This window comes from Bos mutus, chromosome 22 (genome assembly GCF_027580195.1).
Source record: "Bos mutus isolate GX-2022 chromosome 22, NWIPB_WYAK_1.1, whole genome shotgun sequence".
NCBI lineage: Eukaryota > Metazoa > Chordata > Mammalia > Artiodactyla > Bovidae > Bos > Bos mutus.
Genome location: NC_091638.1, coordinates 57,514,861 through 57,798,628, shown reverse-complemented (window position 1 = coordinate 57,798,628; position 283,768 = coordinate 57,514,861). Strand labels below are relative to the sequence as shown.

At 51.6% G+C, this 283,768-nt stretch overlaps 3 protein-coding genes across 7 annotated transcripts; all 3 read left to right on the top strand.

The window, feature by feature from the left end:
• Positions 1-35,632: 35,632 nt before the first annotated feature.
• Positions 35,633-66,222, top strand: CCDC174 (coiled-coil domain containing 174). The gene is made up of 11 exons (XM_005898788.3): positions 35,633-35,763; positions 38,529-38,633; positions 39,186-39,286; positions 44,350-44,408; positions 46,568-46,745; positions 51,262-51,357; positions 52,325-52,467; positions 52,957-53,051; positions 53,588-53,720; positions 55,290-55,442; positions 56,530-66,222. Exons 1-11 carry the CDS (start codon positions 35,722-35,724, stop codon positions 56,826-56,828), a joined length of 1,404 nt encoding a protein of 467 aa, XP_005898850.1. The 5' UTR covers positions 35,633-35,721; the 3' UTR covers positions 56,829-66,222.
• Positions 66,223-67,094: 872 nt separating this feature from the next.
• C22H3orf20 (chromosome 22 C3orf20 homolog) lies at positions 67,095-118,931 on the top strand. The gene is made up of 15 exons (XM_070359731.1): positions 67,095-67,994; positions 68,895-69,035; positions 73,347-73,466; positions 82,841-82,985; positions 83,976-84,260; positions 89,938-90,090; positions 90,856-90,976; positions 96,039-96,170; positions 101,504-101,627; positions 102,893-103,145; positions 107,673-107,976; positions 110,007-110,114; positions 111,179-111,321; positions 117,618-117,752; positions 118,364-118,931. The coding sequence occupies exons 1-15, from the start codon at positions 67,523-67,525 to the stop codon at positions 118,458-118,460; spliced, it is 2,733 nt and encodes a 910-aa protein (XP_070215832.1). The 5' UTR covers positions 67,095-67,522; the 3' UTR covers positions 118,461-118,931.
• Positions 118,932-157,437: 38,506 nt separating this feature from the next.
• FGD5 (FYVE, RhoGEF and PH domain containing 5) lies at positions 157,438-279,193 on the top strand. 5 transcript variants are annotated; one of them, XM_070359296.1, is made up of 21 exons: positions 157,438-157,690; positions 168,829-171,439; positions 215,577-215,712; positions 232,804-232,862; positions 232,976-233,006; positions 247,619-247,779; positions 248,029-248,185; positions 248,770-248,857; positions 250,956-251,006; positions 251,589-251,647; positions 257,382-257,453; positions 258,351-258,419; positions 262,610-262,693; positions 264,164-264,243; positions 265,464-265,563; positions 265,797-265,997; positions 267,903-268,032; positions 269,632-269,762; positions 272,441-272,569; positions 276,912-277,066; positions 277,900-279,193. In XM_070359296.1, the coding sequence occupies exons 1-21, from the start codon at positions 157,678-157,680 to the stop codon at positions 277,934-277,936; spliced, it is 4,554 nt and encodes a 1,517-aa protein (XP_070215397.1). In that variant the 5' UTR covers positions 157,438-157,677; the 3' UTR covers positions 277,937-279,193. The 5 variants fall into 5 exon arrangements, with proteins under 5 accessions (XP_070215397.1, XP_070215398.1, XP_005898851.2 ...); XM_070359297.1 differs by lacking the exon at positions 157,438-157,690 and adding an exon at positions 158,764-158,784; XM_005898789.3 differs by lacking the exon at positions 157,438-157,690 and adding an exon at positions 160,711-160,809 and having other exon boundaries at positions 265,860-265,997.
• Positions 279,194-283,768: the final 4,575 nt, after the last annotated feature.

Here is a 283,768-nt window from a genome sequence, read left to right as displayed (position 1 = left end):
GTCACCATGTTTGCCTAGCTGCCTCCCTCCCCGCTCCTGCTCTGAGAGGGAGAGGGTCTTGCTAGTCAACAGCAGAATAAAGTACAAACGCGGGGCTCAGCAGAAAACACTGCCCTCCACGAGTGCTGGGGGGAAGACAACTGGCCTCTGCTTGCATCTTGGGCTAGTCTGTGTTTAGCCAGGTGTCCTTGGGCAAATGACCTTATCTCTTTGAGCCACAGATTCCCCACCTGCAAACGAGGAACCATCATAAGTGTCCTTACAGAGTCCAGGAAAGCTGGAGCCAGGTGCTTGTATTCCAAAAGGCAATCCCAGGTGTCTTGATCCTATCAGTGAAGCCAACCTAACCTTTGGCCTTCAGAAGTACCCCTTTTGTAAGGTAAGCGTGGGCTTTTATGGGATCTTAGACCCCCAATACTTCTGCAAAGTTGGTGTAATTAACCCATGTTACAAAGGAGGGCAGTGTGGCCCAGAGAGGTTGTGTCTTTCTCAAGGTCACACAGCCAGAAGTTGGCAGAACTGGTCGTCAAACCCAGATCTGCCCAGCTCCAAGCACCCCCAGACAGTGCCACACACTCAGTCTATCTGATCCACCTATCACCTATTTGTGCTCCTAAGACCCTCAGATGGGTCACACCCCAGCCCCGTATTCATCGTGAATCATTAATCACTTCAGTATGTCGGAGCAGGCCCAGGGGGTTGGGGTGAGGCCGGGGCAGATCAGCACAAAGGCCCGAGTCCACAGAGTGCTGACTCTACAACTTGTCTTATTGGCCAAGAGCTTTTGACGAGGAAGTAAGTCTTTCCCGGCTGCAGAATCGTGAATCACTGCTGTCTGTACCCAGATGGATGGCCTCATGCATGGCCCAGATGCCCGCAGCCCAGAGGGTGACGGGGCTGGGATGGCTGATGGGACAGGCAGCGCTTCCAGTGCCAAGGTCAGGAGGCTCTGGCAGAAGAAGGCAGTTAGCAGGGCAGGGCAGAGTCCTGGGCCTCTCCAGGATGGAGAGGGGTGAGGGGAGAGTCTTTCAACTCCTGCTGCTGCAGAGTATGCCACCCTAAAGTCAAGTGGTGTAAAGCAGTCAAGTTATTATGGCTGTGAATTCTAGGGTCGGGAATCTGGACAGGGCAGAGGGCATGTCTCAGTTCCATGATATCTGGGCGCTCAGCAGAGAAGGCTGGAGGCTGGCACCATCCAGAGGCCTCTTGCCTCACTGGTTCCTGAGCTGGATGGTGGCCTCAGGGCAGCTGAACTGCTCACATTGGGCTCAGAGGTCCCAGAGTAAGCCTTTCAAACAGCACAGGTGGAGCCTGCTCCACTTTCATGACCCTGCATCAGACGGCACAAGCCTCACATCCTGTTTATTCTTTTTTTTTTTTTTAGTTTTAAAGCATCTCTTTATTTAAAAATGTTATAAATGCAATATGTATTGTTGTGAATAAAATAAACTCAAATAATACAGATGTATCCTTAAAGCAGCCACCAGCCTCCCAAATTCTAAGCACAGACTCCCCCTCTTATGGGAGGAGTGTCGAAGGATTTGCACATATTTTTGAATCCCACAGAAGGGAAAAAAAAAATGTCAGAGGAAAGAAGAGGAGGAAGAATAACAGAAGAAATCCTATTCGCTGAAGGAGAAGAAAGAGAAAAAGTTATAGAGATGACGAAGGGTCAGAGAAGAAATCATTTGCCAGGAGGAGCGATCAGAGAAGTAGCAGTGATGAGAAGAGTGGTGCCTGGACAGGTAACGCTAAGGACAGGAACAAGTAGCAGCCCGAATACGAGCAACTGCAGAAGGAATCTGCTGTTGTTCAGTCCCTGAGGCGTGCCCGACTCTTTTGACCCCGTGGACTGCAGCATGCCAAACTTCCCTGTCCTCCACTATCTCCCTGAGCTTGCTCAAACTCACATCCATCGAGTCAGTGATGCCATCCACCCATCTCATCCTCTGTCGTCCCCTTCTCCTCCTGCCCTCAATATTTCCCAGCATCAGGGTCTTTTCTAATGAGTCAGGTCTTCATATGAGGTGGCCAAAGGATTGGAGTTTCAGCTTCAACATCAGTCCTTCCAATGAACACCCAGGACTGATCTCCTCTAGGATGGACTGGCTGGATCTCCTTGCAGTCCAAGGGACTCTCAGGAGTCTTCTCCAACACCACAGTTCAAAAGCATCCATTCTTTGGCACTCAGCTTTCTTTATGGTCCAACTCTCACATCCATGCATGACTACTGGAAAAACCATGGCTTGGACTAGACGGACCTTTGTGGGCAGTAGGAATGGGAGGGTTAAAATAGGAGAGGCTGTTCTATGGGAGGGAGCGGAGAAACAGAAGTGTGCAAACACCAAGGCAGTCTGTGCAGGGTAATGCCGGGGAAATAGCAACCAGAACGGCAGCAAGTGAGTAAGCTTGCAGTGTGATAGGGCCAGGGGAGAAAGTAGTAGGCATGGAATGTTGTAAGCAGAGGAGCAGAAGCGGGAAGAGGAGCCAAGAGTGTGGGAGAAATGAGTTCTTGATGAGGGCAGAAGCAGCAGAAACGAGAGGTGGTGTGGCAGAGAGATTCAGGATCCAGGAGGCTCCGGAAACAGGGAGTAAGGACCACGTTTCCAAACCAAAGGAACAAACAGCTGGAAGGAGGCATCAAGTTCATCTAGTCCACCTTCCCATTTTACAGGTGAGGAAACTGAGGCTTCTAAGCTTAGTCAGTAAGCTTTCTTACTGCATGTGTAACACTGACTGATGTGGAGTTTTGAGACCTCATTCATCTGGCCCTCAGGGAGGATGGATTGGTGACGCAAGATCAGAAGCAGGGAGGCTGATGAGGGGTGTGTGATGGTCCAGGTGAAGGTGAGGGGCCATGCCCTGGGGCAGGGATCCTAGAGATGACTGAAGGGGAGGAGGCACATATGGTAACATTGTGTGATGTGGCTATGCTCCAGCAACGAAGGCTGGAGCACCCCACATGAATGAGTCTGGAATCTCCACTGTACTGGTAGGATGTGTGTGTGTGTGTGTGTGTGTGTGTGTGTGTGTGTATACATACATATAGATATTGATATATCGATATATAGATATTTAGACATAGATAGGTATAGACAGATTTATTTTTAGAAAAGAGCCTTCCCTGGTGGTTCAGATGGTAAAGAATCTGCCTGCAATGTAGGAGACCTGGGTTCGATCCCTGGGTTGGGAAGATTCCCTGGAAGAGGAAATGGCAACCCACTCCAGTATCCTTGCCTGGAGAATCCTATGCACAGGGGAGCCTGTCCATAGGTGGGCTACAGTTCATGGGGTCATGGAGTCAGACATGACTGAGCAGTCGACTAACACATATGTATGGAGACGGAGAAGTCTAGTCCTGGGAAAGCTAATGATGAAAGTTCCAGTCTGAGTCCTAAGGCAGGAGAAGACCAACGTCCCACCTCCAAGACTGGCATAGAGAAAAGCTTCTTTCTTAGCCTTTTATACTATTCAGGCTTTCAATGGATTGGACGGGGCCCGTCCACGCTGGGGAGGGCAAGCTGCTTTACTCAGTCAACTGATTGAAATGTTAATCTCATCCAGGGACATCTACACAGACACATGCAGTGTAACATTTGACTAAATACCTGGGCGCCTTAAGGCCAGTCAAGCTGACGCACGAAATTAACCGATCTCATTTAATGCTTCTGATCAAAGAGGGGTTTGTGCCTTTTCCTTTGCAGCTGAGGGAACTGAGTCCCAGGGAGGCCAAATGTGTCTGAGCTGGAGCCCCAGCCTGATCATGCCAAGGCTGACACTGGGCCAGAGCATCAGCCAGGCTGACAAATGACCCAACCCAGATGCACTCATTACAGGAACATTACCTGCAGGACCCAACAGACCGCTGAATCCTTAGTGGCGCAAATATGAGATAAGCTTCTTTCTCACTTGTGGGAAGCTCCAAGTCAGCTTCTCCATGTGGTCATTCAGAGATCAAGTTTCTCCTGTGTTGTGACCCCATTTCCACGTGATTTATGCACACTGAGCGGGTGAAAGGGAACAGGACACAGGGATGCTTGAGAGGGCTCTAGGGTCCAGGCCTGGAAGAGGCTTACATCACATAAGATATGTGGATATAGACATATACATACAGGACTCCCCGGTGGCCCCAAAGGTAAAGGATCTGCCTGCAGCACAGGAGACTCGAGTTTGATCCCTGGGTCAGGAAGATCCCTGGAGGAGGGCATGGCAAACCCACTGCAGTATTCTTGCCTGGAAATTCCACAGACAGAGTAGCCTGGCAGGCTATAGTCCACGGATCTGCAAAGAGTAGGATGCGGCTGAGCAACTAACACACACACACACACACACACGCGCGCGCATGTATACACAGGCTTTCCCTGGTACCACAGTGGCAAAGAATCCGCCTGCCAATGCAGGAGACCCAGATTCCATCCCTGGGTTGGGAAGATCCCCTGGAGAAGGGAATGGCAAACCATTCCAGTATTCTTGCCTGGTGAATCCCACAGACAGAGGAGCCTGGCAGGCGACAGTCCATGGGGTCACAAAGGTTCTAACACGACTTAGTGACTGAATAGGAGCAGGATACACACACACACTGTCTTAGATTGGGCCAAGCCTTAAACAGGCATTCTTGTGCACACATTTATGTAAGTAGGGGAGAGAGGGAAGCCAGATGAGGCAGGGAAGAAACCAGGCAAGCAGGGATGTGGTTTCAGGAGAAGTCCGGCCTCAGCCTGACCCCACGGGTTGCTCTGGAGCAGGAACAATACTTGAGGGAACAGTGCTTGCCCCCTTCCCACGGGAAGAGTGTAGCATCCCTGATGCGGCCTCCGGGAGGCTCCCGCTGGCTGAAAGCCATTCTCGGGGGCAGGTGCAGCCAGAGCTCTTAGCAGTTGGCACACACAGCAGCTGGGAGGTGGGTGCTCTGTTTTGGTGACGGGAATCTGGGTGGAGCGCACTCAGCATCTCCTATGACAGGAGAGAGAGAGAGGAAAGGTTTCCTGCAGGAGAAGGCTTTTGATCAGGGTCTTGAAAAATCAGCTGGGGTTTTCCAAGAGTGGGGAAATGAAAGTACTGATTTGGGGACTTCCCTGACGGTCCGGTGGTTAAGACCTGACCTTCCAGTGCCGGGGGTGGAGGTTTGATCCCTGGTCGAGGAGCCAAGATCCCACATGCCTCGTGGCCCCAAAACCAAAAGCCATAAAACAGAAGCAATGTTGTAGAAAATTCGATAAAGACTTTCAAGGAAAAATGATCCACGTTAAAAAAAATGTTTTTTTAAATAATATCGATTTGGCACCTACTATGAGCCAAATGAATAGGACAGGGAAATTTACCAGTGATATCTCAGTGGAGAAGGACCTGCCTACCAGTGCAGGAGACGTGGGTTCAATCCCTGGATCAGGAAGATGCCTTGGAGAAGGCAATGGCAACCCACTCCAGTATTCTTGCCTGGAGAATCCCATGGACAGAGGAGCCTTGCGGGCTGCAGTCAGTGGAGTTGCAAAGAGTCGGCCATGATTTAGCAACTTAATAACAACAACAGTGAACCAAATACTCTCCCCCCATCCGAGCTTGCCTCATCCCAGGTCTGCAGCCTTGGCACGCTGTACGTGAGTGTCCCTGCCTGGACTGTGTGTGGCCTTCTGAGGACGAGTTCTGGGTCTGTTCGCTTTCATCCAGGGCCCCTTTCTCCAGGCCATGTACCAGATCCACAGGTGCCAGAGTCCCCAAGGGGCTGGGGGACCCCAGGGTGACACAGACAGGTGGATAAATGGGTCACCACCAAACAAGGGTGGCCAGGAAATACCCCCGGAGCAGTCCCAGCGCCTGGCCCCATGCTTGTTCAGAGAGGGGCCATGTGTTTGCTGAGCGAGAGAAGAACGGCCTTCCCAGTCCTGCCACGTTCCCAAGGCCTCACTGCATCCCCGACACAGAGTAAGATGCTCAGCAGGGATTTGTGGAGTGGGTGTCCGTGGGCATGTTTTGGGCCCAGAGGAGAGAAGCAGGCCGAGCCCGTTGGGGGAGCTGAGTGAGGATCCCAACTGCTGAAAGACTCAGAGGAAAGAAGGCTGTGGTCAGAAGTGAGGCTGAGAGAAATGGTGAAGGCTTATCCCACAGGCTCTGTAGTCTCGTAAGGAGTCTGTTCATCCGTTTATTTGTTTACTTTTTGGGCTGAAATGGGTCTTCATCGTGGTGCGCAGGCTCTGGGTTACCGCACCCAGGCCTCTCCACTCGCAGTGCATGGACTTCTCTAGGTGTGGCTTACGTGGGCTTGGTTGCTCCTCGGCATGTAGAAACTTAGTTCCCCGATTGGGGTAGAACCCTCCCCTGTCCTCTTGATGGAAGGCGGATGCTTAACCACTGGACCACCAGGGAAGCTCCCTGTAAGGAGTTGGGATTTCACTCTAAGGGCAACAGAAAGTCCTGTGGAGTTTGGGGCAGGGGAGAGACACGGTCAGATTCACGTTGCTAGAAGTCCCTCTGGATGGGGTGGCCTGCAAGAGTCCATTCTGTGAGGGAATGGATGTCAAGAGTGGGTGAAAGACGGGGTGGTCATTAGAAGCTGGGGAAGGGTCTACAGTTGAGCTAGTGGTGGTCTGGCAAAGCAGGGGAGTGCAGAATAGGTGACGGGGGGTAGGTTATACTGCTCGGTCTTAACTCTTTATCTCCTGGAGCTTCACCCTTTGCCATTGAACTGTGCAGTGCCTGTTCCTTGACGTCGGACTTGGCCATGTGAGGTGCTTCAACCAATGGGATTGCAGTAGATGTGACCCCAGCAGAGGCTGAAATGGACCCCTGCACTTGGGCAGTACTCGCCCTGAGCCTCTGCCATCACCATGCCCCAGGCTGGCCTGGCGGAAGACGGAGACATGTGGACTTGCCCCAGGCCAGGACCAGCCTAGATCTGTGGCCAGCCAGCAACCCCCAGGCACATAAGAGCCCATCCAAGGCTAGAGAACTGCCCAGCCCACCCCCGGCTGATCCTGGACCCATAAACAGATGCTACAATTGGATGCTCTGAGGTCCGGAATTGTTTGTTATGCAGTGAGAAGGCAATGGCACCCCACTCCAGTACTCTCGCCTGGAAAATCCCATGGGCAGAGGAGCCTGGTGGGCTGCAGTCCATGGGGTCTCGAACAGTCGGACACGACTGAGTGACTTCACTTTCACTTTTCACTTTCATGCATTGGAGAAGGAAATGGCAACCCACTCCAGTGTTCTTGCCTGGAGAATCCCAGGGACGGGGGAGCCTGGTGGGCTGCCGTCTATGGGGTTGCACAGAGTCGGACACGACTGAAGTGACTTAGCAGCAGCGGCAGCGGCATACATTTCCCCTTCTCTGATCCTTGAGGAATAAAATCCATGACCTGCAGAGATGCCTAAAACCACAAGTAGTACCAACGCCTGCACAGAGTGTGCTTTTTCTTTTTTAACGAACTGAAAAAATGTGATTTTGCTCATTTATTCTGGGCTGTGCTAGGTCTTTGTCGCTGTGTGGGCTCTTCTCTAGCTGCAGCGAGCAGGGCTCACTCTCCAGTTGCAGTACCTGGGCTTCCGCTGCAGCGGCTTCTCTTGAAGGAGCGCAGGCCCCAGGCACTCGGGCTTCAGTAGTTGTGGAGCACGGGTTTAGTGGCTTGCCTGGGAAAGAGCCCGCAGCAAGTTGGATCTTCCCAGATCGGGGATCAAACTCATGTCTCTTGCAGTGGCAGGCAGATTCTTTACCAGGGAAGCCCCCAGACCATGCTTTGCTTACGATAAAGTGTAACGTAGAGATTAGGCACAGTCAGAGAATATCTGAGATGCTGGCATCGCTACTCTTGCACTCAGGGACCACTGTTAAGTCAAAGAAAGGCAACTTGAACACGAACACCGCGATACCAGGACAGCCCATCTGATACCTGAGATGATTGCTAAGTGACTGACACCGGAAGGGAAGCGTATCCAGCGTGGACGAGTTGGACAAAAGGGTGATTCACATCCCAGGCGGGAGGGAGCGCCACAGAGAGAGATTTCAGCACACGACTCAGTGCAGCGAGCGATTTGAAACTCATGGATTGATTATTTCTGGAATCTTCCACGTACAATTTCAGACCACGGCTCACCCTAGGTAACTGAAACACCAGAAATCGAAACCGTAGATGGCATGGGAGGGGTGACTAGGTTTTCTTGCTCTGTGGCAGAAAAGGAGGGGACAGAACCAGACCACTGTGCCATCGTTGCATATGAGAATGAGGTGGGGGGGAGTCTGGAGGACCCTAGTTCTCCGAGTGATGGGAGCCCTAAATAAAGACAAGGAAGAGGGGGTTCAGAGACTAGCCAGGAAGCAGGTCTGTTGTGAGGAGCAGCAATTCCATTATCTCCGCTCTGAAGGACCGCAGGAAGTCACTCAGGGCTCGCAGAGCCCCACAGTGACCTGGGACCACGAGGAAGGAGGTGCCCTGAACTGAACACCCGTGGGGCTTTCCCAGAGGCGGAACTTAAATGTCCTTTGTCCCTTGTGCTCCCAGAGAGAAACAGACCGTTTCCCCCTTTTCCAGTTGCTAGGACACTAATCTGTCGGAGAAAGGCGTGGGAACATCTGGTTGGTGGGAACAGCGCTTCTGGGAATATCCTTTGTATCCGTGATTCTATAGACTCTCCTGGTGCTCCTGAGGGCCAGGGCCCTCCAGCGAGGGGCTGGCAGCTTGGGCTGGTCACCCGGGCAGTGGCGAGGGGGCAGGGCCCCTTTCAGGGACCTGCCTGGAGGCCAGCGAGCCCGGGGGGCCGTGGGTGCTGCTCGCCTCCCCCAAGGGGCCGGCGCTCAGAGTGAAGGGACCGCCGTAGCTTCCCCTGCTTTATCTTTCTTCCAAAGATAGATACTAGTTTTGCGTCTGTTATTACCTGGCTCCCTAACGGAAGCTCCATGGGCTGACACTTTGATTGGTCACCACGGTACCCCTGGTGCATGGAGGAATGTCCGACATGTAGAAATAATAGTTCTAAACATTTGCAGGGGGTTCGCTAGCTGCATGGAATTTTTCTGATTTCTTTAGATATACTAATCCTTTTTTTGTTTTTTAATTTATTTTGCATTGGGGTATAGCCGATTATCAATGTTGTGATAGTGTTAGGTGAACAGCAAAGGGACTCAGCCATACATATATACTCATCCAATCTCTCCCAAATCCCCCTCTTAATATTGAACAGAGTTTCATGTGCTCTACAGTCTTTGTTGGTTATCCGTTTTATTTTTTTTAATTTTCCATTTTTTGATTTATTTTTTAATTTTAATCGAAGTCTGGTTATCCGTTTTAAATATAGCAATGCGTCCGTGTCCATCCCAAACTCCCTGAAGATCCCTTCCTCGATCCATCTCCTCTCCTACCCGGCCCCACCCTGCAATCTTAAGTTTGTTCTCTAAGTGAGTGAGTCTCTTTCTTTTTTGTAAGTTCATTTGTATCATTTATTTTTAGATTCCACAAGGATATACTAACCCTTTTAGACTTCAAAATTACTCTTCAAAATTCTGGGAGTATTTTCCTCTCCATTTTACAGGTGAAGAAACTGAGGCACAAAGAGATGAAAGAACTTAATTGAGGAAGCAGCAGGGTGAGCCCCAGAACCTTGCTCAGAGGGGAAGAACAGCTTATCCAATAAATCAATGACCTGGCCCCCAAGTCACGCTGGGGAACTGGCGTCAAGAGCCCTGCGCCCTCCCTCACACACACAGCAGCAGGGCTCCTCGTCGCTCTCATCTTCGTGGGATGTGGATTTCCGGAAGGGTGGGGCTGGGTTTTACCTGCTGCGTCACCTGGCCGGGAGGCCACAGGTGGGCTCTGCTCAGAACCATCCTGGTGCAAGTTCGCAAGATTTCCTCTGGGCCACCAGCCCCTTGCCAGGCTCCAGGCACCCTTACCACCTCCAGTGGGGTGAAGAGCCAGAGCTGTGCACAGGGGCATGTCAGCTAGAGACAGAGGCCCCTCAGGGCACAGACGGGCCCTTCCTGCTAATCCTCTGAGCAGCGGTCCTCACTGGGCATCACTAGGACTGCCAGATCTCTGTAGCCCTGCGCCCCTTGTCTGGGCTCCCTCATGCTCATCTCCTCCCCACTTTCTCAGTCTAGAAAACCATCCAAAGTTCGGAGGCCTAGGTCACCCGCCTCTTTGTCTCTTCTCCCCACATCTATTGGTTAGCACACCAAATCTGTGCACTGATTCAGGGCTTCACTTTCTGAAACTCCAAAGGTCAAACTCGGGAAAATAACAATGGCATTCGAAACTTATCAATCTTGGCCTTGGAATTCAAGGTTTCCAGCATTTGAACCTCGGAAGTCTTAACTTTCAAACAAGAAAGGCTTTGCTTTTGAAATTCTTGGCATTTGACTCCCAAGAAGTCTAGACTTTTATTTATTTATTTATTTTTTTAAGTCTAGACTTTTAAAAGTCAGCTCCCCAGGCCACCCTGTGTTCCCGTTTTATCTTTCTTTTTCTGAATCAGTGTAAGATGGGAGAGAGCAAAGGACTGGAGGAAGGGCTGCTGTGTGTGTGTGTTCATATGTGTGGGGAGGAAATACCTATGGATGAAGAGTTAAACAAACCCCCTCTCCTTCTCTCAAGAACACATTTGACCTTGGATTAACTTACCATCTCTGTTAACCCCAGAAACTGGAGGAAAGTGGCATATTGGCTGTGTTGCCAGGCAACATTGCTTATGTTAAAAATGACTCTTGGTTGGAGAATTGCCTCTGAACTAGAATGACCACGAATGAATTCTAAAGGCTCAGTGGGGACATCAAAACATTGAACTCCCCCATGTACAGAGTCTTATTACTGGGTGTGTCCCTTCCAGGCTCCCAAGAAACTTCTCGCATGGAGCTGTTGTTACAAGAGACATCGACGCCTAAGGCAGGAGTCTTCGAGGTCCACACTTCTTGCCCAGCGCGGATTTCGGCTCTGGACCCATGTTGTCCCCTGAGGACCAGACACTCCTGAGCTGCTGTGGGGAGTCCCAGGGGTGGGAAGGGCTTGGTGCTGCCCTTAGGCAGGCTGTTTCTTGGACTGTGTCCTGAGCGACAAGTGTGTCTGACAATCAGGTATGGATTTCATTGTCTAGTCGAACCCAGAGAAGACCTCTCCTGGTGGCCTCCCCTTCTTAGCTCACATCTCTGTTTCAGTTACAGCCAGGGAAGCACTTGGAATATAGGACTTGGCTGGAGAAATGTCTAGAGGGAGGGGAAGGCTGTGCCTACTACCTGCCTAGGACTTCTGCATATTGTGCAAGAGTTCATCTCATCTCACAACACCCTGTTCAGGTGAGGATAACCATGCCCGTTTTATGGGTGAAAAGACTGCGGCCTCAGAGGTAAAGAGACTTGCTGAAGCTGACGTGGAAAGCTGATGGCAGAGCTGATGTCGGGAAAACTGTCATGTACTGATAAGTGCTGGTTCAAGTACAGGCTCTGCTGGGTATGAGCCAGCAGACCTTGTGGGCTACTCTGAACCTCAGTCACTTGCTCAAAATAAATGGATATAATCATATTACCACACAGGAAGGCCATATGGCTTGAAGTAGTCCACTTTCAGATGTCAAGGGCTACAGTACAATAGAATTCAAGATCTTCCCCAGTCTCCCCACTCTGTCTGCTGCCAACCCACCCAGGGGCTGTACTATTGGACAACAGTCTCTAGCTGCCACTGGCCACGCGGCAGACGTCCCCAGTTCTGCAGGGCAGCATTTCTGTGGCACCGACTGTCCCAGGGCCCAGCTAGAACAGTGGTTCTGGCTGTGATGATAGCCAGATCTCATTCAAAATGAAAAGCCGGATCGCTGGCATTCCAGAACTGCCTCTGGCAAATGTGAGTCAACACAGCTGTTGTTAAGGCAGCTGGAAAGAGTCCATCCATTCGATAAATATTTGATGAACGCCTACTATGTGTGAATGTAGTAGGCATTGTGAATACCGTAATCTATGTGTACACTCTTGTGGCTCTGCTGGTGAAGAATCCACCTGCAATTCGGGAGACTTGGGTTCCATCCTTGGGTGGAGAAGATCCCCTGGAAAAGGGAAAGGCTACCCACTCCAGTATTCTGGCCTGGAGAATCCCATGGACTGTATAGTCCATGGGGTCACAAAGAGTTGGACACGACTGAGTGACTTTCACTTCATTTCACTTCTACTGGGTGTGGGGCATTGTGAATACTGTTATCTGTGAGTACATATAATCCTTCCCCTTAGGGAAGACAGACAAGAATCAATTAACTGCTCAAATTTATATATAGTTTTTAAAAGCCAGCAAACGTTACCAAGGCAAAATTGCAGGATGCTATTTTGTAATAGGTGGTGTAATTTGAAAACTTGTAACAAGTGGTCTGTTGTAAACTACTGGAGTTAATGCCCACCCAGCCTCCTACCTTCATTTTCTCAATTTTCCTTTGGGGACCCACCTTTACCTTCCACCAGTCCCTATGATTCAGGTGGTGATGGTGAGTTTACGGTAGGTGCACAACCCTGGCCAATCAGAGCATTCCATTCCCTGACCACTCCAATGATTGGTCAAAGATATACGTGTCACCTAAATCTGGCCAATGAGATTCAAGGCTGGGACTTTAGTGGGGGACAAGTGGAAAAAGACGGTTCTCTTTCTGCTGGGTGTTTCTAGGTTGGAGGATCAAAAATCTGGGTTTTTCATGAGCACCCAAGGGAAGAACCTGTCTAAATCTGGAATCCTCTAGAGGAAGGTGGAGAGATTTTTACTCTTTTTTTTTTTAATGTATTTATTTTATTTTTGGCTGCGCTGGGTCTTCATGGGGCTTTCTCTAGGTGTGTTGAGTGGGGACTCCTCTCTAGTTGCAGTGTGCAGGCTTCTCACTGCGGTGGCTTCTCTTGCTGCGGAGCACGGGCTCTGTGGCCCGAGGGCTTCAGTCGCTGTGGGACACGGGCTCAGTAGTTGCGGTTCTTCTCAGCTGCCCTTCAGCATGTGGAATCTTGCTGGATCAGGGATCCAACCTGTGTCCCCTGCATTGGCAGGTGGATTCCTCACCACTGGATCACCAGAGAAGTCCCTGGGAGCTTTTTCAAGTAGCTTCCTGGTGGTGTAATTTGAGACCCTAGATCCAGCTGTACCTGAAGCCGTCCCCCCAGGCTTTTCTGGTATCCGAACCGATTGTCATCCTTTTGGACTTAAGTCAGTTTAAGCTTGTTTCTCCACCACTTGCCATTGAGAGCGTGCCTAATACAGGACTAACGGGTCTTGGAGGAGTCAGTGCCTGAGGACTGACACGCTGAGTGCTGAGGGATGGGTAAGAGTCAAGGACGCAAAGAGACCAAGTCTGAAGGCAGCAGCTTTGGCTTGCCAACCTGAGAATTTAGGACAGGAGAGGGGCCTGCACTCTGTGTAGGCAGAAACAAAACAAATACGGGAAGATGATCATGGGGAAACGGCCAGTCTCAGATCACATGTGCACGTAAATCATTCCTTGTTGTTCATTTCAGTGAACACAGAAATGGATTTTGCTAAGACCTAGGCTTCCCTGGTGACTTAGATGGTAAAGAATCTGCCTGCAATGCAGGAGACCTGGGTTTGATCCCTGGGTTGGGAAGATCCCCTGGAGAGGGCATGGCAACCCACTCCAGTATTCTTGCCTGGAGATCCCATGGACAGAGGACCTTGCCAGGCTGCAGTCCATGGGGTGGCAGAGAGTCAGACACGACTGAACAACTAGCACACATATTACAATGAGTTCCCTTTGCAGATGGAAAGATGCTTGTCCCGACACGGCCATTCTCACAGGACAAGGCCCAGGCCTTCAAAGGAATTTCTGCTTCTGGGTTTGGAGGCAGAAAAAAAAATTTCCTTTTCAAGGGAAGGCACAATTAAAACAAATAAATAATAACAGATTGAAAACGAGGCCTATTTTTAAATGCAAATAACCATTTCTTAAGTTTTATAACTGTGTAATTTTGTGTTTTAGACTTTCTTTAATTTTAAATGTTCTTTTTTTCATTATGAAAGTAATGTAACAACATTCTGGAATACACAGAAGAGAAAAAAATGACCCTTTATAATTCCCTCATTTCAACCCAACCAAAGTTAATTTGGGGCATTTTTCTGCCCTTTTTTTTTTATTGGCTACTCTGGGTCTTTGTTGCTGTACACAGGCTCTCTCTAGTTACGGTGAGTGGGGCCACACTCTAGTTGCAGTGCGTGGGCTTAGTTGCCTGGACCGTGTGGGAACTTCCTGGACCAGGGATTGAACCCATGTCCCCTGCATTGGCAGGTGGATTCTTAGCCACTGAACCACCCAGGAAGTCCTTTCTTCTGTCTTTTTGTTTGGCTAGTTTCATGTAGCTCAGAGCCCAACACTTTTCACCCGGGGACTTGTTAAAATGCGGATTTTGACTTAAGAAGTTCTGGTGGGGGGAACAGGGCTTGGGTTCTGTTTTACTAATAAGCTTGTGGGTGATGCCACTGTGGCCCCAGACCATGCACAGAGTCATGCGGAGTTGGGGTCAACTGCAGGCTCTGTGGCCTCGTGCAACGCCCTCAACATCTGCACCCCAGTCCATGAGCTCTGTCAGCCCCTAGACTGGATTAAAGAGCCAGATAACAGGAAATGCCAAAGGCACCAACATGTAAGTACTGCTGAAAGTCACTGAGAAGACTGTGTGGGTTTGCCAAGCCTCCGAGGTGGGGGTGAGACTCTTGAGGTGGCTGCTCCAGGGGCAGGCTCCAAGGAGCGTGGGCCCTGGTGCCTTCTAAGAAAGGTGGTCCCATAATTGCAGGGCTCTGTCTTCCTGAGGCAGTGGGATGCAAGTTTCGGGCCAGAGTGGAATTGCTCAGGGTGGGGAGCAGAGGTTGAAGCTGCCGCCCACATCTTCCTCTCCCTTCCCATGCAGCACCTGCCCCTCTGCCACGTGAATGCTGAGCACCTATATCATTAAGCTTGGTGACGGAGGAGGGAGGTGGGAGGTGGTTAGCTTGTCCAGGGTCCCCCAGACCTCAGCCTTGACCTGTGTTCACTGAGTGTGACCTCAGCTGACAGCATATGAAGCCCTTAGATAGCTGCCTATGAGGAGGACACTGTCTGTGAGAGGCATTCATAAAGTCTCTACAGTTCTGTGAGGCCTCATCCACCTTCCCTTCCGCTTCCCGCATACAAGCATCTACTCCCTGCTCCCCCAGCCTCCCACAGGAGAAAAGATGACCCTGGCAGCCTGACATTTGACTGTGATCTGGCCCCTTCTAGCATCCCTGCCTCATCTTCTTATGTCCCATATTCCAGCCATATTGAAGGACCCCCAGGTCCCCCCTCCACTCCTTTATGTTACTTTCTCTGTCTCAAATGCCCTTCCCTGCCTTAATCATCAAAGAACAAACTTCTACTTATCCCTCAAAACCCAGATCAGAGGTCTCTTTCTTCAGAAGATTTCCAGACCCTTTATTCAGTGGCTGATCTCTTGTTCAACTATGCCTCCTTCGTGTCTTGCACACTCCTTTGCATGATTCTTGGTAGCAGATGGCTTAAGAAAAAAAGTGTTTTTTTTTTTTTTTTTTTTTTTAGACCATTGGTTTATTTAGTGGAAACACCCATGTGGTAGAACTGCTTTGAACACAGCTGAGACAAAGGGTTAAACTGAGCCACCCGGACTCTGCTTCCAGCATCCACTGGCTCTGCCTTCCTTTGTGTGGGCTTCTACCTCAGGCAGCCCCCAGAAACCCCTCCAAGCTCAGCTTTCACCTCCCAGCTTGAAGTTCAGTCCAAGGCTGCCTCTCCCAGCCAACTTGTGAAAGTCCCAGGATTGAGTCTCATTGGTCAGTCCTGGGTCACGTGCTAGTCCTTGGACCAATCCCAGTGACCAGGGGATCGACAGCTCTGATTGGCCTAGCTGGAGTCACATGACACCCTGTGAAGTCCAGGAACTAGAGTTGGGAGGAACAACTTCTGGAGGGAAAGTTCAGGGTGCCCCCAGGCCAAGAGGGGACCCAGCAGCCAAAACCCACAAGTGCCTACCATAGATGCCTCTTAGAGCCCTTTTCACACCATACAATTATTTGTTTATTTGCGTCTCCTCCAGCTGGTAGGGAACAAGGGTCCTTCTCATTTATAATTCCAGAGCATCATTTCAGGCCAAGGGAAGAAGAGCTTAATAAGTGGCCATTAAATTGTACTTTTCAGGCATTTCCTTGCTATGTGACCTACATAGCAAGTAAATCAGAGCAATCTGACAGAGATTCTTGTGACGCGTATATTAAGGTAATGCTTCCTGACATTTAAATGATCATAGACGGTTTTCTCAGTGTCCACGTCCATTCAAGGTGAGTGAGTCCATGTGTCTCTCATGGAATCTTCACAGTGCTTGGGAAAGGAGACACTCTCCTTGACAGGTAGGAAAACTGCGGCTCAGATGCCTTAAGTAGCTTATCAAGGTAACACAGCTGGCTAGTGGCATTGCTGGGAGTTAATCCCAGGCAAGCTGACTTTCCGATGGTTTGCTGGAGGGGTTCTTAATTCAGCAGGACAGAAGGAAGCATCTTGGGATCGCCTTTGGGGCTTTTAAAAAATATTCCTCTGTCTTAGTTGGGTTCCCTCAGAGGCAGACCCTGAGTGGAGAATTCAAGTGCGTGCATTTTTCTTGGGAAGGGAGCCAGGGTGCATGGCTGAAAAAGCCTGGATGAGACAGGGGAGGCAGCCAGCGAAGAGTGCTCAGATGTGGGCAATTGGAGCGGAAAGCCATGGAGACTTAGCTGAGGGTCAGGGAGGAAGTAGCTCAGAGTTGTCCTACCTGAAGGGCAAGGGGGCTGGCACACTTATTCCCCGACTCTCTGCAGCCATTGGTTGGGGCTGCTCCCAGGGGACAGTGCACTGCCAGCATGTCCAGCAGCCAGAAAGGGGCCTCGGGCACCACCAGATGGACAGGCCAGGGCCCCTCGCAGGACACTGACAGAGGCTGCTGGGACCCTTGTCCTCCCAAGCTGGGAACCACTCTGTAGAATTACAGACCAAAATATCTGCAATTGGGGCCATCCCAGACCCTCCACGATGGGGCAACCCGCGTGCCTTTTCATCCCCAGAACCCGAGGGGCCCAAGGGGTGGGCGATGGGAACACAGCTGATGCTCCTGAAACATGATTGACATTGACTGACTTCCCTTTACCCCCAAGAAAGTACAGGGCTGGAATTGCCTGAATACCACGTAGCCAACGTGAGACGGAGCTTGTCAAGAGCAGGATCTGGTGGGAAAGCAGCTCCCTGGACAGAGCTCCACGAGAACAGGGACCCTCTCTGCACCAGCGGCACACAGCAAGTGCTCAGTTAGTTGTTCAGTTGCTCTGCGTGTCGGAATCTTTGCGACCCCATGGACTGCAGCACACCAGGCTTCCCCGTCCTTCACCACCTCCCAGAGTTTGCTCAAACTCATGTCCATTGAGTCAGTGATGACATCCAGCCATCTCATCCTCTGTCATCTCCTTCTCCTCCTGCCCCCAGTCTTTCCCAGCATCAGGGTCTTTTCCAATGAATTGGCTGTTTGCATCAGGTGGCCAAAGTATTGGAACTTCAGCTTCAGCATCAGTCCTTCCGATGAATACTCAAGACTGATTTCCTTTAGGATTGACTAGTCTGGTTGGATCTCCTTGCAGTCCAAGGGACTCTCAAGAGTCTTCTCCAGCACCACAGTTCAAAAACATCAATTCTTTGGCGCTCAACTCTCACGTCTGTGCATGACTGCTGAAAAAATCCACAGCTTTGACTTATTGGACATGTGATTGGGTAGTCTGAGATGTCCTGGATCCCAACCTCAAGACGAAGGTGGGTCACCCCAGAACTGAGAGCGAGGGGCTTGCCTCTGAGGGAGAGGGCATTGCTACTGTGTTGGTGGCACCCCTGAGGCTGTAGGCCTGCCCTGGCTTTGTGCCTCCAAAACCCTCCCTGGGGTTTGGACCCAAGAGAGAAGGGGTGGTCAAGTGAGCGTGTGGGCTTGTGGGACCCGTCCCAGACTGGGAGCAGCAAATCCGGGCCTCACACCTTCAGACTGTGACATTCGGGTGGGGGAGCCACGTTCTGTGTGAAGTTGAGGTGGTGCTTTGTAAAACATTAACAAAGTCCTATTTTAAATGCAAAATGGAAAGGAATATAAATATTTCCCCCTTCGCACGTGCACGTGTGCATGCACACACACACACACACACACACAGGCACCAGTGAGAAGGAAATTCAAGTGTCAAGCATTTTCAAAGCCGGCAAGCCGCGACAATTCTGTCATACTGCACTTCTGCCACACGGTGGCGCCACTCAAACCATAAACAAGTTGCCTCAGTTCTGTCCTTGGGGGTCTTGAAATGTGAGAGTTTTTAATTATGCCTGGTCTTTGGGAACACATTCCTCATTGTTTGGGTTTGGGTGTTTTTTTTTTTTTTGGTGTCGTGTTGTTTAAAATGTTCATTCTTTCATTTGAATCACGTAAAATATATTCCTTTGTGACACTGTTTCTTCAGTGTTTATTCTATCAGACTGGCTTAGTGTCTTCGCCTCTAACGAAAGTGAAGGGAAGTGAAAGTCACTCAGTCGTGTCTGACTCTTTGTGACCCCATGGACTACACAGTTCACAGAATCCTCCAGGCCAGAATACTGGAGTGGGCAGCCTTTCCCTTCTGCAGGGGATCTTCCCACCCCAGGGATGGAACCTGGGGTCTCCTGCATTGCAGGAGGATTCTTTATCAGAGATTTGCTTTCCTGTTGACCCTGGAGAGATACCCTTGGTCTCTCCTTCCCTCATCCATCCATGCATCCCCAGAGACTTCCGTGTTTATGTTCATGAAGTAAACACTCTCAGGCACCTACTCTGGAAAAGGCCTGGTGCTGGCAACTGGACATCAGAGATGGACCAGCCAGGGCTCCCCAGCACCTAGAGGCTGGGAACACCCAGGGGGGCCTCCTGGAGGAGGTGATGCCTAAGCTGAGTCTTGGTATCGTTAGGTTGAGAGTGTGGACGTGAACATGAAATTATTAATTACCACCTACGTGTTTATCTTACTGACTGTACCGTGAGTTCCTTGAGGTCAGGAAACACCTCATCCACCTATTTTTCTGCCCTTCTAGTTAACAGAGAAACTGGCAAGTGAGTGAAGTGTACTAAGTGCTTTGAACCATGCCTGACTACATGCTGTTGAGGTTTTAGCCAAATCACTGTATATGGAATAATGTACCATGTAAATGAATGAGTGAATAAGCAAGTGGTGTGGTGGAAAGACTTCAAACCAGAGACCAATGGCCTGGATTTGAATCAAGGGTTTGGCCTTGACTAGCTCTGATCTTGCCTGGAGAATCCCAGGGACAGCGGGGCCTGGTGGGCTGCTGTCTATGGGGTCGCACAGAGTCGGACACGACTGAAGCGACTTAGCAGCAGCAGCAGCAGCAGCTCTGATCCTCAGTTCACCATCTATAAAATGGGGATAATAAAATCTTTCGGGACTAGGCGTTACGATGGTGAAATACAATTAGAGGACACACATATAAAGCATCCAGCACCTAGAAGATGTTCAAGGCCAATTCTGCTCACCCCCCTGGGTTCCCTGGGTGCTAGCATCAGACTAGGTATGCATATGGCCTCAGTAAGTATTTATTAATGGTTCCTTCAGTAATGGGCTTCCCGGGTGGCGCTGGTGGTAAAGAACCTGCTTGCCAATGCAGGAAATTTAAGAGACGTGGGTTTGATCCCTGGGTTGGGAAGATCCCCTGGAGGAAGGTACGGCAACCCACTTCAGTATTCTTGCCTGGAGAATCTCATGGACAGAGGAGCCTGGCGGGCGACAGTCCACGGGGTCACAAAGAGTCAGACACGACTGCAGTGACTGAGCATGCACGAGTGATATTCCTACTGCTTTAGGAATAATAAGCATGGTTCATGCTCACTGTCTCAAACCCTTAGCCAGGAATGGGAAATATCTGACACGTGAACCTCTGCTCCCTGCTCACGTGCCCAAGGCAGACATTACTAATCAATCATGACACTCAGTTAGTCAGGATTCTTCTGGCTGGAAGAGATGAGCTTGAGGAAAACGGGATTTATTGTACGGATACTGGAGTACCTCAGAAAGCCAGAGAAGAGCTGCAGGCTGCAGGGAAGCTCTGGGCTCTCCTGGGAACCTCATCGGGTCCCCGTCTCCCCTCTTCATCTATCCCTTAGGCGTTCGAATGTTTGCTGGCATTAAAGTCTCAGGCAAGGTTCTTGGTGACTAGAAGCTGGCAACTCTGAGGTTATCTCCTTTCTGCTACGAACCTGGGGGAAAAGTTGAGAGCATGCCCCTCTCCCTCCAATTTGAACATTTCAGGAAAGATCTCAGATTCGCCAGCATGGGCCATGTGTTCAGTGGTGGGAGTGGGTGTTGGTCTCCCGGACTGGCAGCCCACGGAACCACAAGGAGTCCGGAAGGAGCCAGTCTCCTGAAGGAAACAGAACGAGAAGCTACATCAACGATAAAGTCCAACTCCTCGACACGGAACATGAATGAAGCCTCAGAATCCTCCTCAACACAGTGACCGGAGTCAGCAGTCAAGGCAAAAATGACTGCACGTTTATATTCAAGGCCACAGGGAGGTTCCTGGTGCAGTAAAGAGATGGTTTTATTAGAAACTGCTCAGCCTGGGTTTGAATCTGAGTTGTCAGCCAGCAGCAAGTTGCTTAGCCTTCATGAGCCCCAGTTTCCTCATTTGGGTAAATGAGTATCGGGCTTCCCGGTGGCTCAGTGGTAAAGAATTTGCCTGCCAAAGCAGGACCCCTGGGTTCGATCCTTGGGTCGGGAAGATCCCCTGGAGAAGGAAATGGCAACCCACTCCAGTATTCTTGCCTGGGAAATAGCCCATGGCCAGAGGAGCCGGGAGGGCTATGGTCCATGGGGTCGCAAAGATTCAGACATGACTTAGAGACTAAATAATAAATGAGTGTAACAGCGCTGACCTCAGAGGTACTGTAAGGGCAGGCGAGACAATCCATGTAGAGTGTAGCGTTATCCCTAGCAGAGTAGACGTGCAAATAAATGCTAGCTCTTATCCGAGGCTGGGTTCCCCCAAAGCAGACTCTGCGACTTGAGATGCCCACACGCGTAGTTTACCTGGGAGGTGTTCCAGGCTGTAGGGATGAAGGAACAGGGGAGTGAAGAGGAAACAGGAGGGGAAGTAAAGAGCGGGCTGTGGGCAGTGGGACTCGATGCTGCTGGAGAACTCCGAGAGATGGCTGAGGGTACCCCTCAGAGTTGTGCCCATCACCAGTGGGGAGGCTGGGGTACTGATGCAGCAGCTGCCACTGATGGTTGTTTCAGGGGCGCTGCTGGGCATTAACTCCCAGGCGTTTACAGACTGCCCTGTGCCTGGGCCGGGTTTACTCCTGCGCCCAGAGAAGCACTCGCTGGCGGACTCATGGGTGTTTGCAGCCGCAGGCAGGGGGGCAGGGACAGTGTGGGCTGCAAATGTTACCATTAGTATCTGTAAGCTACAGAGCCCTGTGTACTCATAAGGGATTTAAAAACAAACAAAAAAAATCTTTGGCCACACCATATGGCATGTGAGATCTTAGTTCCCTGACCAGGAATCGAACCCTAGAACGCTGTGTTGGAGTCTTATCCACTGGAGCACCAGAGAGGTCCCCTAAGGGATGAAAAGTGAAAGTCTTAGTCACTTAGTCGAGTCTGACTCTTTTCGACACTATGGACTGTAGCCTGCCAGGCTCCTCTGTCCTTGGAATTCTCCAGGCAAGAATACTGGAGCGGGTCGCCATTCCCTTCTAGAGGATCATCCTGACCCAGGGATCGAACCCGTGTCTCCTGCATTGCAGGCAGATGGTTTGAAGACATGGTCTTTTCTACGGGAGCTGGAATTATGTGGAATGGTCCCCATCTTCTTCAGTCCACAAACCCTGATGCTCGTTACACTTGTCTCTGCACCTCACCTTTCACCTTTCCCCTGGGACAGGGGATGCCATTCCTCATCTTTGATCTGGACAATGCTCCAGCTCCATGGGGAACTGCCATCTATGGACGGGCTGGGGCCAGCTCGCTTCCCCCCACTGAGGCAAACCCAAGGGCAGATTGACTGCCTGGAACATCCACTGCTGGGTTCCTGATGGCTAAGTGCTGGACATTCAACCCCTGCATACGTGGGGCATTTGTACAGAAAATAAAATCAGCCTAAAATTCCTTATCTACTTCTGCTTTATTGACTATGCCAAAGCCTTTGACTGTGTGGATCACAACAAACTGTGGAAAATTCACAAGCTGGAATCAAGATTGCCAGGATAAATATCAATAACCTCAGATATGCAGATGACACCACCCTTATGACAGAAAACAAAGAACTAAAGAGCATTTCGATGAAAGTGAAAGAGGAGAGTGAAAAAGTTGGCTTAGAGCTCAACATTCAGAAAACTAAGATCATGGCATCCAGTCCCATCACTTCATGGCAAATAGATGGGGAAACAGTGGAAACAGTGAGAGACTTTATTTTTGGGGGCTCCAAAATCACTGCAGATGGTGACTGTAGCTGTGAAAATAAAAGACGCTTGCTCCTTGGAAGGAAAGTTATGACCAACCTAGACAACATATTAAAAAGCAGAGACATTACTTTGTCAACAAAGGTCTGTCTAGTCAAGGCTATGGTTTTTCCATAGCCTTGTATGGATGTGAGAGTTGGACTATAAAGAAAGCTGAGGGCCGAAGAATTGATGCTTTTGAACTGTGGTGTTGGAGAAGACTCTTGAGAGTCCCTTGGACAGCAAGGAGATCAAACCAGTCCATCCTAAAGGAGATCAGTCCTGAATATTCCCTGGAAGGACTGATGCTGAAGCTGAAACTCCAGTACTTCGTCCACCTGATGTGAAGAGCTGACTCATTGGAAAAGACCCTGATGCTGGGAAAGATTGAAGGCAGGAGGAGAAGGGGATGACAGAGGATGAGATGGTTGGATGGCATCACCGACTCAATGGACATGGGGTTGGGTAGACTCCGGGAGCTGGTGATGAATAGGGAGGCCTGGCGTGCTGCAGTCCATGGGGTCACAAAGAGTTGGACACGACTGAACAACTGAACTGAACTGAACTGAAAATTCCTTATACTCTCACCTAGGCGTTCATCCCTGAGCCATTCCCCTCTCACCAACTTCCTTCACATGGAGATCCTGCCCATTCTTTCAGATCTTCCCAGCATGGCAGGTTTTTCTCTTTCTTTTATATAGCATTTGTCAAGATAACACGTCCCATAATATAAAATTCACCATTTTAAAGTATACATTTCTGTGTGTGTGTGTGTGTTTTTAGTATATTCACTATATTGTGCGACTATCTAATTCCAGAACATTTCCATATCCCACAGAAGAAACAACACACCCACCAGCAGCCAATCCAGATTCCTACCTCCCCCATTCCGTAAGTGAAAGTGGCTCAGTCGTGTCCGATTCTATGGGACCCCATGGGCTGCAGCCTGCCAGGCTCCTCTGTCCCTGGGATTTTCCAGACAAGAATACTGGAGTGGGTTGCCATGTCCTCCTCCAGGGGATCTTCCTGACCCAGGGGTCGAACCCCGGTCTCTCGAATTGCAGGCAGATTCTTTACCATCTGAGCCACCAGGGAAACTCCCCACTCCATGGCAATCGTCAATCTTCTTTCCGTCTCTATTGATTTTTCTATGCTGGACATCAACACTGGTGGTGGTGGTTTAGTTGCTAGGTCGTGTCTGGCTCTTGCCACCCTATGGACGTGGCCCGCCAGGCTCCTCTGTCCACACCATTAACTATAAATGGACTCCCATGCGTCTGGCTGAGCGCCTGTCTGCTTGCACTTAAGTCCATGTTTCAGGGCTCACTCACCCCTGCGGTAGCTGTACCACCACACCATCCTTTTATGGATGAATAATATCGCATTGCGTGGGTAGACCAGATTTTGTTTATCCGTCTTTTGTTTGTTCGTCATCTGTTGATGGGCATTTGGGTCGCCTCCACCTTTTGACTATTGCGAACAGTGCTGCTGTGAATAATTTGTGTTCAAGTTTTTGGATGAACACTTTTCCAGTTTTCTAGAGTACAGACCTAGGAGGGGAATTGCTGGGTCATATGGTAACTCTGTATTTAACTGTTTGGGGAACTGCCAGGCTGCCTTCCAAAGTAGCTGCTCCACTTTACCTTCGCTACAGCAGTGTATGAGGGCTCTACATCCTTGCCAATGTGCCTTTTTCCATTAAAAACAAAACAGTTCTAGCCATCCTAGTGGGTGAGAAGTGGTATCTCATTGTGGTTTTGCTTTAGGCTTCCCTGACGACTCACAGTGTTGGGCATCTCTACACAAAGTGTTGGTCTTGATTACCACACAACATGCAGGAAAATTCCTAGCCTTGGGCTTGGGACTTTAGCATCCACCAGGCTCAAGCCTCTTGTTTTTCAGCAGGCACCCTCAGTCTGCCCTTGAACTGAGCCCTGCCCTGATTTCTTGGGAGCATCAGATCCCTTGGTTAAGTAAATGCCTGGTGTGAGTTAAGAGTCTCCTGGTGGAAAGTGTTAGAAACCCAATTTACACTGACTTGATCACAGAGGGACATATGGCTTCACTTACGTAACACTTTCCAGGGCCATGACAGCTTCAGGCATGGCTGGATCTAGGTGCTCTACAGATGGCATCTGGAAGCTGTCTATGGCTCTTCTTCAGTGCTCTACTTTCTTCTAGGTCAGCTTTATTCTGTGACAGGCCCTCCCCTCTTAGTGGCAAGATGACTTTGGGCAGCCCCAGCCTCAACTCTTGGCTGTTAGCAACACTTGTGAAAAGAGAACTTCCCTTTCACCAGTAGCTCCAGCAATGGTCCCAGACTTGTCTCTCACTGGACTGATCTGGATCACGTGCCCACCCTCAGACCAGTGACTGAGGCCATGGCAATGGAATCCGCCCATTGGCTGGGCCTGGGTCACACCTCCATCTTTAGAACTAGATGGGAGTCAGCTCCTCCCAAACCAGGTAGACTCGAGGCAATAGTGGTGCCCTGGAATAAACTGGAGTCCTCTCAGCAGAAGGGAGATTGGACGCAGGACAGAGAGAGACCTCAGGTGTCCAGTCGACCCCCAGAGCTGGCTACCAGGGGCCTGGGCCTATTCTTAAATGGCCCAGCAAGGCACCCACCGGTCCAGTCTCATTCCAGGACAATGTGATAGACCAAAGGCTGGGAACACAGCCCCAGTGAGGACAGTGAGTGTGAAAAGCTGTCTCCCTAATGGTCCAGGAGAGGAATAACAGAAGCCTTGGTAAAACTCACTCTGGCTTGTTTTCAAAACTGGTTGTGAGGCTTAGACAGCCTTCCATGTTGATTACTTCCGTGAGGAGAAGCCCAATTCCTTTATGATAAACTGCTTCTCACACTGATGAGTCTCCCTAGAAGAGAGTAGAGAGGTAAGAGTCGGCGTTTGATTTGGTTCTTTGTTCCCTCTAAATTACCAAGAAGACATCCGCCCCCGCCACCGCCCCACCACCACCCCCAACAGCTTTGGGCAGCAGGAAGCAGCCCGTCAGAAAACGTCCTCACCCTGCTGCCCTTCCCAAGGCGGCCGTGGGCGGACTCCTGCCTGGGTTCCACAGGCTGGTTCGTTTCTGGCCGGGCTGTGTGCACTCCCACCGCTCCAAACCACGACCTCAAGAACACCAACCACAGACGCAGGATCTCTGGAGGGGGCGTGACTCCCACGCCTGCGGCTGCAGACACAAGCCCTTCTGCAAAGGCGTGGCAATTCTTAGACAGTCGGGTGTGAATACCGTGCTGACATTTATAGCGCGCCTTCTCGCCCACGCAGCACCACGCACCTGCAGGAGGAGACGCGAGCATCCGTGCAGCAGATGTTCTGGGCCCTGGAGATGCTTAAATATGTACTGCCTGTGGAAGGCGTTGTTACCCAAACACAGGACTCTGGGAGGGAGGAAGAGGGGAGGGGAGGGGAGGGGTGTGCTGGCTTCCCAAGCCTTTTCTGGGTGATCTGGATGGACTGCCCCATAAATCCCAGCCTTGGATGAAAGTAAAGGGCTATCTTGGCTTTATTTTTTGAAAGAAGTTTGGGAAAGATGTTAGAATTTTATTATGTAAACACACATGCACACACACAGCAACACATGGGTTGTGGAGTCAGAGAAGTCTGATTTGGGGTCTCAATCCTCTCATCTCTAGCTGGGTGACCTTGGGTTAGTTGCTTAACCTCTCTGAGCCTCCTCACCTGTAAAATGGAGATCTCAGAGGTAATTGCTTCTCAGCAATTATGGCCAGGTTAGGTTAGTGATGTATAAACCAGAACAGTGTTGAATATCATTTTCTTTATTTGGACTTCTAAGTCAAGATGGCAAGTCAGGCAACTTTGTCCTGATAAGAGAGAAATTACAATTTTCCCCTGCCCTGGGATTCAGCTTCCAACTTTGGCATTCCCAAGCATTCCAGAATTGGGTCTACAGGTCGTCTCTCCTGCAGATCCAGCCCCTTCCTTGCTGTGACGGCAGTGAGTACATCACTGATGTTCCTTAAATGAAAAGTTAGAATCCACGAAAGTGAAATTCACTCAGTCGTGTTCAACTCTTCACGGTCCTGTGGACTGTAGCCTACCAGGCTCCTCTGTCCATGGGATTCTCCAGGCAAGAATAGTGGAGTGGGTAGCTGTTCCCTTCTCCAGGGGATCTTCCTGACTCAGCGATCGAACCCAGGTCTCCCACATTGCAGGAGGATTCTTTACCATCTAAGCCACCAGGGAAGCCCCCACCTCACCCCCCCGCCAAAAGAAAAAAAGCATAGCCACTGCACAGCTTGACTTCCTTGGTGGCTCAGATGGTGAAGAATCTGCCTGCAGTGGGGAGACCTGGGTTCGATCCCTGGTCAGGAAGATCCCCTGGAGAAGGGAAGGGTACCCCACTCCAGTATTCTTGCCTGGAGAATCCCACAGACAGAGGAGCCTGGTGGCTACAGACCACGGGGTCGCAAAGAGTCGGACACGACTGAGCAACTAACACAGCAGTTCCTTAAATACCTTTGCTCTTGCTCTTCCAGCTATTCAGGTACAGTTTATTTCCCTTTGGCTGGGCGGGGCCTTCACTGTTGCAGCGAGCAGGGGCTACTCTTCACCGCAGTGTGTGGGCTTCTCACGGCAGTGGCTTCTTCTCTTGCTGCAGCACAGGCTCTAGACTTGCGGGCTCAACAGTTGTGGTGCACATGTGACCTTCCCAGGCCAGGGGTGGAACCCATGCCCCCTGCATTGGCAGGCGGATTCTCATCCACTGTGCCGCCGGGGAAGTCCGCCAGGTACAGCTGAAATGTCACCTGCCCAGAGACAGCTTCCCTGGCCGCAGTCTGTATTAGATCGCTGCCACTACTCATGTTTCTCTGTCCTCACAGTGGCTGTGACTTACAGTGAGCCTGTGTGCCCGTTACCTTGTGACGGAGGGGTCAGTCTTCCCACTGGAACCTGAGGACACAGAGACAAGCGCCGTGTCCATCTCGTTTATTTCTTTACCTCCGGCGCCTTGCACAACAGCTGGCACGTGTCAAAAATAACTTTTTTTTGAATGAATGAGTAGACGGTTATGAGTTGCAAGAGCAGAGTCTTTACAGTCAATATCCCTGGATGGAATTCTGGTTCAGCTGTGAGTCACCGTCACTCTCTTCTCATCTGTCAAATGGGTGTAAAAGTCCTCCCCGGGGGCCCCAGGCTGCTATGCAGGTAAATGGGGAGAGCGTGTGCAAAGCCCCTGGCATGAATCCCAACACGGAGCAGGCCCTTGTTAGCCGTGTGTTGGGTATAGAATGCTCGAATAAAAGCAGAACGGTCGACTCCCTGCATGTGTCGTGTGGAGGCTGAACTCGGGGAGGAAGAAGATGGAGTCGGGGTGCAGGGGAGGCTCTCTGGAATGAAGGAATGGAGAAGGTGCTTTCATGAAGACTCTTGGTCACCCAGACAGCCTTTGCTTCTTCTCCTAAAAAAGAAAAAATATTTATTTTTGGCTGTGCTGGGTCTTCGTCGCTGTGCAGTCTTTCTCTAATTGCGGGGAGTGGGGGCTACTCTCCAGCTGTGGTGTGAGTGCTTCTCACTGCAGCAGTTTCTCTCGTTGCACACAGCCCAGGCTCCAGGGTGCTCAGGCTTCAGGAGTTCTGACACACGGGCTTGGCTGCCCCAAGGCATATAGGACCTTCCCGGACCTGGGATCGAATCAATGTCCCCTGCTTTGCAAGGCAGATTCTTAACCACTGGACCACCAGGGAAGGCCCTGTGTGTGTTGTTCTGAGGGTGAACTCTGGGGGAAGGAAGAAGAGGGATTTGGGGCGCAGACGAAGGCTCTGGAATGAAGGGACGGAGGATGTGTGCTCATGAACACAGCCCTGGTCACCCAGGCCACCTCTGTGTCTCCCTCTCTTAACAATCCTAGGCCTTCCCCACCCTCGAAGACTGGATCCTAGCTCTCTCCCACCAAAATCATGGTCCTGGCTGGCTGGCTGGCTGGCTGGCAGCAGCTTCCCTGCAGCGTGCCCCTCCCTTGTGGGAACCAGGAGGCATGTAGCCATTGTTAGTATCTCTCTTGTGAGAGCCGTGGTCCATCCCCCATGGGCACCTCTCCCGCCCTGTCTCTATCTGCGTCCATCTAGACCATGCGTTGGAGAAGGAAATGGCCACCCACTCCAGCGTTCTTGCCTGGAGAATCCCAGGGACGGGGGAGCCTGGTGGGCTGCCATCTTTGGGGTCGCACAGAGTCGGACACGACTGAAGTGACTTAGCAGCAGCAGCAGCAGACCATGCAGGAAGTGGGAGTAGGCAGCAGGGCGTCCACAATAAATAGCTCAGGCCCCGGCTCTGGGACCCAAGAGTGTCTGCAGAAGGAATGTGGTTCCGGGCCTTTTCCTTCCAAGTACATCCTCAGATCAGACTTGGGGCCGCAAAGGAACCTGGATCATTTCCACCTCCAGACGTGTGAAGGGCGAGGACCACAAGCAAGACGCAGTAAAGCATCTCCTGCTCATAAGAAGCTATCGGGTTGAAGTTGGGAGGCAGCACTTGGGCCTGTTTGTTGGCGGTTTTCTCAAGGTTGTAGAGTTCTTAGCACCTCTGGTTTTCAGTGACGGCCGCAAGCACCGATTTCTCAAGCTATTGGAAAAGCCCCACTACCTATCCGGTTACCCCAGATTTGCAAGCTCAGGTGGGCTTTTCAGGGCACCAAAGGATCCATGCCCAGTCCCAGCTTGCCCCATCAGACCTCCTGGCACTTACCTGGTGGGTCCCTCCTGTCTGCAGTGATGTAATGACAGTGTCCACCTGCAGAAATACTCTGGGGCCAGCTCCCATAGAGACGTCCCCCTTCTCCAGTAAAGCTGAATGGATTAACGATTACATGAATGAATGAGTATGGTGAATATATACTGAGATCCACAGGAGGAGGACAGTGTGAGGTCCTGGAACGAGGCTTCCTGAGATCACATCCTGGGGCCAAGACTAGCTGCGTGACCATGGACTAGTCACTCAACTTCTCTGAGTCTCAGTTGCCTCATGTGCGGAATAAAATAATAACAGCACCCACCATCGAGGCTGTTGTGAGGAGTCCATGAGCTAATGCCAATACTTGATTCTGTGCCTGATCCTAATAAAGGTGAGCGTCTTCGTCATCCAGGCCACGAGTCTGGGTATCTTTATACCACATGCTCTGCTCATATTTAGAACCTAATTTTGCTTAGATCAGACCTAATCTTTTTTTTCACACACTGGACTTGGCTGATCCAGCCACAGTGCTGAGTAACTTGGGATCAGAGACAATGTGTGGGAGACGGAACAAAAGTTAAGACACTGCAGGTGGGACGCGTCTGGGAGAGACACATTTTCCGTTTGCGGAAACAGGAGACTATGTGGAGAGAGACCACTCAGTGCCAAAAAGAGCCTGGGCTGAATTAGACCTCTTGATTTAATTACCAATTAAAACATTAACCATGGCAGCCCCTCCCTTGTGGGCGACAGCTTGCAACCCCGTCGCTATGAAACTTCATGCCAGAGACTGCAGGGCCCCACTTTAAAAATAAGAGCCTGCCTGGGTGGCCGTGCTCTCAGGGGAAGTCATTGCCGTGTGTTTCCAAAAGTCACCTCTCCTGCCCCTTTATTTACAGTCCCTAGGAGATCTGACAGATCATTACAGTCCAATAGGAGGGGAAAAGGAAGAAGATAATTGCTCTCCCACCCAGCCTCACCCCTGGGGGACCCAACAGGGCTTGGGGCAGAAGCTGGAGCTCAAAGCACTGCGAAATATGCAGCGTCATAACACAGCCTGTCCCCAGGCACGAGCCTTCTGCGGTGAGAAAACTGGCGCTGAGTGAACTTCTGCGTCCCCAGAGAGATGAGTGCACAGCACTTTGCAGCTTGCACATCATTTCCACACTCCTGTGTACCTCCAACATCCGTGCACGCAACTGGGTGCCAGAAGTGAGGCTCAGAGGGGTGGCATGAGGTTCTCAAGGTAAGCAGAGGGGTGCAGTTCGGCTGGGCCTGGGCATGGAGGAAATCGTCTGTGCTTCTCAAGACCAGGGGCCTGCCATCCCCTCTCTTCCAGAACAAACCCAGGTCTATGTTTGAGACACTGTGGCCCGACATCTGGTTTAGAACATGACATCCCAGGAAGACAGCGTAGTGTGGTGACGAACATAGGGCTGTGGCCTCGGTTTTTGTACCTGGTGAAAGTGGAAGCCTTACCCGCTCAGTCCTGTCCAACTCTCTGCAACCCCACAGACTGTCGCCCGCCAGGCTCCTCTGTCCATGGGAATTCTCCAGGCAAGAATACTGGAGTGGGTTGCCATTCCCTTCTCCAGGAGATCTTCCTGATCCAGGGATCAAAGCCGGCTCTCCTGCATTGCAGGCAGATTCTTTACCTTCTGAGCACCAGGGAAGCCCCTTCAGATCAGATCAGTCGCTCAGTCGTGTCCGATTCTTTGCGACCCCATGAATCACAGCACACCAGGCCTCCCTGTCCATCACCAACTCCCGGAGTTCACTCAGACTCATGTCCATCAAGTCAGTGATGCCATCCAGCCATCTCATCCTCTGTCGTCCCCTTCTCCTCCTGCCCCCAATCCCTCCCAGCATCAGAGTCTTTTCCAATGAGTCAACTCTTCGTATGAGGTGGCCAAAGTACTGGAGTTTCAGCTTTAGCATCATTCCTTCCAAAGAAATCCCAGGGCTGATCTCCTTCAGAATGGACTGGTTGGATCTCCTTGCAGTCCAAGGGACTCTCAAGAGTCTTCTCCAACACCACAGTTCAAAAGCATCAATTCTTCGGCACTCAGCCTTCTTCACAGTCCAACTCTCACATCCATACATGACCACAGGAAAAACCATAGCCTTGACTAGACGAACCTTTGCTGGCAAAGTAATGTCTCTGCTTTTGAATATGCTATCTAGGTTGGTCATAACTTTCCTTCCAAGGAGTAAGCGTCTTTTAATTTCATGGCTGCAGTCACCATCTGCAGTGATTTTGGAGCCCCCCAAAATAAAGTCTGACACTGTTTCCACTGTTTCCCCATCTATTTGCCATGAAGTGATGGGACCAGATGCCATGATCTTCGTTTTCTGAATGTTGAGCTTTAAGCCAACTTTTTCACTTTCCTCTTTCACTTTCATCAAGAGGCCTTTTAGTTCCTCTTCACTTTCTGCCATAAGGGTGGTGTCATCTGCATATCTGAGGTGATTGATATTTCTCCTGGCAATCTTGACTCCAGCTTGTGTTTCTTCTAGTCCAGCGTTTCTCATGATGTACTCTGCATGTAAGTTAAATAAGCAGGGTGACAATATACAGCCTTGACGAACTCCTTTTCCTATTTGGAACCAGTCTGTTGTTCCATGTCCAGTTCTAACTGTTGCTTCCTGACCTGCATACAAATTTCTCAAGAGGCAGATCAGGTGGTCTGGTATTCCCATCTCTTTCAGAATTTTCCACAGTTTATTGTGATCCACACAGTCAAAGGCTTTGGCATAGTCAATAAAGCAGAAATAGATGTTTTTCTGGAACTCTCTTGCTTTTTCTATGATCCAGCGGATGTTGGCAATTTGATCTCTGGTTCCTCTGCCTTTTCTAAAACCAGCTTGAACATCAGCAAGTTCACGGTTCACATATTGCTGAAGCCTGGCTTGGAGAATTTTGAGCATTACTTTACTAGCATGTGAGATGAGTGCAATTGTGCTGTAGTTAGAGCATTCTTTGGCATTGCCTTTCTTTGGGATTGGAATGAAAACTGCCCTTTTCCAGTCCTGTGGCCACCACTGAGTTTTCCAAATTTGCTGGCATATTGAGTGCAGCACTTTCACAGCATCATCTTTCAGGATTTGGAATAGCTCCACTGGAATTCCATCACCTCCACTAGCTTTGTTCGTAGTGATGTTTTCTAAGGCCCACTTGACTTCACGTTCCAGGATGTCTGGCTCCAGGTCAGTGATCACACCATTGTGATTATCTGGGTTGTGAAGATCTTTTTTGTACAGTTCTTCTGTGTATTCTTTCCATCTCTTCTTAATATCTTCTGCTTCTATTAGGTCCATACCATTTCTGTCCTTTATCGAGCTTATCTTTGCATGAAATGTTCCTTTGGTATCTCTTATTTTCTTGAAGAGATCCCTAGTCTTTCCCATTCTGTTGCCCCTTAGAGGAAGGCAATTCTAGACAGACCCAGACATTTGGAAAGCATAAAAGGAAGAGGAGAATTTGAGGAACAGAGTATGTGAAAAATGGTTGGAGTGCCATGAGGGTATTCTGGTCAATCCAGATTAAGTTTTCTGTGCTTCTCCAGATTAAGTTTTCTGTGCTTCTCCAGACGTGGATGTGTGCAGGGGCTGGGGGGATGGGGGTGACTCATTGGTTTGCTCCTGGTCACTGAAATGGCTTGGAAGGCAACTGAAATCAGGCTGGATGCCACAGCAGTGAGGACTTCAGATAAGGGTGATGTCCTGTCTAATGAACAAGGGAGGAGCCGACTCATTAGAAAAGACCCTGATGCTTGGAAAGATTGAAGGCAGGAGGAGAAGGGGGTGACAGAGGATGAGATGGTTGGATGGCTTCACCGACTCAACAGACATGAGTTTGAGCAAGCTCTGGGAGACAGTGAAGGACAGGGAAGCCTGGCGTGCTGCAGTCCATGGGGTCAGAAAGAGTTGGACACAACTTATGGACCGAACAACAACAATGAACATGGAGATGGTGGCAAGGACGCTGACACCTCACACAGAGAAAGCTAAACTCTCCAGGTCTTCTGGGGCATCCATAAACAACTAAATGTTCTGTCTTTCTATCAGTAGAAGATCAGAACGCTGACCAGCCTCACTACCAGTGGCCGGCTGGCAAAGAAACTAAAGATTCTTCTCTTTACAAGTAAATAGCATGCAAATAAATAACTCACTGTCTTTGAGTTATTTTTTGACACTGGGATCCATCACTTGTGTGTGTATACATGCTTAGTCGCTCAGTTGTGTCCGATTCTTTGTGAGCCCATGGACTGTGGCTCCCCAGGCTCCTCTGTCCTTCAGATTCTCCAGGGAAGAACACTGGTCCATCACTCACTAGTTGGCAAATGCTCCTTGGCATGTCATTTAACCTCTTGGGCCTCATTTTTCTCCTCAGTAACATGGGATAAATAGCTCCCATCTCTGGGATCCTCGAAAGGGCTAAATGAGCTAATCCATGAAAAAAGGTGGACACGTGCTGTTGCTGCAGTCGTCATCATTCGTATCAGGTTCTTACTGCTGCTGTAACACATCGCCATAGTGGTTTAAGACAACACAAATTTATTCTCAAGGAGATCCAACCAGTCCATTCTGAAGAAGATCAGCCCTGGGATTTCTTTGGAAGGAATGATGCTAAAGCTGAAACTCCAGTACTTTGGCCACCTCATTCAAAGAGTTGACTCATTGGAAAAGACTCTGATGCTGGGAGGGATTGGGGGCAGGAGGAGAAGGGGACGATAGAGGATGAAATGGCTGGATGGCATCACTGACTTGATGGACATGAGTCTGAGTGAACTCTGGGAGTTGGTGATGGACAGGGAGGCCTGGTGTGCTGCGATTCATGGTGTCGCAAAGAGTTGGACATGACTGAGCGAATGATCTGATCTGATCTGAAAGTTCTGGAGGTGGGAAGTCTGAAATGAACCTTACACAGCTGAAATCTAGGTATCAGCAGTGTTGCACTGGAGGCTCTAGAGGAGGACTCAGTTCTGTGTCTCTTCTAGCTTCTAGAGGCTGCCTGCATTCTTCAGCATGAGTCCCATCCTGCCTCTTCAAAGCCCATAATGTCATGACTTCAGATGTCTCTCATTGATTCTGACCTTTCTGCCTCCCTCTTACATAAAATACCCTTGTGATTGTTATAGTTGTTCAGTCACTCAGTCGTGTCCGGCTGTTTGTGACCCCATGGACTGCAGCATGCCAGGCTTCCCCGTCCTTCACCATCTCCCAGAGTTTGCTCAAACTCACGTCCACTGAGTCAGGGATGCCACCATCCAACCATCTCATCCTCTGTCGCCCCTTCTCCTCCTGCCCTCAATCTTGTCCAGCATCAGGGTCTTCATAAATCAGCTCTTCACATCAGGTGGCCAAAGTACTGGAGCTTCAACCTCAGCATCAGTCCTTCCAATGAATATTCAGGGTTGATTTCCTTTAGGATTAACTGATTGATCTCCTGCATTCCATCTCAAAATCTTTAATTTAATCACACGTACAAATTCCCTTTTGCCATGTAAGGTAACATAATGACAGGTTCTGAGGATTAGAAGATGGACATCTGGGGGCTGTCATTAGTCTGAATAGCACAGTCATTAATATTTTTATCAACTAGCTCATTTACTTCATCTAATTTTCACTGAGCCCCATGTAGTAAGTACTATTTTATTCCCATTTGGAAACTAAAGCACAGAGAAAGTAAGTAAGTTTCTTAAGGTCACACAGCTAATAAGTGGTAAAGGGGTGATATCAACCGAGGAAGTTGACTTCTGGAGTTCCTGTTCTTACCAGCTGAAATACGTGTATGTGTTAGTCACTCAGCAGTGTCCGGCTCTCTGTGACCCCATGGACTGCAGCTTGTCAAGTTCTTCTGTTCCTGGAATTCTCCAGACAAGAATATTGGAGTGGGTTGCCATTTCCTTCTCCAGCTGAAATATGTAAAGTGACACAAGTAAGCAGTGTATCAACATTAGCTATTTTGATTGTTGTTATTTCTACTAGAATTAATATGCTAATCTTTAGTTCATATGACTTCTGTAAGATTTTAAATAAATTAATCTGTGAGATGCACCAAGCAGTGCCTGGCGAACGGCAGGTCTTCAAAGGGTGTTTAGATCTTTCCAGGCCTACTAAAGTTTCTTTCTTTTCACTAGGAAGATAATCATGTTAGTTCACTCCACCCTTCCCAAGATGGCGCCTTCGCCACACCCAATCCGCCCCACTCAAGATGGCGTGGCGGTTTTTTTTTTTTTTAGACCTTCTCAAGATGGCAGTAAACACTAGCCCTATTACCTTCTGCCTTTTTCAAGATGGCCTTAGCAATTTGCTTCACTTCTCGGTACCCTCTGACCGTCTCAAAATGGAGACGGACACATTACTCGCTACACTCTGACCTTCTCAAGATGGCGCCAGAGCCATAAATAACAGCACTCCCCCGAAGCGACTTCCGGTTCCAGCGGAAGGCGATTTAAGAGGCCGTCCTGGCACCTTGAGGTGTACACCTCGGGACATTTCGGGGCGAATATGGACAGGAGGAAGAAGCCTTTGGACGTCACGGCGTCCTCGGTGAGTACGGGGATAGAACGGGCTCCGCGTCTCCTCGCCTCCGCAGGATAAGAATCTCAACCTAGCTTGTTTCTTCACTCGGGGGCCCAGACTTGATCTCTCCTCAGAGAGGACCGCGGACCTGGCTTTTCTCTGGGAAAAAAGGAGGAGCGTGCTTTCTTCCGGGGCGGGCCCACTTTCTCACTAATAGAACGCTGGGTTTAGCGTCTCCCCTCTGCCGGGGCGCCGGGCCCAGGCTCTCCCCTCAGACGCCGTCCTGAGCCTGGTGTCTTTTCCGGGTTAGGACTGTCCCTGCCTCCCCTCCGCGACGACAGGCCCGGCCTCCTTGGCAGCCTCGTCTCCGTGACTGTCGGAGGGGGACCCCGGCCTCTGCGAGCTGTGCACACACGTTCCCCTGGAGCCCAGGGACCAGCACGGTGCGCCCACCCCCCGGAACATTAGTGTGACTTGTTCCCCGGGGTCCGAGAGGCCCAGCGTCCCCCGGCAGGACGGCTAAACCGTTGTTAATACCCCCGTAGGATGCGCTGCCCGGGAGCTGTAAGGTCTAACAGGGTGTAAGCACTTTTGTTCATTTAATTACTTCTTGAGAGTCCTTTGGACTGCAAGGAGATCCAAGTAGTTCATCCTAAAGGAAATAAGTTCTGAATATTCATTGGAAGGACTGATGCTGAAGCTGACACTCGAATCCTTTGGCCACCTGATGAAGAACCGACTCACTGTAAAAGCCCCTGATGCTGGGAAAGATTGAAGGCAGGAGAAAAGGGGATGACAGAGGATGAGATGGTTGGATGGCATCACCGACTCAATGGGCATGAATTTGAGCAAGCTCAGGGAGTTGGTGATGGACAGGGAAGCCTGGTGTCCATGAGGTCACAAAGAGTGGGACGCGACTGAGCGACTGAGCTGAACTGAGGAAGAAAACGAGTTCTCAGTACTTGTTTGTGCCAGCACTTTATATGCGCATTAGGAAGCAGGCACTAGTAATATCCCCACTTTATAGATAATGCCCCTGAGGCTCAGAAAATGAAGTGGATTTCTCCAGCTCACATAGAGTTCTTAGTGGTAGAACTGGGCTCACTCAGTCTGGTTGACTCCATGGCAGTTGTCTTTCCCAGTATATCAGCCAATTGCCTAACCTTTGGCTTAATCTTGGATTTACTGCAGAATGTTGGGGTGCAAGGGATATGAAGGAAATATCCCAATATTTGAGCCCCTTGCCCCCATCTCATACTGAAAATCAGTACTAGTTAATAATGTTTGAGGGCTTCCCGGGTCGCACTAGTGGTAAGGAACCTGCTTGCCAATGCAGGAGACGGAAGAGATGGGGGGTTCGACCCTTGGATCGGGAAGACCCCCTGGAGGAGGGGATGGGAACCCACTCCAGTACTCTTGCCTGGAGGATCCCATGGACAGAGAAGCCTGGAGAGCTACAGTCCATGGGGTTGCAAAGAGTTTCACATGACTGAAGTGACTTAGCACACACATGTAATGTTTGAGGATTAGGAACCAAAAAACTATAAAATTAGTTATTTTTTCCTGATGGGTTAAAATTAGTAATAATAATGTGAATGCCATCTGGGAGCTGACAGTCCTTTTAAAATTCAAAAGTATAGTAGGAAGATGTGCGACTAGAAATTTGATGTGGTTAAGGCTTAAAAGAAAAAGCTTAAGTTTTAAATTTGTTTTTTAAAATTTAGAGTATTAGGTTCTGGGGTAAACCTGCCCTTGACGTTATTAAAATCTGTGCCAAACTTATTTTTAAATACTTTCTTCCAAAATAGAAATCACTGAATGCAGTTATTTTGATTTCCTTTAAAAGTAAGTCTGTAGTGCAGGGCTTTTTAAGTATTCAGTTTACAAATGCCTTTTTATATAAGCAGCTGTACTTCGATCTTTAAAAAGGAAACTGCCATTATACCCTTTTGTGCAGAGTAGATGGTGATGATAGATCCAAGCCCCCTGTTCCTTTTGCCCTGGCTTTTCTTGTTCTTAACCACAAGCTAAACTTGTGGTTTCCAAAACTTGCTGAAACAAAATTCATTCAGTCTGTTTTATTTCTAGCTGTTGAAATCTTGCCTGTCCTTTAAGGCTCATTTCAAAGCCATCTCTGATCACTCTGGACAAAAGGAAATACTCCTTTATCTGAATTTTTATGCCACTTAATTTCACTCTTAAAGTCACGTATTACATCTGACTGGTGTTGTAAGTTACATTTCTTACTAGATTGTAGGTTCTTTGAGGCAGGAGTATGTCTAATTCACATTTGTATTCTGCTGTTCATTGTTAAGTGCCAGACATATACTAGGGTTCAGATTGTTGCCAATCAAAGACATTTTCCTGTAGAAATAATAAATGGTTGTGATGTTTAAGTGAAATTAAAAAAATTTTTTTTTTTACTTTTACTACATGAAAAAGCCGAGTACAGTGGCAGTCAGAGAGAAAGTGGTTAATGATGTTAGTTGAATCTGAATCTAGAAGATGCAGATTTCATTTGCTTTGCCTTATTATACTCTCTTGGCCCAGAGTAAAGCCTTGAAGTGTTGAAAATTAAATATGTTTACCACAGAGCTGGAATGAAATATGACTGGGATTTATTTTGTACTAGACTCTACATTTAAACATTTAATTTTATATCCACTTTTGTCCATTTATAAGAGCTTGTGATCTTGTTTTCAGAATTGTGAAAACTTAGAAATCCAATCACTCATTAGAGTTAATTGTTGGTTTTTTTTTTTTTTTTTTTTTGCTTATTTGCTTTATTCTAGTTGGTAGACCTTAAGGCTGAACTCTTCCGAAAACAAGAAGAATTCAAACAAGAAAAACTTCTAAAAGATGCTGGAGTTTTGGGAAAACCAAAACCAACCAACAAGGTAAAAATAAAATCTAATTATCTCCATTGACCCCAAACATAGGGGAATTAAACCATAATTAGGTTTTTTGAAAGTGTCCAGGATATCTGCTACCTATAAATCCTTGTCTTGTATTTGAACATCTGCATAAAATATTTCAAATATTGAAATAGAAATTAGTAAGATTCAAAAGCACAGTATAATGCTCTAATTCTTCAGTATGTGAGTGTTTTTCCAATTTTATAAGTAATGGTATCTATTATTTGTATTACTAAATCTTACATATTTTTCATTAAAGTCTTGAATCAGGTTGTAATCATTCAGGAGATTTAAAAAAGTAATTGCAATTGTATAAAGAAATTTTTAAATGTAATTTAGGGTCTCCCCTCCCCCCTCCCCCCAGCTCCAGCTTTGCTATGTATACTTTATTTGCAGGACATAAGTTGGCTGTCAGAGGTCCAGTTATTTCCATTGATTCACAAGATCTAATTATCTTTTTTCCCCTTTCTGATATACAAGTAGAGATTTTTTGAAGTCAGTTGGTGATTCTGTGTTTTTTAAATTCTTCTCTAGAAACCAAGTATCTGGAGCAAACAGAATGCAGGAGTTTCTAATCGAGCTGAAAAGGATGCTGAACAGAAGACTGAAGAACAGAAGACTTTGGACAAAGCGAGGTGAAGTTACTCTCTAATAAATGGAGCTACCTTTGTGGCTCCCTGAGCAAAGAAGTGAAAGTTCACCTTTATTTGATTTACAATTTTAATTTTTATCATCCTTCTATCCTTCAGATACTCTATTATCTGAAAATAATATAATTTGCAGACATATTTATAATCTTATAAGAAGATAAGACATAGCCTCAGTTTAAAAGATGAAACAGTCCCCCTGTGAGCCCGTTAGGCACTGAGATTATCCACAAGTGTTTAAGAAGCTCCCTATGTTGTGGTGGGGCTGCTAGGTGGTGTGCTATTGGTAATTAGAAATGGAATTTTCCTTCCAGCTGTTCAATATGAAAAGCTTCCAACCAGCGGAATATTTGAAACAAGACTACAGTGAACATTCTAATACTTTTCACCTAAATTCACTACTTAACATCTTTTAAAATTTGCTTTCTTTCTTCCCCTCCCTCTCTTGTGTGTGTGGAGAAACATATTTCAGCGTGTATCTTCTATATGATACTATTTTATCAGTGGCATATTTCTGGGATATGGCAGCAGTACTGTGGTTATGCAGGAATAGGGACATTTTCCTGCGTAAACCACAATACCGCTGTCATATCCCAGAAATTTGCCACTGATAAAGTAGTATCATATGGTCCATATTCATATTTCACCAGTTATCCTAGTACAGATATGTCCTTTATTGTTTTTTAAAACGTTTAATTAAACAGTACGCATTGCATGTAGTTGTCATATCTCTTTAGTCTCTTTGAATAGAAAACAGTTCCTTTGCCTGTTTACATTTTTCTTTAATTGTGGCTGCCCTGAGTCTTTGTTGCAGCATGCAGACTCTCTCTAGTTTTGGCGAGTAGGGGCTGCTCTCCAATTGTAGTGTGAAGGATTCTCATTGCGGTGACTCTCTTACTGTAGAGCACGGGCTCTAGGCACAGGAAGCTTCACCAGTTACACGTGGACTCAGTAATTGTGGCACACGGGCTTGTTTGCCGTGTGGCTTGTGGGATCCTAGTTCACAGGTCAGCAACAGGACCTGTGCTCCCTCCATTGGCAGGGGATTCTCAACCACTGGGCCACCAGGGAAGTCTCTCCCTTGCCTTTTTGTTGTCTGTTACACCATTGACATCATTTGAAAGGTCCAGGCCAATTGTTTCTGTGGTGTCCCACAGTCTGATTAGTCAGACTTAATTACCAACGATTGTTAGACTATCTAGGTGATGATATGTCCTGTTGAGTCACATCAGGAGGTTCATGATGTCAGCTTAAGTCATTATTGGTGATGATAAGTTTGATCACTCAGTTAAGGTAGATCTGCTGTAGTTTTCCACTGATAAGATGCTCTTCCTCATTTGAAATTAATAATAATCTAAGGAGGGAAACTGAGGCTCTATGAATATTGTGTTCACCAGTGTGTTTTCATGTGATGATTATGTCATCGCTGAGTCAGTTATTACACTGATGATTTCAAAATTAGAATTTTTCTAAATCTGTCATTCCGTGTGTATTATTTTTTCATTCTGTTTACTAGCTGGCGTTCTTCTGTAAAGAAGAGCTCTTCCCTTGTTTGCACTAGCACCCTGGATTCAGAATCCCAACTTTTAATCTCTGACGTGACTGCCATGTGTGTGTTTAGATCCATTGCATAATAAAAAGTTGGCAGTTGAAAATAGTGGTTGCTCAAACTGCTTGGCTCTTCTGGGTCTGAGAGTAAATGGCAGAATATTAGCCCATTTGGGGATTATTTTCTTAGCATTTGCCCTATCCCCAACATGCTGGAGGCTTTACTTAAAGACATGTTCACTGCTGAGACATTTTTCTCACTATTCTACCTTATGCTTAGAATTTTAATTTTGTTGAAAGATGCTGTAACTTTTTTATGCCTTATATGTGTATTTTATTAAGGTGTAATTGAAACATAACACTGTATTAGTTTCAGATGTACAACAGAGTAACCACAGTCAGTTCAGTTCAGTTCAGTTGCTCAGTCATGTCTGACGTTTTGCGACCCCATGAATCGCAGCACGCCAGGCCTCCCTGTCTATCACCAACTCCCGGAGTTTACCCAAACTCATGTCCGTCGAGTCAGTGATGCCATCCAGCCATCTCATCCTGTCTTCCCCTTCTCCTCCTGCCCCCAATCCCTCCCAGCATCAGGGTCTTTTCCAATGAGTCAGCTCTACTCATGAGTTGGCCAGAGTACTGGAGTTTCAGCTTTAGCATCATTCCTTCCAAAGAACACCCAGGACTGATCTCCTTTAGGATGGACTGGTTGGATCTCCTTGCTGTCCAAGAGACTCTCAAGAGTCTTCTCCAACACCACAGTTCAAAAGTATCAATTCTTCGGTGCTCAGCTTTCTTGACAGTCCAACTCTCACATCCATACATGACCACTGGAAAAACCATAGCCTTGACTAGACGGACCTTTGTTGGCAAAGTATTGTCTCTGCTTTTGAATATGCTATCTAGGTTGGTCATAACTTTCCTTCCAAGGAGTAAGTGTCTTTTAATTTCATGGCTGCTATCACCATCTGCAGTGATTTTGGAGCCCAAAAAAATAAAGTCTGACACTGTTTGCACTGTTTCCTCATCTATTTCCCATGAAGTGATAGGACCAGATGCCCTGATCTTAGTTTTCTGAATGTTGAGCTTTAAGCCAACTTTTTCACTCTCGTCTTTCACTTTCACCAAGAGGCTTTTGAGTTCATCTTCACTTTCTGCCATAAGGGTGGTGTCATCTGCATATGTGAGGTTATTGATATTTCTCCCGGCAGTCTTGATCCCAGCTTGTACTTCTTCCAGCCCAGCATTTCTCATGATGTATAGATCTAATAATTAACTAACATCTATCACCACGCAGTTCGATCCCTGTGTGAGGAAGATCCCCTGGAGAAGGGAATGGCAACCCATTCCAGTATTCTTGCCTGGAGAATCCCATGAACCAAGGAGCCTGGCAGGAAACAGTGCAAACAGTGTCAGACTTTATTTTTTTGGGCTCCAAAATCACTGCAGATGGTGATAGCAATGAGTCGGACACGACTGAATGACTAACACTTACTTGACTAGGAACGTTTGAGATCTACTCTTTTAACAGACTTCAGGTATGCAATACAGTATTAACTGTGGTCATTATGCTGGACATTGTATCCTCATTCCTAACATACTTCATAACTGGAAGTTTGTACATTTTGACCCATTTCATCCATTTCCTCCCCATCCTCCTGCTGCCTCTGGCAACTGCTCACCGTATCTACGAACTTATTTACTTTTTTTTTTTTTGGCCATACTGTGTGGCATGCAGGCTCTTAGTTCTCTGGACAGCCACTTATACGAGGGTGAACCCACGCCCCTGCAGTGGACGCTCAGAGTCTTAACCTCTGGATCACCAGGGAACTTCCCATGCGGTAGTTGTGTTTATTTTGTGAGGAATCTCATACTCTTTCTCCTTAGTGGCTGCCCCAGTTTACAACCCCCCTACACTGCATGAAGATTCCTTTCCCCACATCCTCACCAGCCGACCCTGGTTCTTTCTTATCTTTTTGTAGCAGCTGTTCTGTCAGGTGTGAGGGCACATCTCACTGTGGTTTCAGTCTCCGTTCCCCTCATGAGTAGTGATGCTGAGCACCTTTTCATGTACCTGTTGTCCATCTGTACGTCTCTCACAAGATGTTTATTCAGGTCGTTTTTTAAAGTCGCACTGTTTGGTTTTCTTGGTGTTGAGTTGTAAGTTCTTTATTTTGGATATTAAGCCTATGGCAGACATAGGATTTGCAAATATTTTCTCCCATTCAGTAACAGGTTGCCTTTTCGTTTTGGTGATGGTCTCCTTTGCTCTGCAGGAGCTTTTTAGTTTGATATAGTCCCTCTTGTTTATTTTTGCTTTTGTTGCCTTTCCTTTTGTTGTCAGATCTGGAAAAATCATTGCCGCACTGATGTCAGGAATGTGTTGCCTGTGTTTTCTTCCAGGAGTTTTGTGGCTCCACTGTGAATTTGTAATTCAGACGTGTAATATAGTTTTTTAGGGTCATCGTTATACATGTGGCTATCCAGTTTTCCCGACACCATTTATTCACGAGACAGCTCTTTCCCCATTGCATATTCTTGGCTCTTCTGTTGTAAATTAATTGACCACATGTGTGTGGGTTCATCTCTGGGCTCTCTTTCCATTCTGCTGATCTGTGTGTCTGTTTTTATGCCAGTGCCATACTATTTTGATTACTATGGCTTTGTATTGGATTGCCCTAAATGTTCGTTAGAGTTTCTCCGTAACATCTTATGCCCTATTAGCTAACATCATACTCATCATTAGAAATGAAATTTTCTGCTATGATAAAGTACGATCCTTCACAAGCAAACACTCAGATGACTTCTTTGGTGCTCTTTATCATCATAAGTATTTCTAGAATAAAAGAATTGTCAGCTCTTAGCCACTAAAGAATAAATGTCACTAGAATTAACATGAGCAGAGAGGCTGCTGAATTGAAATGCCAGGATTGATGTTTGTTTTTTATTAGCTGTCTGTCATGAATAATTTATCTATGTTCTGTATAAAACAGGAACTACCATATTTTAGCAGACTTCTAAGAGGTTGGTCTCTGCCTCCTTAGAGAGCCCTAAGTAGCCAAGGGGAGACCAGGGGCCCTTGCATAAAGCCGGTGGTAGACACTCACTGTGGGGTTTGGTCATCCGTAACAGAAAATGGTTTTGTTTCGATACCTCTCTTTTTTGGGTATTTAATTTGTTGCATTTGGCATTTAAATTAAATTAGAATCTTCATTCTTTCATGTATTCATTCCTCAAATACTGACTGAACATCTGCTATGCACCAGGCATTGTTTTTGGTTCTTTGGTACAGTCCTGAATGAAAGAAACATGGGCCAGGCTTTATGATTAGTTGGCAGAGCAGACCTGGCTGGGTCTGAGGGTCCCCTAAGGGTGGAGACTCAGCTCTAGTCAGCAGGCTGGGCCCCTTGGGCAGGTTGTAGCAATAAGGCCGGGGAGGGCAGTTTTACCAGGAGTGGCAGTGATAAGACCATTTTTATACTTGTCTTTTTTTTTTCTCCTAGGGAGAAATTGGAAGAAAAGGCCAAATTATATGAAAAAATGACTAAAGGAGACTTTATAGGTAAATATAATTATTTATGCGTCTTTATTTTCTGTAATAATACAACTCTGTGGTATTTTTTTGTGTTTATTAAAATAATTATGAGAATAGGGAGAAACTTAAATAGATTTGACTTTCTATGTCAGCATCTTCCTAACCCAGAAATCAAACCGGTGTCTCCTGCATTGCCGGCATATTCTTTACCAGCTGAGCTCCCGGGGAAGGCCTGCCTGTCAGCACAGAGATAAGAAAATCAGTGATAGTTTTTATTTGCCCCGTGGGTGCTGGGCCTGTAAGGCGCTGTAGAGGGACAAGTCAGTACAGTGTTAGCCAGATTCTCTGCCTCTGCCCTCAACGGAGGCATCATCAGTGGAGGAAAATGGCACAGAAGAAGACAAGTTTAGGGAAAAAGGTCTAAATAGACCATGATTACAAACAGTTATGGCGTGTTTAAGGAAAAACAACCTGAGGGGAATTATGGTTATATCAGAGTACTGGAGTTACCATTCCTTTTCCCCTGTTTTTCTTCCCTCTGTGTTTAATTTTATTCTTTGAAGTGCTTATAGTTGCTTTTGTAATTTATTTTTTAAAAAGTAAAACATTTTTTATTGTGCTGTACAGCATACAGGATCTTAGTTCCCCGACCAGGGATCGAACCTATACCCTCTGCAGTGGAAGCTCAGAGCCTTAACCACTCTGCTGCCTGGGAAGCTGGGTATAGTTGCTTCTAAGATAATAATTAAAAGATCCTCCCTCCTCATACCTGCCTCACAAAAAGGAAACCCAACCTAGAGTTCAACGACAGTGAAAGAGATTTTACAAGGCAGTGCATCTCTTACTGCCTTTAAAAGGCATATGTGGAAGTCTTTAGGGAGAAGGTGGCTCTGATGGGGGTCTTAAAGATTTTGGAGAACTGGAGAAGGGCTTCTGCAGTGGGGAATGGGGAGAGCAGAGGGAGGAGAGGCCCACAGCTGGCTGGGCTGACTTGCGGGGCTAGGGCTGAGGGCCAGGCGGGGGGGGCGCAGCAGGAGAGGAGGGGCTCGACCCTATCACAGCTGCCCAGGCAGCAGAGCCACGTTCCTGTGTGCTGGGAGCCCAGCAGGGCCAGGCTGGGTGCTCACAAAGCTGAGGGCCCTGGGGGAGGCCCTGCCTTCCCCCTGAAGAAGCAGCAGGTGTCAGCCAGCCAGGAGGCCTCACTGTTTTGTGGTCTTATTTAACTCAGCTCTGGGAAAATGTATTTCTTTCACAGTTGAATTATGTGTTCTTGTGGCTAAAAATATAGTCTTTTTTCATTTGATTCAAACTTTACTTATATTGTTAATATAGAATCAAGACAAAGGAGTGTGTGGGCATGGAGATTTGGTTCTGTCCAAACCGGCAGGCCCACCTCCTGATGGGCTTATTGGACCAGCATGTTTGGGCAAGTTTTGGAGCCTCAGTTATTTTCCACTGTACAGTGAAGATAACGTCAACCCCTGGTAGTACGGAACCTACCTTCTGTTCCTTAGAGCTTAAATCCAGCAGAGTGAAACTTGATGCATACATTGTTCATGAATGCATCCGCTGTCCCGTGTTAAATTAGAATCATGGGTCACTATTTAACTTTCAGTGTAGGTTTCAGCTCAAGTAGATAAGGCCTGCAGATAGATGGCATGCTAGACATTTCTGTATGCCCTGCAGATCCTGGCCCCAGGCCTCACCTGATGGTGGTGTTCATGGATTGAAAAGAATTCAGATGACTTCTTTTACCTGTGTTAGGACCCTTCAAACACTTGGCATTCCACAGCAGTATACCCAGGGTTATGGGATATGACCCACGTGGTTAGAGACGGGGAATCACTGAGTCACAAAGGCTTACTGAGCAATGCTGTTCTGCCTCTGTGTTATCTGATTGGCTAGATGAGTCTATTAAAGTCAAGACACTTGTATCTTCTAGTCTTGTTACTGATGAGGCAACAGAAAACTGCAGGCTTTTAAAGGTTTTTTTTATGTGGTATATGTGTCCAGTGGCCTGTCTACAGCTTCTCTGTCAAGCCCTCAGGAGGCTCTGTGCCTTTTGAGCTTTTAGGGGGCAGGTGGAGACCTCGACTGGTGAACTGTCAGGGGGTGTAGCTGCCCAGTGGTGACTGTGACTGTTTCATTCAGTTCCATGTATCTGAAAATTGATTTTTGTGTCCTAGATGAAGAAGTGGAGGATATGTACCTTGTGGATTTCACACAGAAGATGATAGACAAACAGAAAGAAATGGAAGCGATTGGCGCCAGTAGAGGTTACAGAAAGACTGAAGAAAGAGACGATGATGAGGGAGCTCTTTCTGAAAAAGATATTCCTCCGCCCCAGGATCCTAGTGAAGAATGGTTGGTGATATTATGCCATTTGGTCATGTTAATGTTGTCAGACTTGGGTTTACTTTTGAGAGCCATATTATTTTGCTATTACCAAGCCATTTCTCTCTAGTCTTTAGAGACTCCACTGTAAGTAGGATTGCATTTATAGATGTAGACGTAGTAGCTGCTACTTAAAATAATTACAAATAGACTGTGTTCCTGCCATGTGCCAGGCGTGGAGGCGTTCTTTCCCGTTTCATTGATGTGGAAGAGTTGTTTAGGCAAAAGAATGTTCCTTTCTACCCACCCTGCTACCTTACCCAGGTCCTTATTCAGGCATCATCATGTAGATAGCATGAGCTCTGTTTCCAGTGAAAACGGGCTGGCAGAACGGATCCGGTGAGCCTTACCCTGGCTGTGGCATTTTCTGCCAGTATGGTTTAGGGTATCACGGACCTGTGTCTGGACAGCACGGGCTCTGCCTTTCACTGGTGGTACAGTTGTGGTCAGGTTCCTACCCTCTCTTGGCTTCAGTTTCCTCGTCTGCAAAACAGGGATGGTGATGCCTAGTAGGTGAATGATGGAGAAACCAAACCAGTCTTTTCTTTACAAAGAGACCGCAGAGGAAATGCCATGGTGATTTTTCTGTACCTAAGACGTTGTTTAGAAACTTGTTCAGAAGGGCTTGTGATTGTGTGCAGGTGCACTGATGCTGTGTTCCTGGGAGTAACCCTGCCTGACCCTTCCTGCCGGTGTGGAGCCCACCCGTCCCTGCTGAAGGCTCAGATGTCCACATCATGGGAATGTTTGTTAGGAACTGCTTAGGGTTGTCAGCAGGACCTGTTGATCTTTTGTCAGCCATTTCCCCCACGGGAAGGACTCTTTTATGAGTGAAGAGAGCGGTCCCCGCTGCTCGGGAACACAGAGAACGTGCATCTTCATGCTGCAGCAGGGTCTTCTTACCAACCTTGTAAACCACTTCCATCTGAGGTGGCCTTAGTGGCTGTGCGCTCGCTGTAGCAGTCACAGAGGAGCGAGTGTGGTGCCGTCCCTTTCGTCATACTTCTCTTCAGCATTTCTAGTCTAAATGGTCTCTCCCTCGTCTGGACTCTGATAGCACTTAAACACACCTCCTGCTCCTTTGGGTCTCCTTGTTTAGTCGCTAAGTTGTGTCTGACTCTTTGTAACCCCATGAACTGTAGCCCGCCAGACTCTATCCATGGAATTTTCCAGGCAAGAATACTGGAGTGGGTTGTCATTTTCTCCTCCAGGGATCTTCCCAGCCCAAAACTTGAACCCGCATCTCCTGCATCTCCTGCACTGGCAGCTGGATTCTTTACCACTGAGTGACCTGAGAAGCCTGTATTGACACATAACTGGCCTCATTACCAGAAAAGGATTGAGTCAGACTTTTGCTACTTTTTAGATCCTGCCTGCTCTTTTTAGGAGCGTTTCAAGGGTCTGTGCCCTAACTTCCCCCAGCATCCTGTGAAGAGGGCATGACTGAGCCCTCCTGTGTTCCCCTCTGGCCTCAGGTGATTGTTTCCCTGAGAGCTTGCGTATTGATTTTTGTTGCTGGCTGCTGTCCTGCCACTTCTGTTTCAACGAGATCTGTATGTTTTAGAGGCCTTTTCCAGAGACAGAATAGCTTATGATTGCTTTTCATAGCAGAAATCTCGTCTCCTTTGAAATTAATGTCTCCCCCCCTTATTAATGCCTCTATGATTACAACCAATTTGTTACCGATTTGAAGACCTTGAAGGGCAATTGAAGGTGTCACGTGCCCCACAGGGTGAAGGAAGATGCACTGAAAGCAGTTCTGACACTTTTTTTTGTTTCTAAATTAGGTTCCAGAATTGTAACTGCTTGTAAAATCCTTTTGCAGTTAAGTTCCAGGTGGTGGAAAATCTTGCCACAAAAATACTGTAAATAATTACTCAGACCATCTGGTTAGGTGGTTTTGGTTCTCCATTCATTGAAGGGAAAGAAGAAAAGGGAGAAACAGCTTGTTGCTGTTGGAGGTTCTATTTCTGTGGCCATCAGCTTTAGGACTGTAGTTGTGGATTCCCAAGCTCACCTTTTAAATCACAGGCTGACAGTTGCACTTGGCGTGTTCAGCTGGAAAGAAAAGACTCACAAAACCACAAGCCACACGCGTGGGAATCTGACCTTGGGCTGGTCCAGCAGCAGTGCTGGCCCTGCTGTGCTTTTAGCCTCCTGCCGAAGGGTCTGGGGCAGTCTACCTGTAATTCAAAACATAAAAATCTTTTGCATCATAATGCAAATGAAATGCTGTCCATGAACACCTGCCCTCATTTCCTGTGGTGGGCACTGGAGTACTTCACTGGCCTTGCTGGCCGCCTGGTTTCCCTGCCTGGTGCATGAAACAGGGTACTTACTTTGGGTACTTTGGCCACCTCATGCGAAGAGTTGACTCATTGGAAAAGACTCTGATGCTGGGAGGGATTGAGGGCAGGAGGAGAAGGGGACGACAGAGGATGAGATGGCTGGATGGCATCACCGATTCAATGGACGTGAGTCTGAGTGAACTCCGGGAGTTGGTGATGGACAGGGAGGCCTGGCGTGCTGCGATTCATGGGGTCGCAAAGAGTTGGACACGACTGAGCGACTGGACTGAACTGAGGAAAGAAGAACAATGGTAAAAGATAACAGACTGGCCCACTGTTGAGGTGCTCTTGCGGTACAAAATGTGTGTTGCCTTGGCTTCCTCCTTGTTAAAAAGAGTCTTTCAGAATACTTCTGTTTGGTTCAGTTTAGTCGTGTCCAACTCTTTGCGACCCCATGAACTGCAGCACGCCAGGCCTCCCTGTCCATCACCAACTCCCAGAGTTTATTCAAACTCATGTCCATTGAGTCGTTGATACCATTCAACCATCTCATCCTCTGTCGTCCCCTTCTCCTCTTGCCCTCGATTGTGCCCAGCATCAGGGTCTTTTCCAATGAGTCAGTTCTTCGCATCAGGTGGCAAAGTACTGGAGTTTCAGCTTCAACATCGGTCCTTCCAGTGGATATTCAGGACTGATCTTTAGAATGGACTGGTTGGATCACCTTGCAGTCCAAGAGACTCTCAAGTCTTCTCCAACACCACAGTTCAAAAGCATCAGTTCTTCAGCTCCCAGCTTTCTTTATAGTCCAACTCTCACATCCATACATGACTACTGGAAAAACCATATCCTTGACTAGACGGACCTTTGTCAGCAAAGTAATGTCTCTGCTTTTTAATATGCTGTCTAGGCTGGTCGTAGCTTTTCTTCCAAGGAGCAAGTTTCTTTTAATTTCATGGCTGCAGTCACCATTTGCAGTCATTTTGGAGCCCAAGAAATTAAAGTCTGTCACTGTTTCCCCATCTATTGTTACCCCATCTATTTACCATGAAGTGATGGGACCGGGTGCCATGATCTTAGTTTTCTGAACGTTGAGTTTTAAGCCAGCTTTTTCATTCTCCTCTTTCACTTTCATCAAGAAGGTCTTTAGTTCTTCTTCGCTTTCTTCTATATTTTTATTAAATTTTTAATCCACTGGGAAGAATTGTATCAGTTAGAAGAAACAAAGGAAACAAAAACCATCAAATTTGGGAAGACTGTGAGGAGGTGAGGAGATCTGGTACAGAGCATAGTTATTATGATGCTGAGAGAATGTTTGAAAATGTGTTCAGTTCAGTCGCTCAGTCGTGTCTGACTCTCTGCGACCCCACAAACTGCAGCACGCCAGGCCTCCCTGTCCATCACCAACTCCCGGAGTTTACCCAAACTCATGTCCATTCAATCAGTGATGCCATCCAACCGTCTCATCCTCTGTCGTCCCCTTCTCCTCCCACCTTCAATCTTTCCCAGCATCAGGGTCTTTTCCAGTGAGTCAGCTCTTCACATCAGGTGGCCAAAGGATTGGGAATTTCAGCTTCAACATCCGTCCTTCCATTGAACACCCAGGACTGATCTCTTTTAGGATGGACTGGTTGGATCTCCTTGCAAATGTGTAAACCAGGTTAAAGTAATTTCTGAGATACTGCAGCCGGGGTCTGTGTGGAGTTTTATCTTTGAGATCGGAGATACACATGATCAATCATTTTCTACAGTTTCTAAAACTAAGATTTAATCAAGGGTGCAATGAACCTATTGTGTGTCAACTTTTAAGTTTGAAGAGCGTGTTTCTACCAATGGTGGTGGTCAACCACCAGCCTCAGGTTGAGGGTTTTTCTTGGTGATGTGTGTTAGTTGCTCAGTCGTGTCCGACTCTTTGTGAGCCTATGGACTGTAGCCGCCAGGCTCCTCTGTCCATGGAATTCTCCAGGCAAGAATACTGGAGTGGGTTGCCATGCCCTTCTCCAGGGGTGTTTCCCAACCCATGGATTGAATGTGGGTCTCCCGCATTGCAGGCAGAGTATTTACAGTTTGAGTTACCGAGGAAGCCCTTGGTGATGGGTTTGTGATGGAGCCTGTATTAACTTTTCATTGTGCACCAACTCCTTATCTTAGGGAACTGTATGTTATGTACAGTTTTTCATGTCTTTTCACTTTGATTTCAGGGTGGATTATGTGGATTCTTTAGGGCGATCCCGGCGCTGTATGAGAAAGGATTTGCCAGATCTGCTGGAAATGGATAAAAATCTTCAGGGGAGGCTGTAAGTGTGTGACATACAATGCTTTGCCCAGTTTGACATGCAGACACAGGGATTGTTTTGTGAGCGAGGCTATTTTTAGTTAATTTTCTTTGGGGCTCTGTTGTAAGAATATTTGTTAATGTGTAAGAATGTTTGCAGAAAGCACTTTTTGTGGTTACATGCACATGCACACATAGCCCACGTTCAGAGAACAACTTGGGTGGTTGGTCACCCATACCGAAGCGGTGAGCTAGAGCCTGTCTGTTCACTTGGGAGGATGTCTACATAGTAACGGAGAATGAGCCCAGAGTAAATGAACAAACCACTGCATAGAAAGTGCATTTAAGAATATAGATTTGGTTATCCCGCAGCAGATAAAGTCATGGACCGACAAGGTGGGGGCAGGGAGGGAGGTGGCTTAGTCTTTCTGTATACCTTTTTGCATTTTGAAATAAGAACTTACAGCTAGATTTTTTTCTGTGGCACCTGAAGAGGTGATTTGTAAAAAACATCACAGAGAATAAAATCCTTCTTCCCAAGGGCAGCTATTGTGTGAAAAGTGTTGGGAGAAGCTCCACCTTGTCCATGCCAGGTAGGCCTGGGCCTGGCACAGGGAAGGAAGTGGGGAAGCCCTGAGCCACCGCCTGGGACACCAGACCCTGCACGGGAGGCCCCCACTGAAGGCCCATAGTTCCTCGCCCTGCCTGGCCTGCCCCTTCAATTCAGCCCAAGACCAGGCTGGGAAGGAAAGAGGTGTGAGTGCTGAGGCAAGATTTTATTATGTTAATATAACAAGCTGCCTGCTTGGATTAAAGAAAGGAAGAAATAGTTTTTTTGCAGTTTCCCAGTGGTAGTATGAGTCAGAAACCTCCATAAAGAACTGTCCTCTTCACAACTAGAGTTACTCATCCATGACCCCAAATGCCTGAACCGAAGCATTGCTATGCTACAGCTCATACCTAAGATGATTTTTGCTCTATTCTCCTAGTTTCGTTAGTCCTGCAAATGAGAAAACCTTACTGTCTGAAGATATGAGAAAAGAGCTCCAGCGCCAGCAATGGGAGGAAGAAGAGAGGGAGGCCCTGAGAAGGCCAATGGGGCCCGTACATTATGAAGACATCCGTGAAAATGGTACAGTCATCTGGCAGATTTTTAAGTCATTTTTTTTTCTTGAACATTTAAATGGCAGGTGGGAAAGGAAATATTCACAAAGAAGCAGCTCTTCTGTATAAATAAATAATTCTACTTTTGGAGTTGAAAATAACTGTTCACTTTTTAACCTAACAAAGGGTCTGTTAATCCAAGTGTGTGCCCCAAGAATAGTGGAGACAGCCTGTGACTAAAAAGTTAATGAATACTTGTTGCGTTTATCACTTGGCAAATAGAGTGAAAGAAACTTCTAACGTTTTTTACCTGCTTCTTAAAAAAAAAGTGTGGAAGACATCCCTGTGTTCCTTTCTGCTTTGGTAGAAATTTGTCCTGAATCTAATTCACTGAGCAGGGAAATCTAATCTTTGGGGTAATTTTTACTTATTTCAGAGGCCTGGCTAGAAATTTGGCGTAAATCTAATTCACTGAGAAGGGAAATCTAATCTTTGGGGTAATTTCTACCTATTTCAGAGGCCCGGCAACTTGGTGTTGGATACTTTGCTTTTGCCCGAGATAAAGAGTTGAGAAACAAGCAGATGAAGACCTTAGAAATGCTACGTGAACAGGTACAGATTAAATTCAGTTGACTCGAAGGATTTGAACAGTTGGGTTTCTCATTGAATCATACTGTAAAAAAAAAAAAAATCTAGTAAAATTAATTAGAAATGTACATAGCTGTTCAGAATTCAGACAGGTTTCATAAAGATAATTGCCATATTATTTTGGTGTTTCAGACTTTAAGATTATAGTTGTTCAAAAGTAACCTGTGTGACTTTGGTTTTTTAAATTTACTTTCCAATATGGCACTTTTAAAGTGGCCTGAGTAAGAAAATGGAAAGTTATTAGAGGGGGATTAAGGAATTGGCAGAATTGGTTGGTTTCCTAAAATGTTCCGGGATGCTCTATGAACTGAACTTCATAAAATATCAAAGGGCTTATATAAGAGGACTTACACAAGGATATTCATTTTGAACATTTCAACAGATGGCTTCTAAGAGGTGGCAAAAAAGTCAGTTTATTTTTAGGATAAAATTATTTCATCCTTTTCAACAGAAATATTGTGAATGGGGCTAATCATTTTGTAATTTTCTGTCCTGTTCAGACAACAGATCAGAGAACAAAACGAGAAAATATAAAGGAAAAGAGAAAAGCCATATTAGAAGCAAGACTTGCCAAACTCCGACAGAAAAAGATGAAAAAATCCAAAGAAGATGGAGCAGAGGAAGAAAACAGAGGTACATCATGGTTGGGTTTCTAAATCTCAAAAGGAAATATTTTAGTTCCATTGACATCTCAGTAGTAGGAACGGCAGTGCAGAAATCAACCATCTAGTTTTATTTTCTGAGCAAGCAGTGCACCTCAGAGGTACATCCAGGAACAGGAACAGTTTTCACTCCCAAGAAAATATCAGGTTGTAGACAAGGATGTTAGCAGTACATTTTGTTGCTTCACACAATAGCACAGTTCAGTAAGTGAGACTTAGAGGTAAAATGCTTAAAAGGTATTTTAGGATAAAGTTTAGTTGTGCATGTACATATTTTAGGCCTATTTTCTTTGGCTATGGCAGCAGTTTTTGTTGGTTATTATAACTGTGTTTTAAAGAAGACATGCATACAAAAAGGTAGTAAACAATTTACAAATGTGGGTAGAGACAGCGTACCAAGGTAGAGATGTGGGTAGAGACAGCTTACCACATCTGTCTGTTAGAATGCTTGGAAACACTTCATTGCTGTGGTCAGACACACTCACTGTGTGAGTTAACGGTCGTCTGGGCTGAACTGCCCAACAGACTGCATAGACTGGCTCAAACCAGCTGGATGTCTGCTTCTTGAGTTTAACATTGCAGCGCTGGGGGGTGTCCAGGGCAGGTGGTAGCTCTGCCCCAGACGGTCACCTGTTCCCGCTTCCTCCTGTCTTACTGCTTCTGCCGTTCCCGAGAGGGTTGCTGTCACCTGCAGGGTCACTAGCTCCCCAGGACCTGTTCATGATTCAGCCTGGGGGAAGAATGGGCAGGAACCAGCTACCTTTCTAGGAATGTGCTTTGGGATTCACACACAGCCTTCTCACTTACATCCCAGTGGGGCGGATAGAAGCTTCTCCAGCTCTAACATAAGCCCATGCCATTTTTAAATTCTGAACTCACTTCAGTTTAGCTTTGAAAGGAGATTGAGACACTTAAAAATTGGAAGATGGTCCGTTTAGTTTTGTATAAATGCTGTCTTCCCGTGACATGTTAAATCTGTGTATTGTTTCTCTGTTTTTGCTCTACTCCTGAACATGTCGTTTCCACAAGATGTGAAGTGCCACCAGCGTTTTTTTTAAAACACTGTTTTTTTTTTTAAATATGGCCAGAATAGCCTGCAGACTGTCATCAGGCTCCAGCTCTCTCATCATCCTTGCTTTGCCTGAGAGTCTTTCTTTGAGTAATTGAAGGGTTTCTGGTCCTTCCGATTGTTGATCAGGGGAGGTGGGGTGTCATAGTGTCAAACAGAGACTTTGAAATCCATCCAATCTGGGTTTGAATCCCGGCTCTTCACTATTTACCTTTGTAGCATTTCTGATGTTAATTTTCCTTATCTGTAAAACGGGGATAAAATGGAGTACCAATCCTGAGTTTGTTTGGGTTGTTAAAGAGCTAAGTGAATTACTGTGTACAAAGTACTTAGCCTACAACCCGGCATATAATAGGTGCTCAGTGAATACCAGATATTGCTTGTACTCTCAGGATAAGTATGTTCTATTTAACTTCTTAAAGTAGTTGTAAGCTTTATTGTAATGAAGTCTTATTTCCTTTACAAAAACAGATGGAGATGTTATTGGGCCTTTGCCCCCAGAACCAGAGGTCATGCCAGCTCCTCGTACGGCTGCCCAGAGTAGCAAAGTGGAAGTCATCGTTCAGGAGAGGAAAGATACCAGACCCGGGGTGCCGCACGTCCGCGAGTGGGACAGAGGAAAAGGTGAGGGGTTGGTTCTCCCGAGCAGACTGTGATTCTGGTTCAGGAGGGGAAGGATATCAGGCCCGGGGTGCCACATGTCCTTGAGTGGGACAGAAGAAAGGTGAGGGGTCCGTTCTCCCGAGCAGACTGTGATTCTGGTGAGTCTTAGTGGTCCTGGGAAGCTTAAAGGATTCTCTAGGTCCTTGAGCTTGTTTCTTCTCAATAACCAGGAACACTAGAAAGTGTGACATAGAAGACCAGGGTCTGCAAGGCATCGTGCCTAAAGGATGAGGAATTTTAAAGACGCACTCGAGGGCAGGTTTCGGAAATTCCTGCTGCCCTTTTGTGGTTTTACAGCTTCGGGATAGTATTTGTCCGGAATTTCTTTTTTAAAGTCTTAGGAAAGTTTGGTGCTTTAATGTAGTCTGTGTTTTTAACAGTCTCTTTTGTGCTCGCTTGAAAACAATCTGCGTCCAAGTGTATTAACTTGAATTCACACATGGTTCCACTGGTTTATGCAAATTTTTCTTTAAGTTTTTTTCTGTAAAGACACCGTGGTACCTGCAGTGGCCTCTCTTTGGGGAAAGACTTTGGTTTATGCCATTTTGAAAACAATCATTTCAGTGGTACATTCGCTTAAAGTGTTGAAGCCTGTGAGATCCATGACTCAAGTGAAAGATGCGGATGGTGCGTGGCTTTGGTTTGTGCCGCGGTTAGAGACAGAGAGCTCTGCACAGTGCCTTTTGTGTCTTCTAAAACTCAGTAGAGGACAAAACTTTTGTTTTGCTATGAAGTACCTATAACGTGTCAAGCAAATGATTTAAACACTTAGTTATTTCTGTTTTAGTGCTTTTTTGGCATTGTCTCCAGAACCTGCCAAGCTTCTTTCTCCACAGAGCCTTCCTTGAGCTTTTCTCTGTGTGGGACTGTTCACTCTCTGTTTCTTAGCCTGCTTCCTTCCATGTGCTTTTGTAGGCATTGCGTGTACCTTGTAGTTTAGTTCTCCAGAGAATTTAAGGTGGCTTTTAAGAAATACATATGATAATTAAGAACTAAAAACATTCAAATGACTCAATAATCAGTTCTAATAACACTTTATTTTTACTAGACTTTTCCTTCGGGTACTGGTCGAAGAGGCAGTCAGATCTCCGGGCTGAGAGAGACCCTGAGTTTGCGCCACCATCGTATTACTTTGTGGACCAAAAGAGAACTGAGTCTCTGGGCAGCCAGGCATGGAGCCGACCTGCCCCTGCACAGAGGGACGCAGGGCAGCACTCTGACCAGAGCCATGACCCCTGCGCGTCACAGACATCATCTGCTCCTGCCCCCAGCAGCCCGCCACAAGCGCCGACGGTCACTTTTGAAACTCTGGATGATATGATATCATATTATAAACAAGTAACATGAAGTTAAAAACACTATAACTTGGGTCTGTACTGTTAATGGTGCCTTCCTCTCCCACAGTGGAGAAAATAACTTTAGGGACTGAATTGGAACTTTCTTTTCCTGTCCCTTCCCTGAAGACCCAGACTTCAGGCTGGATTTGAGAGCAGGGAAGAAAGTGAATGGTACTGTGGGAACTCTGGCCACTTAGCTGTTCATTTCATTCTAATCGGTATGGAGACACCAGTTCATCTGGATTTACATGTGAGCTGAGATAGAGTAGACATATTCTATAATATTTGATACTGAGGAATCTGTAATCCCAAGGAATCTGTAATCCTGTCTCTCATGCCCACTCCGATGACTTACTCAAATTTAAAGGCTCCATTTCTTTCCTTTTGCCAGTGCTGGCTGGCAGATGTCTTTGTTCCAAGCATTCAGCTTCCAAGTCAGTTGATGGAGCATCTGTTAGGAAGAATTTCAGCCTGCCAAATGGTAGCACAGAAGGGGACATTGGGGGACGAAGTGATCTGGTCTCCAGGAGGACCCTGACACTGGTGGATAATTTAGGGTATCATTTGAAATGATCAGGAAGACCAGGGAGGACTTTGTAGTCCAGAAAAGTAGATGTTCATGTCACTTGCAGAGTAGGCATTCAGTAAGCGTTTATTGAGTGACGGGCACACGTGGAGGCTGCTGGGCCTCGTCAGTGAGCGAGATGCATCTTAGCCATCAGAGTCAGTTTTTCAGCTCCGCCTGCTCTTCTGGTGCTGCGGATCTAGGCCCTCACCTCACTTGAGAGCCGACTCATCCCAGCCTGAGTAGGATGGACTTGGGCTGGAGTGAGGGGCTGCTAGATCCCTTTGTGTTTGCTAACAACAGGTGGGTTAGCAGTGCTCCAGAAGGACCTCCTGTGCCTGGGTACATCTGTGTGCTCTCCCAGTGTCCTCTTCACAGCTGCAGACAAGTAGTAGAAGTTGGCCACCAGGCCCACCGGGCTGTTACAGCTTCCTTCCTCGCCAGTGAATCCTGTAAGAAGCACTGGGGCAGATCTTCCAAGGGCCCGCAGGAGCCCGTGGCCTCCGCTCCACAGCACGGCAGTATTGCTGCGAGGGCCCCATTCTCATTACAGTGAGTGCAAGCTGGAGCACAGGGTCGGTGACTTGTCATGCGGTGTCCCAGTGGCAGATGGTGTAGGTGGTGTTCCAGGCTCCTGCTTTCTCCAGCGCCCTCTGCTCTCTGTGTTTACCCCAGTATTGAGCAGTATTAAAATCCCAAATTCTTACAAACTTAACCTCCGAAGTCCAGATCAAGGGCAGAGTTGCAAGACCTACAAAAGGTCATTTTGTCATGCAAATATATCTAGCAAAAACAATTCATGAAAACCAACTGACCAAGCTTCGTTTTTTGCGGAAATTGTCAAACTCATCCTAAAATTTGTATGGAATTACAAGAGACCCAGAATATCTAAAACAATTTCGAAGAAGGACAAAGTTGGGGGACTTAGTTCTTTATTTCAAGACTTACTACAAAGCTACCAGGATTGAAACTGTGGTTCTGATGTATTAATAAACAATGAGACAGGATTGAGAGTCCAGAAATAAACCCCATACATCTGTGGTCACTTGATTTTTGACAGTGGTGCCAAGACCATCCAGTAGGGAAAGAATAGATCTCAACATGATTCTGAGACAGTTGACTCTCCACTTGCAAAAGAATGGACTTGGACACTTAACTCACGCCATGTACAAAACCACCTCAAGGTGGACCAAAGACTTCAGCATTTCTGTAAAACCAGCTGAAACAGCTTGTAGGACAAATGGAGAGGAGACAGAAATTGGAGTACTAAAAGGAAAAACAGAATTGTTAGGTATCCTAGGGTCATAAGGGAAAATAGAAGAAAACAGAAGAAGGTAAATTCTAGGCAAATATGAGGGAGCTGGGAAGAGCGTGTATGAGGCAGAGGGAGGTGCGGAAGGTGGTGCACATAGGGAGAGCAGAGGGCCTGGAGAGGCAGGCTGTAGAGAAGGGTGGCAAGACAGGTCGGGCAGCAGGAAGCCCACAGTACGGGAGGCAGCGGGCTTCCCTGGTGGCTCTGACAGGAAAGAGTCCGCCTGCAATGCAGGAGACGTGGGTTTGATCCCTGGGTCAGGAAGATCCCCTGGAGGAGGGCATGGTAACCCACTGCAGTACTCTTGCCTGGGGAATTCCATGGACAGAGGAGCCTGGCGGGGTACAGTCCATGGGGTCACAAAGAGACGACTGAGCAGGTGACAGTTTCACTTTTATGGGAGACAGTGGTCGTGGGAAGGGCACCCAAATAACCTCTTGTCCTTACCCAGGGCACCCACGGTGGAAAGCAGACCAGTCCGTGCACATTGGCTCATGCTCACTGTCAGCTAATAACTGTAAGTTGGATTTTCTCTAGGATTTAAAAACGTATAAGCCTCGTTCGAATTCCCCTTTCACAGCATTCAAACTAGTTGACTGTCTTGTGCCTAGGTTTTGACATCCTGTTCCATTTCAGACCCAGAGTCCTTGAGCGTTAACACAATTCAGTTTTACTGGTTCTCTTGGGCCTGTTACACAGGAGTGTGTCCAGCAGATGGCACTGGAATTCTTAGACGGCAGACCCATGCTCTGAAGCAGCATTGCCCAGTAGAAATGAGGTGTAAGCCCTGTGTGTCAGTTTGGTTTCTAGGAGCCACATTTAAAAAGCGAATTCTTTCTGTGGTATAAAACCATCCCTCTGTGTCTGTGGGGGGATCCACCAGAGTCTGTAGCCGCTCGAGTTCCACAGTCCGCCCTCTTTACGTGCAGTTCATACCCGTACGTTCAGCCAGCTGTGGAGCATGTGGTGCTCTGGTGGTAGTAGTGAATGGTCCACACACGTAGGCCCTCCCAGGTCAAACCCAGGTTGTTCAAAGAGTCAACTCGATTGAACCCAGAATATCCAAAATATTTCATCATTCCATCAATATACAGAAAGTTCAATGGGACGTTTTGCGTTTCTTTTCACACCAAGTCTTCAAAACCCATTGTGTGTCCACGTCTAGCACATCTTGATTCAGATGCTCAATTTTCATCGGGAATACTTAAATCTCTATTTGGATTTCACAAAATATACTTTTGAAAAAGATTCACGTACCTAAGTTGGTCCAAACACACTTAAAAACATTTAAGAGTTGGCCAGTAACAAAATTGGTTATCAAGCTTTAAATTTCATGAACTTAAAATATAGTTCCTTGGTCATACTATACCACACTTCACATGCTCAAAAGACACATGTCTAGTGCTAGTGAATGCACAGCACAACTCTGATCTGTTTTTACATGTTTTGTCGTTTAACTATATATAAATCTGTTAGTAACTAAGTGATCGGCAAACAGATCTCCCAGCCGTTCATTAAGCACTCACGCTACTCCTTTGGCTGTGTTTGACTTGGGAGCCACCAATGCTGAAATCTCCGGTCGGAAAGCATGACCACACCTCGTTCATGGCGTTGTGGAGCTAAGCTAAATGTCTTGGATTAGAAATTGCTTTGAATTATTTGTTTTCATTGTAATCTTTTCTCCAGGCCTTTGTGTGTTTTAATACAGTTCGTTTGAATTGGCTAAATAAATCCTTTTGTTTGCTTGCAGAAGTCCCAAAGGAGAAACTTTAAATCCATATACATGAGATTCCTGCTATGTTTAGCTGTGCATTTGCCAAAGACTTGTGGGATAATTTATTTCCTCTTCAAGCCATAGTGCAGCCTGGGAGATGGCTCTCAGCTGACCTTGTTGTGACATACAGATGAGGCAGTAGAATTTAGAATCTGGAATGGGCGAGGGTACTGGTCTTTACAGTTAATACAACACAGAGCAGCCACACCATATGTGTTTAATTTCTTTTCAGCCAGTAAATTGAACTAAGTCAGTTATATGTCAAGCAGTCCCTGTAAGAAACTATATGGCTAAGGTAAGTGGTGACCAGTGACTCGGTTAACCTGCTGAAAACCTTGAGAGGGAACGGAACTCCCCTGGTCCCGGCACCTGCCCTGCTGGCTGGTTGGTGCTGAGGTGTTTGCTGCTGTGGGTCTGGACGTTAGCTTAACACACACAGAGCAAGTGTGTGGGGAGAGTGGGGAGAACGATGGGGTGGTGTAGCTTCTTGTCTAGGAAGACCGGGAAACCAGGACAGTCAGATGAAGCAGGCTGTTTAGTGAAAACCTGTCACCCAGACCTGGTGTTGATCTTCTGTTACTGTTTCTCAGTAGATCTCCGGTGTTTGTGTAACTGTGCCCAGTAAGTATCCATCTCTCCAGTGAAAGGAGTGTCCACAAATATTTTTTTCTACCGTCCGTTTCAACAGCATCTTCCCCACTACATTTCTAACTGCCACGCTCTCTCCAATCCTAAGCTCACCTGCTCAGTGGTGGTTTTGCTTAATTGTAACTCTTTTTTTCTGGGGTATGACGTGTTCTGTTTCTATCCAGTCATATTCCCTGAGCTTGAACACGGGCCTAGCTCCTGACCCCTCACTCCCCACACCATTCTTCTCTCACAGACAGTCCCAGTTGTTCAGGGTCAATATGGAAACCAGGAAACACACAAGTGGGCCCTCCTCCCCCCGGGTCTCCTAGGTCACAAGCCCATCTGAGAACATGCTGCTGTCTTCACAGGACCCTTGTTTAATGTTTTCTTTCCTGAAGTGTCATCTTTATCTTCAGACAGAAAGACTTTGTGTCTCTGCTTCCCATTATGATCAGCATATGTCTTTATGGGATGTGTTATCATGTAGGCCTACCATCCACATATGTGTGTTTTTAACATTATTTCTCAGAAGTGAACTCAGTTATTTTTTGCTGGCTAATGGTTCAAATGGACCCATGTTGTCATTAAACGCTTCCTCAGTTGTTGGCTGTCTGCAGTATTTTGCTGTGAGGAATGAAGTGGCTATAGGCATCTTTTTGTTTGGCTTAACTACATGTATACAGCTGCCGTCCCTCCTTTTAAAACTGTTGTTTTGGGCATTTCACAATTGAAATCACGGGGTTAAAGGGTAGATCATTTTTATGTCTCTGGATGAGTCTTTTTGGGAGACTAATCTTCAAGGGCCCTTTGGTGCCCCAGTAGATACCACTGGTGGGGGATGGAGTTTCAGGTGAACTCCATTTGATGACAAGTGGTGCAAGGTTCTAGTCTCACAAGTAAACCTTGCTGGGCTCCAGGTGGTTAAGCTTGAGCATATGCATGTGGCCCCACTCTGCTTCCTCTCACATCCACTTCTCTCCATAGCTCAGCCCCTCTTCCTCTCAGCTGCTAGAGAGTTCATACATCTGACCAGAATGTTCTTTATATATTGAATGGAGAGGACAGTGTCTGTTAATGTTCCTGTTCCCACTTGTGCCTCTTTCCTCTTGCCTGTCCCAGCCTGAAGCTGCATTTACTCACTGATGGTGGTCACATGGTTACATCTGGACTGCTCACCATCCTTATCAAAAGTGTTCTGGTTAAAACTAAAGAGAGGCAGAAACTAGACAAAAGAGCAAAGAAAGCCGGGACCAGGTCACCTGAGGGGGCTGAGTTTAGTTTTGACTTTAATATACAGCTGGATACAACTTCTACGCCAAAATGTATTCTTAACAAGAGGGAAATAAGCCCTTTTCTCTCTTTTCATATCCATGCCTGAACTTCCCCCTCAGCTTCCTTCTTGGTCGGGTGCCCTTGGTTTCCCCAGAGCCTGTTCAGGACTTTCCCACTTTTCATCCTTGTTCTGCTGCTCCATGGTATACCCCTGGGAGTTTGCTGGGTCTGTGCCTTCTGGGGTACTCTTTGAGGTGCAGGGGCTGGGGGTTGCTTTTTCATGGAGAAGTCGGGGTGCAGTGGGTACAGCTCTCCTCCTTGGCCGATCCCACTGCAGTTACGTGTCTCATTCCTCCCCAGCACACTGCCGGCCCCCCTGGGGGGAGTGCCCTCTGTACAGATGCCACTTCTGCTTGCAGTCCTTCCGTGGTTTCCCATCGCATGCACGATGAAGTCCACGTTCAGCAGTTTATACCAGCTCCTCTCAGCAGGCTGCTGCCCACCCCCAACCCTGCTGATAACCTGTGGCATCCTTGAGTTACATGTGGTTCCCCAAACTTGCCAGGTTATTAGAGCCTCCAGCCTGGACCAGGGCTGTTCCCATCACTTGGAGTGCTCTTCCTGTCCTTGCTCACTAGTCAGCTTCAACTTGTGGACCAGTTTCTGTCATTTCCATCATACAGCCTTCAACCGCTTCAAATAATCGTCTTTTTCTACTTAACATTCACTGAGCACTTTGCTGGACATTGTGCCAACCCTTAACACATGCGACCTCATTTAATCCTCATTGTCTTGGGAAGCAGGGTCTAGAGTCCACAGGTTTAGGTTTGAGGTCATCGGGACCGAGCTGTTAGCTACCTGGTGACACTGCCTTTTCCGGGTTCCCTTCTACCTGGCAGAGAGCATTCTGATTTGCCATGTGTGTGCCCCTCATCTCTGTACTCCCCCTGGCCTGGGACAGAGGAGACGGGCAGCAAAACTTCGAAGATGCTGGAATGAAGATGGTCTTTTTTCGTATCCGTTATAAACTTCTTCCATGCTTTTTTCATTTCTTTGTGGGAGTCAGTCATTGCAGCTTTGTGTACAGCTGTCTATGTGGGTCTCTTAGGCTGTCCGTTGGACTTTGATGCCATAAACGTTTTTCACCTTCTGTCGTGTGGCAGCTCACTTGGTGTCTTACTGAGAGTCATGGAGACTGTAAAAGGGGAGGAAGACATGGTGCCTGCCATGGTTTGCAGAGACCACATGGGATGCAGCTAGCAGTCAAAGACAACATATCTGAGTACTTGTCCTAAGGATGATGACATAACATGCAAATTCTTTGGCATGGCATATAAGGCCCTTCAAGATCTGATTCTAGATATTTTTTCAGCTTTGTCTGCTGCATCCCCGAAGAGACCCAAGCCCCAACCATCCTGAGGTGTTTTGTGGTTCCCTGAACCCTCCATGCTTTAAATGTCTCTGTTCTTTGTACCTACTCTTCTTTACCAAGAATGCCTTCTCTTCCCTACCTGCCTGGTGGCTTCTTGCTCGTCTTCTATGACAACCTTCAGTGCAGCTTCCTTTAGACTTTTGTCTTTGGGTTTTCATGGCCTTTGTCTTTTTTTTTTTTTTTTGGCTGTGTGACCCTGATGATACAGATTTTGCAAGTCTGTTCTGCCTGATGCATGTTGAGGGCAAGGCCCATGTCTCAGTGATGGAAAAATGAACAAGTGATAGTGAAAATAAGATACGTGGGAAGGAGGGAGTGATGCTGTTCCCGCACAGCTGGCTGGCTGGCAGGAGTCACATTTGGCTGCAGGAATAGAGATCTGAGTAAAGGGGCTTAAAGAGATCAGGGGTTCATTGTGAGACAGGTTTGGAGGCAGGTGGTTAAGCGCTGGTGTGGGGGCGCCATGATGTCAGCAGGAGTCCTACCCAGCAGCTCCACATGCCTTTCACAGGCCAGAGTGGAGTCATGTGGTCCCCTCCAGCTGAATTCTGAAGACAGAAATATATGGTAACAAATGGAAGTTATCTGTGCGTTTAATTTAAAATGACATTTCTTAAAAAAAAAAAGTTTTTCCATCTGAAAAGGCTTTTCCCCAAAGAAGATACAGAAGTGGCCAATAAACACACAAAAAGATGCTCAGCATTATTAGTCACTACAGTTCAGTTCAGTCGCTCAGTTGTGTCCGACTCTTTGCGACCCCATGAACTGTAGCACGCCAGGCCTCCCTGTCCATCACCAACTCCCGGAGTTCACTCAGACTCACATCCATCGAGTCGGTGATGCCATCCAGCCATCTCGTCCTCTGTCATTCCCTTCTCCTCCTGCCCCCAATCCCTCCCAGCATCAGAGTCTTTTCCAATGAGTCAACTCTTTGCATGAGGTGGCCAAAGTACTGGAGTTTCAGCTTTAGCATCATTCCTTCCAAAGAAATCCCAGGGCTGATCTCCTTTAGAATGGACTGGTTGGATCTCCTTGCAGTCCAAGGGACTCTCAAGAGTCTTCTCCAACACCACAGTTCAAAAGCATCAATTCTTCGGCGCTCAGCCTTCTTCACAGTCCAACTCTCACATCCATACATGACCACTGGAAAAACTATAGCCTTGACTAGATGGACCTTTGTTGCCAAAGTAATGTCTTTGCTTTTGAATATGCTATCTAGGTTGGTCATAACTTTCCTTCCAAGGAGTAAGTGTCTTTTAATTTTATGGCTGCAGTCACCATCTGCAATGATTTTGGAGCCCCAAAAAATAAAGTCTGACACTGCACTGTTTCCCATCTATTTCCCATGAAGTGATGGGACCAGATGCCATGATCTTAGTTTTCTAAATGTTGAGCTTTAAGCCAACTTTTTCACTCTCTCTCACTTTCATCAAGAGGCTTTTTAGTTCCTCTTCACTTTCTGCCATAAGGGTGGTGTCATGTGCATATCTGAGGTTATTGATATTTCTCCCGGCAATCTTGATTCCAGCTTGGGCTTCCTCCAGCCCAGTGTTTCTCATGATATACTCTGCATATAAGTTAAATAAGCAGGGTGACAATATACAGCCTTGATGTCCTCCTTTTCCTATTTGGAACCAGTCTGCTGTCTAGGGATGTACAAATGAAAACCACAATAAGATAGCACTTCATACCCTCTAGGATGTTGGTGGAATCAAAACAATATAATAACAAGTGTTGACAAGGACATGGAGAAATTGAAACCCTCATACAATACCGGTTTTGCAAAAAGAACTGTAGAATGGTGCAGCCACTTTGGAAAGCAGCCTGATAGTTCCTGAAAATGTTAAACATTGAGTTACCATATGACCCAGCAGTTCCATTCCTGGCTCCCAACCCAAGAGAGTGAAAGTCTGCATCTGCACAATAATTTGTACCTGAGTGTTCACAGGAGCAGTGTTCGTAACAGCCAGAAGTGGGAATAACAAAAGTGTCGTCAAACACTGAATGGATCAACAAATTGTCGTCTCTCCGTATAATGAGGTACATGAGTTGAAGGACTGACACTTCCATAACATGGATCAACCTCAGAAACGTGATTGTAAATGAAAGGAGCAAGTTAACAAAAGACCGCATAGTGTATGATTCCATCCATGTGAAATGTCCGGAACAGGCAGATATGTAGACACAGGCAGCACATTAGTGGTTGCCTGGGGGGAGGAGGAATGAATGGAGTGAGTGCTAATGGGTTTCTTTTGGGGGTGATGAAAATGTTCTAAAATTAGTGGTGATTGTTGCACAACTGCGCCTATACTAAAAACCATTGTGCACTTTAAAAAGAGTGAATTGTATGGTATGTGAATTGTATCTCAATAAAACTTTTAAAAGCCAGAGTTTATCTGTTTGTAAGGCATGTCTTCCAAATTAATGTCACAAGAAAGGAACTGGTAGGGGGTGGGATGAGGTTCCTCAAACCAGTGAACATTTCACAGATTGTATTCATCTTCTCTTCCTTTGAGTCCTGGCTTTAAAACAGATCTGCCCTGCCTGCTAGGGTCAGATCCCTCTGGCTGGTTGCCCAGTTGACCACAATTCTGAGTGGTCTCTTTGTTTTGTAGACTTATCGGTTCAAAAACGAACCTATTTTTCTGAGTCTCCGAAGCTGAGGAATGGAGCTGCCAGAGGGTCAGCAAATAGATGTAGAAAGCCACTTTATCTGCAGACCAGCAGAATGTCAGAAGGGTTTGCTCTATGGCACCCTTGTTCCTTGGAGATTTTCTTGCTGATGGATGGGCAGGCAGCTGGAAGGCTGTGGGGGAGTCATGTTTGGAAAGGTCTCTATGCCAAGAGTCTGCAGACAGACAACTCCCGACCGAGAGCTCTGTCTCCATAAGCCTCCAGTTCCTCCATTGGTGAAACGGGAGTGATAATAGCCTTATCAAACCAGGGCAGCGTACTGTGAACACTGAGGGCTTGCACCAGGGGTGTGGTTCTGGAACGGCAACCTCAGGCTGGCTCCAGAGGACACAGAGCGAGGAGTGGAAGGGTGCATCTGTCAGGCAGGAGATGAGGGCGTGGACGCGGTGGGGAGTGCATGTTGGGAGGCACGGTGGCAGAACTGATGATGAGAAGGCTTCAGTAGGATTAAAAAGCTCATCCTCCTCGCTCTCTCCCCTCTGCCCTTGGAGGTACAGGTTGAACCCAGGCCCATCCTCGCTTCGCAGCTGGGAGTTTCCACGTCACCTTCCCCCAGCGGGGACCAATGAAACATTTTTTATTTTTGCAGGTTTTTATTGAGAGACCAAAAGAAGAACTTCCATCCTCAGATCTCTGACTCCTAGAGGTGCCCCGGAACCTTTTCCCTTCCCCTTCCTTTCCCTTCCTCTAGCCCAGGGTCCACGTGGGGAATTTGCTTCTCCCCAGGCCCTTCCCCTCGTGACTCACTAAGTTGGTCTCTGACGCATCCCCGGGAAGGGAAGCAGGGTGGGGTGGCATCCCTTTGCCAGGGAGAGTGACTGGTGATACATCTACCCTCCCACATAGGATGCACCGGCTCGATGACCTGTAAGGGCCGTTTCAGCACATCCGTCTGTCCCGAGACCTGACCTTAGGCGAGAACGTAGGCTCTCATTCAGCCCTCAGGCTGTGTAGCTGCTTACAGCCGAAGGTCCCTCTTGTCTAGAATGGACAGCATCACCTAGCAGCATGCGTGCTCAAGTGCCATGAACGAGATCAAGAGTAACCGAGAACTGTACCTGCAGTACACCGCCACTGCCCCCAAGCTGCTGGCCCACATCTCCAGGCTGCTCATCAGCTGCCGGAACGCAGGCGTTTCTGTACCCAAGGGCATCAGAAACATCTTTGAGTTCACCTGGGAGGAGCTGATCACCGACCCCATGATCCCTACCCCCTCTGACATCTTGGGCCTGGAGATCAGCATTGGCGCCCCGCCCGTGGTGCTTATGGAATCAGCCCCCGTGCAGACCCCTGTCCAGAAGAAGCCGCCCCCACCAGTGCTCCCACTGCCGATGCTGCCCGCTTCCACTGGGCTGGCCAAATTCACGCACTCTCCCACCCACGGCCGCCGCAGGCAGTCCAGCCAGGAGATCCTGCACAGATTCCAGCGGCAGTCCATCCACCTGCTGACCGAGCTTCTCAGCCTGAAGATGAAGGCCATGCTGGAGTCTGTGTCTGGTAAGTTGGCCAAGGCTGGCTTTGTGAAGCGTGGGTCATTTTTCTGGGCCCAGAGGGTCTGGCCTGGGCAGCTGTGTGTGTCCACCATACCCTCCCCAGACAGGTCTACAAGGATGTGCTGTGGAGAAATGGCAGCCAAGGGTCTGCTTTGCAACTCAACTACTTCCTGAGACCACCCCCAGGAATCATCCATCCCCCTCCCGCTCCATTCCCCACATTGTCCTTCCATCCCTCCAGATTTGCCAAGCCCAGGTTGAGAGGTTGACGGTGAGCATAGTGTGAGGTCTGAGGTATTGAAGGGCCCAGTTTGTGGAAATGATGCAGTGGTAGACAGAGGCAGCACCCAGGAGGAGGGGGCGAATTGGGAGGGCTGGTTGGTAGCCAGAACCAGGAGAGTCTTGAGAACCGGGGTCTGTCCACGATAAGGGTCTCTCATCCCACTATCGGGGACCTGGGAACTCATCACTGATGAAGCCTTCTAGGTTCTATTATTTTTAATACCAGTGACATCAGCTTAGATAGCATCACCAACTCAATGGACATGAGTTTGAGCAAACTCCGGGAAACAGCGGAACAGCGAAGGATGGGGAAGCCTGGCATGCTGCAGTCCATGGAGCGGCAAAGAGTCAGACACAACTTAGCAACTGAACAACCGCAACAAAAGCATCAGTCTCCAGGCCTGTGGGTGGGGAGAGAGAAGGGGAGAGGGCAGAGAGCTAGGGGCCACCTGGAGACCTTCGGAGCTCAAGGCCCTCTCATTGGGAGCCCCCTCACACCTCCTCACCCTGGGAATGGATCTTCACTCCCCCTTACTTCCAGGGCCACTTAGGGAAGCACTTTCTAGAAGCACTTTCCCCACACTGGAGAAGAGTGAGTAGTTGCCTTTGATGACTTTCTTAGTAGGTGCCAACCCCTTGGACATTACAAAGCGCTTCGTGGAGGCCAGCCAGCTTCTGCACCTCAATGCCAAAGAGATGGCTTTTGACTTCCTGATTGGCACCATCGGGAGAAATTCTGGCAGTGCCGGACAGACGGGGAAAGGTGGGTACCTGAGTTTCAGCTCTTAGGTGAAAGGTCAGACAATACCAACAAGAGTGCAGTGGAAAGGCCAAGTCCCCAGCTTAAGTGTTTGACGTTTCCAAGACTTGAGGTGGATGCGAAGCAGCGGGGATTCTCACATGCTGCAGGTGAGTGTGTGTGTTGGTGCAGTTCCCGTGGAGAGCAGGGTGGTGGTGTCTGCGAGGGGGGAGGTGCTCTAGCATCTTACCGCCCAGCAGTTTCTCTGCTGAGGCATTCCCTAGAGCCCTGCTTCTTACACGCTCTGCGGTGAAGGACCACTTTGTAAAATTTCCAGTCCCTTGTGGATCACCCCATTTCCAAACATGATATTGTCACAGGAACATCAGATTGGTACATAGACTTCTAAATGTTCCTGTATTCACCTGGTCATGACCTGGTGTGGATTCATACCAGGCCACACTTGAGAATTGCACTGCCCTAGAGAAACACACACACATGTTATAAGAAGTCATATCACAATGTCTATTGCAGAATTGTTTGGGATGGAAAAAAAAAATGGAAGCAACCTAAATGGTCATCAACAAGAGAAAAATTACAGTCTTTAGATGATGGGACATAATGAGAAGTGGAAATTAATCAAGCACTGAAGCACACACATCAACACAGATAAACAAAAAATGGTGTTAAGCAAAAAAAAAAGTTATAGAAGATACATTTGGTATGCTGCTGCTGCTGCTGCTGCTAAGTCGCTTCAGTTATGTCCAATTCTGTGCGACCCCATAGACGGCAGCCCACCAGGCTCCTCCATCCCTGGGATTCTCCAGGCAAGAACACTGGAGTGGGTTGCCATCTCCTTCTCCAAGGCATGAAAGTGAAAAGTGAAAGTGAAGTCGCTCAGTCGTGTCTAACTCTTATCGACCCCATGGACTGCAGCCCACCAGGCTCCTCCGTCCATGGGATTTTCCAGGCAAGAGTACTGGAGTGGGGTGCCATTGCCTTCTCTGACATTTGGTATAATGCCATTTAAATAAAGTGTAAAATAACAAAATTATAGCATACTGCTTTTGAGTACATTATACAAAGTGAATGGGAATAATCAGAGGGCCTGAAATAATAGACACAGAGCTAGAGCACGTGATCTCTGCCAGTGGGAAGGCATACAGCTATGATTTAAAAGACAGTAGTTCAGTCACATCTGTACTGTTGTATCTCTTAAGCTTGGTGGATATAGAGGTATTCATTTCAAATGCCCGAAAGTCTTCGCTGTTAGGAACCTTGATGGGGAAGCATAATAAATTTATAACCCATAGCCATTTGCCTAACTTATCAAACCCATCCCCTTTCCAGTGTCTCTCCCTGTCCGCTGACTGTTTGTCAGGCTCCCCTCGATGGTCAGAGGCTAAACATCTGACGTGAACACACAGGGCACAGGGCGAATACATTACACAGTAAAACTGCAGGGCTTGGGGGGCAGTGGGGTTTCATGAACTCCCTGAGAATGATGTTAGAGAGCTGCTGGGTGTCCATGTGAAGCCCCCAGCGAGTGATGTGGAAAAGCAAAACTAGTTGTTGCCAAGGGCAGGAGAGTTGACCAGGGCGACCGCTCCATGCAGAAAGGATGACTTGGGTATCAAAGGGTTAACAGTACAAACACATTTGGACCTTTTTGCTAAAGGCAGATTTGAAGGGACTCATGTTTCGTTGCTGTCATAAAACCATTCAGAAAAAAAAATCACACCATCTGAAAAAACGGACAGTTTTTATTTCTTATAAGAATTAGGCGTGTGCTTACAATATCAGTGGACTTACTGTAAATATGAGCTAGAGAAGGTTATTTTGATAAACTTTGGTTTCCTTTCCTAAGGTAAAGTCCCGATCAAGCATACCCAATGGTTTACCATGAAGTAGCTTCCCAGGAGGCACAGTGGTAAAGAATCTACCTGCCACTGCAAGAGACACAAGAGATGTGGGTTTGATGCCTGGGTGGAGAAGATTCCCTGGAGGAGGAAATGAAAACCCACTCCAATGTTCTTGCCTGGGAAATTCCATGGACAGAGGAGCCTGGCAGGCTGCAGTTCATGGGGCCACAAAGAGTCAGCACAACTGAGTGTGCACACACACGGGTTTCTTTCTGTTTTAAGAGAATGCACTCTGCCCCTTGTGTTCAGGGTCAGCTCTGCTCTGATAACAACAGGCCCTCTGATTATGCCCTGTTTATGCAGAAGGTTGCCAGCAGACATGGAATTCTGCACCCTGCACTCCACATGGGGCTTGGAGCTGCACTCCATTGGCGCTCTACTTTGTTTGGGAGACAGCTGCCTGGCGGTCTGTCATGTGGGTAGGCGAGTCCTTCGGAGAGGAATGGGTAGCCTGGCCCAGCCACCCACCCTCAAACCTGCGAGCTGTGCTCTCCTTCCTGAACGTTGTGTTCCCTGACCCTGAAAATGAAGCAGTTGTCCCTTTAGCTCTCCACCTCATAGGGTGTTTAAGCATCTTTCAGGGCCACAGGCTTTCACCTGTGATGCAGTGGCTTCCCTCATGACTTGTGGTTAACCTGGTGGAGGAGACTTTGCAGAGAGTCTGTTGGTGATGTTTGTCTGTCTGCATCAGAGGAGCGCTGAGCAAGCCTCTCCTGCATCACGCTCCCCTAGGAAATCTCTCTTACTTGTTGGCACGTCTATTCCTGATGCTCCTTCAAATAAACCTAGAGTTTGAAAAGAAAATCTGAATGGCAAAATATAAATGAGGGAGCAGTCTGTTTGCTTTGGGAAAGCATTCATCCTAGGAGGGCTTTAAGAAGAAGATTCCAGTGCCTAGTGATTTGTTTTGGATGAGTTCTGCTTTTCTGTTCCCTCTGATGGCTGAGGTAGACCCAATATGTAACTGAGTCTGGAGTGGCATTCCTCGAATGCTGTAACTAGAGTATACCCATTGCTAAGGCAGCATTTCCTTAGTAATAAAATTACTTCCTGTCTTTTCTCCTGTCTAGTCCTGACATGTCAGGAAAGAAAACTGGACTGCTCCTTGATTTTTAGTTGATGGCCGTATTATGAAATAAAACAGCAAAAAGAAAACATAGTCTTGCCACTTTTATGTAATAGCTATTTTTTACTTTTGCAGTTCCCTTTGTGGTTCTTCTCTCTGTGTGTATTTGTGTATGTATACATATTTTTCGAAGGATACTATAATTTTTTTATTTTTCAGTTTCCTTTACTTAACAGACACAGTGTATTCCAACATGCCTATACCTTTACAGTTGTCATTCTAAGTGAGTGTAGAGTTCTGATGCTCATGTTCCATGATTAACCGAATGCTTAGGTTTCCAGGTTTCTTGCTATTAGTATAATATGCATTGTAATATGCAACTTCATGCATATAGGTTCTTATCACTGTTGTGTTGGATTAAGTATTAAGATTACTCTCCCAGGAGAGAGGATTTCTGGGCAGAAGGTCTCAGGATGTATATAGTTCTTGTTAAATACTGCTTTCTTGGTGAATTTTCTCTGCACCAGTAGGACTGACTGGTTTTATTCCATCTTTCTCAGTTCTTTTCATGTGGTCCTAATTTCCGGCTTTGGGTTACCAGTGAAGGTGATTGTCTTTGGTTTGTATCATTCAATGTGCAGTCTCTGGGTACAGGTTTTGTCTATTTAGAAGGTCATGTTTGCCATTTTCTTTATGAATTTGAATGAGCTGTGATGAATTGCTTGACATTTCCCAACAATTTCATGCCCAGCATGTGAAATGACTGTATTTGGGGGAAGAATAAGCAAATGATTTGATGAAGTTTGTGGAAGAGTGACCAAGATTTTCCACAAGTAAAGGGGTGCTAGATTTTAATTCTTAAGTGGCCTGCTATCAAGTGATTTCGTACATGACATTGTGGTTCTGCAGGAGACTGATCTCGTTGCAGAAGCATCTGGTTTCTGCGGCTTGGAGGAGGGGAAGAGATAACTCTAAATTCTCTTCTAGCTAGCCCCGTGTTTAGTCCCTTGACCTAGTGTAGCAGTTGTATCTGCATTTATCCTTAGAGTAACGTCACCTTTTGTGCCTGCCTTCTCTTTCCTGCTCTGATGTCATTTCATTCTTGAGAGATATTGGGGGCTAGGCAGAGGGGACACTGTAGAGGAGACTTTTAAAGATTTCTCTTAATCACTCGGAGCCTTCTCCAGCAATAAAAATCTTTTTCTTCCAGAATTTGGTGGTTTTGTAACAACAGGGCACTTCAGAATATCTGGCCTACCATATGACTAGGACAGAAAGTTCATTATTATACTCTTGGTTAAAAAAATTAAAAAACTGTAATCAGCATCCCTTTCTGTTCCACTCCAGATTCCTTTACGAATATCCCAGCCATGGGCGTGAACTCACCTTATCAGCTTGTCTACGAGGCCTCTACTGGCTGTCTGAGCTTTTCCCTCTCAACCGGAAGGGAATTCAAGAAGAAAACAGGTAACTGTGATCCCCACCCCCATATCTTTGGTGGTGGGGGTGGGGTGGGAGGTGGATAGAAGATATCCTGTGGGGCTGATGAGATGGTTTGGTTTTCTGACAGGAAGGATAGGTAGCTGCCCTGGCTGGAGACCCAGCAGCTGTTAACAGATTGTGTGCCACACAAGGTGACATATCTCAACCCAGTCCCTCCACCCTGGAGTCTCATTGTTTGAATGTTTACAAGCCCTCCACTTCTGTTAATGCAGTTCCTCTTACCTGGGGCAGCACCCCTACCAAACCCACATCTTCCACCTACTACGTTATCCCATACTCACCATCTCTGCCTAGAGACTTGTGTACTCACTCAGAAGGTAGGGGAACCGATACACCAACAGAGGTATTTGGATACCAGACGTTAGCGTGAGTTCCCAACTGGGCCAGTTTATGTGGGCAGAAAACAGACATAGAGGCTGCTGCTATTCTATTGCAGAAGACAGAGCAGAAGAGCTTAAAAGAAAGAACTGGTGGCAGGTGAGACCATAGAGTGTAGCACTGACCATGCAATCAGAGCTTAGAGGAGGGATGAGTTGGGGCTGGAGAGGGCAGAGAAGGAACTTCTCTCCCTTTGGATCTTCCAAGGGCCCCCAGGCTGTGATGGCAGAGTGGTGGGGTAGGGGGGCAACTGTGTTCACAGAGGACGCATGGAAGGTTGGGAAGCTCAAAGACTGTCTAGTGATTCCCGCAGACCCTGGAGGTCAGGCTGGAGGTCGAGAAGCTTGGGTTGTATTCCTGAGCCTACCTCGGATGGTCATGAGTTTTGCCTTCCTCCAGGCCTCACTCTTCATATCAAGCTAATCCTCTCACTTTTTCCATCAGTGAACAGATGTTTGTTGAACAATTGCTAGTTGTCAGCCACTCTTCTGAATGCCATGGCGTGTGGATTCTAAGACGAAGAACACCTTCCTTGCTGGAGCTGACATCCTCAGCTTCTTGCTCCCCCTGGTCCTTTACCCACGTTGATGCATTTTCTCCCGCTCTGAGCATCACTTCCAGTGTCCCACTTTATATTCTCCTGGTTTATCCTATCTCCTCCTGAGCTGGCCTTACATCAGTGCAGTTATTTTGAGGGGAAACAGAGTCTCCTCAGGACCCTTACTGAATTCATGATTTTTCTCCCTAATGACTTCAGTTCAAGGGTGATGCCTTTTGTAAGGTTATTTTAAAACAGAAGTTCCATATGTCTGTTGATCTCTTTGTCGGTGTGGCTGTTTTCCTCTGCCACCTGAAGATGTGATCACCCTATGATATTGCATCACTCTCGCTAGGATGTATGTTCAACAATGCTGCATTTGTTATAGGTTCCTGATGTCGTTCAGAAATTATTCTCACATGAGTGCTAGGATTGGTGGTTAACCTTCCCTAATAGTTTATAAGTAACCAGGTGTCCTAGTTTATCCACTTAAGTCCCATTTTATGCTGTTGTCCTGACATAACTATTAATTATACCCATGTTCACTCTAAAGTGCTCTATCTTAAGGAACATATTGCTGGTGGTCCCATAGCTAAGACTCCATGCTCCCAGTGCTGGAGGCCTGGGTTCAATCCCTAGTCAGGGATCTAGATCCCACACTCTGCAAATAAGCGTTCATATGCCGCAAGGAAAAGATCCTACTAATGCCAAAGAAGCTGAAGTTGAACAGTTCTATGAAGACCTACAAGACCTTCTAGAACTAACAGCAAAAAAAGATGGCCTTTTCATCATAGGGGACTGTAATGCAAAAGTAGGAAGTCAAGGGATACCTGGAGTAACAGGCAAGTTTGGCCTTAGAGTACCAAATGAAGCAGGGCAAAGGCTAACAGTGTTTTGCCAAGAGAACGCACTGGTCATAGCAAACACCCTCTTCCAACAACACAAGAGATAACTCTACACATGGACATCACCAGATGGTCAATACTGAAATCAGATTGATTATATTCTTTGCAGCTGAAGATGGAGAAGCTCTATACAGTCAGCAAAAACAAGACTGGGAACTGACTATGGCTCAGATCGTGAACTCCTTATTGAAGAAAGTAGGGAAAACCACTAGGCCATTTGATATGACCTAAATCAAATCCCTTACGATTATACAGTGGAAGTGACAAATAGATTCAAGAGATTAGATCTCATAGACAGAGTGCCTGAAGAACTATTTGGACAGAGGTTCGTGATGTTGTACAAGAGACAGTGATCAAGACCATCCCCTAGAAAAAGAAATGCAAAAAGGCAAAATGATTGTCTGAGGGGAACTTACAAATAGCTGAGAAAAGAAGAGAAGTGAAAGGCAAAAGAGAAAAGGAAAGCTATACCCATCTGAATGCAGAGTTCCAAAGAATAGCAAGGAGATATAAGAAAGCCTTCGTCAGTTATCAGTGCAAAGAAATAGAGGAAAACAATAGAATGGGAAAGACTCGAGATCTCTTCAAGAAAATTAGAGATACCAAGGGAATATTTCATACAAAGATGGGCACAATAAAGGACAGAAATGGTATGGACCTAACAAAAGCAGAAGATAATTAAGAAAAGGTGGCAAGAATACACGGAAGAACTCTGCAAAAAAGATCTTAACGATCCAGATAACCATGATGGTGTAATCACTCACTTAGAGCCAGACATCCTGGAATACGAAGTCAGGTGGGCCTTAGGAAGCATCACTACAAACAAAGCTAGTGGAGGTGATGGAATTCCAGTTGAGCTATTTTAAGTCTTAAAAGATGATGCTATGAAAGTGCTGCACTCAATATGCCAGCAAATTTGGAAAACTCAGCAATGGCCACAGGACTGGAAAAGGTCAATTTCCATTCCAATCCCAAAGAAGAGCAATGCCAAAGAATGTTCAGACTACTGCATAATTGCACTCATCTCATATGCTAGCAAAGTAATGCTCAAAATCCTCCAAACGAGGCTTCAACAGTATGTAAACCAAGAACTTCCAGATGTTCAAACTGGATTTAGAAAAGGGAGAGGAACCAGAGATCAAATTGCCGACATCCATTGGATCATAAAAAAGCAAGAGAGTACCAGAAAAACACCTACTCCTGCTTCATTGACTATACCAAAGCCTTTGACTGTGTGGATCACAACAAACTGTGGAAAGTTCTTAAAGGGATGGGAATACCAGACCACCTTCCCTGCCTCCTGAGAAATCTCTGTGCAGGTCAAGAAGCAACAGTTAGAACCGGACATGGAACAACGGACTGGTTCCAATTTGAGAAAAGAGTATGTCAAGGTTGTATATTGTCACCTTGCTTGTTTAACTTATATGTAGAGTACGTATAAGTAGCCCATCATTTTGTGGGAAATGATGGGCTGGATGAAGCACAAGCTGGAATCAAGATTGCCAGGATAAATATTAATAACTTCTGATACGCAGATTATACCACCCTTATGGCAGAAAGCAAAGAGGAACTGAGGAGCCTCTTGATGAAAGTGAAAGAGGAGAGTGGAAAAGCTGGCTTTAAAGTCAACATTCAGAAAACCAAGATCATGGCATCTGGTCCCATCACTTCATGGCAAATAGATGGGGAAACAATGGAAACGATGAGAGACTTTATTTTCTTGGGCTCCAAAATCACGGTAGATGGTGACTGCAGCCATGAAATTAAAAGTCACTTGCTCTTTGGAAGAAAAGCTATGACCAACATAGACAACATATTAAAAAGCAGAGACATTACTTTGCCAACAAAGATCCATCTAGTCAAATTATGGTTTTTCCAGTTGTCATGTGTGGATGTGAGAGTCGAACTGTAAAGAAAGCTGAGCACTGAAAAATTGATGCTTTTAGACTGTGGTGTTGGGGAAGACTCTTGAGAGTCCCTTGGACTGCAAGGAGATCAAACCAGTTAATTCTAAAGGAAATCGTCCTGAATATTCATTGGAAGGACTGATGCTGAAGCTCCAATTCTTTGGTTACCTGATGTGAAGAACTGACTCACTAAAAAAAATACTGATGCTGGGAAAGACTGAAGGCAGGAGGAGAAGGGGACGACAGAGGATGAGATGGTTGGATGGCATTACTGACTCAATGGACATGAGTTTTAGCAGGCTTCAGGCATTGGTGATGGACAGGGAAGCCTGGCATGCTGCAGTCCATGGGGTCACAAAGAGTCAGACATGACTGAACGACTGAACTGAACTAACTGAAAAGATCTCACAGCCAAATTAAAAAAAAATTTTTTTTAAAGAACATATTGTAGAGTCATTGTGCTTTTAAGTCACTTTGGGTCTGGAGCCTCTGCTACCTGCCCCGTGCACTCATGCTGTCACACCTTGCCAGCTGGCCCTCTTTGCCATTCTAGGGTCACACAGACGAGAAAGGGAGTTGCACCTACTCTCTGAGTGGACAACAGCTGTTTCTGGAGCACAGCCCAGCTTTTCAGGCAGAGAACTCTGAGAAGTCTGTCAACAGTTGTTCCTGGTTGTCATACTTTGGGATCCAAACCAACCAGGGGCGAGCCAGAAATGAGTGCTCAGGCCAGAAGGTGTTCTAGCAGGTTAGCAGCAGGTAGCTGGCCCTCTGGTCTGGTGGCTGGAGGAGTCAGGGAAGGACTGCGAACCACTGAAGGTGGCAGGTACCAGAGATGCTACCCAGGCACCAACCAGAAACCTCAAGTCTTGGCTAACAGTGAGGAAGACTCCATTCTGAAGCTTCCATGGCTCAGGTGGAGCCTAAGCAGTGCCCCTTGCCTGAAGTCTCATTTTGTTTTTGAGACCAAAGTGAAGATGATCCTGCATATATCAAAGGGGAGCATATGGCTCCAGCTGAGTGGGCAGCAGAGGCTCAGAAGGATGTAGGATCTGAATAGATGTTTCTGGAAATTCAGCCACAGATGATCCCCTCCAGTTTTACATCATCATATCCTCAAGCCACCTAACACTTAAATGAAATAAGCATAAAATATTGCCACTACAGATTTCAGCATACAGAAGAAAATCCATGAACTCAAAGACAGGACAATGGAAATTACTGAGTTTGAAGAACAGAAAGAAAAAGATTGAAGAAAAATGAACAGAGCCTTCAAGGGAGTGAAATGAAAGGACACTAGACAGAGCCACAAACTCAGGGAGAAAGAAAGATCCATAAAGGTAACACATGGGAAAGTGTAAAATTTCAGCAGTGAATTCTACGAAACATTCAAGGAAGAACTAATGCCAATCATTCTAAAATTTTTCCCCCAAATTGAAGAGGGACGCTTCCCAACTCATTCCATGAGGCCAGTATTGCCCTGATATCAGAGCCAAAGACACTATAAGAAAACTACAAGAAACCAGTATACCTGATGAACATTGATGTCAAAATCCTTAGCAAAATATTAGCAAACAGAATTTGGCAGCATATTAAAAGGATTATATAACATGATACCAAGCAGGATTTATTCCTGGAAGGCAAGCATGATTTAACAGATAAAACTCAATCATTGTAATATATCACATTTAACAGAATGAAGGAATAAAAATCCACATGATCTTCTCAGTTGATGCAGAAAAAGCATTTGACAAAACTTAACTTCTTCTTATGATAAAAAAAAGCACTCAACAGACTAGAAATAGAAGGAAACTCCTTGCACTTAATACAAGTCATACATGGAAACTGCACAGTGGACATCGCATTCAGTGGTAGAAGCTGCAAGCTTTTCCACTACGTTCAGATATGAAGCAAGGATGTCTGCTTTCACCTCTATTCAACATATCACCAGAAGTCCTAGCCAGAGCAGTTAAGCAAGAAAAATAAAAGGCATTCAGATTGAAAAGAAAGACTTAAAATTACCTGTTTGCAGATGATATGATCTTATATGGTTGTTGTTCAGTCGCTCAGTCATCGCCAGCTCTTTGCGACCCCATGGACTGCAGTGTGCCAGACGTCCCTGTCCTTCACCGTCTCCCAGAGCTTGCTCAAACTCATCTCCATTGAGTCCATGATGCCATCCAACCATCTCATCCTCTGTCATCCTCCTGCTTTCTGTCTTTCCCAACATCAGGTTCTTTTCTAATGAATCGGCTCTTCACATCAGGTGGCCAAAGTATTTGAATTTCACCGTCAGTATCAGTCCTTCCAATGAATATTCAGGATTGATTTCCTTTAGGATTGACTGGTTTGATCTTCTTGCAGTCCAAGGGGCTCTCAAGAGTCTTCTCCAACACCACAGTTCAAAAGCATCAATTCTCCAGTGCTCAGCCTTGTTTATGGTCCAACTCTCACATCCAAACATGATGACTGGAAAAACCATAGCTTTGACTAGATGGACTTTTGTTGGCAGAGTAATGTCTCTTTTAAAATACGCTGTCTAGGTTTGTCATAGCTTTTCTTATATGGAGAAAACCCTAAATATTCTACACAAAGGAAGCTGTTAGAACTAATAAATGAATTTAGCAAAGTAGCGGGCTACAAAGTCACCACAAAAGTCGGCTTTATTTCTATACATGAACAGTAAATGATTGAAATTATGAAAACAGTCCCATTTACAATAGTAACAAGAAGAGTCAAACACTTAGGAATTAACAAAAGAGGTGAAAAACTTGTGCAATGAAAACTATAAACCATTGGTTAAGGAAATTAAAGAAGACATAAATGGAAACACATTCCATGTTCATGAATTGGAAGATTTGACATTGTTAAAATGTCAGTACTTCCCCAAGTAGTGTAAGGCTTGATATAATCACTATCAAAATGCCAAAGATGTTTTTTTAATTAATTGATTGATTTCGGCTGCACTGGGTCTTCGCTGCTGATAGACTCTCTGGTTGTAGCGAGTGGAGGCCCCTCTCGTCGCAGTGCGCTGACTTCTCGTTGCAGTGGCCTCTCTTGTTGCCGCGGCTCCTGGGCGCGCAGGCTCAGCAGTGTCAGCTCACCGCTCCAGAATGCAGGCTCAGCAGTTGTGACACACGGGCTTAGTTGCTCCATGACACATGTAATCTTTCTTGACCAGGGATAGAACCCATGTTCCCTGCATTGGCACACAGATTCTTAACCACTGGACCACTAAGGATGTCCCCTAAAGATGTTTTTTTGAAGAAATAGAAAAACTCATCCTAAAAGTTATAAGAAATCTCAAGAGACCACCGGTAGTCAAAAACCTTGGAAAAGAGCGACGGGGGACTGACTTCCCTAGTGGGCCAGTGGCCAAGGCTCTGTCCTCCCAGTGCAGGGACCTGAGTTCAGTCCCTCATCAGGGAAGGGGGTCCCACATGTTGCAACTGGAAGAGGGTGCATGCTGCAACAAAGACAGAAGATCCTGCAGGCCACAGCTAAGACCCAGTACAGCCACACAAATAAGTAAAAGCAAATAAATATTTTAAAAAGGACGGTAAAACTGGAGGACTCACAAAATTGCAAAACTTACTGCAAAGCTGCACTCATCAAAATAGTGCAATATTGTCACCGTGACAAACGTATTAACCGGTGAAATGGAGTAGAGAACCCAGAAATAAATGTTAACATATATGAGCAAGTGATTTTTGACAGGGTTCCAAGACCATTCAATGGGGAAAAGAGTCTTTTCAACAAATGATGATGGGAAAACTGGATATCCACATGCAAGAGAATGAAATTGGACCCTTACCTAACACCATATATAAAAATTAACTCAAAGTGGATCAAGGACTTAAATGTAAGACCTAAAACAGTAAAACACTTAGAAGGAAATGAGACAAAAACATTATGACATTGGATTTCACAGTGATTCATGATTCAGTGAATCCATAATCCAATCCATGATCCAATGACTCATTCCTTTGGATATGTCACCAGAGGCATTGGCCAAGAAAGAGAAACATAGACATACTGCATTTCATGCATTTTTTAAATTTTGTGCATCAGAAGACACTGTTGACAAGAGAGTCCACAGAATGGCAGGGAATAATTGCAAATCATGTCTGATGAGGGAGTAATATCCAGAATATATAGAGAGCTTCTAAAACTTAAGAACAAAAAAACCTGATTCAAAAATGGGCAAAGGACTTGAATAGACATTTCTCAAAAGAAGGTATAGGTGGCCCATAGACATATTAAAAGAGGCTCAACATCACTAACTATGGGGAGAATGGATATCAAAACTACAATGAGATACTACCTCACCCCCAGTAGGATGATTACTGTCAAAAACCAGAAAACAAGTGCTGATGAAAATGTAGAGATATTGGAACCCTTGTGCACTGTTGGTAGGAATGTAAAATGGTACAGCCAGGTTTACTGTGGAAAACAGTATGGCAGTTCCTCAAAAATTAAACATGGGATTACCATATAATCCAGTGACTTCAATTCTCAGCAATACCCAAAAGAATTAGAAGCAGGGTCTCAAAGAGATGTTTCTACAAGTGTTCATAGCAGCTTTATTCACAGTAGCTAAAACACGGGTGGAACTCAACTGTCCATCAGTAAATGATGGATAAAGAATAGTTGGTCATGGGTCATCCCTGGAGATCCAGTGGTTAAGATGCCATGCTTCCAGGGCAGGGGGCATGAGTTCGATCCCTGGTTGGTTGGGGAACTAAGATCCACATGCCACATGGTGTGGTAAAAAAATAAAATTTGGTTTGTACCTATGGAATATTGTTCAGCCTTAAAAAGGAAGGGAATTCTGCAGTATTGTTACAATATCAGTGAACCTTGAGGACATTATACCACATGAAATATACCAGTCACAAAAAAGACAAATACTGTATGACTCCACTTATACAAGGTACTTAGAGTAGTCAGTCATAAAGATAGAAAGTTAGACTGGCAGTTGCCAGGGCTGAGGGGAGAATGGGGAGTTATTGCTGCAGTTTCAGTTTTACAAAATGTAAAGAGTTATGGGAATAGATGATGGTAACAGTTGCACAACACCGTGGATGTATCTGATACCTCTGAACTGGCCTCTTTGCTAAGTTTTCGTTACGTGTATTTTACCACAAGCACACGCAGAAAACTCCAAAACATCACACTCCAAGTCTCAGTCCATACACTGCCCTCTGCTGCAGGCTGAGATAAGCCAGCATCACAGAAGTGTTGAAGCCCGTTCCTTGAGCTGGAATTGAGACTTTTTGTCTTAAGTCAGAAGTATCACAAGGAATCCCTTCTGTATCCATGGCAATAGGTGTCCTCTCCCTATCCAGAACCAGGCCGCCCTTGGGGAAACGTGGCTGGATTCACCATCCTGCATGAATGCTCCTGACACCCACTCGGTTGACTCACAGAGTGACGCCTGTTTCATAAGACCTGCTGGGAGTTCCTGTCTCTGGAAGCATAAATGATTCCCAGTTATTTTGACTCTCAAAGGATGCAGCTCTCCTGCTCTCCCCAGCCCCTCTTCCCAGGTAAACAGGAGCATCTTGAGAAACCATTGTCTCAAACTGTCCTTAACCTCTTCATCTCCAGCTACAGGCAAACCCAAAAATACAGACGATGCTTTGGCATCCCCGCAGCGAGGAGCAGGAGCGGGAACCTCTGCCTCCGAGGCTATCGAGTTGAACGACCCTTGTCCTGAAGCCCGGGAGAAGCTGCAGGAGATGTGTCGCATTATGTGAGCACCTCAGTGGTTGGGGCAGGTGGGAAAGGAGGGCATGGCCTGTGTGTGCGGAAGGGGGATCCTGGGAGTGTTGGCCACCCAGTGCCCCCAGCGACAGTGGAGGGGTGATTGTCGTCCCTCACACGCACATCCCTAGTCCTTTACTGTTCATAGTCCTTTTTAGTCCTGCTGTAACCTTATGAAGAAGGTAGGTTTATGCTCATTCTGTAGATGAGGAAACTGAGGTACCCCAAGTGCATGGTAGTAAAGCATTGTCTGAGGTCCTCCAGCTCAGTGAGCCTGACCCTGGGCAATGTGTTTTGCCTCCTCACCAGTCAGACCCCTTTGCATGGCTTCTTATAATTTACACACTCTTATAGTTAAGCATGTTTATTTTTTAACAATTTGTTAGATGTTCTCTTTGGAAAAAAAGAAACACCTCTCAAACAAAACATATCTACATGGGTGATTAATGACATTTATGATTTTGTGGGTCACAAGGCCTAGCAGGTGAACTTGCATTTGCCTTGTTCCCTGGAACAAGGCCCATGAAGGACTTCAAACATAGTCACATCTAAGCATATGTGTGTCCTGGAGCTCCCGGGAGACTGTCTCTGCAGCTGTAGAGCTTGGGTAGAGGGCAGCCACCCAGTTTGCTTATAACTGTGACATTTCGGAAGGAAACTGTCTTCCTTTGTAACCTCAGGATTGGGAGGGGATCAAAGCCTCCAGCTCCCTACCCCGTTCTGCACACAGGCCCACCCCATGGGTCTCCACCACTGTGTAAAAGGTGGAAATGAGGCCAGGAGTGGTCTGACGGGTACAGCCCTTCTCAGTTCTTCCTAAAAGCATTACCTGTGAGGATGAGGTCTTGGGGTGGGAGAAGGTCCTCCGGGGACAGGGAGATGGGATGGGAGTCTCGGGAGCTGGGGAGGAGCTACAGGGAGCCTCCCTGGTGAGTGAGAGCCAACTGGCTAGAAGACATGTTGATCTCCTTCCCTGCAGAGAAGCCGAAAGGGTCTCGTGGAAAGGGAGGAATATCTTCTACCCCATCATCATACGCAACTACAGGGCAAAGATGCCCCCTCATCTAATGTCGACCCCCAAAGGGGATGCTCAGACCCAGAGCTCCCACCACCCTCACCCTCCGGGTGCTCAGACTTACGCTCCCGCCCCTTACCAGCCTCCTGCCCACCACCTCCACTCCGGCCGGCACTCTCTGGAGTGGAAGGGGCCCAGGAAGGTCATCAAGTTGCATTACTCCTTCTACGATGGGTCCTCCTTCGTTTAGTATCCTTCTGTTCGGGCCTTTCTCCCCGCAGCTCAGCCCAGAGAATTCCAGGGTTTGAAAAAGCCGGGGTTTCCTTTGGCTTTTCAGTTGATCAGAGAAGCCTGGTGACCAGCGCTTCGGGGTATTAAGAATTTGTCCAGGTCAGAGGAAGAAGTCCTGTGAGTCAAGCCTCCAGTTCAGGTCCTGTCAACTAGGATGCAACAAGACCAGCTGTGTATGATCACGTGTCAGTCTGGGCTGGGGGTATAGTAATGGTCTCTGCCTTCGAGTCTCTCCCAAGCAAGAAGAGGTTAGAGACACAGAACATCTCTAGCTGAGACAAGGTGATAGGAGACCCTCAGTCCAGGTGGGAGAGTCTTCATCTTTCTGTTCCAGGCTCATTAGATGAGCCCTGTGGTTCTTGAATACTTTGCCCACAAGATCCATGTATTTGGAGTCTAACCCACACCCCAGAACCCACCTGGCATGTGCCTGCCCAGGTTGCTCTGCAGCAGAGGTCTGTCTGCGTTCGTGAGCATATGGGCAGCTGGGTCCCAGCCTCGGGGTGTGGGAGTGGCACAGGGGGACACATTTTCTCTTTGAGAATCTGATGAAAGGTGTAGACCCTCTTCCTAGAAACATGCACTCAGACATGCAGGAAAAACATGACCTGTGATTGCAGGGGGTCTGCAGACCCCCACAACTTGTTTGTGTACCTGGATTTTAGAACGCTAGATTGAGGAAAACTGAGCTTTCTGATATGCAAATCCTTGGCAGGTAAATGCTGAGGGTTACGCATATTTTAGAGTGAATGGAGTCAGACTGCTTTTTTCTTTCACAAATGTCTATCGAGTATCATATGTGGTGATGAATAGAATGAAGGTGCCACTTTACCTTGGAGGTAGCAACTTGAATATGATTGCTTTCTTCTGAAATGAAGAAAAGGAGTTTGAATTTGGGTGTTGATGGTGAGAGAGGGCTCCCTTTGGAGAACAATGCGGGGGAGAAACGGTGTATCAGGAAGGCACCTTGGACCCTAATCTCCTTACGGGGGCCCTGTTGCCCTCTCCCCAACGTGCTCTAGAGCTGGACCGGACTCAGATGCACAGCCTGTTTGTCAGCAAGGCTCTGAGGCCAGAGGGCAGAGTGCTGACTCCAGACTCTGCAGCCTAAGTTGGAAGAGATGCAAAGAAACACCAATCTTTTCATTCTTGTCCCTTCATTGTAGCAACAGGGAAACCAAGGCCCAGAGCGGGGCTCACCCAGTGCCACAGGGGAAACTGGTGGCAGAGCCAGCCCTGGACCCAGGGTCTCCTGACCTCCATTCGGGGCCCTCTTCCCAGCACCATTTTTATGCCTTTCAGGATTATTCCCTCCCACAGAGAGCAGGACAGGGGTTCTGGAAGCCAGGGGGAAACCTCATTTTACTAATAAAACCACTAAGCATACAGGGTCTACCACCTTTGGCAGAGAGGGTGGCTGTCTGAACTGTCTCAACAGCAGCTCAGCAGGTCTGCCGGCCATGGCCCCTCATTTTCTTTGGCTTCCTCTCAACTGAACTGGGCATTCAGAACTGCAGTGCCTGTCACAGGAGTCCTATTGTTTCTCTGGCCATAAATGAGTGCATTCATCACCCTCTGCTCAGCCCTGCTTCCAGGGCACCCTGTATGTTGAACCCAGCACACTCCTTCTTAGGCAGCTGCTGCTCACAGGGGTCGTGGGGCTCCCCCTCTCTGACTCTACATTGCATTGAATGGGACCCCTTTTCTGACTCCACACTGCATTGAATGGGACCATTCCCCAGAGTTCACGAAGCCTGTGTCTGCCACCAGAGCGGGTGAACTAGTATAGATCAGGGGTTTGGGGGCCCGCACACAGCTCAGCCTTTTGGGATCCATACTCACTCCCCTACTGCAGAATCCTGAAGGTCTCCTGCTGGAGACCTGAGCCATTGACGCTGGTGTGCTTGACCTGATCCCCAATGATCATCACATCCTGGCCATTAGTGCAGTTCCACTGTGGGAGGAGCGGAGGAGGGGCCTGGATTCTAGGCCCAGTTCTTGGTGACCCTGCCCAAGCCACTGCATCCCTCTGGGACTTACTCCTCTCCATTATAAAATGACGAAGTGGGACCCGGTGATCTTGAAGGACAGCGTCTGTGTTATGGTGACAAAATGGCCAAAACACAAGTGCAGCTGGTGGGCTGAGTCTTCCTCTCCACCTCCCCACCCCTTGGTCTAGCCAGAGCTTTGTTAACTTCACAGGTCTTTTCAGAGAACCAGTTCGGCGTGTTTCTGGTTCTCTCCATTGTCTTTTTCTCTACCTTGTTTTCTTGTATTATTTCCCACTTCTGCTAGCTTTAGTTTTACTTTGCTCTTTTAATAGCTCATTACAGTGGAAGGTTCAGTTGTTGATTTGATATCATTCTCCTTTAGTACAAATATTTTATAAAAATTTATTGGAATATAATTGATTTACAATGTTAGTAGTTTCTGCTGTACAGTGAAGTGAATCTCCACTCTTTTTAATTTTTTTCATCTTTTAAAAAATTGATATATAGTTGATTTACTATATCTACTCTTTCTAAGATTCTTTTCCCATATTGGTCACGGCAGAGTATTGAGAACAATTCTCTGTGCCACCCACTAGGTTGTTAGTTATCTACTCTTTATATAGTGGTGTGTAAATGTCAGTCCCAGTCTCCCAGTTTATCTCCCCCACACCCTTTCCCTCCTGGTAACCACAAGCTTGTTTTCTACATCTGTGACTGTATTCTGTTTTGTAAATAAGTTCATTTGTACCGTTTTTTTATTCTTCATATAAGCAACATCAGATGATATTTGTCCTTCTCTGACTTGCTTCACTTAGTGTGATAATCTCCAGGTCCATCTGTGTTGCTACAAATGGCATTATTTCGTTCTTTTTAATGGCCGAGTGCTATTCCATTGTATATATGTACCACTTCTTTCTTTATCCATTCACCTCTCAGTGGACACTTAGGTTGCTTCCGTGTCTTGGCTGTTGTAAACAGTGCTGCAGTGAACACTGGGGTGCTCATTCGAACCATGTTTTTCTCCAGATATATACCCAAGAGTGGGATTGCTGAATTATAGCTCTCTGATATTCTTTTCTCCATATTTTCTAGTTATTTTCTTAGTGGTTCCCTGGTATAATGGGATATAATTATTAAGATGCAGTCACATTGGATTAGAATGAGTCCTCATCTGCTGGTGTCCCTATAAGAAGAGAAAACAAACACGCCGAGAAAACGATCATGTGATGATGGAGATAAAGGTTAGAATGATGCGTCTATAAACAAAGGAATCCTGAAGATTCTTGGTAACCACCAGAAAAATAGGAAGAGGCAAGGAAGTGTTCTTCCCCAGAGCCTCTGAGAACATAGCCCTATCAGTGCTTTGATTTCAGATTTCTAGACTCCAGACCATGAGAGAATAAACTTCTGCTGTTTACGTCATCCAGTTTGTGATACTTAGTTACAATAGCCCCAAGAAATTAATTACAATTGACAACAAATTAGTTTGAGTAAATACCAGCGTAAGCTCAATAGCATATAAGACTCTGCTCCTATACAGCTCCATTCTGCCTCCTTTATTTTGTTATTAACAGAAATTAACTCTTTATATATACATTGTGTGCCATTAACATAGATTTACAATTATTATTTTATGTAATTGTCCTTTCAAATTATATGGGAAAAAATACTTATAAACCAAAAATAATATAACACTGAAATTATATATTTACTTATGTGGTTACCTTTATCAGTGTTCTTTGTTCCTTTGTATGTCTTTGAGTTATTTTCAAGTGTGTTTTCACATCCTGGCAACGTTAGGTTCCAAATCCTTCAAACTCAGCTTCAACAGTACCTGAACCGAGAACTTCCAGATGTACAAGCTGAATTTCAAAGAGGCAGAGGAACCAGAGATCAAATTTCCAACATTCATTGGATCATGGAGAAAGCAAGGGAATTCCAGAAAAACATCTATGTCAGCTTCACTGGGTACACTATAGCCTTGACTGTGCAGATCACAGCAAACTGTGGAAAATTCTTGAAAAGATGGGAGTACCAGACCACTTTAACTCTCTTCTGAGAAACCTGTGTCTGGGTCAAGAAGCAACAGTTAGAACTGGACATGGAACAATGGACTGCTTCCAAATTGGGGAAGGGGTATGACAAAGCTGTAAGTTGTCACCCTGCCTATTTAACTTATATGTAGAGTTCATCATGGAAAATGCCAGGCTGGATGAATCACAAGCTGGAATCAAGATTGTCAGGAGAAATATCAGTAACCTTAGATATGCAGATGATACCACTCTAATGGCAGAAAGTGAAGAGGAAGTAAAGAGCCTCTTGATGAGGGTGAAAGAAGAGAGTGAAAAAACTGGCTTAACATTCAACATTCAGAAAACTAAGATAATGGCATCCGGTCCCATCACTTCATGGCAAACAGAAGAGGAAAAAGTGGAAGCAGTGGCAGATTTTATTTTCCTGGGCTCCAGAATCACTGCAGACAATGACTGTAGCCATGAAATTAAAAGACGCTCCTTGGAAGGAAAGCTATGACCAACCTAGATAGCATATTAAAAAGCAGAGACATCTCTTGGCCAACAAAGTTCCATATAGTCAAAGCTGTGGGTTTTCCAGTAGTCATGTATGAATGTGAGAGCTGGACCATAAAAGAAGGCTGAGTACTGAAGAACTGATGCTTTCAAATTGTGGTGCTGGAGAAGACTCTTGAGAGTCCCTTGGACAGCATGGAGATGAAACCAGTCAACCCTAAAGGAAATGAATCCTGAATATTCATTGGAAGGACTGATGCTGAAGCTCCAGTACTTTGGCCACCTGTTGCAAAGAGCCAATTCACTGGAAAAGATCTTGATGCTGGGAAAGATTGAAGGCAAAAAAAGAAAGATGAGGCAGAAGATGAGATGGTTAGATAGCATTACCGACTTAATGGACATGAATTTGAGCAAACTCTGGGAGATAGTGGAGGACCAAGGAACCTGGTGTGCTGCAGTCCATGGAGTTGCAGAGTCAGTCGTGACTTAGTGACTGAAAAACAGCAAGAAGTGTTTTTTCATTTCAGCCTTAAGAACTCCTTTTATCATTTTTGTTGGGCAGGTGTACTAGTGGTTAACTCCCTCAGCTTTAGTTTATATGAAAAATTTAAATTTCTCCTTCATTTTGAAGAATAGTTTTACTCAATATAGAAGTCTTCTTGGTTGATAGCTTTTTTCTTTCAGCTCTTTAAATATTACATCCCAGTACCTCTGGCCTCCTTGTTCTTTGATGAGAAATTGGCCAATCATATTAAGGATCCTTTGTACATGACAAGTCTCTTCTTTTGCTGCTTTCAAGAGTCTTTGTCTTTATGCCGTTTGATAACAATGTGTCTCAGTGTGGTTCTGTTTGAATTTATTGTACTTGGAGTTTGTTGAGTTTCTTGAACATACACAGTCATATCTTCCATGAAAAGTTTTCACACATTATATCTTCACACATTCTTTCTGTCCCCCTACTTCATCTTTGGGACTCCTGTTATGCATATATTGGGATTTTTTTTAATTTATATTTTAATTGGAGGAAAGTTGCTTTACAATGTTGTGCTTTCCATGAGGCACCTGAGAGCAGAACCTGGAGAGTTTCTGTTATTTCTACTTAACCATTTCTGCCAGCTATCCCTCTGGAAACATCGCCATGTGTCAGATCCCCACGTGCTGCAGAGGGAGAGCCATCACCTGCCTCTTTAACGACACACCCAGCTTCTCCTTCCTGGCCCTGTTCAATGCTGAAGGCCAGGGCTGTGTTCACTACAACCTAAAGGCCCGGTGAGTAGGTGGGAGGAGTCTTGGCCCCTGGAAGAATCTCTGAGGGTGATGAAGTGGGGCACTGACGTAAAAAGTAGGAGCCCCTGGTGAAAGGAGGGGCCAGTCCGCATCCAGAGGTCTAGGAGGACAGCGTGGCAGGGCCCAAGTGGTGCGTCAGGGACACGGGTGCCCTGAGGCCCTTACTTGCTGGATCCATGTCACAGCCACCAAAAGGGAAACTCCCCAAGTCCTACTCCACTTGTTCCCCCAGAACACTAAGATGTGGAATGTCAGCTAGGTTCATGGAAGAATTCTTTAGGGAAGAGAAGTGTTTTATACTAGGAAACAGTGAAGGAGAGGCCATGGGTAGCACATATTCTTGGCAGCCAAATGTGGATTTTGTCTGATACTCTTAAGGAGCTGTGTTGGAAGGAATGACTTACTTTCATGAGACATGTATTCCATTTCCCATTTTGGTGCCTGAGATCTTACATGCTCAAGCTCCTGGGCTGCAGGCACACATTCCATTTCTGTCTCCCTTGGGTTTAGCCTGAGTCTCCACCATCTCCCTCAGACCTGTGCTTCCTAGCAGACTCCCTCAAGTAGCATCAACAGATGTGAAGGGACCTCAGACCATGTTAGGCGGGGGAAGTGGGGCTACTTGCAAGAGTCCACAGTTCTTCCTTCTAGGGCAGAGTCTCAGCGTCCTGCCTGCTGATAGCCTGTAGTGATGAGGGCTTCCTTCAGGGGCCTGGAGGCAGCTCCTCATTTATGTATCTCTCCTAGCTGCCCATACGTCTTGGTCCTGGATGAGGAAGGTGGCATCACCAACGACCAGAAGGGCTGCGTAGTCCACAGGTGGAGCTGGACTTCTAAGACGGAGACTTTACTCTCTCTGGAGTACAAGGTAGGGGTGGGCAGCAAGAACCAGGAGGCTGCCTGTGTGACAGGGGCATGGCCTCTAGGAGCTTGTGATCTCATCCAGAGGTCTGCACGTTGATGGGCAGTGGCCCACGGTTGGCTGAAGTGAACTTTTCAGTTGCCTGCAGAGACTGTTGTACTGACCTTTCTTAGTAATATTCTTCCTATTGTATTTTTATTATTAACAATATTATGTTTTATAGTTAAAAATGTCCTTTATTTTAGGGATTAGCTGTTACAGTAGTTGATGGTTTTTTTATTTTTAATGTCTAATATGGCCGTAGGAAAAGTTACGTTATTTTGGTCCTCATCAGTGTTTGTTTTTGTAATTTACTATCTGTGAAATAAAAAAAACCTGAGCATTAAAGGTAGCTGATAGACAAAAATCCTTTTTTCATTCTTTTGGTTGTTAAGCTATTCTTCAAAGTTTACTAATAAGTTAACGTTGAATTACTAGTACTAAATAACAACTGATTACATTAATTTACTAATAAAGCAAATTAGGTGTGCTTATCACTTTACCTATGGCAGAGTTTCTCGTCCTTGGAACCACTGACATTTTGAGATGGGTAATTCTTTGTGATAACTGTGCATTGTGGGATATTTATCAGTATCACCCCAGATGCCAGTGATACCCACTCTCCTAGTTAGAACAACCAAAAATATCTCCAGACAGCGCCAGAGGTTCTCTGAGGGGCAGAAATCACCCATTGTTTAAAATCATCAACCTTGGGGATAGAAAGGTAGATTATACCCCTCAAGGAACTTAGAAGTCTAGGGGAATAATATGTGGTAGAGGAGGGTAAGCACTGTGAGACAGGGATTAGCTCGTGGGTTGGGATTCAGAGAAAGATCATAGAACACAGAATCCACCCAAGGTAAGAGTTAACAGACAGAATCACTCTTGGAGTTTATGGTGGGGCTCACACATCCTATCTCATGCCCTTCCTGTTCATCCTCTACATTGGCCACTGGATTCTCATTCTTATAAACCAATTCCTGTAGTCCATACCTCTGTTTAGAAACATTCAAGTCTTTGAACATGACACCTTTCCCACCCCATTGGCCTGAAATACATCTTCTCGCTCTGCCAATCCAAATCATTCTTCCTTCAAACCCCTAGTCAGACTTCCTATCTTTGTGGCTCTCCAGTTCATGCCCATTTCTCTCTTCTTCCAGGACCCACTGTCTGGATTAAAAGGCAATCCACACTGAAATGAGGAATTTCAGTCATTGGACAATTAGTTATGCAATGAAGAGGTTCTCAATTGTGGCTGAATATCAGAATCACCCATGGAACTTTTAACAGACCCCAGACACAGCTCCACAGAGATCCAGATTCAGTTGGTCTGCCATGGGTTCTGGATTTTGTAGTTTTCACAAGTCTTTCTGCTTGACCAGGTCCCAGCTCCCCAGTCCAGATGTGTATTGTTATTGCCTTAATATTTAACATTTTGTAGTTGTATGAAAAGTTTACAATTCAAAAAGATTATAAGTTGCTCGCAAGCAGGTACCGTATTATATGTCAGTGTGGCCAAGTAGACAGAGAACTGGGATGAGGATCTGAGGAGCCAAGTACTAATGTCTTGCTGAACCCTGGCTGTGCAGCTTTCTAAAAACCACTCAGCTTCTCTGAGCCTTGGTGTCTGATCAGTACAAGATGGGTCACCAGAGCCTCCGTCCTTGCCTCACACTGCTTTTGTGAGAACTGAAAGAAACAATGGTGGGGAGGGTGTTTCAGCAGTGCGTTTCAGTTCATTCTTCTAGGCCCTAGAGCTGCATGCAGAAATGCACAGCAGGGTCTGGTGCAGTCAGGGGTGGCCTGGAAGACAAGGTGGCCTTGAGGTGTAACACAAGTGTGCATACTGTTTTCATAGATACAGATAAGAAGGAGGGAAAGAACTCTGGGTAGAGGAGTAGTGTCTCCAAAGTTAGGCGGCAGTGTGGCGTTGTTAAAAGTTCACAGGTGCTTTTCATGCAAGAAAAGAGGCCAGGGCTGTGTGTATCATGGGGTGGAGGCAAGAGGCATTGGATATCAGGCCAGGAGTTTGCATCTGTCTTGAAGGCTACAGTGGCTAGTTTGTTTCTGCCCAGATGTTTACCATTCCCAGCGTTTTCATTCCTCTCTGAAAATCTGTTTTCCTCCTGGTATCATTTCTCTTCAGCCTGAAGAACTTCCTTTAGCATTTCTTGAAATGAACATCTTCTGGCAACAAATTCTATTGTTTTTCATGTGGAAAATGTTTTTATGAAAAAATATTTTTGTTGGGTATGGAATTCTGTTTGACTTCTTAAAACATTAGCATTTTAAAGATGTTCCATTGTATCTGTCCTCCATAGTTTCTGATGAGAAATCTGTGGTTATTTAAATCATTGTTCATTTTCTCTAGCTGCTTTCAAGATTTTCTGTTTTTGTTTTATAAGTTTGACTCTGATGTTTCTACATGTGGTTATCTTCATATAAATTCTGTTTGGGGTTTACTGAGCTTCTTTAATCTGTAAATTCACATCTTTCATCAAATTTGGGAAGTCTTCTGCCCCTATTTGGGGGTGGGGGGAGTGCTCCAATCTCTTTCCATCTCTTCTGAGACTCCAATTACATGTATTTTAGACCTTTTATGCTCAAAATTCTCCAAGCCAGGCTTCAGCAATATGTGAACCATGAACTTGCTGATGTTCAAGCTGGTTTTAGAAAAGGCAGAGGAACCAGAGATCAAATTGCCAACATCTGCTGGATCATGGAAAAAGCAAGAGAGTTCCAGAAAAACATCTATTTCTGCTTTATTGACTATGCCAAAGCCTTTGACTGTGTGGATCACAAGAAACTGTGGAAAATTCTGAAAGAGATGGGAATACCAGACCGCCTGACCTGCCTCTTGAGAAATCTGTATGCAGGTCAGGAAGCAACAGTTAGAACTGGACATAGAACAACAGACTGGTTCCAAATAGGAAAAGGAGTACATCAAGGCTGTATATTGTCACCCTGCTTATTTAACTTCTATGCAGAGTACATCATGAGAAACGCTGGGCTGGAAGAAACACAAGCTGGAATCAAGGTTTCCGGGAGAAATATCAATGACCTCAGATATGCAGATGACACCACCCTTATGGCAGAAAGTGAAGAGGAACTAAAAAGTCTCTTGATGAAAGTGAAAGTGGAGAGTGAAAAAGTTGGCTTAAAGCTCAACATTCAGAAAACGAAGATCATGGCATCTGGTCCCATCACTTCATGGCAAATAGATGGGGAAACAGTGGAAACAGTGTCAGACTTTATTTTTGGGGGCTCCAAAATCACTGCAGATGGTGACTGCAGCCATGAAATTAAAAGACACTTACTCCTTGGAAGGAAAGTTAAGACCAATCTAGATAGCATATTCAAAAGCAGAGACATTACTTTGCCAACAAAGGTCTGTCTAGTCAAGGCTATGGTTTTTCCTGTGGTCATGCATGGATATGAGAGTTGGACTGTGAAGAAGGCTGAGCGCCGAAGAATTGATGCTTTTGAACTGTGGTGTTGGAGAAGACTCTTGAGAGTCCCTTGGACTGCAAGGAGATCCAACCAGTCCATTCTGAAGGAGATCAGCCCTGGGATTTCTTTGGAAGGAATGATGCCAAAGCTGAAACTCCAGTACTTTGGCTACCTCTTGCGAAGAGTTAACTCATTGGAAAAGACTCTGATGCTGGGAGGGATTGGGGGCAGGAGGAGAAGGGGACGACAGAGGAGGAGATGGCTGGATGGCATCACTGACTCGATGGACGTGAGTCTGAGTGAACTCCTGGAGTTGGTGATGGACAGGGAGGCCTGGCGTGCTGCGATTCATGGGGTTGCAGAGTCGGACATGACTAAGCGACTGAACTGAACTGAAGATTGTCCTGAAGGTCCCTGAAGCTCTGCTGTTTTTGTTGTTGTTTAATATTTTTCTGTTTATTTTTCAGATTACATAATTTACATGGATATATCTCCAAGTTCACTGACTTTATTCTGTCGTTTCCATTCTGCTGTTGTGCTAATCCTAGGAAGGTTAGAAATTCCAGGTATTTATTTTCAACTCTGTAATTTCCATTTAGCTGCTTTTTATATTTTCTGTTTCTCTGCTGAGATTTCCTAATTTTTTTCATCAGAGGTATGTCTTTCTTTGCTTTATCGAACATAGTTAAATTAGCTGCTATAAAGCCTTGTCTGCTAATTTCAACATCTGGGACATATCAGACAGGATTGGTTATTTGTTGCCTTGAGAATGGCTCACACGTCACTGGTTCTTCACATGTTGAGTCGTTCTGGATTGCCGGCATTGTGGATGTTATGTTTTGGAGTCTCTGAGCTCTGATGTGTTGACTGTTTTGTTTTAACAGGCAGTGGACTTACTTAGAGTTATAGTGCAAACCTTGTCTCACCAGTAGTGGGCAGCAGCTCAAATCTCAGTTCAGTTTTCTGTTTCCCTGGAAGTAAGCTGCCTTGAGTCTGCACTGTTCACACGTGGTCCAGGGATCAGCTAGAGCCGTGGCCTGATTATCAGTAGCATCCAGGACTCTCTTTCTCTACCCCTTCTGTAAAGCTCTCCTTACTTTCCTGTGACTGTGGCTTGCCCCAGGTTTTGTCCTTTGGTTCTTTGGGCCAGAAAGAACTCATCCCATGTTGGTCCTTTTAAGTTTTGACTCAGAAATCTGCCTGTTTTGCTCACTCTTATGAGCCTTGGGATAGTTGTTTTGTTGTATTTTTTCCCATTCTGTGGGGGAAATCAACCTGGTAAGAGCTGACTCGGCTATTGGATCCCTCCATCTCCTTCGTAGCTGCTTACAAGTTTGGGTTGGAAAGGGAAGGGGCAGTGGTAAAGAAACATCCTTACTTTTTCTGCTGATCCCTCAAAGAGAAATGGGGATTCTTTTGTCTTCTCCATGAAAGCAAGATTCTAACATAATAACCAGAAAGATCTTACGGCTCCCTCAGCCCCAGGCTGAGAGGGGCTTTGTGTTTTGCGATGTGTCAGGAACAGTAGGTGGGACAGCAGAAGCAGGGACCCACCGAGTCCTGGTTCCTTCATCCACAGGTGAATGAGCAAATGAAGCTGACGGTGCTCGGGCAGGACGCTATGATGGTCACCTTCACCTCCATGAATGAGACAGTAACGCTCCCCATATCGGCCAGCAACTGTCCCCACGGGATATCGCACGATAAGCGGGTAAGGCTCATAGACCAGTCACCTGGGGCTGAGCCCAGAGCGTCTCACCCCATACAAGGCCTGACCTCTTTCCCTGCCTAGTGGACTGCTCATCATTCAGTGTCAGACTTTAGTACTGTCTTCTCTCTGAAACTTGTGTCGAGTGTCTTTCAGGTGCCTCAGAATCCAGTGCAGACTAGCTTAAGCATGGGAAGAGACAGTGTAGGCTCAGTAAGCTGAGAAGTCAGTCTGTAGATAGGCAGCGTCGGACATGACTGGATCCAGGCCCTCAAAGCGTTCTGTGAGATCTTCCCATCCCCTCGCTCTGCCCTCCTCTTTGTTGGCTTCGTTCTCCAGGAGTTTTCCTCACCTTACGGTGACCAGATGGTCATGAGCCTCTGCGGGCTCATTGTTCTTCCAGCTTCGGTTTTCCCAAGAGAAAAAGAGCCTCTTTTGCTATGTGTTCCAGTAGAGGTGCCCACACTAACATCATTGGCTCCATCTGGTGCCCATACCTGGAATGTTCTCTGTGGCCAGAAGTGTGTGGTGCTCTCACTGGCCAGGCTTGAGTGTCGTGTCCAACCCAGGAGCCGAGGGGTGTGATCAGCCCCTGGTATACCACTTGAGCAGATGAGTAGGCAGGAGTGTGTTCCTGAAGGAAGATTATGGTGCTTTTGGCAGAAGAGGAAGAGATGGTGCTGGATAGAACCACTGCCCACGTGTTGATCCTCTCCACCACCTCCTTGCCTGTCCCAGGTAGAGTACTCCTGGCCCCTTACTCAGCCCTCCCAGCCATGAATCACCTCATTCCAACACTGCTTTATTTATAAGCCAACCTTCTCTACTGAACTGGGGATTCCTACTTGTGTCTGTTGCCCCAGGACTCAGTATGAGGACTGCTTTAGATGAAGTACTTGCTAAGGGGCCAGGTGAGACAGTGGCAGAGTCTGGAAACCCAGTTCATCATTCACTGGGTCTTCATGGAACCTCCTCTGTGCCGGTCCATAGTATTGCAGAGAGATGGATAGGATGAAGGGGACAAAGTCCCTGATCCCCCAGGAGTTTAAAGTCTAGAGGAGAACAGTTGACATTCACTGTGAGACACTGGGGTAGCCAAGGACTCCTTGGTGGCACCAGCCACTGGCATTACACACAGGGGATTGGCTTGCTTGGAGTAGAAGCAGGGGGACCACACCTCCCAGTCTTCCCCGGCCCAGTCCTGGCTTACACCTGTCAGCCCAGAAATGATTAGTAGCTTCCCTTCCACTCTTAGGCTTCCCCTGTGGCTCAGCTGGTAAAGAATGCACCTGCAATGCAGGAAACCTAGGTTTGATCCCTGGGTTGGGAAGATCCCCTGGAGAAGGGAATGGCTACCCACTCTAGTATTCTGGCCTGGAGAATTCCATGGACTGTATAGCCCATGGGGTGGCAAAGAGTCAGACACAACTGAGCAACTTTCACTTCACTTTAACTCTCAGAAGTGTCCCAGTTTCCCTTTCTGTGGGCACAGGCGAGGCAGACATTTGTTGGAGACAGTCCCATGGACAGAGGAGCCTGGTGGGCTGTAGTCCATGGGGTCGCTAAGAGTCGGACACGACTTGGCGACTTCCCTTTCACTTTTCACTTTCATGCATTGGAGAAGGAAATGGCAACCCACTCCAGTGTTCTTGCCTGGAGAATCCCAGGGACGGGGGAGGCTGGTGGGCTGCGTCTTTGGGGTCACACAGAGTCAGACACGACTGAAGCGACTTAGCAGCAGCAGCAGTGATACCTGAGCGAGATACGGAGAACTCCTGTATTTCTCCTGGAGGGAAGCACTGCACTGTTTTTTCTTACATTTCGGTAGCATTTCAACTTTTAAAATTGATTAGCTAATTCAATAAACATGAATTGGCAGCTGCCATGTGCTGGATTGCCCGCCAGGGATATTTAAGAAGCCTCACTCCTTCTTGTCTGTGAATACGTTCAGCCTAATGGAAGGGGCACAAGCATCACCGTGGTTGTGATGCAGCTTCACCAGCTTGGTGTAGGGGAGCGAGGGAAGCTGAAGGGGTGCTGGGTTCATTCAAGGGTCTCATCAAGCAGCCAGGAAACTGAGATGCCTGTGACTTCAGCCTACACTCCCCACACCTAAGACAAAGCAGCCTCCGGGTTTTGAGTCCCTCTGGGCTGAGACAGATGACTGTGCTGAGTCCATCCTGTCAATGTGGTCCCCTGCTCTTACTCTGAATGTCACTGTTGGGTGCCTAAGTACACAGAATGTATGCAGTCCCATGTCTATATTTCTTGAAAACCTTTTGATACTGTATTTTTTAAATGTGCATTGATTTATCGAGACAGTAGGTAATAGAAAAATTTTGTGCCTGTAAAATTGCAGTAATGCATCTTTTTCCTGGCACCCTCCTGTCTGATAATCTTTCAAATTTGGAACACGGCTGAGAACCATGATGTAAGCAGTTGAAGACCCTCATGAAACAGCCGAGAGAAGTCACGTTTAAGCCCACATCCAAACATGCCCTCTGGGCCTCGGAAAGCCCCACAGTCATTCACATCTTACATTTCCTTAACTAAGTGCAGCCTTCGTGAGCTAGAATTAGAGGTCCAAAGCCTTGTGTTCCAACACGGTAGTGTGAGTCACAAATGCCTATTGAGCACTTGAAATGTGACAGCTCGAGGCTGAGATGGGCTGGAAGTGAAAGCACACGCTTTCAAAGACTCAGTGTGAAAAGCGAACGTCACAGTTCTTACCGATCATTTATTTTGATTACATGTTGCAGTCATCATATTTTTGACGTATTGTGTTAGATAAATATGTTATTAGAATTTATTTCATCTTCTGAGAACTTTTTAATGTGGCTTCAGAAACATTTAAAACCACATGTGCAGCTTGCCTTATATTTCTAGCAGATCTACGGCAGGAATCTAAAGGTGGAATTCCCACTAAAGAAGCTTGCAGAGGCTGACGGTGCAGAAGGAAGCTGAAAGTTGTTTATTAACAAGTACACTGTAACTCTTTCTTTTTTATTTTTTTAAATTATAAAAGTATGGTAACACATTTACAGGAGATTTGAAAAATACAGAACAAACTTACATACAGTTCTACTGTATATTACAGTTATTTTTTAAGTAGAGAAATTAAGATTTTAGTTGCAATTTCAATATGAAACTCAAAAATTAATAGAATTAATAGATTGGAAAAAGTAGAAGGATACCGTAGACATGAAGAGCACTATGAACCAATTCAACATACTTAAGATTTAGATATACAATTTTCACACAACCACAGGATATAAATTCTATTTAAGTTCCCACAGACTGTAAAGTAGGAAACACTGGAACATATCCAGCGACATAAAACAAGGTGCAAAAATTTCATGGTTTAAGGTATTGAAATCATATACGAACGTTGTAACTCAAAAAGCATAACTGTCTTGGGGACATTTAGCGTAGGGATAAATAGGCAAATACATTAAAACAGCTTCTGAAAACCACTGCATTCTCGATGGTAGCCTCGATGTTGATGTTGACAGAGGAAACTGACTTGCCCCAAAGCATCCTCGTCATAACCCCTTCTCTTTGAGAATGCAGGGTGGTGTACTGGATTTTACAACCTTCTGACCAGAAAAACAACAAATGAAGAACTATTAAGCTTATCGTGGGTAGCAGGATTTCCAAATGTCAAGCCTCGCTTGCAGGTTAAACATCTCAGTATTTTTATATGAAATCTTGAGAGAGAGATCCTTGTCTAGGAGGGGGCCTCGGGCCATCTCATCTACCATCCCGTCCTGGGTCTCAGATTCCCCATTTGTATAGTAAAGTGTAAAGGCCCACCCAACTTTCCCACACTTCTTTCCTGGGATTTTAAAATTCCGTTCAGCTCCATCATGAGTGTGTGTGTGTGTGTGTATTTGGGGCTACCTGTCACCCATCAGCAAACCTGTGGTCATCTAGGGAAGCTGAGGGATGCGGGTAAGGTGGCCTCTTCCCTCACAGTCCCTGTCATTGGAAAACTTGTTAAATGGTTCCCCAGACACGCATTACCCTGGAAGGAACCACCCATCAGAGTGACAGGTAGAGTGGCAGTCCCAGATTTTATGGCCCTGCAGTCAGGCTCCTCACTAAGTATTTCTATCAAGGCAGCACTTTGGAAGCAAGGAAATGCCTCATTTTAAATGCTTTATTCACCCAGTACTGCCTCAAATCCTTTTTGGAAGCAAGACTGGGTATAAATTAAAAATAAATAAAATTAGTCCAGAGACAGAGATTGGGACCAACCATCAGAAGGATGGTTCAGGCTTTGCTGTTAATCGGGGCATTTTTTACAGAAGCCTTGCCTGCAGGACAAAGAGAGACATGTAGCTGACGCCACTGTTCTTCAAAAGTCTGTCCACCACCCACCCTATTCTCTACTTGAGGCTTCAGTTCTTCAGGGGAAAAATTACTTCCCACCTCCTCTGTGTGAAGTGGGAGAGACAGACATCATGGACCCTGCTTCAGGGGACTGGTGAAGTTTTAGGGATAAAGAAAGTAAAAGGTGATCAGAATCCAGGGCAGAAAAGCCAGGAATGAGCAGGTGTGCAAGCTCAGCATGGAGAGTGATTACTGCTGGCTTAGCAAGTCGGCCAGGACTTCCTGGAAAAAAAGTCAGACACTGATTGCATGAGCTCCAGAAGCTGAGCCTCGATCCACCCCAGCAGAAGCAGAGGTTGACCTGCAGGATGGCCTCAACTCGCCTCCCAGGAGCCGTGGAGCCAAGGTGGCCCTTTGCAGTAATCCCAAACTGAGCTAGAGACCTGGCCTGGTGCCCATGGGTACCAGTCAGTCTATGGAACCCTGGCACACGGCGGCCTCTCAGCTGAGAGCTGCCAGCAGGGTGAAAAGGGTTCTGAGGGTCATGCAGGCAGCAGAGGATCCTGAGAGGCATTTGTCCATACAGTTACTCAGAATACAACAAGCATAAACTGAGCACCTCCTGTGTGATTGGCTCCCAGATACAAGGGAGACCAAGAGCCGATGCTTGTCCTCCAGGAGGTTGGAGTCTGGTTGGGGAGACAGGCTTCCACGCAGCTGATCATAAAGGGCTGCCTAACCTCTGACTTCAGACCGCATAGAGACCACAGTGGGGGTCCAAGGCAAGGAACAGTTCTGCCCAGAGCAACCAGCGTCCCTGGGGGTAGGGGACATTTGAGGCAGATTGAGTCAGCGTGCAGGAATTCACTGGGCCGAGGGGACAAGGTGGGTCCCCTGCAGGGACAGCACATCCTCTGTGCCAGGGCCATGCCTGTGGTCACTGGGCTGGGCAGACGGCTCCCAGTGGGGCTGCTGCTGATGCCCTTCCCTCGGCCTCTCCCTAGATAACCCGCAGAATCAGCATCATGGACGAAAAAATATCTAAGATGAGCCGGGCCCTGGCAGAGATCAAGAGGCGGTTTCAGAAGACAGTGTCCCAGTTCATGAACTCCATCCTGCTGGCGGCAGGTAGGGGGCAGAAACGGGGGTGCAGTCCTGTCTCAGGCTTCCCAGGTCCTCGGCCGCCTTCAGGTCACCTCCAAGGACAGCTCTTCACCACCCCGGGAGATGGCGCCGCAGGATTCCCCACTGGTGATGGAGTGACGAGGCTCAGAGTGGGGAAGGGGCTTCCTCAGGGCCGTTCAGCTGATAATGGCGGCCTTTGCCAGCCTCAGCTTCTGAGAGCTCTCTGTGTGTCTTTATGTCTCCACATGATTGCTTTTTTCCTGGGTCTCTCTTGGCCTTTCTGTTGCTCTCTCTCTCCTCATACCCACCTATACAGGGTTCACTTTTTGGCTCCATCTCCCATATCGTCCATCATCCACTTGGACCCCCTATTCTTCTCCTTGTTGAAGGTCTTGGTAGAAGAGAGAAAAGCAGCCAAGTCATCAGGCTGACCCTGTCATGCCCGCAGAGTCTCCAGGGCCAGCGTGGGTGGCCTCGAGACCCCTCCCATATCTGGGCTATCCTCCTCACTGCTCATGGGCCGGGGTACGGAGAAACATTGATTGTCCCACCCCATGCCACCCCCTGGCTGGGCACACAAGGGCAGTGGTGCCCCCCACGGCCTCCCTGGGGAGTTGCTTCTTGTCCCTAAATACTCAGTTCAGCTACGTGCTGCCTCTGGAAAGCCTTCCCATACCTTCTAGCAGACCACACACTCCTCTGGGCTCCCACAGCACTTTGTCCATGCTCTAAGTATAAGTCTTCCCTCCTAGCATTATGAATATTTCTTTGTTTTCCCATCCCTGTCCCCAACTCCTGCTTGGAGTTCCCAGAGGCAGGGAACCCTGTGGGGGATCATCTTTATGCCCAGTGCCCGACATTGAGGAAATGTTTGGTAAGTGAATGAAGAAATGAGAGGTCTCTGGCCAGTGTAGTAGAGAAAGCAAAAGAAAAAGTAAGTACAGCAAAGAACAGAGTTGGAGGCACCAGGAACAGCGGGGACGCGTTGGGCACCCAGCCTCTACACTGAGTGCTATAAGAACACAAAGCTGAACGAAACAGGCCCACAGGGCAGGAGGGATCAGAGCTGGGTTCTTGACAGAGGGCCAGAATTGAGACTGATGTGTTCTTCCAGTCGGCCATCTCTGACTGGCCCACCACTCGCACTGGGGTGGGAGCACTGGGCCAGACAACAGTAGTGGGGGCAGTCCTGCATCAGACTCTAGGCGGCGCAGGCTCAGAGAGGGCACGGTGGCCAGGGGAGCAACCCCAGGGTCTTCTGTCCACAGGCCTGTTCACCATCAAATACCCAGTAAAGGAAGAGGCAGAAGTCAATCGGACCAGACTGAAGTCCGGGCTCTTCCCCGAGCGCAGCACCAAGCTGAGTCTGTACTCAGGAGATATGCTATCATTACGGTCGCAGTCAGCCCGACCCGAGTCCTTGATTGAAGTAGCTTCAAAGGAAGAGCCTGAGTCGGCTCCTGTGAGCCCCACGCGGAAGAAGCCCAGCAAGTTCCACACCAAGGCCATGGCTCCACGCAGGTGGGCTTCATGTGTCAGATGCTAAGATGGGTAGGAGACTCACAACGGTGGACAAAAACGGAGAAAAGATAGAAGAGAGACATGTGAACAGCTAAAATATTTTACACGGGGATAAAGCCTGGGAAGAAAGTAGAAAGGGTTAGAGCATAGGCTGGCAAACTACAGCCAGGGCTGAAATCTGGCCCCCACTGCCTGCTTTGTTTATGGGCTAGCTAAGAGTCATGTTTATGTTTTTAAATGCTTAGGAGGAAAAACAAGAGTTTTTTGTGACATGTGAAATGATAGGAAATTCCAACCTCAGGACCCATAAGTAAGGTTTTATTGGGACATACCCATGCCCACTCCTTCATCTGTGGTCTGTAACAGCTTTCCTGCGAGGACAAAAATGGTGCGTCACTGTGAATGAGACCACTGGCGCTGCAAAGACCAGGATTTTTACCATCTGGTAAAAGGCCAGCCCACCCCAAGCATGGAGAGTGACTGGGAAGGGGGGTGGTATGTGTTCCCCTAGGTAGACGGTCGGGGAAGCAGTTCTGAAGAGATATGTTAATAGAGGCCTGAAGGATTAGAAACGAAGAAGGATGGGAAGGAACGTGAGGCAGAGGACGAAACAGGCACAGGGACCTCGAGACAAGAACGAGTCTGGTGTGTGTGAGGTAAAGTGAGGAGGCCAGGGCAGGGCATCGTGAGGAAGGTGGGAGAGGGGTGCAGAGTGAGCACAGAAAGGCAGGCAGGAGCCGGGCCAGGCGCACCCGTGAGCCTCAGAGGAAGCCGTTGTGCAGCTGTAAGGCAGGAAGTGACACCATCTGATTCATGAGGTTTCAAGAAAACTTAGAAAAATGCATAGGATCAAGGTATCTCTTATATGCTTTAAAGATTTTTATAAAATACAGAAAAATGAAAAAAAAAATCCTAAGTGTATAGCTCAGTGTGTATCTGTAAGTGAGCATACCCCATCGGCCCCAAGAAGTAGTAGAATTTCCCTTTCATAGCTTTGTGTTTATTTTTTAACTTATTTCAATAGAACCATTCAGTATGTATCCTTTGGGGTCTGGCCTCTTTTGCTCAATGTTATACTGTGAGATTTATCCATGTTGTTCTGTGTGGCAAAATTCTGCCTCTTTTCATTGCTATGTAATAATCTATTGTAGGATTACACTAAAAATTTTGCACATCCTAATGTTGACAAATATTTAGGTTGGTTACCGTTTGGGTAATGACAAACCATGCTGGTGTTTGCATATGTCCTTCTTTCTAGTTGGGATGTTCCTGGATGTGAAATGGCTGTCATAGAGTATGTGTATGTCTGCTAGATCCTGTAGGTCCACAGAGACTGTTCATTTTATTTTATGAGGATCTGTTTTCATTCCAGTCCCAAAGAGGGGCAATGCCAAAGAATGTTCAAACTATCGTACAGTTGCTCTCATTTCACGTGCTAACAAGATTATGCTCAAAATCCTTCAAGCTAGGCTTCTGCAGTATGTGAACTGAGAAATTCCAGATGTACAAGCTGGGTTTAGAAAAGGCAGAGGAACCAGAGATCAAATTACCAGCATTTGTTGAATCATAAAGAAATCAAGAGAATTCCAGGACAACATCTACTTCTGCTTCATTGACTATTGCTAAAGCCTTTGTGTGGATCACTGCAAACTACAGAAAATTCTTTAAGAGTTGGGAATACCAGACCACCTTGCCTGTCTCCTGAGAAACCTCTATGTGGGTCAAGAAGCAGCAGTTAGAAACAGACATGAACAACTGAGTGGTTCCAAATTGGGAAAGGAGTGCAACAAGCTGTATGTTGTCACCTTGCTTATGTAACTTCTATGCGCAGTACATCGTGTGAAATGCTATGCTGGATAAATCACAAGCTTGAATTAAGATTGCTGGGAAAAAAATATCAACAGCCTCAGTTATGTAGATGATAGCACTCCAATGGCAGAAAGTGAGGGGAACTGTAGAGCCTCTTAATGAGGGTGAAAGAGGAGAGTGAAGAAGTTGGCTTAAAACTCAACATTCAAAAAACTAAGATCATGGCATCCGGTCCCATCACTTCATGGCAAATAGATGGGGAAACAGTGGAAACATGACAGATTTTATTTCCTTGGGCTCCAAAATCACTGCAGATGGTGACTGCAGCCATGAAAGTAAAAGACGCTCGCTCCTTGGAAGAAAAGCTACGACCAGCCTAGACAGCATATTAGAAAGCAGCACATTACGTAGCTGACAAAGGTCCATCTAGTCAAAGCTATGGTTTTTCCAGTCGTCATGTACAGATGTGAGTGTTGAGCCATAAAGAAGACTGAGTGCCAAAGAACTGACTTTTTTGAGTTATGGTGCTGGAGAAGACTTTTGAGAGTCTCTTGGACTGCCATGAGATCAGAATAGTCAATCCTAAGGGAAGTCAACCCAGAATATTCATTGGAAGGACTGATATTGAAGCTGAAGCTTCAGTGCTTTGGCCACCTGATGCAAAAGGCCAAGTCGTTGGAAAAGACCCTGATGCTGGGAAGGATTGAAGGCCAGAGGAGAAGGGGTGACAGAGGACGAGATGGTTGGATGGCATCACCGACTCGATGGACATGAGTGTGAGCACACTCTGGGAGATAGTGAAGGACTTGGGAACCTGGTGTGCTGGTAGAACCTGCAACCTGGTAGTCCACGGGGTCCCAAAGAGTCAGACACAGCTTAGCCACTGAACAGCAACAACTGAATCTTCACTATTATCCTGCTGAGTAGAACTCTCCAAACTCATGGATTCATGTAATCTTTGTTCTGTTGGGATGGAGAAATAAAACAACCAAAATAGGCAAAATGTATATCATTTTGGATTGTGAGCAGTGCTAAGGAAAATAGGCGAGGACAGGGGACGTTTGTTGGTGGTGGAAGGATGCAGTTCCTAACAGGACGGTCAGAGAAAGTGTCACTGAGAAGGTGACATTTGCACAGAGGCATGAAGAAGGTGAGAAAGTGGGTGTCTGGGGGTAGAGCCAAGCAGGCAGCAGGAATGGCAGGAGCAAAGGCCCTGAGGTTGGAGGGTGAGACGAGGCCACAGCGCCTGGTGCAGCGAGCAAGGGGGCGAGAAAGGAGCCGGATCAAGCACAGGCTTGGAGGGCCTCGCAGGGACTTTGGCTCTTATCCTGTGCAGATGGGAGCTGGAAGAGAGTAGTGACATGGTGTGACTTGACTCTTAAAAATGTTTTTAAAGTGTAATAGATTAATGGGCTTCCCTGGTGGCTCAGTGGTTAAGAATCCACCTGCCAATGCAGGAGATGAGGGTTCAATCTCTGGGTCAAGAAGATCCCCTGGAGGAAGAAATGGCAACCCACTCCAGTGTTCTTTCCTGGGAAATCCGCACAGAGGAATCTGGCGGGCTATAGTCCATGCAGTCACAAAGAGTCAGATACGACCTAGTGAGTAAACACAACAACAGCATAGTTGATTAATAACATTTCAGGCATACAACAAAGTACACACACACCTTTTCAGGTTATTTTCCTTAAATGATATTACAGAATTACAGGTTACTACAAGATATGAGTGGAGTTCCCTGTGCTGTAGGTCCTTGTTGCTTATCTTCTGTACGTACATGCGTGTGCAGTCGCTCTTTGTAACCCCATGAACTGTAACCCACCAGGCTCCACTGTGCGTGGAATTGTCCAGGCAAGAATACTGGAGTGGGTTGCCATTTCCTCCTCCAGGGGATCCTCCCAGCCCAGGGATTGAACCCATGAATCTGCATTGACAGGCAGATTCTTTACTACTGGGCCACCTGGGGAGCCCCATTTTATGTACAGTAGTGTGTATATGTTCATTCCAAGCTCCTAATTTATCCCTCGACACTCTTTTCCCCTTTGATAATCATAAGTTGTCCATGTCTGGGTGTGACTTGGTTAAGAAGTGGAGTGAAAGTCACTCAGTCATGAACAACTCTTTGAGACCCCATGTAATAGAGTCCATGGAATTGTCCAGGCCAGAATACTGGAGTGGGTAGCCTTTCCCTTTTCCAGGGGATCTTCCCAACCCAGGGATGGAACCCAGGTCTCCCACACTGCAGGTGGATTCTTTACCAGCTGAGCCACCTGGTTATAACAGGATAATTGAGAGACCCATTAGGAGGCACTTGCAGGCAGCCAGGCAAGAGCAGTTGAGGGTTTTGGTGTGTTCCTAGAAGTGTGGGCAGGGAAAGTGGTTGGATCCTCGATTTGTTTTGAAAGTAGAGTGGACAAGCTTGCTGATAGACTGGATGGGACATGAGATGTGTGAGAAAGAAGGGTGTTCAGGATGATTCTGTTGGATGGATGGATTCCCTTGTGAATACCGCTTTGCACCAGAGGAAACTGAGGCACAGAGAGGTTAGGGGGCCCCTTGAAGGCAGAGCGGCACACTGGTGGCGGAGGCCAGGCTAGAACTGCCTGGATCTCGACTCCACCTCCGCGGCCACCTGGACTTGTCCACCTGGGTCTGGGACTGGGCTGCTGGAGCCTGCGCCCCGCCCACTGAGTGCCACCTGCTTGTTCTTCCTGGCAGAGGGAAGGCCAGAGAGGTTCGCAGCCCCACCAGGTGGGCGGCCTCACTCTCCGACTGCCCCCTGGTGCTGCGGAAGCTCATTAGCAAAGAGGACATCCGGGCTGGCTGCAGGTGCTTGGTGCGGGCGCCCCTGGTGTCCGACGTGGAGCTGGAGCGCTTCCTGTCAGCGCCCCGAGACCCCAGTCAGGTGCTGGTGTTCGGGGTCGTGTCGGGCCAGAACCCCACCAGCTCGGGGCAACTCCAGTGGCTGCTGGACATGCTCTACAGCCACCGGCAGCAGGGCCGCGCCTCTCCCTGCATCCAGGTGAGTCCTGTGCAGGCCCAGGAGGTGGGTGGAGGGGAGACCCCAGGGCTGGGATGGGCTGGGCCTCTGACTGAGCGCCTGGGGCCCCTGTTCCATCGCCTTTCCCCTGGGCCTTCGCACACGCTCTTCCTACTCTCTCCCACTCATGCTGCTGTCCCCGAGGAATGTCACCACTCAAGGTGGGGGCCTGTTCTGACCTTGAGCCCCATCAGGGTGCTGCTGTTTTCTTCCAGACCACAAGCTGCACATGGTGGTCATGCACTAGACTGAGTATTTAGAGGAGCCGCACTCACCATGGAACCCTCAGGGCTCTGGAGTGTTCATGGCCGAGCACCCCAGTGTGGGTCCTGTGCCCGGGGGGCACTCATGGCAGCCCCGGCGAGGGCCGTGAGAAGACAGGGCCAGTAGGATCCCAGAACAGGGCTGCCCGCCTCAGGGTCAGCTCATGGCTCCCAGGAAGAGAGGCTTTTGCTGGTGGGTGAGTGTTCCCAGCGGAGGCAGCGGCCTGTGTGAAAGTGGGTGGGGAGTGGCTGCTCCAGGTTCCAGCTCACTGTGCTTGAAGTCCTAGGGGTCGGTCAGTCAGGGGTGCGTGGAATCCACCCCGTCTCCTTGCTGCAGAGTTGTTCCCAGGTCTTAGCCGTTCCCGGCAGGGTTGGCACGCTCCACGCGGTGACCCCGTCCTCAGACCACGGGGCGCGGAGGGCCCAGGTGTGAGCACGTGTGAGCACGAGAGCCCCGTGTCCTGCTGACTGCCTGCAGAGCCTCGGTGCCCTGGGCCTTCTTAGACCCATTGCTTGGCCCTCTCTTCCTCCAGCTGCAACCCTGAGTGCTAAGTTTCCACGTATGCCCTGGGGATGCCCCCTCCAGCCCTCTTCCCCCGGGTGCCACCTCCCTGACCCCTGAGTGTCCCCCTGCGGGTCTGCACGCCAGCCAGGGCCCGGGGCTTGGCAGTGGAACTTTTCTGATCAGAGGCCAGAAGACTTCCTATGGGGCTCATACATCAAAGCCACATGTATTTTCTGGAGCCAATTCCAGTTTCTTTAGATTCCATGAGCATTATTACTGAGTACCTGCTCTGCATCTGCCCGTGTATGGATATCATCCCTGGCCATGTGGGAGGTTAGCGTTGACTTTAGTTTATCTCAGGGCTATTCATTGTTCACGAATAATCGTCTGGAAGTACGGAAAGGCGTGGTGGCCCAGTGTGGGCAGTGTGAATGGTACAGGTCTGGCCTGAGGTGATTGAAGCAGTGCAGGAGCGAGCGGCGGGATTTGAGGACAGAGGACAGGCCCGGGGGTGGTGGTGGATCTCACAGTGACTCTGGTTCCACCGTTCTGGGGTCTTCGGTTAAGGCAAAAATGTTCCCTGATGTTCCTCTGCTCTGATAGCTATAACCCTGGGTGCAGTTTCACATTTTAAACTGAAAGGGCAGACAGGATAGCTAGGGGCACCTGGAACAAAAGACAGATAAAATCAGAAGACATCACATTACACAGCAGTCATGTCAGTGGATCTGTAGCATCCAAGGAGGAGCGGAGAGAGACCAGCTTTACTCTGGACTGACCAGGCTGTACCCAGAAGTATAAGTTCAGTTCAGGTTCTGGCTGGATTGGGTGACCAGGGGTGTTCAGAGGGGCAGCCAGCTGGCGTAGACAGAGCGGGGAGGAGTCCTGGAAAGGGGGACCCCCAGGAACAGGACTCACCTGCAGATCTCTGCAGGGCTTCTCCCAGGTAAAGGGGAGAAACAAATCCTGCAGAACCCAGGAGGCTGGCTCGTGGAGGTCATGTGGTGTGAGCAGTCGTCTTTGCGATGATCTTCACCAGTAGAGGGCCCTGAATGGACCTGAGACATCCTCTGGGGATGGTCAAGGGACGGTCACAGCAGGGGCTGAAGGGCCCTTGGGCAGGAGTTAGAGGGGCTGTGGTGCGGGGCTCGGGGCTCAGAGGAGCCTGACCTGGCAGAGAACGTGGGAATCCCAGCGCGTCTCCTTGGCGTGGGGGTGACAGGCACTGCTTTCTCTCTCGGCAGTGCCGACACGACCCCTACCGCCTGCTGTGCTACGACCTGGACAGCCCGCTGCAGAGGGACCCGCCCCTGCTGGTGAAGAAGTACGCTGTGATGCAGGGCATGATTCTGGTGAGCCAGGGCCCAGGGCGACCTGCTGCCACCACCCTGGCCTCTGCAGCTGCTACCCTCACAGAATTGCAGGCATAGGGGCCAGGCCAAGGCCCAGAGAGCAGCACAGACCGAGAGGCCCCCAGCACATTGAGCTGGGGCTGCAGCCTGGACCCTCGTCCCCCGAACCCAGCCTCCTACCCCAGGCTGGCCCCACGCGTCCCCATCCCAGGAGGCTGAAGGGGCAGAGGATGCTTCACCCAAAGATTTTGGAAAATGCAGTTTAGAAAAAGAATCACTCTATCATCTCCTCCAGATGGCCTCATTGTTCGCACTGGGTACCTGCCGGCACTGGCGCTGTGGGGAGCCCTGGGCCACACCCTGCTCTCATTTTGGTATCTGGCCTGCCCAAGAATGTTCTGGCTTTGAGATCCTGCTTTTTAATTACGATTTTTACCTGCAGCGTGAGACTGTCTCTGTTTCTCTACTTGTGTTCCTTCTGTGGAATGTTGGTTGTCTCCTTGTTGGTTTGGGCCGCAACGTGAGACTGTCTCTGTTTCTCTACTTGTGTTCCTTCTGTGGAATGTTGGTTGTCTCCTTGTTGGTTTGGGCCGCAACAAACAGCTACCCTTGCACAGAAACCTCAGACAGGCCTCTCTTGTTGAGACTGACAGACAGGGGGTAGGGGTTCAGAGAGCAGCAGGAGAAACTACGTTTCCTGCCCTCGGGGGCCCCCGTACGCCAGGACCAGACGATCAGCGATACGGGATAAGTGGCTTGGAGGCAGAGCGGGTCAGGGGCCTCTGAGAAGAAAGACACTTTCTCGCCCCAGGGCTCTGGGAAGGGGCATTTTAGCCGGTCTGGCCTGCAGGGAGCAAAGGCTGGGACGGTGAGGCCGCCCTCTGACCCAGAGGTCTGGCTAGGAAACAGGCTCGGCCATACTCACTGGGGCACCTGGGCGAGAGCACACCCTTCCCTGGAGCACCAAAGGGAGGCTTGGATCCGGGAACAGGCTCTGAGAGCAGCGGCCCGTCCTGAGACTTGGTGCTGAGGGCAGCCTGCGCTGTGTCCTTGTGTGTCAACAGATGTTCGCTGGGGGAAAGCTGCTTTTTGGGGGCTGCGTTTTGAATGGCTATGGCTTCAGCAGGCAGAATCTGCTGAAACAGATCTTCCAGGCTCGACAGGACTGCAAGATGGGCTACTTCCTGCCTGAGAACTACAAATTCAGGTAAAACATGAAGCGGGTGGGGTGAGGGTTAGGCGCAGGGCAGGGTGGCTGGAAGGGAGGGGCTGGTGCTGTGGGAGGTGCCTGGGCTCCCCTTGGTGTGGGAGAAACAAAGGTAGGTGTCTCGGTGGCAAAAGCATATCGCCTGGTCCAGGGACAAGCCTGGGGTTTATGACGCTGCTGACGATGGTATTGGGAGTCTGCACGGATTCTTGAGTACTTGGGCAGCACCTGCCTAAGAAGCATTGCCTGCCCGCCATCACGGGCCTGCCTGTGGCTGCGCCCCCACCGCGCTGAGTCCGACAGCCCGCTCTTCCTACTAGGCCCTCAGTTTTCTAGGAGTCCTGACACCAGTGTCTCGCCAGGGCGCTGAGTTTGGGCTTTGTCAGAATGTCTGCCTGACCCTAAAGAGGTCTGGGGAGAAATCCACTCCTGGAGGGATGTGGAGGTCAGGCCGTGACCCCAGAATCCTGGAATGCTTAGTGGGGAAGGCAGGAGCTGGAGGACCCTGTGGAAGGGTAGACGCTGACGTTGTGGAGAGGAAAGTTGTGGCTGAAACTCAAAGTGGGGAGCTTGGAGGTCCTTGGAGACGAGCTCATCAGCAATTCCAGGGGAAGGGAAGATGGAGGCAGTGGGGCTGCGAGTTCTAAATAAAAATACGCTGAGACAGAAGGAGGAGGGGAGACACGGCCGGCCGGAGGGGCCAAACAGAAGATGAGCCAAGGCCATGGGCGGAGGCACTTTCAGAATCACTCAGAAGAAGGCCGGCCCTCCACTGAGGGGTGTTGGAGCTGCCAAAGACTGTTACACAAGGGATAGCCGTCCTCAAAAGGATGAGCTACAGGGAAAACCCTGCGTATGCCTAAGATAAAAGGGGCGGGGCAGGCAGGAGAAAGACCACCTCTCTGTGCGATCTGAGCCAAGCGCTTAGGCTCTAACAGCCTCTGCTTGTGTGTCTGTCAAGTGGGAAGGTGAGGGGAAGCACGCTGCTCCCCGTCCTGGGCGGTGGCGGCCAGACGCTCCCCAGCATTCCTGGGAGGCTGCTAGCCACAGTGCCCGGTGCTGCTGTTCGTGCCAGAAGGAGCGCCCGGTCCCTACTTTGCTGCGATCAAGGGTTCTGAAGGGAGTCGATGCTGTGGGGAAAGAAGTCATACAGGTGTGCGCTCACATGTGCGTACTCACCACACCCCCACTCCCACCCGACCCCCCGCAACATGCACACAGTCCAGGTTCTTGCAGTTGGAAAGGGGCAGATTCCTGAAAATATTATAAACCAGTAGGACGCCTCCAAATTCTCAAAAGGCCTATAACGTTGACAGTTTTAAAGCACTCGGGGGAAAAGGGAATGGCATCTCTACCGGAAGATGTTGCCATAACAACAGTTCCTACTGTCTATATCTGCGAAACAGATCACCCCAGCTTAGCTGTGTGAAGCCAGAGGATCGTTGGTTACTGTCTCTGACTGGGCTCAGCCCGGCTGTGTGCAGCCAGAGAATCGTTGGTTACTGCCTCTGACTGGGCTCAGCCCGGTGGTTCTTGCCTGGGCTCTCTCACGTCTTGCAGTCAGACCTTGGCTGGGGTGGGTCCTCTCAGAGGCTGACTGTGGCAAACAGCATAAGAGTGGGGTGCCCAGGGCATGGTCAGTGAGGGGGTGCTACAGGGCTCCCGGGAAGGCCCCAGACTCCTACAGCCCTGGGGGCGGGGCCGCCTGAGGCCGGCCCTTCCGTGAGGCCCAGGCAGTGGGTGGGAAGTGGCTGCAGGTCTCGGCATGTGTGAAGCCATCGGAGGGCTGGGAGCCCTGCCCCACAAGCCCTGGACCCCCGCTTTCTTGTCTTCACATCCTCTTCTCGGGGCCCAGCACAAAGGAAGCCCTTGGGAAATGTCTGTTGAGTGAAGACCGAGGGCTGATCTTGTCCCAGGGCATCAGAGGCCGGGTCAGAGCAAGAAGAGGCTGGCAAACAGGGTGTCTGCTGATCACCGGCCACCTCTGCATGCCTCCAGTGATGGGAGAGCCCTCTCTCCAGAGGCCACCCCTTTGCAGCCTGAAAGTCAGGCCACTTGGTCAATTTCTAATCAGCTGCTGCTTGCCCAGCCTTGCGCTTGGCCCTAGGGATTTAGAGGTGGACAAGACCTGGGTCTGCACTACCGTTGCTCATCCATAGGGCCGGAAACTGACGTGAAAGGGAGTGAAGTGCACTAAGCATTGGAGAAACCACCCAATCGATGGATGAGTGGATGAAGAAAGCGTGGTCTGTCCACACAGTGGAGTATTATTCAGCCTTAAAAAGGAGGGAAATTCTGATACCTGCTGCAACATGCATGAACCGGGACGCTTATTTCTTTGTGAAATAAGCCAGACACACCACAAATACTGCACGACTGCACTTACGTGAGGCCCCTACAGCAGTCAGGGCCGTAGAGACAGAGCAGAGTGGCGATTGCCAGGGCCCGGGGATGGGGAGGTTGGTTTAACGGGGACAGGTTCAACTTTGCAGGATGAAAAAGTTGAAGAGATCTGTTGCCCAACAGTGTGAACATACGTCATGCTGTATACATCATACTATTGAACTGTACACTGAACAGCTGCTAAGGTGATAAATTTTGTGTTACACACTTTTAACAGTTTTAGAAGAGGGGAACGGAGATACTCTGTGGGTACTTGCCGCAGCAGGGAGGAAAGGGGCTGTTTTCCTCGGCTCGTGGGCTCCTGGGGGTGAGGGCTGGTTTGGTCTCAAAGCATCCCCCGCCCCTGCCTTCCTCTCCAGTAGCTCCAGGTCCCGTTCTCCCTCCGGCCACCAGATCATCCCCTCCCTGCCCCACCAACTGGTCCAACAGCCTGCACTCCCAGGGTGAGCCTGCCTTCCCTCAAGGTCTCCGGGTGCTCTGTGCTGTGGCTCCTTCCTCCCACACAGACCCACCCAGGAAGGAGCCTCCCCGAGCCCCTCAGCATACAGCCAGCCAGGCTGAATGGAGGCAGGGGAGGAGCAGCACGCTCCAGGCATGGCCCCAGCCATCGTCTCTGACCCCCAGGACAGGGCCACCTATGCAAGGCCCAGTGAAGGCTCCTGACCCGGTACCCAGAGCCACAGCTGGGAGCCAGGGCCAGCCTGGAGACAAGAGACATCAAGCAGATAGCCTCCGTCCCTGGCAGCCTTGTATTCAGCATGCGTCCACGCTGGCCCAGCCCTCTCCTCACCCCCTTGGCTTCTCTCTGACACACAGCGGCTCTGGGGCAGGGTTCAGGCAGTGGCAAAAGGGCTCGGCATGCGAGGGGGCCCCTGATGGGAGGCACAGAGGGCCCCCTGCCGCGGGAGGGCTCAGCAGGCTGGCACGGTCACGAGAGCCTGGGGCAGGGGGACAGCAGCTGGGTCAGAAGGACAGCTGGGAGGACGCAGGGTGGCGTCCTGGGGAGGCGGCGCCTCGTGAGTCTGAGCTGCTGCCACCTGGGTGTTTGGCAGCTGCTCTTCCCGCCGCCCTCATGGGGCTCGGGCAGGCCTCCCTGTGGCCATGGCAGGCTATGCTGCTGGCAGGCCCTGCGATGGTGCCCGTGGACAGAGGCACGCTGGGCTGCAGAGAGGACCAGGGCAAGGTGGTGACACGACCCGGGGCAGGAAGGACCCCACTCCCCCAGGAGAGAGCAGTGAGATCTTCCTGAAAGCACCTAGAGACTCCAGGTGCTCACCCCTGCCCCCGGGGTAGGGGTGATGGAGGCTGGGCCACCAGATTCCCAGACCGTGGGTGCAGCTGGCAGCCAGGGGTGGGGGTGGTCTGAGCAGTAGGGTAGCCCAGGCAGCTTTGAGGGCAAGGCCACAGGGGGTGGAGCCCTTGATAGGCCCCAGGCACTAAGGCCTCCCCAAGGTGGGCTCCGTGGCTGGGGGCTGTGGAGGGCTCGGGTGGGGGTGCCTCCCCATTAGGGTCACCCCCACTCTTGTTGTGAATCCTCTGCTGGTCACCCCTCACCCAGGGTCCTTCCTGCTCTGCCTGACTCTGCCTCTCCACTTGGTGGTGCTTTGAGTTCCTAAGATGACGAGCCACAACCCATCTGGGGCACAGGGGCAGGTTGGGTGGGGGTGAGGAGACCCCGCCATGTGTCCAGCACAGGAAGTCTCAGGAGACCCACCCACTGGGCTCTGCTTTCCTGCCACCCACCTCTGTCTGTGGTGGTTTAGTTGCTAAGCATGTCTGACTCTTTGCAACCCCATAGACTGTAGCCCGCCAGGCTCCTCTGTCCATGGGATTCTCCAGGCAAGAATACTGGAGTGGGTTGCCATTTGCTTTTCCAGGGGGTCTTCCTGACCCAGGGATTGAACCTGGGTCTCCTGCATCGCAGGCAGATTCTTTACTGCCTGAGCCACCAGGGAAGCCCTGCTGCCACCTGGATTCAGAGGGCGTGGGCCCAGGGAGGCAGGTTGGCCCACACTCAGGGCCACAGACACAGATCCACCCGCCGCTGTTGTGGTTGCTGCCACCTGGGCCTGCCCACAGGGCCTGGCAAGGGCGGTGGGGAGAGGACAGTGAAGCTGTGGCTCCGGCCCAGCCGCTGGGCGATGTGTCCAGGAGGTGAGCCCCCTACAGAGGCCTGGCAGGCGAGGAGCCCCTCCTGCAGCCCCTCCATTGGCGTAGGGAACAGAGAAGGCAGGCAAATGCCAGGAGAGGCGGGGCCGGGCGGCACCCCGCACACAGCATCAGACAGCCACCTGCCCGCTACCAGTAGGGAGAAGACCCCGTGCTCCCAGGACCGTCTCGGAGCAGGGAGTCAAGAGAACGAGAAGCTCTAAGAGGTGATGTGCTCTGCGATGACATCATGCTTTGTAAACTGTCATGTGCCCGGTAAGCCCAGGAGCACTGTGCGGACTGAGGTGAAATCTGAAAGATCGAGTCCTTTGTCAGGTGTCGCCTGCCCCACCAGCCACAGGGGCCGTGAACACTGACGTGGCCCGTGGACTCCAGAGCGTCCTGTAACTCCATGTGCCCTCGACCCAAACACAAAGACAGCCTTGAGCTGGGAGCTAGGAACGTGCTTCACAAACTGTAAGGTACCCGGCACCCTGTGAAGCTCTCCGTCGACCACAAGACACTCGTAAATGCCAGAACCCCTTCTCAGCTGACCAGCTCTCTAAACAGTGCGTTTCAAACGGAGCACAGTGCTGTAAGCGCCCATGGAATACTCGCCAGGCTCTGTAAACTGTAGTGTTCCGTATAAACTGAAGCAGAGGCTTTGTAAACTGTGAAGTGCCACCATCCATGAGGGGAAGCACTTCCCGGCTGTGCCACTTGATGCATGGCTACATCGGAAGAGGCGGAGGAGCCCCAGTGGAAGGAGCGGCAGCTGGCGTGGGCCGGGCCCAGTATCGCGAGCCTCTCCTCCTCAGCTGCACCCCCAGGCTCAGTCCAAGGAGGGCACCGTGAAGGGTGGGGCCCAGTGCCAGGGAGAAGCCCTGAAGCTGCCAGGAGGGAGGGCCCCCTCCATTCACGCCATCCGCCTTGGGCCCAGGGGAGACCACCAGGGAGCCGCCTCTGGAGGCTGGGCTCTCCGAGGAGAGGGTGCATCGTCCATGATGGCTGCAGAGCCTTGAGGTGCCCTGAGGGGCGAGCATTGCAAAGGCCTGAGCAGGTGCCGTCCGGAATCTCAGGAGGCCGGAGGCCAGAGGCCAGACGGAGGCGTGGGCGCCGCGCTCCCTCCGCAGGGGCCAGGGACGGGTCTGTTCATGCCCCCCTCCCGCTCCTGGGGGCTCCCAGGCCGGGCAGCACAGCTATCTTCATGAGGCGTCCCCCAGGCATGTCTGTGTCCACACTCCCCCCTTCGTGAGGACCCCAGGTAGATGAGAGGTCACGCTGCTCTGGTGTGACCCCGTCTCTACTCCTCATTTCCAAATGAAGTCACGTTCTAGGGGTCCCAGCAGTTAGGACTCCAGCCTGAGGATCGGGGGGACACAGTCAACCCTTAACCCGGTACATGGGGACCAACTTGCTGGGCCTCTGTGCCTCTCTCTGCTTGCCCTGCAGAGCCCCCTTGGCCGACTTTTCCAGTGGTCAGTGTTGGGTGTACCGATGTGGCAGACATAGGGTTAAGGACAGGTCCAGCTGTAAACAGAAGCCAGGGAAACATATCCAGGGAGTCTCGGGTCCCAGGGGGGGTCCTTCTTCCATCCACCTCGGGAGGAGAAGCTCCAGTGCCCTTTTCTCTTGGAACCGGAACCTTGACAGGTTGGCGCCGAGCCAGGGCAGCTGGCCCGGGCCCCCTCTACACCGGCTGTGCCTCCACTGAGCGCTACCTCCCCTTCCTGCCTCCCCTGCAGCATTTTAGCCTCCGTCCCGGGCCTGGAAGACCCCACCTCATCCAAGAAAGCGGTCTCGGGGGACGTCCAAGGAAGCCTCTCCTCGTTGGCCTTGGGGGACAAGTTGGAGGAGCCCTCCACCGAAGCCGAGAGGAAGTAGGTTGCCACCCCGGCCGGGGGCTTAGGGACCCTCCTGTGGTCGGCAGAATGGGTGTGGCTCACGGAAGGGCTCCCGGCTCCACCACAGGCCGCAGAGGCCACGTGGAGCTGAGGGCCTCGGGCAGGTCACTGCTCCCTCGGGCGTGGGTCCTCCAGGAGTCCCCGACATCTGGCCCTTTTTATCAGCACAATGTCCAGCTGGCCCTGGAGGCAGCTCCCTGGTGCTTCCGGCAGTGGTCTGGGTGGTGGAGATGGAGGCCTTTGGTAGACTTTTCGGCGAAGCCCCACGGCTCTGAGACTGCCTGCTGCCTCCTGGCAAGAAACGTCCTAGGCCTTCAAGATCCAACACGCTGGCCGTGGTAACGGTGAAGCAAATCATGTTCTGCGTGAAAACCTCTTATTTTCTCATGAAGACAGAAAAGCCAAACTGAGCATCCAGGAAGGTCACAAGTGTCACCAGGACCCCCGATCGGAGCAACACCCAGGGGTCCAGCTGCGAGGCGGCGGGGCCCGCCCTCCCCAGTTCAGGCCAGAGAGGCCCGGGTGCTGGCAGACCAGCCCTCTCCACCCATCGCCCAGCGCCTGCTTCTCTCTGCTTTGGTTTCTAGAATCATCCAGGCTGATTTGGATCTGCGTGCTCTCAACAAAGCCTGGAAGAGCAATAAGAAGACAGCCACCTGGAAGAAGCAGGCCTCCAAGAAATAATGCCACCCCCGTGGCCACCTGGAGCATGGCCCAGATGCAGCCCCTCCCATGCCCCTCCCAGGCTCCCCCACCCCCCGCCCTGCCTCTCCAGCTTCCCACCCCTTCTTTGAACTCAGCTTAATAAACAAGCATGCCGCCAGCATCCGGGTGCGGCCATGGGATGCGCTGGCTCCTACGAAGCCGGAGGCCCTGACAGCCCTTTCCAGTGCAAGGCCTTAGAGGTACGGTGCCTCCCACCCAGAGCCTCCTCTGTGGCCAGTGCAGTCAGCCCAGGAGCCTCCCAGGGAAGCGAAGGTCTCCAAGGGGCTGAGCCGATGACACGTGAACCCTGAGGAGGTCTCAGGTGGGACTAAGCTTTGCTTAGTGTGGGGCTGAGTGGCCTTTGCTGGGTGGGGACGGGCCCAGGTTCTGGCCCAGGTGGAAAACAGGGTGAGAGGAAGAAGAGGGAGCAGAGAGAGAGAGAGAAAGCCAGGCGGGTGGGAAAAGAGACAGAGGAAGGGACAGAGAGCCCCGAGAAGGGAGAGTGGGGCAGGGGTGTGTGTGGAGGAACAAGGGAGGAGGCGGGCTGAGGGGCAGGGAGGTGGGAGGAGAGGGGCCTGGGGGGAGGTGACAGGGCAGGGACGGGGCGCATCCTGGGGCCTCTGGTGGTGCAGGGACAGCCAGAGCCCCATGGCCTCCACGTGCGGGCGTCCCGTGAGCCCAGCCTCGGTACCCTTTTATGGATTGGCTGCCCCTCCCCTGAGCGCAGAGATGGCAGCCCCCTCTGCGGTTCCAATTCCTTCTTGGTGGTCCCTGAGTGGGGCCAATGTCACATCAGCTGTGGGTCCACTTGTCACAGGCTCTCAAGAGCCACTCCCCAGCAGGGCGAGGACTCCAGAGGCTCTGCCTTGTTCTGCAAGCCCAGAAGAGACCTCAAGCCCTGGTCCGTGACGAGTTCTACATGTAGCTCCTTACGCTCCCTCTGTGAATAGATGCTATTTACGTTCGATTCTTTGACATTTAATTTTTATCCTTTGTATCATTCAAAGGCTTTTTTCGAATTATACATTTGTTCCCCTAAAAATGGATTTGAAATGATTTTCTGTGTTCCGTGTTCTGCCTGCATCCTCCGACCTTAAGGGCCTGGTAGTTGTCAGGGGTCCCTGGCACCTTGCCGCTCCCCGCTCCTCCCCTCCTGATCACAAGGACACGGGAGGACTGGCAGGCACGGGGAAGCTCCGTCAACCCCTGTCCTGGCACAGAGGACCCTCTAGCCTCTCAGGCAGGACTCTGGTGGAGATTTAACGGAGAGGTCAGCTCACCACGTAACTTCCACTGCAGATCCGCCCTCGGGGCCTGCGCGCTCAGCTGTGCGCTTCAGGGCTGCGTGAACAGGAGACACACACCCGTCTGTATATTTGGCCCTGGACCCCATGCAGGGTGCTGGCCAGGCTGAAATTGGGCCACGAGCGGGCTGGCGTGAGCAGGGGCGCCTTCCACTGGTGGGGTGGGTAACGTGCCTCTGGTAACTCTACTGGGAAGAGGTGTGGAGACAGGAATTGAGTGCAGAAAGTTAGACCCTTCTTTGAATTTAACCTGTTAATAAGGTTAATAAGGGGATTGCCCAGACAGTCAAAGAATTGTCCAGTGCTACGCAATCCAGCCGTCTCCTGGGGAAGAGGCAGGAAAGGGGAAGCCCCCTTTCTCCACAGAAACAGCAGGGGAGGGGGCTATGGCATCATGCCCACAGCAGTGCCGTCCACAAACCAGCCGTGGTGGGAAAGTGTGACTATCTGAGGAAGTTGTAGCTCTCGTGTGACTAGAATAGAAGGCATTTTCTTTAGGCTTCCTCAGAGAGTCCAGCTGAACGTGAGCTCATAATCCAAACTCTAAAAATGCCAGCCACCAAACCAGCCAAGACTCTGGACGCTGGAAGTGTCGGGCAATATAAAGTGAATACATGTCAACGTTTAAATAAACAGAAGGATCTGAAAATGTATGCAAGGACCAAGATATTATGAAACAGAAAGAGATGGGGGCTTCCAGCACCGGCGGTCCAGTGGTTAAGAACCCACCTTGCAGTGCAAGGGGTACAGGTTGGATCCCTGCTCTGGGAAGATCCCACGTGGCTCAGAGCAGCTCAGCCTGTGCACAACTGCTGCGCCAGAGCTGCAGAGCCCGATCTGCTCGAGCAAAGCCACCACAATGAGAAGCCTGTGCGCTGCAGCAAAGAATAGCCCCTGCTCGCCACAGCTAAAGAAAGCCCGTGTGCAGCAGCAAAGACCCAGCACAGCCAAAAGATAAAGATAAAAAAGAGAGAGATGGACTGATTACTGCCTCCAGACACGTTGGAGTAACTGATACTGGAGAGGTCCTCCTGGCACAACCAACCAGGACAAGAGGAAGTCACTTCTACAGTGTCCCTGCCCCCCACCCGTCATCCCAGCTTTCTGCCAAAGATGCTTTCTGGATCATGGTCCAGGGAAGGAGAATTCAGGCACATGCGCCAGTACTGCCAAACTGAGGAGACAGATGAGAGTTTGGGCAGACAGCAGGGACTGAAATTTGGGTGCAGACTTATCAAAGGGAGCTAGCTATGCAGAGAGGGCTCTAGGAGCCTGCATAGAGGTTTCCTTGAATCTGTACAGAATGCTAAACTGCACACGCTGAGGGCGTGGCTTCATGAATCCAGGTAAAGAACTCCAGGATGGGGAACACATGTACACCCATGGCTGATTCATGTCAGTGTATGGCAAAAAGCACTACAATATTGTAAAATAATTAGCCTCCAATTAAAATAAATAAAAAACCAAACAAAAAAGAAATTCCAGGGCGCTGTGAACAGACCATTGAGAGCTACTCAAGTTCTAACCAATCAGAAGACCTGGAGACCCCAGGAAAGCCAGGCAGTCGGAATGGGAATAAATCAGTCTTAGAAACAACCCTTGTTGAAACTATAGGGACAGAAAAAATAGATCAGTGGTTGGAAGGGGATGACAACAAAAGACAGGAGGGAATTCTGGAAGGGGGCACTGATGGAATTACTTTATGTCTCGATAATGGCAGAGGTTCCCTGACTGTATGCGTTTGTCAGAACTCATGGAAGTGTATACTTAAATCGGTGAATTTTTTTTTTTTACTATATATAAATTGCACCTTAATTGTAGAATTATAAGAAAACAAGCCTTGAAAGGATCAAGGTTCACGTGGATGAACCTCAAAATCATTATGCGAAACCCAAAAAGCCACATATTGTATGGAACCACATACATTAAATATACACAGTAGACAAATCACTGGAGACAGAAAGCAGATTAGTGGTTGCCAGGGACCAGGGGATTTAGCATGAAGATTGACTGCTTGAAAAGTATGGGCTTCTTTTGGGGGTGATGGACATGTTCTGGTATTAGTGGTGTGCTCGCCTAACATTGAATGTACTGAAAGCCACTGGACTGTACACTGTAAAGTGGTAAGAATGTGAATTTTACTTCAATTTTTTAAAAAACAGGAAAAATTAAAGGCAAATAAATAGAAATATATAATTGTGTATTAGAAGACTCGGTATTTTTAAAATTTAATTTTATTGAAGTATAGTTGATTTACAATATTAATTTCAAGTGTACAGTACAGTGACTCAGTATTTTTACGGATTATACTCCATTAAAAGTTATTGAAAGATAATGCCTATAATTCCCTGTGCTATACAATATATCCTTATTTCCTACCTACTTCATATGTAGCAGTTTGTGTCTCCTGCTCTGGTTCCTCTCATTTGCCCCTCCCCTTTCCCTCTCCCCTTTGGTAGGCTGCCAGCTTGTTTCCTGTGTGAGGCTGTTCCCCGCCCCCCACACACATTCATTTGTGTTTTCTAGATTTCACATATAAATGATACACAGTGTTTATCATTGTCTGACTTATTTCACCAAGCATAATATTCTCTGGGCCCATCTGCATTGTTGCCAGTGGCAGAATTCTATTCTTTTTTTATGGCTGAGTAATATCCGAGTGCGTGTGTGACGTCTGTATCCATCCATGAGCGCTTGGATTGCCTCCATGTCTTGACTGTTGTAAACAGTGCTGCTGTGAGCGTTGGGGTGCATGTCTCTTTTCAAATTAGTGTTTTCATTTTTCCCAGACGTAGACCCAGGAGTGGAATTGCTGAATCATATGGGATTTCTATTTTTAGTGTTTTAAGGGTCCACCATACTGTTTCACATAGTCACAGCCCAAATTTACAGCCCCACCTACAGTGTACTAAGGTTCCCTTTTTCCGTATCCTCTCCAGCATTTGTTGTTTGTAGACTTTTTGATGCTAGCTCTTCTGACAGGCGTGAGGTGATATCACATTGTGGCTTTGACTTGCATGTCTCTGTTAGCAATACTGAGAATCTTTTTATGTGCTTGGTGTCTGTATTCTTTGGGAGAAGGTCCATTCAAATCTTCTGCCCATTTAAAAAAATATTTTATTTTATTTTATATTGTGTTGTAAGAGCTGTTTGTGTATTTTGGATATTTACTCCTTGTTGGTCACATAACTTCTCCCATTCCATAGGTGGTCTTTTGTTTTATCAATGGTTCCCTTTGCAGTGCAAAAGCTTTTAAGTTTAATTAGGCCCATTTATTATATTTGTTCTTATTTCTTTCGCCTTAGGAAATGGACCCCCAAAATATTGCTGTAGTTTATGTCAGAGTATTTTGCTTATGTTCTCTTCTAGGAGTTTTATGGTTTCAGTCTTCCATTCAGGACTTTAATCCATTTTGAATTTATTTTTGTATACTGTTTGAGAAAATGTTCTCATCTTCTTACTTTACACGGAGCTGCCCAGCACCACTTTTTGAAGAGATTGTCTTTTCCCCTTTGTGTGTTCTCGCCTGCTTTGTTGTAGAAGAACTGACCGCAGGTGCGCAGCTTTATTTCTAGGCTCTCTGTTCTGTATCACTGACCTATTTGTCTGTTTTTGTGCCAGAGCCATGCTGTTTTGATTACTGTAGCTTTGTAGTCTGGGAGTGGATACCTCCAGCTTTGTTCTTTTTCATCAAGATTGCTTTGGCAATTCAGGGTCTTTTGTGGTTCCATATGAATTTTAGGATTATTTGTTCTAGTTCTGTGAGAAATGTCATGAGTATTCTAATGGAACTGCATTAAATCTGTATATTGCTTTAGGTGGTATGTCCATTTTAATAGTAATTCTTCCAATCCAAGAGCACAGGATATCTTTTCATTTCTTTGTATCATCTTCAGTTTTTTTTATAGTTTTCAGAGTATAGATCTTTCACCTCCTTGTTTAAGTTTATTCCTAGGTATTTTATTTTTTTCCATGTGATTTTAAATGAACTTGCTTTTTTAACTTTCTTTTTCTGAAAAAAAAAAAAAAAGATCTTTTTCTGATAACTCATTATTAGAATATATTAAAAAGCAACATATTTATGTATATTGATCTTGTATCCCACAACTTCACTGAATTCACTTGTCACATTGCTGTGGCTAGGACTTCCAATGCTGTGTTCAATAGAAGTGGTGAGAGTGGGCATCCTTGTCTTTTCCTGAATTTACAGGAAAGGCTTTCAGCTTTTTACCATTGAGTATGATGTCAGCATGTTGTTGCTGTTGTTGTTCAGTCATTCAGTCGTGTCTGATTCTTTGCAACCCCGTGTACTACAAAACGCCAGGCTTCCCTGTCCTTCACCATCTCCCAGAGTTTGCTCAAACTCATGTCCATTGAGTTGATGATGCCATCTCAACCTTTGCTGCCCACTTCTCCTCCTGCCCTCAGTCTTTCCCAGGATCAGGGTCTTTTCCAGTGACTTGGCTCTTTGCATCAGGTGGCCAAAGTATTGGAGCTTCAGCTTCAGCATCAGTGCTTCCAGTTAACTTTCAGAGTCAATTTCCTTTAAGATTGACTGGTTGGATCTCCTTGCAGTCCAAGGGACTCTCAAGAGTCTTCTCCAACACCACAGTTTGAAAGCATCAATTCTTAGGCACTCAGCCTTGTTATGCTCCAACTCTCATGTCTGTACACGACTACTGGAAAAACCATAGCTTTGACTAGACGGACCTTTGTCGGCAAAGTGATGTCTATGCTTTTTAATATTCTGTTTAGGTTGGTCATAGCTTTTCTTCCAAGGATCAAGCGTCTTTTAATTTCATGTCTGTAGTCACCGTCTGCAATGATTTTGGAGCCCAGGAAAATAAAATCTGTCACTGTTTCCACTTTTACCCCATCTGTTTATCATGAAGTGATGGGACTGGATGCCATGATCTTAATTTTCTGAATGTTGAGCTTTAAGCCAGCTTTCTCACTCTCCTCTTTCACCCTCATCAAGAGGCTCTTCAGTTCCTCTTCAGTTTCTGCCTTTAGGGTGGTGTGTATCATCTGCATATCTGAAGTTATTGAGGTTTCTCCCAGCAATCTTGATTCCAGCTTGTGAGTCATCCAGCCCAGCATTTTGCATGGTGTACTCTGCATGGAAGTTAAATAAGCTATTGCTATTGCTAAGTCACTTCAGTTGTGTCCGACTCTGTGCGACCCCATAGACGGCAGCCCACCAGGCTCCCCTGTCCCTGGGATTCTCCAGGCAAGAACACTGGAGTGGGTTGCCGTTTCCTTCTCCAATGCATGAAAGTGAAAAGGGAAAGTGAAGTCGCTCAGTGGTGTCCGAGTCTTCGAGACCCCATGGACTGCAGCCTTCCAGGCTCCTCCATCCATGGGATTTTCCAGGCAAGAGTACTGGAGTGGGATGCCAGTGCCTTCTCCGTTAAATAAGCTAGGTGACGGTATATTGCCTTGATGTACACCTTTCCCTATTTTGTCCAGTCGCTTGTTCCGTGTCTGGTTCTAACTGCTGCTCTGTGAAGTTAGGAGCAAGCTGAGTATACTACTGTCAAAACCTCAGTGCGCTCGGTGCTCAGCCCTCAGTCATGTCCGACTCTTTGTGACCCTGTGGACTGCAGCCCACCAGGGTCCTCTGTCCCTGGGATTTCTCAGGCAAGCATTCTGGAGTGGGTGCCGTTTCCTCCTCCAGGGGATCTTCCTGACCCAGGCGGGGATGGAACTCGAGTCTCCTGCACTGGTGGGTGGGTTCTTTACCCCTGAGACACCAGGGAGGCCACTGTCAAGAGCGCTGTATTAGAAATTCTCAACACTCTGTGGAGAGAGAGAGGAGTAAGAGTGTCCTAGGCAGTTTGGGCTGCTCTTACAGAATACCGCAGGGTGTGTGGCTTAAACGACGTACGTGTTTCGCCATCTGGGGCCTGTACCTCCAAGGTCAGGGTGCTGCATGCACGTCAGGTTCTTGGTGAGGCTCCTTTCCCTGGGCCTGGCTGTCCCTGGTGTGTGCGTGCAGAGAGGCATCGCTGGTCTCCTCTTTCACGGGCCCCAGTCTCCTGATGGGGCTCCGCCCCCATGACCCTACCCGAGACCTGTGCTATGTGCTCTGCAAAGTCGCTCAGTCGTGTCCGACGCTCTGTGACCCCGTGGACTGTCTCCCGCCAGGCTCCTCCGTCCATGGGATTCTCCAGGCAAGCCTACTGGAGTGGGTTGCCATTCCCTTCTCCAGGGGATCTTCCTGACCCAGGGATCGAACCTGCATCTCTTGCATCTCCTGCATTGGCAGGCAGGTTCTTTTCCACTCGGGCCACCTGGGAAGGCCCATCTAAACCTGGTTGCCTCTAAAAGGCCCATCTCCAAGTACCACCACATTGTAGGTTAGGGCTCCATTATATAAACTTTGAGGAGAAGCACCGATGTCCATAGCAAAGAGTTACACGGGTGTGAAAGGAAATCACGAAATGATCACTGTTTGCAGGTGATTCGCTCATCTGCGTAGAACAGCCAACCAAGAATCGAGAGACAAATAACAGACCTAGTATGGCTTCACCGAGGTGCCGGACACAAGAACAGTACATGGAGTCAGCTGTCTCGCAGTGAGCAGCAGTGGCCCAGGCTGCCCGAGCAGCAGTGCAGGGGTCATAAAGCGCAGCCGGGCGGGTGAGACCCGGCTTGAGATGCACAGCACAGCAGCATAGTGCCAGGAGCTCAGAGAGGCAGGAGGCAGAGCGGGAGCTCGCCCGAGAGGGTGTGGTTGGCTCGGGGAAGCCCTCTGAGGTCCCTGACATCCCTCCCTGGGAACCTGAAAGTGTCTCCCCCTCCAGAAAACAAAACCGTGCGCTCCTCCCATCCAAGCCTTTGGACCATGGGCAAGCGATTTTGTCTCTGGGCCTCCACTTTCCCCTCTGTAAAGTGGGGACGATCCCAGTTGCAGACTTCCAGGGCTGTGGATGGATTCCATGTGATAATGCGGAGGAAAGGCTCAGCTCGTGCTCAGTGCATGTGGCTGAGAATAACTATTAATAAGTAATTGAAGACCCCCACCACCACCCCCACCCCAGTGCTAAGCTCTGCTGCAGGGCCCGCCTGCCGGCTGCCTCTCAGCCTCCAGCTCCATCAAGGGTTAATGAGCTTGGCTGGCTGCTGGAAGCAGGACTGAAGCTCCAGCCCAGCATCGCTCCCTATCTGTGAGCCATCTCCTCCCGCCCCCAGCTCAGCCTGCGGAAATGAAAGCCCCTCTAGACGAGGCTCCTCTGCAGGCTGCATCACAATGACTTTCCCCACCGGGGAGATAGGGGTGGACCCTCTGCTGTTTCCTCAGTTCTGGGGCTTCAGGGACAGGGGAGCTGCCCGGAGCTGTCAGCTCACATGTGGGAGAGAAATGGGGTCTTTCTGTTCCTGGCCCTGTGGGGCTGGAGGAAAGTGAAATAGGGGAGGGGGTGCTGGTGGGCTGGGAAGGACCGCGCTTGGAGTCTCAGAGAGCAGCACATCCTGCCGGGGACCTGCAGGCGACAACCCACGAGTGAGCTGCGAAATCCGTTTACTGGGTTGTGATCCGCATGTTTAAAAAGAGCTGGGGTAGGAGACAGGGAGCATGGTGGCCAGTGAGGCCACAGCTCTGTTTCCATCATCTCGAGTGTAGTGGCCAGAAGCCCAGGCCCGTGACGGCGAACGCGTCGCGCCACCCTCCCGCCTCGGTTTCCCTGTCTGTCCCATGCCTCCGTCGTCGTGAGAAGCGCAGGAGGAGCTCTGGCACGCTCAGGAGCCGTGCAGCCACCATGGCTGGGGCTCTTTGTCCTCACTGTGTAAAACCTTTCTTCCCTGGGAGATGAGTCACAAAAAGTTGAAAGCCACTGGATTTGAGGACTGGGGACAGGACCTGTCTACAGTGAGAATTTGGGGTACAGGCTTGAGCAGGGCTGCTGCTCGTAGCAAAGAGCAGAGAGGGTTTCTTGGGGGAAAAGGAAAAGCCAGAGTTCCCAGAGGCAGGTCCGTGTGTCCACAGCGCTCCACAGCCCCATCAGAAGCCCCCACCGTTTGGTCTTCGAATTAATGGTCTTCAAGTAATTTCCTTTGGTCCTCAAGTTAATGGATGCTTCTTTCAGACTCTGCACTAGGAGCTGTCCTCATGTGCCCCCCCTCAGGCGTGACTTTAGAGCCAGAAGGAAGGGACTCTGTTTCTAATTTTTTTCTTTTTTTAAAGATAAGCTTTATTTTTTAGAGCAGTTTTAGGTTCACAGCAAAACCGAGCAGAAAGTAGACAGTTCCCATTTACTCCCGACTCCCTCCCAGTCCCCGCCACACACACAGGCACAGCCTTCCTCCCCATTAACATTGCACCCCCCCAACCCCATGACCCCCACACCCCAGAGTGGTGTGTTTGTTACAACTGGTGAACCTACGCTGCCACATCTGTATCACGCAAGCCAGCAGTTCACACTAGGGTTCACTCTCGATGTGCATTCTGTGGCTTTGGACAAAGATGTAATGATGCCGAATCCACCATTACAGTATCACAGAGTGGTTTCACAGAGCACCCTCTGTGCTCCTTGCCCTCGATCCTAATATCCAGGGTTTTTTCTTTTTCAGAGTGTCATGTAGTTGGAATCATACAGTTTGTAACATTTTCAGATTGGCTTCTTTCACTTAATTATATGCATTTAAGGTTTCTCCCTGTCATTTCATAGCTTGGTAGCTCATTTCTTTTTGTTGTAAGTCCTGTCCGACTCTTTGCGACCCCATGGACTGCAGCACGCCAGGCTTCCCTGTCCATCACCTTCTCCCGGAGTTGACTCAGACTGATTGAGTCCATTGAGTCAGCGATGCCATCCAACCATCTCATCCTCTGTCGTCCCCTTCTCCTCCCGCCTTCAATCTTTCCCAGCATCAGGGTCTTTTCCAGTGAGTCAGCTCTTCCTATCAGGTGGCCAAAGTATTGGAGCTTCAACTTCAGTATCAGTCCTTCCAACGAATATTCAGGATTGATTTCCTTCAGGATGGACTGGTTGGATCTCCTTGCAGTCCAAGGGACTCTCAAGAGTCTTTTCCAGCCCCACAGTTCAAGAGCATCAGTTCTTCAGCGTGTCACTTAATTTTAGCACAGAATAATATTTCGTCATCTGGATGGGCCACAGTTTATTCATTCACGCACTGAAGGACATCTTAGTTGCTTCCAAGCTTGGGCAGCTATGAACAATAAAGCTGCTGAAATATCCACGTGCAGGTTTTCATTTGTGTTTTGAAAACAGTTTTTCAACTCATTTGTGTAAACACCAAGGAAGGTGATTGCTAAGTCACATGGTAAACGTGTGTTTAGTTCTGTAGGAAACCACCACCTGTCTTACAAAGCGGTCGAAGCACGTTGCATTCCCACCAGCAAGGAGCTGCCTGCTCCTGTTGCTCCACGTTTGGTGGTGTCTGTGCCCCGATTTGGGCCTAGTATTATCTCATTGTTTTCACTTGGACTTTCATCACGGCGTATGATCTGGGGCATCTTTTCCTATGCTTACTCGCCATCTGCATATCTTTTCTGGTGAGGTGTCGATTTAGATGTTTTGCCTGTTTTCCCCCTGCTTTTGTTATTTATCTGCTTTTGCCTGTGCTGGGTGTCTGTTGCTGTGCGCAGGTTTGCTCTGGCTGTGGGGTGGGGGCTCCCCGTGGCGGGGGCTTCTCATCGCAGGCACAGGTTCTACGTGCAGGCTTCAGTGTTGCGGCACAGGGCTCTGTGGTTGTGGCTCGCAGGCTCCAGAGTGTGGGCTCGGTAGATGTGGTGCACGGACTTGGCTGCTCTGTGGCAGGTGGGATCTTTCCAGACCAGGGATCAAACCCATGTATCCTACATTGCAAGACGGACTTCTAACCACTGGACCACCAGGAAAGCCCTCTTTGCCTATTATTCAGTCAGGTTGTTGATTTGTTGTTATGTTTTAAGTTGTTTGCGTATTCTGAATAACTCTTTTTTTAGGTGTCTTTTGCAAATATTTTCCCCCAGTGTCCCTTTTCGTTGTCTTGACACTGTCTTTTGCAGAGTGAAAGTTTTTAATTTGAGTGAAACCTAGCCTTTCAGTTATTTCTTTCAGGAATGGTGCCTTTTGTGTTGTATCTAGAAAGATACCACCATACCCAAGGTCTTCCCGATTTTCCGCTCTGTTGCCTTCTAGGAGTTTTGTAGTTGGCAGCTTATATTCAGGTCAGTCACCCATTGTGAGTTCATTCCTTTTTTTAATGTTTATTTTTGTGTATTTATTTATTTGGCTGCACTGGGTCTTACTTGTGGCACATGGGATCTTTAGTTGCAGCTCTCGAACTTTCAGCTGCGGCGTGTGAAATCTAGTTCCGTGACCAGGGATCGCACCCAGGCCCCCTGCATTGGGAGCTCAAGTCTAAGTCACTGGACCATCAGGGAAGTGACCATTTCGAGTTAATTCTTGTAGAAGGATGTGAGGTCTGGGTCCAGTTATGTGTGTGTGTGTGTGTGTGTGTAGATGTCCAGTTGTCCCAGCACCATTTGTTGAAGAGACTGTCTTTCCCCCATTGTGTTGCTTTGCTCTTTTGTCAAAGATCAGTTGATTATATCTTTGTGGGTCTGTTCTGGGCTCTCCTTTCTGTTGCACCAATCTGTCTCTTCTTTTGCCAGTACCATCCTGTCTTGATCTGAGTAGCTTTAGAGTAACTTAAGTATTGACCTCAGGTAGTATCTCTGACTTCACTTTTCTAGTCTCTCCGTTTTTTAGAAGTGGAAATTGAAACACCGAAAAGTTAAATAACTTGCCCAAAGTTGCACAGTAAACGGCAAGAGCCAGGATTTGAACTCAAGCCTTTTGAATACAAAGTGTGTGCTTAGGACAGAGATTCAGTTCAGTTCAGTTCAGTCGCTCAGTCATGTCCGACTCTGCGATCCCATGACTTGTAGCACGCCAGGCCTCCCTGTCAATCACCAACTCCCAGAGTTCACCCAAACTCATGTCTTCAAGTTGGTGATGCCATCCAGCCATCTCATCCTTTGTCGTCCCCTTCTCCTCCTGCCCCCAATCCCTCCCAGCATCAGAGTCTTTTCCAATGAGTCAACTCTTCGCATGAGATTTAAATGCTGGAAATGGGAAAAGAGACTCAGAGGGGAAAGAGGAGAAAAAAAAAAGAGGGAAGGAGAGGAGAGTGTCAGAAGAATAAAAAGCAACAATTTCCCCCAGAAGTACTAACGTGAGTCCCTCCTCCTCCAGTGCTGGGAAGAACAGTCTGGGGGCGAGGAGGAGTCTGGGAGAGCGTGGATGTGTTTTGAAGATGAAGCCAACAGGATTTCCTAACAGGCTGGGTTTGGGCTGCAGAGAGGAGATGGGGATTAGGTGTGACTCCAGTGTTCTGGAAGGATGGAGGTGCCGTTCCAGTGGAGAGGCTGCCTGGGGGCAAGGGTGGGGGGCCGTGCCCTGTAGCCGCCCAGGTGAATGGGCTGATGCCACCTCTCCCGGGTCCAGTGGTGTGCGTCACCTCTGCAGGTGAAGAGGGAGCAAGGGGACCTCTCCACTCAGGAGCTTTCAGGAGATGTGCGGCACTGGAGCTGCAGGCTATAGAGGAGGTTCCGAGAGCTGGGGCGTTCTCAGTTCCTGGGGTCTCCCAACCTAAGGTCTGGAACCCTTTCCCCAAGCTGGCCTGCTGGTCACATGGGGTGGGAGTTCAGGAGGGGACTCCCTGAGGATGACGGAGTCCTCACCTCGCTAGTGCTTTCAAGGACGCTTCTTGGCGTGTCACCAGCTGTGAGCAGTTTATTTTGGGTGAAAGCGGGCAGAGCACAGAGCGAGAAAGCAACTCCTCCCTTCCCCTTCCTGCCCTCCCACTACAGCAACAGTCTCCAGTGGGTGACCCCGTCTTTAACACCTCTGCCACACTTGACTCTCCCTCCTTAACCAAGGGACTTTGGCCTGAAGCTCATGGTCTTTGGCTCAACTGTGTTTGGCTAGAATTTAACAGGGTCACTCTATGTTCCGTCTCCGCAGTCTGCCGTGACCTCATATGAATGGCAAATCAAACAGTCATCGAAGTTTCTCCTCATTCCATCTAAGTTGAAAATGTGAATGGGTCTACTAAATAGAGATTCGATAAATAAATGTGGTGAACATCTTGGCGGTGATGCGTCACTCTCCAGCGATTGGGGCAGGTCCCTTAATTGGCAGGTGTGTAGGGTGGCTGAGAGGTTTGTCACTGAGAGTGTCTGGGGCACTCGCTGACTCTGCCTCTGTCTGTGATACTTGTTCCCTTCTTCTCATCCCCTGGCCATTTCCTCTAGGAAGTGGGATCCAGCCTTTTCTCCCGGCCCTCCAATCTCGGCGGGCTCTTCTCTGTCCGAGAACCTTGGGTCGGTGTCCTGTGATCTCCAGTCCACTGGGGGGCGTCTCCACGAGGCCCGACCTGCCCACACCCACACTGACCTCATGCCGGCCACCCCAGTCCTTCATTAGGGCTCGGGAGCCAGGGCTTCCTGCATCGCAGCGCCGTCTGTTCGCCCTCTGCCCCTTAGCAGCCCCGGGACACAGCGACCAGCCCTGAGAGGTGACGGGGCTGCGAGGTGGCTGGGCGGGTGATCCAGGGTGGCACAGTGATAGCAGTGCCAGGCTGGGCTCCCAGGCCCCATGAAAGGGCCACATGGGAAAGGGGGCAGGAGGAAGCGGGGCTTCATGGAGCGAGGGGCTAGGGACGGGGCCTCTTGCCAGCCCTGCGGCTGCCCCATCACACATCTAGCCTGTTAAGGACAAAACCAGGTCCCCAGGCGTTGGGGACTTACTGGGAGTCACAGAGAGGGCAGTGCTTAGGACACAGGGCTGCCATTTCTGGCCTCTGAAAGATGAGGGCTCCGCTCAAAATCCCTTGATAGTTATCCCATTTTTTTTCACATTTACTCTGCATCATGCACTATTCTGAGCAACTTCCAGGTATTAATGTGCTTACTTCTCCTGATAACCCTATGATGCAGGTGCTTTTATGATTCCCCTTTTGACGATAGGGACACCGAGGCACCGTGAGGCAAAAAACCTCACCTGAGATCCCACAGCAGGTCCTCGGCAGAGCCGGAAATAAAGCCAGAGAGTTTGGCTTCCCCTCTTGTCAAAAGTCACAAGCCAGGGACTTTCCTAGCAGTGAGGAATCCGCCTTGCAGCTCAGGGGCCACAGATTCGATCCCTGATCAGGGAACTAAGACCCCACATGCTGCAAGGCGACTGAGCCCGTGCACCCCTCCTACTGAGCCTGCACGCCGCAATGAAAGATCCCCAGCACTGCAACTAAGACCCAACACAGCCAAATAAATAAATGTTTAAAAAAGAAAAGGCACAAGCCACGCTGTGGCCTCCACGCCTGCTTGAACCTCCAAGGCCGCTGGTGCAGAATGGTCAAGGCCAGAGCTCCAGAGGCTGGAAGGGCCCTGGTCTCCCTGCTTCCCACCCAGCCCGTCACCCCTTGACAGCCTCCCTGGTGGGTGCCATGCCCCCTCTGCTTGCATACCCCCAGTGGAGAGGGGCTCACCCCTCCTGGCCACCCGGGCCCCCCTGCTGCACTCCGCCTGAGACCTGTGAATACAGGGCCTGCTGGGGTCTGGCACTGCCCTATGGACCCCAGCCCTGCCCACTGCCCTGCTCTGGGACAGCCCAGAGGGGGCCTCTCTGACCACTGCAGAACCAAGAGGCTCCTCTGAACCCCAAGGTCTGTGACTCTGGGCTGAGAGGCTCCAAGGGTGAAATGATCATGGGCTGCGGCCACCTGTCTGTGTACATTCCAGGCAGTGGGCTCCGCTTCCACTCAGCCTCCCCCCGACTTTGCCCCCACGGCGAGGCCAGCCTGCTGCACTGTTTCCAGGGTCCGGCTCTTTTAAATTTAGCTGCAGGAAAAAGCAGTTTGTGCGGGCCTGGACCGCGGAGACAATCAGCAACAGGAAAAAGTCATCCGAGGGGAGTTTTCAGTGAATTATGGAGGTATTGTCCCTGCGCCCAAGGAGCCGGGGTTGGTAGTCCAGCCTCGCTGACCCAGCCCAGGCCTCTGGGGCCAAATACTGCCTAAGCTGCGTCAGGACAACACAATGTAAGTGTCTGAAGGCCAAGGGGAAAAAAAAAATAGAGCAGAGGAAGAAAAATACTGGAAATTCCCTGTGTCGCGGCGATGGAAGAGCCTTTCTTGAAAATCAACAGCTAGGGAAGGGTTGCTCCCCACCCAGGCCGGGGGCCTCGGGGGCGGGAGGAAGTCGAAAGCGATATTCTGAGATATTTTCAGTCTGGTGTGATGCCCGTGGATTTTCCAAAACATGAGGACCTCACGCTGGGGGGAGAGTTGAGGTTGGACTGGGGTTGACCGGGGGCGGGGCCGGGCTCAGGATGGGCCAGGACGAGGACATAAACAGAAGCTGACCCAGTTGGAGCGCCCTGGTGCCCCAGCTGGCTGAGGTGCAGGCCCCTCACAGCCCTGGGAGGCCCAGGAGGTCTCCTGTTGATCCAGAGGCCTTTCTGGATCTCACCTTGATGAGAGGACCACACATGAATGCTGGGGTTCCCTGCACAGAAGGCTTGCTAGGTGGCCAGGCAGATTCTGCTTGCTCACCTCTTCTGATGGGGAGCTCACTACTTACGGTCAGCCTAACCCATTTCTGCACAACTCAGCCTGGGAGAAACAATAAAATTACTTCTGGAGGGGACACAGTGGTGAATAAAATAGACATAAATGTCTGCGCTCAGAGAGCTTTGCGACCCCATGGACTGCAGCACACCAGGCCTCTCTGTTCATCACCAACTCCTGGAGTTTATCCAAACTCATGTCCATTGAGTTGGTGATGCCATCCAACCATCTCATCCTCTGTCATCCCCTTCTCCTCCCGCCTTCAATCTTTCCCAGCATCAGGGTCTTTTCAAATGAGTCAGTTCTTCGCATCAGGTGGCCAAAGTATCGGAGTTTCAGCTTCAACATCAGTCCTTCCAACAAATATTCAGGACTGATCTCCTTTAGGATAGACTGGTTGGATCTCCTTGCAGTCCAAGGGACTCTCAAGAGTCTTCTCCAACACCACAGTTCAAAAGCATCAGTTCTTTGGCCCCAGCTTTCTTTATAGTCCAACTCTCACATCCATACATGAGTACTGGGAAAACCATAGCCTTAACTAGACATGTTAAGCAGGGATCAAACCAGCATCGCTCGCATCTCCCACATTGGCAGGGGGGTCCTTTCCCGCTAGCGCCGCCTGGGAAACCCGGTGGACATCATAAGCGCTATGAGAAGGGGCGTCCCTGTCGGCTCAGATGGTAAAGAAGCTGCCTGTGATGCAGGAGACCCAGGTTCGATCTTTGGGACAGGAAGATCCCCTGGAGAAGGAAATGGCTACCCACTCCAGAATTCTTGTGTGGGGAATTCAGTGGACAGAGGAGCCTGGCAGGCTGCAGTCCAGGGGGTGGCAAAGAGTGAGACACAGCTGAGCAACTAACTCTTTCCCTTTTCACTTTCATAAGAAGGTATATCAGGGAAAGAAGCAGGAGGTGCTTGAGATACAATTTGAAAAAGAGAAAGTTAAAGAGAAAATTCCTCCTTCCTCTCAGCTGGGAGCAGCCTCACTCTGCCCGTGGGCCCATAGCTTGTCTGCTCCTTCCATCCTGGGATAGCCCCGCTCGGTTCCGAGCTGAGCAGGGTCAGCCACTCATGCGGTGGGGGCTCTGGCCCCCTCTTCGCCCCTTTCCAGCGGCTCCGAGCTGAGTGCTTTCCCCAGAAGCTGGCACAGTGTTTTAAGCCCCCCCTCTCTCTAGATGCACCTCTGACCCCGTTTAGCTGTTTTAGAAACTGTATCCCATTACCACCTCCTCTTGAGCTGTGGCAACTCACCCTCCCAGCAGCAGTGTCAAGACTGACTGCCCGCCTCCTTGCTGGCACTGAGCAGCCAAGAAGCCCCGCCTCCTTTGTCCAAGGGGCTGGGGGTTTGCAGACCCAAGAGTAAGAATTTGCATTTATTCCTCTTGGTTCCTCTTTCGGAATTCTTTTTTGGCACAGAGTTGGATCATGTATGAGGAAAAAAAAAGAGTTAATAGTAACATACAAAGAGTGCCTGAAAACACACAACAAAAATCAAGGAAGAAAAGCAGGCAAAGACTCTGATCAGGCCATTCACTACAGAAATGCAAATAGCCAATAAAGCTGCTCCTCAGTCAGGCTGTGGTGGAGCTGCAAACAAAAAGAACAGTGAGATGCCGTTTCTCTCCCATCAGATCGGAAAACAATATTAAACATTGATGACCTCCAGTGCCAGCAAGGTGGGGGGCAGTCAAACAGTTTGGACACTGCCGGTGGGAGTGTGAGTTGCCATAATCTTTTGGGACAGTAATCTGCCGTTTCTATTAAAGTTTAAAATGTGTGTGCCCTTTGATCCAGCAATTCCACTTTGGAGAATTTATCCTGCAAAACCATACAGACACATAAGGTGCTATGTCCAAGAATATTTGTTTTAAAACAAAACAAAACAAAAAAGGCATGCATTCCATGTTGATTAGTAGGGCAGTGCTTAAATGAATCCTGGGACATTCATTCTATAAAATATCTGGCAGCTGTATGTACAGACCTGGAACCCTGCTTGTTTATATTACTGGACAAAAAAACAAGTCGCCAAGTCAGGTACATGGTGTGATCTTATTTTTGTAAACATGTTTTGAAAGAGCAAAGAGTAAAATGGAAAGAACTCGTCACCAAACGGCTAACATTGTTTACCCCCGCCCGGGGCAAGAGGATTGCTAGGAGCAAGAGTCCTGTATTTTTATGTCTCTTCTGTATTGTTTTGACTTTCACAGTAAGTTTTTATAGCTCCAGTCATTAAAGTAGTAAATATCAAAACTTTTTCTTAAAAAAGCCATTTTGAAAAAAAAATGAAAAAAAAAAAACAAAAAAAAAAAAAACAAAAAAAGCCATTTTGAGCGGTTCTTGCCCTGTCATCATAATGAACAAAGGACGGTAGGTCGGGAGGAGTAATCTGGCTGCCGCGCCTCGCCTCCACGAGCAGGAGTCCCCTGTCCGCCCAGCTGGGAGCCCGGCTCACTGCAGGCCCTCGGAGGAGTAATCTGGCGGCCGCACCTCGCCTCCACGAGCAGGAGTCCCGCTGCTCACTGAGCCTCGCGGTTCGCCCTGTCTCAGTTTCCCTCATCTGCCTTTTCCGTGCGTCCTGCTACCTCTGCTGTTCTGTGAACAGTACTGGTTCCAGAAACTGTGCAGAAGGGACTGGGCTGGGTTTCCTGACCTGGATGAAACGTGGGGGACCAGGACAATACTCAGGTTCCCCCCTGGCATGCCAGCTCTGAGGCCATCTGCAGGCTCCGCTGGCCAGAGTGCTGGGATTGATGAGCAACGTCTGCCCTTGTCAGGGGACTGGTGGACCAGTGCTCCAGGTACTGAGGCATCATGCCTGCGGTTCCCAGCCTGGAACTTGCACAGAAGTCACAGGGGACCTTAACGTGCAGATTCGAGTCTGACAGGTCTGCGGCAGGGCCCAAGAGTCTGCATTTCTAGCAGGCCCCCTGGAGGTCTGGGGCTGCGAGTCTGAAGACCTTTGCACTCTCCATTCATGGCTACCTTCTCTTCTCCAAGTTTTTCACACATTTGCAAACAGAACTGACCAACCGCTCGCCACTATCCAGCACTGTCCAGATATCCATCACATCTCTGATCCTTGGAACAGCCCAGGTTATTATCATCTCCCATGACAGACGAGAAACAGGAGGTCTGGGCGGGGAAAGACACCACTCACGGTTCCGCAGTCGCTGGTGGCTGATTGATTGCCCACCTCCCCTACTCCCAACTATCTTCCTGGAGCCAGAAACCAGCCAGAAAGACCCTGCTGCTCCCCGAAAACCCTTCGTCCCAGCCATAAATAAGGCCCCAGCCTGGCCAGGTCCCTCCTCCTCCCTGAGCAACATTTCACAGCAGGCCGGGGCTGGGCAGCCGCGGAGGGAAGGGAGGCCTGTGGACAGCGTGAGTTATGGGCTCCGGGAAGCCCATTAGTCACTGAAGCGAGAGAAGTTAACTCGAGCTTATTAACTCTAAACGTTTATTATTCACATTGATCACCCGGCAGACAGCAGCCGCCACCCCAGCCTGGAGCCGGCCGTGCATTCTGATGGCAGGATGGTGTTGCGTCTGAAGGGAGTCCCAAGTCCCCAGGAGAGGCAAGCAGAGAGCAGGCAGCCTCTGCTGCCCGTTGCAAGAGGCAGGAAGGGCTTCTCCTCACTGACCTCTCACTCGTCCACTCCCCACACATCTCCCGGCCTGTGTTCTGGGCCAGGCGTGCACAGTGTGACCTGTCTCCGCCGTCACAGACTGGCCACTCGGTGAGCGAGGTGGGACAGCCTGGTGGTGGGCAGCCCAGCCTTGTGGTCTGCCCGGTTTAATCTCCGGCTCCACCGCTCAGCAGCAGGTAACCTTTCGTTTAAGTCCTGTGACTTTTCGGACGCTGCCATTTGTCATCTATAAAGTGGGGACACGCTCGTTCACTGGACGGATAATTTATTGAGTCCCTATGGACAGAAAGGCTCGCTGCCCTCAGGGAATTTGTATTTGGAGATGGAGACAGATAGGAAGCAGTTGAAGAACACAAATAGAAAAGAGTCATTTCAGATAGCTGTGAGTGCCAGGAGGCAAATTGGCTTGCACGGTGGAGAGTGACTAGCAGCACTGGGGGGACATCAAGGAGGTGGCACTTGAGCTGAGACCCGAATGACAGGCAGGAGGCAGCTGGGGAGAGAGCTTGGCCAAGGGGAGGCCGGGCAGAGGGAGCAGACCGGGAGGGCACGCCGCGGAGCGTAGGGACTGGAGAAGAGGTGGGGGCCTGGGAGTTCCATGAGACGAGGGAGGAGAGAAACGGGGCCCACAGCCTTTGTGGGACCGCAGATGTCACTGCATGGAGTGGTTTGGGGCTAAAAGAGCTGGCAGGGATGTTCCCATCTTTCACCTCTCTCCACGGTTGTGATGAAGTGCAGTGGACACGGGGGGCCACAGTCTGAGCCCCGTTGCAGGACAAAGCCCCAGTCCCCCAGCTGCAGTGATGCTGGCCGCTAACGGCCGACAGCTGCCCCTCCCCCGAGCATTGCCCTCGGTGCCACCCTTCTCCAGGACCCCTTGCCTCAAGGTGGGGCCACCTCCACGGTGCTCTCAGCGCTCCAGAGCTGAGGGGAGGTGGGGGAAGGGGCCAAGCAGAGGCCAGTCTCCAGCGGGGACCACAGCCTCACTTGGCATCTTGCCCCGGCTTCCCTTGTTCCTGCCGAGAGTGCTTCTTCAATAATTCATGTGCACCTGGACCCCTGAGTGGGGCTCTCGCTTCTAGGGTACTCGACCTAAGACACAAGGATTAGGTCCAACAGGGACTGTAAAGGCTGAACCCAAGGCTTGCTGCGCAGTGGTCACTCAGGGCGAGCAGCTTCTCTGGTTTCACTAAGGCATTTGTGCTTCTAGCACCAGAAGCCCTGCCACCCAGGAAGCCCCTCGGTCCCGGACAAGGCAGGATGGTTGGTCGCTGGTAACTGCTTGTTGCGATTCATTCATCCATCCCACAAATGCCGCCTGGCGGGAGCCTGTGCCTGGCTCTGTGAGCAGAGTCACGATCAGATTCCTCCTCACAGAGCTCACAGCCCAGCTCCAGGAGGCTGGCAGCGTCATCAGACCTCACGCAGACCTGCAGGTCAGGAGAGCTGTTCTTGAAGGGGGAGGAGCTGCTGCCCAGCAAATGAGGCTGGGGCCGGGTGCGGGGGCGGTCTCAGGACAGCACCCAACCTGGGGAGCTGATGGTCAGGAAAGCCCTGAGCTTCAGATCTCTGGATGCAGAGACAGGCGGCAAGAAGCAGGTTCTGGGGTGCCACTGGCCATGCCCTCAGCTGCTCCAGACAACAGGAAAGCCAGGATGCCTGCAAAGCAAAAACCTCTTTGGGGAGAGCCTTCTGGGGCCACTGAGGCCCCTGGGTCACCAGTTAAGATGGTTAAGACAGGACAGGGAAACTCCCGTGAGCCCCACAACAGTCCAGATAAATGGGCTGAGTGTCTCCATTTTACAGACAGGAAAACTGAGGCTTAAAGAGGAATGGTCACTTGCCCAAAGTCACCCAGCCTGTGAGTGGTACAGCCTTGTTGGGAGGGGGGTTGTCCCAGGACTCTCAGGCTCCACAGCCACCGGGCTACCTCATTAGTTCTCTGGACAAGGAAGGCATTCGAGCCTGCATTTGATTCATCCCTGTCTACACCTCCCCTCTCCTCCACTCTCTGATTTTAGATGGAAGTGGATGAAAGTGCAGGTCGCAGAGCCAGCCTGCCTGGGTCCAGACCACAGACCTGCCTTCTCTCTCTGTGCCCCAAGGGCCTCGTCTCTCAAAGAGGGGGTCACAAGAGCACCTCCCTCCAAGGCTAGCTGTGAAGATTAAACGAGTTAATATATGGAAAGCACTTAGGGCAGAGTCTGGCACATTGTCTCAGCTATTATTGCTCTCTTTATTACCCTGACTTAGAACAAGCAAGTCATAAAGTAGAACATTGGATACAACCTGAATGCTCCGCAGCACAGGGGTCATTACGCCAGCCATGACTGAGCAATTTCGGCGGACACGGCAGTGACTAAGAGGCGGTCTCGGCACAACCGCAGACGGCTAGACTGAGAAGAGAACAGCAAGCGCAGAGCTCGACCAGCGCAGCTGGAACCACCAGACTGGGAACAGCACAGACCCTGCAGTGCAGTGCAATGTGATGAGTTTAAAAAAATGCTGGGTCGGTTAGATATGCACATGGAGGGAAAAAGATGCTTGACTTCTACCTCAGACCACATGCCCGTATCTGCCTCAGTGGACTCCGAGCACCGACCGCCCTGACCGGAACACTGGCTCTCTGTATATGAAATGCCAGGCTGGATGAATCACAAGCTGGAATCAAGTTTGCTGGGAGAAATATCAGCAACCTCAGATATGCAGATGATACCACTCTAATGGCAGAAAGCCAAGAGGAACTTAAGAGCCTCTTGAAGACAGTGAAAGAAGAGAGTGAAAAAGCTGGCTTAAAACTTAGCATTCAAAAAGCTAAGATCATGGCATCCAGTCCCATCATGACAAATAGATGGGGAAGAAGTGGAAACAGTGACAGATTTTATTTTCTTGGACTCCAAAGTCACTGCAGACAGTGACTGCAGCCATGAAATTAAAAGACACTTGCTCCTTGGAAGGAAAGCTATGACCAACCTAGACAGCACATTAAAAAGGAGTGACTCACTTTGCTAACAAAGGTCCGTCTAATCAAAGCTATGGTTTTTCCAATAGCTGTGTGTGGATGTGAGAGTTGGACCTTAAAGAAGGCTGAGTGCCAAAGAATTGATGCTTTTGAACTGGGGTGCTGGAGAAGACTCTTGAGAGTCCTTTGGACTGCAAGGAGATCAAACCAGTCGACTTTGAAGGAAATCAACTCTGGATATTCATTGGAAGGACTGATGCTGGAGCTGTAATACTTTGGGCATCTGATGTGATGAGCCGACTCATTGGAAAAGACCGTGATGCTGGGAAAGATTGAGGGCAGGAGGAGAAGGGGACGACAGAGGATGAGATGGTTGGATGGTGTCACTGACTCAATGGACATGAATTTGAGCAAACTCCAGGAGATAGTGAAGGACTGGAAAGCCTGGTGTGCTGCAGTCCATAGGGTTGCAAAGAGTTGAACAGGACTTAGTGACTGAACAACGTTTCCCCAGTCTTGCACTTTGAAGTACGTAACCTTATGAGAAAATGTGAGAACTTGGAATAATAAAGCCACTTAAAGAGAGTGCACAGACTCTGATGAGGAAGCCAAGGCGAATTTCAGAGGTGTCGATGGCTCCACATGAATGAAAATTTTGGCTGTGATGGTTGTCCTTTCAATAAAATGATAATCCTTTATTCTGAAGTTTGGTCGCATAACTCCCCCCAGTCCAAGATAATCACAAGAGTAGGAAGCTGAATTTTAGGCAACAAATAGTCAATAAGAAAGTTCCAATTTCCTTTGGAGAAAAAGGAAAACATGTTTTGTTGTCCCCCGACAGTGAGATGGAAAAAAAAAAAAAAACAAGGGAAAAGTCACCCCACGCTTTCCTTGCGGCCGTGGGCCCCCACCACCGAGGCGCCGTGAGGAAGTCGAAGGTTGACTGAGCAAAACATGTTTTCCCTCAGCAGGACGTCTGTAGGAACTGTTGGAATCAATTATTGGAAAACACAAAACAGACTTCAGCCCGCGGTAAACACTACTCCTTGTTTCTGGGATCAGGAAAACAAAGGTCGGGACGGGGGTCAGCCTGGAACAGTGGACCTACACTCAAGGCAGGAGGCCGAGATCCCGGCTCTGGTGAGACATGGCGAGGCTGGAAGCCTTCCCCGGCCTCAGTTTACCCAGCTGCAAACCCACGATCCTGCGTCCGTGTCACAGAGCTGGGGGAGCTTACTGCTCAGTACGTGTGTACTTGGCTTCTGTTCCCTGCCAGGCTGGGGGCTGGGCACTCGGAGATGCTGCTGCAGAAGCTGTGACGTGCACGGGGCCAGCCTCACGGGCACGTGGCCTTGGCAGGCATGCAGGGACCCACGACCAGGAGGGCCTGGGCTTGGTTTAAACCTCTGTGTTCTACGGTCACCATGTGAAATTCTTGGTTTTCGAACAGGAGGCACTGCATTTTCATTTTGCTCTGGGCCCCACAGCTGCATGGCTGCGCCTGGCTTTTTGCTTGTGCTCTGAGCATGTCTGACCTCCAGGGTCCCTTCCAAGGCTTGGCACAGACAGGGTGTTGATACACGGGGTTGAAACGAATGTCAGAAGAGAGGCTGGGGTTACAGACACTGCTCTGCCGCTGCCCCAGGTGTGTGCCCTGGTCACAAGGGATCCCTCCAACCCACGTCCCTGCCACTGTTTGGGGGGAAATTATCTCCATTTTGTTTGGGAAGGTCCTGAGATAAGGGCAGTGGGAAAAGCATCAGCTGGGGTCACAGCCTTCTACTGCTCTTCTGTTTTCCTCAGCAACTCCCTGGGCCTCGGTTTCCTCATCTGTAAAATGGGTATAGTCATACCTGTCACACACAGTGCCTGTGATGATTAAACATAATGTGTAAAGCACCACAGCTCCACCAGTTTGAGGAGGCACCGAGCCCAGGTGTGTGCAGTTTGGGGAGTGTCTGCATCCCAAAGGAGACAGATCCTCCTCAGGCTTTAAAAGTAAGTTTGACCAGACCCTGGAGCAAGGTCTGGATGCTGCTGCCTGTTCACTAGTGAAATGTGAACACAGTGTGTTTATGAATAGCTAAAAATTAGTCAAACTATCAAGTCAGAGAGGAGTGGCGTATGGATTAGACCTTCACAGACACAAGCACATGTCTACTTGCTGAAAGACTTCAGGTCATAATTGATGGCCTGTTCTGTGCCAGGTACTTCTTCCCTAATAATACTCAGTAATGATATCTAATGTTGTTGTTGAGTTGCTCAGTTGTGTCCGACTCTTTGCAACCCCATGGACTGCAGCACGCCAGGGTTCCCTGTTCCTTTACCATCTCCTGGACTTCGCTCAGACTCACGTCCTTTGAGTCGATGATGCCATCCAACCATCTCATCCTCTGTCACCCCCTTCTCCTCCTGCCTTCAATCTTTCCCAGCATCAGGGTCTTTTCCAGTGAGTCAGCTCCTTGCATCAGGTGGCCAAAGTATTGGAGCTTCAGCCTCAGCATCAGTCCTTCCAGTGAGTATTCAGGGCTGATTTCCTGTAGGATGGATAGTTGGATCTCCTTGCTGGCCTGGACAGTATCTAACATACTGAGCGCTTGTGTTAACAGGCACCAGGCTCCGCACTGAGGGTCATTGTTTTCCTTCACCTCTCCTAGTGGGCATGTGGGGTGGTGCTCGAAGTGCCCCCTCTTACAAAGGAGGGTGAACCCCCAGTGGGACAAGGACTTGCTGGGGGCCAAGAGCTGGGAGGTGGGCCGGGCCTGGGGGCTCAGACCCCAGAGTGTGGTCCACACCCGCATCCCAAAGTCTGAGCTCTGTCCCCGGTTCATATGGCGAGATCATGGGGATCCACCAGACCACGTGCAGAAGGTCCCCTCCCTCATATGCCGTGCCCCACCCCCCGCCCAGGGCCTCCCCTGAACTGGAGGGGGTCAGGCTCTAGCTAGCAGCCGCCCCGCCGGAGGGCAGCTAGGAGGCGTCTCCCGCAGGGCGGCCTGTGTGTTGACCGCAGCCCCTGCTGGAAGGATGGAGACCCCGGCGGCGGTGTTCCCAGACTGAACCTGCTTTGTTTATCTGTGTATGGATTTCAGGTAGGAGAGGCTCATCCCCCAGAAACTGACGATGTCCACGGCAGGGAGTGACATTGCCTCCGGGTCCCTCCGCACAGGTGCACACGTGCTTATTAAGCTAATTAATACGGCCTTTCCAGAGCCGCTGTCTCCCCCGCCCTCTGCCACTGGCCAGCAGAGAGAGGCAGCTCCACTGCGGAGCTCCACAGGGAAAAATAAACCCTGAGTCAGGCCCCGTGGCTCATCAGAATGCCTCTTTTACAATCACCAGCCTCGCCGGTCCGTCAGGACACCGCCACCTCGGTTGTGCAGAGATGTCCCGCGAGGGGATGACGGCCCTGTGAGGATGTGAGCTCCCCGTCACAGGGGGCAAGTCAGGAGCAGGTGGCCGTCAGGGGTTGGAGGTTGGAATCGACCACTTGGCAGGCCTTCTGGGGGCTCGCCCAGTGTGGCAGGGCGAGGTTTGGACACACCCCTGCCCCTTCTGATGTTCCTGCACACTGCTGGATTATTAATGGGCAGGCTGTCGTCTGATGACCCAGTTGGAACCTCAGGCTCTGTGGCTGGAAAGGGTCCCCGTGCTCCTCCCAGCCTGGTCTCCACTCACAGTGGGGCCTCCACAGCCGCCGCCCCATGTTTCCCAAAAGAAGAACCTCCGCCTCAACCCCAGGGACCCTTCGCTTACTGGGCCTGGAATGGGCCTTTGGAAGTCATCCTTGAACAGCCCAGAAAGCGCTTCAGACCAGGAGACTTGTATCCCCCTGGGTTAACCCAGTGATGTGGTCAGTAGCAGTGGCCCGGACAAACCCTCGGAGTTTTTTCAGAAACTCAGTCACCTTTCCTTGTCCGCGTGCGAGGCCCCTTTCAGCGTTCAGAAGGGTAAGGAGAATGGCGCAGGCCACCGGGCTTCCCCTCAACTCCACCCCGCCTAGCCGTGTGGTCTCAGGCTCAAGACTTTGTTTCTCTGAGCCTCAGTTTCCTCACCTGAAAAATGGAGAGAATGCTGGCTCCCTCCCAGTGCACTAGCCCCCAACACAGCTCTTGTGAAAATGAAAGCGGTAGTCACTCAGTCGTGTCCGACTCTCTGTGACCCCATGGACTGTAGCCCGCCAGGTTCCTCCGTCTGTGGGATTCTCCAGGCGAGAGGACTGGAGTGGGCAGCCGTGCCCTTCTCCAGGGGCTCTTCCTGACTCGGGGATCAAACCCAGGTCTCCTGCATTACAGGCAGACTCTTCACTGTCTGAGTCAGCAGGGACGCCCCCAACACAGCTCCTGGTGACCGTCAGTTGCTGAGCCGAGTCGATTTCTTTACAGTTCAGTTCAGGCGCTCAGTCGTGTCCGACTCTTTGCGACCCCATGAACTGCAGCATGCCAGGCCTCCCTGTCCATCACCAACTTCCGGAGTCCACCCAAACCCATGTCCGTCGAGTCAGTGATGCCATCCAACCATCTCATCCTCTGTCGTCCCCTTCTCCTCCTGCCCTCAATCCCTCCCAGCACCAGGGTCTTTTCAAATGAGTCAGCTCTTCGCATCAGGTGCCCAAAGTATTGGAGTTTCAGCTTCAACATCAGTCCTTCCAATGAACACCCAGGACTGATCTCCTTTAGGATGGACTGGTTGGACCTCCTTGCAGTCCAAGGGACTCTCAAGAGTCTTCTCCAACAACACAGTTCAAAAGCATCAATTCTTCTGTGCTCAGCTTTCTTTATAGTCCAACTCTTACATCCATACATGACCACTGGAAAAACCATAGCCTTGACTAGACAGAGCTTTGTTGACAAAGTAATGTCTCTGCTTTTTAATATGCTGTCTAGGTTGTTCATAACTTTCCTTCCAAGGAGTAAGCATCTTAATTTCCTGGCTGCAATCACCATCTGCAGTGATTTTGGAGCCCAGAAAATAAAGTCAGCCACCGTTTCTACTGTTTCCCCATCTATTTGCCATGAAGTGATGGGACCAGATGCCATGATCTTTGTTTTCTGAATGTTGAGCTTTAAGCCAACTTCTTCATTCTCCTCTTTCACTTTCATCAAGAGGCTCTTTAGTTCTTCACTTTCTGCCATAAGGGTGATGTCATCTGCATATCTGAGGTTATTGATATTTCTCCTGGCAATCTTGATTCCAGCTTGTGCTTCTTCCAGCCCAGCGTTTCTCATGATGTACTCTGCATATAAGTTAAATAAGCAGGGTGACAATATACAGCCTTGATGTACTCCTTTTCCTATTTGGAACCAGTCTGTTGTTCCATGTCCAGTTCTAACTGTTGCTTCCTGACCTGCATACAGATTTCTCAAGAGGCAGGTCAGGTGGTCTGGTATTCCTCTCTCTTTCAGAATTTTCCACAGTTTCTTGTGATCCACACAGTCAAAGGCTTTGGCATAGTCAATAAAGCAGAAATAGATGTTTTTCTGGAACTCTCTTGCTTTTTCCACGATCCAGTGGATGTTGGCAATTTGATCTCTGGTTCCTCTGCCTTTTCTAAAACCAGCTTGAACATCAGGAAGTTCACGGTTCACATATTGCTGAAGCCTGGCTTGGAGAATTTTGAGCATTACTTTACTAGCATGTGAGATGAGTGCAATTGTGCTGTAGTTTGAGCATTCTTTGGCATTGCCTTTCTTTGGGATTGGAATGCAAACTGACCTTTTCCAGTCCTGTGGCCACTGCTGAGTTTTCCAAATTTGCTGGCATATTGAGTGCAGCACTTTCACAGCATCATCTAAAGGATTTGAAATAGCTCAACTGGAAATCCATCACCTCCACTAGCTTTGTTCGTAGTGATGCTTCCTAAAGCGCACTTGACTTCACATTCCAGGATGTCTGGCTCTAGGTGAGTGATCACACCATGGTGGTTATCTGAAGACGTGAAGATCTTTTTTGTACAGTTCTGTGTATACTTGCCACCTCTTCTTAATATCTTCTGCTTCTGTTAGGTCCCTACCATTTCTGTCCTTTATTGAGCCCTTTATTGAGTCCTTTATTCATCTTTGAATGAAATGTTCCCTTGATATCTCAAATTATCTTGAGTGAAGAGATCTCTAGTCTTTCCCATTCTATTGTTTTCCTCTATTTCTTTGCACTGATCACTGAGGAAGGCTTTCTTACCTCTCCTTGCTATTCTTTGTAACTCTGCATTCAAATGGGTATATCTTTCCTTTTCTCCTTTGCTTTTCGCTTCTCGTCTTTTCACAGCTATTTGTAAGGCCTCCTCAGACAGCCATTTTGCTTTTTCGCATTTCTTTTCCGGGATGGTATTGCTCTCTGTCTCCTGTACAATGTCATGAACCTCCATCCATAGTTCATCAGGCATTATGTCTGTCAGATCTAGTCTCTTAAATCTATTTCTCACTTCTACTGTATAATTGTAAGGGATTTGATTTAGGTCATACCTGGGTGGTGTAGTGGTTTTCCCTACTTTCTTCAATTTAAGTCTGAATTTGGCAACAAGGAATTCATGACCAGAGCCACAGTAATCTCCTGGTCTTATTTTTGCTGACTGTATAGAGCTTCTCCATCTTTGGCTGCAAAGAATATGATCAATCTGATTTCGGTGTTGACCATCTGGTGATGTCCATGTGTAGAGTCTTCTCTTGTGTTGTTGGAAGAGGGTGTTTGCTATGACCAGTGCATTCTCTTGGCAAAACTCTATTAGCCTTTGCCCTGCTTCATTCTGTACTCCAAGGCCAAATTTGCCTGTTACTCCAGGTGTTTCTTGACTTCCTACTTTTGCATTTCTTTACAGGGCAGACACTTAACCCTAGGTCCCCTCGCCTCCCACCAGCTCTTCTTGAGAGCTGCTTTCCGGGTGAGAGACACATGTCTTCAGACTGTGACAGTGAGCGGGCCCGGGAAGGGGACCTCTGTCGCTGTCGTCCTCTAGGTGTGCCACAGACATGGGAGCGGCACGCTGCGTGCCCTGCCAGGCTCTGCCCCAGGCACCCTGTCCAGGTGGGGAGGTGGACACCACACAGGGAGACAAGTGAAGTCCTGAGACCGTCTCAGGTGTGGGTAAGTGTGGGCGGAGACAGGACACTGGTGAGGGGTCAGCGAGGGAAGCACCTGTGAAGAGGTGCCACAGGAGACCTGATGGTGGCTGGGGGGTCCACCCAGCCCTGTGCTGAGGATTTAGGAAGGCATTTTATTTTCTTTTTTACCATTAGCCTAGTCATTCTTTCTTGGACCGATGCTAACTTACTCTGAAACCATTCACTTTTCTTTTTTTTTTTTTAATAAATGTATTTGTTTTTAACTGAAGGAGGATTGCTTTCCAGTGTTGTCTGGGTCTCTGCCATGCATCAGCGTGAGTTAGCCACAGGCGTATGTATGTGCCCTCAGTCTTGAGCCCCTCTCCCACCTCCCTACCCACCCCACCCGTCTAGGCTGTCACAGGGCTTGAGCTCCCTGCGTCACACAGCAAATTCCCCAGAACAGACTGTGGACGAGCAGAGGAAGGACAGGGAGGGATAAACTGGGAGAGGAACACCGAGACATACACATCATCACATGGGAAGGCGCTTTGTTGGTGGTGGTGGTTGTGTTAGTCGCTCAGTCATGTCCGACTCTTTGCGACCCCATGGACTGCAGCCCACCAGGCTCCTCTGTCCTCGGGACTCTCCAGGCGTGGATACTGGAGTGGGTTGCCATGCCCACCTCCTGGAAAGGCACTTTAAGCTAAGCTAAGCTAAGTCACTTCAGTCGTGTCCGAGTCTGTGCCACCCCACAGACGGCAGCCCACCGGGCTCCCCCATCCCTGGGATTCTCCAGGCAAAAACACTAGAGTGGGTTGCCATTTCCCTCTCCAATGCATGGAAGTGAAAGTGAAGTCGCTCAGTTGTGTCCGATCCTCAGCGACCCCGTGGACTCCTGTAGCCCACCAGGGTCCTCCGTCCATGGGATTTTCCAGGCAAGAGTACTGGAGTCGGGTGCCACTGCCTTCTCCAGGGAAGGCACTTTCAGTTTAGTTCAGTCGCTCAGTCGTGTCCGACTCTTTGTGACCCCATGAACTGCAGCACACCAGGCCTCCCTGTCCATCACCAACTCCCAGAGTTCACTCAAACTCACGTCCATCTAGTTGGTGATGCCATCCAGCCATCTCATCCTCTGTCGTCCCCTTTTCCTCCTGTCCCCAATCCCTCCCAGCATCAGATTCTTTTCCAATGAGTCAAGTCTTCGCATGAGGTGGCCAAAGTACCGGAGTTTCAGCTTTAGCATTATTCCTTCCAAAGAACACCCAGGGCTGATCTCCTTTAGAATGGACTTTAGAGAGCAGGAGAAGAATCAGGAGCCAGAGGAGTCCAGGCAGGGTCTGGGAGGCAGAGGAAGGCCAGTGTGGCCAAGTAAGGGCGGGGGGACGGGGTGGGGAGGAGGCCAGTGGGGCAGGGAGTGCGGGGCCGGAGGTGACAGCGAATGCCACACCACGTCCTCCTCGAAGCAGGCCTCAGGTATCCGAGGCGGGGAGGGTGGGTGTGTCCTGGTGGGCCACCGAGGAGAAGGCTGCCCCCCAGCGCCAGTGCAGACGGCCTCTCCCCAAGAGTCAGGGCTCTCCTGGGTCCCAGGACAAGGGCCCCCAGGAAACGCTGTCACTCGCGGTTGCCCCTCCAGCCAGAGGCAGATCTTTAAACACGCGGACGGGCCCTGCCTGCCTCACCTGCCCGGCTCTGAGGACAGACCTGGCTCCCGGCTGCCCCCTCGCCCTCCCCGGGCCTCAGTGTCCCCAGACGGCACAGCTGCCACCCCGCCGCCCACAGCACCGGCCGTTCCCTGTAAGTCTCAGGTCTGCATGGACGTGTGGGCCTTGACCGCCCCCGCCCCCCATGTACACACAGCCTGCAAGGCAGGAGCTTAGTGCTGTCGCAGCCACATCCGGGGCCTGGAACAGCATGAGTGCGCATGTGCGAGACGAACAGGCACCGCAGCCCTGCGCTGTGGCCCGTTTCACAGGCAGAGAAACCGAGGCCGGAAGGCTCAGCCGCCAGTTCCGCCCCGCCAGGAACCCAGCCAGCCCGGAGCCAGGCTTCAGCGGAGCCGGCTGACCTCTGACCCCGCCGTGTGCCCCTCTGCACTCGACTCGCCCTCGGAGTTAAGAACCTCCACGTTGCCATCCATCCAATGGGTATCCGGGCCCTGCCCCCCACCCCTGCCCCCGAGTGCTGGTGAGATTTGGAGGGCACGACCTACGCAGCGCCACCCCCATAAGGGGCTGGTGCGAAGGGGCCTCCACCAGATCGGACCTCAGAAGGGTTAACCTGGCCTCTTTGTCCCACAGTTACCATGGGGATAGTTCCTGTCCTTCAGGAAGCAGGGAGAGCAGTTTCCTGTTTTGAAGAAGGCTCGAGGGCTGTTTTCCTCCAATCAGCCTGCCCAGAGAGGGGCAGGAAGCCTAGGGACGGGCCACCCCTGCCGCTGGGTGTGTGGTGGAGCCGTGCCCACGCCCAGCCGGCCAGGAGGGGCCTCGTGGAAATGCGGCCTCGGGAAAAAGCCAACGGGGCAGCAGAAAGGAAAAAAAAAATATGGCTGGCCGGAAGAGGGCGGTCACTTCCTCCACAGACCTTGGATCCCACCCAGTGGTGATAAAAACTCTGAGTGGCCCTGCCCGGCCCCGGACTCTGCTCTCCCCCACGCTCAGCCCTTCCTCGGGGCGTCAGAAGCCAGCTGGACAAAGGCCTTCGAGGCCCCTGCTTGTCCCCCTCAGCTATGTGCATCCTGGATGCATCAGCCCCATTGGGCTCCCGCTGGCCCCCAGTTCCTACCCCCACCCTGTGCAGCAGCTCTCTCCTGCTCCAGTCTGCTTGTGTGATTTTTTTTTTTTTTTTTCAGGGTGCAGAGCAAAGCCTGCCTCCTCCTGGAAGGCTTCCTTGCATGGATTTGAACTCTGCATCTTGAATCAGCAGCATGCGTGAACTTAGGCCCAATCTCTCTCTCAGGGGCCCTGCTCCCAGCCTCCGTGGGTCACCCTGCCTCCAGGCTTGCCCCTCTGGCTCCTCTCCCACTCTGGCTACCACACACGTCTGGCCCAGTCATCCCCTCCCTCCCCTATAAATACTCGGAGCCTTCCTGTCCCCTGCAGTGTACAGTCCAGACTCTCTGGCTGGCCGTTGGAGACCTTGCCCCAGGCCTGCCCTCTTCCATCCCCACCTGGAATGGCAACCTTGCCCTCCCCCTTAAACGCCGCTTGACCTTTAAAGCACAGCCCCTTGTCACCAGCCCTTCCCCAGCCCCACGGCCCAACTCAGTCCTCTGCCTTCACCCCCAGCTCTACCGTGCCACGATGAGCTGACCCAAGCCCTTTTCTCAGAGCAAACCACGAGCTCCTCAAGTACAGGAAAGGGAAGAGAGAGGGGAACTCACATCCTTCGACCCTCGCCACGACCCGAAAGAAAGGTCTCCTGTTCCCATTGTACAGAGGACAAAATCGAGGTGCACGGAGTCGAGGTGTCCCCCCACCCCAAGGCCACAGGGTCAGTGACTGGTGAAACTAGGGGCCTTCAGGACGCCCCCTCCTCCCTGGCTTCGAGCCTAGCCCGGTGTGTGTGGGGTGGGATGGGGGCTGATCTCTGGGGCGCAGGAAGGGGGGGCGGCCTTGCCAAGCCGAGTCCACCCCAGGCAGGTGTCTGGCTCAGACCTGGTCACCCCTGGAGCCAAGAAGGCAACTCAGTTACTTTCCAGGGGGAGATAAGCCCTGAAGCTGATGCTGTCGAGGCCACGGGGTTGTGGGGCAAGCAGCCCAAGAGGGTGTGGGGCCCGGCGTCACTTCCTTTTGAATACCACGCACAAGGCGTGCCCGCCTGCGTGGAACCCGGGAAACCAGGGGTGTCTGCTTTAGAGAGGGCTGTGAAGGTGGCTGGCCCATGCCCCAGCTTTATGCCAGCGCTCCCATCTCGGCCAGAAACAAAACCCCAGGCTGGAGCAGGAAGCTGGGCCCCGGCTCCCCCACCATGCTCCTGGGGGCCGCCACGTTGCTGCGTCTCACCGGTCTCGTTATACAGAGGCTGCTCAGTAAATGCTCCTTCCCATCCCTCTTCCGCGCTGATTGTGGGGCGTGCCTGCCCCCCGTTCCCCGTGTACTTTGTTTGGCAGCGTTTGGACACCAACTATGTCGTACGTGTTCTAAATGATTAATGATCTTTTATGGAGCACCTCCCGTCTCCCCTTCCCCGCTCCTGAATGCTTTAGATAATTTATCTCCTATTATGACCAGACACCATTATCATGTCCTTGACAGGGTGGCAGAAGTGGGTAAGAAAGCCGGCCAGGGCACAATCCCCATGACTCACTAGCTGCACATCCCTGGGCGAACGCCTCGGCCTCACTGTGCCTTGGTAGCCTCCTGCGTAACCCGGGGGTCATAACACTGCCTACTTCATAGGCTTCTTGAGAAAAGTAAATGAGCTACCGAGACACCAAATAAGAGACTTACGTGCCTGTGTGCAAAGTTGCTTCAGTCGTGTCCACGTCTTTGCGACCCCATGGACTGTAGCCCTCCAGGCTCCTCTGTTCATGGAATTCTGCAGGCCAGAGTACTGGAGTGGGTTGCCATGCCCTCCTCCAGGGGATCTTCCGGACCCAGGGATCGAACCCGCATTTTCTGTGTCTCCTGCAATGGCAGGCACTAGCATCACTTACTGAGTGCACCAACTAAGCGCTCAGCAAATACCAGCTATCAGAGGGGACCTGAGGCTGGGACCTGCCCTCCCGCCCAGGTCACTCCAGTGTGGCTCCTGACCACCAAGCCCTACCGCCTGTCCGGGATGCTTGGCCGTGGAGCTTGCGCCGCCTGGGTGCTCCCTGTTTCTGCACATCCAGCTTCGGTGCTGGCTCCGCCTTTGGCCGAGGCTGCAGGCAGGTGGGAGCAAGGAGCTGGATTTCAGTGGTCTGGATCTGCGGCCACCTAAGTTGTGTGCAGGGCACCACAGGGTTCCGACTTGGGCCTTGGATGTCAGGAGGTGTGGCTCCCAGCTTTGGAATCCCCGACTCACCATATTTTTCCCGCTGGGCCTCAGTTTCCCAGCCTGTCAAGTGGGCGTAACACCTACCGTGAGTGGCTCACGTCTGCTGAGAGCAGGAAGTAAAGTGGTGAATGATTTCAGAAACGTGACACCTAGGCAGCCTTTGTGCCCGTCTCAGAGAGAGCAGCACACCCTGGGAGTTAAGAACAGGTTCTCAGGGTGAAGCGGGTGGGAGTTCTGGCTGCACCGGAAGGGCCAGTCAGTTCGCCAGCTTGGGCCTCGGTTTCCCCATGTGTGAAATGGACAGATAATAAACCCTTTACAGGGTTCCTGGGAAGAATATGTGCGTGAAAGGCTCAAAACCAGAGTGAGGGTGGTCATCACTGCCACACAGCATTTACCCCCATTCCTGAGCTCCGAGAGCGTTTATGGCTCAGTTCCACGCGGACTAAGCAAGTCCAACCACCAGTATTAGCTCCGGATGTTTGTAAAGCCCTCTGGTCTCTCCCATCCATTTTCTCGTATTAGGAAAAGCAAACAAAGAAGTAAGCGTTTCAACTTCACAGCCCATCACTCCACACCACCGTGAGGTTTCAGCTAAACAAGTTCAGACCTGGGTGGTTTTTGTTTTTTTTTTTTTCCCCAACTGCCCGTGGTGCTATGATCTTTTTAAAGTAGACTTTGCTTAGTCTCAAATCCCAAATTCAACAGTCGTGACAAGGTCTTAACCAAGCACCAAGGTCTCTTCCTGCCCTCCCTTCTCCCTTCCGCAGGCCCTACAGGGAAGGGTAAGTTGGCCATTGGCTGAGTTATCTGAGCCTTCTGCTCCTGCCTTGGGGGTGGGGTGGGGTGGGGGTGGGGGGGTCCTTGGTTCTTTGGGTTTTACTGCTAGTTCTCAGAAACGATCTCAGCTTTTAAAACATATTTTCCTCTTGCATCAAATATCTCAGTGATTGCTCCACTCCCTCCTTCGCATCCATATTCAAGTGGACGCCTCCCTCCCCCCGCACCAGCACCTCCCCTGCCTCCTCCCGCAGCAGCAGTGACACGACAACATCACGCCTGCCACCCTCACCGTGACTGCCACAGCTACTCCCAGCCCCTCACCACCGCCCCCCATCACACCTCACCACCTCCATCACCTTCTCCACTGCTTCCACACAGGGATCCATACAGTTTACGAAGAGCCTGTCTTAAGCAACACAAAGTCTGCCATCACTTTCCCATTTCAGAGGCAAAAGAATTTCCCCACAAAAGGCAAGAGGCTTAAGGACTCTGTGGCAGTTCAGAGACGAATAAGTCCTTTGAAAGGGTCAAATTCATTTCTGAATCTGGAGAAACAGGGAGGTACACCCTGGAACCCTTGCCCGAAAGTGTGCATAATCTGATTCTGTGGGGTTAAAAGATGGAGAAATCAAACCCTACAGACCTGGTTAGGTGTATGAACGTGCTTGGCGAGTATGAAAACATTATATAAGATTTTTCATCCTGTTTGGGGGAAACATGTATTGATTCCTGTCTTCACTGTGTGCACTGAACATCTTCTGTGTCAGGCATCACCTGGCTCGTGAAACAATTCAAATCACACCTTCATACAGGTTATATATATTTGAGTGAGCACCTAATAGGTACCAGGGGTCTTCCCTGGTGGCTCAGCAATAAAAAATCCGCCTGCAACGCAGGAAGACTTGGGTTTGATCCCTGGGTCAGTAAGATCCCCGGAGGAGGAAATGGCAACCCATTATTGGCATACAGCTCCAGTCTTCTTGCCTGGAGAATCCCATGGGCAGGGAGCCTGACGAGCTACAGTCCACGGGGTCGCCAAGAGCCAGACATGACTGAGACAATTTGCACCTGGAGTTCTGCTGGGTGCTGGCCCCCAGATTCCTAGAAACCTGCCAACCTTCTGATAATGTATTAATAAGGAGGCAGAGGTCAGAGAATTAAGTTGTCACTGCAATGAGAACCTGGGGAAGTCTTCTCTACTCCTCTGGACTTTGGCAGCACATCTGGCCAAAAGGTAATGGATCGAGTTATCCAGGGCAGGTTTCCTCCAGAGGGATGAACAGATCACCTGGAGAGCTTGTTAAAATGCAGCCTGTGGTTCAATGGGGCTGGGCTGGGGTCTGAAACTCTGCATTCTTAGGAAGTACCTGAGTGCCACTGCGGGGCTCCATGGACATGGCTCAGAGCTGTGAGGTGTTTCATCTATGCAATGAAAGTATCTGGTTCTCTGGGGACCACCTGGAACAAAGGCTGGACCACAGGCATCTAGGTTCAGGGAGGACAGTCACGGCTGCAAAAACCTTCATGTCCATTTGGAATTCTGCCTCCTCGCAAGCTCCCAGCACAGCTGGTCAAAGTCACAAAAATTCTAGCCTCTGCCATTTTCAGTCCCAGAAAATCCCAAACAACTGTCCGAACCTCTGTCCCAGGCCTTTATTTTTGTGGACAACACATAACTTGTGAAGACCTACTAAGTGCTAGGTTCTATATTGGACACCAGGGCTGCAGGGGTCAGCAGAGCAGACACAGGCTGTGCTCTGGAGCCATCACCCTGGCAAGGGGTCACTTCTGGGCCTTTACTCCTCACGTGAGGGACAGGAAGGCACATAGTGGATACACTGGCTAAATTGCCTGGTGGTTGGTGGTTTACTTGCTAAGTTGTGTCCAACTCCTGTGACCTTATGGACTATAGCCTGCCGGGCTCCTCTCCCATGGAATTCTCCAGGCCAGTGGAGTGGGTAGCTGTTCCCTTCTCCAGGGGATCTTCCCCACCCAGGGATTGAACTCAGGCCTCCCGCATTGCAGGTGGATTCTTTACCTTCTGAGCCACCAGGGAAGCCTGCTAAATTGCCAAGCTGTCCCACCCGTGAGCTCCTTCCACAGGCTGGGGCTGCCGCTGGCCTGCACTCTGCACTCAACCAAACTACTCCATGACCAAGCCACAGCTTGAGCTGGGCACCGGAGATGCAGACATGGAGCAACCAGGGCAAGAACCGTCAGACAAGCTCGTTTTAACTCTTAGCTTACTCATTTTCCTCAAATGTAACATGGGAAGAATTTTGCTACCAGCTTCATAAGGTTGTGGGGCGACTTAAATGAGTCAACGTCCAGATACAAAGCTTAACACTTTGCAGGGCACACAGCAGGTGCTCCGTAAGGGCTGACTGCCAGTTATATACGAGACCGCTTTCAACAGCTGATAGAAGGAAGCCTTAGTATGACATTCAAAACACCCCACTGTCTGTGCCTCTTAACAGATGCGGCCTCCCTTTCACCCTGCCTCGCTGAACCCCTCCTGGCTCTTCCATGAGGTGGTGTCTTCTCACACCTCTAAGTCTGTGCCCAAGCTACTCCCTCCATCTGAAAGGTTTTTTTTTTTTTTCTGGTACCCTCTTCATTCAGGGGCCACCTCTAAGTTTGCAAGTTTCTGTGCACACCTGTCCTCATCCCAGCGCTTGTCCAGGGAAACAGAATTGGCTACGTTTGCGCGGCCAATCCGACAGGGGCTCAAGGGTAAAGGCTTGCGTCATCCGCGTCTGCCAGTGCCAGGCCCGGGTCCCAGCGAGGTGCTGGCCGCTTTGCGCTGAGCAGACAAAGGCTCCGCCTTATCGGGTCTCCCTTTCCATGTCACTGCCTCGGGGAGGCCTTCCATGATCACCTGTTCTGTCCTCCAGAGGTTGTCAAACTAGCTTGCATCAGAAAAATTTCTTACACAAGGGATTTCTGAGTCAGTAAGTCTGGGGAGGGCCCTAAGAATTCGGACTTTTAAAATTACAGCGCTGATCGGGTCACTTCGCGCGCTCCTGTTCTGCCCCCCCTGGTTTATCTCCCTCAAGGCACTCGTAACTCTCTGCAATGTTTATTGACTCTCTGCAATGTTTATTGCTTATTTGTCCTGTGTCGCCACAGACCTCCCATCTAAACTCCACGAGGGGCAAGAATTTTGGGTTGTCCTGCGCACAGCACGGCACGGTGCTGGGCCCGGGACTGAATGAATGAATGCCCGAGGTTGAAAATCAAGTGACAGATGGTCCGCTGGGCGAAGGGACCCCTAGAAGCCCAACTCGCCGCTTCACCACGCCCCCCGTCCTAGTCCCTGGAACCCCGCGCAGCTCCCCGAGGCCCCACGCCACGGCCCCTTTAAATGTGCGCGGGGACGCCTCGCCCCTGGGCTCCCTCGATCCCTGACGGAGCAGAAAGAAGAAATAAAAAAAGCCTTCCAGAGCAGGAGGAAACGTCTCGGAGGGGGCGGAGGCGCAGCGGCGGCACCGGCAGAGGCGCGGCGGCCAGAGCGCAGCGCGCGCGGAGCCGGGCGCCCGGAGCGGACACGACGCCGCGCGCCGGCCCGGCCCCGCCCCCGCCCGCGCGCCCGCGCCCCGGCCCCGCCCCGAGGCTCGCGCCCCCCGGCCCCGCGCGCCGCGCGCGCGGCCTCAGTGAGCGCGCCGCCGCCCCCCGCGCCCCGACCGCGCACTCGCTCCGCTCCCCGGCCCCGCCCAACCCCGGAGGCCCGCGCCCGGCGCCCCCACTGCCCTGCGCGCCGCGCGGAGTCCGGCGCGCGCCGGGGGCGGGGCAGGCGCCGGGGGGGTGCGGGCCCCGCGGGGCGGCCATGGAGTGAGGCGGCGCGCGGACTCGCGCTCGGACGGACGGAGGCACCGACGGGCGGCCCCGGGCTCCGCGCGCTGGAAGATGAACAGAGCAGGTAGGAGGCTCCGCGGGGCACGCGCGCCAAGGCGCCCGTCCGGCGCTCCAAGTTGGAGCCCGCGAGGCGCTCCGGAGCGAGCTGCCCAGAAACCCCCCGACCTTCCGCCTCGGCTGAGGGACGGGCGGGTCCCGAGGAGGCCGAGAGCGTCGGGGGCTCTCAGCCCCGTCCGGGACGCCCCACCTCGGGGACGCCTCCTCGGTCTCGGGAGGCCGCACCCCGGCCCCGATAGGCCGCCTCCGGCTCCCACCGCGGCCCCCCCGGCTTGGGGGTCCCCTCGCGACGGGGAAGGACACTCCCTTCGCAAAAGCGACTTGGTCGCGCCCCTGAATCCTCCCTCCTGCTGCTTGGGGTCCCCTTCAGGCTCTCGCTGGCCCCCCAGAGGCCCTCTTGGCCCCCCGGGTCCGTCTGCGCTCTTCCCCCCGCCGGGGTCTATGCCTGGTCCCTCACTGGTGCGCGGCGCGCCCTTGGCGGCTTCTCACGCCTCTCCCTCTCCTGGACCCCCGCAGACTTGGAGCTCGCTCCCCTTCGCAATTAAAAAGCCCTAAATGACCACACCCCGCCCCCGCCCCCCGCAGCGGCGCGCCCGCATCCCCTGCGGGGCCCTGGCAGGGCCCCGCTTTGTGCCCAGGGGACGGCTCTCCAGGCGTTCCCTCCCAGCCCTCGCGTCTCTGCCCTGAGACTCTGCCTCTGCCCGGTCGGGACGTCCGTGAAATCCCAAATGCGTTCGGCGGTACAGAGCGATCCCCTCGAGGAGTGCCGTTCAACAGACTTACTGACTGAGACCCAGAGATGGGCGGTGCCTGGACCCCAGTTCTCCGGGGTCCCGACTCCTCCGCGGGAAGGGCAGAAAGTTGCCTCCAAGAGGCGAGTTTACGAGGAGGCAGCCGTCCCAGCTGAGTTCACTTGCCTGCCAAGGAGCGGTTATCGCTCTTTTCATTTTTTTTTTTTTTTTTTTTTTCATAGAATTTAGCAGAAGGCAGCTCCCTCTCCGACCAACACCCTTGTCCGAATCCGAACTCCAAAACACACATCCCTAAAGAAACAGGAAGCCACCATTTTGGCTGTCTTAGAACCATATCCTGCTGCCCTGGGTGGGTGTACAAAAGTGTGTGTGTGTGTGTGTGTGCGCGCGTTGTGGGCTTTTCCTTTCTCAAGTGTTTTTAATGAATAAAATCTTTGTCTGAGGAGTGAGGTGCGGGTCGGAGACGTTTGGCTCATTGATCTGACAAAGGAGACACTTGGGGGCTTAGGACGTGGTGGCCGCCTCCCTGTGTCCAGGCCCTGTTGTGGCTGGGCGTGGACACACCTGGACCCTGAGCGAGTGATGGTCGCGGAGTAGGGGGCTGGGGGTGGGGGCGGGGTGCCACCTTGGAGGAGTAGAGAGAAGACCGGAGCCGGATCCCAGTGCCCAGCCAGCCCCCTCCTTCTAGGAAGGAGGTGGCCTGCTGCTTGATCTAGCGCGGACAGAGCCAGGCTAAGTCTTTCCTACACGCCTAATAAAACTCGCTGGAAAACAATGGTGAGAGCCCCGTGCGGTTTTCCCACGTTTCCCTGCACGAGACTTGGGCAAGCCCTCCATTCTCCGAGACTCTGGGGTTTGGAGTGAGCCAGAAAACGCTTAGCGCAGGCTTGGTCCCAGGAAATCTCAGCACTTCCCGCCCTTGGGTTCCAGCATCCTGTAATTTGCATCTAGCGTAAATCTGGTTACTTTTTCTGTGTGATAGCAATCATAGACCTCACGTAATGATATGTATGTGCCTGGCTCTGAATTTCTTGATCATGCAGCAGAGTGGTTCATAGACTCCGTGGGACTGAACCCCGTAACCACCGTAGGCTTAGTTATTTGACCTGGAGCAGGTTACTTAACCTCTCAGTGTCTATTTCTTCATCTTGAAAATTGGGATGGTAAGATCTTTGTTGCTGAGGTCTCATAATTAAACAAAGCTTGTTGGTGCCAAGCACAGTGTCTGTCACCTTACGTTGTTATTTAGTTACGGAGTCGTATCCGACTGACTCTTCGAGGCCCCATGGACTGTATGTAGCCCGCCAGGTTCCTCTGTCCATGGGATTTCCCAGGCAAGAATACCCGGGTGGGTTGCCACTTCCTCCTCCAAGGGATCTTCCTGACCCAGGGATGGAACCCAACTCTCCTGCATTGCAGGGGGATTCTATAGCACTGAGCCACCTGGGAAGCCCCCATCACATACGTGACCAGCAAATTACTGGTTCATATTGACCCAGACGCTGCTCTTCAGTGTTTTACACTTGGATCAGTTCGGTTTTCACAGTAACCTCATCGTGAGGACTGTTGCCGTTCTCATTTTATAGATGGGAAAACTGAGCTGCAGGGATTTTGTGGTTGCTGGCCTAATAAGGAGTTGAGACAGGGTTGAAACAGACTGTCCAGCTTGAGAGCCTGCTTTATTTACCTGGTGCATAACACATAGTGGGTGCACAGGAAATGTTTGCCAGTTGACTTTGTTAGGTACCTTATGTGGGTTTTTTGCCTTGAACTTCTCAACAGCATTATGAAAAAAGCAGGGTATTTCTTCCATTTGACCTAGAAAGAAACTGAGGCTCAGGAGGCACAGTGACATGCCTGAGATCACACGGCTGATGTGTGGCAGAGCTGGGGTTGGAGTCAGGTCTGTCTGAGCCATGCCTTTTCCACGTGGGTCCCACACCCGTCGTGGGTCGCTGGACTCACCTGACCGCAGCCTCATTAGAAATCATCAGGCTTGACTGGGACATTCCAGCAGGCATCCAGGAATGAAACGTAAATTAAGATGCAGTTGGAAGGTGAAATCGGAAGATAATTACTCTTGGAACATACGGTTGTGAGAGTTCCAGAGGGAGAACAGTGAACTGCAGTTGCAGTGGACGCAGGGGCCCACGTCGGGGATGTCAGGGAACGCCGTCAGAAAAGCCAGTTTAAAAGACTGTCGTCTGCCAGAGCAGATGGCACTTACTGACTGCTCGGTGCCGTCTCCTCACCCTGCAGATGTGGAAACTGAGGCTCAAGGACAGGAGGGGTCTTGCCCAAGGTGTCCCTTCAACTCATGGCAGAGGCAGCCATGGAGATCAGAGCTCCATCTCCCAGCCCAGTGCTCCTCCAGGTACCTCTTCTCATTTAACCTCTGCAGAGCTGGCAAGGGAGGCTTCCCTGGTAGCTCAGCTGGTAAAGAATCCGCCTGCAATGCAGGAGACTCCAGTTCGATTCCTGGGTTGGGAAGAGGAGACCCCAGTTCGATTCCTGGGTTGGGAAGATCCCCTGGAGAAGGGATAGTCTACCCACTCCAGTATTCTTGGGCTTCCCTTGTGGCTCAGCTGGTAAAGAATCTTCCAGCAATGCGGGAGACCTGGGTTTGATCCCTGGGTTGGGAAGATCCCCTGGAGAAGGGAACGGCTACCAGCAGCATGAATGTGTGAGTGGCAGATATTTAATTAAAATAGAAAATATAAACTGGTAGCAGGGGCCTGGCTGCTACGGATGATTTCTATCTCCAGAGGCTGTGAAAAATCTCTTCCTCCTACCCCCGCCCTCAGTTAACTCTTGGCATCTTGATTGACAAGGTATTCTGCATTCGGGTCATCCTCAGGGGTAGCGCATTGCCAGAAGGTCTTGGGCACTGGTGCCTCAGGGTGGCGAGGGTGTGCCCCCAAGCTGTGTGTTTTGGGGAGAGAGAGGGTCCATCCGTGCTTGATTCTTGCTGTGGTTGTTCAGTCGCTCAGTCGAGTCCGACTCTTTGCGACCCCGTGGACTGCAACACACCAGGCTTCCCTGTCCTTCACCATCTCCTGAAATTTGCTCGGACTCGTGTCCGTTGAGTCGGTGATAACATCCAACCGGGTTATACTCTGTCACCCCCTTCTCCTCCTGCCCTCAATCTTTCCCAGCTTCAGTCTTTTCCGATGAGTCGGCTTGTCACATCAGATGGCCAAAGTGCTGGAGCTTCAACTTCAGCATCTGTCCTCCCAATGAATATTCACGACTGATTTCCTTTAGGATGGATTGGTTGGATCTCCTTGCAGTCCACAGGACTCTCAAGAGTCTTCTCCAGCACCACAGTTCGAAAGCATCCATTCTTTGGCCCTCAGCCTTGTTTATGTTCCACCTCTCACATCCATACTTGGCTGCTGGGTTCTAGAGAGTCAGAAGGTTACACTGAACCCAGAGGAGGAAGCCCCTGCTCTGATTTATCCTGTTATTAATCCATCCCTGACATATTCTACAGCTCAGCCAGACCGGACTCTTGGCCACACTTCCAAAGGCCTTGCGTCTAACTGCCTCTGGGCCTTTGCACACTCTGTGCCTCTGCCTGGAACACCTAACCTCCTTTTTTTAAATTTTTATTTTATACTGGAGCAGAGTTGATTTACAGTGCTGTGTCAGTTTCAGATGTACAGCAAAATGATTCTGTTTTATATATATATATATAGGGTTGGCAAAAAAATTCGTTCATGTTTTTTCATAACATCTTTGACTATATATATGGAATAGGAGCTTCCCCATATATAAAGAATCTGCCTGAGATGTAGGAGACATGGTTTGATCCCTGAGTTGGCAAAATCCCATGGAGGAGGGCATGGCAAGGCAACCCACTCCAGTATTCTTGCCTGGAGAATCCATGGACAGAGGAGCTTGGCAGGCTTCATGGGGTCGCAAAGAGTGGGACACGATGTAAGTGACTGCACACGCTCAATATTTATATATATGTATTATATATATATATATATATTCTTTTTCAGACTCTCTTCCCATTTAGGTTATTATAGAATCTTGAGTAGAGTTCCCTATGCCGTACAGTAGGTCCTTGTTGATTATCTTTCTTATATATAGTAGAGTGCACCTGTTAATTCCAAATTCTTAATTTATTCCTCCCCACTCCCCCCATAATCATAAATGTCTTTCCTAAATCTGTGAATCTGTTTCTGTTTTGTAAATAAGTTCATTCGTATCACTTTTTTAGATTTAGATGAAAGTGTGAAAGTCGCTCAGTTGTGTCTGGCTCTGCGACCCCGTGGACTATACAGTCCTTGGAATTCTCCAGGCCCGAGTACTGGGGTGGGCAGCCTTTCCCTTCTGCACGGAACCCAGGTGTCCCGCGTTGCAGGCGGATTCTGTACTGGCTGAGCCACGAGGGAAGCTTAGCTTTGGAGTCATTCAGTGTCTGCCTCTCCCTGTCTGACTCACTGCACGTGCTGCTGGTCTCTAGGTTCACCTGTGTTGCTGCAGATGGCACGAGTTCATTGCTTTTTCCGGCCAAGTAATACCCCACTGTATATGTGTGCCACGTCTCCTTCATCCCCTCCTCTTGGGTTGCTTCCGTGCTGTAGCAGGTGTAGCTGGTGCTGCAGTGAACTCTGGGGTGCGTGTATCTTTTTGAACTAGGTTTTCTCCAGATACATGCACAGGCATAGGATTGCTGGATCATATCCAACTTCATTTTTTTTTTATGATGAAAGGTGTCCCTGTCCTTCAGCAGGCACCCCGGTGTATCTGTCCCCTGGGCCTCCTCTGGGCAGCACTGGTCTGAGACCCAGGGAACCCGGCCCTGCGCAGGGGCTCTGTGTGGGTCCTCCTTGGGAGGAAGGAGAGCTGGGGGCCGTCCCCCTTCATCTTCTCACCTCCCACGTCCCGTCTCCTTCGCTGGCTCCTCCTCGGAGCCTTGGGGCCGGTGGGGCTCCATCCCGGCTCTGCTCTCGTCTCTGCCCCCCACTCAGTCTCTCGGTGATTTCACCCGGCTCGTGCCCTGATTCCGTCTCTGTGATGGCTGCCTCCAGCCAGGCCACTCCCAGGAACCCAGGCTGGTCCACCCAAGAGCCCACTGACCGCTCCTTGCAGGGCTGTGATGGGGAAGTCGGACCAACAGGTGCAGATGGAAGTTCTGGTTTCCTCCCGCGACACCTGCAGCCTTCCCGGTTCAGCTGGTGGCAGCTTCACCCTGCCGGTTGCTCTGACTCCAAACTTCTGCATTGCCCATGATTCTTCTTTCTCTCACACCCCACATCCAGACCGTCTGTAAATCCCACCAGCTCTACCTTCATCTTTAGAATCTGATCTTTTTCTTTCTTCCTTCCTTTTTTAACCACTTCTTCCGCTGAAGCCTGATCCAAGCCTCCATCCTCTCTGGCATCATTATCGCAGGTGCCCCCTTCCTGGCCTCCCCGATATCATGCTCAGCACTGTTGCGGCTTTCAGCACACTAGCTGGAGTGGGCTTGGCCTTCTGCTCAGGGCCGGGTTGTCATCTACACTCTGCCCTCATCTCCTGTCCCTCCTTCGTTGCCTCACTCCCTTCCCACCACTCAGACGTCCTTGGACACGCCGGGTGAGCCCTGAATCCCCTCACCTTTTCAGGTCTTCACTCTGATGTCCTCTCATTGAGACCCGTCCTGGTCTCTCTGTTTAAAGTTGCAAGCTCCTCATCTTTCCTCCAAACCCCTCCTAATTCCTGATCTTTTCCTGTGGACGTCATGATCATCTCACATATGATGGATAACAAACTTAGGCTTTTTATCGCTTATCTCCCACCACTACAGTGTAAAGGCCAGGAGGCATGTGGTCTTTGTCTTGTTTATTGATGTATCCAGAGAGTCTGGACGAGGGCCCAGAAGACACTGGGTGCTCCATCAATACTGGTGTAGTGGAGTTGGATTACAGAGAGCTGGACGGGAGCGAAGGAAAGCCAGTCATTCACTTTGTGGTCACTCAGTCCTTCTGACTCAGCCTTATGGGATTTCTCACTTGATTCGCTGTCCCTGGCCTCTCCGGCCTCAGTCTCTCTGCATTTTGCCTTTCTCTGCTTCACTAGAAGCCGGGAGCCCCAAGTCTGCTCTGTGCAAGAGATGTTCAGTTGTGTCTGACTCTTCACGACCCCATGGACTTGTGAAGCCCACCCAGGCTCCTCTGTTCATGGAATTTTCCAGCCAAAGAATACTGGAGTGAGTTGCCATCTTCTCCTGCAGGGGATCTTCCAGACCTGGGAATTGAACCCGCATCTCCTGCATTGGCAGGCGGATTCTTTACCGCTGAGCCACTGGGGATCCCACAGAAGAAATGCTTGATGGCAAAGGGTGAAGGGACTGGACCAGGAAGCAAGAGACTCCATTCTGCAGAGGCCCTTCTCTGGACTCGCTGAGTCCCCCGCCCTGCCTGCGCCTCAGTCTCCTCTCCCAGTGAGGGGTCGGGCAGGGTCTTTCTGACTGCCATCCTTGGATTTCAGAGGGGAAGGGGTGAAACGCCCTGAGCTCCAGAGCAGAGAGCAGGACGTGGACACTGGGTACTTGTCACTCCTCGGGGCTCCCGTGGGGAAGGCATTTTCTTGCTGGATCACGCCTAAGACGCCCACTGTGACCTTTTTCCGAGGAGACGGCGCCCGCAGATCAATAGCTTGATTGCAGGAAGGATGGGGCGGGGTGGGAGTGATGCATTTTTCATGGCCGATCTGTCCCTCTGGCAGCTCTGGTGGTGCCTGTGTGAAATACCACCTGTTAAAGATGAGAAATGAGAGTCCCCACCCCCTGGAAAATAATTGCCTGCCAGTGTCTGACACCTGATGTTGAGAAGTGACGCTCGTATTATGTCATGTATCAGTGCAGATCCAGACTTAACAGCAGGAGAAGACGTCAAGGAGGGGAAGCCTGACTTTATTAGCACGACAATAGTGTGAAAATGGGTTGCTGGTCATGTCCAACTCTTTTGCGACCTCAAGGACTACAGCCTGCCAGGCTCTTCTGTCCATGGAATTTTCCAGGCACAGTACTGGAGTGGGTTGCCATTCCCTTCTCCAGGGGATCTTTCCAACCCAGGGATCAAACCTGCATCTCCTGCATTGCAGTCAGATTCTTTACTGTCTGAGCCTCCAGGGAAGCTCCTGTTTATGGAAAACTACTAAGCGAAGTCCTGCTAACGTACTGTGTATCTTTGGATCTGTATAACAGCCTCTTGTACCCGTTTTACAGAAGAGGAATCTGAGACTCAGCCTCATAGCTTATAAGTGGCAAAGGTAGGATTTGAACCCAGATCACCAGGCTCCAAAGGCTTGTAACTATTACCCTGTTATGTCACAGTGACAGGGAGCTGAAGCTTAGCTGTTTTTAGCTCCAGATATTTCGGGCTTTAAGAAAAAAAAATAAATTGAACAGAAATTTTTCTAAATGAGGTTGTATTTGATTGTGTATAGAAACAAGGGGTTGGAAAGTCACTTCTTTCGTCTTGAAGACTCAGGTTGTTTATCTGGATGCCTGCGGCTTTACTGGGTTGTTGGTGTGGGTGAATGTAGGTATGGGTTAGGGTGTTGAGGAAGTGAGTGCTTTCGTCTTTAAAACATTTTTTTTAAAAAAATGGTTATTTCTTTAGCTGTGCCAGGTCTTAATTGCGGCGTGTGGGGTCTGGTTCCCCGAGGAGGGCTGGAACTCCGGCCCCCTGCGTTGGGAGCATGGAGTCTTAGCCACTGGACCACAGAGCAGTCCTGAGCCTTAAAGTCTCGAGCGCTGGGCCTCCTCCCCCCCGTTCTTGCTGTCAGCTGCCACATCTTACAACCAACATTGTCCCTGTTCTCACTGCCCCCTCCCAATTAGCTGTGCCCTGGGAAACCAGGCCAGTAAGTTCATTAGATTTATGTGCAGCACACAAGTAAGGAGGCTTTGGAGTCAGGCCCTTCCAGGCACAGAGTGTGTGGGCTTTATAACCCTGTATTATTGGTATCCAGGGCCTTTTTTTAAATTTCCTTTGGGGCCACTCAGCTGAATTTTTCATAGTCCTGCCAGCTTGGGGGGACGACACTGACTTTGGCCTCAGATATACTGAAACGGGGGCTTCCCTGGTGGCTCAGAGGGTCAAGAATCCGTCTGCAGTGCAGGAGATCTGGTTCAGTCCCTTGGTCAGGAAGATCCCCTGGAGACTGGAATGGCAACCCACTCCAGCATTCTTGCCTGGAGAGTCCCATGGACAGAGGAGCCTGGTGGGCTACCGTCCATGGGGTCACAAAGAGTTGGACACGACTGAATCAACTTAGTGTGCTCACACGCGCACGCACACACACACACACACACACACATACTGAAACGGAGGGGCCGGTGGGACAGTCCCTATGGAGATGGGCTGCCACCGTGGCCACCACCCCTGACTCCTGAGCACCCTGTGGTGGGGCTGGTCTGAGTCGTGACATGCTGCGAGTGTGAAATATACCTTAAATTTCGAGGACTTAGCATCATAAAGAATGTCGGATATCTGCCGAATGAACTTTGTGTATCAATTACATGTTGATCCAAACATGATTCGTTGATTACGTGATAATATCCAAAGTGATATCTGGGATATATTGAGTTGAAAAGTGTATTGTTAGTGTCACCTGTTTCTTTTTTACTCTTTAATGTGGCTATGAGAAAATTAATAATAATTATGTGTGTAATGATAAATGGGGCTCACATTATATTTGTCAGTCTGGCCTGGATTAGAAATGACTGAGGTCAGAGATGGAGCTGGGAGTTGAATGCCGTGGGAGGGGGTGGTGTTTGCTGGCAACCCTCCAGGCCAGCTGCTCCACCTTCCCTCTGTCCCAGGCTGAACTGACATGCCAAGCCAGCTTTGTATCAGAGTATCACGCCCAAGGCTCAGTGGGGATGGAACTGGGAATCGAGACTGGACTGCGGCAGGGACGTGCGCGTCCTAACCTGGCAGTGGACGGCCAGGCAGTGCTGAAGCAAAGACGGCAGGACAGAGTGGCGTCCCTGGGAATCCCCAGTCCTCGCCCGTCTGCAGTGCGGGCAGGGGCTCGGAAGCCCAGCCGCGGGTGTGAAGGCATGGGCTGGCTGTGGCAGGAGAGATGCTGAACTTGGAAGTGGGCGATTCCACCCTTGACCCTCCCGCTGTCCGGGTCCGTCCCATCCTGCCAAAGTGAGCTGCAGTGTCACCCCCTCCAAGTGGTCGTCCCTAGCTGCCGCACCCTTGCTTCCCTGACCCCTGTGACACATGCGTGTTGTCCATCTTCCATTTTGTTGTGGCCGATGAGCCTCAACATCCACACGGGATGAGACCTGTGTTGGAAAATACCATGTGATTGCCCCGTGAGGTTTGGGCGCAGGGCAGTTCGCTGGACACCAGCCCGAGGCATGCAGAGTTCAGAGGTGGCCCTTGGGAGAATCGTGGCGTCGCCATCCCAAGCCTGGTGGTGTGCCATTCTCGAGGGAAGGCGGTGCTCAGTCATCATATTGCGAGAGTCCGCAGCTCCTGTGGTGGTTCTGCCAGCCTTTCTTTTTCTTCGGCTGCCTTCATTGCAGCATGCAGACCTTTTCTAGCTGCAGCCCACGGGTTTCTCTTACTGCGGAGCACAGACTCGAGTGTGCACAGGCAGGCGTGGTAGCTGTGGTGCGCCCGCTTGGTTGCCCCGAGGCATGAGGGATCTTAGTTGCCTGACCAGGGATTGGAACCTGAGTCCCCCGCTTTGAAAGGTGGATTCTTAACCACTGGACCACCAGGGAAGTCCCCGTTGTGTCAGGCTGGTCTCCCTAATTTGATTTGTGAGGACTCAGCAGAGGTGTTCTTCTCTTCTTGGCCCTGGAAGACTCTGCCATCTACGGTGCAGTGTGTGTAGAGACTAGACTGCACTAACGGGAGAGAGGCTGTGGGCTCCTTGAGGGCAGCCTGGATGCTGTTAAGATCTTCATTGGCTCCTGGGCACGTGCATTTACTACATACTTGTTGAGCGAATGAGTGCAGAGATCAGGACGCTTTTATTGTGAGCACAGGCTGTCATTCGTTCGGGTTCTGTTAGCCAGACTGTGTTTAGAAGAAAGATCTCTTCACCTTGTTTACAGAATGAATCTTGAGTGGGTAAGAAAGTGGCAACCCACTCCAGTGTTCTTGCCTGGGAAACCCCATGGAGAGAGGAGCCCGGTGGGCTAAGGTCCGTGGGGTCCCGAAAAAGTCGGATACGACCGAGTGCGTGAGCACACGGGAATTTAAAGATGTTGGTGGAGGGCATCAACCTGGCAGAACGTGCTGGGTTGGGCTCACGTGGGCTGGGAAGCCAGCTCCAGTGTTCTCTTGAAAACGTAGGTAGGAGACTCTTGAATGGAAGTAAAGGTAACTGTGCTTTCTCTCCCCTTCTTGTCTGTGTTTTCATCCTTTAGATTCACCCAAACCACCAGTCGCCCCCAAGCCGAAGGCTGCCAGTTCCCTCACGCCACAGACACCACCCAAATTCTGCCCATCGTCACTCCGGCCTGAAAGCCTTCACAGCCCCAACTCCTCCATGTCCAGGGGGCCGAAACCCCCCATCGCCCCGAAGCCCCGTCTGGCCACCCCCAGCGAGTGGAGGGCCAGCGTCTACGTGATCAACAGCTTGAACAAATGCAGCAACGGGAAGCTGCCCTGCGTAGACAGGGGCCTCTACGAAGAGCACCGGTCCACCCCTGAGTGCTCTGAGTCCGAGGCCGATGAGGATTACATCGTGGCCCCCAGGGCCCCTCCGGGGGAGGACGAAGCCAGGGATGCGGGCTGCGTGGAGAATGCAGTCACGGGGCCTCCGGAGGCCGGCGAGGAGGAGGAGGGCCAGGATGGGGGCGAGGGGTGCGGGCCAGCGGGGTCCGCGGCTGCAGAGGCCTGGGCGGTGCTGAGCGAACAGGCTGACCGAGACGTCGCCCCCGCCCCCGAGGATGCGGAGGGCCCAGACTGTGCCGGGGCCGTGGGGACCGAGGACCAGACGTTGGCAAGTGAGGAGGAGGAAGAGAAGCTGGCGGAAGAACACAGAGCCTGCAGCCTGGAGGACGAGGACGGAGAGGCGGAGCCTGGGGAGCCTGGGGACGGAGGGGCGGAGCCTGGGGACGGATGGGCGGAGTCTCTGAGCGATAGCGTCCCAGCCCGCCTCGAGGTCGTCGAGGATACCGTGGTTGGCGGCGAGGAGGAGCCCGGGGCCCCCGGGACCCCCCAGGAGGCAGAGGAGGAGGACGCAGAACCCGGCCACAGTGTGGACGAGGAGGGCGAGGGGGACGATGCCGGCGAGGAGCCCCCAGAGGACGAGGAGTCGGCCACGGGTGTTCCCGAGGCCGAGGTAGCCAGCGACGACCCTGAAGTCTCCCGGGAAGCGTGTGAAGATGCCGCAGGTTATGGCGGCCAGCATGGCGGGCAGGATGAGCCGGCTGACCCGGCAGAAGCGGAGGCGGGGCAGGACCCCCGGCAGGGCGAGGACCCTGTGCAGGATGAAGCAGCCGAGGAGAGCTGCCACATCATCCCGTTCGAGAGCGACAGCGTGGACGACCTTGTGCCTCCGCTCTCGGCCAGTCCCTACGAGTTCTTCCCCACCGAGAGCACCTCCTTCTGTAGCGAGAGCTACCCTCGTTATTCCGAGTCCGCAGGAGAGTCAGCACAGGAGCTGGGGCCGGAAGAACGTGCGGAGCGGGACCCCGAGGCCGGGCCGGGGCGTGAGCGGCGGGGCTCCGCGCAGGGTGGCGCCGGGGAGGAGGGCGCCCCTGTGCCCGACGTCCTGGTCCTGCCGGAGGACGAGGATGCCAACCCCTATGAGATGGGAGTCGGCCCGACCTGTGGGGCGGACCCCGGGGAGATGGAGACGCTCGGAGCGCAGGCCGCCCTGCAGGAGCTGAGCCCCGATGCGGAGGGCGGCCTGGTCCCCATCGACAGGAAGAACGTCATGGCGAGGGCCAGGCCCCACTCCGGGAAGCTGGCTGGCTACGTCCCAGAAACGGTCCCGGAAGAAATGGGGCCGGAAGCTGGCTCAGCGGCCGCCGGCGTCGGGGCAGCCGCTGCGGAGGCGAGGAAGACAGTCCTGTCGCTGGAGGGGAAGCCGCTGGACGTGGGCAGGGCCCTGCCGGCAAAGCCCAGAGGCTTCACGCTGTACCCGCGATCGTTCTCCGTGGAGGGCCGGGAGATCCCCGTGTCCCTGTACCGGGAGCCCGAGGCATGCGGCCTCGAGGGCCACGGCATCAAGAGGAAGGAAGACAACCTGTCCTTGCCCTGCGTCATCGGCTCCTCCGGCAGCTTCTCCCAGAGGAGCCACCTGCCGTCCAGCGGCACCTCCACCCCATCGTCCATGGTAGACATCCCGCCCCCGTTCGACCTGGCCTGCATCACCAAGAAGCCCATCACCAAGAGCTCCCCCTCGCTCCTGGTGGAGAGCGAGCCCCCGGACAAGCACTCCAAGAAGAAGAAGTCGTCCTTCAAGCGGTTCCTGGCGCTGACGTTCAAGAAGAAGACAGAGAGCAAGGTGCACGTGGACGTCAACGTGTCCTCGTCCAGGTCGTCCTCTGAGTCCAGCTACCACGGGCCGGCCCGGCTCCTGGAGATGGACCGCAGGAGCCTCAGCAACTCGCCGCAGCTCCGGGCGCGGACGGGCAAGCTCCGGGCTTGCGACTCGCCCTCCTCGCTCATCTTCTGCCGGGAGGGCAAGAGGAAGGGGGTCCCCTTCAGCAGGACGGTGTCCCGGGTGGAGTCCTTCGAGGACCGCTCCCGCCCCCCCTTCCTGCCGCTGCCCCTCACCAAGCCACGCTCCATCTCTTTCCCCAACGCGGACACCTCGGACTACGAGAACATCCCGGCCATGAACTCGGACTACGAGAACATCCAGATCCCGCCCCGGAGGCCCGCGCGGGCCGGGACGTTTACGAAGCTGTTTGAAGACCAGAGCCGGGCCCTGTCCACGGCCAACGAGAACGACGGCTACGTGGACATGAGCAGCTTCAACGCCTTCGAGAGCAAGCCACAGAGCGCGGACCCGGAGGCAGAAAGGTACCGTGACACTCGCCTTCCCTTTCCCGGCCGGCGGCGGTAACCATCCGAGAGGCAAGCTTAGGCGAGGGTGGCGGTCCCTGAGCTTTTTGGTGCCAGGAGCCAGTTTGGTGAAAGATGGTAACCATCCGAGAGGCAAGCTTAGGCGAGGGTGGTGGTCCCCGAGATTTTTGGTGCCAGGGGCCAGTTTGGTGAAAGACGGTTTTTCCACGGACCTGGGCAGGGATGGTTTGGGGATGAGTCTAGTGCATGACTTTGATTTTGCACTTTATTTCTGTTGTTATTACATCAGCGCCTCAGATGATCAGGTGTTAGATCCTGGAGGTTGGGGACGGGCATAGTGGTCAGAACGGACTGGCTTTTTCGCCTCGGGCTCTGTCTCTCTCTAGCTTTGTGACTTGGGCTGAGTGGCTTTCCCTCTCCAAGTCTTGGTTACTTCACCTGTGAAAAGAATCCGTGCTGCCTCTAGGCAGAGTGTTTGGAAAGATAGGAGTACCTAGTCTACTTGAGAATGTTGTCTCAGATGCCAAATACAGTGCGCGGGTATTGCTATTATTGGGATATGTTTCTCATCTCCTAGGCAGATGTGCGCGGGTATTGCTATTATCTGGGATATGTTTCTCATCTCCTAGGCAGATGGCTTTACTGCTCCCCTCTGGGCAAGTTACCAAAAGAGAAGGGCCTGGAATCTTGCTAAACTAAATATCTTTCACCATCAGGAGAATACCCTAAATTGAGATTGATCCCTTTTTATTGTGTCAATATACACTATATTCAAGGGAACTAGAAAAGACCATTTATTTAAATCGTTTCAAGAGCTAAGGGCGCCCTAAGCTAAACCTCTCAATAGAGGTCTCTAAGAGGCATGTCCAAGCTGATTCCTTTTGTTTGTTTTTGGACTTGGTCACCTTGGGAATGAGAGTGAAACACTGCAATTATTGACACCAGGGGGGGTTTTCTGACCTCAGCTTCCCGAGCCTGACTGAATGGCCTTATTGATCATCCCGGGTGGGTACTGGCCAAGTCTTGCTGTTTCTTTTGTGTGTGTGTGTGTGTGTGTAATAAAGTTTTATTAAAGTATAAAGGAGATAGAGAAAGCTTCTGACATAGGCATCAGAAGGGGGCAGAAAGAGTACCCCAGTCTTGCTATTTCTTAGGCACCGCGGATGCACCTTAAAGGGGCTGCAATTCAACCTCCACCACGTACACACTCGGGGGCACCTGATCTGAATCAATGAAAAGTCAGAATGGCAGTGATTTTCAAGGAAAGCCTGGTTCTTTCCCCGTACGTACAGTACCTCAGTCTAGTCCCGTACAGCTGTCGTTGCTCCGAATTCCCAGGGGACCTGCAGTAATGAATCGATAAGAATGATTTGCAATTAGCATTAGCTCTCTGTGGAGTGCAGACACGAGGAGAGTTTGCGTGACTTTTGTCCTGCGTTTTTCATACGGTTCCCCACCCTGTCTCCCTCTCCCCCTGCCCCAAGTCTGGGTAAGGCTATGAATTGGTTTTTTCTGTGACCTGGTTTGGAGCAGAGGTGGGCATCAGTGCCCCTAGAGGGATCCAGTTTAATTTGGAGAATGGGGGCATGTGCGCACTTTGAAGAGGGCGGGAGCAGAAAAGCAGACAAGGTCACTGCATTAGTACTTATCAGTGGGGTTTGACAAGACCCAACCCCGGTGGGTGTGGGGGAAGCCTCCCAGGTGGTAAAGAACCCCGCCTGCTGATGCAGGAGATGTAAGAGATTCGGGTTTGATCCCTGGGTGGGGAAGATCCCCTGGAGAAGAGCCTGGGAACCCACTCCAGTAGTCTCGCCTGGAGAATCCCATGGACAGAGGAGCCTGGAGGGCTGCAGTCCACAGGGTCACAGAGAGTCAGACATAACTGAAGTGACTTAGCATGTGTGCACACGACCCCAGTGGCGTACCTCCAGCACTAATGGAAATAGAGCCAAGGTTTGAAACCATAAAGTCTCTGTACTGGGACGGACCTCAAAGGGCATGTGGTCTAACTTCCCATGTCTAATAGGTCTCTCTCCTAACCCGGTCTGTAGTTGAATTCTTCAGGCCCCAGGGAACTCTCTACCTCTCAGAGCTGCTGCATCTGTTGCTCAGTACTTCTATTTTTCCTTTCTGTCTGAGCCAGAAGCCGTCTTCCCATCATGTCCCCACCCCACCGAGGTGGAAGCCAACCCCTCAACTAGCCCTGCCCCCTCCTGCTGACTCTTCACCCTACAGCCAGGCATCTGAGCTCATTTCCTCTTTTGTATATGACTGTCCTTCGGAAATGGAAATCTGCTTCTGTTGAATCACAGAATTGCAGAGCTGGAAGGGAACTTCTGACAACATTTGGTCCTGTTACGGAGGAGGAAACTGAGGCACGAAGAGGGAAAGAGAGTTGCCTCAAATCTCTCTTGGTGGAGAAATCAGTGTCAGGACTCCTATTCCCTGACTCTTGGTCCAGGAATTTTTGTGAAGGGTGCTAAGGGATGCCAGGTCCAGTTGTGCAGGTTGCACACTGCCCAGCCCCAGGGTCACACTCGCCTTTTAGTCTATATACAGTGTCCATGGGGTTGTGCAGTGTGCAGGCTACTTGGCCATATGCAAAGGGCCTGTGGCCTTGGGCTGCTGCTGTTTAGTCGCTCAGTCGTGTCTGACTCTTTTGTGACCCCATGGACTGTAGCCTGCCAGGCTCCTCTGTCCGTGGGATTTTCCAGGCAAGACTGGAGTGGGTTTCCATTTCCTTCGCCAGGGGATCTTCACAGACCGGGGATCAAACCCACGTCGCCTACATTGGCAGGGGAATTCCTTACCACTGAGCCCCTTGGAAAGCCCACCTTGATTTTTGCTTAGTCAAAAAAAAAAAAACAGAAGGAAAAAAAAAAGCTGCCTTCATCCAAACCAGAATAAAATACTGCAGAAGATGTGAATCCTCTCCATGCCCTGCCTGCTTGCTGTGTGCCAGCCCCGTGCTAGGTGCTTTCCCCGTGGTATCTCACATTTGAGGCTCCAGCCAGAGCCTTGGCTGAGTGTCTTGAACCATCACACTCTGCTGTGGAATGGATTTCCCTGCAGGCCAGGCTGGCTGGGATGTATGTCCCGTGCAGGAACCACATCCTCTTGGACATCAGTCAGTGAGCAGAGCTCTCTTCCGTTTTCCTGCATGAAACAGAGGGAAGCAGAGGGCGAGAGAAATCCCCGCTCTGGGCTGGAACACGTCTGGGCAAGGGCGGCGCCGGACACACGGCGTCGAGAGGCGGCGGGGGCTGCCACGAGGTGCGGGGGCCCCGGCTTCTTCGCCTGAATAGGGGCTTTGAGAACCAAGTGCAGGGGGATGCTGCTGACCTGAGACATGTGCCCAGGGGTGCTGGGGTTGGCCAGGACCGGATGAGAGGATGGGAGACTGTTCCCTTCCTCCTTCCGCTGCTTGTGTGTCCCCAGACCTCGCTGCAGTGAGGATCAGAGGCCGAGGCCAAGATAAATATCGACGCTCCTGAAACAGAGCTGGACAGTGAGCCCCAGGAGGGGGAGTTCAGAGCCCACCCGGCTCTGCCTCCCTGTGGGCCCCCCGTTTGCTCCTCTGTCCTGTGGTCTGATTGGAGCAGATCTGTTATTTCTCAGCCACCCACACTATGGCTCACTGCTTGTCTTTAAATCAGTCCATCTTTTTTACTTAAAAGGTGTTTCAAAAGGAAATTCTGTGTCACTACCGGCAAATGGAGAACCAGTATTAGTTGTCTTGAGTAGAAGGCAGTTGTGAAAATAAGATACAGGACAAAGAACTAAGCCCTGGCGGGTGAAGTCTGGCCTGAGCCTCAGGCCTTGCCGAGGCCTTGAGCGGAGGCTCCGTCCCTTTGCTGAGCAACGAGAGGTGTGAGAGGCGTCCTGGGCCAACGCGAAGACAGTCTCCTCGGCGTGGTCAGAAGGATCCAGGAAGGGTGAAAGGGGAATCTCGTGGTGTGATTTAGTGTTATTTAAATCCTTTTCCTAGTGAAAGTGCCTCCCTTTGAGAAACGTCTGGAGTGTGTGATAGAATTCGGAGTTCTCCAAATCAGAGCAGCAGCTCAGGGTCTGATGGATGATCGTAAAGTTTCTCCTGTGCAGATACTCCCTTCCAGGTTTGTCCACACAGACAATAGCATTTTCCCAGTTAAAACGTTCTTCGTAGCTGTCGTCTGTCTTGTGAAGTAGAAGTGTACACGTTGTTACCTGTGTACATTTTCCTCTGGTGTACACAACTTTGGGCTTCCCAGGCAGTGCTAGTGGCAGAGAGCCTACCTGCCAATGCAGGAGATGTAAGAGCCACGGGTTCAATCCCTGGGTCTGGAAGATTCCCTGGAGGAGGGCATGGCAATCCACTCCAGTACTCTTGCCTGGAGAATCCCATGGACAGAGGAGCCAGGCAGGCTACAGTCCATGGGGTCACTAAGAATAGGACATGACTGAGAGACTTGGCACCCACACACATACACAACTTTGATTTAAACTGTATCCCCAAAGCATTCTTTTCTCCTGAATTGACTCTCATACATAGTATGTGAACCGTGAACTTCCAGATGTTCAAGCTCGATTTAGAAAAGGCAGAGGAACCAGAGATCAAATTGTCAACATCCGTTGGATTATTGAGAAAGCAAGAGAGTTCCAGAAAAACATCTGCTTCTGCTTTACTAACTATGCCAAAGCCTTTGACTGTGTGGATCACAACAAACTGTGAAAAATTCTTCAAGAGATGGAAATACCAGACCACCTTACCTGCCTCCTGAGAAATCTGTATGCAGATGAAGAAGCAACAGTTAGAACTGAACATGGAACAACAGACTGGTTCCAAATAGGAAAAGGAGTATATCAAGGCTGTATATTGTCACCCTGCTTATTTAACTTATATGCAGAGTACATCATGAGAAACGCTGGGCTGGATGAAGCACAAGCTGGAATCAAGATTGCTGGGAGAAATATCAATAGCCTCAGATACGCAGATGACACCACCTTTATAGCAGAAAGTGAAGAGGAACTGAGGAGCCTCTTGATGAAAGTGAAAGAGGAGAGTGAAAAATCTGGCTTAAAACTCAGCATTCAGAAAACGAAGATCATGGCATCTGGTCCCATCACTTCATGGCAAATAGATGGGGAAACGATGGAAACAGTGACAGACTTTATTTTGGGGGGCTCCGAAATCACTGCAGATGGTGATTGTGGCCATGAAATTAAGATGCTTACTCTTTGGAAGGAAAGTTATGACCAACCTAGACAGAATATTAAAAAGCAGAAACATTACTTTGTCAACAAAGGTCCGTCTAGTCAAGGCTGTGGTTTTTCCAGTGGTCATGTATGGATGTGAGAGTTGGACTATAAAGAAAGTTGAGAGCTGAAGAATTGATGCTTTTGAACTGTGTTGTTGGAGAAGACTCTTGAGAGTCCCTTGGACTGCAAGGAGATCCAACCAGTCCATCCTAAAGGAAATCAGTCCTGAATATTCATTGGAAGGACTGATGCTGAAGCTGAAACTCCAATGCTTTGGCCACCTGATGCGAAGAACTGACTCATTTGAAAAGACCCTGATGCTGGGAAAGATTGGGTGGGAAGAGAAGGAGATGACCGAGGATGAGATGGTTGGATGGCATCACCGACTCAATGGACATGAGTTTGAGGGAGCTCCAGGAATTGGTGATGAACAAGGAGGCCTGGCGTGCTGCAGTCCATGGGGTCACAGAGTCAGACACGACTGAGTGACTGAACTAAGTGAACTGAACGCAGAAAAAATGTTCTCAACAGCCATCTAGTCCAACACTCATCCTTTTCCAGTAGAATCGTTGTGTCCCCAGTCAGGACTCTTGGTTGGGACAACCTAGGCCTTCTGAATATCCCACAAGACCTTGGTATGTTGATTACGGACTAGGAGCTTAATAAATGCATGTTGATGGGTTGGTGATTTTGAGCTTCACGGGGGGAAAGAACTATCATTTATTAAGTATCTTCTGAGACAGTTTGAGGTGCTTTGTGTAAGCTTATTAAGTAGCCAATGGATGCAAAACAACACACACACTGGTCTGTCCTAAGTGTCTTGTTTAAATCCCCGTAATTGTAACTTCGCTTTTGCACGATGAAGCGTCTACTTTAATCACTCAGTATTATCCCTCCACACAGATCCCCGAGGTCCCCTTTCCCCATTTCATTATGAAAACATTCAAACTTAGGGAAGAGCCGAAGCAGTTTTCCAGTGAATGTCCGTGGGCCCGCTTCTTAGATTTGATATTAACATATTGCCGCGCTGGCTTTTTCTCATCACTTTCTCTGCCTGCTTTTCAGTCTGCGCTCCACCTCTCGCTGTGACCTACCCCTCAGTGCTCCCTCTGCTTCGGTTTCTTTTTCTTTGCTGTTGCATTGCGTGGCATGCAGGATTTTAGTTCCCCAACCAGGGATTGAACCCACCACGCCCCCCGCAGTGGAAGCGTGGACCGCCAGGGAAGTCCCACGTATCTCGGTTTCCTTGTCTGTAAAAGGCGACGCTGGGCGTACCGGGCCTGTTCGTGTCTTTAGGACGAAATGAGTTAGTGCAGCACGGAGTGAGAAGGTCGATGAGCACGAGCTGTTATGGAGTGACGCGATCAAGGCTCCACAGCGTGGATGCAGGTGCAGAACCGGGTCTTCCACTGGGAGGGTGTCTGTGTCTCTCTTACAACTTGTGCGTGTGTCAGACCCAGTGTTCAGGACCTCACATGCATAAACCAGGAGCAGGTGTGAACTCGTGAGCTGTGGGGTGTGGCGTCGACGTTGCCTCTGCCTTCCGCAGGGGATGGGGGCGGGGCTGCCCGCACCAGCCTGGGCACCCCAGGACGAGGGTGTTTTGATTCCGAAATCTCACTGTCTGTAACTCTGTCTGTAGCAGATATTTCACTTGTAACTTGTGATCAGTGAGGCACCTTAGGGCTTTCCAGTTCCCATTTTCCAGATGAGAAAGCTGAGGCCCAGGAAAGAGATTCCAGCCGTCCTCGGTCACACAGGCAGTAAGTCGCCACACCAAGACTCACACCCAAGTCTTTCTGACTCTCCACACAGTGCTCCTTCCATCTTGTTCTCTGTGGTTGAAAAGTGCCATGCTCACTGGTGCCCTCCACCCAAGAGCTCCGAAGCGGCTCCCTCACGGGAGTCAGGCCCGCACAGCCACCACCCGCGTGCTGGCTTTGCTCGGAGGTGCAGAGGCGGGGACGCGAGGGAAAGTGGAGGGATGTCCTCCTTTGGTTTCTGCCTGCCGGTGGGTTTGCTGCGGTCTCGGCAGCTTGTGGAGAAGACAGACAGCCTCTCCTGGGACTTGCTGATGAGGTGCTCAGGTGCCGTTCCCTTCCGCCGGGCACAGGGATGGGGAGACCCTTGCCCTCCTGTGGCCCTTGGCACGGGATGAGTGACCGGAAGCTCTGTGTTGGAGCAGCCATCTGTACCGCTCAGAGGACTCAGCCCCGAGCAGCAGTGGCTTCCAGAGAAAGAGAGCCCAGCATTTCGGGCGCCTCCAGAGCCGTCCACGGTCAGAAGGCAGCTTGGATTTCATGCCCAGGAGTTTGTGAGCACCGGGACTGGGGGCATCCAGGTGCCTGAATCTCTTGGCTCACTGATGACGGCCATTCGAGAAGTGAGTGCTGCTGCACCAGGGGGTGCGTGGGTGCTGTGTGGCAGGAGGTGGAGAGGTGAACCACCCCATCATCACTGACCTCATTGGAGGTGGGGTCGAGGGGGTTGGAAGGACCTAGACTCAAGTCCCTGGAGTGCAAGGTTGAAAACGCTCTGGACGCAAAGAGTAGGCGTCCAGAGGAGGGTGGGCTGGCGTCATGGACAAGGGGGCATCTGAATGGGCACTTGAAGAAGAAAAGTTCTAACTGTGGTGCTGGAGGAGACTCTTGAGAGTCCCTTGGACTGCAAGTAGATCCTACCTGTCCATCCTAAAGGAAATCAACCCTGAATACTCACTGGAAGGACAAATGCTGAAGCTCCAATACTTTGGCTACCTAATGCAAAGAGTTGAGTCTTTGCAGGAAAAGACCCTGATGCTGGGAAAGATTGAAGGTGGGAGGAGAAGGGGATGACAGAGGATGAGATGGTTGGATGGCATCACTGATTTCAACGGACATGAATGGACAAACTCTGAGAGATGGTGAGGGATGGCACTGCCTGGCGTGCTACGGTCCATGGGGTGGACAAGAATCGGATGGACTTGGTGACTGAGCAACAGCAGAATTTCCCCATACAGAGGTGGAGGAAGGTGTGAGCCCAGGCGAACGTGTGGGACTGTGGCGTTTGGCAGGTTAAACCACAGTGAAAGTGACCTACTGTGTTTCAGAGGATCTCCTCGATCTCTTTTTTCTGGAAAGCCGTTCCCATCGTCTGCAAACACGGAGACCGTGTAGAAAGGTGTGAGGGTTGAAAGGTGTAGGAACTAAGCCTGCACCGTCTTTTCCAGATTTCCAGTCTTGTGGTGGAATGTTCCGGCAGCTCAGCTGATTCCATCACTGCCAGCCACTCAACATCGGCTGCATTTCTAAGTACTGGCGTGTGTCAGCGGGGTGATGGTTGCTGCCCTTGGGGTGTTTCCGGCTGGCTGGGGAGAAAGGCCGATAGAGGTCCTTACAGCCTAGTGTGATAAAAGTCGTGTGCGAGGTCCGTCCAGGCGGTTCTGAGGAGGGGACGGCAAGGAGCCTTTGCCATCCGGGGGGGCCCCAAGGTATCTCCAGAGGGGCATCGAGGGAGTCACGATGGAGATACTCAGTCTGGGGCGGCTGGGGTGAGGAAAGACCTTTACGCGTTCAGACTGCGGAGCTCGGCATCCATGCCGGCGAGCCGGACGTGGGAAGGCTGCCTGGGGCCCAGCCGAGAAGCACCTCATGTTTCTGCTTGACACCCCGGGGCAGCCCCCGGCGGGTTTTCAGCCGGGCAGGGCTGTGGTGGGGCTGTTCCTCATTGGCCTTCCAGGTAGGATGGAGAGCGGAGGGGATGAAGACACGGGAAGCAGGGAGGTGAGCCAAGGGGCCCCCCGGAGGAAATGAAGGCTCAGTGGGGCTGCGTTGGGTTCGGCCTCTGCAGCGTGCACAGCCGTCCTGTCCTCCAGCATCGGTCCCCCCAGGGCCCCAGCTGTGTCTGCCTTTGCTTTTCTCTTCTCAGTCTTTTTTTTTTTTTTTTTTAAGCTTTCTCCTTTATTTTCTTGGCTGCGCCGCGCGACGTGTGGGATCTTAATTCCCCAACCAGGGATCGAACCCCCGCCCCTTGGAAGGCAGTGTCTTGACTACTGGACCACCCAGGAAAACCTCTCCACTCGATCTTTTCTTCATCTTTTACAGTCTGTCTGGTCCGAAACAAAAGGTGTGGAGTTGGTGTCCAACAAAAGACATAAGAGAAGTAATCAGGATTTAGTCCCCAAAATACAAGCTAAAGGATACAAGCCAAGTAACAAATCGGGGGCGTGGGGGGTGGGTCACGGTGCAGACTATCCAGACCAAGGACGCGGCTGCATTTATAACTCTGAAATGCGCGCAGAGTCTAGCATGAGGGCCCCTTCCAGCATCTTTAGAATGCAGTAGGTGGTTCGGTGCAATGGTTCCCTCAGAGTGAAAACCTGACTTTTTTTCTTTTACAGCCGCAGACAGCGCTGCGGCGACAGAAATACACATCATTGTGAAAATAAAGGTGATTTACGGCCTCAGCTGTGCATCCTTGAGTGGGTAGACAGCAGGGTTACAACCAAGCCTCCTGCTGACCGATTCCATCGGTGTCGAGAGTTGGCTGGCCAGGTTTTTGGCACATCCCAGCGGTGGTATTCATTGGTATCTCTCTATCTGCCTGCAAGCCGGGAGCCTTCTTATTATTATTATGTTTTTGACAAATGAACTCATGCAGAGCTTTCATTAAGTTTCATTGAAAGGACCTGGAAATGCCATAAAAATTATCGTAATCTCAAAACCATCACACTCCTAATGCGTGCGGCTGTGCTTCTTGTTGAAATTGACTGATGAGAATATTCAGTTTTTAATTTTCTGACTTAAAATAAGACCATCTGCAGCTGTTTCTTTTAGCAATAATTTTTAATTAAATGCAATAAAATTTACAAGGAAGGACCCTAATAAGAAAATCGCGTCAGGAACACACCGATTGTAACATTTACTAGCGTGAGATGAAAGCCCCATCTTCCCCGCCCCCCGCCCTCGCAGAGCTGTAACACAGACAACGTCCTGATTAAGTGTTAATCACTGTGTGGTTTTTCCTTCATAAAGTCAGGGTGTCCCTCTGTGGGAGGCGTGAGAACAATTCTCACTAATAGCAGACAGCCTTATTGCACGGATTCTTCGGTGAGATGCCAGCGGCTGGTGTCCTTGACCAGCTGAGCCCCAGCGGAGGCTTTGTTTCAGTCTGGGAGTGGATGGTGCTGACGTCCGGGCGGGGGGCCTCAGTGTTCCAGCCCATGGACTGGGGACGAGCGTATCGTGCAGAGAGGGAACAGCCAGCGACCAAAGCTTATCTCTGTCGTTCGTGTGTTTCCTCACTGAGCTCGCATCAAGTGCCTCCTCCATGCCTGGTGCTGCCCTGGCTGCCGCAGTGGTGGCAGTGAGCGCTCAGGTCAGCTGTGTTCCTTGGCAGAGAGCTGGTATTCTGCTGGGGAGAGGCAGAGTGTAAGACAAACTAAAAAGTCAACAGGAGAATCGTTGGTAACGAGATCTTTCTTCTGTGATGAGGTTATTCTTTTGTGAGAAAGAAGGAAAGAGAAAGGTGTGATAGAAAGTGGCCGCTGGAAGGGGTGGTTTAGACAGGGTAGTCAGGGAGGGCTTCTTGGAGGAGGTGACACTGTGTGAGCTCTGAATGGTGATGAGACATCATCCCGAGGAAGGGCGTTCCAGGCAGAGGGAACAGCAGGGACAGAGGCCTTGAGCCTGGAGGCCCTTAGGGGTTTGTGGAGAGGCCTGGAGAACAGAATGCAGTGAGGAGAGTGCCCAGTGGGCAGGAGCCTTTGTAAAAGATTTGGGTTTTGCTTTAATGAGACGGCATTGGAAAGAAGTGTTAGGACCCCAATCATCTGCGTTATCTGAAATCTTTCAGGTTTGTACGTTTACGTGTACGTTTGGACTTCGCTGGTGGCTCAGCAGTAGAGAGCCCGCCTGCCAGTGCTGGGGACGCAGGTGTGATCCCTGAGTCAGAAAGATCCCCTGGAGAAGGGAGTGGCAGCTCCTTCCAGTATTCTTGCCTGGGGATAGCCCATAGACAGGGTCCTGGTGGACTGCAGTCCATGGGGTTGCAAAGAGTCGGACGTGACTGAGCACATGTACACACGTGTTTGTCAGCAAATAATTTGAAAATGCAGCAAAGAATATTTGCTATTCAGAACGGTCCTGGAGGTGTACAGAGGTTTGAATTGGGGTCCCAGCTCTGCCCCTGGCTGTATGGTTTCTGAGCATCTGAATCTCGGGTCCCTTCCCCACCTGCAGTTGCTCTGGACTGGCTTGGAGCCTGCAGTTCTGAGTCCCCATCTGAGTGCTCTTAATGGAAGTGGGTGGTGGTCCAGGGAGCTGAGAGGACATGAGCCCAGTGGCGGGAGGCTGGGAAAACCCCTGAAAAGAACTGCTGCATTTGGACTCGTGTTCCCTGCGTGAACTGATCCGATCTGTGTGCCACAGGGAGCTACTGAGGGCTTTAGAGCAAGGGAGTGTCGTGCTTAGCTAGTGCTCTAAGCACAGGGAGTGTAGTGAGGAAGAAGAAGCCTCCCTCCTCCCAGCGAGGTTTCTAAACATCAAGGAATCGAGGCATGACGACAGGACTCGCTCCGTAGCCTCTGTGGTGTGTGGGGTGATGTCCCCCAGCCCCAGCAGCTGCACGATCACTCAGAGCAGAATGACCCAGAGCTCTGGCTACTACCCCGCCGTGGGGGTCTTGGGGGGTCCGATGGTGGAAGGCCACGTGGCTGACTGGACCAGAGGCAGGCACACAGCCGGGAGAGAATGAGTTTGAGTCCGGCTCTGCCCCTCGTCTGATCCGAGCCACAGTTTTCTTGCTGGTTCTGGTGGTGTGGGGGTCCCTTCTCACTGAGCCGTCCTGGGGAGTCAGAGAGAATCCACGAATAACCCCATCAGTCTCGGCCTTGGCTGCTGGGAGCCGCATGCTCCAGGGCTCACGAGGCTTTGCTGCGTGTTCATGAGACGCCAGATGCTGTCTCAGACCCTTTACGTGTGTTAACTCAGTTAATCTGGGGGAGAAATAAAAACAACAAGCCTGCCACACAGATACTTTCTTTTTTTAAATCTGCACCCGGCACATGAGGAAACCAAGGTACAAAGAAGTTAAGCAAAGGGCTGAAGGTCACGCAGCTGCTCGACAGCTGAGCCAGGACTCTAACCCAGGCCGCTTCCAGCACCTGTGCCGCTCTCAGCTGTGCGGGGAGGTTGCCTCCCACTTCGTGGGTATCACTACCTTTAATTTGTCGACTGTCCCTTTGGTTCTAAAACCTCACTAGAAGAGGAAGCTGAGGTTCAGAGTGGTAACATGACTGGCAAGCCAGTAAGTGATGGAGCTGGAACAGGAAGGAAGGTATCTTTAGGGATAAATTCTTCCCTTTCTCTGATTCACCCCCTTTGAGAACTTCCCAACTGGAATTGACCCCCCAGATGTCAAAGGTGGGGACACACACCTTTGAATGAATCTGTAGAACGGAAATGTCCTTAGCACAGGCATTCGGAAAGGACAGCTTGTAATGACGGTCCCCTTACTCAGATCCACATGGCTGGGGGATGATGTAAAAGCCATTTATAGAGAGCAAGGCATGCACTGTTGCAGGCCCCGTCAGAGGATGATATTGTGAAGGTTAGCGCTTCCTTAGATTGCCCGGCTGGGCTCAGGACGCACCCTTGGGGGATTTATCATCCGTGCTTATGCTACTCCAGGTCAACAGGACAAAAACCTCGTAATAATTTCTGAGTGATGAATTGATGTGTTTCATCAGGCTCCTTGAGAGTGTCCCAAGACTGCCCAGCCTCCCAGAGATAAAGGCAGCCGCTCGGCTTGGGGACTTCTGAGCTTGCAGCTGACAATTGCAGCGTTTCTATGTCTTGGAGAGGCCTCTGTCTTTGGCCGTTTTCCTGCAAAACGAACGTCTCAGGGTTGAGATTGTTGGGGGAATGATGTGGCTGGTCTCTATGTAAACAGACCCGTTCTCTACGTGCGTGGGGCTGGTCTGGAGCCCTGAACAGGGCCCAAGAGAAGTTTCTCCAGGTCAGGGTATGATCCAAGAACTTGAAATTTCAGGGTACTTGCATCATTTTAATTAAGAAAATAAGACACACATATTATATATGGGGGTTGGGGGGAGCCCAACCAGACAAAACCAGAATCTGCTCAGAAACCTTAAGTTCTGCTGTGCTGGTAGCATGAGGGTCTCTTGTGCTTCGAGAGGGGTCAGGCAGGGCTGTCCTGTGGGGTCGTGAGCCTCCGTCACGGGCCGTGAGTAAACACCAGTGGAATGGATACTGGAAGGGATCATGACTTACACACTGGCCAGGAAATCTGAACTCTTGGGCTCATTTTTGGCTGGGCAGGTCGAGTCCCAAGGAAGCAGCTCCTGACGGTGCCCAGCCCCCAGGGTGGAGAGGCCGCAGGAGACTACAGGACTCAGCAGCAGCTCTGAGCCGGGTTCCAGAAAGCTGCTCCTGTTACCTCCCGCCGCATCGGAAGCCTGCAGAACGCTGAAGAGGCAGTCTGGAGGGGGGGGTGCTACCCCGGGGTGGTGGGGGAACAGGAGGCCCCCTCCTGGAGTTGAGGCCCCAGCAGCGCTGAAGCAAATGGGAAGCTTGGTTATTTGCTCTTTGGGGAGCTCCCTCACATGCTTTGTCTCAGAGGTCTTCAAACTTTCTGTTGCAGCAGGATCCTTTTTTACATGAAATCCTAACTCCGACATGAACTCTTAACTCAGAACCCCAGCATAGAAGGCAAAGCTTTGCTATTATCATTCTCTTTCATAAGTTCAAAAGTTTTCACATTTCATGTTGGTGTTCAGTCGCTGAGTTGTGTCCAGCTCTTTGCAGTCCCATAGACTGCAGCACACCAGGCTCCTCTGTCCTTCACTGTCTGCTGGAGTTTGCTTAAACTCAAATCCATTGAGTCGGTGATGCTATCCAACCATCTCATCCTCTGTCATCCCCTTCTCTTCTTGCCCTCAATCTTTCCCAGTATCAGCATCTTTTCCAGTGAGTCAGTTCTTCGCATCAGGTGGCCAAAGAATTGGAGCTTCAGCTTCAGCATCAGTCCTTCCAATGAGTATTCAGGGTTGATATCCTTTAGGATGGACTGGTTGGATCTCCTTGCAGTCCAAGGGACTCTCACGAGTCTTCTTATTCATGCGTAATTTAATCCGTGGTTTACAGACCTCTGTGCGGGGGAGGTAGAGAACTGGTGATTTCTGCCCATGTTTCAAAAACAGGCCTTTAGTTTTGTTGAAGGGACCAAGGTGTAGCAGTTGGAGAAGCAGTTGAGGATAAATGACTGTTGGATCATAAACTCCTGGATTAAAATAAGCCCCTCACCATCTGGTTTACAAGAATGGAAATGAAATTAACGAAATTAACCCCACTGCTTTACACACATTATCTCGTTGATTATCAGCCCCATTTTACAGGTGGGAAAATGGAGGCACCCAGACGTCATGTGATGGAGGTGGCAAATAGAATCTGAGGCCCCAGAGCTAGGACACACGAGTGGGTCCCATCCACTGAGTGGTCCTTGCTCCCAGTAAGAGTTGCCCCCGCACCTTAGGAGCCAGTTTCACCCTCACTGTGGGTGTGTACAGAGGGGCTGCGTGAGCCTCTGCCAGAAAGGCCGTCCTGGGGATTCCTTTTGTGGGCCAGAAAGCTGAACTTGAAAACCCAGGAAGTTCAGAAAGCCTCGATGTGGCAGCCACATACACGTGCACTGCACTTGACAGTTTGCAAAGCTTTTGGATGTCTGCTGGCTCCATTGGTTCTCCTGACAACCTCTGTTTGAAGTAGGCGAGACTCTGATTAAATCAAAAGCAGTATTTAAGCAAAGACCTGAAGGAGGGCAGGAAGTAGTCAGGCAGAGTTGTTTTCTGGATGGGGCCTGCAGTTAGCCATTTTCCTGGGACCTTTCCCCGTCTCCTCGACTGAAAAGGACAGGAGAGTGATAGATACCTGACAGTTAAGAGTAACCCACGCCAAGGGCTTGGTACAGGGCCTGGCACGAAGCAGGTTCACATTTATTGTGCAAGCTGGGTGGTGGTCGTGCTTAGTCGTTCAGTCGTGTCCGACTCTTTGCAACCTCATGGGCTGTAGCCCACCAGACCCCTCTGTCCATGGGGATTCTCCAGGCAAGAATACTGGAGTGGGTTGCCATTTCCTACTCCAGGGGATCTTCCCGACCCAGGGATCAAACCCTCATCTCTTGTGTCTCCTGCATTGCATGCAGATTCTTTACCCACGGAGCTGTCGGGCAAGCCCTGAATGTCATTATGACTATGGTTCTGATTGTGCCAGAACATGGAAGGGCAGGAGGAGAAGGTCCCTGTAAGACTGGGGGCGGGGGGGTTGGAATATGCCAGGGAAGAGCAGGGAAGGAGCTGGGGGCTGGGAGAGTGTTGTCCGAGGTCACGCAGCCGGCAGATAGGGCTCAGGGATGCCTGCTGCGAAGCTGCCAGCCGTGTGTTCCGTGCTGAGTGTTGAGCTGGGCAAGACTGTTCCCACCTGGGACTGACCCGGACAGGCTGCGGCGGGTGCTAGGCGCCCCTGGAGCTGCTCTGGTGATGATAGAGGGAAGGAGGTGGTGTCCTGCTGGGGGCTGTGCTCGCCCCGCACTCCCCTCCCAGAGAGTTCCTTGCAGATGCTGCATCTGGTTTCCAGGGAGGCCCCTGGTGCGAACCCAAGTTCCCTTGCCGGCCCGAGGCTGGAGGTCAAGGCTGGGTTTAGAGCCGTGGGCGTGAGTCAGTGGCTTAGCTAAGACCAGAGCGCAGGCAGCTGCTTGCCTGTGGGATAAGGAGCCCCGGCCCCACTCCAGACCCAGTCTCAGACCCCAGGAGGCCCCAGGGTTTCATCCGGGGCGCAGAAGCAACACCAGGGTGAAGAGACGTTTGTGCGTTGCTGGGTTTGCCCCGACTTCCCATCTTTCTTTGACCCTCCCCTGTTCTCAGCATCGGGGAGGGAGGTCCGTGATACCACCGGGCCTCTCTGAACCCCCTCGCTTTACAGAAGGGGCAAGTTGAGGCCCAGAGAGGGGGCTTGGTTTCTCCATCCCTCCTCCCCTGGATAAGCTGCCACCCCCTCATAAACGCGTGAGGTGATGAGGGGGACGGTGGGGGCCCGGGGGAGGGGCATGCCGCTCTGATGGGAGCGTTCAGACCCCGGATGGCATGCTCGGAGCAGGCTTCCAGAACGGAAAGCCTTCTGCAGTGTGCCCTGGGCGCCAGCAGGTCAGCCCTGCCCTCCCGCCGTCCCCTCCCCAGGGCTGGTCACCTTCTCCACTGTGCCTCTGTGCAGCGTCTGCCCGCCCGTGCTGACTGGGACATGGTCTCCTGTGCTGCACTGCAGGCCCCTCCGTGGCTTCACCACCGCAGCTCATCCCTGTATCCCCGGCCCTTGGCGTAGAACTTGGTACCCAAGTGATGCTCAGTAAGCAGTTCCGTAAAGGGATGTCTTCTGGACATTGAAGGGCACGGTCGTCCCCGAGGGACGCCCCACCAGCTCGGACTTCCCACGGATTCCTCCCGATCCCCATCAGTGCCCTAGGTCCTGGGATAGCAAGAAGACACAGGGCAGGGTGACAGTCAGCCTGGGGACTCAGACAGGAGACGCCTGACTGGGCAGCGAATTGCTTAAATTCATCTGTGCTGAGTGCTCCAAAGAAGTGCAGGCTGTTCCGAGAGCTTCTCACGGATGCCCCGGCCTGTTTCTGCTGGAGAAGAGCTCTGAGAAGGTGAGGTGGGGCTGAGTCCCGAACTGTCCTGAGGAATGAACGTGACAGAGGATGAGAATTGGGGAGGCCTCTGAGCGGGACGAACAGTCATCTTTCCCATTGTACAGGTGAGGAAACAGGCTCAAAGCAGGGACGTCACTTGCCTAAGGCCACATGGTTATCCAGAGGAGAAGGTGGGGTTTGCCCGCAGGTCCGCGTAGCTCCAGAGCCCATTCCCTCTCTCCTGCGTGTCTCTGCCCTGGATGAGGACGCCCATGCGGGGTCCAGGCCCTCCCTTCCCGCACCTGGGGGCTCGCTCACGCCCTGCTCCTTCCCGCTCTCGTCTGCCCTGCGCCTCACGTGTCCCGGCACCCCTGGGTGACCCGGGTCTCTGCTCCCTCCCTGTGCAAGAGAGGAACAGGTAACCCACTCTCTTGGGCTCCTGCCTCTGGGGTTTTACTGCATAGAATTCTGACCTTGAGAAGCATCTGTGAGTCTCACATCTAGAGAGAACTAGCCAGATCAACTTAAGGAGCACCCACTGGGCATCTTCTGGGTGCCAGCCCCCTGCAGGGCTGGGAGCTGTGGGTCATGGGTGCACTTCTGACTGTGGCCCAGGTGGGAAGTAGGTGACAGATCCGTGAACAGCTGCCTGGGTGCGATTATAGGTATGGTCGGACAATGAGCAATGTTCTGGAAGCTTAGAAGGAGCCACCAAGTGCATCGAAGATGGGCTTCCCTGAGGAGTTTCCAGGATGCAAATTGGGCCTTGTAGCTGGGCTTGAAGGGCGTGTAAGTATTTGCAAGGTGAGGAAGCATGGAAAAGGCGTTCCAAGCAAGGCACAGAGTCAGAGAGGGCTCAGGGTGTCCAGAGACAAGACCCGGGCACAGTGGCCAGGTTGTCTGCGACAGGGAGTGACCGAAAGCTTGCGGTTCCGCAGGGCAGCAGGGAGCTGCAGAGGCTGAGCGAGGTGGGTGCTGGGTGGGACCCCAGCCTGAGTTCTCCCTGCTGCAGCCACCTTCATCAGACCGCCCCTGCCTTCTCCAGCCTCCATCGACCTGACCTGGGATTATGTGAGACTCTTGTCCTCACAGTGGGGCAGGGGAAGGGTGGATGTGACAGTGTGTTTTGGAGGTTGGGGTCTGACCTGCCTCCCAGTTATCTCTAGAGGGGCCACTGCTCAGCTCACAGGGCTCCATTCTCATGGTGCTTCCGTGGATTAGAAGCCTGGGCGGCAGGTGAGAATTTGTGCCCTTTGAATAGGCCAATTGGAGCTAATTGGTGGCGCGGGGTGGGGGTGGGGTGGCACTGTTATCTAGGCAGCTTTGGCCGGGGGACTAGAATACTGGCCTCTGAGTCGGCCTCTGCCCTAACCCTGCCCCTGCCCTGCCCGTTTCTCTTTGCCCTGAGTCCAGCCCGGGTGGACTCTCCTCTCACGGAGATGGAGGCTGGCGGGACCGCTCGCGGGCTCTCGGAATCACCGTGTTGGAAGAGGCTGATGATGCCGTTCGCAGAGGCGCTCACTCGCTCCGCAGTGTGGTTGGGGCACAGAGCCCTGCCTGCCCCTCGGAGCTAGCCCGGGGCCCTAGGCCCTGTGGCTCCCTCTGTCTCTGCCTCTTGCAGTGGAACCTGCATTCTGCCCTCTGGACCTCAGTTTCCCCGATTGGAAAAGCGAAGGATTCAGGGAAGTGACTTCCGAGATGACTTATTAGTTTTCTGTTGCCATCATCACGGTTTATTACACATTTCTTGGCTTAAGACAATGTCTGCTTTTTCTTTCAATTTATTCATTTTTAACTGGAATATAGTAGTTTTGTATTGCACTGCATTTGTATTGAATAAGGTAGTGTTGTGTTGGTTTCTTCCATACATCAACATGAATCAGCCATAGGCATACACATGTCCCCTTCTTCTTGAACCTCTTTCCCACCTCCCACCCAAAGTCCACTTTTTAACATCTCTCAGTTCTGTAGGTCAGAAATCTGGTAGGCTGGGCTGGGTACTGCTCTTAGAGTCTCACAAGGCCAAAACCAAGGTATCAAGCAAGGCAGTTCACCCTCTGACCTGCAGAGATTCATGTTCATCCTAAATGCAAAGTTCGCTCCATCCCACGGCCCCCGGAGATCTCATCCCATGACAGCGTCAGCTCAGCAGATCTCTTCTGAATCTCATCGGCTCAGAAGTCCCAGATCTCATCGTCTAAACCCTCTCAGTGAGTGTGGGTAAGGCTCTGGCAGTGACAAGTTCTCGGGCTCCAAAATCATCGTGGATGGTGAAATTAAAAGATGCTTGCCCCTTGGAAGGAAAGCTATGGCAAGCCTAGACAGTGTTCCAAAAGGCAGAGACATCACTTTGCCAACAAAGATGCGCATAGTCAGACCTATGGTTTTCTAGTAGTCACCTACGGAAGTGAGGGTGGGACCCTAAGGGAGCTGTTGTTCAGCTGCTCAGTTGTACCCGACTCTCTGCGGCCCCACGCACTGCAGCACGCCAGGCCTCCCTGTCCGTCACTGTCTCCCCGAGTCTGCTCAGACTCATGTCCACTGAGTCGGCGATGCCATCCGGTGACAGTGACAGATGGTTTTCTTGGGCTCCAAAGGAGGCTGCGCACTGAGGGATTGATAGCTTCTGAAGCGTGGTGCTGGAGAAGACTCTTGAGAGTCCCTTGGACCGCAAGAAGATCCAACCAGTCAATCCTAAAAATCCTTCCAACGAGTATTCAGGACTGATGCTGAAGCTGAAACTCCAATACTTTGGCCCCCTGATGCGAAGAGCAGACTCGGAAAAGATCCCTGATGCTGGGAAAGATGGTGGGCAGGAGGAGAAGGGGGTGACAGAGGATGACATGGTCAGATGGCATCACTGACTCAGTGCACATGAGTTTGAGCAAGCTCCGGGAGGTAGTGGAAGATAGAGGAGCCTGGCGTGGCGCCTGGGGTCACAAAGAGTCGGACACGACTGAGCACCCGAACAACAACGACACAAGGCTGTGTGTGTCCTGCATCCCAGGGCTTCATTCCTCGGCAGCTGTGAATCTGGGGAACTAGAGAAACCGTTTGCTCCCCAAATACCAGGTACACACATTCCCGCTCAAACCGGGAGCAAGTGGAGAGTAGAATCCTCCGACATTCCAGGGAGCCTCATCCCCTCTCCCCCAAACTACAGGCGGGGTTGGGGGGGGTCACAACAGAATCAGGCTGCCAGCCCCCACCCCCCGCACCCCGCCGCTGAAGCGGCTGACTGAAGCGGCTAGAATGCCTTGTCTTCCGGGCGTTGGGAGAAAACATTTGAGCAGCTTTGTGTCCATGGATTAGAAGCAATAGGGAATTTAGTTGAAACGGAGTGAAAAGGATTTATTCCAGTAGGACTTGATCGATGTTTGACACGAGCAGGGTCTGTTGACGTGCGTCTGCAGCACCTCCTCTTGCTCCACCGTCAGGAGGCAGTGGTGCAGACTCTCAGGTCGGATCTGCCCCCTTCTAGCTGAGCAGCATTCGGAAATTTATTTCGCCCCCAGGTCCTCTCCGCTGTGATGTGGAGATACTACTGTGAACCCTGTAGACTTGTTGTGAAGGTGCAGCAGGAACAGTTTGTGAAAAGCGTTTTCTAAGCTTGGAACTGTCTGCAGATAGTAGCCGGACTTGCAGTCTGAGTCCCCAAGACCTCTGTGCCCTTCGCCCCTGGCCCAGGGAGGTTTGACGGCCCAGACCTCATCCTTTTCATCTGGAATACCCGACCCCCACCCCACACTAATCTGATTAACTGACCAGTGTTCACAGGGCGAGAGGCGAGGAGTCCACTGTGGGTGGCCCAGCGCAGGGTCACAGGGTCAGTACAAAGGCCAGAATTCTGGTCACAGGGAGGAAACCAGGCTGTTGGGGTAATCTTTCTCTGGGAAGAGAAATTTGACCGGTTCATTTTGGCTCAAAAATAATTTTTAACATGTTTTGTAGAACGTAAAGTGCACTTCAGAAACTTAGACCTGTGGCAGAAAATCAGATCTCACACCACCGAACTCCTGTTGTCCAGCTCCTCCCAAGATGTTTTAGGTGTGCAGACATGCAGGAGCGGACACACACACACGCCATCCTTGACTGCTTCTGAACATGAATGGAAGCATGCTGAGTACAGCCTGCCTGACCCTGCTTCGCTCACGTTGTTGACATTGACAGACACTGTTCCCGCTCAGGGCACATAGATCTGCCCCCCTCTTCATTTTAAAGAAGTATTTATTTCTGTATTATTTTTGTTTGCACTGGGTTGTCATCGCTATGTGGGGGTTTTCTCCAGTTGTGGTGAGGAGGGGCTTCTCTTGGTTGGGGTTCGCAGGCTTCTCGCTGGGGTGTCTTCTCTTGTGGAGCATGGCGTCGAAGCGCTCAGGCTTCAGAAGTTGTGGCTCACGGCCCCTAGAGCGTGGGGGCTTCAGGAGTTGTGGCTCAGGGGCTTAGTCACTCCGAGGCATGTGGGATTCAAACCTGTATCCCCTGGTGGGCAGGCAGGTTCTTATCCACTGCGCCACCAGGGAAGTCCTGCCCCCATTCTTCTAATGACTGCAAGGGGCGCCAGTATCGAGCCGCCTATTGATTCTGGCCTGGAGAATTCCATGGACTGTATAGTCCACGGCGTTGCAGAGTCGGACACAGCTGAGCGACTTCCACTTTCACCATTGATGGGCATCGAGGTTGTCTGCAGTCTTATACTCTTCTGAAAACGCTGCCGTTAATAACTTTATGTACACATGTGCATACTTACATGAATGCTATGTGAAGGTTTAAAAAAAAAGGCAGTCCTGACTGACATAATCAGGCCTACCACTGGGTTGTATCTGGTCCTTATGTGACTGTATCTAGGGTTTAACAGGGATGGACTATGTTGTGCATAAACTCTGTGACCTTGCTTAGCTTCCCAGGTGTCTCAGACAGTAAAGAATCCGCCTGCAGTGCAGGAGATCTGGGTTTCATCCCTGGGTTGGAAACATCCCCTGGAGGAGGAAATGGCAACCCACTCCTGTATTCTTGCCTGGAGAATCCCATGGACAGAGGAGCCTGGCGGGCTACTGTCCATGGAGTTGCAAAGAGTTGGACACGACTGAGCAGCAAACACTTTCACTTTATTTTATAACTGCAGATCAGATCAGATCAGATCAGTTGCTCAGTCGTGTCTGACTCTTCACGACCCCATGAATCGCAGCACGCCAGGCCTCCCTGTCCATCACCAACTCCCGGAGTTCACTCAGACTCATGTCCATCGAGTCAGTGATGCCATCCAGCCATCTCATCCTCTGTCGTCCCCTTCTCCTACTGCCCCCAATCCCTTCCAGCATCAGAGTCTTTTCCAGTGAGTCAACTCTTCGCATGAGGTGGCCAAAGTACTGGAGTTTCAGCTTTAGCATCATTCCTTCCAAAGAGCACCCAAAGCTGATCTCCTTTAGAATGGACTGGTTGGATCTCCTTGCAGTCCAAGGGACTCTCAAGAGTCTTCTCCAACACCACAATTCAAAAGCATATTGTATTAAATGATTTGCTTGATTAATGAAAGCGGTAAGGAGCGCGTCTGTTGGGCTCTGGGAGTACGGCAGTGCCAAGTGACTGCACAGGCACTCCCTCTGGGTGCTTGTGCCCCCAGCTGGCCCACTCGTTCCCTTCCGCCGTGTATACGGGGCCTCGGCAATCACTTGCTGCATCAAAGCGTGCTCAGGTAACCGTGTTCATAGTGGAAGCTTTTCTGTGTTTACTGGGTCATTTCCACAGGAGAGGTGGCTGGAGACTGGGTGCTGTCCAGAGGGTCTGCCCCGTTGGTCCCATCTAAGAGGAGCGCTCGTGAGGATTGTTAACAAAAGCGTGACCCTCGGCGCTGGTGGGAGGTGCCGGCAGCCTCTGACGCTGAGCTCCCGGCGGCCCGGCTTCAATGCCGCTCTGCCCTGGCTGGTATCAGATTATGGTCGGTGTGAATAATTCAGGATTCTGAGACACGGAAGGGGCTGCTGGACCCGGGTGGAAGGAGATGAACAGGCTTAGTTAAGGAGAAGACGTGTGTTTTTAGGATAAGATTCCAGAAAAGACGGGGGACTCAGACATTGAAGGACATGGTTATCACCCACCTCTGTCCTTTCCGCCTTATCCAGAGAGGATGCAGGGTGTGGTCCCCGGGGCATCACCTGCGGATCTGGGTGTAAGAGGAAGCTGATCGCCAGGGACCAGACAGTGTGACCTCATGGATAAGATTAAGGGGTCCCTGCCCCCCAAACAGCTCTCTCCAGCCTGCCTCCCAGTCACCTGAGTGTGCTTTGCTCAGAGCTTTAGAACCCCCTTCACCCTATCCCTGCAGTGTGCCAGGGCCCCAGGCCCCCCACCCCAAAGTGTGCCAGGGTCTCAGACCCCCCCATCCTGAAGTGTGCCAGGGTCCCAGACCCCCCCACCCCCAAGTGTGCCAGGGTCCCAGGCCCCCCCACCCCAAAGTGTGCCATGGTCTCAGACCCCCCCCATCCTGAAGTGTGCCAGGGTCCCAGACCCCCCCCACCCCCAAGTGTGTTAGGGTCCCAGACCCCCCCACTCCCAAGTGTGTTAGGGTCTCAGACTCCCCACCCCCAAGCGTGTTGGGGTCCCAGGCCCTGGCTCTCCGCAGTCCTTTTTTCCCAAAGAGGACTTGGGCAGCTGCTAACATCCGAGCACTGGGCTTGCATCTCTGTAGCTCAGCCTGACAGCTAAGTTGCGGGGGTGGGGGACTTTTTTCCTGAATAGGCATTGGCTTGAGCTGCTGTAGCTTTCCAGGATCCAGGGAAACATCTCTGAGTTGAAAACCAAAGGTGTCCTCAAAATGCTGGAGCGGCGATCACAGCAGCCCCTCCGCCCTGTGCCACTAGGGGCTGAGGGAGCCTCTCCGCTCCCAGTCCAGCCTCAGCATCACAGGCACCTAGAGACCCGCTGCTCCCTGGGGCTGGGAAGGGCTTCTCTGTGGGGGGCCAGGCACTTCTCAGAGTGGCCTTCTCCCCGCCACCGGAGCACAGGCATGGCCGTCACAGAGGCCTCCAGCCCTGAGGCTTGGCCCCGGAGCCCACTCAAGGCCCGGCACACCTGTCAGGACCCTCTCCTCCTGACAGCTCTGCTCCGTACCTCAACTGCGTTCTGTCCCCACACTCCTCCTGAGCATCAGACTTCTGAGCCCTGGCCCACGTGGTCGCTTTTGTCCCAGCTGCTCCGCTCATCTTCCCGCACGTTCTCGTTCCCAGGGGCACCGTTCAGCCTGTTTCCAGCGCCACCTTCCCCCTGAAGCCTTCGTTGTATCTTTTTTTGGCGGTTAGTGGCATCTCTCACGTCGTCTGAATTTTCCCAGAAGGTTCTCCCTTCTCCTCTTACGGCCCGGAGCTCTTTCTGCAGCCTTTCCCGTTTTGGAGCTGCGTTCCTGTTCCTGGCTGAAGGTCCCCTGCACCGCACACCCAGTGAGCAGGCCCCTCTCCTCGTCCTCGTGTTCGCAGGGGTCTTGCAGGCGCAGGGCTATGTGCGGGTGTGAGGGTGGGTGCTGGCTGGGTGGGCAAACGGGTGGGGGCAGGTGGCTGACAGGAGGCTGGCCGTCGGACCCTGGTCTCACTGTCCACGGTGCCCCCTTGTCCGAGGCGTTGCCCCCCTTAAGCCTCTGTGCTGTGCTTTCTCCGTGCTATTAACGTTTTTTTATTTTAATTCTGTTTTTTAGAGTTAGTTATATGTATCAAATGAAGTCTTACATTTCTTATTCTTGTTTGTAAAAACCCTGAGGATTGACTCCTTGATGTTTCTTCAAGAAAGCAATAATCTAAATCGAGTTGCCTGTTTTTCATGTTTGACATTTTGCTTGATTTATGTGTTTCCTTTTTAGACTCCGGCTCTCCATGAAAGGGAGGGTCCCCCTCCAGAACTTAGCAAGCCCCCTGGCACACAGCAGGGTCTCCGTACATGTGAACTGCCCAGAGATGAACTGAGTCATCCTGTGCTCAACAGCCAAGGAGCCCTTGGGGTCTCTGCCGCTGGGAGACTGTCCCCCGCGGGCACTACTGAAAGGGAGCTTTTAGCTGGGAGGAGAGTTAGGCTGGTGTGCGGAGCCAGAATTCCCTGCTGTGATCTTTTCCTCTTGGCCTTGAAATGGGAGGACCCCTCTCCCCCTTCCCCTCTGTAGGCGCTCTCCTGAGGGCTGAGTCAGGCCTGGCTGCAGACAGCTCTGTGCCCCAGGGCTCTGCACAGACCTGCACGCAGAGCACCATCTGGATGGCAGGTGGCCCGCCTGCCCCGACTCGGGGGTGTGGGGTCCACCCTACCACCCCCGACTGCCCCTCGCCCTCAGGACAGAGGGCCAGTCTGGTGGCTGGAAGGCGCACTGGTCTCTCGGGGTCCACACCTGGGCACACCCCACGAGCTTCCCTGACTTCCTTCCATGCCCACAGCAACCACATGAGTTGGAGCGAAGGGATTCCCACCTGACAGATGGAGAAACTGAGGCTCGGGAAGCGGAAGTGGCTTGCCCAGGGTTGCATGGCTAGGGGAGCTGGGCTTTGAACCAGAGTCTCCTGACCCTCTTAGCTGTAGCGGTTCTCAACTCCTCCTGTGCCTTTGGGGAAAAAAACAACTATCAAAGTGCAGTTTTCTAGGACCTGTACCCAGAGATTCTGACCCACAGGCTGTGGCCCAGGAATCTGCGTTTATAACAGACCAAGTACCCCAGTGCACCTTAGAAATGCTTCTCTACGTATCTGACTTCTCCTTAACTAGGGGCATGAAGAAGTCGCCTCCCCTTAGTCCGGTCCACTCCCGAGGGCAGGCAGTCTTGGGACCTGGCTGGCACGCCTGTGTTTACATAAAGGGAGGGTCAGGGGAAGTGGGGACGGCCAGCCTGGACAGGGAGATGCAGGTCACACTGCCTGAGCACCTTGCTGTTGTCTCGGAGAGACTTAGTTTAAAACTCCGGCTACCATTCCGCAGCCCTGGGGTCTGAGGTTCCCGGTTTCACGTCTCTGCCCCTCAGAGCCAATAGCCCTGCCGCTTCGGCTTACTGGGGAGACTAAAAGACAGTGTCTCCGAAGGGCTGGTGCAGAGCTGGGCCTGAATGCACATCTCCTAAACAGGCCACACTCCTGTCTCCGTGCCTTTGTTTGTGCGGGGGTTTTTTTGTTGTTGTTGTTTTTTCTTTCTGAAAAGTCTTTCCCTCACCCCTGCTCTTCCCTGGCTGCTGTCGGTCTGGTCATTTGCGGTAACCCAGGACTGGCGCCTCATTACCTTCTAAGGTGTGTAAGGATGTCCCTACATCTGGGTTTGGAGTAGCTGGGAAATGACAGGTGTCAACCTCAGCCCAGGTTCCAAAGAAATTCTTCCTCAGCTCACTCAGACCTAGAGCTTTTTTAATTTTGGGGGTGGGTGGGGGACTTGGTTTTGTTTTCCTTTTCTGTCACTTGTCCACAGACCCCTCGTGATGCCTCTCACCCCACCCCAGGCCCTTTCCATGCTGAATGTTCTGAAGGCCGACAGTGAGTTCCCTGTCCACCCTGTGGACCGGGGTGGACTGCAGGAAAGGTGCCATCCAGCTGTGTTCTGAAGTCGTCCTCCACGTGCTGGCCCCATCGGCTCCTAACTTATTTCACTCTGGGAAGCGTGGATTAAAAACTAGTAAAGTCAGTCACTTAGGGGTTGGAAGGGCCTTCTGAGATGGGGCCGCCCTGCCGCTCACTGGGCGCTTCGTCCTCAACCAGCCGGAGTTTGAGTACCACCAGGGACAGGGTCCTTGTCTCCCACCCAAGGCCATGGCATCGTCGCACTTTTATCTGTCGGTTCCTCTTCGTGCTCTCGGAGGCTCGGGAAGTTTCTCAGGCCCAGGGAGTGTGGGAACAGGTGGTGCAGCTGGGATGAAGGTGGCGGGACTCCTGAGCCTAGGAGGTGAGAGGGTTTAGCACAACGGGTTCCCAGAGCCTGGAGTGGGGTTGCAGGGTCAATTCAGTTCGGTTCAGTCGCTCAGTTGTGTCTGACCCTTTGGGACCCCATGGACTGCAGCACACCAGGACCCCCTGGCCATTGCCAACTCCCAGAGTTCACTCAAACTCATGTCCTTTGCGTCAGCGATGCCATCCAGCCATCCCATCCTCTGTCGTCCCCTTCTCCTCCCGCCTTCAATCTTTCCCAGCAACAGGGTCTTTTCCAATAAGTCAGTTCTTCACATCAGGTGGCCAAAGTATTGGAGTTTCAGCTTCAGCATCAGTCCTTCCAGTGAATGTTCAGGACTGATTTCCGTTAGGATGGGCTGGTTGGATCCTTTAGGGTGGACTGGTTACAAGGTGGATTCACCCGGATCAGCATGGTCGTGGCGGGCCCTGGCACGGCGATCACCCTCCTGTCTTACAGTCGCTGCAGTTGGAACGCTGCCTGGATGCGCTTCGTGTTCAGATCCCACGGAGCTGAACGGAATCCCCCAGGTCCTCCCTGACCAGGGACAGGATGAATCCAGAGTCTGGAGAGGGGCTGAGACTGAAGCTGGAGGTGGGGTGGTCCGGCAGGGAGAGGAGAAGGGTGAGGGCTGAGGAGTTGGGATGAGGCTGGCTTTGGGGCCGGTTTCCTTCAGTAAAGGGAAATAAAGTGAAAGGGTTAGTCTCGCAGTCCTGCCCAACTGTGACCCCGTGGACTGTAGCCTGCCAGGCTCCTCTGTCCATGGGATTCTCTGGCCAAGAGCACTGAAGTGGGGTGCCACGCCCTTCCCCAGAGGATCTTCCCGACCCAGGGATCGAACCTGGATCTCCTGCATTGGAGGCAGATAGATTCTTTACCATCTGAGCCACCAGGGAAGCCCATAGAGTCTTTTGGTGAAGACGACTCTTACGAAAACGCTTTGCTGATTGATAGTGCTTCCAGCTTGTTTCACAGAAGGCGTCTCACCTGAATCACCCACTGGGGACAAACTCATCATTGAACCCGGCTGTGTGGTTTGACCTTCACATGGAAGAATATGTTTCGACTGGCCTGGGAGCAGACCACCCCCCACGGACGGCCCCCCACCACCACGCAGACCTGAAAGCCGGGTTCGTGAGGGTGGGGCTGAGGGAGGAGCATGCCGGGCTATGCCATCCCCAAGGGTTCTGTTTCCAGCTGGTTGCCTCTTTTCCAGTACGTTCTTTCATCCTGGGCCAGGATGGCCTGTTGGACGGCGGTTTCCCCAGCCTTCCTCTCCCATAGTCTCTGTCCTGGGCATATGGGGGGTGGGCGGTGCCAGCTGACACTGCAGCCCAGAACCTGTATTTCAAAGCAGTTACACACACACACACGCGCGCACACACACACACACACAGAGCAGGCTTAGCTGTGTGGTTCATCAGTACTTCCAGATACCGGGCCATAGGCCCCTAGAACTTCTCACATGGCACCTGGGGTTGCTGGGGCTGATCCCGGGCCGGGACCCACCACTGCCATCTGTCCGGGGAGCAGGGTTGCTGGGGCTGATCCCGGGCCGGGACCCACCACTGCCATCTGTCCGGGGAGCAGGGTTGCTGGGGCTGATCCTGGGCCGGGACCCACCACTGCCGTCTGGGCAACAGGCGTTGTCAAGCGTAGGGAGAGCTCTCAGCTCGGGCCGGGCACGCGTTCTAGTCTCGTTTCTGCTCTCTTCTGTGGGACCCCCGGGGCAGGTCGCTGGGGCTCTCTGGTCTCGTTTTCTCCTCTCCTCCCTGGAGGTGATGATGCCCACCTCACAGGTTCGTGGAGAGTGTCCACTGAGGTGTTTGCAGACTGTAAAGTGCTGTGCAAACCGTAGCTGGGTGGTGAGGAAGTCCTGTGCAGCCCGTTTCTAAGGCATGGGGTATTAGGGTGAAGGGCATCCCAGGTGGCTCAGGGGTGAAGAATCCGCCTGCCAGTGCAGGAGACGACGAGAGACACAGGTTCCGTCCCTGGGTCAGGAAGCTCCCCTGCAGGAAGAAACAGCATCCCACTCCAGTGTTCTTGCCTGGGAAATCCCATGGACCAGGGGAGCCTGGCGGGCTACGGTGGGTGGGGGTTGCCAAGAGTCAGACACGACTGAGCGACTGAGAAACACACGTACACACGTTAGGCCGAAGCCTCGGTTTTATCGTCCGTGATGTGCGATGTTCACACCCTCTCGTGGGCCCGTCTCCAGAGTCCTGGGAGGTCACACAGGTGGGGGCTTGGCTGAGGCCTGGTATGCGGGAAGCTCTCGGTGTAGCTGTAACATTAACTCTGTCCAGAAAGAATTTTCAGAGTTCATCATCAAAGATGAGATTTGGGGATGATCTGCTTGGGAATGCCGGCTTCTGCCTGAAACATGTTGATATGCTTTCCTGTCTCGTTAGATCTCCTGACAACTCAGGAGGTGGGCAGAACAGGGGTTTTAATTGCCCTTTTCAGAGATATAGAGCTGTTTGTGGCTCAGACGGTAAAGAATCTGCCTGCAATGCAGGAGATCTGGGTTCCATCCCTGGGTCAGAAAGATCCTCTGGGGGAGGGCATGGCAACCCACTCCAGTGTTCTTGCCTGGAGAATCCCATGGACAGAGGAGCCTGGCAGGCTGCAGTATCCTGGGGTCGCAAAGAGTCGGAAAGGACAGAGCAACTGACACTTTGACTTCGGAGGTGAGGAGACTAACACACAGGGGAGGGGAGTGGCCTTGCCTCTGGGGAGCTGTAACCTGAAGACGTGGGTCTGTCCTGGACGGAACGGTCAGTAAACACTTAAAACAGCAACAATAACATAGCTACTACACCCCAGCTACTGCCCTGGGTGCTGTATATAATGTATATTGTACATGCAACTCACTAAAAACTCTGTTAGTTGCTCAGTCGTGTCTGGCTCTTTGCGCCCCCGTGGACTGTAACCTTGCCATGTTCCTCTGTCTATGGGATTCTGTAAGCAAGAATACTGGAGTGGGTTGTCATTTCCTCCTCCAGGGGATCTTCCCGACCCAGGGATCGAACCTGGCTCTCCTGCATTGGCAAGCAGATTCTTTTTTATTAATTACATTTATCTATTTTTAATTGCTGGACGATTGCTTTACAGAATTGGTTTGATTTCTGTCACACAACAGCATGAATTAGCCGCAGGTATACATATGTCCCCTCCCTCTTGAACCTCCCCCCCACCTCTCTCCGTCTCCCCCCCTTCTCGGTCGTTACAGGGCCCCATTTGAGTTCCCCGAGTCGTGCAGCAGATTCCCACTGACTGTCTGGTTTACATATGGTAGTGTATACGCTTCCACGCCACTTCCTCCGTACATCTCGCCCTCTGCTTCCTCTCCCACGCCCTTGTCCATAAGTCTCTTCTCTGTGTCTGCGACTCCACTGCTGGCAGGCCGATTCTTTACTGTCTGAGCCACCAAGGAAGCCCTCGTCAGCTCACTGAATCCTCACCGTGACTCGTTGAGACCGGCACTATTATTCTCCCCATTTCACAGATGAGAAAACTGAGGCGGAGGTGGTTGCCCGGCTGGTAAGCAGCAGAGAACCAGGTTTTTGGAAACCCAGGCAGGCTGGCCTCAGACTCTGTGCTCCTGACCAGCACCCTCACCTCTAGGACTGAACACATGGCAGTCAGGGTGGAAGGGGCTGGTGTGGGGTGAGGAGACCCTGCGTGGCCCTGCAGACTTGCCCTGCCCCGCCTGCGCCAGGAGAGCGTCATCGGACCGTCCAGTTCTCACCAAGGGTGGCATTTCTCTGGGTCGCAGGGAAGGCCCAGGCTGTTGGAGGGGCCAGCCATTGTGTGCTGGGCTCAAAGGCTGCCGGGTGTGGTCCCCCCACCCCCCAACACCGCCAGGTCCTCCCCCCAGAGGAAGTGCTGGTGTTTACAGGAAATGCAGGACAAGGCTGGGAGGTGGGTGGAGGGGGCCTGGAAGATGTGTCTTGGCCTGGCTGGAGGGGCTGAGGGCGGGGCCCCTCTCCGCACCCCAAGGACGAGGCTTTTTGTTGTTGCTGAAGGGAAAGGTCCCACTTCCTGGGCAGCCCTGCCCCTCCCCGGCCTCTTTCCTCCAGGACGCCACACCCTGCCGGCCTCCCAAACCACCCACCCCCACCCCCACCAGCCCACCCCTCCTCCCCAGGGAGGCTCCTGGGAGCAAGGGAAAAGAGAGCCCTGAGCTGGGCGACAGCAGTCCTTCTGCTCTGGGCCTCAGTCTCCGCACCTGTTAAGTGGGTGGCTTGCTGCAGCCCCAGAAACCCACAGCAGTGCTCACGGCCCTGGTGCAGCCCATCTGTGAGACTGAGGGCAGACGGGCCGGCCAGCCCCGTGACCCAGGGAGGACAGGCTGGCCTCGCTTATGCTTCGCAACGTGCCCGAGAAGTCTGTGCGTCTGGAGTTCCGTCAAAGTGCACCCAGGGAGCACGAGGTACTCTCACAGCCTGAGTAGGAACGGGAAAGGGGACCGCGCTCTCTGAGTCCGTGCCAGGCGTCAGGTGCCTTAGTGGCTTTTACGTCCCCGATCTCACCCTTCGAGAGATGGGTTCTATTCGGGGCGGGAAAACCTGAATCTGAGTCTTGGGGCCACCCTTTGCTCACTGCGTCACCCTGAGCAAATCCCCCAGCATCTCGGAGCCTTAGTCTTCTCATCTGTGAAACGAGGGTGATGATAGTTGGCTGTTTCACCTCTTTCCGTCCCACGGACTTGAGTGAGCCCCCGCCTCGCCCGTCCCCACCCAGGCCGTCTCCTCCTGCTGGTCTTCCCACGTGGCCGGGGTGAACTCTCCCAGCTGCCTGGGTCCTTCCCTGGCTAGAACCTCCGCTGGCTCCCATCCCTCCTGGGAGGCCGACTCCAGGGGCGTTTGCAAGCCTGCCGCTGGCCAGCCTCTCCTCCCCGCCTTCCCCGCTGCGGCACACAGGTCCCACCACCTCTCCTCCGGTGCCTTCTGCAGATGTTTCTGGGAGCTCTCCCCTAACTTTTGTTTTCCTCTCTGTCTCCTGTTCAACCTTGAGACTGGCTGGGGTCTCCCCTGGCCTGGAATCCTCCTGTGACCCTCCCCACTCACCCCCACGCTCGCCCCCACAGCTTAGGGCCCCTTTGCTGTGTTCACTCAGTTGTGTCCGACTCTTTGTGACCCCATGGACTATACAGTCCATGGGATCCCCCGGGCCATGATACTGGAGTGGGGAGCCTGGTGTTGGAGAAGACTCTTGAGAGTCCCTTGGACTACAAGGAGATCCAGCCAGTCCATCCTAAAGGAAATCGGTCCTGAATATTCACTGGAAGGACTGATGCTGAAGCTGAAACTCCTATACTTTGGCCACCTGGTTCGAAGAGCTGACTCACTGGAAAAGACCCTGATGCTGGAAAAGATTGAAGGCAGGAGGAGAAGGGGACGACCGAGGATAAGATGGCTGGATTGCATCACTGACTTGATGGACATGAGTTTGAGTAAACTCCAGGAGTTGGTGATGGACAGGGAGGCCTGGCGTGCTGCGGTCCATGGGGTCGCAAAGAGTCGGACACGACTGAGCAACTGAACTGAACTGAACTGCTGTGTTCACAGCCCTCCGCGCCCCCATGTCTGTGTTCTCGCTGGGCTGTAGGTGCCTCAGGGCAGAGAAAGGGCATCTCCTTCCCACTCTGTGTCCCCCGCACCGGGGGTGGGGTAGCCGGTCAGCACGCGTGACATGTTGGGTGAGATGGGGCAGACAGCAGGCGCTCGGCCTGTGGGGAATTGCATTGCCCGTGCTGGGGGGCAGCTGTGACCGGGGACACCCCCAGATCCATGTCTACTCACGGATGCACACTCTGGCTGGAGCCGCTTCCCCCAGGAGCCCGCTAAAACCAGCAGGTTGGTGGAGCACCTGCTGTGCGCAGAGTTCAGCACTGGGAGCTGGTGAGGGAGGGGAAGGCTGTGCAGAGCTAAGGCCACAAGCAGTGAGGGGAGCGCATGGGTCCCGGAGGGGGAGCAGGGCCTTGGCAGGCAGGCGGGGCCGGGCAGGGCAGATTCTGAAGCGTACGTAATTTGGGGAGTCTCTTTAAGATGAAGAATGGACAACGAAGGGTAGAAAATAGTCTACAAAGCCGTGAGAGGGACTCATGCAGGTGTGGGGCCTGAAGCTGAAGTCTCATTAGGTTCATGGTAGACCTGCTCAGTGGTCAAGGAAGGCTTCTTGGAGGAGGAAATGAGCTCGCAGGTGGGAAGGCTTCTTGGAAGAGGGGATGAAGTTGCACCTGGGAAGCTTCTTGGAAGAGGGGCTGAGGTCATAGCTGGGAAGGCTTCCTGGAGGAAGAGATGAGGTTGAAGCTGGGAAGGCTTCCTAGAGGAGGTAAGGTTGGAACTGGGAAGCCTTCCTGGAGGAGGAGGTAAGGTTGCAGCTGGGAAGGCTTCCTGGAAGAGGGGGTGAGGTTACAGCTGGAAAGGCTTCCTGAGGAGGAGATGAGGTCGCAGCTGGGAAGGCTTCCTGGAAGAAGGGGTGAGGTCAGAGCTGGGCCTGGAGAGGAGAGTTCATCTACCTGGATACTCGGCATTTCCCAGGCATCTGTCCTCAGCCAGTAGCTCTGCTCTCGAGAAGCAAGGGGCATTCAGAGGCCTTTGGCAAAGCACAGTATTTCTCTGGAAGTGCTCCTTCCCCACTGCGGGCAGAGGAGGCCACAGATGAGTCACGTGACAAGAGCTTGCGTGTGCTCGGGTGTCTGGGTCCAGGCCTGTTGCCCTTACCTGGGTCACCCTTCCTTCCGGGTCTCAACCTTAGGGCGGTGGTCTCTGTCTGGACCCCATGTCCCCCATCCAGGCGTCCGGCTCCAACCACACTGGACCCGCGTGTTCACATGTGTCGGGCGGCCCCGCCTCCTGCCCACTGGTGTCGGGTGCCCTGCGGACCCGGAGTGTCCAGGCGCCTCTCGCACATTTTCACGTCTGTCTCGCCGGCGCAGAGGGCAGTGGGCCCAGGTGTGGATCGCCTGAGTGTGCTTCCAGATGGGAGAGGCTGAGGGAGGAGAAGCAGACCGGAGGGAGTCACGTAGCCCTGCAGCGCCTCAGCATTCCCGGCTGCCGGAGGCGGGTGGCAGCGGGGCTCCGAGCCCCGGCCCGACCCCCTGGGCTGCTCCTGCTGGTGGAAGCAGTGTCGGGGGCGGTTACGGGGACGCCTTTGAAGCCAGGGTCCCTGTGCTCAGGTGAGACCCCAGCTCTGCACGCACCCCGTCCCTGCTCAGCTCTTCATCTGTGAAATGGGCACGTAACACCTGCAGGACACGGTGCTGGAGAAGGGCTTGTCAGGTGCCTGGCACATCGTTAGCACAGCACTCAGGATCACTAGGCTCGGTCTCTCTGCTGCTGCCGTTATTATTATCCGGCTGTGTCCATGTGGGGCTTCCTTGGTGGCTCGGTGGTAAAGAATCTGCCTACAGTACAGGAGATGTGGGTTCCATCCCTGTGTCGGGAAGATCCCCTGGAGGAGGAAATGGAAACCCACTCCAGTATTCTTGCCTGGAAAATTGCACGGACAGGGGTGCCTGGCGGGCTACAGTCCACGGGGTCGCAAAGAGTCGGACACGACTGAGCGAGCACGCACACATGTCCAGATCCAGCCCACAGTGGAGGGGTTGGCTCTCCCAACCCCCACCTTCAGCCATACTCAAAGCAGTATAAAAGTACGGCCGGGACTTCCCTGGTGAGCCAGTGGCTAAGACTCCACGCTCCCAGTGCAGGGGACCTGGGTTCGATCCCTGGTCAGGGAACTGGATCCCACATGTACAGCTAAGACTGGGCACAGCCAAGTAAGTGAATAAAAATAAAAACACTTTTTTAAAGGATGGTCTAATTAGCAGAATAGCTCATCTGTGCATTAAGACTTGTTTGGCCACCTCTCCTTTGGGCTTGGCCTGCCGTCTCGAGGGTATACTATCCTTTGTTTGCCAAGTAGAACTCTGAGCTGTCACCAAGCTCCGTGGACAGTCATTCAACACGAGCGCCTACTGTGCCACTCACGGACAACACCGAAGCACACGGTGAGCCCCTGACTCCTGCCCTCAGGGAGCTGGTGGCTGGTAGGGAGGCTGGCTCAGGGGTGCAGATTTCTGCAGTCGTGTAACTGTGGATGAGAGCCCCCATCTCGCTGGAGAGGCGGAGAAGGCTTCCCGGAAGAGGTGGTGTGTGGCTGGACCGTGAGGGGCAAGGGGAGCAGGAGGCAGGCAGGAAGGAATTCTGGAACAGCCTCGAAAGAGGCGCAGAGATGGGGAGGGACCGGGGCGTGCAGGGCGCAGGGCGGTGGTGGTTTGGCTGCGCGTGACGGCTCAGAACAGCAGAGATGAGCCAGGAATCACTGGGACAGATCCCCTCAGCTTCCCAGGGGACCCCTTTGGACACAAACTCACAGAACGTCGTGGTGGTGGGGCCTGCAGAAGACCTCTGACTCCCTTGTGTCGCAGATGAGGAAACAGGCCTAGGGAGAGGAGAGAGTCCACCCAGCAAGCTGGTGACAGAGGTGGGATTACCACCGGGTCTTAAGGGGTTGAGACGTTCTGGCCTCTAGCTCAGACTGATTGTAGCGAATCCACCTGCCTGGCGCTGTGCCGAGCAGTCCACCCGCCTCATGCACACGCATCGTCTCGTGAACCCTGGAGGGGGAAGTGCTGTTAGCATCTCCATTTTACGGGTGAGGAAACTGAGGCAGGTTAGGCAGCTGACCTCAGGGCATTGGGCTGACAAGGGGCAGAGCTGGGGCCTGACCTCGGGAGGTGGAATCCTAACCCTTGTGACCTTTAACGTTATCCTCTCCTGTGGCCCCAGAGATGGGGTCTGGGGTCAGTGGTCCGAGGGGGGCCACCTGCTCACAGTGTGGCCGCTGCTGAGAGCCAGACACGCAGAGCTCTTCACCCACGTCCTCCCCGGCACGCCACGTTGCAGGAAGCAAAGACCGTTACCCGAAGCCAGAACCCGAGAGAACGTCATGCTGGCAAGACCGGGGCTCTGGCTTACGGTTTTCCTCTTGTCGTTACCTCTTTATATCAGTCTGTCGTGTTGTGTGGCCTGTGCAGAGCCTCCAGAGGTAGTCATGTGTTCTCCCTGTACCTCTGAACCTCATTTGATTTTCTGTAAAGGAAGTCTTGGGAGTCATACTTACATTTCTCTTTGAATAGGAATTACTGTAGTGTTTGTTTGGGTCAGGAAGAGGCTGACCTGTGATCAAGGAGAACAGAATTCCTTGACAATCCCCGTAAACCGCTTCAAAGCCACTGCTGCTGCTAAGTTGCTTCAGTCGTGTCCGACTCTGTGCAACCCCGTAGATGGCAGCCCCCAGGCTCCCCTGTCCCTGAGATTCTCCAGGCAAGAACACTGGAGTGGGTTGCCATTTCCTTCTCCAATGCATGAAAGTGAAAATGAAAGTGAAGTCACTCAGTCGTGTCTGACCCTTAGCGACCCCATGGACTGCAGCCCACCAGGCTCCTCCGTCCATGGGGTTTTCCAGGCAAGAGTACTGGAGTGGGGTGCCATTGCCTTCTCCATCAAAGCCACTAGGAAGGCTAAAATAACAAAGACAGACAGTAGCCAGTAGGGATGAGGATGTGAAGAAATCAGAACCCTCAGCGCTGGCAGTGGAGTGCAAGATGTTATGCTAAAAATAGTCTGGCAGTTCTTCAAAATGTTAAACGTAGAGATACCGTGTGACCCAGCCATTCCACACCTGGGTGTGCCAAGAGAAATGAAAACATACCTCTCCAAAAAACTCTGACGTGAATGCTCCTAGGAGCACTCTTCAGGCTAGCCGAGACGTGGAAAAAGTCCAAGTGTCTCTTGAGAGATGGACGGACAAGCAGAATGTGGCACAGCCGTGCCATGGAGTGTTAGTGGCCACTGAACAGAGTGCAATACTGATACATGGCCCTTGAACGCACTGTAGTAACGGAGAAGCCAGACACAAAAGAATAATGACTTGACTGTATGATTCCATTCGTATGAAATGTTTAGAATAGGCAGAGCCATGGGCTTCCCCAGTGACTCAGTGGTGAAGAATCTGCCTGCCATGCGGGAGACTCGGGTTCGATCCCTGGGTCAGGAGGACTCCCTCGAGATGGAAATGGCAGCCCACTCCAGTATTATTGCCTGGAGAAGTCCATGGACAGAGGAGCCTGGCGGGCTACAGTCCAGGGGGCTGCAAAGAGTCGGACACGACTGAGCGACTAACACTGCTACTACTGGAGGCAGAAAGTGAGTGAGTGGTTGCCAGAGGTTGGGGAGGGAGAGGAATGTGGCTGATTGCTAAATGGTACATGGTTTCGTTTGGGGTTGATGAAAAGTTTCTAAATTAGATAGTGGTGATGGCTGCACAGCGCCGTGCCTATACTAAAAAGCATACTAAAAAACGCTGGATTGTACCCTTTAAAAGGGTAAACCTTCTGGTATGTGAATTACATGTCAATAAACCTGTTACAACAAGAAAACAAATCCCTATAAAGCCCTGAGGCGTGTGCTTGAGGAAGAGGGGTGTGGCTGTCGGAGGACAGAGAGCGGGGATGCACTGCTGTTTCTACTTAGTGCAAAATGGAAACTGAACTTTTAGAAGAGCCTCTCCTTCAATCATGCTTCTGGGAAGCATTACGAGCACTCTCCCTTGGCTGACCCTGAGTGTGGGACGCGCTCCCTCCAGAGGGAGCGAAGCAGAGGCTCACGCCAGGAGAAGACTGCAGGCAGCAACTGCTCTCAGAGCCTGCCCGCCCCCCCCAACCAGGCCAACGAGCGCACACAGTCCAGTCTCAACACCCGTTTTCACAGCTGTGGGTGTCTGCTTCTCCATTTTACAGATGCACAGACTGAGGCCCACCAGCCGGCCATGCAGCAGGTTGGCGGTGAAGGCAGGCCTCTCGGGTCTCTGAGCCCATCTTCCTGGGTGGTTTCCACTGCCTGAGGTTCAGAGCCCCAGTGCAGGTGACACCTGTATCCAGGACAACTTCTGAGCCTTTGAAGAAGGGGTACTGGTGAGGGGTCAGGTTTGAGTGACCAGGAAATAATCAGGGCAGAAGATGTGTCCTGGAGAAGGTCTGGAGGGATGTTTGAGTGAACTCTGAAGGTGCTGAGATCAGAGAGTTAGACTCGTGTCTGAGGATTTGGAAATCCCTGGTTTTGCACCCAGCCCTCTCCTCCATCCGCTTCTAAGCTCTTCCAGCCGCCCCACTAACGAGGATAGTCATATTTGCCGAGTCCGTCATCCTGTCTCCTCCGTCTCAAACTTTCCAGCTCCCAGAGATCTCAGTGCTGAAGCCCCTGCACACCCCCCCGCCCCCCCCCGCCCCCCGCCCCCCCGCCCCCCGCCCGCCAAGCTGGAGAGCTCCAGGGAGGTTCCAGCCTATCTCAGAGGAGCCAGGGGCCGTGACATCTGCAATCTGGCCTCCTCCCACATGTCACTGCACCAGCGGGGGCAGAGCGAGGGCCCTAGGCGCCCGCGAGAGGCTCCCGCAGGGGACAGCCTTCCCGCTTTATGAGTTACAGGGCCCCTTTGGCTGTGCTCAGGGTTACGGCTCCCAGTGAGTGTCACTCCGGGTGGGATTTAACGGGCAGAGCCGGACCACCCCGGGCCAGCTTACAAAGCGCTAGTTCCCCCACGTGGGTGCTCATGTCCTTTTACGACTCCAGGCTGCTGGAAAGGACTGTGCTCATTTGGAGGGTCGTTTAGGGTAACGAGCTCTGAGCAGCTTTAATTTATGTTCCCTTTAAAGCACAAGTCAGCCCAGGGGGAGGACACAGCCCTGTGGAGACTAGTCTTGGGGATTTAAAACTTGGCCCTCTGCAGGCTGGCCAAAAGGGGCATATTAAGGGCGCATCCTGTTCCCACTGAAGCCCACAGTGAACCGAGATAGTCACCCCCACTGCGGCTTAGAGACAGAGAGGCCTTGCCTGAGGTCACACAGCGCCTCTCCTTGGTCTGATGCCGAAGTTCTAAGCCATTTGGTCTCGAAACCAACAGTGCTGACCACGTGGCATTTTTGTCCGTTTTCCTAGCATGTGTCATTACCCTTGATTTGCAGATAAAAAAAAAAAAAATGGGCATGGAAAGTTGCAGTAACTTGCTTGAAGTGGTAGAGCTGGGATTCACAGCAGGCGGTCTGAGTTCTGGACCGGTCCTCCCAGCCAGCACTTTGCACTGTGCTGCAGTGGTCCTCCATCCCTTCACGGGCTTGCTTTTTGAAGTAGGAGCTGCCTCGCCTTTGGTGAGTCAGTGAGTGCGGGAATGGAAGATTGGGTGGTTGGGTTGGATGGATAGAAGGATCGCCAGGTGGGTGGGGGAGCGGATGGGTAGTTGGACAGATGAATGGGTAGGCGAGTGGGTGGATGGAGGGATGGGGGGACTGGTGGAGAGAGGGAGGGAGGGCGGGCTGAGTGGCTGTACGGACAATGGGTGAAAAGTGTGTGGATGGGTGAGTGAGTAGACGGGAGCTGTTTGGGTCAGACGGCTTTCTCATGTGTAATACATCGGTGCATCCAGAGAAGGTGTCTGGAGGCAACACCTCACCTAGTTATGGTTTTTTAAACAGAACTTTTATTTATTTATTATTTGATGTTTATTTGTTTGACTGCACTGGGTCTTAATCACAGCACTTGGGATCTTTAGTTAACAGCATGTGAGATCTAGCTCCCTGAGGGATCAAACCTTCATGCCTTGCATTAGGAGTGTGGGATCTTAGCCACTGGGCCGTCAGGGAAGCCCCCCTCGTTATGATTATAACGGGCATTTCGCCTGGAGAGGCCGTGGAACAGTGTGTGTTTGTTTATCACTGTGTTACCAGTACCTACAGTACAGAGTCTGAATGGAACCAGATAGCTGAAAACACAGACCTTCCCTAGGGCCTGCTGTGCAAAGGACCTGTCTCACAGGTTTATATTGATTGACTGGGGAAATGGATTTTCCAGTAGTCATGTATGGATATGACCGTTGGACTATAAAGAAAGCTGAGCACAGAACTGATGCTTTTGAACTGTGGTGTTGGAGAAGACTCTTGAGAGTCCCTTGGACTGCAAGGAGATCCAACCAGTCCATCCTAAAGGAGATCAGTCCTGGGTGTTCATTGGAAGGACTGATGTTGAAGCTGAAACTCCAATACTTTGGCCACCTGATGCAAAGAGTTGACTCATTGGAAAAGACCCTGATGCTGGGAGGGATTTGGGGCAGGAGGAGAAGGGGACGACAGAGGATGAGATGGTTGGATGGCATCACCGACTCGATGAACATGAGTTTGGGTTAACTCCGGGAGTTGCTGATGGACAGGGAGGCTTGGCGTGCTGCGGTTCATGAGGTCACAAAGAGTCGGACACGACTGAGCAACTGAACTGAACTGAACTGGGGAAATGGATGAACCCTCTGTGAGGGTTCCCAGTCTGTCCCCCAAGGGAGGAAGAGATTACTCACCAAGGACATGAGCTCTCCAGGGCGTGTCGGAGCGTTTGGGCAGAAGTTATTAAGGAAGCATGTCTTGGAGGTGTTTTTCTTCCCCTGGATTTGAAGACCAGCCTGGTGGCAAATATCAAAGTGTGTAGACGCAGTTCTGTTGACACTAGTGGCCCTAGACTATTTTATTTGCTTATTTAACTAGTGAGTCCAGTCTAAGATAAGGTCTGTCACTAAGGCTTCCATTGACTCTGTCAAGGCATGGGATTACAGTCACTTTTTTATGTTGTGAAAGCGTATTTTTCATGGCAGTTTGCCTCCATCTGTTGTGCTCACAGTCCCTCAATAGGACTGAAATTAATGAGCCAGAATATCATGAGAGCACCCCAGCCCTTGTCTCCTGACTCCCCTCTTAGATCTTTCTAGAAAACAAAAGCGAGAGGAAGAAGTAGATTAAAGAGAGCCCGGGACATGTTTCTAGCCAGAAGCTGAGGTTGGCTTGAGGACAGATGGTGGATCCGTGCTCACTGGGTTTGTCTCTGAAGGTCTGTGCACCTTCAGGGGAGGGCAAGGGCATCGTCGTCAAACACGTCATAGATGAATAATCGTGTGGTTTATTTTAAACTGTTAGAAGAATACATACTGTGACTTCATGGGTGTTATCAGGATGAGGTCAGAATAGAAGCAGATGTTAAAGACAAGCTGACTTTAGACAGCAGTTGGTCCAAAGTGGGGCAGCCGTGATCAGCCAAGCCAAGCTGGGAAGGAGGCTTGGCCTGGCTCTCCATTATTGAGTTATTATGTGCCAGGCACTGTTGTGAGCGTCTTGCAGTATAATTCGTTGACCCCTCCCAGAAGCTCAATGAGTTGGGCACTGCTGAGGCTTAGAAAGGTAGTGTAATACATGGCCAGGATTTGAACCCAGGCAGCCCCAGCTGGGAGTTGTGCTAGGTCGCTCAGTCGTGTCTGACTCTTTGTGACCCCATGGACTGCAGCCCGCTAGGCTCCTCTGTCCATGGGGATTCTCCCGCTGCTGCTCCAAAAGGAAATAAAAAGAGCACAGAGAATAAGAGCAAAGCCCATGTGCCCTTGCAGCCTGAGTCAGCTGCACGCAGTGGTGCGTTGAGGGAACCCAACTGGGCCCTCTCTTCATGTCTGTTAAATGGGATCAAGTGTAGGCAGAGGCCTTGTGTATCGGCCCCCATTTGCCGACCTTGAGCCAGCCCCTCCCCATCTCTGGAGTTTTGGGCATCCATGAGCTCTCTCCCCAGTGTCTGCTGCAAGGAGTCCAGCCCTTGCCTGGCTTGAGGCAGAGCCCCCCAAGTTCCCAGATACCTGGCAGTGTCTGATGCTGGGGAGACTTCATGGCAGCACCTGGGCGCAAGGATGCCCAGCTTCCCGTGCCCCTGGGTAGCAGAGCTTCGCCCAGCAGGCTGAGCTGCTAGGCCAAATGCCAGCAGCAGGACTCCCCCAAACAGTTTCAGCAGGAGGGTGGCAGGATCAGGCGGGGTCTGAGATCATCCTTCTGGCTGCCGGGTGAAGAGATGGGAGGGCAGCCCCAGGGAAGGGTCGCCAAGTGGAAGCGAGTGTTACAGACCTCCAGGCAAGCGATGGCCTGGGCTCTGAGGCTGTGATGACAGAGAGGCCAGTGGAGTCGGGGAGGGTGTGAGGGTGAACTCGGGAGACGGTCAGTGTTCAGGCCCGAGGTACCCAGGTTTCTGACTCGCTGCCCGGGAGGATGGAGGCAGTACTGGCCTCATGGAATGAGTTGGGAAGTGTTCCCTCTTCAACTTTGGGGGGACATTTTTAGAATGACTGGCATTCCTTCTTCCTTGACTGGTAGAATTCGTCGTTGCAGTTGTGTGATTGCCCGTGTGTGGCCTTTGTTTCTCCCTGTGAGTTTGTGGTCTGTCCACTGCTCTTTCGTTTCGCTCTGCAGGACTCCCTCGAACACCTCCTGCAGCGCAGACTTTGTTGTCACAAGCTGCTGCAGGTTTATTTAGGGATGTCTTAGCGTCCAGCTCAGTTCTGAAGGACAGTTGTGTGGAACTCAGGGTTGGTTCTTAGTTGACAGGTTTTTTTCTTTAAGCATTTTGAATATATTGGTCCTCTACCTTGTATCCTCCAAATTCTAATAAGAAATCTTCTAATGATCTTAATGAGATTCCATGCATGTTACAGAAAACCCCAAGCGAACTTTTGGGCCTCCCATTGTTTTGAAAAAGAGAAAGGCAGAGCTGGAGCCAGAAGAGCGGGCAGTGGGATAGCTGAGCGGGTCCTGGCTCCAGCCTAGGTCAGGGCTGTGCCTCCGCACACCGGTTCATAACTGCAAGCCCACACTACACACACACACAGACACACACACACACACTCACACCCACCCACCATGACTGCAGCCCCAAATACACACACACACACACACACACACACACACACACAGTACACAGCTCCAGCCTGGGCCTCCAGGTTCTGTGCCTCCACACACACACACACACACTCACACACCCACCATGACTGCAGCCCCAAATACTACACACACACACACACACACACTCACACACACCCACCATGACTGCAGCCCCAAATACACACACACAGATACACACACACAGCTCCAGCCTGGGTCAGGGCTGTGCCTCCACACACAGATTCATAACTGTAGGCCTCCACACACAGATTCATAACTGTAGGCCCACACTACACACACACACACACACACACACACACACACACACCCACCATGACTGCAGCCCCAAATACACACACACACACACACACACACACATACACCCCCACCATGACTGCAGCCCCAAATACACACACACACACACACACACACACACACAGCACCAGCTGCAGCCCCAAATATACACACACACACATACACACACACACAGCTCCAGCTTGGGTCAGGGCTGTGCGTCTGCACACTTGTGCATGGCTGCAAGCCCACACTACACACACACACACACACACACAGGGCACCAGGAGTCCAGGCAGGAACAGGCCGCTTCTCCCTGATCATCTGGCTCTTGGCCCCCATGTGGACCAGAGGACTCCGGTCTTTCTTGGGGCAGACCTGGAGAGAGATATCCGTGGTCTCTCTGGTGCCAGGAATAGCCTCTCCTTGCACCACAGCCTAACACTCATGTCCTCCCCTGATGTACCCTCCAGGCCATGCTTCCCCCTGCGTGGACCAGGCCTGAGGCAGGGGTCCTGAGCCTGCCTGCTGAAGGCCTGGAGTAGGGTTGGCCAGCCACTCCAGAGAGTGGAGACCCCTTCCTCATGGCCGCTTCTCCATCCATCCATCCTTCCGTTATTCCCAGAGGGCAGGAATCAGTGTTGATAAAGATTTAATGAGACGCTTGAATTCTTAGTATGAAGAGAGATTTTATGAGAAGTCATCTGGGACCACGTTGCCAAAGGCAGGAGGGAGCTGTTGAAGGTTCTTGAGCAAGAGAGTGAGATGTGGCCTGGTTTGTCTTTTCAGTCAGTCACTCTGCTGTGTAGAGAGAGAGGCTGGGAGCAAGGAGGCTGCTGTGACGGGGCCAGTCCACCAGGCTCCTCCGTCCCTGGCATTCTCCAGGCCAGAATACTGGCATGGGTTGCCGTTCCCTTCTCCAGGGGATCTTTCCGACCCAGGGATTGAATCCGGGTCTCCTTGCAGCTAATGGGGAGAGGGGTCTGTCTTGAACAGTATGTGTAAAGGTCCTGAGGCAGTGAAGAGCTTGGACTGTCCAGTGAACCAGAACAGATGGGCGGGGGTGGGGCAGAAAGGAGGTCCTGCCTGGTCTTGCCCGTCTCTGGGTCCCCGGGAGACCCAGAGCACTCGGTAATGGCTTGTGGTGTTAGCAGGGCCCTGGCCGGTTCGCCATCCCTTGGCCGGACTGGCAGCTCTGACCCTGTCTCTCTGCTGTGTCCCCAGTGCCTACACCGAGCCCTACAAGGTCTGTCCCATCTCGGCAGTGGCCCCCAAGGAGGACCTCACATCGGAGGAAGAGCGCGGGAGCTCGGAGGAGGAAGAGGACCGCGCTGCAAGAGACCCCACCCTCCCCCACAAGGTAGGCGGGCGGCCAGTGAGATGGGGAGTCAGAGACGCGAAGGTGGAGGGTAGGCCCAATCCCTTCCGTCTCCGGCGGAAGGAGCTGTTTTCAGACAGTTGAGCCCTGGCTGGACACAGAGGCCGAGTCTCGTTCGGTGCTGCTGCCTGAAGACTTACGGCAGACGGGGGCCACGGGATGCTGCGGGGATGACTGCTCACGTCCGCCTGGGTCCCTGGAGCCTGGGGCTTCCAGAGCCTCAGTCGGGGGGGACATGGGACCTCGGGGCCCTGGGCCTCAGTTTCCTCATCTGTGAAGTGGGAATTGTGAGGGTGCGATGAGTTAGGTGTGTGAGTGTTTCACAAAGATGTCCTTACTGCCTACCGTGATGCTGGAGTGAGGGGTGGGGGGATGGGCGGGGCTGGGAGAAAGTGAACCGGAAAGTGAAGTCGCTGGGTCATGTCTGACTCTCTGCGACCCCATGGACTGCAGCCCGCCAGGCTCCTCTGTCCATGGGATTCTCCAGCCAAGAATACAGGAATGGGTTGTCCTGCCCTCCTCCAGGGGATCTTCCCAACCCAGGGATCGAACCTGGGTGTCCTGTATTGCAGGCAGATTCTTTACCATCTGAGCCACCACGGAAGCTCTGGAGGTGGACAGTGAGCCGAGGCCCAGGTCACAGTCGAGGCCTGGACCTTGTTATTGGGCATCAGGCCTTGTTCATGGTGGTGGTTACATCTGCTCGCCATCCGGTGCTGGGGTGAGCCCACGCCTCTCGCCATTCCCGACCCAATCTCCCTCCTTTCATGCACTTCCAGGACACACGGGCTGTTTTCCCGTGTTCAGGTTTGCAGAAACTGTCGGAGCCGCAGAACTTGACTGTGGCCGCACCGCTGTTAGTGGTGTCCTCCAGGCGACCTCACGAGGGGCTGGGCCCCGCAGTTTAGACCAGGCTGACACCCACCGCCGGGCCACCTGGGACCAGCCTGGGGTCTCCCCTCACCTCCTGGGCGCCCTCCCATCTGCCGGGGAGAAGGGGCCCGAACGCCAGAGGAGCAGGCTCCTCCCTCGGCACCTGTTCCTCTCCATCCCCCACCCCGGGCATGCGTCTTCCCCTCCCAGCCCAGGTGAGGTGGTCCACTCTGACCACAGGCTCTTCCTCTGGGAGCGCCGGCCTGGGTGCCTGGCGCTTACCAAGCAGTTGACACGTGGGCATGAGTTTCGTTTTATCTGGTGCATTTGGTTTCTTTTGAAAGTTCACTCGCCTATCTGCCTGGTGCTGTGAGGATGCTCAAGGGTTAGGGCCGGGGTCAGGGGGCTTTCCCACCCGCTTGGCCGTGATCCCTTCCCCTTCCCTCCTCTCCCTGCTCCTCACGCTCTGGGCAGCGAGCTATGCGCGGGGCACCCAGTGCTCCCAAGTCTGCTCTCTCTTTCGTTCCTTACGACAGCGCTGAAGCCGGTGGCACTTTCCCTGTTCTGCAGCCCAGGACACAGAGGCTCAGAAAGGTTAAGTCACTTGCCCAAGGCCACACTGCACGCGATTGAAGGGGCTGGAAACAGCGCTGACTCCAAACCCGGGCTTGTCTGTCTGTTTCTCTGCTGCGATCCTGGTGGCCTCCTCTTGCCTCTCCGCTTCCTCCCCTCCCTCCAGGAGGAGCTCTTGGCTTGGGAGGAGTGGGCGTGTGGGGAAGGGAGGTGAGCTCTGATTCTGGCCCTTCTGGGCGTCGCTGGGGTCGGGGATCCTGAGAGCAGAGCGCCCTCGCTGTCCTCGGGGGTTGGCCCTCACTCTGACGCTGGGGCTGGGGCTGGGTCCCCGCAGAGCTGAGGGACTGAGAAAACAGTGGGGCCCCCCACGTGCAGCTCTGTGTACCCCGTGATGGTTCCCCACTTTCCCTGGGACCACCTGCGTCTCTCCACTCCTGCTGTGTTGCCGGCCACTTCCTACCATGAGAAGGACCATCCCGTTGTTTCTGAGCGCCAAGAGGGAGACATAGCAGGCCAGACCCCCCAGGCTGGTCAGTCCACTCTCGGGAGCCCAGCCTCCTCACCTGCCAGACGTGGACTGCGTGCCCCCCCCCCAGCCTGCCCCCCCCAGCCTCCCCGCCCAGCCTGCTCCCCCCAAGCCTGCTCCCCACAGCCTGCTCCCCCCAAGCCTGCTCCCCACAGCCTGCCCTCCCCAGCCTGCTCCCCCCACTTCTTCCCTGTGAGGCCTTCCTGATGCTGCAGTGGTGCAGGCCCCTGTGGGCATCAGGTCTTCATCACCCGAGACGTGCTCCACTGGGGGGTCCTCGTCACGTCTGAGATCCCCACAGGTGAGGGCTCAGTACCCCGGGGCGCTCATTCCTGGCCCCCGGGCCCTCACTGGGGCACCTGGTATGCAGTTGGCTGTGTATCCTTCCACACCTTCTCCGCTGTGTTCCACTGGCATACATCATTCATTAAGTGTCGGAAATGGACAAAATGGATGGCATTATTTGTGGAGCTGTGATTTTTTTTCCCCGTAAACCGTGTCAAGCTCTGAGAAACAGGGCCGATCACTCAGTGGGGTTCGCTCGCTGGGGTCTTAGACATTGTCCTGCGTCAGTGCAGGGAGCTCTCGCTTCATTTTCTTCGTGCCCGGCGCTTCCAGTGTCTGGCTGTGCTGTCGTTTTTCGGCCCTCCCCTCGCTGAGGGGCATGTAGAGTGTCTCTGGTGTTTGGGGAATAACTCATCTGTTCGTCTGCACGCAGGCCCCCGGCCTTCGTGCAGCGTGCAGGGTGCCTTAGTTGAGGCGGGCACACTTTAGTTGCAGCACGTGGGAGCTCCTTCCCCGACTTGGGATTGAACCCCCAGGCTCCCTGCATTGGGAGCTCGGAGTCTTAGCCTCCTCTGCTCTGTGGACAACACCGCAGGGCACCCGTTCGTACCCCTCCTCACACACACATTTTTTCCTGTGGGTGGATCCCGGGAGAGGGCAGAGCTGAGAGCAGGCCGGTTTCAATCAGTGTCTGTGCCTCCTGATCAAGCCCCCACCACAGGCTGTTGCAGGGCGCTCCCTGGCAGTCCTGGGGGGTGAGGGCCCCTCGACCGCTGGGAAGTTTCTAGACGGAGCAGTCTTTCCTGGGGTGGGGAGGTGGAACATTCACTTCTTATTCTTTCGTCTTCCACCCTCTCTGAAAATTCTGCTTTTCCGAAAAGCAGACCTCACCTCTCTGTGCCTCTGTCGCGTCCTGAGGGCAAGGGGACCCAGATTTCCACTCCAGCGGTCTCAAAGGGGCAGCCCTGGCCTGGGATGGCCTCCCCTGGACCTTGGGCGTGTGTGGGGTATGGTGGTGAGCCCCACCCTTCCTCCAGGGTGATACGGTTTATGGTTTACGTAACAATAAATAAAAAGTGCTGAGCCCCACCCACCCTTCCCAGATGTTTCGGGCCTACCCAGGCAGGAGGGGAGAGATTTTTGCAGCAGGACAGGAAGCTGAGCCCAGCTGGTCCACCCACCTGTCTGACCTCTCGCTCCCACTCGTGGACAGACAAAGGGTGTGGGTTGAAGGAAAGAGGGGGCAAAAAAGGAGAATTGAGCCGGACCTAAAAATAGATCTAGCAATGAAAGGAGACATAAGCTGGCTGGCCAGTTCCCCTCCCGACAGTGTGCCCGGTTTTCAAGCTAACGGGGACTTTTCGGGCAACATACCAGCTCCCCCTAGATCAGCCCGGGAGTTGGTGGCCCCTCGGGTTACCTCCTCCCTGGCCGGACTCCTGTTGTCACCAAGGATGTTGTTTTCTTGGACGGGTCCACCCCTGACCCCAGCCCTATCCTCTGGAGCAGACCCGTCCTGCCTGCCTACCCTCTCTGGTCCCTGCCCAGGCAGGATGCCCTCTCCCGGCTGCACCCAGAGTCCTGGGGGCCCAGCCCGGCTTCCTTGCTGGCCTCCTGCCCCCAGCTTCACACCTGCAACCTCACCCTGACCATCCGTCAGGGTTAAAGGATCTGCTCGAACCCTGGTCACCTCCACGGGGCCAGCCCCCAACTTGTGTTAAATGTCACCATGCACCTTCTCCACGCTGCAGACTCTGAACCCCGCGTTCCGGTGCGCGTTGGCTCCACTGCAGACGCGCTCCTGCAGGCCCGGGAGGCCGGGCCTCACCTGCCGCAGCTTCCTCCCCGGCAGCCAGCCCACCTTCCCAGAAAATGTCTCCTGTCGGACGAGAGCGCCCTCCTGTCCGCACCTCTCCTCTCTGTGACCTCACCTGGCCCTCCTCTTCTTCAGCAGTTGTATTTCTTGGTCAGGTATTTACTGAGCACCTACTGTGTGCCAGGCACCCCTCTAAGGGCCCAAGAAACAGCAGCCACAGGTCAGACAGGGTGTCTCCTGGCTCTGCTGGAGTGCACCTCCTAGACGGTGATGAGCAGTCGTCCAGAAAACCCCTAAGATGGGTTGCGGTGGTGAAAGTACCACAGAGGCGGGGGACAGAGCGCCGGGGGTAAGAGAGACGGGAAACTTCGGGAGGCTGGAGGAGGCTTTTCTTTTTTCCAGAATTTCTTTTTTTAAGAGTTTCGGTGAAGGACTTCCCTGGCAGTCCAGTGGCTAAGATTCCATGCTCCCAACGCAGGGGGCCTGGGTTCAGTCCCTGGTCAGGGAACTAGATCTCACATGCTGCAACTGAAGATCCCACGTGCTGCACTGGAGATAGAAGACCCCGTGTGCCACCGCTGAGACCTGGCACGGCAAAAACAAACAAAAAAGGGGGGCTTTAAAACGCACAAAACAAAATCTTCCACCTTGACCATTTTTAAGTATACGGTTCAGTAGCGCCAAGAACATTCACGTTGTTGGGCAACCATCCCTACTGTCCCTCTCCAGAACTGTTTCATCTTCCCAAACTGAGACTCAGCGTGTCTCACAGAGCGTCGCCCCGCCCCGCCCCAGCCCCTGGCACTCAGCATTCTGCTCTCTGCTTCTGTGAAGGAGATCACTCTAGATACCTCCACTGTGCGGACTCACAGGGTATCCGTATCTGTGTGTCTGGTTTATTTCACCTGGCAGGACGTCTTCCGGGTTCATGCGTGTTGTCACGTGTGTCGGATTTCCTTCCTTGGAAGGCTGGATGGTACTCCATGATGTGCCCCTGTCACATGTTGTCAGCTCATCCCTCCACGGATGCTTGGCTGCCTCCACTTTCCCACTGCTGCGAACCACATTGCTGTGAGCTTGGTGTGCAAATCGCTCTTTAAGACACCGCTTTCAGTGCTTTGTGTGTGTGCCCAGAAGTGGAACTGCTGGATCACATAGCCATCCTTTGTTGTTGTTCTGTGACTCACTCATGTCTGACTCTGTGACCCCATGGACTGCAGCACGCCAGGCCTCCCTGTCCTTCAGTATCTCCAGAAATTTGCTCAAATTCATGTCTACTGAGTCAGTGATGCCATCCAACCATCTCATCCTCTCTCGTCCCCTTCTCCCCCCGCCTTCGATCTTTCCCAGCATCAGGGTCTTTTCTAATGAGTCTGCTCTTTGCATCAGGTGGCCAAAGTATTGGAGCTTCAGCGTCAGTCCTTCCCATGAATATTTAGAACTGATTCCCTTTAGTATGGACTGGTTTGATCTCCTTGCAGTCCGAGGGACTCTCAAGAGTCTTCTCCAACACCTAAGTTCAAAAGCATCAATTATTTGGCACTCAACCTTCTTTATGGTCCAACTCTCACATCCATACATGACTACTAGAAGAATCATAGCTTTGACTGGATGGACCTTTGTCGACAAAACAATGTCTCTGCTTTTTAATACGCTGTGTGGGTTGGTCATAGCTTTTCTTCCAAGGAGCAAGCGTCTTTTAATATCATGGCTGCAGTCACCATCCACAGTGATTTTGGGACCCAAGAAGTTTTTTGAGGACTTGCCATACTCTTTTACAAGCTGGCCCATTTGAGGTTCCCTCCAGAGATACAAGAAGGTTCCAGTTTCCCAGGAAGCCTTTGTGATGAAGAGGAAACCTCTGAGCTGGGAGCTGGCTGTTGGGAAGGAGGAAGAAAATGGGAAGGTCTGGGGACAGCCCTGTGGTCAGGGAGCAGCAGTGCAGAGGTGGGAGGTGGCAGTGAGCCCAGGAGGTCAGCCTGGGGGGCAGGGAAGGAGGGGTTGGGCTGGACAGGTTCTGCAGGCCTTTGCTCCGCCCACAGGCAGGCTCCTCCCACTTCCCCGCCCCCCCTCGCTGTGGTCCCTCGCTCTGCACACTGTCCACCTCGGACACCAAGCCTCCACTCTGGCGGCCTCCCCGCCACAGGAGCTGCCTCAGCATCTCTGGCTCTGTCTTCTCCTCGCTCTCTACCTGCGTCCCTGACCATCCTCTCTGCCTGCGGCTCCCTGGAGGTGTTGATTTCCTGGGGCTCCTCCAGCCCCGCTCTCCTCCCAGTCCTCTGCTCCAGTCGCTCGCGGGCCAGTGGCCAGCCCTTCTCAGGTGTGTCCCCGGAGCTGACCTTGCAGCCCACCCCTCCGTTTAGCCTCACATTCCAGCTGCCACCTGCTTTAAGGGGCCCTTCTCAGAAGCCCTGCAGACTTCCCCGCAGGCCTCAGACTCGGCACATGCCCAGCGGAACTCGCCACTTTTCCATGCGCCCTACCCCCACCCGCAAGTCCTCGCCTCTCCTCTCAAGTTTGCTGTTATGGTGATTGGCACCAGGTTGGAAAGACTTGAGAGTCCCTGGCATTTCATTTCCTGTCATCATGAGTCAGTCACGGATGGAATGGAATTCAGCCACAGAGGCTGCAGAACGAGGCCGTCTGTTTCTTACCCGCACCCCAGGGCCTTTGCACTTGCGCTTATTTGCACGCGAGACGCTCTTCCTGCCCTTGGCACCGCGGGCTGCAGGGCTGCGAGGAGACGGCACATCCTCCGAGAGGCCTCTCCCTGCTGGCCCTGCGCACTCCTGTGCTTCCCTTCCCCTGCCCCGTCTCAGGCTGCGATTGCTCTGTGTTATCTCTTCTGCTTAGTTGCACAGTGTTCACCTTTGCCTCTCAGAATAGCCCAGGAGGGCAGGGACCGTGACTGTCCTACTCGCAGGTACGTCGCTGCTGCCTGGCACGTAAAACAGCGTTCGGTAAATATCCTCAAGGAAACTGATCCGTGGATGAATGCGTTAGACGCATTCATTTAAGTCCTGCATTTAAGCATGGAAGACGATCTCAGTTGAAGGACAGTTTAATGAACAAAAGCACCGCCTCAGTCATGTACAATTTACAGAGCACAGCGGTTTGGCCAAGTTAACACAGAGAGTTTATTTTCAGACAGTTGAATGGAGGAGGATGGAGATGCAGACTCTCAGAACCTAAAGCGGAAGGGAGAGAATGGGGGCGCAGGGGTCTGGGGGGTGTCCTGGCTGCCTGCCTGGCCCACGCCTCCTTGCTCAGCGCCCTGGAGGGCTTGCGGGCTGCCAGGAGCCCCCAGACTGGGGATGGCAGCGTTGGGATGCCCTGGTGCTCAGAGAGCTTCCTCTGTGCCTGGTTTTCCTCTCTGCCAAGGCTCAGACCCCTCTGACCAGTTCAGAGCTGGGGCCACAAGGTCGCCTTTGTCCTCCCTTTGTCCTTCCTGACTTTGTGGGCATCGCTGTCTGTGCCTGGTCCACAGCCTGGCTGCTCAGAGTCTGACCCGCGGGCCCCCAACACCTGAGCCCCTAAGTTCGTCCAGTATCTGCATGTTAACAAGAGCCCCCCGGCAGCTCGCACACACGCTCAAGTTTGAGCTCGGGTCTTTGTGGCAGCCGTCCGGGCTGTGTGGAGCATCCGCAGTGCCCTCTGCTCCCCAAGGTGCAGGAAAAGAAGCCAGTGGGGTGCCCAGCGTGGGGACTTACGGTCAGGGTGGAGAATGAGAAGGCTCCTCGTGTGATAATCTCTAGGCGCTACGTTTTATGCACTTTCATAAAGGTTACACATCACAGTTATTTACAGAACAAAGGCTGCAGGGAAGATGGAACAGTCACGGGGTCTCAGCTGTGTAATTGTGCCTGAGCCGCATGAGTGTCCCCAGTCTTAAGAGTCGGGACAGCCAGGGAGGATTCCAGGAGGAGGTGAGGCGTAGTGCGCTCTGTGAAGCAATGTGGGACGTGGCTACATAGAAAGGAGAAAGAAACCTCGGAGGGCAGAGCACAGGGCGTGAAGGTGGGGAGCCCAGGCGTCGACTGGCTTCCTGACCTTTGGGTGGTCCTTTCTCAGACTGAAGTGAGACGCTCAGGACAGGACCTCTTTGATTTCTTTATTAAGAGCACTTAACATGAAATCTAGCCTCTCAGTGTCCATCGAAGGATGGGTGCACAAACAGCGTGGACTTCACGCGCAGTGGAATACTACTCAGCCTTTACAAGGAAGGGAGTCCTGTCACGTGGTACAACGTGGCCCGACCCCGAGGGCTCAGTACTCAGTGAAGTCAGGGAGTCAGAGGAGGACAAACACCACGTGACTCCCGTACAGGAGGAGACTAAGCCAGGCAGAAGCACAGATGCAGAGGAGAGTGGTGGAGACCAGGGACCAGGGATGGGGGGCGGGTGTGGGGTCTGTGATACGCGAGAGCCCTTAGTGTCCTGGGAGAGGCCACTGCGGCTCTGGGAGAGGCCACCGCTCCCTCGAGGCCGTCCGGCAGGTTGGAGACGGAGTCGAGGAGAAGTCAGGTCTCCGGAAGCCTCGTGGGGTCTCCTGAAGCTCCGAGATAACACGCCGTCAACATCACAAATTGCCTCCAGGACCAGAGACTCTCTGAGATGCTGGAAGTTTTGTGAAGAATCTGGGCCAAACCCAGACTCACTGCAGCCTGTGCTCAAGAGCTCGAGTGAGGCTGGGAGTCCCAGGAGCAGAAGCTGACTGCTGGTTCCTGGGGGAGGGGGAGACGGGGGGAGAGGCTCCGTCGGCCCCACCTACTTCCCTCCTTGTCCTGCAGATGTGGCCTCTCCTTGGCCCGCCTCATCCCTTCCCTGCCACTTGTGCGAACACACACAGGTGGCAGCTGGGATAAAAGCAACCCTCCTCTCCCCGAGCACCTGTCTGAACCTCCTGACAGCCGCCGAAGTCCGTGCTGGAAACCCCGGTGCATTCCAAGGGGGAAGATGCTGTCTGTTCCGGCGGTGCCCCGCGGGGCCTCAGAGATAGCGTTCTTGTGGGGTCCCTGCTGCCCGTGTGAGTCTGGCTCCCTGAGCTCCAGACATGACCTCAGGACACTCCAGCAAGGCCCCTCGCTGGGACCCTCAAAAAAGCTAAGGCTCATTAGGAATATTTCCCAGGATTTGAAACAGCCCTGGTCAGCAGCCCCTTCTCTCTGTCCGGATGTGGTTCCCCCCACCCGCCACCCACAGGATATGTGGTCGAGGAGGCTGGCGGGCATGGAGCATCGGGGGCCCACTCTGGCGCTCTGCCCAGCTAAGGTTTAGCTGGTGACTTAAGAGACACTTCATAGATCACAGGGAACTCCTGGACACAGGAACCTGCATGAGCCGGAAAGCCCTGAGGTACGGAAAGGCTAGGAGAGCTTACAGAATAAATCTGAGTTCCGTGGGACAGGGAGGAATGGAGGAATGGAACAGGAGAGGGATAGAACTTCCCTGTGCCTCAGTTTCCCCATCTGTGAAATGGAGGTAAGAATAATAGTGCTTACCTCATATGTTGTTGGGAGGATTTAATGAGGTAATCCATGTAGAAAGCTCAGAACCATGCTTAACACACACTAAGTCCTCAAGCAAAAACATCACTTTGCCGACAAAGGTCCGTCTAGTCAAAGCTATGGTTTTTCCAGTAGTCATGTACGGATGTGAAAGTTGGACAGTAAAGAAGGCTGAGCACTGAAAAATTGATGCTTTTGAGCTGTGGTGCAGGAGAAGACTCTTGAGAGTCCCTTGGCCTGCAAGGAGATCCAACCAGTCCATCCTAAAGGAGATCAGTCCTGTGTATTCATTGGAGGGACTGATGCTGAAGTTGAAACTCTAGTACTTTGGCCATCTGATGCAAAGAACTGACTCATGTGAAAAGACCCTGATGCTGGGAAAGATTGAGGGCAGGAGAAGGGGTCGACAGAGGGCAAGACAGTTGGGTGGCATCACTGATTCAATGGACATGAGTTTGAGCAAGCTCCTGGAGATGGTGATGGACAGGGAGGCAGTCCATGGGGTCGCAAAGAGTCGGACACGACTGAGCGATTGAACAACAACAACAGTAGCTGTCATATTGTCCGAGAAGCACCAGCTATTATATTACTCAGTGGGTATTGTTCTCCCTGTTTTACCGATGGGGCTCAGAGAAGAGAAGGAACTTGTCCAGGTGGGTAGGTGTAGGAAGGGGTGGAGCCCACGCCTTGAACCAGGTCTCCTGACCCCAGAGCACAGGCGTCAGCATCGGGTGGGAGGGCAGGTTCTCTCGGGGGCTGTGGGGCCCCTCGGGGCTGCAGGTGACAGAGAATGGCAGCCCTCAGCCTTGGGTGGACTGGAGTAGGCCCCTGGCTGTAGCTCTCATGAGCTAAGAGGGCAGCGCAGCTGAGGCTGCAGGACGCTCGGGAGCGCAGGTCTGAGATGGTGACCAGAGAGAGCCCACCCACTTAGAGCAGGGCGGTTCTGAGCAGGGACAAGGCCCGGGTGGGTGGAGCAGACACAGGTGTCGGTGACAGTCATCTGAGAGGGAAAGATGTCTCCAGGAGCCAAGAAGCTGAGGGTTACGGCGTGGGGGAGTGGTGTGCCCAGGTCACCGCAGGCAGGGAGCAGGTGTGCGCGGAGGAGGGGGCGCTGAGCCAGGCCCCGGACGTCAGGACACGGGGCTCTGCCGGGAGCTGGCAGAGACGAGGGTGAAGGAAAGAGGCAGCTGTTTAAAGGCCGAGCAAGGCTCAACCCAGCAGGCCTGCAGGCAAGGAGGCGGGTGACAAAACAGGAGCTCGGGGGTGGTTTCTCCCTCTGCCGCAGGACAGGGTGCTGGGGAGAGAGTGGCGGCCCGGGCATGCGTGGGGCCCTGCCGAGGGCCAGGCCAGGCAGCCTGGGGCTCATTACCCTGCCTCGCACAGCAACGATGACGGTGATCGCTGTTACGTTACAGTGGCCTCGAGACCTCTGCGCCTGAGCTCTTCGCTGAGAATGCAGAGCGTTTCCATCCACAGTCCTCTGTGATCAGTGTGAGACTCTCTAAAACAGTGCTTCTTAAAACCTTTCGGTCTCAGACCCATATCTGGCCTCTTAAAAATGATCCGAAGCCCCTTAGAGTTTTTGTTTCTGTAAGTTGTATCTATCCATGGTCACCACCTGAGAAGGTAACACTGAGTAAAACTTAAATCGTGTATCTTTTCACTCATTCTAAAGAGAGCAACAACAGGCCATTTCAGGGCCTCCGGGGTGGCGTTTATGGTAAAAGAACCCGCCTGCCAATGCAGGAGACACAGGTTTGATCCCTGGGTCAGGAAGATCCTCTGGAGAAGGAAATGGCAACCCACTTCAGTATTCTTACCTGGAGAATCGCATGGACAGAGGAGCCTGGTGGGCTACCCACAGGGTCACAGAGAGTCAGACATGACTGAAGCGACTTGGCACGCACAGACCATTTTATGTTAACACAAATAGCACTTATTATGAAAAACAGTTATTTTCCAAAATGTTTAGTGAGAAGAGTAGTAGTGAGGTCGCTCAGTCGTGTCCGACTGTTTGTGATCCATGGATGTAGCCTACCAGTCTCCTCCATCCATGGAGTTCTCCAGGCAAGAGTACCGGAGTGGGTTGCCATTTCCTTCTGCAGGGGATCTTCCCGACCCAGGGATGGAACCCAGGTCTCCCGCATTGTAGACAGACGCTTTACCATCTGAGCCACCAGGGAGAAGAGTAACCAGGTTTTAATTATTTGTTTTTACTTTTTGGCGGTGCTGGCCCTTTGCTGTGGTGCACGGGCTTAGTCCCCCATGGCACGTGGTGGTTCCCCGACCAAGGCTAGCACCCTCATCCCCAGCACTGCCAGGTGGATTCTTAACCACTGGGCCACCAGGGAAGTCCCTAGGTTTTACATTTTTGCAAACATGTTGTTCATGTCTGGCTTCGTAGGAGACACCTGCGTTCTCCTCTCCATCTGTTGAAAGTGTTGTTTTGTTCAACTTCGGCGCAGATCCAGACTCACACAGATACGTAGTTGGAAAAGGGAGGTGGAACCCCAGAGTTTCTTAGACCAGACTTAGGGGACTGCTTTTCTAGAAGGAGACAGAGAACTCCTGTCCTCGAGCTGGAGAAACAGCCCCGGGCAGAGGGCCAGGACTGCCAACTCTTCCTGCGTCTGTTTAGCCAGGAGGGTCCCTAAGGGAGGCCTCTTCCCCTCCCTCCGGCCCTGCCCTGGCCCCAGGACAGCCAGCACTGGGCCGGCAGGTTTGCTGGGGCCTGGGGCGGAAGCGCGGCTGGGCGGCCCAGGGGAGCAGGGGAGATAAGCGGCTTGGAGCTCCGGGGCAGAGGGGTGGCCGCCTGGCGTAACACCCACAGCGCCAGCCTGAGGAATGCGATAGCACAGGCCCTGGCCCCCACGCTCCTGGGAGGAGCCCTGTTCCCAGAAGTCTGTCCCTGGACACTGCCGTCAGCCTCGGAGTTCATTTCCTGGTTAAACAAACATCTGTATGAAACGGCCCCAGTGGGGCCACGCCCAGCAGCAGCGTCGGAGGAGAGTCCCGGGCACATGGCTTTGCCGGGCCCCCTTCTCGTCTGGCTGGTGAGGACGCATCCATCATGGGCACAGTCAGAAAGCAGGATGGCCCCCGCATCCCACCCGGAGTCGACCCCTCTGGCAGGAGGGCTGGGAAGGGACGTGCGGAGTGGCCCGTGCCCAGAAGCGCCTCCCGACAGCCCCCAGCCTGTGACAATGGCAGCGGTGACAGCTCCAAAAGCTTGGGCGGGATGTGACCCCTCCGTTTATCACCTCCTCATCCGGGCCGTGCGGTGGGGGGACCCCCCATCTTCGATGAGAAAGCAGGCGTCTGAGTGGGACTTGCACTCGGTCCTGCCGGGCGGTGGGTCAGGAAGTGTCCCGACGTCCAGCCCTGTTCTCCTTGCTGGGTGCCAGCGTGGGCGCTGCCCTGAGGCTGGGGATGGGCACCGACCCTGGGTGCCCCTGCCGGGCTCCTGCCACCACCCTCGTGGTGCAGGTCCAGGACGGGTGTTTCCCGATTGGAAAACTGCGCCTCCTTCAGTGAAGCAAAACACCATTTACTGAGCGCTTGCCGAGTGCCAGGCACGCCACTCAGTGCTTCAGGGTTGGAGCTGACTACCTGTGGCTGAATCAAGTGTCTGCCACTGACTAGCAGTGACTCTGAGCAAAGGGTAGGACTTAGTTGTGCCTCAGTTTCCTCATCTGTAAAATGGTTCATAATAACAATTACCTCCTGGGTCGTTGGAAAAGTTCGGTGAGATAATATATGTGAAAATCCAGAGCTAAACTTTAGTGTTCAGTAAATGCTGCCTGGTTTGTTATTGTTATTCTTTCCTGGTGGCTCAGATGGTTAAAAAAAAAAAAAAAAAAAAAACAACCTCCCTGCAATGCAGGAGACCCGGGTTCGATCCCTGGGTCGGAAAGATCCCCTGGAGAAGGGAATGGCGACCCACTCCAGGATTCTTGCCTGGAGAATCGCATGGACAGAGGAGACTGGCGGGCTACAGTCCATGGGGTCGCAGAGTCAGATCATTAGTAGGTATTATTATCAGTCGTGTTTTCCAGATGGAGCTGGGAGAAGAGGAATAACTTGTCCAGGGGTGTAGGTGTAGGAAGGGGCAGAGCCCAGGACTTGAATCCAGGCCTTCCCAGCCCAGAGCACAAGTCTCAGCGTCAAGCTGGATGCAAGTGAGAATGGATGCACAGGCCCCTGGAAGATCGGCGGTCATTCTGACTCTCAGCCTCATCTCACAGAGCGCGTCTCCTGAGCCCTGTCCATCCTCTACAAAGTGATTCTTGTTACGGAGGCTTGACCACGAGGTCTCCTTAGCCGCCCAGGCCTGTCCCAGCGGGATGCATTTCCAGGTGCGAGGGCCACAGAGCCCACGCCAGCCCTGCGGGTGCAGAAGGCAGACTTCAACGTGGTGCCCGTCAGGGGCAGGAGGCCGGCTGAGGCCTCACAGGTTTCCCTTCTGCTCTGCAGCAGAGGGGGCAGTGAGGGGCCAGAGGGGGCCTGACCACGGGCCCACGTTCTGCTGAATTTGGGTGGCCTTGGGGAGACGGGAACCTCCAAAACAGTGTACTCTTACTCAGGAAGCAGTTAGCGACAGACCAGTCAGGGAACAGGCTCATTTATTGAGCACGTACTGTGTATCTCAGTTCCATTCATTCATCCCAGGGCGTCTTGAACTTCTCCTGTGTCCCAGGGCGGCGTTAGGCAGTGTGACTGCCGTAAAGAAAAGGATGCAAGAAGCAGGTTAGAGCGGAGGTGCTCAACGGGGGCGGGCTCGTGCCCCAGGGGACATCCAGCAGCGTCCAGAAACACATCCGGTTGTCACAGCTCGGAGGGGCCGCAGCCCTCATCCGGCGGGCAGAGGCCATGGACGTTGTTGACAGGCAGCGAGAGCCGGGGGGCCCAGAATGTCAGCGGGGTCAAGGCCGAGAACCCGGGGTGAGACTGTCACGGATGGCACCCCGAGCGTGTGTGTGGCTTTTGAGCAGAGACCTGAAAAAGTCCAAAAGTGAGACTGAGATGATCCGGGAATTCCCTGGTGGTCCAGTGGCGAAGGCTCCACGCTCCCGATGCTGGGAGCCCAGGTTCCATCCCCGGTCAGGAAACTGGATCCCACATGCCGCAACTGGGAGCTCACACGTGCTGAGCTCAGTCGCTTCAGTCGTGTCTGACTCTTTGCATCTCCGTGGACCGTAGCTCGCCAGGCTCCTCTGTCCATGAGATTTCCCAGGCAAGAATATTGCATTGGGTTGCCATTCCTGTCTTCAGGGGATCTCCCCACCCGCCAGGGATCGAACCCGCGTCTCTTGCGTCTCCTGCATTGGCAGGCGGATTCACATCCCACAACTGAAACCCCACATCCCACAGTGAAGATCAAAGATTCCATGTGCCGCAACTAAGGCCCGGTGCAGCCAAATAAGAATAATTTTTTTTAATTAAAAAAGACCTGGGGAAGAGTGTTGCAGGCAGAGGGGACAGCAAACGCAAAGGCCCTGAGTCAGGAGGGCATCGTCCCAGAGCCAGCCCGAGGGACTGGCTGGTCGCTCTCCGCGTGTTTCAGGTGAAGGAGTGGAGGCTCGGAGGTCGTGGTGTGCCAGCCGTCTCACAAGTGCACGGTGCCGGAGCCGGCGTTGGCACCTGGGTGTGCTCAGTCCCAGGGCCCGTGTGCGTTCCTCTGCCTTGGCCGCTGCTGTCGGAGGAGCGTCTCGGCCTTGACCCAGCAGTGGAGGCCTTTCCCTGCCTGTCCCTGCAGACGACCTGTTCCTGCTCCATCCCTGGGCGCTTGGTTCCGGGCCCGGCACCACCACAGGGTACGGGCGCCACAGGCATAAGGACAGCTGATACTTCTGTGGCGTTTACTGTGTGCAGACCCTGTTCCGGGCGTGTGACACAAGACTCGAGGAGAGGCCTTTCTCTGTGTACGTGTGTGTGTTAGTCTCAGTCACATCCGACTCTTGGCAACCCTGTGGACTGCACCCTGCCAGGCTCCTGTGTCCGTGGGGCTTTCCCAGGCAAGAATACTGGATCGGGCTGCCATTTCCTCCTCCAGGGGATTGTCCCGACCCAGGGATCGAACTCGGGTCTCCCGCATTGCTGGCAGATTCTTTACTATCTGAGCCACCAGGGAAGCTCCGTGTGTGTGTAGATATATGTACACACACACTTGTTTAAACTTCACAATATGCATGTGTGTGAGATACCATTATAGGACTATGCCCATTTTACAGATAGGAAAGTCAAGGTATAGAAGGGTTAAATGACTTAACAAGCACAAGGCAGAAGGTGGGATTTGAGCCCAGACTGCTTGGTTCTGGCGTCCTAGCAGCTGCTCCTTTGACAGGCGGTGCGTTTCTGGTCGTGGGAGTAGATCGTCACTTCTCAAATGTAATAGCACGGAGGTTGAGCAGAGAAGGGCCTTCAGAGGTCACTCTGCTCACACACAGGAAGCTGAGGTCTGATCTTGGAAAGTGACTTCCGTGGGGCCGCGTCGGGAGGCGGTGGGAGGCCAGGAGCCGTGGGTCCCGGCGCCCTCTGCTCCACCAGGACCCCGCCGCCCAGCCTTGCCTGTACAGGCGCCGTGTCCGTCCCGTCACTGCCCCGCAAGGTCTCTGCTCGTCCAGGTCCTCCGCAGGGTCTGATACCAGGCCGGTCTGGGGCCGCAGGGGGTGCCCATGGCAGAAGGCCCGGGCCTATTCTCCTGCCCCCTCCCTTGCCCATCCTTCCTGTTTGTAGACAGAATCTCAGTTATTCCCCTGTCTCAGAGGTGCGGAGGCTGCGATTCAGATGGGTTACATGGCTCACCTTCACGGTCAGCCAGGAGAGTCAGTGCTTCCCAAGTGGCGTAAACAGTCATTCATTCATTCACTCAATCATTCTTTTGGTGACAGAGGAGGGGCAGCCCGTGCCGGGCACTGGCCGCAGAGATGCACCTCTGAGGCCCTGCCTCCAGGGAGAGGTAATCAGTGTCCTGAGAGAGGCCGCCCAGAAAGGACACCTAATCCAACCAGTTGGGGAGGGAATCCGCAGGGCTCCTTGGAGAAAGCAATAGACAGCATGGCTAAGTCTCCAAGGATAACTGGGAGGTGGGCAGGCAGAGTGGGGAGAGGCCACTGAGGGGATAGCAAGTACAGAATCAGGAAGAGAGGGCTCGCTTGGCACAGAGAACCACAGATTGTTCAGAGCCTGCCCGGCTGTGGGCAGAGTCCCCTTGGGCAGCTTACTAAGCCTGCAGTGGGCAGCAGACCCCGGGCTGGGCATTAGATGCTGCTGATGTCCCGTCCCCGTTACAGGTGGGGCAGCCAAGGAGCGGCGAGGCTGAACACCGCCCTGGTAGCGAGCACTGGGGGGTGGGGTGGCTGAGAAGCGTGTGAGTCCTCCTCCGATAGCGTGACGGTCCTTCTGTTAGCCTGACTGGCGCCTGTGGAGCTGGGCTTCCCGTCCTGCCATCCCCCCAGGTACAGTCCCTCCTGACGGCTCTGTTTCCTCCCGCAGGTGGAAGGACAGTCCAGAGCCCACGTCATCGCGCAGGAGCTGCTGTCTTCAGAGAAAGCGTGAGTCCCTGAGCCGCGGCCCGTGGCCTTGAGCTTGATAACAGAGCGTCAGCCCCTGCCCGGCTTGTGCAGAACGAGAATTAATGCCCACTCCACCCTCTCTCCCCCTGCAGATACGTGGAGATGCTCCAGCACTTGTATCTGGTGAGTTAGTCACTTCAATTGTCCAGAGCGAATTGCCCTCTGACACGACTACGATACAAGGGGCAGAAAAGCAGTTGAGGAGACAGAGGTGCCTTCCACTAGCAGAGACCCCGTTCACCGGGGCTTCTCAGGGAAGCTGGGCCCCTGATCCCTGTGCTTCGGGGGGCGGATGGCATGGGCTTCCCATGGAGCTGTACTCTGCCTGGGTGGGGAGTGGCGTATGCGGAACATGCTAAGGTTTCCGGAAGGGTGTTTGCTGTCTCCTTGACCCTCAGGTTGAGGAAGACAGAAGGAAGACAGGTGTAGTTCTGGGTCATAGCTGTGTGTGTTGAGTTCAGATGTGTGGTCGGGGCATGCGTGTGCATGTGTGTGCGTGTACACGTACATGTGTGTGCACGCATTGTATGTTTAGGCCTCTGGGGAGAAGGTGATGTGTTTGCACGAAGACCCAAGCAAAGCTGGGGTAGCGAGAGGCTGTCTCAGTTGCCCTGGCATTGGGGCAGCAACGCCTGAGCCCGTGGGAGGGGCGGGGGCAGTCCTCTGGACTTTTCAGAGGAAAGGAGGCCAGACTGGGGACTACGTGGACCTGCAGCTCGACCCCCCTTCACAGCCCACCACACTGCCCGCAGTCTCCCTGAGCCATCACTTCCCTTCAGCTCAGTGAATGCTTTTTGGACACACGCTGTGTGACGGGAGCTGGGGGTGGAAAGTGGGATCAGACAGGGCCCTTCCCCAAGGGCAGTCTGGCCAGCGAAGGAGACAGATGAGTGAGACGGGTAATCATCCGGAGCACAGGGCAGGAACTGACAACCTCAGGGAGTCTCGGCAGGCTTCCTGGAGAAGGTGGCGTTGGGACTGAGTCATAAGGAGGGGGCAGGGAAGAGGGCACAGCAGAGCCACGGGATGTGAGGGCGCGTCTCACATAAAGGCTCTGGTGACAGCTCGCGGCTCGGCTGAGCTCTCTCACCGTCTGGGGCTCCTCGGAGGTTACCTTCTGGTCCCGCGCTGCTCTGTATCATCCCTTGTGTCTTTCCAAGAACATCAGAGCTAGGAACGTCCATCCTGAACGTTCCGTGGGTGGTGACATGGAGGCCCAGGGGGAGTGACTTGGCCAAGGTCACGCGGTGACCGAGCCAGGATGAGGCCCCGGGTCTCCTGATTCCTGGTGCGCTCCCGTCGCGTGTCGGGAGCTCCTCAGCGCGGGGGCCTCCCTGGAGGCAGCAGACACCGGCACCCAGCCAGGTCTCTGGTTGAATCCCGCTGAGGTCCCTGTCGGTGACATCACCCTGGTGTCCTGTTGCTGCCACCCAGGGCCCCAGGAGGGGGACAGAGCGTGGCTGGTCTGTGCTCCCAGCCCCTGGTTTTTGCCTTCTGACTCAGGACTTTTTGTGCAAGGTTAAACCCCATGCCCTCGGGTGTGAAGCGAACTGGCCCCAGGGATGAACCTCAAAGACGCATTTAGCAATGGCAACGGGAAGCATGACTCTCCCATGGCTGATGCTCTCGCGCTTACTTCTGAGCTGGCTGTGTGTCCGAGGGGCTGGGCCTTTCTGTTTTATGACTTCGTTAAGAGGGTTCTAACTGGGAAACTTCCATCTGGGCTTGCACTGCTTCCTGCCAGTTGGAAAGATGCTGAAGCCGCTGGTAATCCCTGACAATATCCTGAGGAGGGGAAAAAAGAGCCCATAAAAAACACTCAGAAGCTCGTGTGGGAAATCGTGGTCTGGATCTGCACTGTGATGTCAGTGCTTATGGGGAGAGAAGTGGCGCAAACACCCCAGTGTGACTCGAGTCCTAGCAGGGACACCGGCCCAAGGAGACCACAGACTTGGGGATGTTCTCCACCACTGCCGTCCCCCAGGGTCTTTGTCTGATTGCTAAGGTTGGTGGGTACTCTTAAGAATTTCTCCATGGAGATCCACTGCTGTTGAAGTCCCAAGGCTGCCCCGTTGCGGAGAGGGACCAATGGGCCCATTCATTCCAGAACACGCCTCAACTCCACTGTGCTCTTGTTGAGAGGTGGATGGGGATGGCCTCTGACCTTCTGTGTTTCGAATTTAACTTTGTGTTTCTCATATGGTAGCTCTCAGATGGAGCTACCTCTGGGAATAGTAAAATTTCTGGTCATCCAGAATTGAATTCTGATGGTCAGGATCTTGTTTTCTTACAGCCTATGAACTAAAAATGGATTTCACATATTTTAAACACGTGTGGAAAAAAGAGGCAAAGAAGAATTATGTGACTGAGACCACATGTGGCTCATAAAGTCTGAAATATTTATCATCTGGCCTTTATAGGAAATTTTCCTGACTTCTGGTTTAAAGACTTGTTCTGTCCTTCCATGAACCAAGTCCTAAATATATTTATCCACCTGCCCATCTGTCTGTTTGTTCAATTTCTCATCCACTCATCTAGCCAGGATTTTATCCACTCTTTTTCCTTTCATCTGTGTGTGCAGCTAATGATGTATGCAGCCACCCAGTCGTTCATCAGACTCCCATCCACCATCCATCCATCTGTCCATCCGTCCATCCATCTGTCCATTCACCCATCCATTCATCCATTCAGTGGTCCACCCACCCATCTATCCACCCAGTCATACATCAGACTCCCCATCCACCCATCCATCCATCTATCCATCCACCCATCCATCTGTCCGTCCACCCATCCATCTGTCCGTCCATCCATCCATCCATCCATTCAGTGGTCCACCCACCCATCTATCTACCCAGTCATTCATCAGACTCCCATCCACCCATCCGCCATCCATCTGTCCATCCATCCATCCATCTGTCCATTCATCCATCCATCCATCCATTCAGTGGTCCACCTACCCATCTATCCACCCAGTCATACGTCAGACTCCCCATCCACCCATCCATCCATCCACCCACCCATCCATCCGTCCGTCCATCCCCGCACCCACCCACCCACTGTCCATCCATCTGACTTACCCGTTCCTTCTGGACAGAACATCCCAGAATGTTTCCTACACTGTAGGCGCTGAGACAGGCCTTGGATCCCCAGGATGGAGAAGGCCCAGAACCTGCCCTTGAGTAGATGTCTCCCTCTCTGTTGGGGGGGAGGGTGGAAGTAGGGAGGAGAACTGCACACGTGAGCCGCGGTGCTGCTCTGTGGTGAGTGTGATTTGTGCAGGTGTCCTCAGGCGCGTGGGGGATGGACAGACTTATTCCCTTGGGTGTACCCAGGAAGGCTGGCAGAAGAGCTGCCACAGACATGGAGTTTGAGGAAGTCACCAGGCCCAGGTGGTGGAGGAGGGCAGGTGGTCAGCCAGGAGCACTCCCGGGCCTGAAGGTACATGGTGACGTGTGGAGAATGGGCACTGTCAGCACAGCCTTGGCATGGGTGCATTGGGAAAGGCAGGGTGGAGATAGAATGAGGGGTCAGGTGACTGGCCCTAAACCAAGGTTAGAAGCAGCCTGAGATGTCCCTAAAAATGCAGGCTTGGAGGCTTCTGCTTTTCCTCGCATACAGTGAGTCACTAGAGATTCTGAAGCGACGTGGTCCCTAGACACCTTCGGTTCTCGGTTTTCTCATCTGCAAAACATCCCTCTCCTGGCAGACGCAGAGCATTCCCACCCTCGATCTCTCCTTTGGGCTAAAACATTGTAGGCCTGTGCAGAAGCCAGCACACAACTGGGAGAGGTGACTCTGGAAGCTGTCACTGTCTGAGACCCCAGGAGAGGCCCCTCCCCGGGGAGGCCCTCCTTGACCTGATCCTCACCCCTGTCTGCATTGCCTCCTCTGACCACTACCTCCCTGCTGTCCTTCAGACGCTGTAGACGCAGTCATGTCTGTGGGTTTTGCACCTGGGGGTCTGGGCGAGCCCTGCAAGGCAGGCTGGGAGTTAGGGTTTGATCCGCTGAAGGTCCGTGGGAGGCTGTTGGGTGACCCCCTCAAGAGTGCCGGTGGCCTGCAGCGCTGCGGGCCGATTTGAGGACTGTGAGCCCGGTGACCGTGGGCTGTCGAGTGTGGGAAAGGGAGGGCCGGCTGACTTCTTGGCTCCTTAAGGCAGCAAGCACTGGAGCAGACCAGGCTAAGCCTGGGGACACATGGTGGGTTAAGTTGCGGGGGTGGAGGGAGGGGGCTTGGGGAAGGACGTGCATGCAAAGCGTTAAGTGGAGAGCGGTTAGCTGACGCTCCAGGAGAGGGCTCTCAGGGACCCTGGGCAAAAAGAGGTGCCCGCGGCGGGGGGCCTGAGGACTGGCAGGGTCTTAGGAAGGAGCGAAAGGACGTGGGGAAGGGGATTGGGCAGACACAGTGCAGAAGGGCAGGGAGAGGCTCACGGGTCCTCCTGAGTGCTCCCTCTGACAGCGACTCCCCCCACCCTCAGTGGCGGTGACCTCGGGGAAGGGTGTCGGGGGCATCAGGAGCACCATGGACCCAGCCCGACTCCCCACACTGCCCAGAGAAAGCGGGGGGTCACTCAGAAGCCCTCTGTCTTATCAGCACGTAGGAGTTTCATTTGGTGGCGGCCTCGGTGCTGACATGAATGACGGGGACAAACACAGGATCTAGAGGGACTTAGCATCGAATTTAAGACTTTATTTACTTAAACTGGTGGGCCATAAGTTTGAGCCCGCTAGGCCCCCCTTTCTCCACCCAGCCACAGGGGCTTTGCTAAGCGCCTCCGGCGTGTGCTTGGTGGTTTACTTACGTTAGCTTGTTCAGTTGCACAGTTTGTGCTCAGTAACTATTTTTCAGGTGGTTGGGTGGGTCCAAAACTGAGTCCCAGAGAAGGTGACTTACCCAAAGTGAGAAGCGGAGCCAGGCCTGGTTGACTGCAGAGCTCTGAGAGACTGGCTGTCGCTCAGTCGCTCAGTCGTGTCCACCTCTTTGCGACCCCATAGACTGCAGCACCCCAGGCTTCCCTGTCCTTCACTTTGTCCCAGAGCTTACTCAAACTCATGTCCATCGAGTCGGTGATGCCATCCAACCATCTCATCCTCTGTCGCCCCCTTCTCCTCCTATTTTCAGTCTTTCCCAGCTTCAAGGTGTTTTCCAATGAGTCAGCTCTTTGCATCAGGTGGCCAAAGTACTGGAGCTTCAGCTTCAGCATCAGTCCTTCCAATGAATATTCAGGGTTGATCTCCTTTAGAATGGACTGGTTGGATCTCCTTGCAGTCCAGGGGACTCTCAAGAGTCTTCTCCAACACCACAGTTCAAAAGCATCAATTCTTCAGTGCCCAGCTTTCCTTATGGTCCAACTCTCCCGTGCGTGTGCGCTAAGTCACTTCATGTCTGACTCTTTGCAACCCTATGGACCACAGCCCACCAGGCTCCTCTGAACATGGAATTCTCCAGGCAAGAATACTGGAGTGGATTGCCATTTCCTTCTCCAGTAGGGGATCTTCCCAACCTAGGAATCGAACCCTCATCTCTTATGTCTCCTGCATGGGCAGGCGGGTTCTTTACCACTAGTACTACCTGGGAAGCCCCTAACTCTCACATCCGTACACAGATGGACGTGGGACATTCCAGTGAGGCGGCAAGGAGTCTGAGGAGGGGTGGAGTCATGTGAGCGGGAGGAGTGATGTCCAGGGAGGCTTCCTGGAAGAGGAGATATTGACATGGACGTGGATGGATAGGAGTAGAAACAGGCTTTTCGGCAGATAGAAGCAGCAGAAACAAATTCACAGAGGGGAGGGCTTGGGAGTGTGGGCTGTACAGGAAGTGTCTGGAGGGCTGGTCTTCAGGCAGAGCCTGAACGCCACGATGCTTCATGTTTCAAAAGGGAAGAACAGGAATCTCCAAGCCCTCAGGACTCGAGAAAGGCGGGTGCGGGGAAGGAGTTGTAGGGGAGGTTGGGCTGGTGGGTTTGGTGGCAGGGAGTGGCACTGGGGGACCCCAAGTATAACCCAGACTAAGCCCCCAAACGACTTCATCCTGGGGAAGTGGGTGCAGAACCAAGAAAATTCTGTGTTTCTCAGGGACAGGGAGAGTAACTGTCTCTTACTTACCTTTGCAGCCCCTGCCCATTCAGAAATAGTTTTTAATCAGCTTGGAAGGATACGGGGGTGGTTAGGTTTCTAAGTCTTTGCTGGGCTCTTCAGGGGCAGAGAGGGCGTGGATCTTTGGGAGAAGCAGAGAGAGGCAGATTTTAGTCAAGTGTGAGAAGACGTGCTTTCTTTCCCCCTGAACTGATGGGGTGAGCGGGTGACGGGCTCCCCATGGTGGGAGGTGTGAAGGCAGTAGCTGTCGGGGCATCTTAGGAGAGGAGGTTCCCACTGTAGGCATTGGCTCTTCCTTTTAAATTTTCATGCAACACAGGGAAAAAAATTGCTGTGCGACCTTGGAAAGTCTCTTCTGTCTCGGGGCCTCACCCTGAGACGGCTGGCAGGACTCAGATGTCTTTAGCCACAGAAGCTTTTTATCACAGGGAATGCCACTCAGGACACCAAGACGAAGAGTGGGTGAAATGGAGACACTTTTGTTCAGAGGCAGGAGGAGGCCACAGTCGACTCTGCCTCTGCCTCCCTTCCCCCTGGGTCTCTGCGGAGGACAGTGTGAGAAAGACTCGTCTCCATCAGCAGGTCCCAAGGTGCGGTCCCTGAACCAGCAGCGTCCGCATCTCCCGGGAGCTTGAGGGAGAGAAGTATGCTTAGATCCCACCCCAGATCTTCTAGGTCAGAGACTTGGAGGGTGGGGCCTGGACATCTGTGTCCTCAGGACCCTGCAGGCAATACCTGTGTTGACACTGACATTTGAGACCCACAGATGCGTGATCCTGTAAGTTCCCTGAACACAGGCTGCCCGTGCCTGGGTACCCAGGAGCTTTAAAAAACACGGATACTCAGGTCCCACCCTCAGAGATTTGTGATTCTTTGGTCCAGAGTACAGCCTGATCATTGGGAGTTGAAAGGCTGCCCCTGGAACTGAGAACCTAGTAGGAAAGTAGCAAACATCCGTTCAGCACAGTTTGTGAACAAAGCCAGGTCAATGCGAGAGTGAAAGAAACATGAGTGAGAGTCTGCTCCCTGCTTGATTGGAGGGGCGATAATAGAAACATGCAGAGAAGGGCAGGCAGCCTGACAGTGCAGAATTCTGTGTAGTCCTTACCTTCCAGGCTGGGACACACGTGGGTCCGCTCCAGGTAGGCAGTAGGTAGCCTGCAGAGTAGTTGACGTCCCCCAAGAAACGTGGCACGTTTATTAAGAGCCTCTGCTTTGCTCTAGATACGCAATTTTAAATAAATTGGACATGGATATATTTGGGTGCTTCCCTGGTGGCTCAGATGGTAAAGAATCTATCTGCAATTCGGGAGTCCTGGGTTCGATCCCTGGGTCAGGAAGATTCCCTGGAGAAGGGAATGGTGACCCACTCCAGTATTCTTGCCTGGAGAATCCCATGGACAGAGGAGCCTGGCAGGCTACAGTCCTCGGGATCACAAAGAGTCAGACACGACTGAGCGACTAAGCACAGCACATTTTGGAGAACAGTGTAAAATACGCATTCATTGTTAAGCTGAAATAGGAGACTTCAGAGACGTTCTGAGGTCAGGGTGGCTCTCTTCAGGCCATGACCCCAGATCTCTGGAGCCCACTTGCCACAACTAGAGGACGCACACACGATGCAGTGAAGACCCCCCGTGCGGCAACTAAGACCCAGGGGCTAGTCGCTCAGTCCTGCCACTCTCTGCGACCCCGTGGACTACAGCCCACCAGGCTCCTCTGTCCGTGGGATTCTCCAGGCAGGAACACTGGAGTGGGTTGCCACTTCCTTCTCCAGGGGCTCTTCCCAACCCCGGGACTGAACCCAGGTGTCTTGCGTCCCCTGCGTTGGCAAGTGGATCTTTACCACTGTGCCCACTGGAAGACGGGGGAATTGTCGGGCCATGGGGTGAGTGTAGATTTAACTTCATTAGAAGCTGCCGAGTAGATTTATAATGTGGTTGAAGCGACATACACCCTGACTCACGCACACTGGCCAGCATTCCCACGCCGTCGGTGCTGTTTGCTCACGACCCCGACTCACGCGCACTGGCCAGCATTCCCACGCCGTCGGTGCTGTTTACTCACAGCCCCGACTCATGCGCACTGGCCAGCATTCCCACGCCATCGGTGCCTACTCAACGCGCACTGGCCAACATTCCCACGCCGTCGGTGCTGTTTGCTCACGACCCCGACTCACGCGCCCTGGCCAGCATTCCCACGCCGTCGGTGCTGTTTGCTCACGGCCCCGACTCACGCGCACTGGCCAGCATTCCCACGCCGTCGGTGCTGTTTCACGGCCGTTGTGGTTTCTTAAGTTGTTTCAACTGATGATGAATGAAACTGAGTATCTTTCCTCTGTTTACTGGCCCTTTGGAAATCCTCTTTTGAAAAACGTCCTTGGCCTGTTCTTTCATTGGCTTGTCTCTCCTTTTCTTATTGATTTGTGGGAGTTATTTAAATATTCTGGACGCAAGTCCATTTTCAGATACAGGATCGAACCCACATCTCTGCATCTGCTGCACTGGCGGGTGGATCCTTTACCAGCAGTGCCTTCCCACCGGTGTCGTGTGATCATTCCAGTTTCTCCAGTTCTCGCAGTGCTTGTTGTTAGGTCTTTTTAATGATAACCATCCTGGTGGGCGGTTATTACTTGTGACTTTGATTTTGCATTTCCCTGATGACTAGTGATGTTAAGCATCCTTCCACGTGTTTTTTGGCCATTTGTATATATTTTTTGGAGAGATGTCTTTTCAAATCCTTTGCCTATTTTTTAATGGGTGTTTTTTTTTTTTTACTATAATTATGTATACAAGCCCCTAATCAGATACATGATTTACAAATATATCTTCCCCATTCTGTATCCTTGATAGTATTCTTTGAAGCACAGAAGTTTTAAATTTTGATAAACCCTAATTCATTTTTTCTTTCATTGCTTGGGCTTCTGGTGTTGTATCTAACAAAGCTTTGAAAGTGAAAGTCGCTCAGTTGTGCCATCTGTGTAGTCTGACTGTATACTCCGTGGAATTCCCCAGGCCAGAATACTGGAGTGGGTAGCCTTTCCCTTCTCCAGGGGATCTTCCCAACCTAGGGATCAAACCTAGGTCTTCTGCAAAGAAAGCTTTACCTAACCCCAAATCACGAAGATTTACTCTCATTTTTTAAAAGTTTTATAGTATTAGCTCTTACTTTTAGTGTTTCATTGTGAGTTAACTTTTGTGTATGAGCTAAAGAAGGAGTCCGTATTCATTCTTTTGCATATGGATATTCAAATATCTCAGCACCATTTGTTGAAAAGATTATTTTCTCATTGAATTTTCTTGGCACCCTTGTCAAAAATCAATTGACTATAAATGTGTGAGGATTTATTTCTGAATTCTCAGATCCATTCCATTAACCTAAATATCCTTATGTCATTACCACACAATCTCGGTTCTTGTAGCCTCATAGTAAGTTTTGAAATCAGGAAGCGTGATTCCTCCAGCTTTGTTCCTTTTGAAGATTGTTTGGACTGTTGTGGATCTGTTACGTCTTCATATGAACTTTAGGATCAGCTTGTCAATTGCTGTAAAAAAGAATAAAAGGCAGCTGGGATCTCAATAGGGGTTGATGTGAATCCATCAAATCGGAGTGTGCTGATTTGTTAACAGTATTAAGTGGTGTACTTTTCTGTCTATTCATTCTGTTAATTTTTGGGAGCTTGATATTGAAACTCCAACTAAAAATATTAATTTATGTACTTTAAAAGACAGTTGTAATATATAGTGGAACTAGAGATCTCTTCAAGCAAATTGGAGATCAAGGGAACATTTCATGTAAAGATGGGCACGATAAAGGTTAGAAGCAGTAAGGACCTAACAGAAGCAGAAGAGATCAAGAAGAGGTGGCAAGAATACACAGAACTGTACAAAAGGTCTTAATGACCCAGATAACCACGATGGTGTGATCAGTCACCTAGAGCCAGACATCCTGGAATGCGAAGTCAAGTGGGCCTTAGGAAGCATCACTACGAACAATGCTGGTGGGGGTGATGGAATTCCAGCTGAGCTATTTCAAATCCTAAAAGATGATGCCGTTAAAGTGCTGCACTCAATATGTAACCAAATTTGGAAAACTCAGCAGTGGCCAGAGGACTGGAAAAGGTCAGTTTTCATTCCGATCCCAAAGAAGGGCCATGCCAAAGAATGTTCAAACTATCATGAAATTGTGCTCATTTCATGTGCTAATAAGATTATGCTCAAAATCCTTCAAACTAGCCTTCAGCAGCATTTGAACCGAGAAGTTTCAGATGTACAGGCTGGATTTAGAAAAGGCAGAGGAACCAGAGATCAAATCATCAGCGTTCATTGGATCATGGAGAAGACAAGGGAATCCCAGAGAAATACCCACTTCCGCTTCACTGACGACAGCAGAGCCTTCGACTGTGTGGGTCACAACAAACTGTGAAAAATTCCTAAAGGGAGGGGAGTACCGGGCCTTACCTGCCTCCTGAGAAACCTGTATGCAGGTCAAGAGGCAACAGATAGAACTGAACACAGAACAACGGACTGGCCACCTCCAGTTTGTTCTCCCAGCAAAGTGAACTTGTAAAGAGAGATATCTGGTCATTTTACTCCCCTGTTTAGCACCCTTCAGGATTCCCCATCACCCCAGGATGAAACCCAAGTCCCTTAAGAAGCCTGCAGGGCGCCTGTGGGATGGTCCTGTCTGAGCCCTCAGCATCCTCAGCTTCCCATCCTGAGCACACACACACATGCACCCACTTAGCCACCCGCACACTCAGACCACAGCCAGCTCAGCTCCTCCCGCACCTCAGGGCCTTTGCACCTGCTGTCCCCAGCGCGTACCACTGCCCCTCTTGTCTCCAGGGCGTGGCCCCCTGGAGCTAAGCCAGGTCTCCTTCCCGGGGCCTGCATGCCCCGGTGCTTTTCCAGTGGACGCTTACACCCTGTGTTGACATCATCACGTTGCTCTCTGCCTTTCCCCGAGACTGCACGCTCTTTGGGGGCAGGACAGCGTCTCTCCTGCTCCCACCCTTCTTCCCTGACGTCTCGGAGCAGAGCAAGTGCTCAGGGTACTTGTTGAGTGATAAAGAGATGAGGACCACGGTCCCAGTACACCTATCCTCCGTCTGTGGTGGTTGCTGGGCCCCCTGGTACGGTGACGGCAGAAACCGTCCAGGGAGCCATGGACAGGGTGGCGTGTTCTCCGCACTTCCAGTGAGTTTGCGAACCGATGTCTGAACAATTCCCATTGTGCCCCAGTTTATGGAATGACTCATGTTGATGGTGGCCGTCCTGCCCGTTGGGACTGAGCCAATTGAGTGAGAATTAATTACAGATGAGAAGCCAGCTTGCAAAGCCATTAATATTTCAGCTCCCTGGAGTGTGATGCAGACGCAGCCGTCAGCCTTGTCTTTGCTTGTCCTTCCCCCTCCCTCTCCCCACTTCTGTGTACTCGATCTGCGTGTCAGGGTGACCCAATTCAGGTCTTGGCTCCCCCATGACTCACTCTCCTTTTCTGTTAAATGAGGGCCCTGCCATCCATCTATCCGCAGGCATTATAAAACTCCTCTGTTGATAGCACACTCTGCTGGACGTCAGAAGATGGGAGGGAACGTACAGACGTGGCCCTGTTCTGAGGATGTCTTATCTCAAGCAGAGCCAGGGCTTCCCTGGTGGCGCAGTGGATAAGAATCAAGTGCAGTGGGACACAGGTTCGATCCCTGGTCTGGGAAAATCCCATTTGCTGCAGAGTAACAGCCTGTGCTCTGCAACAAGAGAAGCCGCTGCAGGGAGAAGCCAGAGCGCCACATCTGGAGAGTAGCCCCACTCCCCGCAACTAGAGAAAGCCCTCAAGCGGCCACGGAGACCCAGTGCGGCCAAAAATAAATAAACTTACTTTAAAAAAATAAAGGAAAGCAGAAGCATTGCTGCTGTGGGAATAGCGCTTGACAGTCTCCAAGGCAGTTTTAAACATCAGGACGAGCCTCTCAGGAGCCTCACGCTGTGTATACTTGGTGGCACTGTCTTCCCCATTTTACAGGTGAGGAAACAGGCTCAGATAGCTTGGCAGTTTGCCTGTGATCACTTCTGGGGTAGCTGAGCTGGAACCTGCCCAGAGCCAATGAGGGAGTGTGTTAAAGTCCGCTGTCAACCAGCTGCCGGGCAGGAGGGGTGATCGGCCGGGTCAGCATGTTTCTCTCTCTGGGATGCCAGGGCTGAGAAGTCCCTTGGACAACCAGGACATCAAACCAGTCCGTCCTAAAGGAAATCAGCCCTGAATGCTCATTGGAAGGACTGATGCTGAAGCTCCAATCCTTTGGACCCCTGGTGCGAAGAGCTGACTCACTGAAAAAGACATTGATGCTGGGAATGGCTGAGGGCAGGAGGAGAAGTGGGCAACAGAAGATGAGATGGTTGGACGGCATCACTGACTCAGTGGACATGAGTTTGAGCAAACTCTAGGGCATGGTGAAGGACAGGGAGGCCTGGCGTGCTGCAGTCCACAGGGTCGCAAAGAGACACGACTGAGCGACTGAACAAGGCTTAGGATTCCCTGTGGGGCTGGAGGCTGGCTCCTAAAAGACACAGAGACCCGGAAGGAAGGAGTGGGTGGGTCCTCCCGCGCCAGGTCAGCAGAGAGACCTCCCCTCCAGGTTCAGAACGACCCCGGTGTCCCAGAGCCGGCTCTGGGCAGAACTAAGAATTCAGAACCACCGCCCTCTGGCTGCCGACCCCACCCAGCTGGCCTCTCCCTGTCACTCATACTTCCTCCACCCCCCCCCCCGGGACTGGCTTTCAGGAAAGGCTTTGGCTGCTCAGGTACAATGGAATTCGGTTTCTAATTATGGCTCGAGCGTGTGGCCTCCGCTTAAGGACACACATGCTCTCTCTGCCCAGAGGACTCAGAGTTTCTGACCTGAGTGATGGGTGGTGAGCTCCTCGGGACAGCAAGAGGGTGACGGCCCTCCCCGTGGCCCCCTTGCCGTTCGCGGCACCAGGAGTTCATTGCAGGACAGGGTGCCGTGTTGAAGTGGAGACCTCTGCAACCTCATACCTGCCGTCCCTCCTGGAGCACCGTGGCCTCCTTGCCGATGTTCTGGGGCGGCCAGAGAGTCTCCCTGGGTATCTGCCCCGCTCCTGTGATCTGTCTCGCTCCGTCCATCCATTCCCCTTCCTCTGCCTTCTCGTTTCCCTTTCTTTCCCTCTCCTCCACTCCCTCCCTCCGCCCCACCCACCTCCCTGCCTCTTGGGCACTTGCCCTTTTCAGATACCTCTGTAACGAAAGACTTCTCTCACAGTGACAGCTGTTCAGCGATGGGATTAACCTTCTTGCCCACTGATGAGGTCCCCGTCAGGGAGGCAGTTGAACAAGGCAGGGTGGTTGTCCTTCCTGAATGCTGCCAAGGCGGCTTGACCTTCTGGATTGGGGCTGGACCAGTACTTTGGCCACCTGATGCGAAGGGCTGACTCATCAGGAAACACCCTGATGCTGGGAAGGATTGAGGACAGGAGGAGAAGGGGGTGCGACAGAGGGTGAGATGATTAGATAGTATCACTGACTCAGTGGGCATGAATATGAGCAAACTCCAGGGTGGCGCTAGTGATAAAGAATCCACCTGCCAGTGGAGGTAATGTAAGAGATGATCCCTGGGTTCGGAAGATCCCCTGGAGGATGGCACGAGCGCCCACTCCAGTGTTCTTGCCTGGAGAATCCCATGGACAGAGGATTCCTGGGCCACAGTCCATAGGGTCGCAAAGAGTCTGACGTGGCTCAGCGACTGAGCAGCAACATCTGCGTGGCTGGACCGTGACTTTTGATGTTGAGGCTCACCCGATGTTTGCTGCTTCAGGACTCAAGGTGGCTTCAGGATATTCCGTGTATTTATAACTTTTAAGCGCTGAGCCTCGTGTAAGGGTCTGTGTATTTGAAGATCAGATATTTTTGTTGTGAGAAAGAAGTCTTACATTCTTTATAATGTTAATGTTTATTAAATTTAATTTTTAAAGTACCTAATCGTTTCACAGAAATTTTAGAAAACAGAGACAAGAAGAGGGAAAGTAATCGGTTCCTAATTCCATACCCCCGACACTGTTTACATTTCATCCCGCTTCCTTTCAGCTTTTTCCTTTGCTCACTTTTCACGCAGCTGTGTTGCGATGGGGAGGCAGCTTTCTCTTGATCTCTTAGCCCTTACCTGTGGGTGTTTCTACACAGTTGCCATCTTCACTGCTTTTACACCCGGGAGCAGGCGCCTGTGGTTTCTTTAGACTTCGTTGTGAAAGAGCAGCCCATGAACTTCTTTAAAGGTGGATAGTTGTAAAGCAAGAGCTGTATAATATTTCTTCAGAGAAGGAACTACCCCACTTCTTACCTGTCCTGTAAAAGAACAGGGTATACCCAAGGCAGGGGAGTCCCCACAAGGAAGGGGAGGAATGAGCAAGCTTTAGACCTGCTCCATGCCAGGAGCTTGTGGGGGCTCCTTGGGCATCTGTTACCTGTGATCACCCCCGGTTCACAGGGTCTGAGACCCTGGCAGGAGGTCCCTGGAGTCAGCACGGAGTCAGGACTCCAGAGCCGCGGGGCGGTTGCCAGGGGGCCTGGGTTCAATCAGTCCTGTGGGAGTACACATTAGTAACAGGCGTCTCTGGGTTTCAGGATTTCCACGGAGCAGTCGTGAGGGCCTTGGATGAGATGGACTACGAGGGCAAGGACCTGGTGGGCCGGGAGGAGCTGAGACGCGGCCTGAGTGAGCTCCCGGCCATCCACGACCTTCACCAGGGGATCCTGGAGGAGCTGGAGGAGAGGCTGGCACACTGGTGAGCTGCCCCGGGCCCCCACCCCCACCCCGTTGCCAAGGGGAATGCTGGGGAGGGGCGGGCAACCCCGCCCCCCGACCATGTAAAGCGGCGTCTCCATCTGACGGGCCGGGGCGCCAAGACACGGAGGTGCCTGGTCCCTCGCCTGCCGCGGGAGGGTCCACCACCCGGGATGCCCTGCCGGCGCTCACCGTCACGGGGGCTCGAGCCTGAGTTCTTGGGGCCCCGTCCCCCTCTCCTTGACTGCAGGGAAGGCCAACAGAAGGTGGCCGACGTCTTCCTGGCCCGGGAGCAGGAGTTTGCGCACCACGCCACTCACATCCTGCAGTTCGACAGGTACCTGAGTCTGCTCGGGGAGAACTGCCTCCACGCCCCGCGGCTGGCAGCGGCCGTCCGAGAATTTGAGGTGGGTCCCTTGGTCGTCCCAGGAACCCGCTCTCAGGATGCAGGGGTGGGGATGGGCATGGAAGGGCTTCATGCCAATCGGGTGGTCAGACCTAGGGGGGTTGGGGAGGAGAGGGTGACCCAGCAGAAGGGAAAACCCGGAACATCCCGCCCTGGGCCATCACTGACAACTCCACGAGCACTGGCCATGGGGAGGGTTTTAGCAGCTGTTCTCCTGTCCCGGGAGAGAAGCACAAAGCAAGCCGGGGCCCTAAAGCCATCGGAGTGAGCAACAAATGGCCACTAGTTGAGGATCCAGTAACCGCTAGCTTCATGGACTTTTCTCTATCGCTAACGGGGCTTGGAAGAGACATATTACTGAGTGTAGGTAGCAGTGTGTGAGCCTGAAGGAACGAACTGTCAGAGTGGGGCAGAGCTAATCTGAGAGGACTTCCTGGAGGAGGGGACCCTGGTTTTGGAGATGGCTCGGCCCGGCTAGAAGACATGGCTGGGACGTGTGTGGCTGGGCTCACATGGGATGCCGTGAGTCCGGAGCCAGGGGCAGGGGTCCCTGATGGAGTTTCGTTGTCCTGGTCTTGGGATCAGCAGAGTCAGCAGGGAGGCGGCCAGAACGTGAAGCACCGGCTGCTGCGGGTGGTGCGACGCCTGTTCCAGTACGAAGCGCTCCTCACAGGTGGGCCCCAGGGGGGCAGAATGCAGAGGCCGGGCGGGGAGAGCGGAGGGGCAGCACCTGCGGAGCGGCGGGGGACACCCGGCCTCCCACTGTGGCTGGACGGGAGGGCAGGGCGCAGACGCCGGGTGGGGAGAGTGGAGGGGCGGCACCCGCAGAGTGGCGGGGGACACCCGGCCTCCCACTGTGGCTGGACGGGAGGGCAGGGCGCAGACGCCGGGTGGGGAGAGTGGAGGGCGGCACCGGGTGGGGGGAGACTGTGGCTGGACGGGAGGGCGGCACCGCCGGGTGGGAGAGTGGAGGGGCGGGGAGTGGCACACCGGCCTCCCACTGTGGCTGGACGGGAGGGCAGGGCACAGAGGCCGGGCGGGGAGAGCAGAGGGGCGGCACCCGCAGAGTGGCGGGGGACACCCGGCCTCCCACTGTGGCTGGACGGGAGGGCAGGGCGCAGAGGCCGGGCGGGGAGAGTGGAGGGGCAGCACCTGCGGAGTGGCGGGGGACACCCGGCCTCCCACTGTGGCTGGATGGAGGGCCAGGGCACAGACGCCGGGCGAGGGGCAGCACCTGTGGAGCGGCAGGGGACACCCGGCCTCCCACTGTGGCCGGACGGGGCAGGCAGGGTCTCTCAGTCCTGCCCCCCACCCCTGGGAAGGTGCCAGGCACCCAGCCCACCCCTTCCTCCCGCTGAGCTCCGGACCCCCGCGGCCACGTGGAAACTTGCTTGAGAGTGCCCAGCTGCTGCATCTCGCTGCAGCCTCTCCCAGCCAAACACACAACGACTCTCGTCTTCCCCTGGTCTGCATTTCCTCCCTGGCTTCTGTGGGTCTCGTTTCCCTAAGTCTGCTCTTATCACCAGAGCCCTCCTGAGTCAGCGGATGTTTTCCCCTCGGACCTGTTGGCCCTCTCTGTGGCTTTGTCACTGACCGCTTCCTGCTTCTCGAAGCCCTTTCCTCCTGGGCTTCTGTGACACACGCTCTCCCTCCTCCTTCTGACCTCTTTGACTCTTCTCACTCTCCTCCTCATGACTCCAGGAATGTCAGTGTTTCTTGGGTCTCAGCCCCAGATCCTCTTTGCTTCCTTCTCTACAAACTGTCCCCTGGGAATGTCATCCCCTCCCTGAGCAACTGCCCCCCAAGTGGACAGAGAGCCCCTGGCCCAGGAGCTGACGCTCTGCTGGGGAGAAATGGAACTGCACCCATAGAGATATGCGTGTAACCCAGAAAGCAATCAACCTGTGAAAAAAGACATTTGGGCCAGGAGATGGAGGGTTTGTTCATCTAATTCAACCAGGATTTATTAAGCACCTACTGTGTACCAGACTCTGTGCTAGAAACTGAGGACGTAGAGGTAAATTCAACAACCAGAGTCTGTGACACTATGAGCTTATACTCAAACAAGCAAATAAGGAATTAAAAATATATTATGTCCGTGATAAGAGCTCTCAAGAAAACGAAGGCAGGTTAAGGGCATTCAGGGGAACAGGCTGCTGTATTAGATCCAGGCGTCAGATGAGATTTGTCTGAGGAGGTAACACTGAACAGAGGTCTCAGTGAAGTGAGGGCACGAGCCATATGACCATCTGAAAGAAGAGCGTACCAAGGGGAAGAAATTGTAAGTGCAAAGGCCCTGGGGTCTGAGCAAACGTGGCACGTAGCAAGAATGCCGACCCTGCCCCAGTGAGCGAGCGGCGTGGAGAGGTAGCTAGAGTGAGACCAGCCTGCGTCGAGCAGTTGTGGGTGTGAATGTGTTAAGGGGTCTTGCGAGTCACCCTCTGCCGAGTGGTGGTCACATCTGTGTCCCCCCAGCAGACTGTGTGCCTCTTCAGGCCTCGCATGGCACCAGGCACACAGCAGCGTCCAGTCGGCGTCTGTGGATGAATGAATGGACGGCCAGCGGTGGCGGGCGCCACACTGGTGGTGGTGCTGAGGGCCCGGCTCTGTGCCCGCGTGTTCTTATAGTCGGGCTGACAGGAGAGAGGCGGTTCCCCTCGTCCTTCTGGAAGTCTTCCTCCGTCTCTGGAGACTGAGGGTCTCCTGTTGTGGATCCCAGGGGGCAGGCCTCACCCGGGCAAACTGACTCCTGACTCTTGTTCCCTCTGCAGACTATTTAAATAACCTTTGCCCAGACTCAGCGGAGTACGACGACACGCAGGGTAAGTGTGCGTGTGAGCCCAGAGAAAGCGGAGCTTCGGGCCCCCCATCCCCCGGCTGTGGACTCCACCCCAGTTCCCAGGCGCACAGCACGGCCCTCTCCCTGCTGGCTGGGCATGCAGGGGCCAGGAGGCCTCCGGGGCTGCTGAGTGATACCCCCTTTGCCTCAACTGTGGGGACTCCCTGGGGGGTGGGCTAACATCCAGTCAGAGGAGGAGGAGAAGGGGCGTGGCCAGAGTTTGGTGATAGGGGGGCGCGCCGGGTCTAAAAAACCCCCTAGACTCCTGATTTCCTCCCCGTCCTGTGTGGCCATCACTGCATACGACTTGCCAGGGTGGTCTCTGTGTTGACACGCTCCACACACAGCCAGGGAAACTGAGGCACGGAGGGGTCACACTGCTGTCAAAGGCACTCAGGCAGTAGCGGCCAAGCTGGGGTTGGGCCAGTGCCCTCACCAGCCATGGGAGGGATTGGTGCTACCCCAAGCATGGCCCTGCAGGGGGACTTCCGGAGCAGGAGGCGAGCAGGTGGCAGCTAGCCCGGCCCTGCCCAGGAGGTCCAGTGCTCTCTGCTTCTCTCCTCAGGTGCGCTGACCCTCATCTCCAAGATCACAGACCGTGCCAATGACAGCATGGAGCAAGGCGTAAGTCTGGCCCCGGGCACCTTCCCCGTGGGTGCAGGTGCCAGGGCCCCCTCCACCCTGCCCAGGTCTGCTTTGTGATACCCCCACTTCTTGATGAGGGGCACAGGCCATCATGTGTCTCATGGGATCCTGCAAAGAGCCGTGGTTTCTGGCCCTGACACTTGCTGTGTGACTTCAGGCCCTGCGTGTCCCTCCCCGAGTCTCCGGTTCCCCATTTATTTGAACAATGAGGAGGGCTGCAGACTTGCACAGACCGGAAAAGTAGCGTCCAGACCCTGGTCTGAGACATCTACATCAGCACCCGGGGTGCTCTGTAAACTAGAGATTCCTGGACATGCCCTCCAGTCTTGCCAACTGGAACTTCTGGGGTAGGGTTCAGAGATAGGCAGTTTTAACAAGCACCCCAGGTGAATGTCTGGCCCACACAAGTTTGAGAGCTGCTCATTCACGGGACCACGTGAGCTCTGAGCACACGCCTGATTCTGACGGTGTGTAACTTCATTCGGGAGACACTGATCAGACGTTTACTGGGTGTCTGTCCGAGATGGTCAGCTTTATCCCACCTCCCAACTCTGTTCCAGTGGTTTCCATGGTTACTGGTGTCTACATTTTTTTCCTGCTCCTTTAAGCTGTCAATAAGCTAAAGCTGTGTGTTGGGAATGATTCTGAGGCTGAGTCCTGGCTCGGTGAGGAAAGTTCAGTGATTGATTAGTGATGTCTGACACAGGCGGCGGTGGGAGTGATGGTGGTGTGTGTGCCAAGCCGTTGCTTGGCTTTGCTGTGGCAGGTGCACAGAGCATCCTTACAGCGAGTCATCCACAGGTAGAAAAAGGGGAAGGGAAGTAACGTCTTTTGGACTCCTGCTGTATGTCAGGTCTTAGGTTGGGATCTGGAGTTACAGAGATAAAGCCATGAGTCCTGGCCCTTGAGGAAGTCACTGCTTAGCAGAGCATTTAAGACATGGACATGAAGAATCATGATAAACATCGTGAGAGAGAGAGAAAGTGCTATAAGTTTCAGAAAAGGGTTTCATCTGTCCCCTGGGGATGCTGAGATGCGATGATACGGAAGGTGCCCTTACAGGGAGGACTGTACGCATGCCATGAAGGCACAGGGGGCCGAGGTGGTCCAGGCAGAGTGCCTGGATACAGGCGTGAAGACGGGAAAGCGCCAGTGTGTCAGAGCTCAGAGGGTCACCCAGTGAGGCTTTAAGATGGGGCCAGTGTAGGCGCAGTTGGAAAAGAGTTTGGGGGGAGACATCAGGGTAGCTGATGGAGGAGTCTGCAAGCCTGGAGTCTGAAGCCAGCGGGGTGGGAAATCCGGTGGGTCATCGGGCCCTCTCTGCTCCCCCGATGTCCGGGAGCTCCCTGCTCTTTGGCATTTTGTATAGACAGTGAGATTTCCCTCAATGTAGCCAAAATACAGAGGCGCTTGGGAGTCTGTGCAGCAGATGTAGCAGCAGATGGACCGGGGGGTTCCCACTTGCTGTTAGGGGGGATGTCTCTGCTTCCAAAGAGAAAAACCCGGTCAGGAAGGGCCGCGTCTTCCCTCCCACGCTGAGCTGTCATGAGTAGACTAGGTTTACAGTTTGGGCTTCCCAGGCGGCACTAGTGGTAAAGAACCCGCCTGCCAGTGCAGGAGACATAAGAGACGCAGGCTCGATCCCTGGGTCGGGAAGGTCCCCTGGAGAAGGACATGGCAGCTCCCTCCAGTATTCTTGCCTGGAGAGTCCCATGGACAGGAACCTAGCAGGCCACAGTCCACAGGGTCGCAAAGAGTCAGACACAGCTGAAGCAACTACACACATACGCATGAGTAGTTTATAGTTTAGGGGGAGAAAGATCACAGAAAATACTACTCTTAATTTCAGATGAAGGGCACATCCTGGCAGCGTGACGTAGGACTGTCGATGTGAACCGTGATTGCCTGGTCAAGGTTGTGCTGGTGGGATTTCTGCATGTAAAGCTCCACCCCCAGCTGCCGGTCCATACTGGTTGGAGGAAAGTGTCTGTGTGCAGCCTGCATGTAAGGAGTAGGGAATTATGCTCCCTCCTCTTGAGGAAAGAGTGTCTACCTAAATTATTTGGACATCTTCTGCAAGGGAGATTGGTCTCTTCTCCCTTGTTTATTAATGTGTTCACCAGTTCTAAATTAATTTATACCTAAATTATTTATATCAGTAAGAACTCACAAACATGTTATGTTTGACTTCTGATCCCATGCACTTGATTTTATTTCTCAAATTGTCCCAGCTTTGGCCATTAGGAGTTGGCCAGTTGGTTCCTGTGCCCCTTTCACATGCCCCCATCAATGTGGCTTTGGGTGGGGATTTTTATTTTGCTTAGTTTTTGAGCACTTCCTTGCTTCCTGGCACTATGAGATGCTCCATGTTCACGTTGCATGTGTCCTGCCCCAGTCCTAGAATCAGCTGTTTCTCCAGAGAGCCTTGGTTTGTTTAATTGGATAATGGTTTTAGAAACCAGGATGTGGGCATGGTATGTTCACTGCTACTGGAGTATCATTTCTTCTGATTCTGTCAGCTACAGAGCAAAGACTTACTGTGTATTTACTGTGTATATACTCATAGGAATAGCCGTTTCTGTACATAGCCATCTGTGTTAAGCTAAATATGAATGTCTCACTGAGTCTTCAACTTTACTTGTTACTCCTCCCCTGGCTTCTCTGTAAATTTCCCCTCCCAAGAGGAGTGTTGGAATGGAAACCTGGCTCCTAGCATCCAACATCCATTCATTTAATTGATCGATTTACCTTCCTTTTTAAAAAATGTTTTTCCTGGGTATAGAAATCTGGGTTGACCAGAACTTTCATTCAGTGCTTTACAGATGCCACTCCACTGTCTTATATCCTGCCTAGTTTTGGAGAAGAAATCTGCTGCAGTGGTTATATTTACCCTCTTTATGTAATGGGTCCCGTTTTTACTGGCTGCCTTCGAGATCGTCTCTTTACACTTGACTTCTAGAAGTTTGACCATGATGTCTAAATATGTGTGTTTTGGAGAAGTAGTGGCATGTATCCTGTTGTGATTATCAAGCTTCCTGGGCTTGTGCTTTTTGTCCATTAATTTTGGAAGTTTTTCTTGGGTGCTCGGTCCTTCCCTTGCCCCTCAGCCTGCACTCTTACTTTCTCTTTTTGTTTCAAGGTGGTGAATCTCAGCTTGAAAAGAAAGTGACAGTGAAAGTTGCTCGCTCAGTCGTGTCCAACTCTCTGCGACCCCATGGACCGATAGTCCATGGAATTCTCCAGGCCAGAATACTAGAGTGGGTAGCCTTTCCCTTCTCCAGGGGATCTTCCCAACCCAGGGATCGAACCCAGGTCTCCCAGATTGCAGGTGGATTCTCTATCAGCTGAGCCACAAGGGAAGCCCTCCCCAGGTTCATTCATTCGTTCCCGAGCTGTGTTCGATTTGCTGCTAAGCTTGTTCTAGGAATTCTTCGTTTCTGATAGCACATTTCTTACTGTTCACATTTCCGTCTCTCGTGTGTCTCCGTCTCTACTGAAACTCCCTCTGCTCGTGCGTGCTGTCTTTTCCGGCGGCCCCTCTAACATGATTAGTCGTAGTCACTGTGATGTCCCTGTCTGATGGCTCCGGTATCTGTGTCACCTCACATTCTGGTTTTCTGGAACACTTTATGTCTTGAAAATGGGTTAGGGTTCTCCCTTGCTTTGTGTGTCTCCTGTGCCTGATCGAACACCGTTATGTGCAGAGGGACTGTAGACCCTGTGGGAAATAGCATCTACCTTTAACAGTGGATGTGTCTGTTTTTCTGCTCAGGCCGGTCACGTCAAGGGTGGGAACTGAATCCGTGCGGTCAGTAGTTGAGCTGAGTTTAGGTTTTGTCGTCAGACGTCCCCTTCAGACCCCCACAGTCATGCTCCTCCGGAAGGTGGTTGCTGTCACCTGCTGCTATGTGTGGGACCCGAGGGCCCGGGGGCTTTCCCTGCTGCGTCTTCTGCTTTTTGCAATCTCTGCACCACGGAAGGGACCTCTGCGTCCTTCCCCTCCTCGGGGCTAGACCACTGCGTCCTGTCACGCAGGGCTCGTGGGTCACGGCTCCCGCGGACAAGCCTCAGTCTTAAGGGGGGCCTGCGAGCCTGGCACGCTCTCGGCGTTCCTGCCCCTCCTTCATGGGCAGCCAGCCTCTGCCGTGTACCAGTGGCGGGTCTTGGGCAGGTTTCTGCTTTGTCTTGGTGTGTGATCCTGCACCTCAGAGGTCACCCACCTCTTCCTGGAACAGGCACCTCGAGCTGCTTCTGCCCTTGCCTCGGAAGCCATGGGCTCCTTGCCTCAGGGTCTGGGAGTGAGAGAGTAGCCTCACCTCCCACGGTGGTGGAGGGTCTTATAGGAGAAAGGGCCCTGGGGAAATGGGCTGGGTTTCGTGCCAGCCCCACAGTTGGCAGCCTGCACCCCTTCAGCACCAAGAGGGGATTCTCTCTGCCCCCACTCTTCCTTGAAAGCACCGGGCAGAAACTCCTGGAAAGAGCTTGCGAGGGCCTCCACATGCCCCTTGGGTCTGGGGCTCCCTCTATTCTAATACTGTCCCACCGGCCCACACCTGACCTTTAAGAAGCCATTAACATTTTAGCTGCTTTCTTCTCAAGCTTCTTTATGCTGACCACCTCCTCCCTGTGTGTTGCCAGAGGCGATAACTCATTCATCTCCTGTGTCCACGGTGGGGTCCTGGGGACCCCGCGCTCCAATAACTATAAGCAGAGTTCTGCTTTTCTAGATGATGTGATTCTTTTTTCTCCCTGTTAGGGTGGGGGCATTGTTTTCTTGCAGCTCCTGTGTCGTAACCAGAGGTAGAATAACTTTTACACGTTTTCTGACGGGTAGGATTTTATGCCCTAAACTGATCCTGATGCTGGGTAAGATTGAAGGCAGGAGGAGAAGGGGGCAACAGAGGATGAGATGGTTGGGTGGCATCATGATTTTGTGCAAACTCTGGGAGATGGTGAAGGACAGGGAAGCCTGGTGTGCTGCAGTCCATGGGGTCGCAAAGAGTCGGACATGGTTTAATGACTGAACTGAACTGGGGACGGTGTCGAGGCCTTTTCAGGGCATTTTCTCTGCAGTTTTCACCATGTTCGTTGACTTTAGACCCAACCCTGCGTGAGGTTCAGGGTCATCGCCCTTCCAGCACTCCGGGCCGCTGTGACAGGGGAAGGGCCCGGGACCGTACGTGTTGTGAATTCTCAGTGAGCTCCTGGGCGCACTTGTTTCTTCAGGGAGCCCAGAGCGTTTCTTCGGCAGGCACTGCATTTTCTTGGTCACTCTGTCTCAGTAACCGAGCTCTCAGCAAAGGGTTTAAGCCCGCAGAGCCAGTCTGGCCTGAGGCTTCTGCCACGTGGGTTATTGCAATCTGGATGCTCCGGGCGTTACGGGGGACACAGGCTAGAGCGGGAGCAGTGGCCCCCAGATAAACGGGTATCGGACGGCATAGCGAGGCCAAGGGACCATCTCCACGGCGTGCAGACAGAGGGCACTGTCACAGCCCAGGCCCGCAGGGACTAGTTGGAGTGCCGGGAGCCCACACGGTGGCATCTCGTGGACCCAGGCTCGGTTCCCGGTCCCACCAGCGACAGGAAGTCGGACTGGGAGCAGGTCCCTCCTGGGCTGCGTTTCCTCCTCCGAAGTGGAAGCAGGGCCGCCCACTCCTTACAGAGGAGATGAGGGGCCCTGACCATCTTGCCCTTGCCCTGCTCCCGCCCGCAGGAAAACCTTCAGAAGCTGGTCCACATCGAGCACAGCGTTCGGGGCCAAGGGGATCTCCTCCAGCCAGGAAGGGTGAGTGCCTCCACCACGGAGGGCACGGGCAGGCAGGTGGGTGAGGCCCTGATAAGCCCCATTGTTCAGCTGGGCTGGCCCCAGACGGGCCTGGCCGCAGGTGCCCACAGGCAGGGATGGAGGGGGGCAGGGGGAGGGGAGGGCGGGAGGGCAAGGGCTGTACTGGGCTCCGCAGGCCCCTGGCCGTCTCCCCTCGGGCTTCCTGCTCTCAGGGCCTTTAGAAAGCAGTGCCATTGGGGTTCCATGTTCCTCTCAGAAGAGACACCAGTATCCTCAGTTTAGTCCAGTGGCTGGGAAATCATCTCTCAGGAACCCCAACGTTTTTTAAAAGACAGATTTACCCACTTTAAAGCTTCCAAATGGAAAACACAAAACTCAGCTCAAGAGTAGTAAAAAAAAAAAAAAATGTATTCCTGACCCGTTCCGGTCCTCAAAGGACAAGCAGCAGGAGTGAGAGATGGTACTTAGGTGTAAACCCCACCCGGCGTTTTGGCCAGAGGCCTCAGCTTAGTGAAGACGATCAGACATCTGTTTGTATCCTCCAGAATTGAGGGGGCTGTCGTAACTGTTTGCAGGTCTTCAGCCACTGTAGCAAACTGGCATCTCAGAGGCTCTGTTCTCATCGGATGCCCATGGCAGCAAACCAGGGGCCGAGTCATTGTTGGGACCACTCTGTGGCTGGCCCGCTGTCTGGGTTGGTGTGGTTCAAAGAGGGTGCTCCCCAAAGGCCAGATGCCCGTCTCCAGGGCTGCCCCACCAGGCGTGGAGCATGGCTCCTGGGCAGGGGGCTTCTGCCATGAGCCGCTCACCCGAGCTCCGGGAGGCACCGTAATTGGTTTCCCGCTGGACGGAGCAGAGGGTCAGCCTGATCACCGAGGTCTGCTTCTCTGCTCACAGGAGTTTCTGAAAGAAGGGACGCTGATGAAAGTAACAGGGAAGAACAGACGCCCCCGGCACCTGTTTCTGGTAAGTACCCGGCCTCCAGTCAAGCCCGGACTACAGGTTCTGTGAAGCATTTGGGGGCCGTTACCCGAGGATGGCAGGAAGGCCGTGGAGACCAGAGCCGACCCCTTAGGGCGAGGATCGTCCAGGAAAGCGGAAAGCTGAGGGCTTAAGCCTCTCCCTCGGGTATTACTTGAAAGATTTCAGGGGAATGTTGTGACGTATGATGTCATTATTCACGTGCCCCTCCTAAAACCAGGAGGGTCTTAAACTTGGGGTAACTGTTCAGCTGCCTTATCTGACATGTGAGCCACCAGAGACCCAGAAAGGAGAGTTGACCTGGCTGGCCCTCCTAGCAGGTCGGGGGCGGAGGCCCGAAGGAAGCCAGGGCTCTGAGCTGAGCCCGGCCCTGTCTACAGTGTGCACAGGACAGGACAGAGGGACGTCCTTAATGACGTCCCAGCCCAGTCTGGAACACCAGGGCACGTCCAGGCCTGGAGGGGAGTACCAACTCACTGGAAAAGACCCTGATGATGGGAAAGATTGAGGGCAGGACAAGGGGACGACAGAGGGTGAGATGGTGGGATGGCATCACTGACTCAACAGGCATGAGTGTGAGCAAGCCCTGGGAGGTGGTGATGGACAGGGAGGCCTGGCATGCTGCAGTCCATGGGGTCGCAGACAGTCAGACACGACTGAGCGACTGAATGACAGCAGCGGATGCTGAGCTTTACGCAGGTCCTGGCCCCCGTCCTGAGCCCCCGAGGTGTTTTGCCTGTTAAGTTCTCCTCTCTGCTAGAAGTAATTTTTCTCTCTGCTCCTCTACCATTCGCTGTCAGTTTTTGTTCCTGCTATTACAGTCTCCATTCACTTTGTTAGAATTGTGTGCAAAGTAAAAGTGGAAAGGCTCCGAGTCAGTGGGTAGGAGTTCTCTCTGTTGAAGCACCTCCTGTGTGCTGGGTGCTGGAACCCAATAGCTAAGGGTCCCTTTCTCTGCCCTCAACCTCCAGTGTCCAGGGTAAAGATTGAGTTATGAGAGTAGTTTGGGCAGAATCTCAGGGATGGGCGGGGGGGATATGGAAGGAAAGAGAGGATCCAGGAGAGTGGGGAAATAGGAAGGTGGATGGCACAGGGGCAGCTGGCATTTGTTGAGTGTTCTCTGGGTGCTGTGCCGTATGCTGAGTGTTTTGTATATTTTTTTCCCTGGGGAAAACCGTACCCGCGTTAAGCTTGGAAGGAAGGATTGGAGTTTTGTCAGGCGGATGAAGGAAGAGCATTTCAGGAGCAGGAACAGCAGAAGCAAAGGGTAGAGGTGTGAGGAACACGGTGTGTCTGGAACACCTCTGTTGGCCTGGTGGAGTCACAGGTGCAGATGGGCGCTTTCACTCGTAGGGCTGGCAGGGTGTGGTGGTCTCCAATGGCCCTGCCAGCTGGGGGGCTAAATTCCAGATTGGCCTCACAGTCCTGAACAGGGGAATTGCGGGCCTGGCTGGAAGCGTCTCATCCGCAGCTGCCTGCCAAGGTTTGCTGAGCTTCTGTGGCCTGTGCCCCGGGGCCTTGGCCCGGCCTCACTGGTCACTCAGCTCCATATAAAGACCAGAGGAGCCAAGTCCAGAGGCTCTTCTCCCTCTGCTTCATCCTCCCCACCACCTGTCACCTCCCCTGAGAAGCCCCCACTCTGGCAGGCTGGCGCTGCCGTGCAGGGAGGCCATGTGGTCCTGGACCATTCACAGAGCCCTGGGTGCCGGTGGCGTTGCCATGGCAGCAGTGGCTCCAGGGGTAGCCGCAGAAAGGCGGGGTCACCGTGGTGACACGGGTGGGTTCCCTAGGGATGGGCGGGGTGTGGCCACCCCCAAACACACCACCCTGCACGCCCTGGAGGCACCTTTATTCACTCGTGATCCTGACCCCTCCACGATGAACTCTGTAGACCTGGGAGGGGGGAGTCTAGCCTGTCTGTGGCTCGGTTCCCCCTCTGCGCCTGCCTGAGGGGACGGTGGGGCCCGAATTGAGATCCTTCCTGCCAGGGGCTCAGCCTGGCCTGGCCAGTGGTTCTTGTCAGTGTTAGAACAACAGAGCCGGACAGGGCTTGGAAGCTTCCTCTGGGCCGGGGGTCGGCTGGCCCCCTGTTTTGTGGAGGGAGGTCTCTGGGAGTGCAGCCTCACTCGTTCTTCCTTGAGTGTCTCTGGTGCCTACTTTTGGGAGACGATGGCTGAGTCAGGCAGTTGAAGCAGAGACCATCTGGCCCACAGAGACTGAAATACTTCTTTCTTTGTTGTTCAGTTGCTCAGCTGGGTCCAACTCTTTGCGACCCCATGGACTGCAGCACACCAGGCTTCCCTGTCCTTCACTATCTCCCAGAATTTGCACAAACTCATGTCCAGTCGATGATGCCGTCCAACCATCTCACCCTCTGTCGTCCCCTTCTCCTCCTTCCTGCCTTCGATCTTTCCCAGCATCAGGGTCTTTCCCGATGAGTCATTTCTTAGCATCAGGTGGCCAAAGTATTGGAGCTTCAGCTTCAGCATCAGTCCTTCTTCCAATGAATATTCAGTGTTCGTTTCCTTTAGGATGGACTGGTTTGACCTCCTGGGAGTCCAAGGGACTCTCAAGACAGTTTGAAAGCATCAACTCTTTAGCGCCCAGCCTTTACGGTCCAGCTCTCACATCTGTACATGAATATCTGGCCCTTTACAAAACAGTTTGCCGACCCTGGTCTGTTCCAACTCTGTTCAGACAGTGAGGCCCTGAGAGAGGAAGGGCTTGCCTGAGACTGCACCACGGCTCAGTGCCCAGGCCAGTCCCAGAAGCACCAGGAGAGCCAGTGGCAGGAAAACTCGCCCATCCCGCCCCCTCTGCAGACGCTGTCTGCGGGCAGAGGAGCGCGGACCCTGAGTTCCCGCCCCCTCTTCAGACCCCGTCTTCCTGATCCCCTTTGGCTCCCACGCATGGGGCCTCCCCGGGGGCCACTCTCCCTTGATGCTTGTAGTGAAGTGGGGGTGGTGGTGTTCCCCACTTGGCAGATGGGGCGGCTGAGGCCCCGGGGAGCGAGACAGCTTGTCTGGAGCCACTCAGCTCCAGCAGAGCAGGCTTGGACGGCCCATAGCGCCACCTGGAGGACGCCATCGGCTCTTCATGCTGTGCACTTAGCCAGACAGAAACACTCTCTCTGAAGGCAGAGTGGCTTAAGTTTCTGCATGTCTGCCCTGCTTCGGGGTGGCAAGCTTCAGTTGTTCATTCAACAAACCTTAATTAAGCATCAGCTGTGTTGCTGGAGGTGCATCAGTGAATGGGCTTCCCTGGAGGCTCAGACAGTAAAGGATCTTCCTGCAATGCAAGAGACGCGGGTTCCATCCCTGGGTGGGGAAGATCCCCTGGAGGAGGAAATGACAACCCACTCCAGTATCGCGATTCTCCAGGCAAACACAGGAGCCTGGCGAGCTACAGTTCACGGGGTCACAGAGAGTCGGCCGTGACTAACGCTATCTAATTTGCAGTGAACAGGACCCGCCAGCTCCCTGTCCCCAAGAATCTTCCCCTTCCCTCCCTCCCTTCCTTAACTCTGCTTGTTAGAGGCTGACTTGATAGAGAGTTCATCAGTGTTAAGTGTATATGTTGGTGTCTGTCGACAGCTGCATATTGACATGTGACCTGCTTGGGTCGACATACGGAGCATATCCAGCCCCACGGAAGTTCCCCAGGGCACCTCCCCTCACTGTCCCCCAGGCACCCGCTGCCCTTACTTCCATCAGTGCAGATGAGCTGTTCTGGAGCTTCATGTACATGTTGTGAAGCCACGTGGACTCCACAGTCCGGCTTCTTCTCGCTGGTGTGTCTTGGAGGCTGAGCCCTGTCGTCAGGCGTGTTCTGTCTGCCCGCTGGTTGCTGTGTGGCTGCGAGCTGTGAACGTGCCGCAGTTCACAGTTCCGTGTCCTGATACCCACTGATAGGTGTTTGGGTTGTTTCCCTTTGGAGTGGTGCTGGATAAACCTCATACCGACATCCCCGTCCCGGACTTCCTGTGGGCATGTGTGCGTTTGCTCCTCTGTGTCCATGTGAAATTGCGGAGAAGGGGTCTCCTGTTTCAGCCCAGAGTGCCCTTGCTCCCCTGGTCCCTGGGAATGCGAGATGCTTGTGTTCAGTGAGGCTCCAGGACATGCCCAGCACGTGCCTTCTGGGCCTAAGACACGTCTGACGGGGTCCCCTCTCCCCAGATGAGTGATGTGCTGCTGTACACGTACCCCCAGAAGGACGGGAAGTACCGGCTGAAGAGCGCATTGGCGGTGGCCAGCATGAAGGTAAGAGCCCAGGAGCAGGGGCCCTGGGGGTGGCGGGGGCCCTGGGGACGAGGAGACACATCCCTGCCTGTGGAACTCACAGCCTGCAGATGAGGAGGACCCCAGCTTGTGAGTTGCCCCAGGATTCTGTCGTCGGGAGCTCAGGGAGGGTGGGATGAGGGAGGGCTGCCCGGAGTGGATAATATTTGGATAAACGCGGAAGAGAGACAAGGAAGGGGGTCCATTGGGGGAGGAGAATGCGGAGAGAGGAAGCAAGCAGACGTGTGTTTATCGATCGTGGTTAAGATATCCGTAATGTACGTTTGCCGTTGGAACCGTGTTTTAACCGTACAGTTCGACGGCATCGAGCGCATTCACGGTGTACCATTGCACCGGCCATCCCCAGCACTCTCTTCATCTTTCCAGTCTGAAGCTCTGTGCCCTTAAACTCTTTAATTCTCCCCCTCTCCTCCCCCAGGCATTGGCAACTACCATTCTACTCTTTGTCCCTATGAACTCAGCAGCTCTAGGGACCTCATATAAGTGGACTCCTAGGCGATGCTTGTCCTTCTGTGACTGGCTTACTTCACTTAGCATAACAGCCTCAGGGTTCGTCCACGTGGTCGCAAGCGTCAGAACCTCCTTCCTTTTTAAGGCCGAATAGTGCTGCATCGTGGGTGTAGGCTAGCCCACACTTTGTGTACCCATCGTCCATCCGTGGACACTAGAGTGGCCTCCACCTTTTGGCTGCTCTGAGTAACGCACGCGAGTGTGCAAATGCCTGTTCAAGCGGCAGCTATTTCTTAAGAGAGGCCGGCTCAGCTGGACAGTCTCGTGGGTGAGCTTGGAGAGACAGGACGGTGTGACCGGGTCAGGTGTGACCTCACTCAGTGTGACCAGGGTCCCAGATACGGGGCTGGTTGGAGCTGATGGGGATTTTCAATGAGCCGGGAGTTTTAGGAAGGTAATTCCCGACCATCGTGGGGACTGGGTTAGAAAGGGAAGCACCGAAGTGGGGGAATGGGGTATGTGCGGGCTGTCACTTGGGAGGGTGGAGGGCTGGAAGGGAGGAAGAGCTGAAGGCGGCCTGCAGGGGGCTGTCTCCCTCCCGCGGCCCCGACCTGGAGAAGGGTGACCCTGCTGACCCGGGAGGGTCTTCCCCTTTTGGGCCAAAGCATCCGTCCGCTCAGGAGTCTGACAGAGGCCGTGCTGGAGGGTGCCCACTGGGCAGGTGCTTGTCCAGCACAGTGGGCTCCGAGAAGGATGCCTTCCTGGGGGTCAGCGGGTGGCCACAGAGTCAGAGTCAGCAGCTGGGCTCCCACTGTGCACACACGCACACAGAGACACACACACATGCACACACACAGACACACACACCCCATCTTCCAGGTGAGAAAGGTTTGCCCTTCGCAGTGAGGAAGCTCAGGCTCAGAGTTGGGCGGTGGCAGGACCCCTCCCGTGCCCATCCTGAGGGCCGCTCCTGGTTTCCAGGTCAGCCGCCCTGTGATGGAGAAAGTGCCCTACGCCCTGAAGATCGAGACTCCCGAGTCCTGCCTGACTCTGTCTGCCAGGTATGAGGAAAGGAAGGACCGGGGGAGTGTGGGGCAGGATTTCGCACGTGGGAAAGGTTGGAATCGCAGACGCTGAATGTGTTGTCAGTTTTATTTTGGTGTCCTTTTTGGGTAAATGACTTTTGTTCCGTTATTTCTTGTCCGGTTTTGGACAGTCATGTGGCGAATCTGATAAAACCATGGCTTCTCTCCCCAGAAAACATGTGCATACACATAAAATTTTACGTGGAATCTCAGGGGTTTCCAGAGCCCATTGCTTAAATATAACAATATCTCCTTGTTGTAAAACTCTACGAATCATTGGGTCTTTGCAGCAGTAAGAAAGGTCAAAGCCAGTGAAAAGTGCATGGTGCACCTTAGCTCGTAAAATAGTCTGTGTTTAGGCTGCCAGATCTGGAGAGTGTGAGAAACATCAGAGGTGAACACTCATCGATTTATTTTCCCTTTTACTTTTTTGGGGGTGAGGCCTTTCTATCAGAGATGGCTGTTTTTTCCCAGGCCCTCAGGCTCTGCCCTGGGGTCCCCATTTTGTTGGTTTCTGGCAAAGAAAGAGTCCCCCTGCCCTTTTTCCAGGAGAAGACCAGCTGGAGCTGGGATAGGGGCTCGGGGCTCAGAAACCAGGAAGGGGGCTTCTGCCAGGAGCTGCTCTAGGCACGGTGGCAGGGTTGGAGCGACATCTAGTGGGCTCCGTGAGAATTTCCACCTGGCGGCTGCTCGGGGGCATTGCCTCTCAGGAGACCCTGCCAGGCCCAGAGGGGAAGGTGGGATGTCTGCGCTCTGAATGAGTGAATGACTGGGAGGGCGTGTGGGAAACTGAGGAGGACAGAGAGAATGAGATAGTGACAGTTGCCAGCATCTGCCCACTGCCCCCCAAGTGGTGCCTGGCTCTGTGCCCCCGGCCAGCACACCCCTCCGAGAGGGTGGGACCCCTTGCTTCTGCAGTGCTTTGTCATTGGCAGAGTCCTCCACCCCCACGTGTCATCTGGTCCCTGCAGCCGCCCTGGGAGTTAGAGTGTTTGATGTTCCCACGTTTACAGGCCAGGCCCAGAGACACCTCACAATCGAGGCTGCCTGCTTGGAAGCAGACATGCCGCTGTGCAAGTCTGGCGGGTGGCCGGGCCGGGGTTTCAGGTGTGGGGTGGGGCGTGGCGGGGGCTTCGGGGACGTGGTCTACCCCGAGAGGGTGCATGGCCCTCGTTCAATCAGGCTTGTACCTGCAGCTCCTGTGCGGAGAGGGACGAGTGGCACAGCTGCGTGAGCCGGGCCCTCCCCGAGGACTACAAGGCCCAGGCGCTGGCCGCCTTCCAGCACAGCGTGGAGGTGAGCGGGCCTCCCTGGGCCCCCGCGCACCCGCGGGGTCGAGCACCTCCTTCCACCGGGGCACCACTGGGTCCTCCCCGCGGCCCAGCTCAGGGCGGTCCCCGTGCAGCCCAGAGCCTGGCCCCTCCGGCCCATTTCTAACTGAGCTCGGCGCCCTGGAGGGTGCGGTGGGGGGGTGGGGTGTAGAGTGGAGTCCACCTCACCCCTCTGTACACACACACACCGCCCTACAGGAAGGGGGGCGCCGGCCCAGCTGGTCTCCTGACCCCGCTGCCCGCCTGACTCCGTTGCTCCAGATACGGGAGAGGCTGGGGGTCAGCCTGGGGGAGAGGCCCCCGACCCTTGTGCCGGTCACGCACGTCATGATGTGCATGAACTGCGGCTGCGATTTCTCCCTCACCCTGAGGCGCCACCACTGCCACGCCTGCGGCAAGGTGAGGCACGGAGACGTGCGCGAGGGGCTGGGGACCAGGGGGGTGTCCAGCGGCTGCTGCGGGTTGGGCCCAGGGTGGGGCGTGAAGTTAATTCACCTTTTACTGATGCCCTCCCACCAGGGCTCCAAACCCAGACCCGTTCCACTCCACCACCCTGCTTCCCGCAGGAAATTGTAGCGGATGGGGTTGTTCTCCCGGGAGGAAGAATATCCCGTCTTGGTTAAGGGTGCAGGCTCATCAGAAAACAGAAAGCTTACGGCTTGGTGATAATAGTCAGCAGAGTATTGTAGAGACATCCCTGGTGGTCCTCTGGCTAAGAGTCCATGCTCCCACGCAGGGGACAGGATTCAGTCTCTGGTCAGGGAACTAGATCCCTGTGTAACCAAGACCCAGTGCAGCTAAATAAAAGCTAAATTAATTTTAAAAAGCTGTATTGTATATGTGAAAGCTGCCAAGAGAATAGATCTTTAAAGTTCTTAGCACAAGAAAAATAATTTGTAAACTATGTGTGGTGATGGATGCTAGCTAGACATTGTGGTGATTTCACCATACAGTCTCCCTTGATATCCACGGGAGACTGGTTCTAGGATCCTAGGATCCCCGTGGATACCAAAATCCAAGGATGCTCATGTCCATTATTTAAAACAGTGTAACATTTGCATGTAACCTACACACATCCTGTAGCATACTTTAGATCATCTCTATATCGCTTATAATACCTAATGAATAGAAGTGCTGTGTAAGAAGTGAAAGTTGCTCAGTCGTATCTGACTCTTCTGCGATCCCGTGGACTATATATAGCCTGCCAGGCTTGTCTGTCCATGGGATTCTCCAGGCAAGGAATACTGGAGGGGGTAGCCTTTCCCTTCTCCAGGGGATCTTCCCAACCCAGGGATTGAACCCAGGTCTCCCACATTGCTGGCGGATTCTTTTCCAGCTGAGTTACAAATGCTGTGTAAATAGTTATAAATACAGTGTAAATTCCATGCAAATAGTTGGCAGCACGTTTTGCTTTTGAAACTTTGTAGAATTTTTAAAAATCTTTTCGATCCATCATTGGTTGAATCTGTGGATATGGAACCCGCAGACATGGAGAGCCAACTATATTACATACACTGAATCACTGCATTGTATACCTGAAACTATTAATAATATAATGTTATATGTCACTTCTATTGGGCTTCCCCGATGGCTCAGTGGATAAAGAATCCGCCTGCATGCAAGAGACAGAGGAGATGCGGGTTCAATCTCTGGGTCAGAAGGATCCCCTGGAGAAGGAAATGACAACCCACTCCCATATCCTTGCCTGAAAAATCCCATGGACAGAGGAGCCTGATGGGCTGCAGTCCATGGGGTTGCAAAGAGTCGGACATGACTGAGAGACTTTCACTTTTCACACAGAACTTTCATTTTATTAGGTATTATAAACAATTATAGGTATTATAATATTAGGTATATAATACATAATATGTATTATAATATTATATTAGGTATTATAAGGTATTTGATATTATATTAGGTATCATATGCTACAAATATGACATTTGGTATTATAAGCTACAGTCCATGGGGTTGCAGAGACTTGGACATGACTGGGCACAAGCATAAGACAAGAAATCATTTTAAAATAATAAAAATATATATAATTTTTTAAAATTATACATTAAATATATATTAAATTTTTAAAAATAAAAACTATATAATTTTTTATATACTATTTTATAATTTTCTATAATTTTTTAAAAAGAAAAACAGATAAGCACCTGCAGAGGAGCATAATAACTCTGCTCAGAGCACGAGGCCCTCGAGGAGGTGGGGGCGGGTCGGCAGAGGGGTCGGACATGGTCCTCTGCTTGGGCCGGGAGGGTGAGACCCTGTGACCCGCGGGCCCCCCATCTCCCCCAGATCGTCTGCCGGAACTGCTCTCGGAACAAGTACCCTCTGAAGTACCTCAAGGACCGCATGGCCAAGGTGTGTGACGGCTGCTACGGGGAGCTGAAGAAGAGGGGCGGGGACGCCCCAGGCATTATGAGAGGTACCGCGGACCACCCTCCGCTTCTTCCCCACACGGCCTTTCCCAGCCGCTTTCTTGGGGGTGTCTGGACAAAATGCTGCCCTCCAGGAGGAGGCAGGGTTTAAACCCTGCTCTGGAGCACCTTCTCCCCGACCGTTGGTTCTGTAGAAAATCCAGAGGTGCCCCCAGAGGAAGGGTTCCATAGCAGCTGAGTCTGGGTCCATGTGTCTGGGATACGTGTCTGTGTGACATGTCTAGGTCCACGTATCTAGGACACGTGTCTGGGTCCATGTGTCTGGGACACGTATCTGGGTGACATGTCTTGGACACGTGTCTGGGTCACGTGTCTGGGTCCATGTGTCTGGGTCACGTGTCTGGGACATGTGTCTGGGTGACGTGTCTGGGTCCATGTCTCTGGGTCACGTGTCTGGGTCCATGTGTCTGGAACACGTGTCTGGGTCCATGTGTCTGGGTGACGTGTCTGTGTGACATGTCTAGGTCCACGTATTTAGGACATGTGTCTGGGTCCATGTGTCTGGGACACGTATCTGGGTGACGTGTCTGGGACACGTATCTGGGTGACGTGTCTTGGACACGTGTCTGGGTCACGTGTCTGGGTGATGTGTCTGGGTCCATGTGTCTGGGTGACGTGTCTGGGTCCATGTCTCTGGGTCACGTGTCTGGGTCCATGTGTCTGAGTGACGTGTCTGGGTCCATGTGTCTGGGTGACGTGTCTGGGTCCATGTGTCTGGGTGACGTGTCTGGGTCCATGTGTCTGGGTCATGTGTCTGGGTGATGTGTCTGGGTCCATGTGTCTGGGTGACGTGTCTGGGTCCATGTCTCTGGGTCACGTGTCTGGGTCCATGTGTCTGGGACACGTATCTGGGTGACGTGTCTGAGACACGTGTCTGGGTCCATGTGTCTGGGTCACGTGTCTGGGTCCATGTGTCTGGGTCACGTGTCTGGGACATGTGTCTGGGTGACACGTCTGGGTCCATGTGTCTGGGACACGTGTCTGGGTGACATGCCTGGGACACGTGTCTGAGACATGGCATGCTGGGTCCGTGCGTCTCCGTGACGAGGCCAGTAGGCAGGCACTCAAATCACTCTGCCCAGCGGCCCTGTTTTCAGGCCTGGGTCCCCTGCGGCCCTCTTGGAATGAGGATGTCGAGATGGAGACCAGAGGCGTTGTGGTCGGGGAAGGGGCTGAAGGTCCTCGGATAGCAGAGCTCGAGGTGGCTGAGAGGGCCTGTGAGCGCCTGTGTTCAGGGTCGGCCAGAGAGGGAGCAGGGTGGATCTTGGGCCTGAAACCAGAGACTCCCCTCGGTCACCTCCACCCCAGGGCTGCCCGGGGCCGTGGAGAGGACTGCTGGCCTCTGTAGACACGGGGAAGAAGGCATAGCCAGCATCGGGAAAGCCTGCCCCCACTCCAGCTCTGTTAGCGGGGCGGGGGGGGCACCCCTTCTCTTGGGTCACACGGAACCCCCACCCCACCCCACCCCACCCCTCGTGGCCGGGTGCCATCTCAGGAGGGCCGGGAGCTCAGGTCTTGGAGGCGCCTGTGTCCCCTGCCATGGGCGCAGACGCTCACCTCCCTCCCCGCGGCTTGTCTTGCTGCAGAGCGGCCCCTGAGCATGAGCTTCCCCCTCTCCTCCGCCCGCTTCTCGAGCAGCGCCTTCTCGTCCGTCTTCCACAGCATCAACCCCTCGGCCTTCAGGAAGCAGAGGAAAGTCCCGTCAGCCCTGACCGAGGTGAGGCGGGTATAGGGCTGCCTTCCTGGGGGCCAAGGGGATTTAGAAGGTTTTGGGTCCTCAGACCCCCTGCCCCAGCCGGACCAGGCTCTTGAGGACACGTTAGAGAGCATCCCTCATGGGAGGCGTTCTGGCTCGTGCTCACAAAGGCCGCCCTGAAGCATAGGCCGTCTCCTGGGTGTGACCGAGAAGACCCCCGCTGGTGGCAGAGAACAGGAGCCCGAGTGGCTGTCAGAGGTGCGGGGAGACACGTCGGCCCCCCAGCCTTGACCCATCCCCAGATGCACACAGCGCTGCAGCACTTGGGTCTAAAGCCGCTCGGCCTGGCTCAGCCCTCCCGAGTCTGGTCCCCTCAAACCTCATCCCTGTCTCATCCTGGGGATCCCACACAGGCTCAGGTGGTGGGCCTCCTAAAGGCTGTAGGACTCTTTCCAGGAAACCTCAGAATTAGCCCAACTCAATTCCTTTCTGCAGACAGAACCAGATTATTGACTGTATTCTAATCATAACCACAAACAAATGTGTGCCCGTGAATATACAAGCCGTCAAAAGAAGACTGAGCAGCTGTTACCAAGTATTTTTAAATATTCATTATTGAATAGCAGGTGGCAAGGGTCAAAAAGTGTTAGGGATGAAAATTTTAAGTGAGTATGGTTCTATCCATTAGCTTGATTCCTTTTGTATTTTAAAAATCGTGGAAGTTAACACTTACGTGATAACAATTTTTTTTTTCAAAAGGACAGAAGAATGTGTGATGAGAATTGAGTTTCTCTCTCTCCCTCCCCAGACTCCTTCAGTCCCACCCCTCAAAGTTAACTGCCGTCAGATTTCTTACGGATGCTTCCAGAAATGTTTATGCATATACATAATTAAGATAGACGATCATAGATCCTTTTTTTAACTCAAAAGATGATACTCTGAATCTTCCATACATTTCTTTCACTTTATCTTTGATATCATAATTTCACATTAGCTTGTCCACACAAATCTCACACTTCTTACACTGCATGGCTGTCTCCTCACTTATTAACTAGTCTCTTGCCACAAATTGAGAAAAGACCACCCTCTCACTCCCACAGTCCTGTCAACAGGAGCTGAACTCACGGAACCTGAGTGTGCCATGGGTACAGAGTTTGAGAACCACTGTTCTCACCTTTCAGGCATCAGGCCACCGTGATCCAGGTGCCGTGTGGACCTGCCCCAGGCCATGTTGGCAGGTTTTGCCCTAAGCAACACCTTTTTATTACTCAATGCGGACTACACCGTGGGCTCCGCAGCAGCCCCAGGAGCAATGTGTCCCCGCCTCCCGCTACTCTCTCCCCCGCCCCCAGGAGCCCCACCCCAGCAGTGAGACCTGCTTCCCAGGGGACAGTCTGCTGGAGCGCTGTCCCGGGAGCATCAGATGGGGTCAGATCGCAGACTCTGGGAGCTGCTCCGGCAGGTCAGCTGTGGGGAGAGGAGGCTTGTCCGAGTTAGAGGGGTCCTGGGGACCCAAGAGGGGCAGGTTCCTTGCCCGGTACTTCTCAAAACACCTGGCTGGTTGTAGCTTCCTCTGCCTACGCTGGAGTTCCCTGACCTTGAGAACATTTGCCAAGAGCTCTGAGTTCTCGGCCTCTCTTCAACTAAGTCAGAACTTCATCTTTGGTAGATCCCCCCCCACCCCCAGTTCCTCTGGGTCTCAGTTTCCCCACCTATGAACTGAGAAAGTCAGATGACATTATTTTGTAACCTGGCCTTCTTGCTCTTGTATTAAGGTGAATGTTTATGGAGCACTTAACTGTGGGTCAGGCACTGTATCTGACCGGTACCTGTCTGACGTCCTTTGATTCCAGTTTAACTAGTCAGGACACTGAGACGTACAGGAAGTAAGTGGTCTCACCTCACCCCTCTAGTGATTGCTAGGGTCTGTGTTGGAACCCGAGATGGGTCTTACTCCAGGCCTGTGATCTTAGCCCCTGTGAGAGGCGTGTTCAAAAGACCACACCATTGATACTACTGAAAGAAAGTCAAGTCGGTCTGTGTCCCACTACAGACCCCGTGGACTGTAGCCTGCCAGGCTCCTCCGTCTGTGGGATTCTCCAGACAAGAGTACTGGAGTGGGTGGCCATTTTCTTCTCTAGGGGATCTTCCCAACCCAGACATCAAACTCGGGCCTCCCGCATTGCAGGCAGACGCTTTACCCTCTGAGCCACCAGGGAAGCCCCGATGCTACTAAGAGGTGTTAACAAACTCATTAGGCAGGAGATCATACAACCTTTTAGGGAAACAACTTAAAAAAGAAAGGATCCCCTCTTAAATGTGAGGGAAAAAGTAAGCTGAAAAGCATAAGAACCAGTTTTATGAGGAAGAAACTTTCACCCAGATAGATACCTGCAGTTCTGTGATTTGGGGTCCTGGGCTGAGACGAGAGAACCAGGAATCTGCCTCACCGCCAGAGGGCAGCCTCCTGCAGGCACTTTTCGACTCTCGGGTCTCGGGTCCCTTCGTCAACCTTGTCTCTCAAACCCGGCCCCGTCATGCGGCCTTTGAGGGGCCGGATGCACCGCGAGACCACCCGAGCGCCCCGACTCCAGAGCGGCACGAATGCCCCGCCGGCCGGTTTCAGTGTCATTTAGGTCCCGTCGGAACCGTGTCCACCCGCCGGAGCCTTGACCGCCCCGCTTGCTTCCCTCCGCCAGGTGGCCGCCTCCGGAGAGGGCTCCGCCATCAGCGGCTACCTCAACCGGTGTAAGAAGGGCAAGAGGCACTGGAAGAAGCTCTGGTTCGTCATCAACGGCAAAGTGCTCTACACCTACGCGGCCCGTGAGGTAGCGTGGTCCCGCCTTCTCTCCTCTGCTGTCGGGGGCCGGGGGTTAAGCGTCGCCTCACACCGGCCGCGTGGGGCTGGGCGCGCCGCGGGCCTGCGTCTGGCCCCCGCTCGGCTGCCACGGCGGGCAGGTCTTCTCTGAGGGCGCCACGCGGGTGCACGGCCACGCGTCTGTCTCTCCGAGGAGCCGGCCGTCCCCTTGTGGGCCCAGGTGGTGCAGCGGGCAGGGCCGGTGCCGCGAGGCCTTGGCACGTCCCCGGGGTGGGTGGGGGGCAGCAATCGAGGGCGCTGCCTCAGAGAGAGCGCCTTTCTGCCCTCCGCTTCCGTTGTTCGCGCGGGAACCCAAGAGCCTGAGGAAAATACCGTCCTCTGTGTCTGTGCACCGGCCAGGGAACCGTATTGCTTCGTGCATGGCAGCTCTTTACTAAAGAAGCCCGACGTTCATGTGTATCACAGCATCTTAGACTTTCATCTGCTACAATGCAGCGGGGAGAGGGTCCTGGTGCAGCCTGCTTCTGCAGCAGAGAGGCGTGAGCGCGGCTGCGCGGCAGGGGGCGCTCTGGTCCTGGCTCGGGCTGAACCCGTGGGATACAGAGAAAGATTTACCAGGTCCAGACCCCGCTGTCTATCTGATGGTTTCCGCAGGCGAAATCCGCTTTGGAAAACGGGCCTTCAATGCATTCTCCCCTCCTGCAGAGGGTGAGCACATTCTCCCCACGAGGATGAGCACATCACCACAGGGCGGGCCCTTCTCCCCTGACCACGGGTGCTGGCGACCGGGCAGAAGGCATGTCCCCTGTGGGGGCGTGAAGCTCCCCTCACGAGGAACCTGCAGCTGTGGCGGCTGCAGTCAGCCCCGCCGTCCAGGATCCCAGACACACAGAGGGGACCCCTTGTGGGCCTGAGGGACAGGGGTGCTGTGTGAACTACACCCTCCCCGAGGAGGGGTGGCCTCTGAGACCTGGGTTCTGGGAGAACTGAGTGGACACTTTGTGAGACTTCTTCACAGCAGCGCTTGAGGGGGGTGCACAGGGGTGTGTTGTGGGTCCCCGAGGTGTGGAGAGCACCCAGCTGTCCTGAGAGCAGGCCCTTCCTCCACAGAGCATCTCGTGGAAAACACGCTTGGGGGATAAAAGCTATTGACAGTTAACCGACCATCAGAGTGAGGATCCTGTCTGAGAAAGGAAAAGCCAGACGGTCTATGTCCCGAGCGACGGTTGTTGTGGAAGTGACAGTGTGGGTTGGTTTTCAAAGATGGATTTCAGGATGCTTCCACTTCTTCAGAGAGAGGAACTTGTATAGTTGCTCAATAAGCCTAAACCAGTGACAGGCCAAGCTTTCAAATTCCATCAAAAGACGGAGACTTGGTAACGTGGATGGGCAGATTTCACTGTCTCTACTGCCATGCAGCCCCATCACGTACCCTGAGGTAACCCAAAGCTGATGTAACTTGCTACTCAGCATCAGCCCTGGGAGAGAGTGCTTGTCAGAAATATATAGGAATCTTTTACATTTTTCCAATATTTTGTTATGTAGTTAATATATTATTACAAAAAATTTCAAACATAAAGAAACGGAGGAATTTTGATTATACAGTTAACATTTTACTGTAATCAAGTATCTGTTAGTCTCTCGTCCATCTTGCTTTCTGATGCTTTTCAAGTATAATTCCCCCTGAAAAGCGAATGTGAAAGCCACTCAGTGAAAGTGGAAGTCGCTCAGTCCTGTCCTACTGTTCACGGCCCAGGCCAGAAAACTGGAGTGGGTAGCTGTTCCCTTCTCCAGGGGATCTTGCCAACCCAGAGATCGAACCCAGGTCTCCCACATTGCAGGTAGATTCTTTACCAGCTGAGCCACCAGGGAAGCCCAAGAATACTGGAGTGGGTAGCCTATCCCTTCTCCAGGGGATCTTCCCAACTCAGTAATCAAACCGAGGTCTCCTGTGTTGCAGGCGGACTCTTTACCAACTGAGCTGATTCTCCCTAAGAGTTCAATATTTGTGTATCTTTTTTTTTCTTTTGAAGTACAACTTTTATATGAGGAAGTACACCAATCTTGATACTGTTTGTTGAGTTTTGACTTAAGCATACCCCTGTAAATCCTCACCTCACCCCCATCCCTAGAGGCAACACGCTAGGTTGTATTTTTTTCCTACCGTATGTTAGTTATATCCTTTAGATCTTCAGATAAATGGAATCGTGCGCGATTTTTCCACTCAACACAGTGTTTTTAAGTCATCCATATTGTTGCGTACAGTTGGTCACGCCCTTTTGTGGCTGAGTAGTATTCCATTTTGTGAATATACCTCTTTGTTTATCCATTCACCAGTTGAAGGACATTTGAGTTGTTTCCAATTTGAGGTGATTATGAATAAAGCCAGTTTAAACTTTTGCATACAGGTTTTTGTGTGAAAATAGGTTTTTATTTTGCCTTGGGTGAATACCTAGGAATGGAATTTCTGGATCACAGAACGATATACATATGGTCTTTCAGAATTTACCGGGTAGTTTTCCAAAATGATGTGGCATTTTACAGTCTCTGCAATGATGTAGGTAAATTTGGGAGTTCTGTTTGCTCCACCTTTGTTAACACTTGGTATTGCCAGGCTTTAATTTTAGCCATTCTGGTGAAAGCGTAGTAGTATCTTAATGTGGTTTTAATACTTTATAGTAAGCCTTGTGTAAGTCCTCCAGCTTTGTTCTTTTTAAAGGTTGTTTTGGGTCTTTTGTGTTTCCATATAAATGTGTCAATTTCAATAAAAATGACTATTAAGATTATGACAGGGATTATTGAATCTATATATCTATCTGGGGAGAATTGACATCATAGCCATATTGAATCTCCCAATCCATGAATAATTCATTTATTTAGTTCTTTAAATTCTGCATTTAATGTTTTGTACTTTTTAGTATAGAGATTCTTATACTTCTCTCATTTCTGTTACCTTTATTCTAAGTACTTTATTTTTGGATGCAGTTTTGAGTGGAGTTTATTTTCTAGTGTTCACTGATAATACAAAAATGTTTTTAAAAGACAACAATTAATTATCCTGTGACATCGCTAAATTCATTATTAGTTCTAATAGTTGTTTGTAATCAAACGTGTCCTTTTTACGCACAGGTAGTTTTGCTTCTTCTTTTCTGATCTTGATGTCTTTTATTTCTTTTTCTTGCCTTAATGCGATGACTAGGATCTCCAGCGCAGTGTTGAATTTAATTGGTAACGGGCAGTGCCCTCTTGCTTCGTGTCAGTCTTGGGGGAAAAGCATTAAGTATTTCGCTATTGAGTATGATGTTATTGGTGGGTATTTTATAGATACTCTTTGTCAGATGAAGGAAGTTCCCTTCTGTTTGTTTACTGGCTGCACTGCGTCGTCGTTGGTGCACGAGGGCTTTCTCTGTTTGCAGGGAGCGGGGGAGCTGGATGCCGTGGCTTCTCTGGTTGCAGAGCCCAGGCTGTAGGCGTGCAGGTTCAGTGGTTGTAGCACACGGGCAGAGCCGCTCTGTGGCATGTGGAATCTTCCTGAAGCAGGAATCAAAGCCATGTCCCCTGCATTGGCAGATGGGTTCTTATCCACTGTACCACCGGGAAGACCCAAGAAGTTCCTGTCTATTCCCTAGTTTGCTAAGGGTTTTTATCATGAGTGGATGTTGAATTTTGTCGAATGTTTTTTCTGATCCAGCAGTCTTAAAAAGTTGATTGCCTTTTATACACAAACTGAACTCCCCCTTCTCTCCTACAGTCATTCTAATGTGCTTAACCACTTATCTCTGTTCACGTACGATCTTATGGTTGTATGAACGTGTATTTGTGCATAAATATGGGTGTGTTTATTATAAAACGCTCTTTATCTACATATAAGAAGCTCGCTCTTTTTCCGCCCAACTCCATGATTTTAAGCACGGACGCCCTGAGTGCTCCATATTGAAGCACTGTGAAAGAGACCATGGCGGGCTGAGCACAGAATACATTAACAGGAGTAATGACAGTGGAAAATCTGAGTCACAGACACACCAAATCAGTGGAAGGAATGCGCAGTTTTACGGGTTCATGAGTTCCAGTGCTGGCCCTGCCCCTTCCACACTGTGTGATCTTGGGGCATTATTTACCTTCCCTGAGCCTCAGTTTCTTCTTAGCATGATGGTGACACCTTCCATGACCGTCAAGAAGATTAAACAAGATAACGTGGAAGTCCCAGGACTCTGTAAACGCTGTTACAGAATGTTAAGTCTCCCTCCTCGTGACTGGTGCTGGCAGGAAGTAGGGGTGAAGAGCATGGATACTCAGCTGCTGATGGGCGTCTTGCCATGTTTAACGTCCTTTTCCCCTCTGCCTCTCTGCAGGACACAGTGGCCTTGGAGAGTATGCCCCTGCTTGGCTTCACCGTTGCGTCAAGCAAGGAGGAGGGCAGCAGCGAAGCCAGCCCTACGTTTCATCTTTACCACAAGAAAACCCTATTTTATAGCTTCAAAGCCGAGGATAGCAGTTTGGCTCAGAGGTACTCAAATAACTAGTCCTGGGTTCCCCCCTCTCCTCTCTCAGAAGGGAACCAGCTGTCACCCTGGGCTTTGGCTTCTGTTCTCCAGCCCTCCTGTCCTGTCAGGGTCCCTTGGGCCACAGCAGAAGAGCAGATTGAAGTTCCCAGGCAGACCTCAGATAGACTGTGGGTGGGGTTCCGGACCACGCAATGAAGCGCATGTGGCAGTCAAGGGAGTCCCAAGCTTTTTGGTTTCCCAGTGCATACACGAGTTGTGTTTATCCTGTAGCCTGTTAACTGTGCAGTCGTGTTATGTCTACAAAAGTATGCGTTCCTTAACTGGAAAATGCTTTATTGCTAAAAGTACTAACCATCATCTGGGCCTTTTAAGAGGTCATAATCTTTTTGCGGTAGTAACATCAAAGACCACTGGTCACAGATCACCACAAGTCGACTAACAATGGAGAAGTCTGAAATACGGTGAGAATTGCCAAAATGTGCTGCAGAGACACACAGTGAGCGAATACTGTTGGGAAGATGGTGCTGCTTGCTAGACTTGCTGGACACAGGATTTCCACAAACCTTCAAATTTAGAGAAAACGCAGTGTCTCTGAGCACAGGAAAGCAAAGCATGATAAAGTGAGGTCCACCTGTATTATGGCTCACCCATACAGGCGTGCATTGATTCAGCAACTGTGCACTGCACTCTGGGCCTTTTGCTAAATGCTAGGCAAGCACACAGAATGGGACCTGGTCGCTCACCTTGGATTAGTGATACCGTTGTCTCATCACTCTTGGGTTCCGTGACCAGAGTTCCAGGCAGAACCGAGTGTCTCCTCTCTTCTGTGTTGCAGGTGGATCGAGGCCATGGAAGATGCAAGTGTGTTATAGCAGTTACCTAGCATGTGGACTCAGAGCACACTCTTAGGTTGATATGTGGACCCTTCCAGAAGCCAATCCGTGTCTCCGCCCGTCCAGACACATCTGGATTCAGCGCGGGGCCTGGCCTTCTTGGCTGTCATCCCCTCTCTCACACCTTCACCAGTGGACCCCTTAAGGGATATCTGGATTCAGCGCGGGGCCTGGCCTTCTTGGCTGTCACCCCCTCTCTCACACCTTCACAAGTGGACCCCTTAAGGGATATTTATGGACCTTTTCTGTCTCTGTGTTTTCCACCCTCCCCACTCCAGCGTAAACTATTTCCCTTTCCAGTAGTGTGTTAAAATTTAGTAACATGAAGACGTGGAAACCAGTAGAGAAGTACGTTGTAGAACTGCAGGCTTCTTAGTAGAAACAAGCTTTTACAGTTTTTTTTTACTCCTGGTAAACATGATCGCCTTTCATGTCGTTGATGTCGGTGCCTCAGGTGAAATGAAAAATCAACCAGTAAATAACAGCTACTCTCAACAAAAAGCACTTTATTTTACTGAGCAGCAACCTCCGGTTTGATTTCCCCCCCCACCCCAAGGGACTTCTGTAAGTCAGTGGTAGATGGAGTCCTGTGGACTAATTTGCCACCAGCACTGGCTGTGGTGCGTCAGCAGGTAACACCGGGAGGGTCCCCCTGGCCTCGGAGGGCGCAGGGCCAGGCAGCCCCGGAGCAGAAGCGGAGGACTGTCTCCTCCAAGCAAGCACTCACCCTGCAGACCGACGCGGCTTCCGAAAGGAGGAAACTGCCTCCTCCCTGTGGCGGTCCTGACACCTCACCAGTGCTGGAAACTCGGCTGCTGGCAGACCCGGTCCCCACCCTGGAGGCCACTGCAGACCCTCCCGAGAGACGGGGTCTGCTTTAATTTATTGCGTGCCTTCCTGAGTTTACCCCGCACAGGCCGACAGCGATGTGCTTGTGAGAACTGTCCTTGTTTTCCACATCGTGATCCTTCTGCTGTATTCCTGAAGCCTTGAAAGAGAGGAAAGGAGAGAAGACAAGATGCGATGGGAAGCTGAATTCGTGGTGTTGGCCAGTGGCTCTGCACACAGTTGAGGGAGCCTAGAATTGTGGCTTGAAGATGCTCTGTGGGTGCCTGGGGCTTGGTCCCTTCCCGCTGATGACTGCTGCTCACGATGCTGGACGTGTTTTTACATAAGGCAGAGTGGCGGGGGGCTTCCTTGTTACTCTCATCGAAATAAAAAGCAATCATATCATTTTCTGATGTCTGTCCCCACCTTCCTGTTGCCCTGTTCCCTAAAAAAAAAAAAGTCAGTTGCTAATCAATGTTTTATAAAAAGCACATCTCCAGGAATTAGCTTACATTAAATATTTTCAGGGGAATTTTTTTTTCTAGTTTGCAGTTCTTCTTTAAAAATGTTTGGTTAAACATCTTGAGGACCCAGACTAAGTGATGAGAGAGGTCTTCTTGTTAATTTTTGAGGACTTAACTCCCATGGAATCATCTTCACCATCAGGCATATTGAGACGGGCCTTCTAGACTCTTTGATCCTTTAAAAAGCACAGCAAGGGACTTCCCTGGCGGTCCAGTGGCTAAGGCTCCAGGCTTTCAATCCAGGGACCTGGGTTCGATCCCAGGTCAGGGAACCAGATCCCATGTGTTGCAACTAAGAGTTTGAATGCCACATCTGCAGGCTGCAACGAAGCTCTAAGGTCCTGCCTTTACAGCTAAGACCTAGTACAGCCCAATGAATAAATAAATATTTTAAAATTTTTAATAAATTTTAATTTAATTTATATTTAATTTAATTAATATGTATATATTTTTTAAGTGCAGCAGGACTTCAGAGAGGAAGTGGGCACTTCCCCAGCCTGCCTGTGCTGCGGCCCCGTTATCAGTTTCTGAGCTCCAGGGAGAATTATGTGTCCGGAAGTCCCTTGAAGGTTTCTTCCCCCGAGTGACATCCTATTTCTGATCCTCTAAAGGAGCTGTGACAGGGCTTTTTATTCTCGGTGAATAGTTGCCCCTGATAGAAGCCCGGGTTGTAGATAGAACACACTGGATGGGTCTTGTAGGAGGGAGCCACAGAGGTCTTCCACAGCTCCTGTGTGACGGGGCCCTGACCCGCCTGGTTACCTGGGCGCCTTGTTTTCTTCTGTGTTCCCCCTAATTCTCAGTGGACTCATTTCATCGGATTTCTACTGGCCCACTTTTTTGTTGTCCCTCGCCCGCCCCTGTCTCTGTCCGACTTGCCTTACGTGTTCATGTCACTGTCTGTCCGCTGGGTGAGCCTGGAGTAACTCAGGGGAAGCCACCCACTTGGCTGATGGCACTTCTCCCTGGGCCGGGAGGCTGGAGGAGCAGCTGCCCACGGCCCCCCAATTCACTGCTTCTCCGCCTGCCCGCCGGGGGTGCCAGGCAGCCCCTCCAACATGTCCCCAGCAGAGTGCATTTCTAGGGAGGACGCTGTGCTGTGGCTCAGGAACCAGCGGCTCGGAGCCCCCAGGCCTTCACCTATCACCCGGAGACCCTCCCGGCCCCCCAGAGCGTTCAGCGCACACCAGCTGTCTGTCAAAGCGGACTGCAGTCCCCGGCCCTGGAAGGCAGGTAGCACTCTCTTTAACCGTGGCGGTTTCACAGCTTTCCTGAGACCGGGTGCGTCTCTCCAGCCTGGATGGGGCCTCATCAGCAGGAAGAAGTGATTGTGGTCACCGACACAGCGCGCACGGGCACACGGGAACGTCCGGGGACAGTGACTGAGGTCCTGGGTCCCTTAATGGAACTTCTGGGTGTCAGAAATCCACTCTGAGCTGTTCTACTCAGGCTGACAGACTCCCCTGGACGCGGCCTGGGCCGGGGAGGCGTGGGGGCTGACGCCCAGGGGGTGTCGGGGCGTGCACCATGCTCCGGGGCTGAGGTGTGCAGCTTGGAGTCCTTTCTCCGTCTAGTCCAACCTCTCGTTTGATTGACAGTGGAGATGGCGTCGCTGAACACTGAGGCTGTAAATCGTGACGAGGCCACCTGGGCTGGGAGTGCTAGGAGCAGATGGAGCCCAGCTTTCTCTCTGCCTTGAGACAAAGTCAACAACATTCTGGAAGATTCTTCCATTCATGGCTTCAGCCTGGGGTGTGCAGCCTCTGTGAGCAGGGAGGCTTCCGTGCTTCCGTGTTAACTGTCAGTTGAGGGGACAGTTGTGTCCACACTAAGATGTCTGTTTTTCAATAGCAAGGAAAAGGAAACCAACCTCACACTGCGTTAGACAGCTAGGAGATCAGCTCACCCAGAGGAGACGGGAGAGCAGGATGGGTTCAGGGCTGGACAGTGTCTCCCAAGCTCCAGACTTTTTGGGTTTCTCTGACCTACTGTCCATTGTCAGCTTGATTTCAAGGCTGGTTCCCAAGAGGCTGACCGCCGACCACCCCCAGTGGTGGGGGCTATAGCTTTTTCTTAGAAGCACTGAGCGGGCCCTGCACACGGCTGCCGGACCACACTTAGTGAGCTGGTCACTGTGAAGGGCACCAAGGTGACCCGCATAGACCCGTCAGCTGGGGGAAAAGGAGTGGGGTGGGCTGGCTGCTGGGGACTCAGCCCCAGTGGCCACTCTCTGGAGCCACATTTTCTGAAAAGAAGACTGTGGTTTGGATTAGTGTAGTGCAAGGGCTGTGCCTTGCTGTGAATTTGGGTATGTTTTATGGGAGAGTAACTTACATAAGCATTTTTGGGGCATCTGTTGCATATATTGCTATTACTTTCAGGGACTTTGGGGAAGCTGGTTTGATGTTACCTGTATTTTAAGCCGCTAATCAAACAGTTACTGAATCAGCAGCCAACAGCACTGGCCTCTCACAAGCTCCTAGGAGACCTTTGTGTGATTCTTAACAACAAATAATAAATAGCGAGCATCTCGGCATGAAGGACTCTAAGCACCTTAACCCCGCTCCTCCATTTAATCGTCCCAAGGACCCGTTGAGGTGCGTTCTTATTATCTCTGTTTTGCAGATGAGGAAACGGGGGAATAGAGACCTTGTGTCACTAGCCTGGGGTCACACACTCACGATCGGGAAACCTATGCTTATAACTGCTGATACTCTGAGTTATTAATATTTTCTCAGACTTGCAATGTGAAGTCCCTCCTAAAATCAACAGAAAACTCTGACTGCCGTGGACTAATCCGTAGGACCTTTTCCCCAAAGTCATAACACACACGATGCATTTCTTTATCCAGCCATGTACGTAATCCAGTGTTATTTCAGTGTCTAATTGCAACGGTGAATACAGTTCTGTTTTTCTGCAATGATACGGCACAAGGTTGGCTTCAACTTAAGATGGGGTATTTAAAATCCAACTTAATATTTAAAATCCAAAGTACACATGCTTTAAAAAGTTGTAACATTTCATGCTTCTAGTGTGATTCAGTTGACATGTTAGGAGGAACACTCACATATAAAGGATTTTTAAGGCAAGTGATCTTGGGGATTCATCACATGTTTCTCACATAATGGAATAGGTTAGAATTTCTAAGATGTATTTATAAATAATAATCTAAAAATTGATCAATTACTTGCTATTCTCGAACCCTTTGTGAATTTATATCTTGTGGTGAAGTCATGCCTGAAGGCTGCAGTTAATATGTGTCCTGTAAGAACGGATAGGTCTTATTTTGGGGTCGAAGCCATCATACCCTTGCCACTCCAGTTCCTAGGGAGAGAGAACACCTCTGTGTCCCGGGGGGTGGTCATGTCCCCAAGGGACGGGGCTGTTTCCAGAAGTGAAACCAAGCAGGGCACAGTCGGGGGCCTGTCGGTCATGTGAAGCCAGACCAGTATTGTCGGGGTGACCACCCATGTACCACATGTTGCAAACAGAGGCTGGACCACTTTACCAAGGCTGCCCTCCTTGGGGCACGGCAGGTAACATTGGAGGGGGAGCCAGCCCAGGGGACAGCTGTGTAGGTTCTGTGGCCTGAGATGACCAGCATGAAGTGGAGTTCATCCCCACCTTGCCTGCGTGGCCTTGGGCTCCTCTGTGGCTCACCCCTCTCTTCTGGGGTTCCCTTCTCTAGGTTTACAAGTGCCCTCGGGACATTGTGGATGTGCAGGCTGGGGATCTGGGCTTGGGAGGGTCTGGGAAGGTTTTCAGAGTCAAAGCTTGGTCTGTGGGCAGTGACCCCAGCTTGTGGCCAGGCTTGGAGTCGTCAGTGGATAATCAGATTCTGAGCCGAAGAGGAGACCCAAGGGCATCTGGAATGATGTGTTAGGAATGAGGGCTGTCACTGGTACCATGACAAGACTTCAAGGCACCTTTTAGAATTCGACACTGTGCCAGACGATCTCAGGAGGAATACATGGCCGAGGCGGTGGACATCGGAGGGGAAACCAGCCTGACTCTGTCAGACCCGGGACTGCAGAGCCGCTGCCTGGCATGGCAACATCCCCTTCCATAGAACTCTGAGGAGAAGCTTAACGCCCCGTGGCCACCCTCACAGTGTCCTGGTGATCATGGAGCAATTTTGCAGACACGCTGTGTATGTGGCCCAGGTCTCTTCTGTGGACAGGTGGTTGATGATGTCTTACAGTAAAGGGCGTTCTGTGTTGGCAGAGCAGAGTGACAGGTCTCTTCTCTATGCTGATCACCTTTCAAGGGTGATGTTGTAACAGTGTGGGGAACGAAAGAGAAGCTTGGACAAGAGAAAATCTGTATTCAGAAAGCACAAAGCAAAAAAGGGGAAAAAAAGCACCATAAATGAAATTTCTTTTTCCTTGTTTTTCAAACTCTGGAAGTAAGTTACGAAATCAGTGTCATGGATCACAACCAGGACCCCGCCCTGCCTCGC

Coding starts and splice junctions, on each gene's coding strand:
- CCDC174 (XM_005898788.3), top strand. CDS start 35,722: ATGGACAGGAGGAAGAAGCCTTTGGACGTCACGGCGTCCTCG. Junction 39,287..44,349: donor AAGACTTTGGACAAAGCGAG/GTGAAGTTACTC, acceptor TTTTTCTCCTAG/GGAGAAATTGGAAGAAAAGG. Junction 53,052..53,587: donor TAGAAATGCTACGTGAACAG/GTACAGATTAAA, acceptor TGTCCTGTTCAG/ACAACAGATCAGAGAACAAA.
- C22H3orf20 (XM_070359731.1), top strand. CDS start 67,523: ATGAACGAGATCAAGAGTAACCGAGAACTGTACCTGCAGTACACCGCC. Junction 96,171..101,503: donor GGATATCGCACGATAAGCGG/GTAAGGCTCATA, acceptor GCCTCTCCCTAG/ATAACCCGCAGAATCAGCAT. Junction 101,628..102,892: donor CTCCATCCTGCTGGCGGCAG/GTAGGGGGCAGA, acceptor TTCTGTCCACAG/GCCTGTTCACCATCAAATAC.
- FGD5 (XM_070359296.1), top strand. Junction 269,763..272,440: donor TCCCGTCAGCCCTGACCGAG/GTGAGGCGGGTA, acceptor TCCCTCCGCCAG/GTGGCCGCCTCCGGAGAGGG. Junction 277,067..277,899: donor GATAGCAGTTTGGCTCAGAG/GTACTCAAATAA, acceptor TCTGTGTTGCAG/GTGGATCGAGGCCATGGAAG.